The sequence below is a fragment of the Gymnodraco acuticeps genome, unplaced genomic scaffold, assembly GCF_902827175.1.
Source record: "Gymnodraco acuticeps unplaced genomic scaffold, fGymAcu1.1, whole genome shotgun sequence".
Taxonomy (NCBI): Eukaryota; Metazoa; Chordata; class Actinopteri; order Perciformes; family Bathydraconidae; genus Gymnodraco; species Gymnodraco acuticeps.
Window position 1 is genome coordinate 2,418,345 of NW_022991435.1, and position 206,738 is coordinate 2,625,082.

The following is a 206,738-nucleotide window of genomic DNA, read 5'->3' on the forward strand; positions in this document are numbered from 1 at the left end:
GATTTGTTTGCATTTCCATATGTCACTTAAAACAGATATACTGTTATAGCTCTGTCAATAGAAGAAAACGGTATTTAGATCAAACTACTACCACATATCTGAAACACTAACACGCTCTCTTACTCTTCTACTTCTCAACTCATTGACACTGATAACAATTCTTTATTTTTACAGTATGGTGCACTCCCTTTTGACTATGTAATGAAACGATACAGCAGCCTCACACACCTACAGAGAAGTAGGACAATACTCCCATTCTGTGTCTTTTTCATCCAGAGAAATGTCTTCACGTTTATTTATTTCTTCCTTTACATCCAGACATGATGTGTGACAGAGAACATTGTAAAGCTGTGTGCATGAATGAGCTTAACACACTTTTTAGCTGGAGTGTTATTCTTCTCATTAACGACACAATGACGTGTCGATTGTGTTTATGTGTCTCGGTGGCATTCGTTAAACTCGCTCACACTTCAAACTCAACTATTATTACAATGATAAAAGGGCTTGGTTTGAAATTGGGCTTCTTTCTGCCTCAGCTGTTTCTCCTCCGCTCTTTGTAGTGCTCAGTACCATGACCATCATTTATCCTGTCAAATAAAGTGTCACGGGAAGAAAGGGAAGAATACAACATTTTTAACTCCTTCCAAAACCAAGATATGTCTATTTTGTTAATAAAGCCAAATATTATACGTTTGCTTCAAGGGAGTTTACAATGTACACTGCTGCATGCTACCCTCTGTCCATGGCCCTTGACTCAGATAAGGAAACATTTCCATGAAAAAGAAAAAAATCCAAGATACTCAGCGAACAGAAAAAAATTGCAAAGATGCCACAGCTTTACAGAAGGGCCTAAAAACCTTTCTTTTTTAAAAAGCCTTTTATTAAACTGGTGTTTTTAAGTATGTATGTTATGCCACTTGTAGCACTTTGGGATTGCTTTTAGTAATGAAAGGTGCTTTACCAATCAAATGTATTATTATTATTTACAAGGCTGTACTTAAACAGGTCTTAAAAGCAAACATCAGCCTGTGATTAAATAAAAAAACAAAACTCTATGATAATTTCAACCTGCATTATGTTCATCGTGTCATCTTAGCGTGATACCATGCTAACAATTGCTATTTAGCACCGACACAAAGTAAATCTGAGGCCGATGTAAAAAGGGTTGTAGCTATTTAGTTTTGGATCAATTTAACTTTGACACCAAATGTTTTACAATTCATCAAAGGTTTTAAATTAATGTTTTTACAAAAATATCAGTCCACAAAAAGTGGTGGAACAACTGACAGAAGCTTCACCTTGCCCCAGAGCCATGATGCTAGTTTTGCTTTAAACGTTATGAAATGTGAAAGAAAGAAAATAAATAATCCAATAGTGTGCATACCTTTACAAACGATGTGACCTCAACACTTGAGCTGTGTAGAAAACGCTTTTAGATAAATATTACAAGCTACACTAGGCACACTGTCACAGAAAAATGACTCGAGGTCGTTTTGAAACTTGACACCATTAAACTGACAGAGCATTTAGGAATTACATACAGTGGAATAGGCTTAAAATAGAGAGACAGACACAGTGTGAATCAGAGAGGGGGGGGGGGGTCGAAGAGAGCAAGAGAGAGGGAGAGAGAGGGAGCACCGTGCTCCTACTGTAAATCAGGTCTGACGGAGTGACCTTTGATAGCCCCAGACAGAAAAGGTTACATGAACGATGGAGAAAATGGGTCCATCTGTCACTTACCAGCAAGCTATAAAAGATGGTGTGTGTGTGTGTGTGTGTGTGTGTGTGTGGTGTGTGTGTGTGTGTGTGTGTGTGTGTGTGTGTGTGTGTGTGTGTGTGTGTGTGTGTGTGTGTGTGTGTGTGTGTGTGTGTGTGTGTGTGTGTGTGTTTGAGGTCAAATGAACAAAGAAAACTAGGTGCATTATTCTTTCATCCAGAGTAAATAGTTCTGTGAAAAAAATAAATCCCTCTTTATACTTTATCCTTGACGCTTAGGATATTTAGCAGCTGTCTCACATAAAAAAAGCTAATGTGAAAAAAACTACAAAGTACATAAGAAGGTTCGATGCTAGTTGAAATGGAAAGGTATCAGTTTTAAACCTGTGTTTTATCCAAACATGACACAAGACGTAGCAAACCTTTACCCGATTCATCAAAGCCAGGGTTCCCACAATTTATTAAATATCCCATTTCAGGTCCAATTCCCTTAAACTCAAATGACCCGACAGAGATCCAGATCCAGATCAAGGTTAATGACAGTTCTTACATTCTTGCAGCAGATGGAGCCATATTGATGCATCTGCTAGAGAAACACATGCAAACATCAGTATGCATTTACTAAGTCAAGATAGAAAATATAAAAATGCACTTAAATGTCCATTATTGCACGAAATATATGCAAAGTTAAATCACTTTCAATGAGCACTCAATGTCTCATTAGTTTATCTTCAGAAAACTTAAAAGGCCTTAATTTCTTAGCCTCGAATTCACAACATTTTAAGGATCTCAAGGACTAGTGGAGACCATGCAAATTCTTTGTTGTTTTTCCCGTCAAGACGGTCTGAAGAAGGTTTTAAGTGAAGCACATTGGCAACAGCAGCACCAATATATTGTTTAGGATCAAAAAAAGTGTGCCACATGCAAAAAGTCTGCTCAATAAATAGAATACGCAATAATTAAAATGGATGACAATATTGGTAACGCTGTTGGATGCGCAGAATCCCCGCAATGAGCATATAAAGCAAATTCTTAAAAAAATAAAGTTCATTAACAGCAATAAAACAGCATCATTCAATTAAGGTGGTTCAATTCCTGGCTACCCCTAATAATATTCAGTCATCAGCACCTCAGTTTAATAAGTAACTGTTTGGTAACTGTTTGGTTTGAGCGAACACTGGCTCTGCTGAACAGCTCACCGATTATTGCTGGCAACTCATTTACGTCCCAAGCTACACAAGATGTCCGTGCCCTGGATACTCCCTAAAGTCCCCTATGCCCTCGCTCTGCCAAATGTGCTAAATTAAGCTTACTGTATTTTACAAACCTCAGCGACCCATGCTATCTAATAAACTCCTAATGGAGGGAAGCAAAGGCATCTCATTAGGAGGTTGCCAAAAGACACACACACACAAACACACAAAACTTGAAGCAACTTTCTGCTGGCTCATTGCCGGACATTAATGATGTTCCAGCTGGTTTTAACAACTATTTATTTATTGAAGAAGTCATTTTGCAGGGAAGGGAACCTGATGAAGGTGTTTGGGGAATTCTTATGTATTAATCAACCTGCGGTGTTTGTCTTTTTCTGGAGAGTACAGGAGCAAGGGCAGGGCTTTTATATTATTCACTCATGTACACACACACATGCACGCAGCACACACACATTTTCCTTGAGTAAAGAGAGGAAAGAGGGTTATTTAAATGGCGACTTGGTGACAATGTGCTGTGATTGACAGCAGGAGGAGGGGGCTGATGGGAGGATTCTGTCAGCGACTGATAACAGCTGTCTGCTTCACTCACAGGAGAGACAGACGGCAAGAGAGACAGAGAGGGACGCACACCCACACACACACAAACAGATGCACAGTAACGCACCCTTGCATATATTTCCAAACAAAGTTGTTGCCTGCGTCATTCATAGGTTACGTAATGCATATGGAAAAAGGTAGATTACAGAGTCCATCATGTAAATCAGCACCAACCATCCATCGTAGCCTGACACTGCTCTGTGCCCCAGATGATAAACAGAGATGCAAAGACACACACACACACACACACACACACACACACACACACACACACACACACACACACACACACACACACACACACACACACACACACACAGTCTGATTAAACATTCAACGGAGTGAGTTTGGGGTAATGAACGGGAGTCAACAATGAATTATGGATCATATTCTAATGGTTGACTTACCCCTCTCATTACTGGCATGCTAATGTGATTGGGAAACAAATGATTATCAGCTTTATTAGAAAGGGGAAAAGAAGAGGAGAGAGCAGGGGCTCATGATCCCCCAAGACACCCCCTGATGCTTTCACCTGGTGAACAAGGTGGTGGAAAATTGAGATATTCGTAGGGAAATATGTAGGGAGAGAGAGAGAGACATCATTTGTATACTTTGGACACAAGTAAGGTCTTAAAGCATTATCTATTATGTGTATGACTAACAGCATTCTAACACATAGATCAACACAACATCTCGTCAATTACGGTTCCCAGTTTATTACTAATTGACAAGTTTAACCGTTTTGTATTCAGTTCGGGTTCCTTCTAAAGATATTTCTTCTCGCAAATGTGTTGAAAATGGCGAGAATCACATAATGAAATTCTCCCTGCAACACAAAATACATTTAATAACAGCTATTCTGCACCAATCTGCACCGGCCTACAGCTCCCAACTGATGTAATACATTGGAGTGCATGCATACACAGCCTCGGGCATTTATCACAGCACTGGTCAAGGTGGAGACATCTCTAGCAATCCATCTCTCAGCTTATTGGCACCAAAAGACTTGCTTTTATGTTTTGCCCGGAGATTTACGAGCGACCGAAGACGCGCGTAAGTGCGCGTGCATGGATGAATACATTAGTAGCATATGCACGCCTCACAGTCTGAAAGGGATCAGGTTGATGTGCTTATTGACACCTCACCTCCCTCTCACTTCTTCCCCTCACCATGTCCCTTCTCCCCTCCTAACATCCATCTATCCCTCAATCCATCACCTTCCGTTAAAAGCCTGTTAGGAAACCCAATACCTTTCATTAGCACAAAAAGATTAGCTTTTTAGCAGGAGGGGTGTGCGTTTGTGTGCGAGCGGAGCAACGGTGGGCGAGAGGGATAAATAAAGATAATCAAAGATGCCGGTGCTAGACAGCCACTTAGCTTAACCTACAGCGAGCGGAGCACAGTCAAACACGACGCATAGTTACACACATGGCTGCAAGACATCACACACCTCACCACTCACACATCGGAGGGGTTTGGAAGAGTTTGAAGAGTTGTTTTTTTCTCCAAAATAAGATATCCACCAGAGAATTGACTCTTAAAAAACCCTTCCTGGCATGAAAGGAAAGCTGGTTATGGATTATAATTAAAGCTATGAATCATCTTAATCCCTTTTGCTTGAAACATACTCACAGTTTTGATGATACAATCATTTGAGTGGTTGAAATGTTAACTGATGAATTTTAGATCCAAATTGGGATGAAATAGCATGAAAAGCATCATAAAATCATTGAGTGAGAAGGAAATCATATTGCATTTGACAAGCTCACAGCTAAATGTTGTTGTGAATAACATGTGTACATATGGGAAAAGACAGCTGATATCCAGTATTCGTTCATAAACATAAGTTCCTATGTCTGAAAGTCAGTTAACTATGAAGGAAGAGCTAATACAGATTAGTGCAGCTTTCACTTTTCATAATTTGTTGACAGCCTGCCTCTAATTTTTGGAGTTTACACAGAAGTAAGGTAGTTATCTACCATAAATCCAATTTCTATTGAATACCAGCCTGATCACTTTATTTAGCATCAGCTTAGGTATTTCTCTGTATGTTTGGAATCGAAACTGACTTTTAATAAAAGTTATATATATTTGTTGTGAAAGTTATAAATGTATGTCACTTTACAATATGAGTTAGCAACGTTTTTTTTAAGGGTTTCTATAGCCCCTATGTGCAAATTAAATTCTCCTTGGAGCAATAATGGTTTTCATTCAGTCACCCAGACACACTCTCATTACACACATTTTGAGTAATCTTGAGTACCAATGCATTTCCCCTGGGATGGGACAACAGTCCTATTAATCTATCAGACAAAAACAGCCTACACACACACACACACAAAGTTATTTAACCTACTATTTCCCTGGAGAGAGGGTCTTTACCAGTAACAAAGAAGCATCCAGTCACTTACATTCCTGTCCCCTGGTACCTCCTCTTTCCAAAAAAAACTATCTGGAGAACAAGATTACACACACACACACACACACATACATACAAACATACATAGCCACACACACTTACATACTGTAGACACACATGCCTCCACCTAATACCCATCAGCTTTTGGGACAGAGAAAAATCTATATTTCATCTGAGAAGCTGAGGTGTTTGTGCACACGCTGAGTTTGTTTGTCATTAGGCCTAACCCCTGTGGCTCACCTAATCAGGTTGCTGTGTAGGTGTGTTTAATTTGGTATGTGAGGGTTTGGAAAATGGAGCCAATGACTGTGTGTGTGTGTGTGTGTGTGTGTGTGTGTGTGTGTGTGTGTGTGTGTGTGTGTGTGTGTGTGTGTGTGTGTGTGTGTGTGTGTGTGTGTGTGTGTGTGTGTGTGTGTGTGTGTGTGTGTGTGTGTGTGTGTGTGTGTGTGTGTGTGCGTGCGTGTGTGTGTGTGGTTGACAAGTGCAGAGGAGCGAGAGGTGAGGGAGACTGAATCGTGCAAGCACACTCTTGAGGCCGAATTAAAGTTATTGATCGTCCATGGCATGCTCTCACACTGAGATCAAAGCTTAACCCTGATCAATGTCTAATCTATTTGTTTGTTTGTGTGTTTTTATACTCAATATCTTAATTTCCATCTTTCTGCAGCTGCAATAATATTCTTAGACTTCACACATTTTATAAGCAGGCTCGATCTTAACCGCTCAGCTTTGATGTAAGAACACTACAGCTATGCTAGGGGCTCTATGAGGCTGCGTACGCACAATCCTGCTTTAGGCTACATGCTAACATCAGCTAATATGCTCATAATTACAATGTTAACAGGCTGACGTTTAGTAGCTTTAATGTTTATCATGTTCACCATCTAAATGTGGTGTATCTCCATGTTACCATTTGTGAAGTGGTATTAAACACAAAGTAAAGCTGGGGTTCCGTGGGAATTTTGTCATAACCCAGTATTTTGTCAACCTGCTTTCCCCCGGGGGCCACTTTTGCAAAATGACAAGAGGCCAGGGCCCAGTTAATAAGCAAACACTAATAACATTTAACCCAGACCTCTCTCTGGGGTTTCCAGGGATCATCCCCCGAGCTTAATAAGTATTTTTTGATGCTGTTTATGCACCTTATTTACAAAAACACTACAACAAAATCTAATTGTGAATACATGTTTTTCATTGAGAATAAGACTAAAATGGTTGAGCGGAACACCCATTAACCTTAAGGAGCGGAACACATTTGGCCCAAGGCTCATTAGTTGAGTACCACTTTCATCTACCAAAATCATCATTAAAAAATCTAATTTTGACCAGATGGTAGATCATTATGTAGGACCATTCCCCATTAATGCCTATACTAAATGACTTGACAATGGTCAGAGCACCACCAACGTAATCAGTATTCTTCCCTGGGGAACCTTTGATATCTGGACCAATCATGATGTCTGTACAAAATCTAATGGCAATCGATCCCACATGGCAAACACGATTGCGTGACTAACAGGTTGGTGCAGCAAGAAGCCTGAAGAGCATCCTTCACCCACTAAATCCTTATCAAACATGTGATGAATATTCCAATTGGCATCACGAAAATCTAAAAACTTCCAAAAGGAACTTCTAGAAGCGGACTACAGCCGGACACGATAACTATGTTGAGGGCAGCTTGCAGCTTGTTTCTCCTGACCAGCAAACCTGCGTCTGGCCTCAACTCACAATTACTCAAAGTTTCCAAAAAGAAGTTCAGTGATTAGCTGTCCACTTCCCAAATGATAACAATGGAAGAGCAATTGTAATTTGCTAGTAAGGGCACCGGACAGTACCGCAGTTAACCTATATGCAACATTACACTAATTGCTGACCACTGAAATGATTGGATTTAAATAGCAGCAAAAAGACACACATTCAGACCCTGTGCCCTACGATTGTATTCATCAGAGTGAAATCTCAGTCTATCATTTCCCCTCTGTCTACCTTCATTAGCACATCTTCACATGTAATGGCCGAGCACGGTGGCAGCCAATCAGACACAGTAATGTAGTCGTTTGAAAGAAGGGTGGTGGTACAGTTAGTGAGTCAGTGTGTAATTCCCTGCTTTGTTCTCACACATATTTTAATGGGACCATAGAATTGAACGGCTCCTTTCACCCCATTTGGCAAAATCCCTGAGCATGACAAATATATAGGGTACAGTATAGTATTACTCTTTATCTAATCACATCATGGGGAAGGTAAATGGCCGCGAGGTGAGACAGCTTATGAGCTTCACTTATCTCTCTTTGCATAAAAGTTAAAGAAACAAAGTGAAATATGGAGATTTGTATTCTCTTTTCCCCCTTCACCTCTCCAGCTCTCCAGCTCTTGTAAAGCTACGAACCACTGCAGTGACCAGATATGTGTAATTTGTATTTGTTGAGAGGTTACCCAGGTGTATTTCACTCCTTTTTTATTGTTTTATGGTCTTAATATCTCTGAGGTGAGGAGTTGATGATAAATCAATAGAAACAATACTTTCTCTCTATGTCAAAGACCAAGGGAACACTTTGAATTTGTCCAAACACACTTCGCCTGGTTTGTGTGTTCTGGTATCTGTGTGAATGCATAGCATTGTAACATGCTTACTATATGCCCTCAGTGGAGATACGCCAAATCCAATTCAGCTATTGACAAGGAGCACACATAATGCATGTCTCCCCAGAGCTTATGGGTATTCATAAGCAACGAATGGATGAGGCATGGGAGACATTTTTTATTCAATATGGAGGGGACATTCTCTGGAGCCTGACAGAGAAACAGCCCCATCTACAGGATTCAACTGGACTGAAATCCAATGGATAAACTCATACAGGGCAGGTTCTGTAACTTACTTTAAAATCCAGTGCATCTCATTGTCTCAGCAAAGTGTAATGAGCCCCCTGGGAGCATGTTCAGGTGAACTTCCTGTAAGAGGAAAGTACCTGTGTCTAGCAGAACAATGCTGTCCTTTTTTCTTTCTTTTTTTAAACAGAAAATACTGTATCTGCAGAATTTGGAGAGGATGCTGCAGCACTCTGCTAGAGAAATCAGGGTGTTCGCTTACACAGAGTGTTGACTGCGTGAACAGTTTCCTGGAAGTGGTCAGCATGTACTCAGCGCTTCTGAACACAAGGTGCTGGGGTCCCCGCAACTAGAAAGCACAAATGCACTCACTTGATATTCTCAGAGGAGAGCAAGCTCAGGATTGAAAATCACAAACACACACTTCCTGGGAGATTGGCCATGCTCTCTAACCCCTTCTCAAATATCACTGAGTCCAGATAGAGGGGAAAGACCTTTGCCGAACAAAGGGAAAGGTTTGATAAGGAAGAGCTCGCTGGTGACACTCTGCCTTTTCTCCTAACTTCAAAGAGAACGCCTGCCCCCGGTGGCCCGTCCGAATTGTCCCCCTCTCTTGACTTTTTGTCTTGTGCGAGAAAAAAACACAAAAAAATGGATGAACAGAGAAAGGGTAAATTTTGAAGTGGGTCGGTTTGGAGTGATGAAAGGGAGGAGAGTTGCAGAGCGGCGTGGGGGTGAAGAGGCAGGAAGAGGAATAGTAAGAGGGATGTACGAGGAAGAAACCGAGAGGGATTAAAGCAGAGTCACCTTGACAAGAGGGGCCACATTCCATATATGTGTAAGGTGCCTGAGGTGTCAACTAGCTGCATAAATGCTCACATTGTTACTCCCAACTATACAAAAAGCAGCAAAATACATAATAAAATGCACATTATATCTGGGTTTGTTTGCTCTAGCAGACTCCACGAGTGTCCGCCAACAGTGCTTGTGTGTGTGCATGTGTTTTCAAAAGAGCTGGCAGCCATGCAGAGGTATGAGACAGATGTGTGTGTCAGTCATTACTGTAATCGCTCCATTTACTCCATCTACCCTGGGAGGGACGGCTGGTCAGCACCATCTGGACACACATGCACATACAGTACGTGGCAATCGCCAGCCATCGTCGCCTTTCATGGGAGGGGAGCCAGCAACAGGAGGCAGGCTCCCAAATGATCATTACATTTTGTGTGTGCATGCATTTGCTGTCTTTGTCACTGTCTCCATTCCTCTCATTCCCTAGTGATATTTTTTCTGAATTTTTCCTTCCTGTCCCCCTCCTCCCCCCCGTCTCCATTCTCCTTTTTCAATCCATTTCTCTGCCTCCCTTGAGTCCAACTGCTTCAGTAAAACATGAATCTGTCTGGTTCCCCGGAGACTACAAGACAAAATGAAAAAAAGGCTGTGGTGAGTTGTAAAGTGCAGACTTGTTCGAGACTCCCTGTGCCTGAGGATGGTCGTCATGGTGTGTGTGTGTGTGTGCGTGTGCGTGTGTCTGTGTGTGTGTGTGGTTGAAAGATACAGAGACCTCAAGCTCATCTACATGTAATTTCCGTCCCCTGACTGAGGACAGGCAAAGCGTGATGAGGAGAGGAGGAGAAGAGAAGAGGAGGAGAGGAGGAGAGGAGAAGAGGAGGAGAGGAGGTGGTCAAGGGGAGAGAGAGAGTGAGCCAGGCTGAAGCTCCGGACTCAAGAGCGGCGGTCTGATCGTCAAGCAACATGTAGTCATGGCAACTGCAAATGGAGAGAGCGAGGAGGAGAGGTGAAGGAACAAGAGGAGGAGAGAAGAAACGAGGGAGATGCTTCAGGTTAAAACTACGTTGCTGGGAGAGTTTGGTGTTTGGCTTTCCTACATTGGAGCAGAATATTACATCCACTTACAGGTGATATTTCAGTTACAGTCAAGAGCCGGGAGTTTGAATATTGCCTGAGGATACATTTTACCTTCTGCCCTTTTACTCCTCCTGTTTACATTACTCAGCAATGACAGTGTTCAGAACTTCTCTTGAATATTTATCACCAATAGCCGGCCAAGTACATATCACTATTCTGTGGGTGCTCTTCTGCTCCTTCATCACTCTATTCTCCGTCTCATTTGTATTCTGTTAGCTTGCTGCCCCTACTTATTCTACAATACACTCTCTCTTTTCCCCCCATTGTCTCTCCATTGGCTCATCTCCTGCTCCCCTGTCCCCCCCCGTTGTCCTAAGATCTCTTTTTCTGGCCTCCATCCTCCCCTCCCTACAGAGCGCCGCTGACATTGGGCATGAGGTCAGAGAGATGGGCAGTCATGCTCCTGCTGACAGCAGGCTCAAATGGGCTTAGATACAGTGTGAGCGGAGACACCCAAGGGACGCCCTCACTAGCTTTAGGCTCTGGACAGGCGTGCATACACACACGCACACACACACACGCACACACACACACAAGCCCCATACGTTCAAACACAAACTTTTGTGGGCATACTATAGGCAGAAACACACATGCATACATTATGCTATACAAACATTACAGCCTTACATACCATAGAGGACATTAACTCAAGCTGCAGGACACACAAACACAATGATGTGTGTTAGGAGCATACACACACACACATGTGTTCACTTATACAAACAGAATGAGGCATGGAATTACAGATTTCAGAAAGGACAAATTCCCTTGGAGGACTGCCATGGATTATTGGCTAGTATACAGCCAGTGTTGTGAACAATGGAATTACTCACTGCTGATGAATGCTGAACACTTGTGTTGAAAATAAAGACCTAAACCTCCAAAGGTCATGCATATCGATTAAGCATTCGTCATATGAAGTGAAAAATCTTTCCATGAGTTGTATCTAATGTTTAAAGCAGATATTAAGCCAAAAGGGAGTGATTACAGGAAATTAGGTGAATGTATGAATAAGGAAATGAAATATTATCAAATGGGAAAATGGTTCAACTTCAATTAGAAACTGTAGAAATGATATAGAGGAGGGAAATGTACAGCTGTTCAATCATTACATTTACAAAGCCTTTTATTGAGGGGATGCACAATCCCTATGCATTGCTTAATCCCATGTAATAATAAAATATTATGTTACCATAAGGTTAGTAATACAAATGAAATGTCAGACATGTATTCTGCAGTTGGCTCATTTCAAATTCGGATTTGATTGCATTCATGTATTAAGGTTAAATTCAAGGGTTTGAAAGGGTAACCATTGCTGTGGTATTTTAAATAACACAGTTAGAGAAATGTCCCATTTTTCCATGTTTTATATAAATGGCATAACATGTGTAATAGGATGTCATGGCAAGGGTCACTTTGGATTATAGTATAAAGATGCCATAAGAAACATTGAACCACACTGCCCCCATGTGGCGATGATACACATTGCATATGCAAGTAGGATGGAGTTCACTGTTCACTAAATACCTCCTCTACCGTATTTGGATCAAATAACATATTTTTCAATTTTCAGGACCAGTTACCAGAAATCCAAATAAAAAAACTCCTACAATGTAAAAAATATGAATCAAACTGTTAAACACACCTTTTCACAAAGACTTGACCTTTATGCCAAATGTCAGGTGAAGTCCCGCCCATCTACTTCCGACCCATGGGACCTGATTGATTGATTGATTGATTGATTGAAAAGTTTATTAACAGCTTGTATATTGGGTACAGTACAGTACAGCTCAGAACATACAATTGTTAAGGGGATGCAGACCAGAGAAAGACTTTCGTCTTGTTTACATCAGGGTCCCCCATTTCCAATTCATCATGTCATTTAAGACATATAAGACATACAGGTGGCTTATTTACAATTTACATACAGGTGGTTTTTTACATACATACCTTATTTCTGAAAAATGATGTATTGAAGTCAATGGGGAGAGAAAGATTATCTTTCGATCCCGTTTGAGTTGTGCAACGAATTACACATATGATGTTTGTCAATCTTAAAAAATAATTTCCATGTAAAAAAAGTCACAGTTTGTCGTAAAACTGTTGAAATATAAGACTATGAAAAATGCGCAACTAGAAAGACTACAAATCCCAGAATCCCGGTCCTGCATGCTGGCTCTTACGGAACCGACTAACTCCCCTTGTGTGTATGTAGTAGGCTATGTACAGCTCTCAACATGCCCAGACTTGTAGTGATTTTCACCTCTTTAAATACTTTTCGCCTCATTCTGAAAGAAATAATTGAAATGTGCCAACGTGACGGCCATCTTGGTGTGTGGTGCGAGACGGGAGATGAAGGTCATTGAGCGGTTTCACACAAAAAAAGTGTTACTTCACAGTTTTACGACACCTTTTTATTTGTTTGACTTGCAAAATTATCTTTTAAATTGACAAACATCATATGTGTAATTCGTGGCACAATTCAAACGGGATCGAAAGATAATCTTTCTCTCTCCATTGACTTCAATACATAATTTTTCCGAAATAAGGTCCCATGGAGGTCCCCCGAAAAGGGAGGGACTTTGCCTCTCTATTACAAAAAATATGGCTGCCAAAGTGTGTTGGAATTTTACTGGACTGACAGACCCTATGAATGCTGCTAAGAATGTATAATATGACTTATAAGTGTATCATAAATGTAATGTCCTTACCTGTCCTGGAGGTGTCCCTGTAGTAAGGTCTCCTCTGAAGGCTCAGGTTACAGGATAGGGTTGCAGGCCTTACAGGCTTCACAATGAAGCCAGCCCCTACTGCGTTGTCACAGTGACCAGTGAACCTATCCATCAAGGTGTGTATCAATTTTCCAGCTGCTCTGGAGAAGAGACAAGAAGCATATAGTTGGGACAGCAGAAGAAAAGGGTGCATCACTGTTATGACTGGAGAAACATCCATTTATAGCGTCTGATCTTAACAAGAATTGAGGTGAGTTAGCACCTTTCATCGCACTTTATATGATTCTTACAAGTGCAGTGTCAGTCCTCTACACTCCAAATCAAGTAGTAGTATCTTTGGACTTACTGTATTTCTAATTCCGACCAGGTGAGTCTTCATGGCGGAGGCAGCAGGCCCCAGAAGTAGCAGTAGAGGTGTGGGCAGTGGAGGGACTGAAGGAGTACGTGTCCCCCAGGATCCCTCTCTCAAAGCTGGGGTGGTGTTATCAGACGAGAGGGTGGACTTCGTACGGGAGCAGGCCTTCTGTGTGCTGCGAGTGAAGATCGATAAGTGGAACCGCTTCATCGGAGCAGAGGAAAACCAGAAGGTGATACTGGATTACCTGGACCACATCTGGACCAACAGACTGCTGCTGTACACCGGACCTGGAGGGACATTGCATGCAGGGGACGCACAGGTAAGAAAACACACATAAAATCAGTTTATGAGAAGATCAGGCACCTTTTTTTCAGTTCCCTATTCAGAAAGTTAATTTTGCACCTTGAGTAAATACTTATTGGTTTAGTTCATATATTGTTTTCTGTATGCACTGTAGGGGTATACTAGACATTCTGTATACAAATATCCCTGAGGTAAAGGTACTGTGCGTACATACAGGCTGATGATGGCACATTTCACTTGTATCTGTTGCATGGCAGGCACACAATTCAGTAAAATTAGATGAAACCTAAAATTCCTAATACCCTGAGAATTTTCATAAACACAGTCACGCACACACAACTGTATACAACTTTGACAAAACAATGAGCAGTCATGCAGTGATATACAGTAAATCATAACAACATGTGTAGTAGGGCTGCTCAATTAATCGTATTTTAATCGCAATTACGATTATGGCTTGCAACGATTACGAAAACAACGTAATCGAAATATAACGATTATTTTTTTATTATTATTATTAATTTTTCTTTTTTATAAATTTTTTGTATTGGTTTTTTAGTTGAGTTATACTTACAGTTCAAGGTAATCAACTGTTAAAAACATACTGTTCAAAAAAAATTCTCCAATAAATTGATGTTTTCAAAGTAAATGGATAATCATTTTTAATAATCGTGATAATTATTGACCCAAATAATCGAGATTATGATTTTGCCATAATCGAGCAGCCCTAATGTGTAGTGTTTTGGATTTAACCTCCATCTAAAATTCAAATGTTCTGAAATAAGTCACTACTTATTTCTAGTGCTTTCAATGCTGTTGAAAGCATTCCTACTGTTTTTGAATCTGTGAAGACATCTCCACCATGGAAGACCAAGCTACTGTGTGTGCTGAAGAAAGGCGTGAAGAGAATCTCACGCCAGCGATTCAGACATGAACTCCGGCTGGGGGAAGTGGCTGGATACCCCATGGAGCACCTTCCTGTTGTCATCTCTGAGGTGGGCTAGTGTGTGTCTGTGAGTGTCAAAGTGATATACTAATTCAGGTTGATGGGAGCAAAGATACTAAGAATACTTGAGGAATAGGACGAATGCTTGGTTGGTTTGCAAAGCTGTAAACAGTTTGTGTCCTCTTTAAAAAGCTTGTGTGCAGTGGTGTCAAGTCACTAAGTATATTTACTCCGTACTTAAGTACCATTTTGAGAGACTTGTACAAAAAAAAGTATTTCATTGAATATTTCAATTAATTGCTACTGTGTACTTCTACTCCACTAGAATTCAGAGGTAAATCATGTACTTTTACTCTACTATGCATATTTAATAGCTTTACTTACTTTTCAGATTTTGACTAATGATGTGAAATATAATCAATGCTTGATTAAGACTTTTAATTACACCTCGAGTCATATTCACTAGCTAATCTGCAGCATACAATGCAATTAAAACGAGCTGCACCTTTAACAGCTTTAATAACAAATGCATCAACCATTCCCAACCAAATCAAAACAAATCATATAAATATTCTGAAATGGACCACTATGCAATAAAGATTTATTTTCTTTTTGGTACTTTAGGTATATTTTGATGCTAATACTTTTGTACTTGTACTTGAGTAATATTTGAATGAAGGACTTTTACTTGTAACAGAGTATCCCTACACTCTGGTACTTCTAATTACTTCCTGTAAGGGAAACTTCTGCAGCAATGGAGAGTCAGGACTCAGAGACACGAGGAGAGTTGGAGCTTTGATGTCAAACAATGATATTTATTAATTATTACAAGGATACGGCCGGAGAATTCATATCACAAGTCACAGCAGCAAAAGGTTCTGACTGCACGGGTGGGTTGTCATGTCAATTCTGATCAGCCTATCTCTCGATAAACCTTTTAACTAGTTTACAGAGAGTTAATGAGCATATTGGGGGAGGCGTAAACATCTGTGGAGCTACAGGAGATGTCTCTCACATCTGTGGAGCTTAGAAAGCCAGTGTTCCCACAGTCGTAAACTTCCCTATCAGGCCATAACACTTGACACTAAGTGCTGGAGCACATTCCTTAAAGCTGGCGTCACGAACAGGATTTGTTATTAACGTCAACAGGCAATAAGGTTAAATATCTTAGGAGTAAGGAAGAAATATTCTCTAACAGGTACAATATCTGAGTCTTCCACCTCTGCTTGTGTGTACTGAATAGGTGCTGGTGTGTGTGCTGTCCAACGGTCTGAACCATGAGGACTGGCCGCGGGTGGTGTCCGATGACATCCACAGGCACCTGGAGAAGCTGAGGAACAGGGTGGTGACGCTGAGAGGGCGCGCGGAGGGGCGGACCCTGCTGCCCCTGCCGCTGAGCGTGGAGAGGGCCCGGCACGAGGACATGGAGCTCAGGTCGGTGTGTGCGGGCCAGGCTAATAGATTAGCTAAGTGTGTATATGTTACTGCATAATCTATGACGCTGTTTCGTTTTGTCAATGAGAGTGTATTATGTTCGTTAAGTTAAATTGTTTTGCGTAACACAGGCCATTTGACAACACTCACCGCGTTTCCAAGATTAGTTAAATGCTCCTTTTGCATCTCAACCACATCCATGCGTTCAACTCTGTTCAACAAGCACCCGGATGTGACACACTTCCTGCTTGTCTTGCATGCCAGTAACACAATACAATTATTATTTTTTAAACGTACATAGAGCTTATTGTTTTTTTATATTTATAAGTTTCAAGACATTTTTACAACAAGAAAAACTGTCATGATAAGCAAAAAGAAAACTGAGAACTGTTTCCAGGTGGGTTCCCAGTTAACTCACTTACTGGGCGTCAACCTCTCGCTCCCCGCTGTCTTTTTCCGGTTGTACAAAAAAAATCTGTAATTTCCAGGTGCCATCTTTGTTTACTTTTGATAGTTACCAATATACACGTATGGAGTCCATTGAGAGTACTATCCAATGGAACAGAGAGATGTAATTGAATAAGGATTATCTTCAAAACACTGTAAGTGTTGGATTGTGGACCTGGTTTGAAAACTGAAACTGCTCTACACAGACGGTGATGTCAAAGATGAGAGCAGAATTAGGCAAACTACGAGAGGAGGGTAAATGAGTAATGTCAAAATTGTGTTGCATGTTAAGAGATGAGACAATGTGAGAGCATTGATATGACAGATCTCAATTGTTGAACTTAAATAGTTTTTGTTTTAAATCTGTTTGTTTTGTCCTTTATAACTGTTTTTGATTTGCATATAAACTGGCTATTGTACTTAATTTGTACTAGTGTGTGGCAGTTGTCCTTCTCTGCCTGTATGGTTTCTGTTTATTCTTGTAACCATCATACAACAATGAGACTATCATCTGGTTGAATAAAGGATTTGTATCCTAGCATTAGCTCGCATAATGTCATCAGGGTGAGAACAATTTTAAAATTCACACATTTCTCATGTAGCTTTTTTGGAAGTAACATATAAACTTGTGAAGAGGCACTCATTAGGCTATTTCTACTGGTTTTTGCATTACATAAACCCCCTCAGTCCCCTCATTACATGCAGAGAGAGAATGCAGAGAGAATGGCAAAGGGGGTGTTTGGCTGAATATGTTTGGTCTGTATAAATCATTGATGCTTTATCTGACTGAGGTTTGTGCAAGTTCGAATCTAGAGCCCTGCAAATTGATAAATCCATGGCGCTGTCCGTGGTGCTGAATTAGCACTCTTTCAACTGGACTTGCGACCTTCTGTGAGTTTTGTGTACTGCTACTATTTGTAGGTCATAAATGAGTAAGTTGCTGATTCACAAACAAGTAGTTCCAGTAAACCCTGTTTGTGTCAAAATTACAAAAAAACACCTAAAAAGACTATGATTCCATTTACATGTTACTGGAACTATATGTTAGTCCCATTTGTAGTTTACTTTCTTTACTTTTTCTTATCTGGAGCCCATATTGCCATATTTACCCACACCCCTCTCTGTCTCCCTCAGCCCCACTGGTTGGCCATTGGACCGTGGCTTGTTATACTCCATAGAAACTCTGATAGTTCAGTGGTCTGGACAGATATGGACCGTCCTGAAGAAAGACTCTGGTATGCTGCTGCTCCGAGGAGACCACCCAGGCCCCAACGTGGAGCTCCAGTTTTGGACCACTCAAAGGGAAAACCTGCTGGGCATCCAGTCACAAGTATGACACTGTTTCTGTGGAAGTGGGTGGGGGGGCAGTCAGTTCAACTTGTTATCTGTAGCTACTGTACGGTCCTTAGGGCACCAGTAGATTTGTGTTTAATTCATAGACTGAGATATTAGATTCCTAAATACCAGATGTTCCACAGTTTGAAATGCCAGATCTATTAAATGTCAGCAGGGTTGAATTGATTTGCGTGACATAGCAATAACTCCACTAATGATTCCAGTTAAAAATTAATACGTTATTTACAAAGTCCCAGTATGTCACAGTTTGAACTCTATAGAAGTAGCATTTATGGAAGAGGTGTTGTATTGAAATTAAATACATTGTACAGGTGTATCAAATAAAGTTGCCACTGAGTGAACACCCTGCTACCATTTCCCCATGTTCAGATCCAGAGTCCTAAAACAGAGCACATCATGGAGATCCTTAGAAGAGTCAATAGCAGTTACTACTCCTCCTTCAACGAGATCTGCATTAAAGTCGATGAGGGTAAATCAGCAATACTCATCCTTTATCAGTGCTAAATAATTTACTCACATCCCAACCTCTCCTTACGTTTTGATGTAAGAAACAAATTAGAAGAAATATTTTTAACTTGCCTTCTTCTAGGTTGAAGTTATCAATCACTATTTCTGTGTGTGATTTTCCTAGCGGTGCTGGAGGCAGAGGACATAGATCTGTATCTGCGTCCTCTGAGGAGACTGATCGGCAGCTTGGAGGAGAGGAGTATCCCACAGGTAGACGCTCTACTGCCTCCTCTTTTCCACACACTCTGTCTCATCTGGAGCCATTCTCAATTCTACTGCACTCCACAACGAATGGTGGTCCTCCTGCAGGAGTTCTGCAACCTGATCATCGAAAAGGTACAATGATGCATCTCTATGTGTATGTGTGGGAGAGAGGGGGACATGATATCAATGAGATTCTTAATATGGTTGTGTGTCTGAATCCAGGCCATTGCCTACCTTATCCCTGAAGAGCTGTTTAAGATGGAGTTGGAGGAAGGGGTGGAGAGAGTCCAGATAACCATCTTAGTTCTGCGCACCTTCAAGAAGTTGTTTCACACTCACCGCCAGCGCATCCCCCAGTACTACAGACACAGCCAGTTCGTCAAGCTGTGGGTCTTTCCGGCTGCGCTTGTGTTTCAGCGGTCGGACCGCATCATGGAGAGGCTGCTTATGATCGAGGTGCACGTCTTAGTTTGTGTTGGTTTCATTGGAACAGTTAAACATGTGCACATCAGGCTATTATTTCTAATAATATGACCATGACCTCTAGAGCAGTGGTTCCCAACCTGGGGGGCGAGCCCCCCTTGGGGGTGCGCCAAAGATCACAGGGGGTGCGCCAGGCCTCAGATGATTTGAGGCCAAATATCATATTTAGACTTTTTTTAGTTAAAAAAAAAAATGGTTTACATATAATTGTAACGCAATACACGATTGTCGCTAAAAGCCTTGTCTCTACATTACAATAACATAATTGATTATTTAATTTTAATAAAAAATCAAGTTAGTAGCTAATAAAGGCATAAAAAGACAGACATGTATAATTCTTTCTATAGAAATGTTTCTTCTGCCCGTAAAGTGTCCAAACCAGGATTTTCTGGATAAGCGCATTTTTAAAACATAGTCATTGTCCATGCCGGTTTCAGTTGGATTATTTGTCACAGTTGCTCCGATCAGATCTGTCTCCTCCATTTTGTAGATTATTTATGACTTTTGAATCCACATAAACACATCGGCAAAATCCGGCTTACTTTGAGCATGTGTTTTAAACAGTTTAATCCCTTTGTGAATTGTTTCCACTTGCGCCGTCCTTTCATTTCTTCATACAGCGGGAATCCAAATGAATTAATCCTGAGTCCAATAACCATCAAAGTCACTCCAATAGTGCTCCTTAATTACGCTTTCATCCTCCTTTAACAAAATACTTCACATTCATCCAGTTTGTGACAGTAGTTGTAGCATTTTTGAGACTTTGAAACTTTAATTACCCAACTTCCAACAGGAGCCCCCCCGGCTCTTGGGAAAAAAGGTTGGGAACCCCTGCTCTAGAAGACACCACTCTGCTTAACTGCTATAGATAATATTTCGATGTATTTGTGTACCCTACAGAGAGTTTTTTTCTAATCATGATATATATTTTCTTTGTAGGAACTTTTTGCAACAGCGCTGGACTTTCTGAAACTGGAGAAGGTTGAACTGGGTGGATCCAGAGGGAAAGTCCTGAGCGAGATGGTCTTCAGCATGAGCGAGGAGTTTCATGACCGCTGGAGGGCCCTCAGAGAGAGCAAATACGACCCCCTGGACTATAGTAATGATGTGAGGCTCAGTGAAATTGTTTGTTAGACTTGTCTTTGATATCACACTGCTATGTAAATCAATAAGCCCCAAAGGCCTGTGAATCACAGCAATTTATAAGTGGCACTGACAGGCACAGCCGAATAATGAAAAATAAAAATTAGATGTTATTTTTCAGCCCAGCAGTACACTAATTGAAAAATAACAAAGCAAAGTGGTTGCCAAGCAACACGCCGAAAATCTGTGACAGCCGTCATTATTAGTCAGTGAATTATTTTATTTAATCTACTGGATATTTGACAGCTATTGTATACAAGCTTCCAATATAACTGAGCCAATTAAATGTGGAACTGAATCAGAAATTGATCTCTGTTCTGAAATATGTTTTAATGCACTGAAGATAAAGTTCAATAGGTGGACTCAAAGCTGTTAAATGAGGAATAGGTTTGAACATATCCAGTGTTTCCTGTCTAATGCCATCTTGTGTCCAGGACTTTGTGCATCACTACAGACGCTTCATGGAGCAGAACAGGGACTTTGACCAGAGGCTTGGAACTGTCCTTAAGCTGGCCTTCCAGCACTCCAAAAACCTGACGTCAATCTTTAAGGTAATGTGTCTGTGAAATCTCACTCATCAAAAAAGCCCATTACTGTATTTATATATCTCTAAGTCATTTGTCGACAAGGTGTTGATATGTTGCATCTTTTTAGGATCTGTGTTGTTAGATGTTAGAAAACTGTTGTCCTTTTAATCAGCTGAAAAGCGTATATTTATACATTGGAATTTAAACTTGATTGTGGCTTAGACTAACAGCCAGGCATGGTCCAATGGTCATTCTACCTAAAGTTTTCTAAAAATGTCTTGTTGTTTTTGTTGTGTGCAATCTAGTTGTTGAAGATTTTCAGCACCCTGCTTGAGAGGCCCATGATCCACCAGCTGTTCTCTCCCAACTACAATGTGTTGTTGGATATGTTTCACCAGGAAGTAGACTACTGCCAGTGTATACTGGATAAACACAGAGATGGGGTAAGAGAGATTAAAAGGAAATAAATATTCTCAAAGATTTAGAAATTCGAAGAATGGCACACCTACTTTTGAATATACAAAAATACAGCCATAGGATCTGATTACAGCATCACTAAACTATACCGTACACTAAACTATGCCGTAATAGTCTGTCTCAATCGTAGATGTCTCAATTTGGTAAGAAACCTATTGTATTGTGATTCAGAATTGAAATGTGTGCCACAAACTCATTTGAATTTTTTTTTTATTTAAAGTAATGAATGACTCCATTATCAGCCAAGTTAATTCAGCCTTTGTGTTTTTAGCTGCGGTCAGGCTGTATTGTCTTGGGGAAGAATATGCCGTATGTGGCCGGGAACCTCAAATGGTCCCAGGAGCTTCGGATTCGCATCCTCACCAACAGGAGCAACCTCAGCGAGCTGGCCAATATGTACGGATAGACACCATTATATTATGTTACTACGTTCACAGCAGATCTGTTGTTGAGTTTACTATATACTGTATATCTTCCAGGCCTCTGCGGTCAGCTGAAGCAGACGACATCCTCCAAAAGTGTCAGCATGTTCTGGAGGTTTTGGACCAGCATGATAAGGAGCTGTTCTCAGAGTGGACTGAGGGCCTCCAGGAAATCTGTGAAACCCACCTGAAGGACCCCCTGCTCACACTGGACGCTGACACAGGCCTGTTTCAGGTCAACTTCAGTACTGCAGTAAGCACAACGTTTTAGAAGTGGCAATCACCAAATATGAATACAATTTAATTGTATAACTAAGTATAAAGGTAGAATTGGTGCAGCAGTGTGCCTCAAGTCGTCCCTGCTAACTCCTAGTATGGATGTTACATACAGGAATGTATAATGGAAAATGCATATTAATCATTAGACTATGCAAGTCATTCCATGATTAACATGTTAAGTTAAGCCACGAATAAGAGGTTTGATTATTTTAGATATACAGTTTATACTATTTTCTGCTTCAACATGTCACTGATTTCCGCAATATGATATTGATTTAGCCTGTCCTCAAATTATAAAATACTTTATATTTGCCACAGTTTCATTTCTCAGCATTAAATACCTGGTGTGTCTGTTTTTGTCTACAAAAAAGCAGAATTTTTCACAGCACCTGATCAGATAAAAACAAATCCCAAACCCACTCAACATCAAATAATGAAACAAGGCAAAGCAGAAAGAGCAGCAGCAATCATTTATTTTACCAGCGTTGTCAGAAGTAGGCACTTTAATTCAGGGATAAACAACGAATCAGATGTACTGTGAGCATTTATCTCATTTAAAACATTTGTGCGCTTTGTTCCAATGTTAATGAGATTTCCACTCTAAGATGTTTATCCTATTTGATGTTTTGCTTTCACAGTTAAAGTAAACAATACAAGTAATTGCTACATGGATTAATCAATTTGATTGTTACATTTCTCACCCTCTCTCTGCGCCTGTCCCCAGTTGACATCAGTGTTAAGGGAGGTGAAGTATCTGGGTATGCTGAAGAACGAAAACATTCCCAAAGCAGCTCTCCATCTCTACTCCAAACGGGAGAGACTCTACATGGTGGGAATAAATTGCTAGTGTCGCATTGTATAAGTATCAAACCGCTATATTTGTCAGCTATGTGGCCGGTGAAACGGGGTGTAAATAAGTTTAAGGCTTAACGCCACATTGTATCCTGTAGTACACACAGACACTGACTTTGGTGACCCAGTGGTACAACAAGCTGCACAGCACCATCCTGGCGGTGGAACTGGGGTTAGTGAAAGATGAGATGGATGGGACAAGACGTCAGCTGGAGCCGGCCCTCCAGGAGCTGAGCTGGGCTCGAGACGACCTGTGGGACTACATCCAAATCACACGAGACCTGGTCAAGGTACTGAACGTTTATTTTGTATGGTAGGGAAGTATTTTGACTATGTTAACTAGAAGGGCCCTTTTTATATCTCTTTCAAATGTTGTTTACATCAATGAAAAATAATTCGTTGGTACATCTCACATTTGGAATACAATTAAATGGGTTCTTCCCTGGCCCAGTATTTGTATCTGTAGTCAAACAGACAAACAAACCGACAAATAAAAACAAAGCGCATAACACTGGTGAGTTTTTGTATTCTTTATTTGGGGTCACATTATATTAAAAGTACAGTTTTGCAAATCATATCTCTTTAGTGACCCGAAAATGGCAAATTAAATACAGAACAACATTTGTAGTACATAGGGGTTGTTTGAAATGACAAATATCTTCACATACTTCTCCACATGATTCTGCTGACATATATAAAGTAGTGGTTTAATTTAGATCGTGTTTTTCAATAAAAATATGAAAAGCTGCTGTATAAATGTTGCCTGCCAACGTAGCACGAATCCAGGCATTCAAGCCAGCTTTCCTCTTTATGGCGAACACTCCTAAAAGAGAAAAGAAACATGCAGCTGTCATCCAAAGGGAATTTAATTACCGGTTGTAATAGTTTCTCTATTTGCTGTTGCCAGAGCATTTCTAGTCGTGTCCAGACGAGTAAAGCTAATGTGGAGGCCATCCAGGCCCTCATGGGGAAATTCAGCCACCGTGCCTTCATCACCAGAAAGAGCCGTGGATCCACTCTCCTCCTCTTCTCTGACATTGAAGAGAGTGTTTCCAAACAGCACACTCTCATCACCAGTACAGGGGAGGAAATACACACTCTGCTGCAGGTATATTCTCTCACCTTACTGTGATGCTTTAGAGAACGGCTTTTACTTTGTATATGTCTCTCATATTCTTACTGTACATTATCAGATCAACCTCGTTTCCTTCTTAAAGGAATACAAGAAATATAAGAAAAGGTTTCTGGCATGCCTCCACAGATCCAAAATGGAGAAAGTAAATGCGGCTAATTTCACAAGAGCAATATTCAAGTAACATTTGAAACAAATTTGTACTTGAATATTTTGAGTTGTTAAATGCAGCCCCTTTTTACATTATTAATGAAATGTCACCTATTATGCAAAATAATTTTTTTCATGTCTTTTATCCATCAACATGTGTCCCCTCTGTGTAAAGAGATTCTGAGAGTTTCAGGAAAAAAGATTCGGTCTCTTTTTGTCCTGATCCATTTATATGAAAACCTGTCTGAAAATGAGCTGATCAGATTTTGGCCACTTTATGATGTCATAACGATTTTTTTTGGCTTGTTTAACTATTAGCCAATCACCAACCAAGGTAACACCCGCCCACCTTATCACCTGAATCTCCTCCTAGAGCACCTTTGTGTTCTTTTTAACCAAATATTTCTCAGAGGGGCGTGGGGACTTCAAAGACATGTTTTGTATATAACTGAGAACTATAATCTAGTGATGAAAAAGAGTATAATAGGGGCCCTTTAAGACTCTTCTTATTTTTGTATTCTTTGTTCAACATGGAACATGCAAGAAACATTTCTATCACAAATGTAATGTAAGACAGGATGAGGAATGTAATAACAAAAGATCATTTTGAGGGTAAAGTATTATTTTAGCCCCACTTTTCCCCTCCCCTCCAGGAGAGCGAGTCTCTGCTGGGTGTGGCAGACCTGAGCAGCAGTGAGTGGCAGGGCTACACAGACTATGTGGACCGGATGATCCTGACAGGCTTCTCCAGTGCCGTGTGCTGCTCCCTGCAGTACCTCATGGACAACACAGACGCATCCCAGCGTATCACACCGCTGTTCGAGGTCCAGCTGGTACTCAACAGCAACGAGATGACCTTCGACCCCTCGCTGGACTCCAGCCAAAGCGGTAACTTCTATGATATTGTGGATAAGATGGTGGCCAACATCACCAACATGGCATCCTTCATTCCCAGAGTGGCCACGCATAAACAGCTGGATAACTATCAGGTGCTGTACAGATTGGATTATAGGGAAGATAACATATATCCACACACCCTGTACTATCCTAAACTGCTTCCTCATCTTGTAGTGCGATATAAATGAAATGGAGGATTTGTCAGAGATGTGCCATGTTATCCGCTCACGGGCACGCATAGCTATTGCTAAGGTAAGATTACCTGTCAACATATGGAGACATATATGATGCTTTCAGGCTCACCGTTTTAAAGATTGTGTTGCCTTTCAGGTCAGAGAATATCAGGGATCCTTTGCCAGCTACCGCTACCTCTGGACAGATGACAGGTCAGATGTTTTTTAATCTTTATCACATTTGATATACAGGTTGGTATATCAGGTTGGTATATCTAAACAAATATTCTAAAGGAATCCTTTCTTTGCCTTTATCACAGGTCTGAATTCATGAGGCAGTTCCTACTTTATGGCCATGTGTTAAGTACAGAGGAAGCGGAGCTGTATGCTGACTACGAGCTGAAAAAGAATCCACCCACCCTCGACAACTTCAAAGAACAGGTGTGCCTCATATTTTTCACTTCCAAAAGCCTTTATTCAGAATTGACTTTAGTCTTTTTTTTCTTTGATCAATGTGTCTGAGTCGCCGCATCATTCTTCATTGCAGATCAACCTGTTTGAGTCTCTGTATGTACGAGTGAGCAAGATGGAGGACAGGAGGGTGTTTTGTGGCTGGCTACAGCTAGATATCAGACCCTTCAAGCACACACTGATGAATGTCATCAAGAGATGGAGCTGGATGTTCAAGGAGCACCTGCTGAACCACGTGAACCAGAGGTTAGCATGCACAAGCACACACACATACTGTATGTATTCTAAATAGACAAAAAATACACAAAGAGTTAAGAACTGCTTCAAAATGTAGAAAAGAGATGGTGAGTTTTTAAAGAAATTGTAAATGTGCAACACCATATTTGAGGTTAAAAATTGTAGGTTTTGTTATACATTTCCAACTTGGATATAAAACATTATCTGAATATAACCTTCCTTGGCACTGTAGTTTAATTGTTTGTTACCTACAATTGCCCTAATATGCAAATGTCCACTGTCTGGTTGTGGTTATAGCCCCACAATATCAAAACCCTTACTAAAAGCAATCTGTTTTAACTCTTAAACTAAGGATATGTACCCTAACATTATCCTCCTTTCTCTCTTTCCCACAGCGTGAGAGAATTATCCTCCTTTGTCCAGGACACGGCCAGTGGTCTTTCTGAAAAGGTGTCAGATGGCGACTATGCAGGCCTGGTGGACATCATGGGACACCTCATGGCCATCCGAGACAGGCAGATCAGCAACAATCAGCACTTCAAACCTCTCAAATCCACTGCGGAGCTCCTCAAGACCTACGGACAGCAGCTGCCAGAGAGCGTCTACACGCAGCTAGAAGTGTGTACCGATGCACAAAATACACACTTTTCCATGAGTGCTGGCAGATATGCTACTTACAGTATATCATTACTTTACATTCTTCCTTTTATTACCGTAAAACACAGGAGCTGCCCGAGAAGTGGAATAGTCTGAAGAAAATTGCATCCACGGTTAAACATGAAGTGGCGCCACTACAATCCAATGAAGTTTCAGTTATTCGCAGGAAGTGTGTCCGGTTTGAGGTGAGGCTGTGTGTGTGTATGTGGGGTAGGATGTCAGTGTTGTATGCACCCTACAAAGAGCTCAATATCTGACATATAAACCTTTCTTTCCTGCATTATATATGACTGACTCCACCCCACCCCCCAGTTTGCACCTTTATAGATGGTGAGATGGAGACAGATATGCAATGAATCCTTAATGGACAGGCTTTTTCTTTTTAATTCAGGTGAAGCAGCATGATTTCAGAGAACAGTTTCGTACCGAGTCCATCTTTAGGATCGATGTGGAGGAGCAATATAAACTAATTGATAAGGTGAGCCCTTATCCTTTGAATGTATAATTAAATCAAATCTAACAAACAACACAATTTCAAGCCACAAAACACCTCTGTCTCCAGTCTAATCGAGGAGTAGCAGTGATGGAGGCAGAAATGAAGAAGCTGCAGGACACAGCTGATCTGTTTGAGGTCAGCTTCCCAGACTACAAGCAACTGCGCCAGTGTCGCTCTGACATCATACTGGTCAAAGCCGTTTGGGACATGGTCATCTTTGTGAAGGTAAATGTTTATAAGCTCAAAACAAATACCGTATGTTGGTATTTTCACGAGATGGAAAGGCCTGCGCAGTGAGGCTCAGCCTTTCACTGCACTTACCCACCTGCTGAGTATTCCTTATCTATAGCTGACCTTTAAGTCTGTAGAGGTGTCGGGTAGGGATGGGTATCGTTTGAAATTTATCGATTCCGATTTCGATTCCGGTTCTGCTTATCGATTCCGGTTCTTATCGATTCCCCGTTTCGATTCCAAAATTGTAAAATAAAGAGGTCAAACGTTTAGATAACAAAAATATATTTATTCTTAAAAGCTTTAACTGAAATTGTTACTAAAAAATATACATGCAATACAAATGTATTGCACAATAGCTGTGCTTTATTTTAACTGAGCTATGCCTGTGGCAAGCTATTAACAGGCATTACACTTTGCCTTTTCTTTTTCTTTTTTAGTGTAGTGGAGCCTCACTTCAGAGTGTTTACCGCGACCTATCTTTGGTGTTATGAAGTGACTGAGCTCGTGAAATGTCTACGGGAGGGCGGGGGAGCATCGCTGCGGGGCAACTGTGGACCTCTGTCGCCTGTCAGCGCAATTTATATGATGCCGTTTAAAAAAATGAAGGGCGGTGCCGGCCGTCAACGGCCCGCTGACGACCGGCCGTTCTGTGATTCTCCAGGTCCGCCCTGTATTCCACCGGGTCACCGCAGCACCGCGGTGCAGGCGGACCCGCTGGAATACAGGGTCTACCGCGTTTAGGAACCGTTAAGCAGAACCGAAATTGTGTATTTTGTATGGGTACCCGGTACCCGGCATTTTCTTATCGGTTCTCATCTGGAACCGAATTTCGGTTCCCAACCCTAGTGTCGGGCGATATGTATTTTCTCAGATCAAATATTTCCATTATCCTCTCTGTGCCAGACCAGTATAGAAGATTGGACCAAGACGCCATGGAAGGAGATCAACGTCGAGCAGATGGACATGGAGCTCAGGCGATTTGCCAAAGTATAACATGCTTTCATGGCCAAACATTTTTTACCCAGTAAAGCAAAATAGTATATCACTCTCACACGTATTGACTGTTTCTGTATATATAAGGAGATGAAGATGCTGGATAAGGAGGTGAGGGCATGGGACGTCTACATAGGTCTGGAGTCGACTGTAAAGAACCTGTTGACCTCTCTGAGAGCCGTCAACGAGCTGCAAAACTCCGCTGTCAGAGAGAGACACTGGCAACAGCTTATGAACACCACAGGGGTATGACACTATCCACTAAGTCTCAAACAATCCTATTCTATAATATTTGATCATTAATCAAGTTCTTCACTTTGATAATTACCATGCTATTGAGTTCAGTTATGTTCTCTGAAAATCTACTCTTTACATGCTCAACATTCATTCAATGTCTAGGCCTGTAATGACCTGCACAGTTCAGTGAGCCCAATTATCCGTGTCTGAAATCTGATCGCTCTCATGGCTGCTGTGCATCCCTTTTCATTCTCAGGTCAGGTTTGTGATGGGGGAAGGCACCACCCTGGGGGACCTTTTGGAATTACAACTTCACCGTGTGGAGGACGAGGTCAAAAACATAGTGGACAAGGCTGTGAAGGAAATGGCTATTGAGAAAGTGAGTATCAAAGATAGCATTCAGTTGTATAATAGTGTCCTGTATGTCAATGTACTGTAGTAGCTGCAATGGTTATTCAAATCAGATCACTTGGCAAAGAAGTATATACAAAAAAAAAGGAATTTCCCCTGAAAAAAAAAAAAAACCTGAATTTAGAGAGAAATGATGTCCAAAATCCCTTTATCATAAATCATCACTTCTACCATATTCTTAAAAAAAGAAATACTGTAAAATAATTATAGCTCACAATGGACAAATACGCTCAAATGACACGTTCTTATTCAGAAATAAGATGCATAGCATATTTAGTAACATCATTAAATGTTTAATGTTGGTCTTACTGCACCACTCTAAAGCTACATTTACTCAGGTTTTGGCCGAGATAACCCAGACGTGGAGTGTCATGTCGTTGTCTTATGAGACTCACAGCAGCACAGGAACCCCTCTGCTCAAGGCCGATGAGAATCTGATAGAAACACTGGAGGACAACCAGGTGAGCGTGATAACTGCGCTGATTCTCACAAGTATGTGATATCTACTTTATTTCAGTGGTTTAATGCTGAACCTTGCTACATATAAGATTATCATGCTTTGGCTTCTGTAGTGCTTTCTGTCATTGTAGAAGATTCTTACAGATCATGATGTAAAGCCACTCCTTTTCTTTCTCTTCAGGTGCAGCTGCAGAACATCCTGATGAGTAAGTACGTGGAGTATTTCCAGGCGGAGGTGAGTGGATGGCAGAAGAAGCTGATGGTGGCCGACCTCGTCATCTCTGCCTGGATGTCCGTCCAACGCACATGGGCCCACCTCAACAGCATCTTCACCAACAGCCACGACATCCGCTGCCAGCTGGCCAACGATGCTGAGCGCTTCCAGGGAATTCACTCTGACTTCCAGGTAACCAGAGGGGGGAAGTACATCTACTCAAGTACTGCACTTAAGTACAATTTGGAGATACTTTTATGCAACTATATACAGTGCTTGAACTCCACTACATGTCAGAGGCAAATATTGTATACATTTGTACTGCCTTTCCTGTGAAAAAGCTTATTTGTTTCCAGATTTACTCAGAGATGTAGAAATAATTAATGTTTCCTAATAGGATGAGGAATTGTATCCTACCTAGCTAAACAAACTTTTAGACCTTTTTTTAGCTCAGGAAAAGTTGACTTTTTAGAGATGGGTGTTTCTCAAACGACTGCCACGCTATAAACACATGTCTTACATTATGTAGATTAACTTGCGTAAGGTTTAGAATGCAAGACTTTTACTTGTAGTGGAGTTTTCTCACAGACTGTTATTGCTGCTGTTACTTGAGTAAAGCATCTGCATACTTCTTCTACCACTTGAGCTAACACATAACACATAAGACATGCATCCACCTCACCACATCCTAATGGTGTGTGAAATGTTCTTTTTCTCTGACTTGGCTTCTTTCCCTCCCCAGACCTTGATGACTGAGGTGGTGCAGAACAGTAATATGGTAGAGGTGACTAACCAGCCTGGCTTCCTGGAGAACTTGGAGATGTTGCAGCAGAGGCTGTCTGTGTGTGAGAAGGCCCTGGCCGAGTACCTGGAGACAAAGAGACTCACTTTCCCCAGGTTTTACTTTGTCTCTGCCTCAGACCTGCTGGAGATTGTCTCCAAGGGGACACAGCCCAAACAGGTGACTGATCACAATCTGATCATGTTTTCCAAATACTTAAAGGTTCAGCTAACTCCATCCAGTTATTTGATTTGTGGAGAATGATAATAGATATAAGGTTGAATGGCTTAAATCCAGTCAAGAGATAACGACTTGTTAACAACATAACCTTGAAAATAATGAATGAACTTTATTATATTTGTGTGTTTTATTCCTCAGGTCACTAGACACTTGCTGAAGCTGTTTGACAACATAGCAGATCTTCGCTTTAAGGACTCAGACGGAGGTGGAGGAGGAGAGGAAGACGGGGAGGCAGTTGCTATAGGGATGTTCAGCCGAGAGGGAGAATATGTTCCATTCTTTGAGCCATGTGTCTGCGAAGGACAGGTATTGAAAAACAGAATTAGATGTATGTGTGTGCAAAGTAGATGTACACTCCCTCACTGCTATATTAACATGTCTCTTTTGTTTATAATATGCACAGTATGTACTTTATCGTGTGTGCAAACATTTGCTATGTGTAATCATGTTGTGTCTTTTCCAATCATTATATAGTATTGAATTCTATTTGTATTTCAATGTATGTAACATTTTGTCTCCTTCTTCAGGCAGAGTGTTGGCTGAGTGCCTTGGAGAGCACCATGCGCTGCACGGTCAGAAAGGAGATCCAGGAGGCTGTAGCCGCGTATGAGGACAAACCCAGAGACCAGTGGATGTTCGACTACCCTGCACAGGTCTGGTAATGCACTGTCTGTAGAAATACAACTTTAACTTTATGAACACCAAAATCATCTGTTGTCTGTCTCTGATTTTCTCTCCATTCACAGGTAGGGTTGACTGGTAGTCAGGTGTGGTGGGCCACAGACGTGGGCATTGCCTTTGAGAGAGTGGAGGAGGGATTTGAGACAGCTCTCAAAGACTACAACAGGAAACAGGTAGTGCTATACATTCAACATATTGTTAGGTAGAGCTGAAACTAACTAATCTTTTGATAATTGATTAATCTGCCGATCTTTTTCTAGATACACATTTAAATTGTTTGTTTATCACATTTCATTCCAAATGTGTTGTGTTCAGTGATCATTTTTTGTTTTTAGATCACACAGTTGAACTCACTGATCCACATGCTGCTTGGAGATTTAGCTCCTGGGGACAGACAGAAAATTATGACCGTCTGCACTATTGATGTCCATGCTCGAGACGTGGTGGCTAATCTCATAACTCAGAAGGTAAGGCTGAAGAGAAACACTTATCTGCTGAATAAAAGCACAACAAAATGATGTTGGTTTAACTCTATGTGTCTTGTAGGTGACAACCGGCCAGGCCTTTGCTTGGTTGTCCCAGTTACGCCACCGTTGGGATGACGAAACCAGACACTGTTACATCAACATCTGTGACGCCCAGTTCCAGTTCAGCTATGAATACCTGGGGAACACTAACAGACTGGTCATCACTCCTCTAACGGACAGGTACACCTGTAGTACTATATGTCACACTGATGCACAAGCACACAGATTTTACACATCATTAAAGAAAGTGCAAAGTGTATTGGAAAGAGAAAGGTGCCGTGGGACCTCAGTTAAATAGGCAGTGAAGACAGACATTAGTAGAGGAAGTGAATTAGTTATTTACATTGCCCAATATCATTCAGACTCATAGAGAGAGGGGGGTCCCACAAAGGATAATGATCCAGGAAGTTTCCCTAACAACTTAAAGACTGTACAAACGTTGAAAGAAGTTAACTCATATTAGAAAAAAGGTGTTAATCTGGGTCTAAAGATGAAAACAATAGTGTTTTTTCGATGTCCTATAATCAAAAAAGGGCAAAATAAAGTAGCTTTGAAGTGTTATATCTGACCATATTGTATATCATACCATATTTTTAACATATACTTCAGTCCACTTTGGAAAAGTGTGGATCAGAGTAACTAACCGTGTCAATATTGTTATAATTTCAAATATCTACCCTGCCTCTGTTAGGTGTTACATAACACTGACCCAGTCCCTCCATCTGACTATGAGCGGTGCCCCCTCAGGCCCGGCAGGCACCGGTAAGACGGAGACCACTAAAGATCTGGGACGTTCCCTGGGCATCATGGTCTATGTGTTCAACTGCTCAGAACAGATGGATTACAAGGTAGCATCGACTGCGCAGATGCTATCCGTAGTGTCTATTTATGTCTTATTTACTCTATTCATTATGCCAATTATAATAAATCCACCCCTGAACTAACTCACTTTGTCTCCGCCACATGTCTTCAGTCCATAGGAAACATTTACAAAGGTCTGGCTCAGACCGGGGTGTGGGGGTGCTTTGATGAGTTCAACAGGATCTCAGTGGAGGTGCTGTCTGTGGTAGCTGTGCAGGTCAAGACTATACAGGATGCTGTACGCAACAAGAAGCAAAGGTAGATACGAAAACTGTACTTGTACAAATGAATTTGTCTTTTGATCCAGGCTGACATTCCTCTGCAGACTCATCTCTAATTGTTTCTGTGTGCATTTAGGTTCCATTTCCTGGGAGAAGAGATTGAACTGAAGTCAACAGTGGGGATCTTCATCACTCTGAACCCTGGTTATGCTGGCAGGGCCGAGCTCCCAGAGAATCTCAAAGCTCTATTCAGGTCTGATATTTAAACTGAGGAGAGAGTATTGCAAGATATTACAAATGTCAAAGATTACTCAAATGAGTTCCGTTCACTGTTCAGGCCCTGTGCCATGGTGATCCCAGACTTTGAGCTGATCTGTGAGATCATGTTGGTTGCTGAAGGCTTCATAGACGCTCGTCTGCTGGCAAGAAAGTTCATCAGCCTCTACACTCTTTGTAAGGAGTTGCTGTCCAAACAGGTACATTAAACCACTGTAATCTAAAAGCAGAACTAGAAAGCATCTTAACAAATCATAAAGGTCATTTCTCATGAGTAGCTCATTCTCGATATTTTTGATTGAACTTTCCTAGGCTATGGAAATAACATTGTAATTTTAATTTAGGAGGTGTTCCCCTTAGATATAGTGAACTGAGTATTGTAACTCTTATTCAAATAGTTTTCCACTCTGCTGCACATGGTTAACATATTGGAAAACAAATAACAGAGCTTCTGAATGCACTCTGACCATTCTTGCGTTGAACATGTTTTGTCTTTGCACTGATCATTACGACTGATAAAGTTGATGACTTTGGTCTGCTTTGAAAATCATTTACTGTACCGGAAGATAAAAGATACTTGACACAGTATAGTACTTGCTTTCACTGCTTGATCAGTTATGTTTTTCCTTTTTCTGTTAGGATCATTATGATTGGGGTTTGAGAGCTATCAAATCAGTCCTGGTTGTGGCTGGGTCTCTGAAGAGAGAGGAACGCAGCAGACCTGAGGAACAGGTACGCATCAATCTGATGTCAATGATTAATGCTAATTTCCACACTGATCTCACAGGTAGTTGAAATGGGGACAATTTGTGCATTCATGTGGCTTGTGGTTTTGGCAAATCTTGAGTTCATAATTGCATTTACATTACTTCATCCACGCTGTCATTTCCTGCCCAGGTGCTGATGCGGGCGCTGAGGGACTTCAACCTGCCTAAGATAGTGACCAGTGACGTGCCGATATTCCTCGGGCTCATCAGTGACCTGTTCCCTCAGCTGGACGTGCCCAGGAAGAGAGACCCCGAGCTGGAGAACGCTGTGCGCCAGTCAGTCAGTGAACTGCGCCTGCAGCCGGAGGAGAACTTCATACTTAAGGTGCTCCATAACTATGCCATGCTCTGGGGAAGAAATGCCTCTGTTTCAGTATTGCCTGCAATGTGAATAAACATATATGTTACTTTGGTAAATAAAACTCAGTTCATCACTACAGTATGTTTACAGTTATTTGTTAATAGTTCTAAATTGCAAGTTTTTACTTTCTTTTGAAGATGCACAGTACTTTGTTTCATTGGGAACACAAATATACAAATTAATTCATATACAGTACATAGGTCTGTCATTCTTTAAAATAGTGTTTATATCATAATCCATTATGATTCACTGTTTGTGTCTACAGGTGACCCAGCTGGAGGAGCTGCTGGCGGTCAGACACTCTGTGTTTGTAGTAGGTGGACCAGGAACCGGAAAGAGCCAGGTTAACTTTTCGATATACGCTGTATCCATTATTACATACAAAATAGGATTTGCACATTTATTTTAGAAGCCGATTTTGTAAATGATGGCTTTTAAGCTTGTACCAGAACACATATTTCACAGATCTCCCCAAGTTTAAGTCAAGGAAGAGTTGAATTTCCCTGTTTTCATACATATGGACCATCTAGTAAACAATAAGGGATTTGATTTTGTGAAATACACAGATCTTGAAGACTCTCCATCGAACGTATGCAAACATGAAGATGAAGACGGTTTGGAATGATATCAACCCGAAAGCTGTGACCACAGACGAGTTGTTTGGATACCTGCACCCTGCGACCAGAGAGTGGAAAGACGGTGAGGGGCTTGAGAATTGTACACGGAATTTAACACACTGTTCAAGGGAGCCAGTGTTTTTCTGCAGCTTGTGGGTCACTGTCAAGAATTAGTTATTTTCGGTGTCAAAACCATAATTTATTCAAAAGCCTACTCACAGAATTAATTAGAATTTGTCAAAGTACATTTTCTGGTTCAGAGTTAGCTCTGGTTTAAATCATTTTGATGTGGAATAAATTACTATGATTGCATTACATGAGTCTGCTTTTGTACAACTTTGATACTTGTATAGGACCATGTAATAGTGTTGGTATTGATATGCCACTGTTTATTTAGGTCTGTTCTCCTTTACCATGAGAGAGCTCACCTCAGTGGGCCATGATGGACCCAAATGGATTGTTCTGGATGGGGATATTGACCCTATGTGGATTGAGTCACTCAACACAGTCATGGATGACAATAAGGTCAGAGTGCACCTTTTGCTCTATTTTTTTAATTCTTATAATGCAGAATATTGTCCTTCATGCAAAGATTTAATAGGCTTTCATCCTCATCCAGAAAGCCCTGGATTAACAATTATAACATTATTTGTTGTCAGTGCTGTTCACTTCGCATATTTCGGCTGCTTTATATGTTTGACCTAATGCTTAAGCTGGACACAACCTCATGTTCCTCTACTTTTTCCAGGTTCTGACTCTTGCCAGTAATGAGAGGATCAGTTTATCTTCCTCGATGCGTCTACTGTTTGAGATTTCTCATCTGAAGGCAGCAACTCCAGCTACTGTCTCCAGGGCAGGAATACTCTTTGTCAACCCTCAAGATCTTGGCTGGAGCTCGTAAGCCACGCAAAAGCACACTTATGAAACATGGGCTTCTTATTCCCTTGCTTTTCTGAAATTGTACACCTGATGTCTTTGCTGTATATCCAGGTATGTGACAAGCTGGATAGACACCAGACAGGCCCAATCAGAGCGAGCCAATTTAACCATTCTGTTCGATAAGTACGTGCCGTACTGCCTGGAACAAGTGCGCTGCAACCTGAAAACCATCACTCCCATACCAGAGAGCAGCATGGTGCAGGTGAGAACACACCATGCTCATTGTGCATCTCACCTATACTGTCACACAAACATTTACATCCTGTCTTTTTAGCCAGAAGTTGTGTTTTTGCATATTGTCAAAAAGGGCAATGTGTTACGATGTATTGACCAATCGGATGTATGTGTGTTGGCGAATCAGACACTGTGTTCCTTGTTGGACTGCCTGCTGACAGAAGACAACACTCCTCCTGACTCACCGCGAGAACTTTATGAGATCTACTTTGTCTTCGCTTGTGTCTGGGCCTTTGGAGGGGCCCTCTTCCAGGACCATGTGTGTGGTGACTAAATGCTCTCTTGAAAAGCTTACTCCTTTTTATTGCACTATTTAAAATCTGATTAATATGTCACATTATGATATTTTCCCAACAACCAGCTGAATGACTACCGTGCAGAATTCAGCCGCTGGTGGTCTAAAGAGATGAGGGCAGTGAAGTTTCCTTCCCAGGGCACTGTCTTCGACTATTTCATTGACTCTGAGACAAAAAAGTTTACCCCTTGGAGCGAGAAGATGTTGCCCTTTGAGCTAGAGCCTGAGGTACCATTACAGGTAATGATTTGTGTACAAAGAACAGAATTACTTTACACTATGCTCATACTTAATTGAACAGTTCTTTCATTAAGTTCCTGCTTCGTATGTGTGTTTCAGACTGTGTTGGTCCACACTCCAGAAACCCTTTGTCTGACCTACTTCATGGACCTGCTGCTCCACAGAGGAAAACCTATCATGTTAGTGGGCAACGCAGGAGTGGGTAAAACCATCCTGGTGTCAGACAAAGTGGCCAAGCTGAAGGAGGACTTCATAGTGGCTAAAGTCCCCTTCAACTACTACACCACATCGGCCATGCTGCAGCGTAAGGATCACAGAAGGAAACTGGAGTTTTGTGCTTACTAAGAATAATTAACTTTACACACTTTCATGGCACAGTGGGGGTTTCGAAAAGTACAGTGATGTATCTAAATTATTCCTGTAAAAGGAAATTGTTTTTTCAAGTAGAATATATTTTTTAAATGCCCTTGCTCTGTTTCAAATCTCTTTTATATGTGTACTTTACTTTACTTAGGTAAGATGTATTATATATGGGGTTGTGCGTTGGATCAGGGGGTCACAGGTTCAAACCCCACTGCAGTCACCCCAAATTGCTCCTGTGGGGATTGCCCACAGTATTGAGCATGTAAGTCGCTTTGGATAAAAGCGTCTAACAAGTGACATGTAATGTAATATAAGTGAAAAGTAAGTAAGTTAATATAAGTCTTGGCTACAAATAAGCTTGCCGAATATACTGTAACAGCATTTTGAAATCTCATTGTAATACCATACTGCATTTGCCCTTTAATATTCCTTGAATTACATTGCATTCATTAGAATATAAGCTTTACTCTGACTCATTACACTTGATTTATTAAACATGATTTATTCTTGCTTTTTTAATGATCTATTTCTGATGCAGACTGCATTTTGCAATACATTACTCATGAGTCAGTTGCTGCGAGCACAGCCCACAGGTTTTTTCATCAACTGTCTTCTGCATTATATGGACCTCAGGTGTCCTGGAGAAACCCCTGGAGAAGAAAGCTGGTCGTAAATTTGCTCCCCCCACCGCTAAGAGACTCATCTACTTCATAGACGACCTCAACATGCCAGAGGTGGATGTTTATGGGACCGTCCAGCCGCACACACTCATACGACAGCACCTCGACTACAACCACTGGTAAGACAGACAGGAAACACACCGTTTTACATGAATGTATAGTAAAGATACACATTCACATCTGTATGTAAGAGCATACTGTGCAGTAAAGAGTTGTACTACACCTTTTGTAGGTATGACAGACAACGCCTGGTCCTAAAGGAAATACATAACTGCCAGTACATCACCTGTATGAACCCAACATCAGGGAGTTTCTCTATCAACCCCCGACTACAGGCATGTCACACACACACACACACACACACACACACACACACACACACACACATGCGTGCATACTGTATGAACAAAAAACTATTATCACCATTGCTCTTTCTACTGCAATTACTGTACTTAATTAGATTTGTAAGCATTTTTACAAAGTAATTTATCACGTGCAAATGAACACATAATGGGTTTAATCAGCCGTGAAAGGAAGACGCAATTAAGTTAAAAAGAAAAGATAAACAATCTATAAAAAATGAGGGTGATGTAAGCATGTTCTAAAAAACTAATAACTGATGATAAAATTATCTAACTAATATACATTTAAAAAGTAGTTAGAGGAATTTTTTTTTTTTTAAATGTTGAATTCATGCCAGTCATACTACCGAGTGGTGGCAAGTCATTTTCAAATCTCTCTTTACACCTTTCAGAGGCATTTCTCAGTGTTTGCAGTACATTTTCCCAGTGCTGATGGATTAGCCACCATCTTCTCCAGCATCCTGTCAGCTCATTTCCTGCAGGGAGGATTCAGCTACGGGGTCTCTCGCTCAGTGGGGACCCTCATGCAGGTACACCTATAGTATGCTGCATTTATCTACATTAAAACCATTATTGGTCTATCAGTGTACCACTCTATCCATAGTAATGACCATCTGTTTTTCTGCTCCAATATCTATCCAACCACTTATACAACCATCCATCTTTTGGATCTGCTCATCCAGGCAGCTATCTGTCTGCACCAAAAAATCAGCCAGAACTTCCTCCCCACAGCGATACGCTTCCACTACATCTTCAACCTGCGAGACCTGTCTAACATTTTCCAGGTATGCAGTTATTTAGATGAAGAGAAGGAAATGTGTGTTTCTGAATCATGTGATTATTGATTCCATGTATGTTGTTCTGTAGGGTATCCTGTTTGCCCTGCCGGAGAGTATCCGTTACCCCACAGACCTGGTGAACCTGTGGCTGCATGAGAGCTCCAGGGTCTACTCCGACAAACTGATGGAAGAGAAAGATGTGGAACTCTTCACCAAAATCCTGCTGGACACTGGCAAGAGATATTTCGAGGTAAGAAAGAGGGAACATACAGCAACGCCTTTATCTTTAAAGACATTGAGAAATTAACAATATGACCCTACTTTTGGTAAACGTAAAATGACACTCCATTACCAGTCAGAAAATCAGAAACCCTTTATTGTTTAATAAAGCAATATCCTATGAATCTCTGATTTCTATAATTACTAAAAAGGATAAAGACCCCACTGAACCAGGAAGCTATAGGCCTATTAGTTTGATTCATGTGGATTGCAAAATTCTGACGAAGGTTTGTCAGGACCTCGACACAAACTGATGAACCCAAATGCACGACCCAGAGACAAGTCTTGAATATAAAAAAATGTATATTTATTTATACAGTTCAGGTAATCCCTCTTAACAGAGTAGGTGGTGGAAATAACAAAAGGCGCTCGCAAGGAGGAAAAAACTAGCGTAACAAAAAGAGGACTTAATAAAAACTTAAGCCTAACAAAAGAAACAAAACCAGACATGAGAGAAAGCGATTCTGAGTTGAGGCTTTGTACTTCCATTCGAGGAAACAAACAAGACGAACTGACACAGGACAGGGGAGAGACAGGACTATTTAAACATGAGGTGAGTGGGAACAGGTGGAAACAATCAGGGGTGGGGCAGACACTGATGATGGCGGGAAAAACACACAAGGGGAGGAAGAAAACAGGGCCTGAAATGAAAGACAAGAGGTAAGTACACAATAAAACAGAAAATGACAGACAAAATACATAAACATAACTAACACATTTGACGAGACACAACAAGGTTCTTGCTAAGAGTCTGGAAAGCATTCTGCCAAACTTAATACACTCAGACCAGGTAGGATTCATTAAGGGAAGATCATCCACAGACAACATCAGACGATTGTTACACCTTATGCAGCGTAATCGGGATGAAAGCACGCCAATAGCTGCCTTCTCCTTGGATGCCCAAAAGGCATTCGATAGGGTCGAGTGGGGCTTTTTGCGGTATGCTCTTAAAATATTTGGATTTGGAGAAGGTTTTATCAAATGAATAAATGTAATTTATTCAGACCCAAGGGCAGCAGTAACAACTAATGGGGTGATATCAAAATTCTTTAAACTAACATGTGGGACCAAACAAGGAGATCCTCTCAGTCCTCTGTGGTTTACTTTATTTCTGGAACCCCTGGCCGCCGCAATCAGGGAAGAAATTGGTATAAGAGGAGTTTTACAGGGGGAAAGGGAACACAACATTTGTATTACTTATCAAGGATCCTATTTCGTCAATCCCTAATGTTCTATCTACAATTGAATCCTTTTCGAAAATATCAGGCTTTAAGATAAATTGGCAGAAATCTGAATGTATGCCCATATCGACTGGATGCAACCAATCAGCGGTGTCAACATTCAATTTTAAGTGGATCCCAGTTGGAATGAAATATCTTGGCATCAGGTTGTGTTCAGGACTAGAAGATATAATCTCTATTAATATGACTCTTCTAATTAAAATAAATTAAGGCAAATTTGGAAAAATGGAAATTGATAATTCTCACTTTATTGGGGAAAATTAATATTATTAAGATGGTGGTTGCCCCACAATTTAATTATATGTATATGATGATACCGGTAACCATCTCTGACGGAATCTTCAAACAATATAATCAGCTGATTAGGGAATGTTTATGGAATGGAAAAAAGCCCAGAATTGCTCTGAAAAAACTCTTTGCCACAAGAGATAGTGGTGGACTAGATAGAATAGAATTGGGAGGGATGAAACCCTCTGTAATGGTCACACATGCAGAGCACACAGCACACACAGTGACATTTGTTCTCTGCATTTAACCCATCCTAGTTCCAGGAGTCTAGTACTAGGAGCAGTGGGCAGCTATTGTACAGCGCCCGGGGAGAAATGGGAGTGAGAGGGGAAGGGGGGGTGTCCGGTGCCTTGCTCAAGGGCACCACGGCAGGGCAGGAGGTGAACTGGGACCTCTCCAAGTAGCAGTCCACACTCCATATTTTAGGTCTGGTCGGGGACTTGAACCGGCGACTCTACAACTCCCAGTCCAAGCCCCTACTGACTGAGCGCCTGCTTAATATGGAATTATACAACATAGCATTTGAAATGAATAAAATAGCAAGACACTGGACCAATTATAGGTTTAACCCTGGGTGGGTGATGATGGAGGGGGCACTTGCAGCACCGGCTAAGGTCGTTGAACTGTTATCCCAGAAAAACGCAGCAAAACAGGGAGGAAATCTGATTTTACAACATTCCCATTGGGCATGGGCAAGGGCACACAAGATTTTGGGCATCTCACAATACAAACAAATGTAATCCTCCATATGGAACAACCCCTCAATCTGTATAGGGAAAAAGGTATTTCTATGGCATACATGGTTGGCGAAAGGGATACATGTTTTCAATGATCTTTACAGAGACCGCTTGTTCATGTCATTTGAGGACCTTAAGAAACTATTTAACTTGACTGATAAAGGGGATTTCTGGAAATATCTACAGCAGCGTTGGTTCGGTATTTGGACTGACAAGGGATGAGGAAGAAGAGAATAAGATTCAAGAGTGTCTAAATTCTCCCCATACTCTACACTCTGCCTCACTATTCTATAGAAAAATGTCACATATTCAAATTAGACTATGTGAAGCCCTGAGAAAGATATGGCAAAAAGATCTTGGTAGTGAGATTAGGGAGGATCTATGGCAGGATATAGTCTTGAATGTAAGTTGGGCTACAAGGGATACGTGAAGCAAGTTTATCCATTATAAAATTGTGCATACAGTAGATATTATTTTACACCCCTGACATTTTTTTAAATGGCTCAGGACAATAAATGTTGGAAATGTAATAGAGAAATGGACACATTTCTTCATGCTCTATGCGGGATTGCCCAAGGGTACTGCCTTTTTGGAAGGTGGTATTAAAAAAACTGTGAAGGGTGGCTCAGAAAACCTCTACCAGAATCGCCACAGTTCTGTTTGCTGGGAGACTAATCTCTTGTGCCACCAGGCCTTACTAAAGCAGAACTTAGACTGACTTTAACAGGTTTTATTGTAGCTGCCAGGCTTATCCTGCAGAGAGCCCACATAAGCCAGAGTTTACAGAATGGCTCAAACTCATGACAGAGACTGCGGCCTTTGAAATGATGATCGCCAGGGTAAATAATGTCCCAAGCCAATCTAATGGAGTGTGGCACATCTTCTTGGCCTATATCAAAGGTGCACTGTCCTAGGGAGGGACAGGAAGTATATTTGTATATGTGTACATGTGCGTGTATATGATGTATTTGTTGTAAATGTGTATCTCCATGCTTTGCGTTGATGTATATATGAATGTGTGCGCAGGTGTATGTAGGCATGTGTGTGTGAGTCTGCTGCTGCCTGTATATGTTTGTTCTGCATTTATGTATAACATGTGAAAAATGTAATACAAATCTTAATAACAAAAAATAAAGCAATATGCTTTGCTTGACATTTTTGAGTACATTTAAGTGTGGCTTCCTTGAATTACTCTTCCAGTAACCCTTGTTTAGAGTAATCTCTGAATAGCATTTGTATTTATTTATTTTGCTATTCTTTTTCTTGGTTTTCTATTATTTCTCAACACATTTTTCTATATTTTATGTTTCTTTTATTGTTGTCAATAATTGTACATTTACATCTTCTGTGGTCAAATGTGTGTGTTTGGGAAGATGGATTTTCTGTGACATGGGTGAATAATGTTTAGAAAAACAAGAAAATCCTGTAACTGTAATATGTTGTATTCACCACCGACCATCAATTCAAATACATTTACTCAAAGAAACACAGCAACACCCCCAGATCCAAAAATATGAAAAACACAGATTCTGTTTCTAGGCAATCTTTAGTATGTCATATCATACTGTATAGTTACAAATACTTTTTTATTTTATAGCCATGTGGGCAGTTTAACTGTGGCCTGTTCGGTATTGCCTTGCCTTTTTCATATATCTGTGTCTGCCCGTTTCCTCCAGGGATTAGACGAGTCCATCTTCATCCACCAGCCTTTGGTGTACTGTCACTTTGCTCTGGGAGTGGGAGAGCCGCGCTACCATCAGGTTCGACACGTTCACACACACAAGCTAGTTCCGATTTATACACAATGTTGCTCCCATTAAGCATCCATTTATTCTTTATTAACCATGGTAATAAAATATGTAAGTTTAATTGTTTTTGACTTTGATCAATTTAGTATGCAGACTATAGTCGCTCACATATTGAAAAACCTTATGGCACATATTCTCCTGTCATGTCTAATCTGTCAGAAGATAAATGAGAATTAATGCACTGTCATTAGCTAAACTAATTACCTTTCTTTTCTTGGTGGGGTTGGAATTGGAAGTTAATCAACTCAAGTCTTGATAGGAACTTCATTTAATTACGTATCTGGAAGTTCCCACATAGTCACTTCGACACTGCTGCCCTCACTCGAGAGTTACTTTGGTTTATTTGCCCGTCTTGTCAGGCTTCAGACTGGGAGAAACTCCAGAAGACGCTGGCTGATGCTTTGGAGCATTATAATGAGCTGAATGCCGTTATGGACCTGGTACTGTTTGAAGAAGCCATCCAGCATGTGTAAGTCACACACACAGAGACATTCGCATGAATAATTGGTATAACACAAGAACATGCACCAGGGAGGATTTACACAGATTAGCACATATGTAAACCACAGAGCATAGACACACAATTAATTCTGTTGTTTGTGCTCAGGTGTCGCATCAGTCGTATCCTGGAGGCCCCTTATGGTAACGCCCTGCTGGTGGGGGTCGGGGGCAGCGGGAAGCAGAGTCTTTGTCGGCTGGCTGCTTTCCTCAGCTCACTGGAAGTTTTCCAAATCACTCTTCGTAAAGGTTATGGAATCAATGACCTCAAGGTAAAAATATGCACAAAAGATACACAATGTCACTCCACTGTTTGATATGACTTCATGTAAGTAAACCTGTAGCATGACATATTTACATGTTCTTTGTCCCGGATCTCCAGAGTGATATAGCAGCATTGTATATAAAGGTGGGGGTGAAGAACATTGGGACAGTGTTCCTGCATACAGACGCCCAGATTCCAGACGAACGCTTCCTGGTGCTCATCAACGATATGCTGGCCTCAGGTTCGGTTACACGGACTGTGCTAAACTCCTTTTATGTTGATGAGCAAAGAAGTCTTGCTTCAGTGTGTTAAAAGCTAAAGTGAGCATACTTTCCTTTAGGGAATACCATCAATATCATCGGCATACATGTTAAAAATTGCTCCAGCCGCATTTCCTTTTTTTTTTAGCAGTGTACGAAAACAAGTGATACACAGGTTGGATATATGTAAGGGAAAGGGGATGGAACCAGAAACCTTGTCAAAATGTGTAATTGAATTGTATGTGTCCTTAATAGAGTGGTGCAGGGATAATGATGATTCATTCCCCACGTTAAACCGACTGATTCTAATTCACTTTTTTATTTTATTACACATATTGTCCAAATAAACACAAGTGTATTTTGTATGACCTTTTGAGCTTTAGCCGCTAGCATACAGTACCTTTACAGTCAGTGGACAATACAAGTGAACACAAGTTGAATCCATAAACTGTAATCTGTAACTTTGGCCAGGATGGTCATAATCTCACCAGAATCACACTGGTGTTAGTTATTCCCCTCTAGTTTAAGCACATAAAAGCAATTTACTCTATCAGGTGAAATATTAAAGGGAGAAACTGTTGCAACCAGCTGAAAGCAACTCCACTGAACACTGCTGAGTTCTGTATTAACCTTTTTTACTGTAAATAGGAACAAATTCTAATGTTGAGCTTGCATTGTCTGTGTAGGGGATATTCCAGACCTGTTCAGTGATGAAGAGGTGGATATGATTGTGACCTCCATCCGGATGGAGCTGAGAGGATTAGGACTCATAGATAGCAGAGACAACTGCTGGAGCTTCTTTATTGAGAGGATCCGAAGACAGCTCAAGGTCTGAAACAGTATACTATTATGTGTAATATGTAATCCATGTAGTAGTATACATGCTTGCTCCCATATCATTGATTATTAAATATGACTTCCACCACCCTCTTCCAGGTTGTCTTGTGTTTCTCCCCAGTCGGGTTCACATTGAGGACGCGTGCAAGGAAGTTTCCGGCTCTGGTTAATTGTACAGCCATAGACTGGTTTCACTCCTGGCCTCAGCACGCCCTGCAGTCTGTCAGCACTACTTTCATCGAGAAGATACCTGGACTGGAGGTGCACATTCATATAGCATTCATACACATTTTCTTTAAATATTAAATACTTCCTCTGGGAGTTCAAGAATAGAAACATGCATTTTTTATAGATTTGTTGTCATTAAGATTTGTATTACATTGTTCACATTATATACATAAATGCAGACCAAACATAAACAAAACCAAAGGCATCCAACTTAAAGGCAGCAAAAAAACAACGGCCCCGGCAACCCAATACTTCTTACACATACACACACTTATACAGCAACGCAAAGCAAAATCATGCATTTTTTAATAGTGGAAATTTTATTTGGAAATGTAAGGGTAGTAGGCCTATACCCGTTGTATCTATAAACGTGAATATGTGTGTTAATGAAGTCTATTAAGAAAAATGCGGTCACTCTAAAACTATGTGGGTCAATTTAATAATTCCCTAAATCTCTGTGCGTGTTTATCCTGTGCAGCCAAATGTGCGGGCGTCTATCAGTGAGTTCATCTCCTACGCCCACACCAGTGTCAATGAGGTGAGTTGTTGCAAAGCACCATGGGTGATAACCGCTCTTTCTTTTACCTTCTCTGACATAATCTCTCGGCTTCTTGTTTAACCACACGCTACAGGTGAGTGTAAAGTACCAGCAAAATGAGAAACACTTTAACTACACCACCCCGAAGAGTTTCCTTGAGTTCATGAAACTGTACGGCAACCTGCTGGGGAAAAAACGCACAGAGCTGACCCAGAAGATGGAGCGGTTAGAAAACGGCCTGCAGAAACTTCAGACGACTGCCTCACAGGTCAGACAATGTATTTAGTTTGTTTATGTCCTTTATTCCCTTAGTCCGTGTACCATTTTCATGTTTTTTCATATCCTTCCTTTCCGTTGTTCAGGTAGAAGATCTGAAAGCCAAGCTAGCAGTGCAGGAGGTGGAGCTGTGGCAGAGGAACTCAGACATAGAGGCTCTCTTGGATCAAATAGGACAACAGACAGACAGGCTCAACCAAGAGAGAGCTGTGGCAGATGCAGAGGAGCAAAGGGTAACACTGAGTGTGTGTGTACTGGTACATACATGTAGATGTAAAGTCGTGGATTGAATGCCACTTCTTCAGTGTTACAGTATATATATAGTCAAACGTGCAACAATTAATTAAAGGTAGAAAGTAGAGTTCAAATGATTTTTATGTCTTTGTTTTCGTTTTCTTCAGGTGGCAGCAATCCAAGCTAAAGTGACCAAACAGCAACAGGAGACTGAGGACGACCTGGCAAAGGCTGAACCAGCCCTACAGGCAGCCAATACAGCCCTCAATACATTAAACAGGGTAACTCAATACACATCAATATAGAGACTGAAATCCTGTTACCACAATTGATTTATTTTAATTGTTTTGTGTGTGTGTGCTTATTCAGTTGAACCTGACGGAGCTGAGGACGTTCCCCAACCCTCCAGCTATTGTCACTAACGTCTCGGCAGCTGTTTTGGTGCTACTGTCTCCCCAAGGCCGAATCCCCAAAGATCGCAGCTGGAAGGCTTCCAAGATGGTCATGAGCAAGGTGATATTTCACAGCGACGCCTCGTAGTGTTTCTTGGATTAATGGCTAGCTAACGCGAAGCCAAAGAGCCCACATATATATTTCATTTACTGCAGAAAAAACATTGCAAAACACATTTTAAATGATTTACTGTTTTTTTTATACTCATCGCTCGTCTGAGATGCCAATACAACTAAGAATTCAATATTTATAGTTATTGTGAATGTGTATTCATATTTTTTGCAATGGTGAATTGATTGCTTTGTTATTCCTTAATTTATCCATTTACATATTTTCTCAATTTTACTAATAGCCTTTTATACTGGTGGATTTGTAGCCTCTTTAATTTATGCAGCTGCTTAATTTGCCTCTTATAAAATAGTTTTTCAACCAAAAAACAAGCACTCTACTGTATATAAACGGATTTCAGCAAACACTGTTACATTAGAAGCTTGCCAATGCTTTTTTCTTATCAATTTCCACAACACACACCTCTGCTTGTGCAGGTGGATGACTTCCTGCAGGCTCTGGTGAACTTTGACAAAGAGCACATCCCCGAGGCCACGGTGAGGTGCGTGAGAGACGAGCACCTCAGTGACCCCGAGTTCAACCCCGAGTTTGTACGACAGAAATCCTCTGCTGCTGCAGGGCTCTGTGCCTGGGTGATCAACATCACTCGCTTCCACGAGGTGCACATAGAAACCGGCTGTCATCCATATTTACTGTCATCCACGCTAGGCCAGTGTGTGATGATTTCCAGGATACAGTAATGTGTTCTTGTGGTTGATTTGTTTTTTTCTGTTTCCCCAAATATTTCTGCTTCGGGTAGATCTTCGTAAGTACAAGCTTTTTTACGTCAGATATACACTGTGTGCATGATATTTGTTGCGATCAAAGTTTTGTTTTTAATGTCACATACGTTTTTCACTGATGTTACAGGTTATGGTTTAGTCTGAAATAATGACCTGGTGATTTTCTACATACACTTATTTTTACATATTTTTTTTTAGGGATTCCATCAAAATAATTGCTGTCTTTGGGTCAAACTGCTCTGTGTTTGCGTGTATGTGCATTTTGTTTTGTCTGCAGGTGTCTTGTGAGGTAGAGATGAAGAGAATGTGTCTGTCTCAGGCCAACGCTGATCTGACTGAAGCTGCTGAGAAACTAGAGGCTATCAGGAAAAAGCTTGCTGTATGTCTGTTTAGATCATGTTTCCTTTCTTAGTTTTCTCTATCTACATTTGCAATAAACTCAAATTACAGATTGCCATATAAACTGCTGAACAAGAGAAAACGTTGTTCGCTTCTGGTGTAAATGGCCCCACATTTTATTGATGTGACTTAGGGGCTGTAGTCTTTTGTAAATGTCCTATTGGTTCCTACTTGAGGCAGTGACTTTTATAGGCAATCTTATAATCCACTTTTCCTCGAGCAATTTCTATTTCATTCTTTGACGTGTTTTATTAGCTTGTTGACCTACCCGTAACTGTAGATCTTACTGAGTGCCTTCTAGACAGAGGTTAATGTGGTTTCACGCTGTTATTTTTGTTTTATTACATTTATTTGCAGGTTATTTAAATGTTGCGCATAATTTCACATCCCCCTCAGGAGCTGGACAGCAGCCTGGAAACTCTGACAACAGCATTTGAGAAAGCCACTTCAGAGAAATTGCGCTTCCAGGAAGAGGTCAATCGCACCAACAAGACAATAGAACTAGCCAATCGGCTTGTCAAAGGACTGGAGGTGGGCACAGCAGCAACCAATGAGAGATCAGCTTTAGTTAAGAATGAAATATTTCAGGGTTAAGAGGTGCTTATTGAAATATACCCACGTGTCCCATTGTATTTATGTTATCTGTGCATGTTTCAGAGTGAGAATGTGCGCTGGGCCCACTCAGTGGCTCAGTACCACGAGCAGGAGGAAACACTAAGCGGCGACCTCCTCCTCACCGCGGCCTTCATCTCCTACGCCGGATCCTTCTCCAAGAAGTACAGGAGAGAGCTGCTGGACAACCTCTGGATGCCCTTCCTGCGCAGCCAGAAGGTCACAATCTTACAATGAGGAATATTGTCTTAATTATAAGGTTATCTTTACAATCAGAGGGGAAAGAAATATTCAGATATTTTCCGAAAGTAAAAGTACTAAAACCACACTGTTTGAAAAATCAACTTCAAGTAAAAGTCCTGCATTCAAAACCTAACGTAAGTAAAATGTGTATCAGTTAAATACCTAAATTAAAGGTATTTATTGTGCAGTAAAATATTTGACTATCACTTTTTATGAGCTCGGAAAAAACTGCCCTTTTTTCAGCTGTGTGATCAGCTAAACCAAGGACCTTTTTATATAGTTAATTTAGCTTAAAAGATAGGAGAAGTTTCTCAAGACATACTGCAGGAGCACTTCATTCAACTCTCCTTTCCCACTGCATAGATCTACGGCCTTGGGTATTGCTGCTATCTCTCCTAAGGAGGGGCAGCTTGGGCGCATTGTTGTTGCCAGCTTATGACCGAGCACAAGCTGACATGAGATAGTTTATTCTATCTGGAACGTAGGTTCCCTGGCGCACATTATTTTCTATGGACGAGAGCTCTAGTTAGATTCAGGGTCCATATTTGTTTAGTCTCGCTGATAAAGAATGTTGATTATTACACTCTGAACTAGTTAAAACCTGGAGCTACAGAAGAGTTCTTCATAATTGATTGTGGCATCTCAACCGTGTGGTCAGATCGTGGCCCGTGACATGTCTTGTGAATTCTCCGGCCAAAGCTCCAAATAAACCGTCAGTGTTTGCCGTCAAAGCTCCAGCTCTCCTCGTGTCTCTCTGAGTCCTGTCTCCAATTGCTTCAGAAGTTTCCCCCACAATTATAACATACGTCTCTTCCCTCACCAGATGCCCATCCCCATGACAGAGGGCCTGGATCCAGTGTTGATGCTGACTGACGGGGCGATGGTGGCCCAGTGGAACAATGAAGGCTTACCAGGAGACAAAATGTCAACTCAGAATGCAACCATCCTCACAAACTGTGAGTAGTGGCAGCAAGTGATACTGCAGTCTCTTTCTTTGCAACAAAACGTGCTAGGTTTACTAAATGTCAATGTGTGAATACCTCTTCAGGTGAGCGCTGGCCTCTCCTCATTGACCCTCAGCTGCAAGGCATCAAGTGGATCAAGAGCCGCTACGGCAGCAGCCTGAAAGTCGTCAGTCTGGGGCAGACAGGGTGAGTGTTTAATAAATCCTCTTTTATCGTCCTCGGGTAGAGATAAAGTATTTTAATATAAACCTGCTCTGGCCCCGACTCAGAGTTATATATCTGATGCTCGCTCTCAGCAGCACTTTTATTTCCTTTATCTGGGAGAGCTTTTAATGTTGTTCCAGGTATGTAGATGTGATAGAGCAGGCTGTGGTGGCAGGACATACTGTCCTCATAGAGAACCTGGAGGAGACCATCGACCCTGTTATTGACCCCCTGCTGGGACGACACACCATCAAGAAGGGAAGGTGGGACACACGTGAAAGAGTGTACTGTACACAAAAATGTATTATTTGTTGCTCCTCTTATAGTTGAAACTTCCCTGCTCTGTAACGCTCCATCACAGCTGTATAAAGGTTGGGGACAAGGAGTGTTTCTTCAACCCAGGCTTTAGACTGATCCTCCACACCAAGCTGGCCAACCCTCACTACAAACCAGAGATTCAAGCGCAGACCACCCTCATCAATTTCACTGTGACCAGAGACGGACTAGAAGACCAGCTCCTGGCCCAGGTGGTGAACCAGGAGAGACCTGACCTCGAGCACCTGAAGGTGGGGACAATTATTTATGAGAATCCTCCAGTTGGATAACTGAATTTCCCCTAGGAGATCAATAAAGGTTCATTTTAATCTTATCCAGTTATTTATTATAATATTAATAAATGTCCAACAGTGCTTTTAATGTTTTAACCATTATACCTCACGACCAAAAGTTGCTTTGATGTCCAAACAGGATGAAGATTTCTCAATATCAAAAACAGCCATAGAATGTTATATTAATATTATTTCCACTTAAATAAGTACATTCTTTAACCGACATCAGTCCTAATAATATCTTATAAATATTCATTAATTTTCAGAATTATAACCCTTTAAATGAAAATGTATTGTTTTCCGTAAACTTAATTCTGAGTGTGTATTCAAGCAACCCAGTTAATTACAGACTTACAATAGGGACAAATAAAAAACTCTAAACCTTGCCAAACATATCGCTACTAAGGGTTTAATGCTGTGCACTCCAAGAATCATCAGTGCTGTGTGTGTGTGAACTCCCGCAGAGCGACCTGACCAAACAGCAGAACATGTTCAAGATTGAGCTGAAGCTCCTGGAGGACGAGCTGCTGACCCGGCTGTCCGCTGCAGAGAGTAACTTCCTGGGGGACAACGTGCTGGTGGAGAAGCTCGAGACCACCAAGCACACCGCTGCTGAGATTGAGATGAAGGTAGCAGCATGAATGTGTGTTCTTAGTTGTTATAGTATAGTATATAAGTTGACTTGTTATCATTACATCTCTTCTTCTTCTGTCTTCTCCCTCCATCACTTATTGTCAGGTCCTGGAAGCTAAAGTCAACGAGGTGAAGATAAACGAAGCCAGAGAACTCTATCGGCTCGTTGCTGTCCGAGCTTCTCTGCTCTACTTCATCATGAATGACCTTAACAAGATCAACCCCATATACCAGTTCAGCCTCAAGGTAACCAGAAGGGAAAGTTAAAGGGATAGTTCACGCAAAAAAATGAATACATATTTCTGCTACCTGTGCTGCAATCTGTAGTGTCGATAGCAACTATTTTAATGTTACAACTACACCTGCGAAAAAGGGTTGTGACATTATATAAGGATAATTATTCCTACATGAAACTGCTCACAACGAGGCCTGTGAATTTTCTTAATATACCGGGCCATGATTCCTGAAAGCTCAATTAAATTTGAGAGAAATCTGACTTTTCTAAAGCCGTTATCTCCAGCACTCAGTAACTCACACCAGAACTATCTCTAGATAAATAGCAAGTCACTTTAATAGCTGACTGACAGCCTAGGAATTGACTAATTGAGTACAAAGAAAACAGTAATTTTCCTAAAGCTGTGATGCATTAATGCCATGATTAAGACCACGTGAATAATAAACTTTCTTTCTCTTATTTTCATTCAGGCCTTTAACGTGGTTTTCCACAAAGCGGTGGCGATGGCAGAGGCCTGTGAGGATGTGAAGAGCAGAGTAAACATACTCATAGACCTTGTTACCTACTCCACCTTCAACTACATCAGCAGGGGACTATTTGAGAGAGACAAGCTCACCTTTACTGCACAGCTGGCCTTCCAGGTGTGTATGTGTCAGCGTTAAAGAGAGAGAGTGTGTGTGTTGTGTTCCTGACTGTGTCCTTTCTCTGTAGTTGCTGCTGATGAGCAAGGAGATAGATGTGCGAGAGCTAGACTTCCTGCTACGTTTTAACATCGACCACCACTACATCAGCCCCCTGGACTTCCTCTCCAACTCAGCGTGGAGTGCTATCAAAGTGCATGCAGACACACATCCACACACAGGACTTTTTTTGCTGACTCACATCCTTAGATGATATTGTCAAACATAACCTGCTGCTCTCCTGTGTGTTTGCAAAGGTGATGAGTTTCACAGATGAGTTTCGCGGTCTGGATCGGGACATTGAGGGCTCTCCTAAACGCTGGAAGAAGATGGTGGAGTCTGAGTGTCCCGAGAAAGAGAAGTTTCCTCAGGAGTGGAAAGGGAAAAGCTCCCTGCAGAAACTCATCATGATGAGAGCCCTGAGACCTGATCGCATGACCTATGCTCTGAAGTAAGGAGGGTTTTTCTCGCCTTGTGTCACTTGTGTTTCTTCCTTTTAGATTATCCACTTGTAAATCACTTTATCCTAAACCCTGACTATGTCTGCTGTTCCTATTGGCGTACTGAAGGAACTTTGTGGAGGAGAAGCTCGGGGTGAAGTACACAGAGGGCCGGAAGACTGAATTTGCAAAGTCCTTCAGAGAAAGTGGACCAGCCTCACCTGTGTTCTTCATCCTCTCCCCCGGAGTGGACCCTCTTAAAGATGTGGAATCACTGGGTACTGAAAAACAGAGTGACACACATTGCATGCACTCATACACAAATAAATACTCATACACTGTTTTTACATTGACATCTCGTTTTTTGTACTTGTGCAAAGTGATATTTCTTCAAGTGGTGTCCTTAAGCTTAGTTGGCTTTTAGAAAATATGTTCCTTTACAATATACTGCAAAAGCATTGTGGGAATAGATCAATCATTTTGCAGAAGAATGCAGAGAAATATATGAAAGGAGTAAAAGCAGAAGGAAAAAGATAAGTAGAGATCAAATATGTATTTCAGATGAAGGATTTTTCTAAAGGTTAGATTTGGATTTTACTTCAAAACTGAGAAAGACTTTGAATTCAATCTTGTGTTCCCAGGAAGGAAGCTGGGTTTCACCATCGACCTTGGGAAACTTCATAACGTGTCCTTGGGTCAGGGCCAGGAAGCTGTGGCTGAGGTTGCCATGGAGAAGGCTGCCAAGGAGGGTCACTGGGTTATATTGCAGGTCGGACTGGAAAAGATGAGTTTATTCTGAAAGTTTTGAACTGTTAACCCACTACTAGATTTTTAAGGTGTGTTTTCTCCACCTCCCTGTAGAACATCCACCTGGTTGCCCGCTGGCTGGGCTCCCTGGAGAAGCTGCTGGAGCGCTGCTGTGAAGGCAGCCACCCGGACTACAGGGTGTTTATGAGCGCTGAGCCGGCCCCCACCCCCCAGGAACACATTATCCCACAGGTAGAGGCGCACTGTGCAGAAGGGTCGTGTCAATGCAGCACATGGAATGAATGTAGGCTCCCAGGTATATCAGATGTACGCTTGATTCCTCCCAGATGTGAATCTTATCTGATGTGTTTTCCTCAGGGAATCCTGGAAAACGCTATCAAGATCACCAATGAACCGCCTACAGGCATGCATGCTAATTTGCATGCTGCTCTGGATAATTTTGACCAGGTAAGTGTCTCATAGAATCAGAAACAGGCTTATTACCAGGTAGGTTGACACATACGAGGAATTTGACTTGGTGTTGTGGTGCATACATAAAAGTAACACAACATTAATTACAGATTAAAAGCAATTCTGAAGAGGTGAGATAGGATTTGCGATTCAAACATGCTGAGACCGGGGCAGTCACGGATGTGTTTGGGGAGTGAGTTCCAGGGGGGGGGGGGGGTGCTTTGTCCTATGAGGCAACGTAGTAAACAAATTGTTTATTTATCAATTAAAGGTCACCTATTATGCAAAATCCACTTGTTCATGTCTGTTATACATAAACATGTGTCCCTTCTGTGGAAAGAGATTCTGAGAGTTTCAGGAAAAAAGATTCGCTCACTTTTTGTCCTGATCCATTTATCACCTGAATCTCTTCCTAGAGCACCATTGTGTTCTTTTTAACCAAATATCTCTCAGAGGGGCGTGGGGAGGGGCTCCTTATTTTCATCTAAAGCAACAGACAGAGAATCAGCACTTCTGAAACAGAGGGGATTATGGGATGCTACAATGGGTGATCTGTTTGGTATTTCGAGCCAAACACTTTAGAGACATGTTTTGTATATCTGAGACCTAAAATATATTGATGAAAAACAGTATAATAGGGACCTTTAAATCATGGGTCTCTTTATAGGACATCCTGGACCAGTGCAGCCGTGAGCAGGAGTTTAAGACCATCCTCTTCTCTCTGTGTTACTTCCACGCCTGTGTGGCTGAGAGGAGGAAGTTTGGTCCTCAGGGCTGGAACAGGAAGTATCCCTTCAACACTGGAGACCTGACGATATCAGTTAACGTCCTCTACAACTACCTGGAGGCCAATGCACAGGTGGAGTGTTGGTGCATGGGTCTTATTAGCAGCTAAATCATAATGGTGATCATATTTGAACGGATTTTCAAAATAATTGTGATGATTTAGGTGCCATGGGAGGACCTGAGGTACCTGTTTGGGGAGATCATGTATGGTGGACACATCACTGATGACTGGGACAGACGGCTCTGCAGGACATACCTGGAGGAATACATGCAGCCCAACCAGGTTTCTTGTTTTGTTCATGACAGAGAAAGTGAATGTCTGGCTGATTGTTGGCACACTCAGCTTTATTCTAGCACAAACTGGCTTTGGTTTTAGACGATACATATCTGCCAGATTTCACTGTGTTGTTGGATTGCAAACTTGGATTACATTTTGGCTGAGATCATCTCCAGTTAGCAGTAATTTGGCTGGTTATTGGCAAGTTAGCTAAAGAGTTTCTGGCAAGCTAATGTGGCAGATTGAATGTACTGTTGGACCAAGACATTTTGGCTACCTGGTCTGGGACAATTTCATCTTTCTTTTTTAATGATCTGAAGCTTAAAACTTTTCTTTCTGCCGTTTTATTTTCCAGTTTGACCGGAAGCTTTCTTTGGCTCCTGGGTTTGTCGTCCCCTCCAACCTGGATTACCAGGTAACTACAGGGGGAGACTTTTGATGAAACGTGTTTTAAAATCCAAAACTGTTTTTGCTCTCCTTCATTTCTAATTTAACTGGTCTGAAAGTACAAACATTTCAAGTGCAGTCAGGGCTTGGATAAATTAAAATTAAAAGTGAAATTACTACTAGTGAAGTCAATACACTAAATATGTCAGGCTGTAACACACTTTAAATACAATAAACAAATGACTTACAGTGTAGTTTGTTAGGAAAAATGAAAATAAACGAAGATATTCACCATTTCTCCCTCTACATCTCCAGGGCTACCATGATTTTATAGATGAGATGCTGCCACATGAAAGCCCGGTGCATTATGGGTTGCACCCCAATGCAGAGATTGAGTTCCTGACAGTGACGTCCGATAACCTTTTCCACACTCTGCTGGAGCTGCAGTCTCCTGACGCTGTGATGGGGGAGGGGGTCTCGCAGACCCTGGAGGAGAAGGTACAGTAGCTAGCTACACCTGCAGGGACAATTGTTTATTTTGGGAGTAGATGTTGGTTATTTGAGAATTATATTTTCATAAAAAAGATATTGATTCTCAAATTAAGTAATGCAAGTTCTTTATTTACTATCCAGATTTTTTTATTTACCTGAATAGCAGCATGACTCTAATTGTCTAATTCTTAGAGAAACAAGGTGGAGAGTGATGCATCATTTAATCTTGTACCCACCCTCCCTCAGGTGAAAACCATTTTAGATGAGGTGCTGGAGAAACTTCCAGAGGAGTACAACATGTCGGACATCACCTCTAAAACAGCTGAACGCTCCCCGTACATCCTGGTCTGCTTCCAGGAGTGTGAGCGCATGAACACACTCATCTCTGAGATACGCCGCTCTCTCAAGGAGCTCGACCTGGGACTCAAGGTACGCTCCACACCTCTGTGTTTGTGTTTTTGCATAATCCAATTGGCTGACTTATTCTTCTGTTCTGCAAATGTATAACAATTGGCACACATAAGATGATGACTAATTTGCATACTTAAACATAACATTTAAAGATACTTGTTATACTGAAAATGATTTCCTTAATGTTATTTCAACGTGTGTATTAACGTGTTGTGTCTTCACCTTACATTGCTTCAAGTAGCACCTTCAATTTACTGTATGTGATAGTGATAGTGATGTAACAGTTTAATTTATCTGTCAAAGGGTGAACTGGCCATTTCCTCTGAGATGGAGAAGCTGCAAACAGCCTTGTTCTTTGACAACGTCCCCAATACCTGGACCAAGCTGGCCTACCCCTCCACCTACAGCCTGGCTATATGGTGTGTGTGTGTAAATGTTGTGCTTTTACAAAAATGTTGGGAATTGGCTGTTTGCTATACTGTACGCTACATTACATATAGATGAATCCATCTAAATTAGCTGTTAGATAGTTACTGTATGGGCTATTTTGACTTTGACTAGAAGATTGACATTTTCCTAAGTGTTTGTGTGTGTCAGGTACAATGATGTGTTGCAACGCTGTAAGGAGCTGGACAGTTGGACTCAGGATTTGTCTCTGCCGAGTGTTGTCTGGCTGTCTGGACTTTTCAACCCACAATCCTTCCTCACTGGTAACACACATTGTGCACACAGATAAGAGTTTTCACCTAAGCTTCAATGCTTTTAAGAAAATGTATCTCCCTTTATCTTTTTACTCTGCACTAATCCTTTGGGTGATTTAAAATCTTGTTTTGGCTTTGTAGCGGTGATGCAGACTCTGGCACGTAAGAACGAGTGGCCCCTGGATAAAGTGAACCTGACAGTGGATGTGACAAAGAAATTTAAGGAAGAGTTTAACCAACCTGCCAGGGAGGGTGCATACATATATGGACTTTACATGGAAGGTAGACCAACACTGTCTTTATTTACTCTCTAATGTCAGGGAACATGGAGGGTCCTTACTGCTATCATTGATCAAGACTATTACACTACTATATTATCTTAGGACATTTTGATTAAACGCTCAATTTTCTCCCTCTGTGAATAAAATCATGTCATTCACGCTAAAGCTTCGTAACGTTTTGATACCATTTTTTCTCTTCTCCTCACTTCGTCTGACAGGTGCGAGGTGGGACACCCAGGCGGGGGTGATCACTGAGGCCCGTCTAAAGGAACTGACGCCAGGCATGCCCGTCATCTCGGTCCGAGCGGTGCCCAACGACCGCCAGGAGACCAGGAACATCTACGAGTGCCCGGTCTACAAAACCAAGATCAGAGGACCCACATATGTTTGGACCTTCAGCCTCAAGACCAGGGAGAGGCCCGCCAAGTGGGTGCTGGCAGGAGTGGCTCTGCTGCTCAGTGTGTGAGGAGGGGTCAGGGGTCCATTCAGAAGTTGAAAGGGATTTTAGATTATTGGGAAAGGTATCCATGTGAGATCCTCTGCTTGCTACTGACTATTGATCAATAGTGAAAGCAATTGTAGTCAAGTACTTCGAGTAGAATTTTCAGTTACTTGATCAAATCCCTTCTATGTTACTTTATACTTTTAGTATGTGTATTTGATTTAGTTACTTTACGGAGTTACTTACAGATTGAGATCATACATATTATAATCAACACAATATGAACAATTATTTTTAAATAGAGCTACATACAGTAGCATATTTTATGAAGTTAAACTTTGGTACTTTAAGTGTATTTTATTGTTGCTGTAATATTTCCTTTGTAAAATCTTGAATACAGGACCTGTAGAAAAGCAATTCTACACTGTGATACGACAGCTTTGCCTGATGATCCGTTACATTTTTCTACTGCTGTTGTTCAATTTATTAAACTTCAATATGACAAGAATGGAATCAGAGCTTATTTTCTTTTTATTGAAAAAGGATAAAATATACAGAAAGAAATGCCAAAAATGCACACACTAAATCACAGTTAGAACTGAGAACGTCAAAGCTTGTTTTGAACAAATCACATCTATAAACTAGAAGATACTCTAAAAGCAGGGGAGAGAAAAACCAGACTCTGCTGCCTCATTAGAGCGCTATTCAAGTGTGTTATTTTGTAACACTTGTACCTCTTACAGTATGTTATACGGCTGTTTTAATAGCACATTACAGTAAAATACACAGGTGAAGTCATTCTGACAATATGACAAGACAACCTCTGATTGTCCTGTTGCTCGTTCCCACTTCACAGTACACATGGGTGTAGTTTCCATCATTCAATAAAAAAAAGATAAAATAACAAAACAAATATGTGTAAACCAGCTGTTTTTCAACTGGAGATTCTAATGCACATACTGTAGCTCAGACACTGTATGTGCTAACAAGTCAATATCTTTCTAGTTTGGCCTCTGTGTGTATTTCTGTGTGTTTGCGCTCCTTTTCTAGTCGCTATCGGACCAATCGAGCTCCATCATGTCCATGGCCGCACTCGCCATATTGATCTTGGTTCCGTGTCGCACGCTGCAGCTCTTCACAGAGTTCTGATTGGACGAAGCCTGCATGCTCACCTGCACCCCCGAGTGACCTATGAGCCCCATTTCCCCTCTAATCTTTTGGCTGATGGCCTCGCTGCGGTCACCTCTCACTCCCTGGACCACCACTCCCATGTCACTCCTGCGACCCCTGACCCCCAGCTCGCTCCTCACCTTCCTCACTCCCAGGTCCCCCATGTTCATGTCCATGTCCCCTAGTCTGTCCATGTCCCCCATGTCATCCATGTCTAAGGACAGCATGTCCCCCAAGCCCCCTAAACTCCCCTGGAGACCCTTGAACATAGTTGGGAGCATCCCTCCTTCCATACCTCCCTCCAACCCTCTCTCATCTAGCCTGTCCCCTAATTTGTCTATCTCCCACCCTCCCTCCTTCTCCCGTTCCCTCTCCCCTTCTGCCTCTCCAAACCCGCCTGAGTACCCTCGGACTATGGTGGTCACCCTGCTCCTCTGCATGCCTCCTCTGTCCCGGTCCCCCTCCTCCCACGTCCTCTCCTCCCTCTCCACTACACCTCCCGGGAAGCTCCTGAGTGTCACCTGCACCCTTCCTCCCTCCCCACTTCCACCCTCGTCCCTCTCCCTCTGCCCCCAGCCTTTCTCCTCCAGGGTCCCTTCCTCTTCCACGTCTTCCTCTCCGAATCTCCCCTGCAACCCTCGGAACACGGCATGCAGCCTCCCGCTGTCGAGCGAGCCCACCCCCCTGTCCAGCACCGCACTGCTCCCCCTCTCCGTGTCTCCGTTGCTGAGGGTCCGGAGGAGGCTGCTGACCCCCGCGCTGCTCACCCCGGCACTGTTGCATTCCTGAGAGTGCGAGCGGAAAAAGGAGCCCGAGGAGCCGATGGACAGCGGTGTGAAGAACTGGTAGGAGAGGTGATTATAACAAGGTATTATTCAATGTTCTTTTCGACGGTCTGAACAGATCTGTATTTCCTCGACTTACTGGTGAGATGTTTGAGCGCTCCATGAGGAGGGAGGTGGGACTGGGGGTCATGTTGGACCTCTCCATCAGCCTCTCCTCCCACAGTTTGAGCCTCCTCTCCCTCTCCTCCAGCTCCTTCTCTTTGGAGTACAGCTCTCTCTCCAGCTTCCGAAGGCGCTCCAGGGTCGCCTCAATTTCACACCTGTAGAACGGGAACACGCAGACAAATTAGAAGTCATGTATTGTGGACTAGTTCAGGCACATGTGGCCTACTTATAAAAGCACCTTCACTGCAGCGACAAAGAAGCATTTGCTGTAACAAAATTGGGCTGTAACAATATACTAGTATAACTGAAACTTTAAGTATGAGATTTTTTTATTTTCTCAGAATAAACACACTCAGGCTCAAGTATATGATGTACTATGAAACAGGTTCAATGTTACCATGTATAACTTCAAATATTTTTGAAATGTGTATTTTCTAGTTGCCCATAGAAGTCCACAAGACTTAACATAGGAAGTAGTGACCTCATTACATTGCTACTTAAAACCCATTTTTATAGACGTACTTTTATATGTTGTCCATTATCTTTATGTTTTTTATCAACCTTTGTCTTATCCCTTATTGGTTTCTGTGTCTTTCTCTTTAGTTGTATCATTTGTTGGTTCTGTTTGGCTTGTTACATTACCTTATGCTTATCCTGCTTTTACATGTCCGTCAATTTAGTTTATAAAGTCTTTTTTTTAAAGGTGCTGTTTAAATAAAGTTGGTTTTATTGCCAATATATTTATTATCAATATGTTATATTATCATAAAGGAATTGAGATCTCTGCAGACAGAGATGTCAAAAGTACACACATCCTTTACTCAAGTAGTACAGATACTCGTGTTTAGAAATACTCTGGTAAAAGTAGAAGTACTGACTAAACTTCTTACTCAAGTCAAAGTAAAAAAGTATGGGCTTCAAAATGTACTTAAGTAAAAAAGAAGCCATAACTACCAGCTGTTAAATAGAGTAACTGGTAACTGGACCTCACTTTATACTAATAGAACAATAAAGATCTTCTATTTAAAATTGTAATTATGTCATTGTTAATGAATGTTTCAATACTGAACAACAACCATTCAGAACACAAGCAAAGAAAAACTAAGTGGGGAAATAAACGCCTACATTGTAGATTCTAGGGTGACTACCTCTTCCTTGGAAACAACACAACAATTATTATGGTAATGCTTTAAAAAAACTGGATTGAAGTGAGTTATATGGTGCACTTTATAAATGTAAGAAGTAAAAGTAAAAAGTTGTCAGAAAAGTAAGTAGTGGAGTAAAGTACTGATACCTGAAAAACAAAGTATTTGTACTCCACTACTTCCCACCTCTGGCTGCAGAACACAATAATGCTGGAGTGAAATGACTGAACTGTGTCCCTGCAGTACTGCCTGTCACCACAAGAGGCCACTGTTAGAGCTTCTCAGTGACTGTGCATGAACCTGCATTCACAAACACAATCAACTCTCACAGCAGCACCTAAATATAGACAGATCTGACGCACAGCCATTCCTCTTCCTGTGTTCCCTATGTTCCTCCCTTTTCATTCATCCCACCCCTTAACCCCCCTGACTCTTCCTCCCCCCTCCTCCTCCTTTTCTTGTCCAACTTTTTCCACCCGTACCCAAAACTTCACTCAGAATTGATTGCCTCGCTGTACTCATGTTAAATATGCTCAGAATCTCTCACCTCTCTCCCCTACCTCTCTTTTTCTCCCCCGTCCCACCCCTTTAGCCTGTCCTCTCAGTTCCCACTAACCTCTCTGTTCCTGCCTTGTACTGTATTTTACATTTCACATTCACCCAATACATTTCTGTTTCAAACCTCTCCTCTTCTGTAGCCCATTCTTGATTTCTCCTCTACCTCCCTCCCCCCCTCTCCCCTGTTCTTCCCCCCGTGGTGCAGCGAGGGCAGAGTGGAGGAGAGGAGGAATCTCTACCATGGACACTTTCCAAAGAGCTTATTATAGACTGAAGTAGAGCACAGGGTCACACATTCAACTTCTCTCCTGAGCTTTAGAGTCCCACAGAGCTGAGCTACACACATGTGTGACTATGTTGAATTTGTGTGCATGCATCTTGACTTTTATTTGGAGTACGGTTAATCACAGACTGCATTTGTCATTCTGGCCCAGACTTAACTGTATACACTGCCTCATTCTCAGACGCAGTGCAGATACACTCAGTGTTTTCTTTTAAATGTCTATTCAAGACTGAGTGAGTTTGTGTGAGTGTGTGTACCTCCACTGGTCCTTGTTGTGTAAGAAGGAATTACACTGTTCCGGTAGCCTGCTGTCGTTGGCCATGGTCTCCAGGGTTACCATCACCTGTTTGAACTGCGGACGCTCCTGTAGGTACAGATACAATAACCAGCTGACACACTCTTTGATGTCAGTGAGGTATAAAAGCCATTTATTGGGGATTAAGGACTGCATCTTTTGTGCATTTAGCTTACCTTTGGGTCTGCTTGCCAACATTTCCTCATCAGCTCTGCAAAACTAGCTGGACAGCTGGTGGGGATAGTCAGCCTCTAAACACATTCAAATACAAGAAGCAGAAGCGTATGACTTTTAACAGAAAATATTTATCGAACAAAAATAATTAAACAGACTAACCGTTTGAATCCCCTGCGAACTCTAAACTATTTTGCCAAAATATTCATGACTAAATCAGCAATAATCAAATTAGGAGTTCTGTGAGGCTTTGGTGAAACAAAGTGGAGCTTTGGGCTCAATGCTAATGTAGGCATGCTAACTTGCTTATAATGAGAACGTTAGAATGTGTTTTAATGTATAATGTTTACCATGTTCACCTGAAATTGCATCATTATGAGTGAACAAAAAGTACTGTTAAGGCTAATGGGGCTGTAATCAGTCAAATGTAAAATGTATCCTTCTTGTTTGATTTCCAGTATTACAGTTTGTACTTGGATGCTTCGGTAAAATAGTTTTTGAACATTCATGATAATAAAGGCTCTGAGGGTCGGAAGGGATCAGGGAAAGATGATAGTCAGTGATATTCAGCCTCTGAGAACCATGAGTTTGTACAAGATGTCATTGCAAATAATATTAGTAAAGCCATTTTACTATTAGCTAAATATATGACTAAACTTATATCAAACTTATGTTGGTTGATAGTGTGGCTGAAGACATTATGTTTCATTTCAGAGTCGTCAGCACGAAAACATTAACACACATTTTGATTCAAACATTTCTCAATCCTGATTGGTTCTCAGCAGTACAGAGTGTTTGATGTCACATTTTTCCATTCCCACCCAGCTGGAATCAGTAAAAAGAGCTCAGAGAAAAATGTGTACACAAAACTCAAATGTTTTTGTATATCTGTTTAAAATACACTCAACCTCTTTATGAGATAAAATGGGAACATTTAAACAGTCTGGCTCCATGTTGATCTTTCTGTAAACCACACAATGCCATTAAGATAATGTCCCTAGAAGATCCCTGGCATCGCCAAAGGTCTGCATGAGCACAGACATCTCCATAGTACGGTTCAGTAAATGGAAACAGCTTTCTCTGGGGATTAATCCTAAAATATCACCGACTCTGAGTGGAGAGAGGGCAAGTACAAGGGTCAGGAAGAGAGGTACAGCAGTGGAGGGGGAAATCAGAGGGAGACTGGGAAAGGGAAATAGAAAGAGAGAGTTATTTAGGGAGAGTATTTGGAGATTAGCCAACAGCTACGCAGGAATCATGTTCTCCGAGTTGTTTGTAAGCTGTGTGTGTGTGTGTGTGTGTGTGTGTGTGTGTGTGTGTGTGTGTGTGTGTGTGTGTGTGTGTGTGTCTGTCTGTGTGTGTGTGTGTGTGTGTGTGTGTGTGTGTGTGTGTGTGTGTGTGTGTGTGTGTGTGTGTGTGTGTGTGTGTGTGTGTGTGTGTGTGTGTGTGTGTGTGTGTGTGTGTGTGTGTGTGTGTGTGTGTGTGTGTGGCAATAACTGAAACACATACACCGTATAACCAGCATCCCCCACCTCTCATAAACCTCTTGAATCAACCCTCCTCTCCCTGCAATCGCTCCTCTGTAAACCCCTTTTCTCTCACTCTCCCTGGCTTTCTCTGTCTCTCTTCCTCTCGTAAAGGCTTTTGCCGGGGGGGGAGCAGTGGAGTCTGGCCCAGCTCCACTGCTGTGTATCCAGGCCTTACAAGAGCAGAGAACTGACATCAGGGCCTAAAAATACCCAGCCGCAGCCTCACCAGCTCACAGTGGAAACCATGAGAGCATCGCATTGTTCCTGCAGCCTTCGCAAACTCTGGTGGGTCTGCACGCTTACAGACTGTTCAGAAAAGTTTGTGTGTGTGTTGGGAGGAGAGGGGGTTACCTCTTGTTTTTCCACCACCAGCCATGCAACCTGCAGCCCTTCAAAACCTTTGAAAGGAACCTCCCGAGTCAGCATCTCCCACAGCACCTGGAAACAGATCAGACAGCGTTAGTTCATTCAGACAGATGAGATTTCTCCAATGTGTTGGTAGTAGCTCAGTCTTATCAGGCCCCACAAAAACAAACCAAAATACCCCCTACAATAGAGTTGGTAATACTTTCATCACTCTCAGCACTAGTATGAATTGATTTCAAACAATACGTTACAATACCTTACATTGAGGAATATTACAAAAAATCTAAATACTTTCCTCATTTAACACAAACTGGGAAATTACATTTTCTCCATGTTTTTCTTACCCTAAATGTCTAAAAAAGGGATAGGCTTTTGTTAAATCAGCAAAGGATTACATAAAATCTGACAAAAATAAATATTAGAGCAAGCATTTAATTCCAGCTGTCAGTACTTGACATGTTTCAACAATCTGTACCATATTGGTTGGTACCTTGAACCTTGAACCAAAATAAGTTTTGCGGTTTGATTCCCAGGCTTACTATAAAGTGCTGGGGTTGACGCAGCCTTATTCAGCCACTTGTTAGCAACTGCCTTTTCAAGACACGTCAAAGCTTAAAAATTACCGGGTGAGGTATTTACTGATGTCTCTTAAGTCGTCAAACAAGACAAATCAAGAGTGTATAATTGTAGAGAACCATAGAATGTTTCAGGAGTAGTTCCTACAACAGTCTATACTGATATTTATACAGGGCTACCAACTCACCACGCCATAGGAGTAAGTGTCACAGGTCTCGGAGACAGGCAGGCTCTGAATGACTTCAGGAGCCATCCAAGGAAAAGTGCCCACCACCGTCATGTGGGTGGTATGGGACAGGAACTTAGACGCCCCAAAGTCACAGATCTGAGATCCAGAGAGCAGTGAAGAAAACACAATATTACATGAGGCCCTGAACTGGAATATAAATACTAATATGCAGCTAACTGAGCAGCACAAGGATACACACCTTCAGGGTCCTGTCTGCTGTCATCACCACTGAAACAAAGAGAACAGAGAAACCGGTCAAAGCTGTGCAACATGAAATAGTATTATACTTCAGCAGACAGACAGTTGACAAAGCAAATGAGAAAAGGAGGAACAATCTCTAAATATGGTTAGGGATAATGTGTTACCGTTCCGTGACTTGAGGTCTCTGTGAATGACTTTGACTGGAGCTTCAGCGTGGAGGTAATGGATCCCTGTGAGGATATCAAGCATTAATAAATGGCAAAAACCGTTGTTTTGGTGTAGTTTCATTCTAACATGGTTTGAGCATCAGGTTGACCCAGAAATCCACCAGATTAATTGAGTTGAACAAGTGTTTGTTTGTCTGTTTACATCAATGGAACAATTGTGCATTTTCTAGTCTATGCATTGTTTTGCTTTTTTAGAAAATAATCCTACTCATTTCGCCTTTAAAATAATATCACTGATAACATTTAGAAATCTAAATATTATTATTTTTAAATTTGACATATTTCACTTCCCCATTAATCAGCAAGGTATATTTTGCTGTTCACAAGCATTTAAAAATGATATTTCTCACACATAATGTGAATACACTGTATTGTGTCCAAAGTAATATATTTCACTAGCCTGCATATTTACAATTGTATTGGATTATTTTATTTTGCCTTTTTGCACTTCGTAGCATTTGCAAAGCTTGGATAGAGACAGGGATTAAGAAGCAAATAAAAAGTTGTGTAAACTATTATTAACTCTGGTGCATGATGACCAGAGTATCACAGTTTCAGGACACTTGTCATCATACCAAGGCTCTGACCTCTGCTTAATATAAGAAGCACGGTGATTCAGTTTTCAGATATCATTACAGTACAATCATTGCTTCTTGGCGTACCTTTGGCTATCTGTATGGCCCATGTCATGATTTGCTCCATGTCCATCTCCTCGCTCTGCTCACTGGAGAGGTACTCATACAGAGACCCTCCACTGGCAAACTCTATGAGAACACACACATTGTCATTATAGGATAACAGTTCAAATATATAGAGCATACAGAGCTACTGTACGCATTAACAAAACCTGGTATTGTAGAATAAATAACCACTTATATACAACTGTTACAGCAGATAACAAACTATGTAGTTGACATAGACAGCCTTTTAAATAGAAGTTACACAAATTCTAAACTAGTGACAGAAACTGCCCTGTAAAACATGTCGAAAAAAGCTCTTGCCTGGACATTTTTGCAGTGCAGTAATAGTTTACAAATGAATGTATTTAAATGTTTGAGAAACATCACACAGCTGAACACAGTACGCCACACAGACCATCAAACAGAGACTCAAACCAGTGGAAAAGCTCAAAACCTTTAAACCCTGACGGTCTAATCCAGATTATCTCTGCACTTTTAACCTTCAATTTCCTGTTAAATCCGGCAATTAAAAGAGACAAGTAGAAGACAGAGGATAGCTTCAAACAGGTATAATCTGTCCTTTCCTTATGGATTTGTACTACTTGCAGAATGCATTTTACTGGCACCAAACTCCAGTTCTTATTTTTGCCTACTATACTCTTTTATTTTTAGTAAACATTGGACTATATTGACTCAGCTGCAGCTAGAATTGTTGCCCGGCAAGTCTGTAGTAGTGTGTTGGTGCTATATCTTAACCATATGAAGCCATCGAGGATTACAAACACATCCAAACATGCCGGTCTCAGTTACAAATGTCCTGCCAGGAAACCCAACAAGAACCTGCTCTTAGAGTAAACATCAATATTTCAAAACACACACATAAACATCAGTCGGAGCATGTGCTAACGGGTTCGTAAGCACCACATTGAGGATCAAATACACAGTAATAAAGATAACGTGCAGATTTACTAGTGTAGTTTTATATTAGTGGACACTTTGCCCTGTCCCTAACCCTTGATGTCATACGTTAAACCTTGACATGACCTCCAACCTTATGTTCCTTATATCTATAAGGCCCTAACCCCAAAGATAACAATACTCATCTACATTTATAGTGAACTCTTATCTGAATGAAGCACATGTTTAGGTTTTATGTTCTGAGTCCCATACAAATAGACAAGCATTCGCACACACATGTGGGGTCTGACCTGTGATAATGCCATAGTTGGGAGATTCCAGCACGGCTCCATAAAACTGAATGATGTTTTTATGACTCAGGACACTGAGAATCTCAGCCTGGATGAGGAGACAAGACAAAGAGAGAAACAGAGATATATTCATTTCATTAGCATCCTCCTTTAGTTTTACAATAACTGACATTGGCAAAGAAACATGATCTTTAAGAAAATAAAGTGTAAATCATTCCGGATGGTTAGTAGGAGTGTGCAGGATGCCTGGACTGAGGTCTGAACCTCCTTCATACCACCAGGTTGAGTCTCTAAACAAAGACCTTCCACACAGCAGTGACAAACATGCCAATTCATCTGAACTGACATATAAGTCATACCCTCTGAATCGGTGGAATATATGACCGTTGCCAAGCAACATAACAACTAACCAGCAATAATATGAGGTTACACTAAAGACTGAACCAAAGTATTTTCATGTTAAATAATAAGCCTGTGGTTTTTAATCCATGTGTGAAGATATAAGTGTGTAAAACTGTCATAAAACATAAACAGAGGCCATTCTGCATGATTACCTTTGTTTTGTAAACTTTAAAAACATTACTGGGCTAATTTGTCTTACATAAACATTCAAAAGCACTTAACAGACAGTAGTATCACAGTGTGATGCTATATAGTTGATGTCAGTCTTTTTTCCACTACTATGTTAATGTATTGTTTGTAAAAAGATGACTTAAAATATATTCTAAATGCGAGATCTCTTTTTAAAGTATCCACTAAACTGGATTTATAACATGATTCATCGATTTGTATTGCCATATTCATTGTACAAACACTTTAAGCAAGTGTGTGAGAGAGAAAAAAAGTCAGACAACAAATCAAAGTCTCTCCTTCAGCCCATGCATGTTGTGTCCATAACCTCTGTACTTATCTTTTAAATGTGTTTTACATTTATAATATTTAAATCTGCGACCACAACAGCAAAACTGGCTGATTTTTGTTTTTATTCCAATTCTATTTCAATGTAAATACTGCTATACAGTGGGGCAAAAAAGTATTTAGTCAGCCACTAATTGTGCAAGTTCTCCCACTTACAAAGATGAGAGGCCTGTAATTTTCATCCTAGATATACCTCAACTATGAGAGACAAAATGAGAAAGAAAAAAAAAAATCCAGAAAATCACATTGTCTGATTTTTAAAGAATTTATTTGCAAATTATGGTGGAAAATAAGTATTTGGTCAATAACAAAAGTTCATCTCAATACTTTGTTATATACCATTTGTTGGCAATGACAGAGGTCAAACGTTTTCTGTAAGTCTTCACAAGGTTTTCACACACTGCTGCTGGTATTTCGGCCCATTCCTCCATGCAGATCTCCTCTAGAGCAGTGATGTTTTGGGGCTGTCGCTGGGCAACACGGACTTTCAACTCCCTCCAAAGATTTTCTATGTGGTTGAGATCTGGAGACTGGCTAGGCCACTCCAGGACCTTGAAATGCTTCTTACGAAGCCACTCCTTCGTTGCCCGGGCGGTGTGTTTGGGATCATTGTCATGCTGAAAGACCCAGCCACGTTTCATCTTCAATGCCCTGGCTGATGGAAGGAGGTTGTCACTCAAAATCTCACGATACATGGCCCCATTCATTCTTTCCTTTACATGGATCAGTCGTCCTGGTCCCTTTGCAGAAAAACAGCCCCAAAGCATGATGTTTCCACCCCCATGTTTCACAGTAGGTATGGTGTTCTTTGGATGCAACGCAGCATTCTTTCTCCTCCAAACACGTCTAGTTGAGTTTTTACCAAAAAGTTCTATTTTGGTTTCATCTGACCATATGACATTCTCCCAATCCTCTTCTGGATCATCTAAATGCTCTCTAGCAAACTTCAGACGGGCCTGGACATGTACTGGCTTAAGCAGGGGGACACGTCTGGCACTGCAGGATTTGAGTCTCTGGCGGCGTAGTGTGTTACTGATGGTAGCCTTTGTTACTTTGGTCCCAGCTCTCTGCAGGTCATTGACTAGGTCCCCCCGTGTGGTTCTGGGATTATTGCTCACCGTTCTTGTGATCATTTTGACCCCACGGGGTGAGATCTTGCGTGGAGCCCCAGATCGAGGGAGATTATCAGTGGTCTTGTATGTCTTCCATTTTCTAATAATTGCTCCCACAGTTGATTTCTTCACACCAAGCTGCTTACCTATTGCAGATTCAGTCTTCCCAGCCTGGTGCAGGTCTACAATTTTGTTTCTGGTGTCCTTTGACAGCTCTTTGGTCTTGGCCATAGTGGAGTTTGGAGTGTGACTGTTTGAGGTTGTGGACAGGTGTCTTTTATACTGATAACGAGTTCAAATAGGTGCCATTAATACAGTTAACGAGTGGAGGACAGAGGAGGCTCTTAAAGAAGAAGTTACAGGTCTGTGAGAGCCAGAAATCTTGTTTGTTTGTACGTAGGTGACCAAATACTTATTTTACCGAGGAATTTACCAATGAATTCATTAAAAATCCTACAATGTAATTTCCTGGATTCTTTCCCCCCATTCTGTCTCTTGTAGTTGAAGTGTACCTAGGATGAAAATTACAGGCCTCTCATTTTTTTAAGTGGGACAATTTGCACAATTGGTGGCTGACTAAATACCTTTTTGCCCCACTGTATATAATGTTTTCTGTCTGTGTTTTTAATTGTTTTGTTTTATTAATTTATATGCACCACAACACCACATAAAATTCCTCGTATGTGTTAACCTACCTGGCAATAACCCTGTTTCTGATTCACCCACAGGTCACCCTAACTTCAAACTGTTTCCTGACACTGGGTCATGAGCCTACCAGCCGAGTATTAATAACATGGAAGGACATTTTGTTTGGATTAGTATCGGGGTCATACTCATGGAGAGCCGCCTGATCTGCAGTGCATGAAGCTGCAAACGACCACACACTTAACACACAATGGGAGGAACAGGGGACTACTGGCATAAATACAAAAAACTAACCATCTACATGGAGTGGCTGAAGTAGGGGAAAAAAGAGAGGTATGTTTAAGATAAACATGTTCAACGGCAGACAACAGGGGGGGGAAGGAGGGGGTTGGGAAAGAGGGGGCTATGGGTGTCCAAAGATAATCTAGGAAATTACAAGAAACTAGAGCAGTAACATGCCTCAGAGGTGTCAATAACTTCCAGGAAATTATGTTTGTGTGCATCTATGCTGCAGAAGTTCGTGATTTGTTTATGTGTGTGTATGTGTATGTGTATGTGTGTGTGTGTGTGTGTGTGTGTGTGTGTGTGTGTGTGTGTGGTGTGTGTGTGTGTGTGTGTGTGTGTGTGTGTGTGTGTGTGTGTGTGTGTGTGTGTGTGTGTGTGTGTGTGTGTGTGTGTGTGTGTGTGTGTGTGTGTGTGTGTGTGTGTCGGTGCATCCCTTACCTCTTTGTCAATCTTTAGAAGTTTCTTTACAGCCACTTCCTTGTCCTGGGATATCCAGAGGGCTCGGTAGACGCTCCCAAAGCTGCCTCCTCCACAGTTCTCATAGAAAAGCAGATCCTCATGCTTTATCTGCACAAACGACGAGCCAGGGGACGACATGGCATACTGACTCACTAGCATACAAACACACACATACACACACTAACACACACACACACAGACTAAAGTGAGTGCAAGCTCAACTACCAAAAAGTGTACAAGTCCCAGATCAGATCGTAGAGAGCGAAGGATAAGAAATAAGGAGAGGTGGGATAGTTTCCTCCACAGGTTCAGAGTAGATGTTGTCAGTCAGCGGAACAGACTGTCAGAGAAGAAGCCAGAAAGTGCTGGAAAGAGAGAGAGAGATAAGTTTGCTCCCTGTGAGTCAGGAAAAGTCCAAGCTCCCCTGTTCCTACTAGACCAGAGAAGGTATTACATTGCCTGATAGTGGTGATCCAGTGGAACTACAGTACAAATCATACACACAAAAAGAGTGGGGATTAATGGGAGGTGAGTGTGTAAATTTGCAGTCAGTCAGTATGTGCCGTCAGGCTGCAGCAGACACACCGTTCAAATATGGTCACTGGCATCCAGGGCATTCCTTCTTCCTGGATAACTGTGGCTATATAAAGCCAACAAATGTGATGCAAATTCGCTGTGTCGCTATGCCCCCTCCAAGAAGAAGAAGCCAGGGAGGGACTTATTGTTACTCAGACTGACAGGAATGACCCAGTGACGACATCAAGCAAGATAGCCGTGCTGACATCACTGTGTAGGGACAGGTGAGATCAGCTCGAGGAAGTTAGGACGCTTCTCAGTCGGTCATGAAGTGCAAGAGGAGACATGAGAGTGATTCATTGCATAAATAAAACATGACTCCTAGAAGCTGTGATGAATCATTACACACCATAGTACAAACGTGTCCAAGAACTATATGTGTGTCTCACAGTTAGCACTACAGAACAGAGACTGTAAGAGGATAAGGGTTCTTCCTCTGAGGAGCAGGCATAAGCCAAGCATTCAGGTACAAAATGAAATATCTTGTCTGCAAGTGGAAAGTTTGGAATCATACGGATAGTAGAGGAATGCTCAGGGAGAATAATGTCTAACAATCAAATTCAAAGGGTTCCTCCTGTGGGAAGCATGCATCAAAGTGTATACAAATCTGTGAACTGGGTTTTGACCTCTTTAAGAAAGAGGTCATCAGGGCGGCATGGAAGTCAGTTTTACAGCTTGACTCACTCGTAGTAGTAGACCATTTCTCCCAATACTTGTGCACAATATGTTCTATTTCTAATCCTCATATTGCAAGCAAAGCTCTACCTTTCATTGACAAGAAAATGTCTCGCGTATTTATATGCATAATGATGAATAGATTGGAACACGGTTAATGCCAACAAAACTACACAAGACTCTAAAGAGAGCAGGCTTTCTGTAAAAAACTAAATACGTCTTATTTCCTCAGATCTGCTACAGCTACCTCCTTTTGCAGCAGGATACATCTGGTATCTCTCACGTATTAGAGCTGGCAAAATTACTTTGAAATGTGTGAAACGTCCTTTTAAGTTGAATCCAATCCGAGTATGTACATGTTGATATGCTTCACCCTCCTTAGTCAACACATTTTTAAGAAGGTCATCAAAGCATAAGCACTGTTAAATTAGCTATTTTTTATTTACAAGGCACACCACACATACAAGCACAGTTACAGGCTGCTCTAAGGAAAGCCAGCCTCTCAACACACACCATCACATCAGAAGCTCCTGAGATCAAAGGAAAATTAATGACACTTGTCAAGAACACACTCACAATCTACACACACATATATAAAAATAAAATTACACGGACTGAGATGACAAGATTCCCCCTCAAAGTACAAGACGCCTTTAAGACCCAGCATCGAGGATCAGTGCTTCCAAATCAAAGAAGTACAATTTGGAAAAGCAAGTGATCTCAGAACACACATTCATGTCCTACAGGAGATTCAGCCCGATGCAATAACAAAACGCAATACTGCAGTGACAAATTTGAACACTGCTTGCAATACAATTAGGGCTTTAATCCAGCTAATACTCTGTTTAGTAGTTTTGAACATCTGACTAATAAAGGGACATCGAATCCTAAAGATCCTCAAAGACTTGGATATAATCATGTAGATTATGAAGTATATAAGTATTTAACTTGTATCTGTATAGTCAACAGGGGAAATGAAGAGTCTAGGTTTCTAGAGTTTATGGTGCTTTCTGTCTATGAGTAGGACAATCAGGAGAGTAAGGTTTGCTTTACAGGCAGGTACAGTAATATATTGTAAACTAGATCTCATCTGGGGTAGCACAATATTACAGGACACTCCGATAGAAATCCACTGTATAGAACACAAAGCCTATGAAGTTCAGTCATGCAGGGAATCGATTCAAGTTCTATACATTACAGTTCTATCTAACAGGTCCCAAACAATAACAACTAGTACGGTTAAGACCCTCAATCCGGGGGCAGAGACACGGCGACGAGAGAGCAGCTGAACAGTTTCTGTCTGTCCAGGAAGAAGAGGCTTTTAATGGCACAGTAATAAGTCCGTCATCCATCATAGTTCTAAAGTCATTGTGATTTGCTACTGAACTGCCAGTCGTGTTGAGTTACTTTATCCAGGTAATGCGTGTGTGTTTTTTTGAAATGCTAACGTCACAGAGAAGGCGATGGCGGTGGAAGTTCTGGAGCTCATGTCCGCCGAGGCTCCAGCCTATAGGAGAGCTGCGTCAGCGCCCTCTGGTTGTCGATAACGCAGAGTTTCCTCACGTAACCCCGCACTTCCGCTTGATTTTTGTTGGGTTGGCATATGTCGGGATCTAATGCAGTAAAAGAGGAAACAGGGAAAAAGGGGATTTCATTGGTAAGACACGTTTACAGCATGGAAATGTAATTCAATAAAGCAATAAACAGACTTACTGAATGGTTGGCTTCTACAGTGCCTCACTTGCCGAATTGCGTTTGCTATAATACGCTGAAAATATAAGAGGGATAAGAGGCTCTTTAGATATTACAACAACTTGAGAGACGAGAGAATAAAACATGCCCTTAAAATAAGTCATTTGCCCTTTAAAATGGGCACACAAACTCACCATTTTCTCAAAATTGACCATGTTGTCAATGAAGGTCTTGTTGCCCTCGTGTGTAAATGTCATATCTGTTAAAGAAAATAATGAAAGTTAATGAGAGCCATGTTCCTCTGAAGGTTTATTCCGTGACTGGAGTACTAATGTGCTCTGCCGTACCTTTGAGGAGGAGCGGCATGAAGGGGATGATTGGTGGTTCCAATTTGGTGACAGTGAGGCGGTAGGATCGGTGGTTTCTTGATGGGTCCTGTAAAAGAAAAAAACATTTTCATCTCTAGTGATACAGCTAGTTGTGTTTAAGGATATGTATCTACTGTACATACATCTATAGGTTTCTGTTGCCACCCCAATACAATTGAAGTGAATTATATTTCATATAACTCACCATCATACTCTCAAACTCAGCATAGAACTTCTTGAACTTGGTGGGTAGTTTCTGCCAGGAAACACAAAAGACCTCAGTGACATGAATGTAGCAATTTAGTGAAAGTGTAATACATCCAAAGGTACTTTAGATCGAGGCAGATTAGATTAAGTTTACCTCCCACGTCTGGCTCAATCTGCTGACAGCGGGGTTGCTCATGCCCATAATGATGGCAAAGAATGAATTCAGGTTCTTAAACTCCCGACAGCTGTCGACAAAACACACAAAAGCAAGATATGAAGTGTATGTGTGCAAAGCGGCCTGCGTCTGAAGTGTGACAGTCGCAGCAGGTCCCACTCACTGTGCTGCTATCTTGATGAACTTCTTGAGGAGTTGGACTCTCTTGCTGAGCTGTGAGCAGAGGCAAACCTCAGTGACCACCCACAGCTGGACCTGATTGAACCTCCGCAGAAACAGGTCCAGGTTAGCCGTGGTTCTTCTGAAGCTCTGCCGGCCGAACGTGTGGTAGAGCAGCTCATGCTGGGGAGAGGAGGGGGGAAGGGACATTAAAGGGGAGCAGGGTTGGAGCTAAGCCAGTCAGCAGGAAATGCCACATTGTATCTATCAAGCATTTCTCCTGCAGGGCTTTTATCATGAACAATGATACATCACCAGAGCTGTAAATACCCCAATTGCTATTAAAGGTTACACTTTATATACTTCAAAGTGTAAATGGCAACACACTACATGCTTGTGTTCTTCAACTGGCCTTGGATTGTTTTTAGGTGTGTGTATGTGCATACAGTTTGTGATACCTCATGCACACAGCTGAAGAGCTCCCAGTCAAACATGGTCATTTGGTAAGCCAGGTCCTTAGAGCTCATCAACTCAAAGGTTGACATGGAGCCTGCAGTGGGACCCTCCTGGTCTGGAAGAGGAGTCTGAGGCACACAGACAAAAATACACACATTCATAAACACGTTTTTTTTGTTTGCTTGTGTTCTTTTCCCAGTTCAAGTGTGGTCTGTGTTGTATTTAGTTGTTTTATGACATTTTTGTATTAATAAATGGTTGTATGCAAGGTCTTTGGATGTGTACATTTATATAGACAAATGTATATTTTTATGAAATACAATAATTGATACATATATTTATTTGTCTTATTAATGTAAATACTGCTTCTATTCAGTTGTTTACTGTGAGCATGAACTCTATTAAACTGAAGAACAAAAAAGACACAGAGTACAGATTCAAACATATTAAACACCTAATGTATAACATTTAAGACATTTTTACACATGTGGGTTATTTCAAACAATGTCATTTGAACAAAATCAATGTTTAACATTTAATATTTAGCCTAACATTAGCTCAAAGCCTAGCTATCTCTGCTTTGATGATCCTTTCCGTTTCGTCACAATCACATGAAACCACAACAAAGACTGCACGAATGTTATATTTTGAATACATTTTTTAAAGAAAGTTTACACATTTTAAGTAAACAGGGACAATATGAATCTCTTACCAAACTGTTGAGCTGGTCTCGGGTGCAAGCAAATAATCTGCCGTTGATGCTCAGAGTAGAAAACACTGAAACGTCATTTGGCTTCACCATTTGTTTTTCTGTAACAAAGACAGGGATAGTAAAACAGTGAAACCGTTTTCATCCTGCTCGAGGAAATATTCATTAGCAATCAGTGCCTGAACTGATTTATAATCTGTCTTTAGGTAACGCTGCAGTGAAGTGCTCCCTCATATCCAGATGTGTCTGTATTCTCCTCACCTGCAGAGCCCAGGTGGAGCAGCACCAGCTCATCGGTGGTGCCCAGCTTGTCAGCCACAGCGCTGACCACCTCTCTTCCAGTCGCTGTCACGGCAACCCGGATAGTGGTGTATGTGTGATCACTGCAGTACACCTTCAATAGGACTACACACGCACACACAAAAATAACATTAGAAATACAATACTATGGTTTGTGAGCGATACCGATTTGTTACAATAAAGTTTACAAGATAGAGATGCAAACAAAAGGACACTGAAAGTCCTACGAGTAAACACTATTATCAAAATATTAAATTTGCCTGGTTTGGAGATGGATATCCACACTAAAATACAGACACGGTAGACCAGCAAACCGTTGTCAAATGATCTTTCAGAGTAAAATATTATTATATATATGTTCACACACACAGACACACACACCAACTTACTGTCATCGTGATTCCTAATAGGCTGTTTCTTCTGCAGCCTTTCCTCTCCGTTGCTGAACTGTCGTATTAAGGTTTTCTGTTGAAATATACCAGACAGTGTGCAGTCAGCCTCCACATTGCTATAACAAGTACAATGGAAATGTTGATAAAACAAATGTAGTCTGGTATACCTTCTTTAGGGATTTTGCTTCTTCCGAACTACAATAAGAAACACACATAAGATACAATAATATAGCTTATACACACAACGTAACAGTGACAGTTTAAAGTGGGAAACGTACTGTAATTTGACGATTTTCTCCAGGTCAGGAATGAAGTCTTTCAAACCTCTCAATATCCGAGAATCGTTTGAAACACTCCCATACAACTCCTACAGGGACAGAGAAGAAGAACGGTATTGAGAACATGCGTGTGATACAATAAGGTATGTTGTTTCCTGCATTTAAAAGCTTGCTTTTGGTCACCTCAAGAAAAGTGATTGCCGCAGGCTCCTCCTGTAGCAGGTAAGTGTGCGAGTTAGCCCAGCGCAAGGCCAGAATGAGGGCCTTCCTCTTACTGTTGAGGGCATACTCCAACCTCTCCTGCTCAGAGCCGGGGGGGGACGCCGCATGGTAGGTGCACACAGGGTTAAAGATAAATACAAAGACGTAGCAAAAAGAGAGACAGGGATATCCACTTTCTGTCAAATCCTGTACAACCACGGTATTAGATGTCTTTATTGAAAGTTAGAGTCTCGGAGATCTCCGTTTCGTTGACTCTGGAAGTCATCTGTAGTCCTCCCACTTTTCTTTTGTCCTCCATATTAACTATTCACATGCAATGCTAGCAGAAACCAGAAATAAAACACATGCAGGTCAAGATTGTACCCAGAATTGTTTGCAACAGACACCCGGTTTGTAAAACTGCGAATGCAAGGTGTTTTTTTTGAGTGGGTTCAAGGCTCAATCACCATTGTGTTACCTCATTTGGCGATTGATAGGTACTTAACAGACATGGTGTGAAAAGAGGTGCTCTCTCTCTGTGAACAGTTCATTATTGTATGGTCAACTGCTGCTGCAGCGCTTCTATAAAAAGAACTGTTAAATTACACAATCCAAGAAGCTGTGAGTAACCCTATTATAGTATGCAGTAAACAATAAAAATGTCCTTCCATTTCTGAGAGGAGTTGTCAACAGTTCTAAATGTGTGAGCGAACCTACAGGGTATCACAATCAGTATGAGTAAAAGCGGAAAGGATATTGTGCCATGAGTAGAGGGCACAGCTGGCTGTTGGGCATGAAGACACTGTGCATCAGGACAAAATCATCCACCGCCGGGTCTAACAGATGAAAATAAAAACAGATGGCAAATGGGAAGAGAGTCAGACAGAAAAGGAAGGAAATAATCAAAAGGAATTGAACATGACATTTATAATGTATCCATTTAGCTTGCTTTTCCCTCTTTCAATCCTTAACTCTTTCATTGCGATGCATTTGATAGAATGTCTAGACAATCTCTGTAAAGATTGACTTATCAAAGTCACTTTTATAAAGCATATTCATTCGTTTTGCATTGGCTACCTGGTTCACTTTGATGTACGTCCATCCTCATGGACTCCAGGAAGTGCTCCAAAATCTTCTCAGGTGTCCCCGATATCACAGTGTACCTGCAAAAAGTGAGTTAAGGGAGATGTCAGAAGGGATTCCTTCTACTGTACACTTTTAAGCAAGCATGCAACACTCCTTGCACATACTTGATGCTTCCCAGGGTGGAGGTGCGAGGACTCTTTTCTAACACCAGCACAGCTTGTTCATGCTCTTTCAAACGCACCGTGTTGGCTTCCACATCCTGAAAACACAATAAGATGCATGGATAAAAGCAGTAATATTTCTCCACAAAGACAAATGTGTTTATTGTAAATGTACTGCAGCTCCTCTACCAGAAGAGGGTGACAGACATCACAGTCAGGAAGCATCAACCATTAGTGAAGGTTGAGGCCCAAAGTCATGCATTCAGATAGTGTTTCATTTAATGAATCTTACTTAATTTTGTTGAATATAGGTTGAGGAGGAACGTCGGCAGTGACTTTTTATTGTACCAAATTTAGTAGTTTGTTGCATGTGTACTACATTTGTATCCCATCAGGATAAATGTCCATCTCTTCTGCCTACCCTGAGTATCCTGTTGAAGTCTTCCTTGTCGACACGAAGGAAGTGACAGTTGTCTTCTCTCAGGACGATGGAGGCGGCACGAGGTGAATCCGTAACCAGGGCCAACTTCCCAAAGTCATCACCCTCGTGAAGCGTACACACCACACCCTGAGAAACACATACGCATGAATGCACAGGTAAATAAACACAAACAAGTTCAGACACATTGCAGTTTGCCTGTCATCTAATACCCTGAAGATAAATAAGGAAGCAGCAGGAGCACTCAGGACTGAGATGATTCATTTGCACTTGTCTGTGCATGTGTGATCAATGTGTATGCACGGACATGAGCATGTGCAGCACATCTCTGCCTGTGCAGTGGTTGTACATCAGTGTGTGGTGTGAAATAGTGTATGCGTACAATCCCTTAAGCCATTTAACCCTACTGATGAGTCATGGTTAGCTGTGCTGAGTTTGCCAAACTCCTCTGTTGGTGTTCCCCAGCCCCGCAGGGCACACACTGCTGGTCTGCTCCACACAGACATGTTTTCAATCCATAACAAGCTGTTAAAATATTATCAAATGAAGCACACAACTCTAACATGTAAGTGGATGCATTCAAGGACACACCTTGCCGTAGATTACCACGTTGACAGAGCCCTTCTGAATGATGTACCATGAGGTGCCCTCCTCTCCTTGGTTGAATACTGTAAGATAAAGATGACAAACATATATCAACCCCACTAACATGACTAAAGGATATATCCTGTACATCAAAGGTCTTCAAAGTGTGAATCGAAGGAGAGACGTGAGCTGCAATTTGTGTAAAATTCATACTCCGTCTACAAGTAAAAAAGGTCCAAACTGAACAAAGACATAATACACACATGCATAGATTCAGTGTGATTGTCCTGGCTGTTCATCAAAAATACATCTGCTGAGAAATCATTAAATAAAGAAATTCCTTCTCTCAATCTTTCTTCAGAATCATCACATCTTTAATATTTCAGGATAAAAGTAATCCAGTAATTGTTTGTGCATGAATAAGTACATTTCAAACAAAAATAGTTAACTGATAACTTGGTAGCTTTAAATGGGGCCAAGTTAACACAATGTAAACAAATAAAGGTTAAAAATCACAGTAACTGACTTAGGTGTCTCAGTTTTGTCTGAGATGGCTGCCATGGTGCCAGACTTTCAAAAAACCCTGCTTTACGATCATTTATATTAGCAAACAAAAATGCAATTCGAGACAAAATGAAAAACTCACACACGGTTCCAGCTTTTGCATGTGACTCGAAGATCACAACGCTCGCCAGTTCCCTCTTTACCTACAAACAAGAAGTCATAAGGGATTTAGCTGTACTGCAAACATATGTGAGACAACAGTAATACGCACAGATCAGGGTTTTTAAGGATTATTTTTAGCAATCTTCCATCATGTGCATGGAGAGTTTCGCTTTAGGACACTTTGAGTCATCTGAAATTCATATTCATAACCACCATGTTCAAAAGATAAGGAATAAAAACGTAATAAACACATTTTTTGTGAATCACTTGAATCTCCTGAATGAAACTGCATTTAATGGGATTTCACATAATAAACATAATACTGATTATAGGATCATGAAAACAGCAGCTAAACAAAGACTCCTCCACATGATGGAAGCCTGCCAACACACTGCAGATTGTTGTTCAAATTTACCAGTCCCATTACACTGGTGAGATAAACGCTAATGCTAGTGACTACAATGTCTCCCTCTGGTCTTAAATACAAAAGACTGTAGCAGGTGGTTCTGATAAATGAACAGCCTTCCTGCAAACCGTTACTGTCCCTTTAAGAAAATGCAGCGTGTGACTCACAGTGTTGGAGAGGTGAGCTAAGGCCTTGATGTGGAGCAGCTCATCGTAGATGATCTCAAGGTCGTCCCCTGTCCTCTGACCGGGCCTGTGGACACACGCAGGGGTTTGTCATCATCAACTCACCATGGACATTTCATGCATGCTTCACCTTCTATTAAACTGCATACAAAAATGTATAATGACATCCTAATGCTAAAATCCCCACAGATGATTTGTTCATAATTGTCGTGGCTTCCTTCCTTCTATCAAGCCACTAGACGCCTTAAACAGACATTTTTTAACTCGTTTTCTTTCCTTTATATTACTTACAGTTGAAGAGTTGCTTGGCCTCCGATGGTTTGGATGATATTATGAGTTTGCTCAAAATAAAATAACAAACTTTTACACATGCAACAAAGAAAAGAGACCTTTACAATATTCAAAACAAATAGGCAAAACTCAAATAAAATAACAAACAACTAACAGTAGGTATTCTTTCTTTCTTGATAAGGCTTATATACTTGATAACTTAAAGGATAATTGGACGGTTAAAAAGTGTGCCTCGACCGCGTCTTTCTAGCAGGTTGCCCATCACTGTCACTTTAGAGGAGGCGCCGTGGGAGTTGTAGTCTTTTATGTTCTAGTTGACTACAGACGTCACGATTAGGTGGCCTTTCTTATACAAACAAAATACTGGCTCTAACAATAATACATAATACATTATAGTATTATTATACAGGTTTGTTCAGGATTATATTTGGTTTAACATGTTTTGTTTTTACTGAATGTAATACCCAGGAAATTGTGATTTTCAGTGTAATGTAAGTTCATGCACTACAATGAACTGTTACTGACGATTTCCGGAGGATCATGCGCAGCAGTGCGTCAGGGCCAATCTGAGCGAGGAAGAGGATGGTTTCCGGCAGCTCCTCTTCACTCTCCCTCTTCTCCTCCTCGCTGGGCAATGGAGTGTCCTCCTCCTCATCGTCAAGAAATCGGTAAAACAGGTATTTGTCCTGGAAACCCAGCTCCTGGTCCACTGAAGAGCAGACAGACAACACATTGTACACGTATGAACAAACAGTCGGTGCATGCAAAGTGATTTTAGTAACCTCAGATATAGAAGTAAGTAAAACAAATTGTGATGGATTTGAAACAGGTAGGGGAAAAAAACCGCTTAATTCTTGTTGGGGAAATATTTTCCAAGGCCCATAACTTTGACCCAGTTTATCAGTACATACTGTCCTGACTGAGCTCAGTGTTTTGTCTCCCTGTTCCTGCCTGTTGGCGTCAGCTGATAGAGGTGTTATGATGCTATCTTGTTATGCACAATGTTGATTATTCTCTCTGAACTAGCTAAATACATGGGTCTGTGGTAGAGTTCTTCAGAATTGATTGTGGCATCTCAAACATGTGGTCAAACCGTGGCCCGTCTCATGTCTTGTGAATTCTCCGGCCGTAACTCCAAATAAACCGTCAGTGTTTGCCATCAAAGCTCCAGCTCTCCTCGTGTCTCTCTGAGTCCTGACTCCAATTGCTTCAGAAGTTTCACAATTCTCATTTCAACCACAAGAGGCAGAATTGAGCCACAGGACCATGTTCTTAATAGGATGTTTTTATATGTGTTCCCACAGGTGAAATTGTATTTTTCCATGCACTCAAACAGAAGATGTATTGTGTGTCAGCAAGCTATGTAACAATACTGTCACAGTAACATCTGGGACAATACTCTCACAGTAATGTCACATTATAGGATATTGAAATATTGAAACTGGATCACAATTTTCTTCCTTTCAGTGATTTAATATTTTTCTTTCATCAGGACATCATTTCAGGCATCTTCTTTGAAGTGTATGAATCTTAGATTGACTATATTTTATGTTCCTGCTTCAAAACGTCTAATTAATTACTAGACTGGTTTTCATGTTGATACTTTCACTGTGATAGATGTTCATTTTTAGTATTACCACTGCTCCAATTCAGAGTAAAAGAGAGACACATTATTGGCTGCTTTGAAATAGAGGATTGGGAACTGACTATTGGACGTTATGACAGCTATGCAGTGTAGTGAAACTAAACAGCACTATGAGGAGATAGTGTTAGTTACCGTGGTTGAGCACTCCTTCTTCCAGTAGCGCCTGCCACATCCCAACAGCATGGGAGCGGGTGAGAACACAGGCGCTCTGCAGCACCAACCAGTCCACCAGCTCTGTGCCCACGCAGCACTGTCTGCAACACACACAAACCACAACATCTCCTAAAGCTGCTGCATGCATAATTTAGTGTAAACACACATTTGGCATTCAAATAAATTCAAGTTTAATTACATTTAAAACTCTTTAGTTTTCCTCTGGGGTCAATTTGCAGAAGCATATAGAGTGTTTTAATGACACACTATGGGAAAACATTTAAAATATGTAAAAATCTAAGGGTAATCTGTACACATTATGCTACTAGCGTAAGACTTAAATGCAAAGAAAAGCAGCATAAGCTGTACAAATTAAGATAGTAATTAGAACGATAACATGAATATAAGAGCAACTGACACACTGTGTTATTAATGATATGAAAATGAGAAATTGTGTAAGTACAAGGCCCTATACGCGGTTTACGTATTTATTTACTTAAATGTTATATTTCACACAGGCTCCGCCCTCTACTGGACTCTATGGGTACTACTCTCTATCATGCTGTGCGTGCTTTCACCTACTGAGTTACGTAAACGTAGCCGGCCAATCGGGGCGAGCCTACCTGAAGCGGGGGGGGCCGCATGGTACTTTTCTGCAGTGTGGCCGCCGCCGCTGCTTGCCGTGTGATGTCCCGGGGGGGGGGGGGGGGGGGGGGTCACGCCGCATGGTACTTTCCAAAAGGACCGTGTTGATCTCCTGGGAGCCCCCGTGTTTACGGAAGGGCTCTTTGGATCGATCTCCTTGGTCACGTGGGTGAGGAGTAGTCGCAGCGTGGCTGCTTCTTGCTCATCCCCAGAGGAAAGAACACTGTCCCACACTCCCCGCCCCATCTGTAAACTCCAGTATAGGAGCCAGGAGGTGGGCGCGCGCACGTGAGTGGAATAAACCGTAGTGTTGTCAAAGCACTGTGCGGGTTCAAGAGAGAGTGATGTGTGTGTGAGAAATGCATTCAGTGAAAACAATTGCATTTATCCCAGAGTAAGGGTCATCTCTCCACATTTCCACTTTTCACCGTTTCAAAGAGACGGCATTAGGACAGAGCCGCGGCCCCACGGGAGCGTGCCGCGGTGCGCTCAAGGACCTCAGTAGAGACTTCGGCCAAAAGAGTGTCCGAGCTGACCGCTCTGTCGGTGCACCCAAGCTGTATTTTGATCCGGGGTGACCGTAGCGGGGCGACACTCAAACCCCTCCTTAGCTCCTAAGAGCCTAAGGAGTTTGTTCAGGTCAAGGGCTATTCAGTTAGGTGGCTTTAATCTTCCACCCCATATTGGAGCCAGGAAGGCTACATTGCACCTCCTCTGCCCGGTGCGTACGCTAGCATGTTATGTAGAGCGCACGGCTGCCATTAGACGCACTGAACAGCTGTTTGTGTGCTTTGGGGATGGTGTGGCTAGAAAAGCTCTCTCCAAGAAGCGCCTAACAGGATGGCTATGCGAGTGCATTATACATGCCTATGGACGGGCAGGGAGAGCCCTCCCCACTGGGGTCCGTGCACATTCTACACGGGCTGTGGCTGTGTCAACAGCCTTATTCAGCCATGTGAGTGTAGAAGATATATGCACGGCGGCGTGCCTATGGGCAGGCTGGGAGAGCCTTCCTCACTATTGTCCATGCCCACTCTACACGGACCGTGAGTGAGTGTGGGGGACGTGGTGCACTTATGTTTTTCCCATGCTCCTGAGGGATCTGAGGAACATGGTGCGCGGTAGGCTCCAGACGGAGTCTCCGCACAATTTTTTCCATGCACACTCTACACGAGGTAAGCGTGTGTGAGTGTGCCTTATCCAAGCTGCGGCCCCGACTTCTCCACGGTTACAACCGGATGGGAGGAAGTGGGGATGCAGTGGATGTTAGCCAAAAGCCGGTCAGGGGCGGTGTGGTGGGTCGATGTTGTTGGACGACAGGGCGTTTAAACATCGGGAGCCTGTGTAAGATATAACGGGGGGGTTACATATTGTAACCCTAGTTATATTAGCACAGGCGGAGCCCTCTACCTGGGGGCCCTGTCTTTCCTAGGCCGCTCGCTGAAGAGGGTGGAGGATGGCGGGCAGAGGGCGTAGCCACCTTATATACTGTGGGCCTGCGCGTGCATTCAGGTAGGCTCGCCCCGATTGTCCGGCTACGTTTACGTAACTCAGTAGGTGAAAGCATGCACAGCATGATAGAGAGTAGTACCCATAGAGTCCAGTAGAGGGCTCCGCCTGTTCTTATATAACTAGGGTTACAATACGTAACCCCTCGTTTTATTTTTACTGTGAAAAAACATTACATCATAGTACAAAGTTTAAATTGTAAAAAAGACCCCCTGATCCGAACACCAACGCACATCCCACTGCACCACACGCCTCCCAGGCGGAATTGTAAACAAATGTCCTCTCACCTGTATGTCTTGAGGTGATACTTCCTGTCTCGAATCATGTGTGGGGCTCTGGACAGAATGGCGTTGCGGAGAACTTTCCCCGCTCTCTGCAGCTTCTCTGAAGGGATCTACAACACACACACACACACACACACACACACACACACACACACACACACACACACACACACACACACACACACACACACACACACACACACACACACACAGTTTGTTAACTTTAATCCAAGAGTCAATACTTGCAATGCTTGTGCTTGTGATAGCAATAAACCGCCAAATAAAAATAAAATTGTACCAAAAAACCCATATCATCCTCTACAGATCACACCTGCACCTTAGAAAGAGAGCGTTAAAGCAGATGTGGACACACACACAGCTGCTGTTGAAAACAACAAATGAAAGGCTTGCTAATTGGGCAGATGGGATCTTTCTTCTACGTGCATGCATTACCTTGCATTAGCATAACTACAGAGGAACACAGCTGTGATTCATCATCCTCCCTTATCCGAACGCATACACCTCCAAAATTCATTCTGATTCTTTCACGAACATGAAAGTATGCAGCAGTGAACAATTTGATGACACTGTGGTTGATTTTATTTAATTCTCGCTGCATAATACACAGCATAAATCTTTGCCTCCACCACCTAAAATCCAGCAAAACATCCTGGATCGTGTTTTTAAAACCTTATTCAGATTTAGCATTTTGGCAAACATCACAATATTACTCATCTTCCACCAGCTCTATCAAACACACAAGACTAAAATGTAAATGTTCCGCAAACCTCAATGCCCTGTCTCTATAGATATTCTGACACAAGCAGTGAGGCGCAGAGGAACTCAGGACACAGTGAGGCGGCCTGGCCCACAGTATATTGGTTGTTGTGACTTTGGTTCATTCATGCTTTGTGTGCCGGGAGGAAGGGCATAGCTCTCCAAAACATGCTGGCAGAGTTTATTAAAAGGATCAAGTTGCCATGCAGAACTTTTTTTTACTTCCTAGACAAAGCGCGGACAGACCTTCAGGTTAGGGGCAGTGAGCTGTGGAGAGTGATTACCTTGTTGTGGGTTTTGTTTGCAGAGTCTGAGTTCATGTTGTCTCTTTCTGTGAGTCCTGAGGAGGAAACAAATGTTGTAAAAAGTAAAATTGAAGATTTCTTACAAATACTTTTCCCTCCAAAAACTATGACTATAAACTATTCCTTATGTACTGTAGCTGAGATAGAAAGTGCTGAACTAGAATACAACTTCCAAAGGGCTGCTTGCGTCTTCCAACCTATCAAGTTGCAGCTCACATTCATGTCTCATCTCATCGCCTCATAATTTTACTTAATAGATATTTGTATTAAATAGTCCTAATTAGTTTATTAATCATGGCAAACAATGTGTTTTGTGACCTTTGATCCCCAATATCTAATCAGTTAATCCTCCGGTCAAATTAATGTTTGTTCTACATTTTAGGGAAATCCCTCAAGGCCTTCTTAGGATTTTGGATTCATGAAAATTGGACAAAAGTGAGTTCACAATGACGTTAACCTTTAAAGCCCAAATCCAATCCAGGCATAGAACCCGAAATCACAACAAAAATGCTGGGATTCATTTAATACTGTAGATCAGGGGTGTCAAACTCAATTTGGCCCCCGGGCCTTGAGTTTGAGACTCCTGCTGTAGATCCTGACTAACACTATGTGTGTACTACTCACTGTCATTGTTGGATCCACTCTCCATAGCTCCATAGGGAGGGGCCAACAGTCCTGCTAGGCTCTGACGATACTTCTACAAAACAAAAGGTACACTTGCATCAGTGTGTCTATCTTATCAATGTACCTCCTATTATTACTTCATTTCATTTGTAAGAAATCATCCGTTATTCAACATCAAAACCCATTACCTTTCTTTCTGTCTTTCTCCAACACACACAAAGCATTTGTTTCAAACACACGCTGCAAGTGCCCTCAAAACAAAGCCCTTTGTACAATCAAGATCATTTACATGCAGAACAACTAACATTATATAACACACACACACACATCACAGCAGCATTGAAAAACAGGGTTAATGAGAGCATCGGGTGCTTCTAAATGTGTGTACAGATGCTGCTCCTACAGCATTTGAAACAATAAACTGTATTTGCATTTGTAAAGCCGTGACTCTCCAAGAAATAAACACAGCAGGTTACTTTAAGTGTGCCATAGCTCTACTTCTGCAAGGTCATTGATAAATAATTCCTCTGAAAACACACACACAAACTCATACACTTACAGAGAGAGAGAAAGAAAAAGGATCTGTTTGACCTAAAGACACAAGGACTTCCAAGATAATGTTTTTCTTGCACACACACTTAACCAGGATCAACATGGCTAAACAACTTAATGAGGTAAAAGACAACACAAATAAAGAACGAAAACATTACGGTAATCTAATTTTCCCACATGGAGGAGTACGACTCACCTGAAGGAACACACTTCAGCCTAATGCCGAGGGAATTAAAACCCCAGAGAGCTGCCCTCTGCTCCTTTACAACTCACACACAAGCCACCGGATAGTATCCTGCACAAAACAAGCTGCTCCCTCTCCCTCTCTCTCGCCCTCGCACACAGTCGCCCCAGTGTATCTCTCTGTCTCTCACTTTCCCTCTCTCGCCGCAATCCGGCCAAAAACCAAACCACTTTCCTCTCACAGGTTACCACGGTGATCTGAATCCTTGTATGATCGAGCTATGATCGAGGAGAAAGAGGGAGGGGGGAGACAGAGAAAAGGAGACAGAAAAGAGAAAGAGGGTGAGGAGAGGAAGGAGACTGGCAAAAGACAGAACATGGCCAATAGAGAGGAAGTGGGCAGGAGAAAAGTAGAGCAGGTGAAAGGGAAATAAAGTGAGAAAGACTTACAATACAAGCCTGCCACAGTACAGGCCAACCAATCAGCTGTCTGATATATTGTGTGTTTACAGGTTTACATATCAGTCAGAAACGCTGTTTAACATTTATACCTTGTTGTTAATTCACCCTTTTATTCTCCACTTGGTGTTTGAATTATGGAGCAGCGCTTTTTTTTACTTTTATCCTTTCATCAAACACATGACCGAATTTATCCTTTGGCTCTATAGTCCTCGTCACACACAAGCATACAAATTAACACACACACACACACTATGAGCTGAATGAGATTTAAAACCTCAGGCTATGTTTTATGTTTTACAATCCAAGAATAGACAGCAGAGTGCTGAGGGCTGAGTGCACTTAGCTGACAAACAAACTCACTCCGAGCCCAATAATAACAGGGCACACACGCTTTAATAACCAATGATTGTCTAATCTCGCTTTTGTATCTTCCTGTGTCCTAAAGTTCAGATATCACGTTCCACTAAACCCAATTTATATTCATCTAGTTTATATTCATCTAGACCTCCTCTCCAAACTGGAGAGGAGGTCATTATTTATTTTTAATTGCAACAATGAATAATTTAGTCTGTTTTGTACTGAAACCAAAAAAGCAGCATATCTTTTTTAGAGAAATATTTTACAAAGAGGCTGGTCAAAAGCAAAAACAAACCACACGTCAAGTTCATTTTTTTATTCATATCTAATATAACTGCTGTTTCTTCTCAAGGAAAACTGGATGTTTTGGACTTGACAGCATGATCAAACCATATAGCAGACACATACAAAACATAGAAACAACAATAAACAAATCCACTGAATGGAGGGGCTGACCTCCACCAGGAGGCCCACTGAGAGACATCCACTTCAATACCAACGCTCAATAAAAGATTCCAGCGTCAAGTCCAAAGCTGATCGTTCCAATATGATACAGTCTCCGCTATATTATATCCGATATATTTGCAGAGTATTTATATTCAGGAGTGATCTAAATCATTCATGCTATAGTTTAACTGGCTTCTTCCCCCTTCTTTAGGTGTTGTTGGGGATATATTTTCCTGGGCCCATAACTTTGACCCAGTTTATCAGTTTGTACTACCCTCATTGAGAACAGGCACCTGCAACCTTGGGCTGCAGTGCTCTCAGTGTTTTGTCTCCCTGTTCCTGCCTCTTGGCGTCAGCTGATAGAGGTGTTTTAGTGCTTTATCTTGTTATGCACAATGTTGATTATTCTCTCAGAACTAGCTAAATACATGGGTCTGGGGTAGAGATCTTCAGAATTGGTTTGGCAACCGCTGTGTCAACTCGTGGCACAGCACATGTCTTGTGAATTCTCCGGCCGAAGCTCCAAATAAACCGTCAGTGTTTGCCATCAAAGTTCCTGCTCTCCCCGTGTCTCTCTGAGTCCTGTCTCCATTGCTTCCGTCACAGGTGTGATGTGTTTTATCTCATTAGGTCACTTTAACTTGGCAAAGCAGGAAAAAGCCCAGGTGTAAGTAATATAATGTTAATCAAAGGACAGCAGTCATTAGTGTTACCTGTGCTGTTCCTGCACAAAAAGGTGTACAAAAGGCTCACCTAATGGGACTATGCATGAGCAGAGACAATGAAATCCGTAGCTAGGCCACAACGCCCTCAAGTTTGCTGGCTCAAAAAAGCAGCTGGCTGTTCAGATTCACAGTGAAGTCTCAGTTCGTTTGTGTGCCTCCTTGACCAACAGTAAGTGTTTTTGTTATTTCAATAGTAGTTTTCTATTCGTCATTTGTACAGTTAAGTTATACTGTAGGTCTACCATCTGTTTATGTATTTGTTTGTTAGTTAGTTTATACACCCTTTACGTGTGTATAAGTAACTGAACTTTTGATTGTAGAGAATTGTACATTTAATGTTAGTTAATGCTGAGGTTTCTTTCTTTCTTTTAGAACCACACATACACATTTCAGTATTACTGTATTACCTGAGTGCCTGTGCATCTACTGTATCCATATCTATATCCAGTTAATTAACAAACCTGCCTTCCATGTCCTGAATAGACATCCCATATTGTTGTCTACGTTCCCTAATCAGCAAGAGCTTCATTACAACCAGTCTACATGATGTGACAATAAAATCCTCTCTATGTAACGGTTGTAACACAATCAAAATGTGTTAAAAACACCTGCACTTGAGCCCAGGAGGAAACTCTAGCACACACTGGTAATATTTTCAGAGTCAGACAATAGTAGCCAAGGGATCCCTACATATATCACTTTTAGATTCCCCCTACACTGCCTGCAATAAAGATACTGTATAACACATTCTGTATATGGATCATCATGCTTTATACTTTAAATACTATAAACATCCGGCTCCTGAGGTGTGTGTCTGATAGGCGCAGCAGAATGGAGGACAGCCCTCTTGTGGTTAAAGGCACAATTACATTAGGAGGTTGTCTGGAAATTGTCTTCTCATTAGAGAAACGTATTCTGAGATGGAAAGCTTTAGGTACCAAGAAGACCGAGGTCATGTTGAATCATTAAGTTCCTGCTCACACTCACAGCTACACACAGATTGTCTCTCACCTCCCAGAGGCTCTTGAATTCCCTCTGTTCGATACGGAGCAGCTCGCTGGTCTCCCTGCTGACGATGGTAGCGTGGCGTGGTGTGTTGTCCAGGATGGACTCCCCGAACGCCGTCCCGATCCCCAGAGTACAGATAGCGACTGCATCCTGTGCACCAATACAAAAGATTTGCTTAGAGAGTAAATGTGGGAAACAATACTCTGCTCACATTTAAGGCTTAAAAGTTCACACGAGTCCTTCCACACAGGTGTAATGGTCATTTACTGGTTCTAATTGTGGCTTAAAAGTGAATTTGACAAGTGTGACACTCAGAATGCAACTTTTATGAATATTTTCATAATCGATTAAACTGCATTCCATTTTCAGTTAATCACATTTTCTAAGGTCCAAGGTGTTGCGTTGAAATGTCTTGTTTTGTCTGACCAACAATCAAAAACCAACAATAATTTCATTTACTTGTTAGGACAAAGTAAAGGGGGTGAGTAGTAACATATTTCATAAATCAGGATTAGGTATTCAGGTTACAAATCATAAGCAAAATAAGCCCCAATTTCATATGAAACATGTGCAATTTGATTATAGTGACATTAGAGAGATTACATGCTTACATTTTTGATCAAATCTTTACAGTATGGTCATTTTTTAAATTGAGGAAGCATTATTTCTCTTAGTATAAAAAGGTGCATTATTTATTTTCAATGTTTGCTTTAAGGTTTAAAACAAGTATTTATTGTTATCCAATGGTTAACATTACTAATTAAAAAAAATACCATTTGTATTCAGTAACTGACTACATTTCAAAGTAATCTCAGCCATTCAGACTTATCGTTGCAGGCCTAATAAACACGACACAGCCGTAGCTAAAAGATATATCAAAAGGTTTGCTTTATAAAAATGGACAGATATGAAGAGCAGACAGATTAATATATGGTAAATAATGCAAATAGATTCAAATATGAAGGACGGGTAAACAGGGTCTTCTGTAAGAAAAACATCTCTTGGCGCTGTATATAATTGGACAGGCTAGAGGCAAGCGAGCACAGATAAATGTGAAAACCCACATACCGACACTCCATTGATTTAGACAATATTCTGCATGCTATTAAAACCCTTACAGCTGTCCAAACTGACATTTCAAATATAGCCACAGAAACTAGGCCACCAGTGGCTCTTTAGGGCTACACACATGAAAAGGACACACAATGGAGGAGCTTCTTATCAACATCTTTAACAGGGAACAAATCCTGTCTCTCTCTCTCCTTCTGTCTCCCCCCACCGTCACTCTTTGTCTCTTCGTGCTATGTATAGTATAACCCTATTTTCCACACTCTGCCATAAAGGTTATGAAGCAGCGGAAGCCACAACTCTGTGGACTTGTTTTGTGTGCTGTGGCAGCTTTGCTCTGGCATATTTAAGCAGGGAGACATGAGCTAATGTACTGAAACAATGTCCGCATTGAGGGGAGTCGTACAGGATCATCAGCTGTCTAAACGACGAGCACTTGTAGAGCAGTCTGCATCTTCACAGAGATGTTATGACAAAAATAATACAAATAGGTAAATGGCAGCCATGAAAATAAGGAATCTTCATAAAAATAGAAAGGAAATTACCAAATGTATCCCCTAGTGCCCATTATTCAACATTCAACTCATCATCATTCTTCATACTTTAGTGATTCAAATGATATACAGGAAACAGAATAAACACACAGCAGCACAAATTCAAATAAGCAAATAATTATGAGTATTATTTACTGTAAAACGTCAATATATATTTACATCAACTTCTATAATGCTGTTTATTAATGTTTATACCTTCTCATAATGTTCATAGTGTAAATACATTCAGTTTGTTTAGATCCGTCACATGTATATATACAGTTGCAAGAAAACCCTTTGGATTCTCCACACATAGCATTGTGTGTTCCTTCCAAACAACTCAACTTTGGTTTCATCTGTCCACAGAATATTGGAACATCCAGGTGCTCTTTTGCAAACTTCAAACGTGCAGCAATGTTTTTTCTGGACAGCAGTGGCTTCCTCCGTGGTGTCCTCCCATGAACTCCATTCTTGTTCAGTGTTTTACGTATCGTAGATTCGTCAACAGAGATGTTGGCATGTGCCAGAGATTTCTTTAAGTCTCTAGCTGACACTCTAGGATTCTTCTTCACCTCATTGAGCATTCTGCGCTGTGCTCTTGCAGTCATCTTTACAGGACGGCCACTCCTAGGGAGAGTAGCAACAGTGCTAAACTTTCTCCATTTATAGACAATTTGTCTTACCGTGGACTGATGAACATCAAGGCTTTTAGAGATACTTTTGTAACCCTTTCCAGCTTTATGCAAGTCAACAATTCTTAATCGTAGGTCTTCTGAGAGCTCTTTTGTGCGAGGCATGGTTCACATCTGGCAATGCTTCTTAAGAATAGCACATTCAAAACTGGTGTGTATTTTTTATAGGGCAGGGCAGCTTTAACCAACACCTCCAATCTCGTCTCTTTGATTGACTCCAGGTTGGCTGACTCCTGACTCCAATTAGCTCTTGAAGAAGTCTTTAGCCTAGGGGTTCACATACTTTTTCCACCCTGCACTGTGAATGTTTACATGGTGTGTTCAATAAAAACATGAAAACATATAATTGTTTGTGTGGTATTAGTTTAAGCAGACTGTGTTTGTCTATTGTTGTGACTTAGATGAAGATCAGAACACATTTTATGACCAACTTATGCAGAAATCCAGGTAATTCCAAAGGGTTCACATGCTTTTTCTTGCAACTGTATATGTATATATATATACACACACATATATATTTATATTATACTTGAACAACTCTGCACTTTCTGCTGTTTTACACTTCTCGTTAGAGGATAACAGTATCTTGTTTTCTTAAGTATTTGTACTCTGTGCAATGACAATACAGTTGAATTGAATCTAATCTAATGAAGCTACAATCCAACTTAATCTCTCTTGAATCTCTTTTTACCTGGTGGTTTGCCGTTTCGGACACTTTGACATCCAGAGAGCCAGACAGGACAGCATACCAGCTGGTGCCTATGTCCCCCTGTCGAAACACTGTGGACAGTAGAATACGTTTAATACCATACACTGCTGATTAATAAAATTATTTTATTTCCTAACACACAAAGTTTCTAGTGCAAAATGTAGAATATATTTTCTAATCACCCTGCTTAATCAAAAGCAAGTAGGTGCCCACAGTAATTTTTCATTAAAACTAGTTGCAAAGATGTAATGGTGGGTGAATAACTGGTTTATTATTTGTTAGGTTGATCAAAAAAACTTCTGTAAGTAAAAAGAGTTAAATTATCTATTGAATATCGAAATAAAACAGTTTAAAGACCTTATCTTAGGCATTGGGAAATGAACATTTTATAGACAGAACAATTATTGGAAACATTGACAGATTAATCAATGGAGCAATAAAACCAGCTGGAGAGGTGTGTGTGCCCTTAAATCAAATGTTAAGAATAAGTCTTGTAAAACATCACAAATGTCACATACCAACTTTAACTATACATGTTGTACAATGGTGCTTTACTATGCTTTTTACTGAGGATATTCTGAGCCTGACAGCCTCAGAGGCATGTATTGTCATACTAAAAACCCCATGTGCTCTATTACATTCCATAATCCAAACATTAGTGCATTGTCAGTGGTTACGTACACGTGATGCCTTTCTCCAGGCATTCATAGAAGGCCGAGGCACAGATCTGCAGTAAGAGGGGAGCTGGGAACCTATGGAAAGCTTTGACCTCCCTCAGTCTGGTCAGAATGATGTCAACATCCTCTCCCGAGCGCTCCGAAGGCCTGTGTGGAAGAATAAACACCATTAGATCTAACCTAGATTTCAAAGAACCAAAGAACCATTTTTGTGATTTGGCCTATTAACTGTAAAACTATTTAGAATAAAACGATTAACTGCATGACGTCACTTGTTAACTGTGATGGATTATCCTTCTCCCCATAGCTGCATGTGGAGAGTAAGAAATCAATCAAAAGCCTACAGTATAATGCTTTAGAAAAGCAGTTAACAGTAATGTTGAAAAATTGAAATCAGCAGTTAATGGACTGAAACATAAACAATTGGTTTGTATTGTCCTTTAAAATAAAAGGCAGCTCTATTGTTTTAGTGCTATCTCCTTATTTGTGTGTATGTATGTATGTATGTATGTATGTATGTATGTATGTATGTATGTATGTATGTGTGTGTGTGTGTGTGTGTGTGTGTGTGTGTGTGTGTGTGTGTGTGTGTGTGTGTGTGTGTGTGTTTGGCCTGGTGTCTTAGCGATAAGAGTAGAGAGCTGCAGGCGTTACTTCTCCGGGCTTGGACCCCCCACAGGGTGTTGATGTAAGATCTCATTTGTACTGCTGCTATTTCTAATACGCTTAAATCTGAACACACACACACACACACACACACACGGTTGATCTGAGAGCTTAAACATTCTGCTCTGTGATGTGGTGGAAAGAAAACACAGCGCCCAAAACGGTTCATAGTGACACACTCTGCAGTCAGCCCCATTCATTCACATGTTTTTATTTTACTAGCAACTCATCCGTGTGCGTGTGTGTATGTGTGTGTGTGTGTGTGTGTGTGTGTGTGTGTGTGTGTGTGTGTGTGTGTGTGTGTGTGTGTGTGTGTGTGTGTGTGTGTGTGTTGTGTTCATACAGAATAGCTAATGCTTGTAGGCTTATTCGTTCACAGTCAAGAGGCTGTCTATCCCCTCTCTTACTTCAGCTGCTTCCTCTTTTATTGCTCCCAGCTTTCTCTTCTTTGTCTGCCGCCACTAAACATAATACTAATCTCTAATTTGTCTCTTCTCCTCTCTCAAGACATGCCAGTTTTTCTCAGGAACATAGTAGGCAAGACGGAAAAGAACAAATGAGCCTCTTTCATCTTAAAGCAACCCATTTTCTCCTCTCCATTACTGGCACATCCTGGTTTCCCTCTATCCATTAAGCCACACCACTAACACACCGGCACTCACCATCCTCCCATTATTACCCCCTTATTTCTGCTTTAAAAGCTCACAGTCAGCTCCTCTCACCCACATGCACATACACAGATAAACACATATATTTGTGTTCCTGAGCAGTAGCCTGGCCGGTGCTCCCAGATAAACACAGACTGAGCCTGAAGGGCTTCACTGCACAACACAACATCTGCCAGGAGCTCAAAGCCATTACAGACAGGGCCTATTCTTTCTATCCTTTTTTTGTCTGACTCATCCTCCTACTGCATGCGTCCTCTGTATTGCGATAGAGCATCATATCGCAGTGTAGGCTGGGGGTTAATGGCTTAGACAGGTGGACTCCCACACAGTCCGATAGGGAGAGACAGGGAGGTTAACTCGGTGGGGGTGAAGGGTGATACCAGCATCCCCCTTCACCTATCCGTCTGCAGTAAACTGTTAAGCTACGTCAGTTTTAATCCCCAGGTTGAATCCTGGTCTTTTTCTCTTTGTCGTTGTCCTGTTTGCTCGCTCCCTGCCTGTCCAGAGGAATCTTCCCCCCTCGTGGGTGTGAGCTGGATGTGACCTGAGAGCTTTTCACCTTCTCTCACTCTCCCCCAGCCCTCTTGTCTCTTTTTCTTGACTTCTCCCTTCCTCAGCCTCAGTTCATGTCAGCAGGGATCTCAGCTTTCGACCACAACTAATGGTTGCACGCACATACAGTATGCACACGTAGGTTTTACAAATCGACTGGCACACTGAATAGGAAACAGAGAGGGACCAGAAGGTTCTGCAGAATGTTTTAGAAAACATCATTCTGTTTCCAGACAAATAAATCATAGGATGATTTGTGGCAGCCAACCAAAATGTCAGACCGCCAACACATTTCCAGAGTTAGCAGATTAACACGTTACTGTATCAGAGATACCCTTGAATTGTATGTAAGCACGCAGGCCCCCTCGACACCCATTCTATCACAAACTGAGATTCTGTTAAAAACACTGAATATTAAGCAGCATAAGCACAGTTCCATTAACAATTTATTATCTAAAGATTACTCATCATATTAATCCTCCAGCCTTGTCATCTTTTCAAATCAACCTCAATAATTTAGGTATGAGACAAGAGGTTTAACTTAGAAGACTTCTATTCACTTGGAAATTGCTTTTGTCTTGGACTTTTAGTTTTTCATGTCATCTAAATGTGTGCATACTGGACAATGCTCCCATTTTTCTTTCAGCAGAGGGACATTAAACTCCAGCTGGCATCTGTGTGTTGACTGGACCATGCTTGAGGCAAAACAAATCTAATGTCATATAATTCACACTCACTGCAATAAATGTCTGTGGACATATATATAAAGACACTCGGATCTTAACCTCTGTCTTCCTTTTGGCTTCTCCCTCTCCTCGCCTCTTAGTCTTCACATCAACAGTTACTGTAGATGACACATGCACACTAATACACACTCAAGGATGGATATTGATTGAATGAGGGGGTGCATAGCTGAGGAGCACTGAGTGCTCTTCAATGAGATCTTGTCCTGTTTAATCTTACGACCCTGACTGCCCCTCACTCACACCCACCTACTGCATTTAGCTGAAGATATAGAGTACTGTAGTGTGATTGGTGGATTTTTATGTTTCACTTAAAAAAATGGACAAAATGATGTACATTGCACATACAGGTGAGGATGAGAAGACAAGATGGTAGCTTCAGGTTGCCTATAGTAACGTGGGGATGTGTCATAGTGAAGTGTGTACAGTATGTGTGGGTGTGAGCTGTAGGGTGCATGTTTTATTTATCAATGTTTGTTTAAGATGTGGGGTGCATCATCTCCAGTAATTATTGTATAGCTGCCCTTTCTTTGTCTTTATTTATTCAAGCCCTCTCCCTTGGATATTATGATGTTGGCACAGCATGGTACCTTTAATGTTAAGTGGGCATATAGAATGGACTCAGATTTTCTACAGCGTCTACATTGAGAAGAACACATTATTTTTGTAAATTGGCTGTTCAGTTATTCTAACCTGTCCATTCAGATCAGAGAAAATAGTGGTTGGCATGCAGCATTGTAGCAAAATCTGAGAAAAATAATACATAGACCTGCCTCTTAACCGTCCTTTAATACAATCACCACCGGTAGTATTTTTAAAATGCATGGCTATATGATTGAAGCAAACAGACATAAACCATGTGCGTCTAATCTTCCATAGTGCAGAGACATCCCAGTGTACCTCGAAGCCACCAACGCCTTTTTGACCGTGCAGATACAAGAAGAGGGAGTATATTGTTATGCACTGCAGCACTGAAAGAGGGGTATATTCACTGAAAATGATAGTAACCTATTGTGGGCTAAAAACAAGGCGTATCATACCATTAATGCACACTCACACACTGCACACGCAGCGATCACCGGTTGCCATTGATCACGTTGACGCGGATGAATGAATTAAAAACACAACCATCGCTGTGTGGGGATGCACGCCGTGGAAGTGTCTCGTGGATGCGTGTCCACTAACCTTTTATCCAGACAGCCGATCCACTCCGCCGTCGGAGACGAGTTGGGGGACGTGTGCACCGCGACCATCTTCCCCGGTCGTGTGTCGGTGAGCGCTGTGATGCTACCGGAGGATGTTTCCCGGTTGTCGGTGGTCGTTGGCTGCGCCCCCTCCCCGCCCCTCTGCCTCGAGCTACCTCACACAACTACTGGCTGCCGCTGCTGCCTTCATCATGGCAGTCTGCCCTTATAGGCGTTTTAAAGGGTCATCTGCAGGCAACTTAAAAAATAAAGATAGAATATATGTCAGTTGGAATAGTAGGCTACAACTGTGCAAGGATTATAATAAGCTTACTATAGGACATGTAATGCTTAGAAGTTAATTGTAGGCCTACTATTGGATACAGTCAGTAATCACAGTTGAGGTAGACAAACTACAATATTTCATCAAATTAAGGGATTTACCAGTGGTGCACACTAGGGTGGGGAGTGCAGGGCAAGGCATCACAAGTACCCCCTGTCATTTACTGTGGGTCGGCTCACTCATCACCTCTCTGGTCAGTTTGTGCTGTGAATTCAGCTTAAACATCCAACAGATCAGCAAACTACAAAGTGAGACAGAACATTGGAATGCAATTATAACAGATATATTTTCTGACAGAAAGTGATATTTCAACAGCGATTTTTTAAAGCAACTTGTTTGACAAATGTTCTGTTTGGTGCAAATTGCAGATAAATCGGCAGTCCCATAGATCTCCTGTATGCTCATGCCATTTGTATGGCTTTTGAATCGACAGGTAAAACATGTAATAATCAACAGACATCGAAATTATCTCATCTTGCAAATCACTCTTCCTCACTCCACAGGATAAAATGATCGATTGTGAAGTCCAACTCCCAGTGTTGTAGCCGATATAAAACTAAAGCCTGCCAGGTCTGGCTATAAACCGGGCTAATATTGTGTAGTGTGAAAACAGCATTAAACAACTCTTGGGATTCTTGAAAATGCTGTGTATTGTAAACAATGTTGCATAAAAAATATTCCCCACAGTAAAAACCCAAGCAATAGTTTCAATAGGATGAGTCACCTTCAGAGGAATTGTGAGATAGCAGGGAGCACAGATGTGGATGCAACAAGAGGGACAGGAAGAGGTATAATAAATATAGAAATGTGTACTTTATGCAAATAAGGGAGAAATGGGTCAGGAAATATCAAAGTGATCTACCAAAAGCTGACAGAAGGATAAGTGGCAGACTGTGGTTACAAAATGTTGACTACTGAAGAATGACTCATCAAATTGGCTTTCAACAAGCTCCTTATGAATAAAAAAACACTATTTACAGATTGTTATGGGCCTAAATTAAGATCAGTGCAAGATACAGCTGCTGTGTCCTTGAAGGATGCCTCATGTGAAATGGTGTACGAACAATAACAAAGCAGTGTTAGTTTCACTTGTTTTGATTCAACCCAAGTGATACGAAAGAGAGATGCAGCCTGTCACCAGGATGAGTGCAACCACCGCAGTAAAGGGAGAGAGAGAGGGAGCGGGGGATGAGGATGAGCAGGGAGGTTTTAAGCATCCAGCGTTACCTAAAACCATTACTTATGTTCCATGCATTCTCTAGCTGAAAATAAGGGGTTACAGAGAGGCGGGAGAAAAGAAGATTCAAAAATAAATTCAGGGATCTGCATTTAGTGGCTGCTCTGAAAGGAATGGGAGGTCAGATACAATGAGGAGGACAAGGACTGTTTTTAACGTAATAAAAGAGTAAAGTAAGGAAGGAGAAGAGTTACTGATGCGTCTCAAACTCCTCCGCTAACATTAAGACATGTGTTGTGCTGCATCAGGTGAATTCAGTGTGCAAATGTGTGCACCTGTTGCAACTGTGTGTATGTGTTTGTGTGTATGTGTTTGTGTGCGTGTGTGCATGTGTTTACGGTTGCCTTACTGCATCTGTTTGAAATGGCACTTTAGCATGCATGACTGTAATACTGGAGGGTGATTGAGCAAGTTTTTACCATGATGTTGAAATGCAGTGTGCATGCATTAGTGTGTTTCCGAGCCAGCTGTCTAAGAATTCTATTTTTAAAATATGCTTTGTCAAAGATTTTGAGAAAAGTAAAGCTTAATTACTATAGCATGACAACAATTGAAGTGTATCTATTGATATTCAAAATGTGTCTTGCAGAATCCATCCACTGATCCAATCCATTTAAATGTTTTTCATCAGGGGTTTGACTGGGTTCCAAAATCACAGCACATTTTCTACCCAAGCTGTTATCTAATGCAGTAAATGCAAAATAAATGTGCATCTGACGATTCTTCAGGATGTAAATATAAATCCTGAAGCCCTTCACAGTTTGACAAAGATCAGTTATAATGCGTTTGACCATGGAGAGAATTTAATCAATAACTCGGTCATTGTTAGTGCAAAGCGCAACATATTAATCCACGAAGAATCGCATCATTAATGATGTTGTTTATAAATGTGCAGTTCTCTCATTTAGACACAAAGTGGCAGTATTATTGTTTATGGGTTCATAAATGCACCACCACAATGCAACACTTGAGCTATAAAAGGCTATGCCACACTGATAAACAGCACCGTACAAAAGGGTGCAGAGCTGCAGAACTGCAACATAGTGCTTTGCCCATTTAAAATGCTGACTTGTGTGTTCATCCCAGAGCAGAAAGTGTGTGTGTGTGTGTGGTGTGTGTGTGTGTGTGTGTGTGTGTGTGGTGTGTGTGTGTGTGTGTGTGTGTGTGTGTGTGTGGTGTGTGTGGTGTGTGTGTGTGTGTGGTGTGTGTGTGTGTGTGTGTGTGTGTGTGTGTGTGTGTGTGTGTGTGTGTGTGTGTGTGTGTGTGTGTGTGTACACATGTCTGCATTTAAATCCTCAGAGAATGGAGTGAAATTCCCCTATGAAGCTGGGAAACTCTAAATATGGTTGACTGAACAGATAACCATATGGGGCATGACTGTCTGCCAAATCCAGGCTACATGACACACACGCACACATACAAACGTGCACACACACAGTTAATATCATCAGCTGTCAGACAGTATAAAGTCTAAAGAATGCAACTGTCCTCTCCACTTAATTTGACTCTTTAAATGAACAGTGTTGACGTAGGAGCAGTTCATTAAAGCAGGACTGAAATTACAATTTGTATTACAGCCACACAGATGATGGATTTTTGATACAGATGTTAACATTTGTATGTACATAAATAGGGGTCATAAACATTTTACAAGGGTCACTTGAATGAAAAAAATCGTATGAAAAAGTTGTTAAATGTACCCAGTTTGAAATATAAGTGTAAAATAAATGTATTTATTTCAGGCAACATGTAAAAAAATTAATTAAAAACATTTGTTTCTTGTTATCTATTATCAAACACCTGATACCAATGTGTCTGTGAGGTTCTAATAGAATTTAGATTGACAGCAAAACGTGCTTGTGTGTAATTAATTTGCATTTGCTGTAATTGAAAGGTAAAAGGAAGTTATCTCTTGCACACCCTAGTCATTCCTTTACCTGCACAATCATCATCACCATCCAGCTCAACAATATACGACTCTCCACAAACCGAAACAGAAGGGCAGTCGTGGCATTCCTGCCATGCTCACTTTTGAAAAGAAACCCTATGTGAGCCATAGGAGGAAAGAACACCAACTTGTGAAAAAGTCAAGGTGACCTGCTGCTGGTGAGGGAAATGGGATTTGAGGATTATGTCAGCACACACAGATCCCTGTATTTCTCATTTTACCCGCCATTGATTATAAATACCACTGCTGAGTTAAAAAGAGGGCATTTTCTATTATTCCTCAGCAGCTTGCAAACACCATAATTTACTCACGAATACCACTCAATTCATATGATTGCCTCCCTCTTTCACATTTCCACTGCTGCTACCAATCCAGGTTACATTTCTGCCTCCAGTCTTTGTCTCTGCCTCACTCACTTTCTTGCAGCCTATAACTCTGTAAATGTACTCTGCCACCCACCCTGACATCACTCCCTCATTTTCAATCTACTTCATTTCACTCCCCTCCCTTCCCCTCCCTCCTTTGGTTAGCCTCATTTAGAAGAAGGCTTTTGTGATTGGCCAGTATTTATATCAACTAGGTCCCAGTGCCACCTGGGAAAAATGGTCTCCAGTCAGATCCAGGTCACACTGAGCAGAACCACTCTTTTGGGTCTGCACGGTTCAGTCCAGTCCAGTCCATCTGCCACACAAGCCAGATTCACAGCCAGACATAGGTACTGCACCGACTCTCCCACTGGCATCATCACACACACAGGTAGGAAGTCACACATACACACACACGCACACACACACATATCAGCAGGTGCTGCATCACTGCTCTCGTTTGACTCACAGACAATCACACACAGGTAGACAGTGTGAGATCTGGCTGACTTCGCATCATGCACACAGGTGAATTTTCACACACAGCTTACCTCTGAGCCAAGGAGAACCTCTGTCAGTGTGGTAACGGTTGACACAGCAGATGGCAACGCTTGCAGGGATGCTGAAAGACAGGTAGAGGTAGGTGCATGTATCAGCAACCTGCATGTTTGATAGAAGTGTGGTATACAACTACAGTAGATCATATGCAAAGTTTATGATGCAAAATGATATTGGATATAATGGAGACACACAGTAAAATGGCAATAACAGCAGTATTTGTTATGATAGAAAGCATCACAGACATCATATTATCTTTCATTCTTAAACTTCTAAAAATAGTCATTTAACATAATGTAACAATAATTGGAGTTGCCTAAACTGTGACTAAAATGTGCAGACTTCCTGCTGTAGTTAAATGAATGTCAGGGCACAAATATATTTGAACCCTCCTACATGTAGGCTAAATTGCCCTTATGCTGGTACACCGTCAGTGTTGCACAGTTACTGGAGTAGTTTACACAGGATTACCGGAGGATAATCCATGTACAGTATTTAGAGACATGAGTCGCCATCTGTCTGTATTTATCACAGCGAGGGAGCCGCCAGCACCGGCTGTCTGCAAACAAACATTGGTAGGCTACGATAAGGAGGATAGTATAAGAAAACGCTTCGCAGCTACCTTAAATGCTAATTAGTCAGGTTATTTTTGTCCGGTTGTTGTCATTCTGGGCGACCCAGCGTCTGTCACGACCTTTAAACTGCGCGCGCACTACAGCCAGGTGCGTAAAATGTGATGCCTTTAAAAGCTGTCGTAAACTTCTGCTTCTCTCATAGCGTGTGGCCGATTTATACACATGTAGCATCGATGTAAATCGAACAAAAACATTGTGGCTTTGTATCATCGTGTACTGAGGGATTACAGTGAAGAGAAAGGTAAAACCCACCAGTCTTCAAATTGAGGTTAAGTAACGCTAATTAACTTAACTAAAATTCAGTAAACAAAACTGAAAGGGACAAATACCAGTCTCTGTTCCTTATGTGACGCATAATGGCAAGATATTAAGAAAGCAAATTCAAAACGACTGATGTAAAATGTGGCTTTCTTCCCAGAGATGTTTACAACATACCTGTGTAGCCTTCTGTTACCCTTAATGTTCCGACCGCACGCGAAAGCAGCGGATTCTAATTTCTGCTACAAACTATTTAATGCGTGTTCTGCTGGGAACGTGTTTTTTACTTTGATCAGAATCGTTAAACTTCCCGTTTCGCAGTGAGTACAAGTAGCCTACTGAGCCTGGACATTGGTCATTTTAGCATTATCAATGATAACTGCAAATCATCACCAGTAACCGAAGCCACTTCATAGTTTGTCTTGGCAGTATTTGTTTGGTTGTGCCAATTAAACCCGGATTAGTGTGTTAATGTGTGTTTTATTTTTTTTTGTTTCATTATCTTAATTGAATTGTCAGCCTTTGCACCATGAGGTCATTCTTACAATGTCTTCCCAACAAACAAATATATAAATACTTTCTCATTCCATTCTTCCAGGACACTCTTGCTGAGTGGTGGTGAATTTATATGGGAAGGACTACCTGATCACAATGACGTTTCAAGACACTGCCTTCGTCACCTGCTGTTATCAAACAAATGCAGTTTAACCTCTTAAAACTCAATGTCCCTGCATTTCCTGCTTAATTGCTAGAATTCCCAGCAATTACATAATCTGACTGCTCAACACATCATCAGGTGCTCTCATTAGTTTTGAGAAGCCCCTCCACCTTCCCTGATGATGCGGACAGACAGCAAAGGCCGAAGCGCCTCCCCGCACCGGATAACCTATAAGTCTGACTTCCACGCCATCAAATGTTCATTCGACTCTGCGACCAGTCTACGACCTGGGCCCAAAGCTACCGCTGCCCAGCTCTCTGCTGTGCACCCAGCCAGGCTTCCTTCCAGCCTGTCAGATCACATAATGTCCAGCAGCACAGGCAGCAGAGGGCGAGTCCACAGCACCAGGGGGACAAAGATCAGAGACAACATCTTCCTGCAAATGGACAACCAGCAGCTGAATCAAGAGGTTCCTGTGCAGAGTTCTGGCTCAACACCCCTTCTTCCTCCCAATAACTCCACCCCACTGCTTCAAACTTCACCTTTCTCTACATCCAGACTTTCTATTATCAGTTCCTCGTCTGCTTTGAACTACACGGCAAACCTTTCTATTCCAGAATCTTCTCTGCAGGATAAATCACCCAGATCAGAGGAGATTGCTAATATTGACAGAGCTGCTCTGGCCCAGAAATTTTCTGTAACCCGGAGGTTGTTTGAGACCAAGAGGATGGAGGATGGATGTGACGGAGGGCTGGCTTCAAAATGTGTTGCTGGCAGAGGAAGCAAGGGAATGGCAGATGAAGAAGGGATCGGAAAAGTTAACCAAGAGGAAAGAGAGGAAGACAAAAATGGGAAAAGGAGTCAGGCAGAGGAGGATAGCTTTGATAAAGACAAATCAATAAACCTACCCATCATAAATAATTTCCTGGAGAACCCTCCTGCACAGGCCTCGCTGACAGAGCACCCTAAATCTCCTGCATCGTTCGGCCCTAGTGAATCATCCAACACATCTCCCTCCTGTCTTCACAAACATGGTCAAACCACAGGATCACAAACGGAGGAAGAAAGAACAGCAAGCACAACCCTTGACCCCTGCTTGACCCCTGAGGATTCAGTGAGAGCAGAACTAGTGGACGTAAAGAACGGGTCATCTGAAAGTGATGACAATGACGAAGAGAAGGAGGGGGGAAATGTCAAAGACAGGCTTATGGAGGAGTCGGGAAAGGACATGTACAAAGTTGCAGGGGAACGTGTTCAGGAGCTGGTTGATGATGTTTTTGAAGAGCCCAGCATGTCATGTAAAATAGAGACAAAGCATGACAGGAAAGGTGGCAGAGACAAGTATGAGCAGGTGAATGAAGAAGGGGAGGGGCAGAACGGAGAGTTTATTCCACTGACTGAGAAGTCAACAGAAACAAGGGACAACGTGGAGAAAAAGACTGTTGCCGGAGTGGAAGAAAATGCTGGAATGACAGAAAGAGACATGATGCAAGAGGAGGGTAATGACAAAGAAGCTGAGAGATGCAGTGTGGCGAACAAGAAGGGTGGAGAAGAGGAATATAAACCAAGCCATGGAGAGGTCAAATCTGAAGAAGTAGAAGAGGGAACAACTTCCGAGCTGCAAGAGGAGGTCAAGCATGTGGAGGAGAGAGAGCGTACTGATGGAAAAGAGGATATAGGAGGAGGAAAAGAGGACCAGACAGGATCTGAAGTTACTTCTTGGATTGAAAACGAGGCTTTCGTTCATGAGCAGCAATCTCCGTCTAATCCAGAGACCTCTATCCATGGACATTTGCATTTATTGCAATATGAGGAAATTCCTGGTTTGCCTGAACTGGACAATCGGGAGGAAGACGAGGAGGAAGGGAAAGCAGAAGTGGCAAAGAGAAAGGTCAGGTTCACCTCCGCACCAATCAAGGTAAAATAAATCTTTAAACTAAAATCACACGTGTTGGCCTTTGTTATGTATTTAGTTGACAGCTGCAGGGTCCCTTGTCTCTTATGTCATGCTTTTACTGAAGCCTTTTATAGTAGATTTGTGTGACTGTCAGTTCCAGCTGGGTTTTGAATCCACATAAGAGAAGTGTTAGCCCAAAGCCATGTTTCTAATCCATTAGAGGCGGAGGAAAGGCAAGATCCCACATGCTTCCCCTCACTCTGTCAGCACGCAGCTCAGAGTAGCCTCAATATGTAAAAGCACAGAAAACATTCCTGTGTGTGGCTTGGCTCATTACACGATATTGCAGTTTTATCTATTGGTGACGTATACAAGTTGAGTGTGTACATTTTTATTTTGTTGTGCAATTTTCTAATTACGCTTGCATAGTTTCATTTTTTTCTGCACTTCCTGGTTCTCACCCTCACACTCTTGACAGATTGGCCAACATAAACAGCTTCTTGTTGTGTCGATAGCTGCAGATGGTTCTCCTCTGTGGTGAACACATTAATAAGCGACCAATGCATACAGGAGTATTCTCAGCAAGCATACGTTTGACATCAGTGTTAACATAAACCAAGGCTGTCACAGTCAACTAATATTTATTTTGTATTTAACCAGATAAAAGCATTGAGATTAAATCTAATTTTCAATGCTGACCTGACCAAGAAGGCAGCAACGTTACACATAACACAAACATATAAAATACAGAGAACATAACTAAGAAAACAAAAGACGAAAAAGCGGTCACTACATTGTGCACATTAGGACAGTAAGAAAGGTACACTACTTATTTCTGCAAGAGCAGCTGGTGGTAAGGACTTCAGACAACTTCAATTTAAAACATGCTATTGAGACAAGTACCCTCAGTTTTAGGCAGGTACCTCGAACCGTATCCAGGCACTGGATCTGAGGTTGTGAGAGTCACAAACTGGAGCAAATCTGGCACATATGTACAGTGGAAGCTTACCTAAAATGGCTTTATACATTAATAAAAAACAATTTCTGAAATGTTATGCTTAGATTTGCAGATTTGGCATAACCTTATTTGAAAAATCTTCTTAATTTAGTCTGAAATGTTACGTTTACACACATTCTAAGGAGGCGTTATCTTTAACTTTTGGTGAATTTTTGCGAATTCTTCAGGCGCCAAAAGTGTATTGAGACATTTTTATTTTCATTTTAAACTAGGCTGAGAGAAGAAAATAGTCCAAAGTGCAAGAACATTTTAGATTTTTCCTGTCGTGTCTCTCCCTAAACAGTATATTTTATGCTGTTTTCCAGGTGTACAACACTTATTCTAACGCGGAGTACGACAGACACAATGAGGACATTGACCCGGTGTCTGCATCGGCTGAGTTTGAGTTGGAGAAGAGAGTGGAGAGAATGGATGTCTTCGCTGTGGAGATAGAGAAGGGTGAGAAGCTGCTCGTTCACGCTGTCCGTCTACTTTTTGCTTACGTTTGCTTTTTGGTGTCCATATGTGTGTTCAAGTCCACATCAGTTATGATATATTATTTCTGGGATTTGGACATCCAGTGGCATATTTCTGAGAGATCTTTTATGCATAGAGAATCAATTGTGTTAGTTAAACAAGGCTGATTGATAATAGGTCAAAACAAGGTCATAACCCTCCACTCTTATTTCAAGTACTATGTTTCTCCTGAGGATGCTTTTATGTTCCCCTGACTAATGTTGTTATTAAAGGTTACATTTCTCAAATATTTTCCCTCTAGAAAACGAGGGTCTGGGCATCAGTATAATAGGAATGGGTGTAGGAGCTGACCAGGGACTGGAAAAACTAGGTATCTTTGTGAAGACCGTCACTGAAGGAGGAGCAACACAGAAGGATGAGAGGTACGTTTCATCAACACCAGACTCTTATTTACTGGGAATGTAGTGTGTTTCTAATGACATATTTTCTTTAACTCTGTGTTAGGATTCAGGTGAATGACCAGATAGTGGAGGTGGATGGGGTGAGTTTGGTTGGAGTCACCCAGCTGTTTGCTGCCACAGTCCTCAAGAATACGTCCGGCGTTGTCAAGTAAGTTTTTATGTACATTTTTAAAAAGGTGTCAGCAAATTGGAATGACGGGCGAATGGTGTGTTGCTTGGGAATGTGGGATGACATTACGTTGGTAAAGGATGGTCCATTGTACCTTATGTTGAATTAGGCAAGAAAGCATTAAAGCTTGTATCTTACAAAAAACCCTCATTTGTTAGTATTGTTCCCAGTATTTGTAAACATGCTGCTGCTAATTTGGGAGTGATGCAGTGTGAGGTCTTTGGAGGCTATTACAATCTGATCAGTGACAGTCAGACTTCTAGATGTTATTTACATAATTGGAGTTATTTAAAGATGAAACGGTAGTTGCAAGATAAAAATATGTTTTTCTCCCCTTAGATGTTGTTTTTTTTTTTTTAAAAGGATGTTTTTGGCCTGACAACAACACATGATATACACTTGGACACCTGACATGAGTCTATCACTGTTTTAAATTGCCTATCAATCTTTAAGATACAAACAAAAAACTCTCCATTGGCACTTTCAAGACTCTTTCTAAACATGAAAGGGATGATTCAAGCAATGCTTTTAATGCCACATGAACATCTCCTTTTTTTGTCCTCTAAAATGGAGGTTACAAAAAAGTGAATGTGAACACCATAACACTTTTGGATATCTTAGTGACTCTCAATGCAAGACATACTGCAACATCATAATGGGTATTTTTTCCAAAGGTCCTGTAGTCATTTCACAGAAGGAAAATGTATGAATTAAATGGTGTTTTGTATACTTTCACACTATCATAACGCTCTGTGCCGTCGTTAGGCAAGGCAAGGCAAGGCAAGGCAAGGCAAGGCAAGGCAAGGCAAGGCAAGGCAAGGCAAGGCAAGGCAAGGCAAGGCAGGCAAGGCAAGGCAAGGCAAGGCAAGGCAAGGCAAGGCAAGGCAAGGCAAGGCAAGGCAAGGCAAGGCAAGGCAAGGCAGGCAAGGCAAGGCAAGGCAAGGCAAGGCAAGGCAAGGCAAGGCAAGGCAAGGCAAGGCAAGGCAAGGCAAGGCAAGGCAAGGCAAGGCAAGGCAAGGCAAGGCAAGGCAAGGCAAGGCAAGGCAAGGCAAGGCAAGGCAAGGCAAGGCAAGGCAAGGCAAGGCAAGGCAAGGCAAGGCAAGGCAAGGCAAGGCAAGGCAAGGCAAGGCAAGGCAAGGCAAGGCAAGGCAAGGCAAGGCAAGGCAAGGCAAGGCAAGGCAAGGCAAGGCAAGGCAAGGCAAGGCAAGGCAAGTTTATTTATATAGCACTTTTCAACACAAGGCAATTCAAAGTGCTTTACAAAAAATGAAAGAGGTCGTTAGAGGTATTGGCAACACCTGTGCTCCTCTGGTTGGGTTGATTGCTCACAGCTTAGACTGATTTTGCTGCTCGGCTCCAGGTTTCTGATTGGCCGAGAGAAGGAGGGTGTGGAGAGCGAGGTGGCACGACTGATCAACGAAAGCCTGGAAATGGATGAAACACCCAGAAAGGTTTGTTTTACTATTAAAAAAAAAAAAAAAAGCGCTGCTGTTTCGATCGTGTTCACAATCCTTTGTGGTGTAATTGTAGTGTTTTTTGTTTGTATGTTTTCATATATGAAGAGTGAAAGATCAAGTGGGGATGAGGAACATGATCGTAGCATGTCAGAGAAGTCAGCGGAAGAGGAAGAGGAAGAGGAATATGAAGAGGTGGACATGTCTGTTCTTTCCAATCTGGACAACGACCAGCTTTGTTTCAAATACCTGCAGGTACTTTACATTCAACATGGATTTATTAATCTGAAACTATGCCTTGTTCTTCTTTTCATCCGTTGAGATGCTCAGTACTTTGAATCAAATGATGTTTTACTTTTTAAAATGTGACAAATTGTTAAACAGACACTGTTTTCCTTTTTAATGTGCCATATTTACGATTACAAATATCATACTAAATAATTGAGAACTTCCATAAACCAGGTATGTTAGGAAAGTGTACACCAAATCCTATTTTGGATGTCAGTCAATGATAAATTAAATAGGATTTCTAAAAGAAGAATCTCTCAAAACAAATACTGACACTTAGGAGTATAAAAAGGTAATTGTTTTTCCTTCTTTTACAAACATTGTAATGTTATGAAATTAATCTTCCCCCTTTTCTTGTCTCTTGCAGCTTCAGTCAAAACTACAAAGCAAAGCGTCCCAACTTCATTGCGCTAGAGAAAAGGTAGGTCAGCTGACATCAACTGAGATCGCTCTCAAACACAATCCAAAAACTGAACTCACTTTACTATGCTACCTTTTGCATCCACTTTTAGAACAGTCTGACCCATTTAAGTGTGAGATGGCTCTGTTGTAGAGTTACTAGGACACGGGCCGCGTTCCAACACTTCGCTATGACGGCCCGCTTTTTCTGCCTTTGCCTTGAAGTAATCACTGCTGTGACATAATTGGGTTGGCGACAGCATTTCAGAAGGAAAATCTGGCTTTGTTCTACCCAACTGTTTTAGAACAGTTGGTACTTCATTTGTTGTGTCAAAACTTGTGAAGTAAGAGGATTTAAGAAGTGTACAATTTCTCCAAATCTAAGAATAGTTTTTGGCATGTGTGACGTTTGAAACAAAAGGGCCTTTTTTTGGAAGCCCTTTCTTTTCCCTTGTGCATAAGAAATGTATTGCAGCCTTCCACAAAAACACACAAATTACTTTTACTTTATTTTTGCCAAGTTAAAGGAATGGGAGGAGCAGCAGGCCCATTGGCAGGACCAGAGAGACGAACTGGAGCAAATAGTGCAGGATGGAGAGGACAAAGCCGACAAACTAGAGAAGTACAATGCTATTTTCTATAGCATATCAAAGAATGTTATTTTGCCACTGTCTATGATAGAGGACTAATACAAAAACAGCTTCAAGTGGGACCCTAATGCCTGCACAAGGATAATGATGTAAAGAATCATTATGAAGACAATGATGCTTAATAAGCCCCCGTACTCTCTTTATCAGGTACTGGCAGGAGGCCCAAACCCTGTGCAGGGTTGTGAGCCAGCGACTGGCTGATGCCCAGAACCAATCAGAAAGCTTGGAGATCAAATACAGCAAGGCCAAGAGACTGGTCCGAGAATACCAGAACAGGTATTCAATTAATCCAGTTTGTCTTTACCAACATTTGAAATAATGTTACCAGGAGTGTATGCTAGTAAAAGTGTGGTTTTCAAATGAGTTTCAGAGAAGAGGAGAGGGAGGGCAGAGAAGCAGATTTAAGAAGAGAAATGGCAGAGAAAGATAAGCTGCACAGAGAGACAGTTGAAAGACTGCAAATCCAGGTGAGAGGAGACTTCTCAGTCCTGTATGGATCTGCTTTAGTGAGCCTGCCATTTCCCTGTAGTCATTGTCGCTCACTGCTTATCTCAGATAGCACAGCTAGAGGGGAAAGAGCCTGGAGAAGAGAGGAAGAACCACTCTCTGGACACTTCAGTCACAGGTAAGCAGCTGAATTACAGTAAGTGTAAAGTGTGCAGGTTAATGGGGCTATATTTCTCTTTGACACTGTGTAGCTGCTGGCAAGTAAAAGTGAAAAACAAGTCTAGTGTTACGGTTTGATGTTTGAAACAATCTAATACTAGTGAGAAAATGAAACCTTATGAATACAAATTAATTGTGTGTGTCTCAGGTCCAGACTGGTGCATTCTGGTTCCTGATACAGGACGTCTAGACTCCAGTGCTCACAAAGCCAGAGCTCAGCTGGCCCAGAAATCCAAGCGGCACCCGCCCTCTCGGGACAAACTCAGAAAGAGCTTTAGGAAGCGGGTAGGAGACAGGGTTGTAAAGTTTTGCTACACTAAATATGCTTCTTTCTGGCTTTGAAACTCAAACATATCGCTTTGTTGCTTTTAGGAAGATGAGATTCAGAAACAACAGGAGAGTCTATCGCTGTCTGCTCCCGCGATGACCCAAAGGAGCAGCAGGAGTGACCTGTCCAGCACTTCGTCTTTCTCAGGCCTCAGCTCTCAACTTCCAAACAACTCTGTCTTCACCCCTCCCATCTACATCAATGACACCGGCAATACTTCACCCTGCAAATCCTCCGCTTCCAGAAAGTCCAAAAAGAAATTTCCTGACTTTAGGTGAAGGGTCTCCGACTGTTTCTTTGGTCTTAGATTTAGTTCATGATGCCATCAAATATTTATTAATATTCTCTGATGAAAAATTCATAATAGTTTAGATACAATACCAGCTCCCATTTAGTGATGACACTGACTCACTGCTTTGCTGTTGCTATACTTGCTCCTGAGACTTTTTTGATAGCTAGAGTCTGTTTCTTTTTCAGTGGTCTTCGCAAGTCTCTTAACAAAAGGAGAAGTGAAAAACACGGCAAAGGGTCCATAACCAACAGGTATGAAATCGCATACACACAAAAAATTGTTTTATTCAATAGTAAGTTAGCTTTATTTGATGTGGTTAACAAAAAAAGCCATTGGAAAAACAGACAATACCAACTAATCACTCTAGACAGTATTTAAGCTACATCCCATTCAACCACCTCTTTTGAATGTCCTCTTTTGGCAGGAAATGGCAGATAATGATTAATAAAGATCTAGCAATAAACTGTTTTAGCTGGACAAGAACCATGTGGTCTTGTCATGTCCCTCTTTAAATCCAATTGCATAAAGGACATTTTTAAAAAAATGGGCGCTGTCACATTTTAACTGAAATGTAACCCTTGTTCCCCACCAGAGGGTCGTATGGTGACTTGGTGGATGAGCCCGATGGCATTTCTCCGTCAGGTTCCGTCACCTCCATGCCATCCTGCTTGCCCTTCCCCTGGTTTGGAGAGCGAGGGAGAGAAAAAGAGGGGGAAGGTGAGAGAGGAAGGGAGAGACTGCGCTCTGTGTCCAGCAGCAGCTTACCCTACCTGACCACCAGGGGCAGGAGAGATCAGGTAAGAAAAGAGAGTTACAAAGTGTGAATTATCTTTCCCTACATGCCTTCCTCCTCCTTTTTTCAGAACTTTTCAATCTAAAAATGGGTGTAGATATCTTTTTAAACAAACATGTGCATGGGTAAGCATGTCACCGATGTAAAACAGTCAGGCAGCCGTGGTGTCTTTCTCTTGTCTCCAGAGTATTGGCTCTCCAGTGGGCAGCTCCAGCATGGTGGGTCATGTCTCTGTTGTCTCCCTCTCTGGACACTCTCAAACTTTCACCTTTTCCTCCACTGAGGTGAGTCTGTCCCTACCTTCCTTTTTTATTTCTGTCTTACTTCTTACCCCTAGAGCACTCTTCGTCCCATCATTTTGTCTGCCCAAGCATACGCTTGTGTTTTTTTATTTCCTTTTCATTTATCATGTATTACAAAAAGTAAATTACGGATTTGGTGTCCTACACCACTCTCGCAATCGTTTTACGCTCAGTGTCTGTAAGAGAGTTGCTTCTAAACGTATTCTTCCGATTATGGACTATTGTGATGTTGTCTACCAAAATGCACATAAATCAGATCTTGCTCCACTTAACACAGCCTATAATAGACTATGCAGATTTGTTCTTGGTTGCCCTTTTCGTACACGTCACTGCACAATGTATAACAGACTTAAATGGCCTTCATTAAATGTAAGATGACTCATGCATTGGCTTCAACTTAAATTTAAATGCATTTACTTTAACTATCCCCCTTATTTAAAGCAATATTTTGTGCCTTACTCGTCAAATTATGAAGTTAGACACTGTCCAGATTTATTTCTCTGTCCCCTCTGCAAAAAAATGTATTGGCAGAAGAGCATTCATGTTTACTTTGCCTACTGTTAGATCCCTTGCATCATTGGGTATGTTTAAGCATGCATTATCATCTCACTTTCAGCTGGTCTGCTCTTGTTATTGATGAAACTGATCTATTTGACACTACTGTCTTATCAAATTGTAATGATTGTATTTATTACTTCATGAATTTTACTTAACAGACTGTACGTGGTTTGTCATGCTTTGCTTTGTTATTTTGTTCACGTATGAATGTAAGACGTTGCTTTTGTCGGGACCCTCTTGAAAACGAGATGGTGCATCTCAAGGGGTTTATCCTAATAAATAAATGTCTATATACTTCTCCCGTTCTCCTCACCCTGTCTGCTTATTGTCCCTGATGTCCTGTCAGACGTTGGACGATGACCCAAATCCAACCAATAACAACAACCAGTGGCAAAATCGGCCCATCTCGGAGTGGGACAGCCAGCAGGTGTGTCTGTGGTTGATCACTATGAACATGGAGGAGTACGTGCCACAGTTTGCTGCCAGAGGAGTAGACGGGACACAGTTGATAAACATGGACACCGACAAACTCAAGGTGAGCAGATGACACTGTGATTGAACATTTTCAATAGTCATGTTTTTAAACTTCAATACAACCTTGTTGAAACAACTACTGCTGCCAATTATGGGAAGACAACATATCCACATGCTGTTATCACTTTTTCTGTCATCTGAGATTACAAACTGGGCCATGTACCTTACTTACCTTACTTATTTGGATGATATCATGGTGTCTTTCATTGTTATTCACACAATTTCACATTTTGTATACATGCATTGAATGTTTGCCATATAAGATGTTTAATTTCTGCTAGGTAACCAAATTCACTTTTCGCATGTGTTGTATTTTTTTTTTTCTCATCTGCCATCCTTCATATTAGTTTAAAATCTGGATCGCGGTCTATTTTCTATTAAACATAATTGTAAAACCTTTATACTTATCAGTCAACATACAGTATATGGTCATACTATTATCTGAGATGTTATACAGTTTGCCATGCTCATGTATCAAGTTTTTATGTATGCTAAGCTCGACTAGTAAGGACTTAAGTCACTTTTGTTGCCAGTTGTTACTATACCTAATATTGTAAAGTTTAATCATTTAAATCTATTTTTTTTTTTAAAAGGGCATTTTACATCAACCTGTCAAAAAATCTATGTATATTCTTTCTAAGTTTCCATGCCCTGGTTTTTTCTTTTCTGTCAGGCTCTTGGGGTGTGCAGTCAAAGTGACCGGTCTGCCCTCAAGAGGAAGCTGAAGGAGATCAAGAAAAGAGGGGAAAAGGAACTGAAGAAAGGCGAGAAGAAGCAGGAAAAGGAGAAGAACATAGTTTTGCATACGGAGGGAGAAGACAAAGAGCAGGTGATGGTGGAGAAGTGTGTGAAAGATGCCAGACTCGGTGTCAGAACTGAGTCACTCTTATAAAAGGAGAGACGGAGGTGATGTCGGAGATACACCACCAGCAGCAGGAGTGTGTGTTTGCAGCCCAGCAAGCACCACAGATGGACTTGAACCAATTTTATATTAAGTCAATAGAAACAGCTAGAACTACTCCGCACATCCTATATTGTTCACATCTTAAAGCTATCATTTAGGATACAGAACACTTCTTGTTTGAATTGATAGACATACTTGTTGGACCAGCACCAAAATTCACACCCACAACAGCAGTTATGTATCTCTTTGTGTGTGTCTTAAGTGTTTCTTTTTTTATCTTGTAAATTATTCTTATCATTTTAATATTTAACAATGTGCTGATTTAAGCACTCAGGTGTTTGCTGTAAATGCTTTTTTATGTATTAATAAATAACATTTTAAATAATCCTTTTGCTTTGAACTCAATGATTTGACACAAACACATTGACATGACAACATTTATTTATTCAAGAAACTATTTTGCTCGTGTTCACACTCTTCCCATTTTACAGCCAGTGAATAGAAAATGAATTCAGCGGGGAAGTAGTACATTCAAAACGAGTCCTGGAAAACTCTTATGTACAACCCAAGGTATTAATTATCAACAGTTTAGGAAGATGCACTGTAGACATTTTTATTTTTAAATGGTGAAAAACACAGATTTGTTGAAATTTGCTGTGTTTGTTCAAATGACTCTTTTGCCTGTAAGGCACGTAACATTAAGTACTCCTCACCAAGAATAAATAGAAAACAATTCTGCAAACCATTAAACATTTTTTTTTAAAAAGCTCCCTCTGTCCAGCCCCCCCAAGTCAACACTGAATGTAGTAAATGTACAAAACAAAGCTCTGACGGACAGCAGTTGTGCAGGAAGATCGCCCACAATGCAACTCTCCTTCCAGTGATGTATACAGACTGCACGAGATCAATTCAACCCCTGAAGCAAAAGTGTGATCAAGAATTTGGTCTTACAAATGTTTTTCTCTTTTAACAAATTATTTACTTTGTTATTTACAATCCACTTTGTACAAAGACAAGGCAGGGGAAATTAGTGAAAATGTGAGTTCATCAGTATAAAAAAAGGAAATCTGTGTGGATCAGATCTCACTGTTAGGAAAAATGTTCTTTGTCGTGCCAGGTTGTCATCCAGGGCTTCTTTTCCACGTTTTCCCAGTTATCAGTCACAGGGTTTGGCGGTCTCTCCTCCCGTCTTATCCGAACAGCGTTGTAACTTGGAACCTTGTCTTCATATTTGGCACGCTTAAAAAATGCACACTGAAGAAAGGGAAAACGGAATCAATATTTTGTTCAGGGAAAATGGCTATTTAAAGGCATTTAGAGGAAGCAAAGAGGGTTGAAGAGACATTTATTGTCATGAGTCCATTTGACGGGCAATAGCCAATATGCAGTGAAACCATTAAGGGTGTAGACAAACCATCAGCACTCCTCTTAAAGAAAGAAACAAGTTTGCCCCGGCTTTTAAATAAAGAGAGAAAGGCACCTTCAGACCAAGTCACTGCAAGTGTGATGGAAACAAAAGAAAGTGGGAAGAGAGAAATCAAAGAGATGCAGATCAGCCCGATGGTGTCAATCCTCAGTCTTTGCTTATCAGCCATCACCTCCCCTGGCCATGCACGTACACTGTAATGACCCACATATGATCATGTGTGAAAATCTTAGCGGCATTAACGCTTTGCAGAAATAATGAGTGAGCTTTAATAACTGCATTCAGGGCACATTTCCTTTTTTCAGAAAGCCGCACTTTGGTAGAAAAATAGGAGCGAGAGAGAAAGTGTCACTCATTCATGGCAGGCCGGGTAATGTTACCCTCTTCTCTTTTTTTATGCATGTGATGTCAGTTTCTCTTTTTCGCCTGGGTCCTCTTTATTCTTTTTGTCAAACACTCCACACTGAAGAAAGGAGAATTGTTATAAAACGTGTGTTATTGCTGTCACGGATACGTATAGATACAGTTGTTATTTAAAAGGTACTTTACAGACTCTGCCAAATGCATGAGGTGTGCGTTATGTGTTTTTATTAGCTGAGTCAGAGTGTGTCCTACCTTCCACAGAAGGAAAGCCAACAGGGCCAGCAGCAGCAGCCCGAACAGGATGGACAGCACGATGATCCACCACGGCACGCCTCCATACTGAGCTTCACGCCTCTCTGGGAACACCGTCAGTTTCAGCTGGGAACAAGGGACAGAGGCACAACATCAGTTTTACAGTTTCGCTCATTTGTTTTGGCTCTATGTTCGAATGACAAAACAATATGTTCAGATCAATGAACAATACCGGAAACTCAGCATTTTTCAGCACTATGTTCTTTGCTCTACTATCGACATTCAGGGAGGCCTTAACGATCACTTCCACGAGATGGAGTTTGGAATATTTCTGTTTGAAGAAAAAGAAAAAGATCATGTTTAAGTGGGAGTAGGGGAAAAAAACATTAAAATACATACACTTTTATTCTGCAATAAGCTTTTAACCTTTAAATGTCATTCCGACAATATGGTATTGATAATGTTAAATTATGGAAATGACGGGCTATATTTTCACAGGGACATCTGTTGAAAACGTAAGACTGTATTGTTATATTATTACATTTGTAACTATTATTACAAGTTATAATATATTACGCTTCTGCCTGTTAGGATAGTGAGGCTGATTTTCAATACTAGGTTTAGTAAAAACAGTAAATGTCTCCTGCAGTGTGTTTAATTACCTCTATGAAGGTGCTGTTCCAGAGGCGAGAGTTTAGAGTGAAGACTGCATTACTGTCCATGCCCCGCAGGGGGCACGTTATCCTTACACATGTTGCCCCTTTGCCACAGGACTGTCAACAAAGAAGGGAACACAGTTACCATGGGGATTCTGAACTACTGTTTGCCAATGTACATAACATCTAGTAATATAACAAAGGGGTAGAACTTGGTTGTGTACCAGAGTTTTAGATTTCTTCCCGTCAAGTAAACGTGAGATAGTGCCCTCCTTAATTCCCAGAGTGTTTTGTGTTTCTCTTCTCTTCCTGGTTTTACTTGGCTCCTTAAAGCAGAAGAAAGAGGTACATTCAAATATCAAATACACTTTTCATATTTTGTTTGTACAAATCTGAAAGCACATATCTCTACTGCTTTAAAAAGAGATGGCATCGGCTGAGGACCACCACGTCTTTTCATGATGTCTTTTTGCTGACCTTGCTAAGAGGGTTGATCTCGTCTTTAGGAGTGCAGTCTATCTGGTCCACTCCGGTGGCGCTGATCTTCATCAGGTACAGCAGCCACTTCCCATCCTCTGTCTCTTTCGGCCAGTCGATGTCAAGGGTGGCAGTGCCAAAGTCTTTCAAGCTCTTCCCCAGATTGATTATCTGTAAACCAAGAAAGGATCAGTGCCTTCCTTCAGATCATATTTTTTACTTGCAGAATACTCGAGTCTTAGACATGTCAGAAGCAGTGTTAACATAAGCATATTTTATTACACATTTAAAACAATTCTCATTAGAAATGTTGAATGGAATCAGAACATTTGGATAACACTTGTTTAATTAGGCAAAAAACCATTTATGCTCACTTAATGTGTTAATGTACTAAATGGAATTTGGAAACACATTTGTTGAACAAGTTTGGACATCAGGCATTTAAGTCCAGCTGTATTATAATCATAACATTAAGAGAGCTTTGTCTCCAGACAGGATGAAACATTGCCAGTACTAGCAGAGTTTATCCGCTCTGAAACATTTGATGGAAATAGGATGAATTTGCATTTCTTATTTTCGACATTTTAAAAGTTTGCTTAAAATGTGCTTTACAGTTTAAAGGAAACAGTGAGATCTGACAAAAACTAAGCCTGATCTATTAGCTGTCCTGTACTCACACTGAACCGATGTGTGATGGCAGTGCCCATTTCACTCTCAGACTTAATGGCCGTCTCACCCTTGGACTTTCCTGAGAAGTACACCTGAGATGGATGGGCAAGTCTGGAAACACACAGCGACGCAGTTAGTAGCATGTAGCTCTACTTCCTAGTGTGTTTTTGGATATGAGCTGTATGTGTGTGTTTCTTACCCCGATATAGACAGCTGCAACATGATAGCCACCTTTGCCTTTGCTTGAACAGAGGCTAATTTATCCTGGTTGCTTGTTCTGTTGGATCAGAGATTACACACAGGCCAAGTCAAGAAATGTAGTACAAATGTTAATGCATAATCCATCTATAGTATTAGTTATTCATATATTGTTAACATTACAAGCCTTTATTTCTTACGTGTTTAGCTGAAGAACAATCTCCAGGTCGGTAGTGTTCGAAGTGATGCCCGATGTACCCAGGAGAATGTAGAAGGTCGTCTAAAAGCATAACCGGAATATTAAAATACTTACAGTGCCACTTATGCAGAGGATTGTCCAAAAACAGATTGTCTCTGACCTGTGCGTCACGTTTGAAGGGGTTTCCAAGCTCACAATTAGCCTCAGAACCGTCTTTATTGGCTACACAGGATACCTGCGTCACCTGAAATCAATCACAAGAACCAATCAGAACATATGATTGTGTGTGTATGTTGAAGACCTATCTTTTTACATTGGCTTTTGTTTATACTCAGAAATCAGAAACAGGTTTATTGCCAGGTAGGTTTACACGTACGAGGAATTTGACTTGGTGTCGTGGTGCATAAAAACAAGAATTAAACCAAATGATACTTGAGATGTGTGTGATGTGTTCTGTTCTTATGCGTGTTCCTTTCGAGACTCTACGTGGTCTGTGTTTTGTTTTTATGATAACCTTACATTTCTGCCTCATGTTGTTATTGTATTCATGTTTCTGTGGTCTTAATTTTTACTTTTGTTCTTTCTTGTGAAGCACTTTGTGAATTGTATTTCTGTGAAAGGTGCTATACTAAATAAACCTATTATTATGTTAAAAAGAGTGAGTGAAAGTTAAAAAGACGCTCACATTTTTTGGAACACGGTAAGCAGAGTAGGTGAGGGAGCGGGGGATGCTGGCGAGCACAGAGGCTTCGTGTGCATCGTCTCCATTGAAATTGGTAACTGTAACCTCCAAAGCGATGTCCTTTTGGTCGCTGAGCGAAAACACCGGCACGTCATCCTCCCTGTAGTCAGATCAAAGCTATGAGACCACGGAAAAAAGGAATATGGTGCTCTTGCGAAACAAAGTATGTGTGTATCCTCTTACAGTTTTAATGGAGTGAACGTGACGTCGTCTGTTGTCCTGTAGCCGTAGCGATATTTCACCCGCAGGTTGCTCTGACAGACATTGTCTGGTCCACAACCTTCCTTCAGGAAACTCACCTACAACACGTACATTAAAGTAAAACCGTTACATAGATACATCAGTAGCATCAAATCTGCTGCGTGGCGATAAAATCTTTAACGCATTCCCACCTCAGATCGCATCTTCGAGGACTCCTTGGCGTCCAGGACAGGCGCCAGCTGACCGGTTGAGCTCTGTCTGCGTTTGCGGTTTCCGTCCTGGATGTCCACGGACACATCGATGGGAATCCCGTGCAGCTTGTCTTTAATATTGTCCTGCAGAATGACACACAATTACTCCCCACCCACAGTGCATTTTGAGAGAGAAAGTGAAAGAAATGTCATGAGAGAGTCCCAACCTGAATCATAAGCTTTCTGGTAATGCACTGTTTCTTTCCTTGGGTGTCCATGGTGATCGTCCCTTTTGACTCGTAGCTATTCCCAGAGCCGTCTTTGAAGACCGCCCTGGGGTTCAAAAGCTTCTTCCTGTGGTCAGCGTCCGCCTCGAGGGAGTACGCCACCGCTAGATTTGACAGAGACAGGGACGTGAGGGAGAGGTGGATAAAGAATGACAAGAAAAATGACAGAGTACTGTTTCTTGCTCTTTCGTCAATGATAATAATAACCAAAAGCACAAGAAAGTTGGACTTGGTGCTTTAATAGGCTCTGCTTACTCAGTCTGGGAGCGTAACTCTTGGGCTCGGCAGTGAAGGTGAAGCATGCCTCGATATTCAAGCTGAAAGCACAGTGGACACAACAATGAGAAAAAGTAATGGCACAGATTTTCCTCAAATTGATGAATGTCCAGAAACACCTGCTGCAGAAAAAGACACACGTACCAGAAGTTTTCGCCACAGTTCTTCTCGGTGAGGTTGATTTTCTTTGGTGTGAAGTTAACTTCCTTTTGGATTTTTATAACTGGACGGGCTCTGGGGAGGACAGCACTCAAGTGAGAAAATCTACAACCGTGATCAAAGATGAACAGTGAGGACATTTTTTCAGGTCACTAACCTATAGACAAAGACAGAGTCAGAGAGGGACCCGACGGCCAGGTCAGGGTAGGCGTTTTTATCCAGGTCCATGTTGCCTGCCAGAGAGTAGCCAAACATCTTCACTCCTAAAGCCTCGCCGGACAGAATCTAAAGGAAGAGAAACAGACACTTACTTTATAGCATGTATTAAAGCCGACCCGAATGCTTCGAATGTTACCATGGTAATAGATGTCCTAGTTAGTATTCAAATGCAGCGTATGTTTGGTGTGTTGCCCCCAATAAATCCAAAATAGCCCATTAAATAAGGAATAGGAATCCCACATTAGATAGATAGATATGCTTTATTGATCCAAATTTGGGAAATTATTTTGTTACAAAAGCATCAATGTGTTCAGACATTAAAATAAAATGTTATTCATTATGCATAACCTGAATATGATTGTTGTAGGTATAGTGTGTGTGTGTGTGTGTGTGTGTGTGTGTGTGTGTGTGTGTGTGTGTGTGTGTGTGTGTGTGTGTGTGTGTGTGTGTGTGTGTGTGTGTGTGTGTGTGTGGTGTGTGTGTGTGTGTGTGTGTGTGTGTGTGTGTGTGTGTGTGTGTGTGTGTGTGTGCGTGCGTGCGTGCGTGCGTGCGTGCGTGCGTGCGTGCGTGCGTGCGTGCGTGCGTGCGTGCGTGCGTGCGTGTGTGTGAGTGTTTGATAAGACATACTGGACAAGCAAGGCATTTTCTTTATATGATTCTGGTTTTTGTGTTTAATGTTTTATTTTGACATTAATTTTCTCTTAGTGTCTTGTCTCGTTTTTCTTCCTGTGTTTTCCCGCCTGTGTCTGATTGTGTTCACATGCTGCCCTTGTGTTTTCAACTTCCCTTCAGCTGTGTGTTGTCTCCCTGATTAATCTTGTGTATATATATGCCTGTCTTCCCCAGTGTTCTTTGTCAGATCGTCGTCGATGTTCAGTTTAATACATACCTGTGAAGCTTCTTTGGAGATGACACCTGAGGCTACTCCATGGTAGATGTACACCTGTCCTGCTCCCTGATTAGGAGCTCCCACTGCAAAATCTGACAGCAATAACGATAACAGTGACTTACAGTGTAGTTATACAGGTACACATATTTAATTCGCCCTAACCCATAACATTACTACCAAAATCATGCACAATATTACTTTTCTGTTTTAGCTTACTTATCTTACATAATGTATCTTGCTCTAATTGTATTTTCTCTGTTCACTAGTGTTCTTTTTATTCTATTGTGCTTCTTGTAATTATTAGGTTGGCCCACAAATTTCAAGTAAAGTAAAAATCTTCTCTCATCTTGTTCAACAAAGCGTGTCAACAATGACGTGCTGACACGCAAACACACATAGCAGCCTCACCATGGTAACCATCCTGATTGATGTCTCCCAGGTTTTCCACAGCCAGGCCGAACATGGAGTCCTTTGGTCCGTCTATTCTGATGGGCTTGACTGTGTTCCACTTTCCCAGTTTGTTGACGTAGACGTAGACGGCTCCTCCGATTTTCCCGTCCTTCTCAAAGTACTGTGGTGCTCCCACCACTATGTCCTGCCAACTAACAAACAACAGAACCACCTGTTTGTGAGTTTACTGGAGCAGCAATAACAGAAGTTACAGGTTGTGCGAATCACCCTGCGTTACTCACCCATCATTATTGAGATCCAGCACGGTCAAATCGTAGCCGAAAGACGAGGCCAGCCCTTGCCCTTCCAGGGTGTACTCTTCTGACATGCTGTTGTATCCGTCTTTCTTCATCAGCACCACCGCTCCACTGTGGTTAGCTCTGGGAGCTCCTGCCACCACCGTCAACTCACCCTTCTCAATCAGACTCTTCCCTGAGTCCAGAGAGAAGCCTGGGAGACGGGGACAAAGAAACGTTTGCTTACTGTGTACTTGACAATGGCGGACAAATTAATGGATGAAGAAAGTGAGGAGTTTTTTACCCAGGTAGCTGTTGGAAGGAGCGGGGACCAAGTCAGCGTTCCTATTCCTCTCATCTCCCGTTTCAAAAGGGCCGTCGTCATAGATTTCCAGCTCCAAAAAGGTTTCGTTCTTTTGTTCCAAGCGCACCACACCTGAGGGGGGGAAGAGGAGTACAGGTTAAGAATATCCAAAACCCAGATAACTATAATGGGAGGAGTCTCTGTCTGCGTTAGAGTTGGGGGGGTGAATATTTCATCATTTGATTTTGCTCGTTTAATGGTCTGCTCGACGAATGAGATTAGTTGTATATAGCAAGTATATTTTAACATTAATCTGAGGGAAATAAGAGTTTGTTTTGACCAATGGAAAGACTACCCAGAACAGTTTTGGTGGGTTTTATTTTGTTTCTGCCAAGTTTGAAATGTTCAGGACAAGTAGTGTGTTATGTGCACACTGTGTAGTGTATTGAAAGGTGACCCTGGTTACAGATCGCACACCGTCAATGTGAGATTTTCCACAAAAATGATGTGCATCCTTTAGCTTTGCTAAAGGATGCATGCAACTTTCATGGTAGGTGTATTGCTCCAGCATCAAGAAAGCCCAGTGACGACAGTGACGTTCTTTGGAGGAGAAGCATAGCACATATTGATGCAAAGATCTCCGCTATTCTGAGACCCTCAAAAAAAACATCTCTTCTCCTCTTGTCTACTCATAGCCCACCCCCCATCAATCCATGCTGGTTGATCAAGTTTGATAGTCCTATACCCCCCACCCTAACCTTCCCTTATATTGTAAAGCAATTTTGAGTCCTTGAAAAGCCCTATAAAAATAGAATGTATTATTATTATTATTATACTGACAGGTATCAGATCTTGCTGTGTAAAATAATCTTCCTGAGAGGTGTCACTTGTGATTTAGTCTGTGTGGTCTACAGTGAATGTATTCCTGACAGCCACAGGTGATAAGAATCAAAGGTTCCCATAGGGTTCCATAGAAAATGCATGCGGGTCAGTTTTGACCCACTTATGGAAGCTAGGGGTAGTAATATAAAAACTACAATTTCTTAAAATGTATACAATTTAAATTTAAAATTTGAATGGCATGATATCCAAAACATGTTTTTTGAGGAATAGCTGGAATATGAAATGATAAAAAAATATAATTACAAAGATACTTCAAGAAAACCACCTCACCGGGTCAAAAAAGACCCACTTATGCATCTAAGGGTTAAGTAACACACACACATACACACACACACACACACACACACACACACACACACACACACACACACACACACACACACACACACACACACACACACACACACACTAGACTACCTTTCCAGCCGTATGCTCCAGGAGCCCCAAAGATGAGGTAGTGGTAGTCCTTGTCGAATGTGGCAGAGAGGCCCTGCTGACAGGAGCCGAACCTCTCGTGGCCTGTGGTTCGGCCTTGACAGAAATGCCATGCATCTCCCTCTTCGTCCGTGTTGGGATTGATTTCCAAGTTCTGCCCCAGCACGTAGCAACGACCGATAATGTCTCGGGACTCCGAGGTCCCCAATGACCGGCGCTGGTAGCGATGGGCACAGGTCTACCAGGAAAACAAAAACACATGGTAGAGCTGAAGTAATGTTGATTATAGAAAAAAAAGGCTAGTGTTGAAATGAGATTGGATGATTCACAAATTCCTGTTCAATTTCACTTTAAGTAGCTACAAAGCTATAAAAGCCAATTACACTTGTATTGGATGTATACATTCTGCCGGGCTGAAACTCAAGTAGATCTGAGAACAGTTTTTTTACTTTTAATTGTAAACAACAATCATCATCATCATCATCATCATCTTTATTTAAAGAGACTCTTGGTCCATTATTACAAAACATACAACACTCAAATATAAATTAAAAAAGGCAGTTATACCAATGTTTCCACAGAGGTGACTGGTATCGTACAGCACTGAAACACGGATTTGACAGCAGCATAATGACAGAGTTATGAGAAACATTCAATCGACAGATGAATTTGTACATTCGATTTCTCAAAAGAGCATGGAACGTGTTGACTCGTGCGTTACAGAACATTTCACTTGCACTGCACCACCTTGGTTTTCTAAGCAGTATACGCAAACAGTCATTATATGCAACCTGGAGCTTCCGGAGGCTCACCTTCTTATACTTGACCCACAAGGGGGCAGTATAGAGAGGAGTGCAATAAGCTCTAAAGAGGTTCACCTTAACCTTATCTGAACACCAAGAGAATTTTCTAGCCAACATGTTGGCTTGTATATATAAGACACGCCGCTGTCTATACATGTCATCATCATCAGCCATTTCATCTGTGATGATGTGTCCCAGATACTTAGTGTTACAGCAAACAGACAGCACCTGTCCTGACAGGTAGAATGTTGGAAAACAAAGGTTCTTATCCCCTTTTGCTCTGCAGATCATTACAGCGCTCTTCTTAGCATTGTATTTAACGTCAAATTTGACTCCGTAATCAGAACAAACATTTAGCAACTGTTGAAAACCAGCACTGCTAGGAGAAACAATAGCCAGATCATCGGCATACATAAGATGGTTTACAATCACATTACCAATCACACACCCTGTTTTACAGACACTTAAATCATCTGATAGATCATTCATATAGATATTAAAAAGGCATGGTGAGAGGAGCCCCCCCTGGCGGACTCCATTACCAACACCAAATGGCGCCGAGACTGCATTCCCCCATTTGATCCGCATGCTCTGGTTGGCATACCAATAAGCCAGGATCCTAATTATACTGTTAGGCACACCGCTTTGTCTCAATTTTAAAAACAGTTTATGATGGTTAACTCGGTCAAAAGACTTAGAGGCATCAATGAAACCAATCAGAACAGTGGAATTCTGTCTTCTATATGTTTCTACCATTTCTTTCAAAGCATAGATGCATAGCTCAGTACCATGCTTAGCCTTGAAGCCAGACTGGTTATCTGAGGTACATAAATAAGAACATAGTCTATCTAACAAAATTCTTTCCAGGACTTTGGATAACACACTGGCTAGAGCAATTGGGCTATAGTTATCCAAGCTCCCTACCTTGCCCGCTTTGTCCTTAATGACAGGGACCAAGGTAACAGTCAACATGGAGTCCGGCAACATACCATGAGTCATGAGGCCGGTAAAACAAATGGCAAGAAGAACTGCAACCTTCGGGCTTGCCAGTTTAAGGTGCTCTGCAGTGATTCGGTCAGAGCCGCATGCTTTGTTATCAGCTAGCTGTGCAATTGCTCGATAAACCTCTTTAGCTGTGATTCCCGCTGTGTCACTTTTCACAACATTACCAACTTTGTAGGGGTCACTTTTAACACAATTAAGTATAGTAGAGTAATGTTGCTTGCCTCCACAACTCAGCTATGTTATCGGCTCCAGATACTCCCTCTATGGTACACGGTAATGACGTACTGGCCCTGTTCAGAGCTCTCACCTCCTTCCAGAAGCCAGTCACACCATTATGAAGGAGCTTTTCAGCCATAGAGTCCGCTCTCAATGTTTCTGTGTGTTTGTTGACATAACGAACTGCATATTTATATCTAGCATTTGTACGCTTTTTGAGATCCAGGACAGGCCCCTCTCTGGGCCTTCCTGCCTGGACCCAGGCCCCAAAAGCATTCTTGGCTTCAGCGTATTGATCAGCCACATGTTTATTCCACCCTGGCTTGACGTTGTGTCTCTTCCTAGAGTAGGTACAGCACGGTCTACTGGCCTCCCATACAGCTCCCACAATACAATCATACATGTTACAGAGGTCTTCACGGTGAGAGCTTTCATTACAACCCACATCAACACACAGAGTTGCCACTTTGGGTAGATATACATCACTCAATAGGACATCAGTTCTCCCATAGTACAATAGCCTATCCTCATTTGTGAGCTTGGACCAATCCACTTTAGTGTTACAGGCATTTTTAACCTCCTGAGACATCTCAGGGAGACTATCATAATCTAGTGACATTATAAAAGGAATGTGATCTGACATTGATGCCTCATACATAATCTCAATTGATCTTACAATGTCATGGGCATTAGCAGTGCTTATGCAATGGTCAAGCCATGAAGTTGTATGCTAGGTAGGGCTGTGCGATTATGGCAAAAATCATAATCACGATTATTTGGGTCAATAATTGATATCACGATTATTTTGACGATTATTCATTGACCATTTATTGAACTTTAAAACAAATAATATTTTACCAATAAACAAGATCAAATATGTTGGAGCGCACTTCCAAAACCATACTAAACATATATTATTAATATGTTAAATACAAATAAATTAGACCACAATAAATGAAATCAAACATGTTGCAGTGCACTGTCACAACCTACTGAAAACTCCTTAACATATAGCCAACATTTTGGTAAAACATATTCAACATATTCCACTCAGTTAAACGTTGAAGGCTGGCCAACCGTCATGGTCCAGAAGTAACAGGAAATAAATGTTGAACTACAATTTAAGACCAAATAAAAATGTCTAGGCCACCATGGCAAATGCTGGTAGGGCTGCTCATGTCATCTCTTAAAGATTGTTCGCAAGAAACACCAGCCTGTTTACATGGTCTGGTTTCAGAGATGAGCGCAGGCAGGTGACGATATTGCCACCTGTACTGAAGACCCTCAGCCACGCCCCGACACATGGGGTGACGCCGGCCAATCACAAAGCTTTGATGCGTTCAAGTGCATTATTCTGGCACAGGAAGATTATGTTACAGGACATTAACGATAAAACAGAATATTGTTGTTCTATTTTTAGACACATCTCGCGATCGACTGGTTGGGCACCCCTGGGCTAGACCATAGGTCTGTTGTGGTAGCAAAGTAGTCAGCTGAAGCCACATCTCTCTCAACTTCCCCACGGCATTTGTCATATAGCGCAGGCAGCGCAGACCTGCTGAAATAATACCGAGACGGCATCGCGTAACGCTTGTCCAGCATGTTGACAAGTTGCTTAAAGCCCTGGTTGCTAACAGTGCTAACTGGGCACATATCTTTAGCGATGTGAAATGTAATGGCACCTGTAATATCTCTGTGTCTCTGCGAGCTCGTCGCGTAGGCCGTTGCTCTGTACAATGCGTCCAGAATCGATGACTGTGATGATGTGGTGGATGAAGTCGAGCGGGCATCTGCTTTTTGTTGTATTACTGCCCGGTCGTATTGCACTTTGTGGTTGTATTTCAGCTGATTAAAGAGATTGGTTGTGTTGGCGTGTGGTGCCAACACAACCTGGTAACAAATCCTGCACTGTACTTTGTTTTGCTCCACGTCGGACTCCTGAAAGCCAAAGTACTTCCAAATAGTGGAAATAGTTTGACCCTTCTTTTTAACGAGTTGCTGCTCTTGATCTGACATCTTCGCTCGCGCTGAACACTCACAACACATGTCATTCCCACGTGGTCGAGTGGGCTTTTAGGGAGGGGCGAAAGCGCACCCAGCAAAAATAATCGTATTTTGTCAATTATGCTGTTTTCATAATCGTCGCAAACCATAATCGTAATCGCGATTAAAATACGATTAATTGCACAGCCCTAATGCTAGGCCTCGCTTATATATGAATAGCTATCTGTAGGCAGAAGTATTTGGCTTGATAATATAAGATTGTTATCATCACAAAACTATAGCATATGCTTAGCAAACAAGGACCTTTTGTCTGATATGTCAGCATTCATATCACCCACTACATAAACACTGGTGGAATGATTATCAACAATAAAAGAATGTATAAAAGCAAGTCTGTTCAGGTATTCATCTTCATTATGCTGTGACTCATATGGTGTATATACATTCAGAATGCTAAACTCCTTGTTATTCATTTAGATCTGTACAGCAATACACCAGTCAACTTCAAGCCTGATGACATTAATGACAGCGTCCAGCTTTTTGTGCCACAGGATAGCCACGCCCCCTGCTATCCTTCCTCTCACTATTCCCAGAGATAGGTCCGTAGTGGACTCACCAGCCCCGTGAAAATTGTCATTAAGAGAGTTCAACTTTCCCAAGTCCTGCTTTGGTAAGAAAGTTTCTTGCAAGCATAAAATGTCACATTTTTGTAGCAAGTAGCAAGTAGCAAGTGTTTTTGTAGCACCACTACACGTCGGATCCTATCAGCAGCGCTGTTGCCCAGGCGCAGCCCGCGACAGTTAAATGATCCAACCTGCATAACGTTTAGCTAAGCAGCTCAGCAATCAATCAATCAATTTGAAGATGTCCCCCTTTGACTCTGATACATTTTAATGGCCTTTTTGACAATGTATAGGCTAAACCAGTGATTCTCAAATGGGGGTACACGGACCCCTAGGGGTACGTTGGGGTACTGTAGGTTGTACGTGAGGTTATAAAATAAATAAAAAGGTTAATTAAAAAAATACCATGCATTATTACAAAAATAATCTTAGTACAATAAGTTAAATAGAAAACACAATTTTATATAAGATATTCCTAGAACCACTAAGGGGGTCCTCATATAAACATGTTACATTTGTGTATTGTATTTATAGTTTTTAATAATATATCATTTTGTTCATTGGTTTGTTAAACATATTGAAAAACTAATTGAAAAAATCTTTTTTTTTCATGCATAAAGATTAAAATATCCTTAGTTTGTTGTAATTCATGCATTAAGGAGTTAATAAATCAAAAAAATATTGTAATTATTTATATAGGCTTTTTCTGTCAAAAATGTCCGGGGTCGGTCAGGGGGTACTTGGCTGAGAAAATGTTTCAAAGGGGGTACATTACTGAAAACAGTTTGAGAAGCACTGGGCTAAACAATATAATTGTAATTGAAACAAATATTTAGATTAATTGACAGTAAATTATCTTAAAGGTGGGGTAGGTAATTTGGAGAAACCAGCTCGCGTGCGCTAGAATTTGAAAATACACAACCGGGAAAAATCTGCCACTTCCTTACAGAACCCCTCTTCCAACACACACGAAAGTGCACATGACCAATGAGGGCACGAGATAAGTTTGTGCACAGATGGAAGGCTGACAGGCAGGTAGGCCATCCAGTTTCTTTAGCCGGGCCGGCTAAAATGATTGGTTGTGCTTTTTACAGTACTACGGCTTCCACAGATGACATTTTTTAATGGATTTTTTGTCAAAGCACTTAAGATATTCATTGCTATCGGGATGTTAAGAGCATTCCATGGAATATAACAAAAAGTGTATCTCGAGCCGGTTTCTGAAACTTACCTACCACACCTTTAATTGTAGCCAAACATTTTCTGTCTGCTTTATTCAGAGTTTCATGGCATACGCCTTATTTTACTGAAAGACTGACACATCAAAGACACAATTTTCATGTCTGTTCTGTTAATGGACAATGTTCAATGTTTTTCCCTGTATTCCCACCCAGCACTGCATGTCTGATACCCTTGAAAGCTGAAAGGTTTTGGTGGGGCTGAAACTGAAGATTATTGTCATTTCCAATTAATCTGACAACTATTTCTTCAATCAACTGACTTAAAGATACTATAAGTTGTCGTACAGTCACAGAGTCTTACCACAACTTTTCCTCCTGGTCCCTGACTGTTGACGGTCACTCCCATCCACTGGTTCTCTTTGCTCTCTTCGTTTATTTTCTCTACACAGAGACAGGAATAGAGACAAAGAGGATAATGTGAATCAAATATTGAGAAGGGGTCTTTAAAATAGCCGTATTGACTAGGTAACTAGCTATCTCACCATTGTTATCAAATTGAACTCTGGAGCAAGACGTTGAGGTGGAGGTCATGTCACAGTTGTACAGTCCTCCTGTCACCTTGGATGTTTGGCCACTCATGGCTTTTGCTCTCGGGGCACCAACCAGCAGCCTGCAACAGAAACACAAAGGAATCCGTTAAACAAGTGATTATTAAAGTGGGGGAACGTGGAAATCTGCAACCTGAAATGTTTTTTCAGTCTCATTCAAATTAATTTTCATGATATCATGTCTATTTTTAAAAGCTTCATGGTTGAGCTTCATGGTTGAACAAATACAACTTTTGATCTACTGTACATAATGGTTAATAAAGTCCGTTCCTATCCAACACATTATTCCGAGGTACCTACACGAGGATATGTAGAAGTGATTATCAGCTGCATTTAAATCAAATGCACGATAAGCAGTGACAATCATTTCCATCTAGGACTCAGAATAAGAAGCATTCTGGCATTTCTTCTTCTTACACATCATACTATCACACATTCCAGTCCACTTTCACACACAGCAGTCGTATTCACACACACAAACACACACATCCGCCACCAAACTGATGTTCCATGTCCTCACGGTCCCACTGAATCAAAGACCGCTTTCAAACGTCTGCTGTGGTTGATTGAGCCAGGCTCTCTATCTCTTTCAACACACACACACACACACACACACACACACACACACACACACACACACACACACACACACAGGCTGCCATTGTGGACCAAGGTCTAGGGCAAATGCCACACCCAAGACTTGATGATTGGCGACCAGTTCTCATGGTTTCTTACAGAGTAAATCAAACTAAGTTGAGGATGTCATCCTTTCAACTGATGCTTTGTGGAGGTTTACACTAGTCTCAATACACACACATCTCTCTCTCTATCCTTGTATGCTCTCTGGCTTGCTCAGTCTATCCGATGACATCCAGAGTTAATGTTAAACAGCACACTGTCTTCACCAGATGACATTAGGAAAGCCATTTTTAACCGTTAGACAAAGCATTCTCACATACGCTCGGCATCTGGGAGGGAATCAACAGAGACATATAGTCAGAGTGAAGAGCTGAGGCATAATGTCATCAGCATGTCTGTAGGGCAGACCCATTCAACACCGCAAATACTGCATGTTGGAGACGTTTCAATATTAAATGTAACAGCATAAATCTTCGTGATTATTGACTTAAGCTGGCGCAATGGGGATTAGTAACGACAATAAATCTATTTATATGTCCACAGACTTATGAGGCTGCCATTAGGAGATGGATTAAGATTTGTTTTAGAGAAAATAAAGTATGATGTAATTTCTCCTAAATAAAATACATCACGACAAGTGAACTCAATGGAAAGAACGTCACACACTGTGTATCCAATCTGAACCGCTGGATTGCTTTGGATTTGTTTCAAAAACCAGAACACTGTAATTTGCGCTTTTAACCAAATGAGTGTGTGGCCAATGCTGCTTTTCTTAAACTACTAAGGGAGGAAATGACACTTGACCCAGAGTTCAACTCTCCACCTTGAGGTGCACTATCATACTAAGCAGGAAAACACATTTTCACACCGCCTGCTTGTCTTTGAAAGATGAGTTTAAAATGTGTTATCGCTTTAAAGATGTGTGACTAACAGTGAATCCCAGGAGGGCACACCTTTACTACAATTTTTCTCGGAGACACAGGAAGCCAGGAGAATAAACAGTGAGATCTCTGCAAAGACACAACTTGGAAATGGGGTTGGATTAACAATTGATTTTAGTGAAGCTAAAAAGTGTAGAGTAATCAGATTGCCAATGAGTGTTGTACAAATAGGTGCTATATTGTCTATCCTTTCAAATGTTCTTAATTTCCCCCATATGAATTTGCTCGGAGAATTTCCCGTCCCACTGTACATTATTCCAGGAAGAAGTGGCAGTGTTTTTACTTACATTTGATCATAAAAGGCCTTGTTCAAGAAACTGAATTGGAGACTAATCTTGAGAGATATACTGTATATAATCTTATTTGCAACAAATTATTATTGTGTATTGCTTTTGAAGAGTGAAGAGCCGACATGACGTATCAGTGATCAGATCAGTCGCTGTCTCACTGACCAAGAACCAGCTGTTCATCTAATCGTTCAGCAACAGCAGAGGAAACCCCGACACACAGGCTAACACTACAGGAAAGACAAACAGAAAAATATAAATAGAGTGTGTGTGGCAGTGGCAAAGACAGAGTGACCATCAGAGAGATATCCCATAGAGCAGTGGTTCTCAAATGGGGGTATGCGGACCCCTAGGGGTACGTTGGAGTACTGCAGGGGGTACGTGAGATTTATTTCATGTTAATGAAAAAAAAACATAAGTAATGCATTTAAACAAACTACTAATAGTAGATTAACTACTTTATTCAAAGGTTTACAGAAACTCTGGATAATAACATGGGAAGAATAAACGGGGTGCTCTCTTTTCCTCTCCCTCTCCTGACAGCCCGTCCCTCTCGTGCAGCTCGCTGAACCTGTAATAAGTGACCCGACAGTAAAGAACACACATATTTCTTATAACTAGTTTAGCTAGTTCCAGAGTAGATAAAATAGCTAAGTGTGTTAGGTCTTACTGTATTTTGCTCCACTCAACGGTCCGTCACAGCGGCGGAGCTTTGATCCGGAAGAGCTGCGTGTTCTCCGTCAGCAGCAGCTGATCTGATCTCTGATCTCTCTCTCGCGTCCGGTTATACTTCACTCCCGTTTATGTCCAAATCTATCAGATCTAGCTAGTTCTAGTTAATTATTTGACTGCCTGCTTATCAAAGGACCTAAACAATAAGCGTTGTTTGGCAACGGCTTGTGGCTGCAAAGTATAGCGCAGCATTATGCATGTTTAATGAGGGGTCAAAATCCCATGCTCATAAAATGCTCATATTTTTTGTTCTCTTCATTCCCCACGCCCCAAAATAAATAAATATACACATTTTAGGAAAAGTAACGACGTTTGAGCAGTGTGGGTTTTATATTGACAGAGTTACACATATTTCAAAATGCTAAGTGTAATAAGTTGCCTCCCTGTCAGAATGACAAAGTTCCTCAGTGAAGCACAAGCCCATGTTTCTCACTACATTGTAAGTACAACTTATTAAAAGATCAGTTCAATGCAACTAATGTCGTCTTAGTGTTATTGCATGATGTTAAAATTGGTTTGCCATGAATTTAGTGATGGATTGTAAACATTTGAAAGCATTTAAGTGTTTCTCAGTTACAAGGTTGTTGTTTTAATAAATCAGACACCGATGGTGCAGCAGCACTGTACCTCTTTATATAGGCATCTTTTCCCTAACAAATAGTTTTTGCGCTGATCAGGGGGTACTTGGCTGAAAAAAAATTCCGAAGGGGGTACATTATTGAAAAAAGTTTGAGAACCACTGCCATAGAGAGAGGTGTGTACTTTTTTCCCACAGCAGCAAACTGGCTGTTGACTAAGCCAGTTGCTTAGTGACAGCAAGCTGCACCCTATCAACTAGACCTCCAAATGGGTTGCAGATCTTGAGGTTCATATTATGTCTGTTTCCCAACTTCTATCTCCATCAATCTGCCAGGATCAAATCCCAGCGAGTCTGAATAGCAGCTGATATTTGGTGCCCAGATGTAAAACTGATTTATGTTCCTCTCAGCATTCTTTCAGTCATCACCTCTTTCTTTCCTCCTTTGATGTTGGATATCCTCAACTAACCTGAGGGGAAGGTGGGAGTGGGGAGGGGCAAATCAGACTTTCATACTTGTACACAGGTCATGTACACTCACAAAAAAGCTGACTTAAACTCTCCCATCTTCTTTTGTCATTTAAAAAAATCTAGACACAGCATGTGACATTACTGTTGAACATGTAACATGTCGGCATGTCTTTGTTTCCTGTTACCGACAGTGTGTCCCTTTATCCTTTACTCTAGTCTAGATACATCTAAATCCTCAGAAACACACACACATTTACTTTCTCCCAGACATTTCTCACATTTGATCCAAGCTCTTAAACTTCCCTAACCCTTCACTTTGTCTCCTTCTCCCTCCTCGCCCCACTCGTGCATTTTGATCTTGATTTTATTATACAGACAGCTCCATCTGGCAATTATGACCAACCATGGAATGCAACACACACACACACACACACACACACACACACACACACACACACACACACACACACAGACACATGCATATACAGGATCCGATTAGCTCCTGCCCTCTCCTGCAGCCAGCTACATGTAAAACTCATCCCTGTGGGGCTAGAAAGACAATGCAATATATTAGACTGAATAAAAGTTGCCATGCATGGCTGGAAAAGGATTGTGACTCACTGTACACACCCAGCAGTGGGAGACACATGGGTGGGGGGCACAAGCCCACACACGCCAACACTTGCGCACGTGTTGATGCAATTCACATTAGAGAACTAAATCACCTTCAGCAAATAAACTCTTTTTTATTCTCTGTATCTCTACTTTTTTTTTCTGCCTCAGGTTAGAAGTGTTTCAAGAAGCACACTGAGCTCTCTGACACTCTTCCAAGTGACTGACAACAGGGCAACGCCTGACAAATACACGGTCCACAGTGAGAGCACATTCCACCTCTACAACAGCAGTTGGAGCACCTTCACTTGCAAAACAAACATGTCTACCTGCTCCAACATGCAGACACAGATATGTTGCTGATGGTTCAAGCTACGGTTTTAAAAATATTTTTTGACAACAGATTAGGGCTAATTGCCTTGTATCATGATAAATAAATATGCCTACATTTAAACCACTTGTAAATGAGGATTGTAGCTGAACATAACATATACTCTTTATTATAAAGCTGCCAATTACTTTCTAAATCAGTAATGATTTAATAGTTAAATCCACAAAATGTCAGACAAGTGTCAAAATGATTATTGCAGGGCCGCCCGATTACTCGGTGATTGGACAGTCAGGCAATGTCATCCCCTCTCTCTCCCCCTTTCAACACTGTATCTCCAATAAAGGCACTGTCTGGCCCCAAACATATCCTACTGTAGTTGCAAGAGTCCCAATTTCTGTATCTAAATAGTTATTTTTGTTTAACTTACTGTCCCAGAACTCAAAGGATTCAGAATTCTACTAGACAAGGAGGCAAGTAAGCATATCAATATACATTATCTACTTATATGTTTGTCTCTGATCACATAATCCAACTGTGTTCTGTTTGTATGTAACGTTACAACCTGGAGCAGGGGGGCTTTGGTCTTGTGCTGATCACCATGTGTCTTTCATTTAGAAACAGCCTTAAACTAGGATACACACTGCCACTGTGTGATTGTGTGTTTTTGTGTTTGTGTGTGTGTGTGTGTGTGCGTGCGTGTGTGTGTGCGCAGTAGTAGAATTCCACTACTGTCCCTTATACAGCACAAGATGCTAATTCATTTCAAATAGGCCACCTCCAAAAGTTTCTCTTGTGATAATCAAAATCTAATCGTGGGCGACTCTTTCTGCTGCTATTGACCAGCTTTTTACTCAGAATGTATTGACATTTCTATCTAGTAATTAGTCAACAGGCAACTCTCGCTGTCCAAATTGCATTTTGTATTTGTATAACTAATTATTTGAGGTCACCACAGTGCGTAGACCTAAACAGCCATAGTTTAGACTTTACTTATTTTAGTTTTGATATAATTAGGGTTTACTTATAAAATATTTACCAACGTTATGGATTAAACTACCCAACCATGTATACAATAAAGCAGGTAAAAAAAAGCTCCACCTCAACCAACTAAAACATTAATACCACTACTTACAAATCCTTGCCTCATAATACAAATCAGATGATGTTATTATTTTTAAGTGCATTTTCTTTTGGTGGTTTTATTACTTTGTTATAGTTACCTTTTTTAACTTATGATACATTTTCAGTGTGGTTTTGCTACTTTTAATCTGAATAATTCCAACACCACTGTTTGTTGCCACCAACACAATTTAAAATATTTTAGTGACAAAAATAGGAAAACATGTTAATTGATTTCTGACTGGTCCTTTATAGTCAAACAGACTCACAGTTTAAAGAATGTGACTGCTCTGATCTCAGGTATGTTGATATTCATGCTATTCAAACCAGTGACCACTTGATGGCTCTTAGCCTTTGTGCAAAATGAGAAATCCCTCTGAATTAATGCCCATAAAAATGCCAACAATGATTCAATGAGATGTTTTGGTCACAAAGCACGAGAGGGAGAGAGGGGGAGAGTTTGTTACGTATATGTTACGTGCAAAAAGCTGTTGTAGAGGTCCAATAAAAACTCACAAATAAGTAACCTGGAAAGAAAAACTCAACAACGATTAACAATGTGTTGGCCATTAATTAAACGTACAGGTGTATACAGTTGTGTTAAGAAGCTGTGGTTTTTCTAAAATGTAGTGAAAAAGCTCAATTCTAAGAGACTACCTGCGACACACCTGAGCTCAACATTCACGCAGAATTGAGCACTTATGACATTTGAAGGGTGACGTGAAAAGTGTGGTTTAGAGGGGGGTTTCCTCTCATGTAGCAGCTATGACACTGTAAAAACTAATTTACAGTCGTCTACATTTAAATGACATTTTTATTACATGGTTACAAAAGTTATTTTAACGACTTGTTTTTTAAGGCTAGGATGTCACAGAAGTAGCTATCTTTACCTGCCACCAAACATGCCACCCCTTCTAAAATGAAAAAGTTGAAATCTTACATTCTCTTATCCTCCGGAGCAAGCTGCCAGTGCATGGCGAGAGAGAAGCCGAAGTAGCTGCCCGGGTCACCGTTCTTCCGCTGGACATTCGTGCTGTCCAGGTTGAACGCCGATAGTCGCCCACATCCCAAAATAAAGGCGAAGAACCACAGTCCACATGTGATCCTGACCTCCATGAGATACAATCTAATTCAAAACTCCACTTGAACTTGTGAAAGGTGAGTCCTCTGTGAAGGAGGTGCAGAGTGCAAATGGCTGCTCGGGGGGGTGAATGTTGTGCACTTTACTCGCAGCAGCCCCTCCTACTCCTGGCACACACCACCCAACTGTAACACACCTCAGATTGTTTTGTAATCTGACTTTTATTGTCAATTATTGAAAAAAGATCAATGCTTTGTTTGCCTTTTGTTAGTTTCCAGTATATCAATACTGTAATCTAAGCAGTTCAAAGATGCCTGAGGCTTTGTCAAAACACATTAGCAGGAAAATTGTGCTTTGGGCTACAGTTTACAATCTTTCAGCACTATTATAGAATAGACTTCAGTTGAACCCTCTTGAAAACAGGCGTAACCAAAACATATGCTAAGTCCCACAAGAGGAAACATATTGGCCAAATACCCAGTGAGTGACATGAGAGTGCAATGACTGCAATGTGTACACTTGCTCCTCGTTCTCACAGTAAATTGTGTTTACTGACATCCTTGCCATTAACAAGTAGAAGGCAATAGGCTGGGAGAGCGGAGAGCGGAGAGGGAGAATCATTCATGCTCAGTAATTTGTCAATATATTCATTTTGACAGAAATGTCAATTCCTTTAACCAGTTAAGCCCCAAGCTTGTTTTTCAGGCCTCAGGCTCGAAAATGACATTCCCAGAACAATTGACTATATCTTCACTTCTAAAAGGGGTAAATTAATCATCTTTTTCCTCAAAGCAATGATAAACCTGTGAATTGGATGTAGAAAAGTCATAATCAATATAGAACTTTGTTATTTTAAAGAAATTCAGATTGAACATAGTAAAAAAAATGTAAATTATAGTGTCCGTCCAAAAATAAAACATTAGGCCTACGTGAAAACCAGTGGTGTAGTGGTCGTTGGACGCGGGGGATCACCGTCCCCCCATTTATTTGGAGCCCCCACTTTTTTTAAGCTTGATTCTTTTTGAATAGTCTAATAAATATAAATCATTGCCAGTGTTATCAGTTGCAAGTGTGTATTGTTGTAATAATGAGTAAAACATAATACATTTCACAGTAATGCAACTTGATTTGAAGCGTGTGTGTGTGTGTGTGTGTGTGTGTGTGTGTGTGTGTGTGTGTGTGTGTGTGTGTGTGTGTGCGCGCGTGTGTGTGTGTGTGTGTGTGTGTGTGTGTGTGTGTGTGTGTGTGTGTGTGTGTGTGTGTGTGTGTGTGTGTGTGTGTGTGTGTGTGTGTGAGGGGCAGCACCGTGTGTGTAGGGTGACCAGGTGTCCCGCTTTGCGCGGGACTGCACACACAGCGTTTTTATCATTTGTCCCGCGTCCCACAAATTGATATGTCAATATGTCATATAATATGTCCTGCATTTGAGTGACAGACGCGCAGAAAGGCCGGCTCGGTTCGCCGACGGCCGGCACCGCCCTTTATAATTATATTTTTCAAACGGCATCATGTAAGTTGCGCTGACAGGCGACAGAGGTCCACAGAGGTCCAAAGTGTACGATAAAAACAGAGATACAAGCACATTATTTTGAGAATAATATATGAGATATCCAGCAGTTTGTTTGCAATACATTAGCTGGATTCTACAAACCACAAACCCAGAAATCCCAAACTAGAAATTAGTCAAATTTAGAGTTTACAATCCTTTCTTCCTCAGATCATGACATGTTATCCCCAAAGGGCCTGTTTCTTTTGTAATGACTTATACGATGAGTCACAGACCAGACTGGGCATACACCAGCACATTAACACACTCCCTCACAAGAGGATTTTCAAGGCATTCGATGAGACGCTGACCCAAAGCCTGTCCCCACAACACAGCATTTCAGCAGACAACGCCAGCTTTGTCTTCACTTTGAGAAAGAGGGCAGACAAAAAGGGAGAGGGGGAAAGAACCTGCCCACATACAGTACAGTATAAAAGGCACGAGTAATGGCGCAAGAGGGGAATGCAGACAGAGAGAAAGGGCAGGGGAATGTGGTTGAAATGCAGGTCTTTTACTCACTGAAGTCTTCATGTTCTCCAGTTAAGATCAGATTTGTGATTCAACATGACAAAAAACAGAAGATTACCCTTGATGTTTCATATTAGATTGTAATAATAGATAAGGTACATTTTATGTTTGAACACAAGAACAGGCTAATTGAATCAGAGTTTCAAAACTGTTTTGGGCCAGTCACATGTTTGATAGATGCCTTAATACTATTCTATCTTATATAAATCTCTCTTTGGAAGGTATTGGAATCTCTAAATCATGTAGTTTGCCTGTTGACTCTTGCATCTTTACTGTGGTTTTTCCTGTCTGGGTTGTCCCAGTTCTAGGTAAGCAGCCAGCGGGACATTTAGTGATTGATGGTTCTGTCTGTAGAAGGTCAGGAACAGGAATTGGCCTTATCACTGATAAGAGCGGCGAGGTGAGGTGTGTTAGCTCACATTTGATTTGTTCTCTCACAATAAACTTCCATACTCAATGTGTGTGAGGAAACATATTGACACAATGACAACAGTAGGACCCCTAATGAATTAACCTTCATATCACACTTCCTTTGTCTGATGTTGGCTTCTACTTGTGGTTTTAACGGCAGCCTAAAATCATTCTTGATTGTGTTACTTTCCTTAACCTCAATGTTCAGCATGTTCAGTGTGCGACAGTAGAGGAGAACAAACCTCGCCTCAGGTGCTAAAGTAGAGGAATGACAGTGAAAGCAATGTTCTCTGACACATACACATATCAAAAACTCAGCGCCTAGACTCGCCCGGGCCACATCCCTGTCTTTGTTCTTAAAGCTGCAGCTCCAGGTAAACTAAGGAGAAACAAACGTACACTCACCTGAGGGTGTGGCGAAATGAGCTGAGTGGTAGGGTGTGTGTGTGTGTGTGTCTTTATGACACAGTAGAAACACATAGCCTGGGGATACTGATAAATACGCACCCACACAGTTTCGCAATCATATTAAACTCCAAACCTGAGATTTGTCACTAAGCAGCACATTAATGGACTTTCCCTGAGCCCTATTGATTATGTAAACCTGTTGTTAACGAAAACATAGAATGACCTGAACAAAAACACATGAAAGACAGAAGATTAATGATTGTCGACAGCAGCTCTCAAGTAACAGCAGGCCAGTTGAGTTTGACTATACATGTTGTGCTATAGCATCATTTAAAGGAATAGGTCGACATTTTGGGAAATACACTTATTTGCATTCTTGCTGAGAGTGAGAGGAAACGATTGATTCCACTCCTATATGGGTGGTATCAATCTGTTCATCTAACTGTTGTTAAGACAAATGTGATTTTGCAAGAATACTATTTGTGTGCCCTGATGAACCTGGGGGCTGTGTTGTCTGGAACCTTGTGTTCCTGGTAGGGTCTCCCATGGCAAATTGGTCTCAGGCAAGGGGCCAGACTAAGATTGGGTCAAAAGACCTCATGAAAGAACAACAAAGAAGTGAGGATACCCGGCCCGGAGGAAGCCCGGGGTCCCCTTCTGGAGCCAGGCCCAGAAGGAGGACTCGTCGGCGAGCGTCTGGTGGCCGGGCTTGCCACGGAGCCCGGCCGGGCCCAGCCCGAAAAGGCAACGTGGGCAACACCTCCGCTTCTCCGTCCCGCGGGCCCACCACCTACGGGAAACATCGATGGGGTCGGGTGCGCTGCCAGAAGGGTGGCAGTGAAAGCGGAGGGTCTCGACGGACCAGACCCGGGCGACAGAAGCTGGCTTTGGGGACGTGGAACGTCACCTCTCTGGGGGGGAAGGAGCCGGAGCTTGTGCGGGAGGTGGAGCGTTACCAGTTGGATCTGGTTGGGCTCACCTCTACGCACAGCGTCGGCTCTGGAACCTTACTTCTGGATAGGGGTTGGACTCTATTCTTCTCCGGAGTTGCTCAAGGTGTGAGGCGCCGGGCGGGTGTGGGGATACTCACAAGTCCCCGGTTAGGTGCTTCGTTGTTGGAGTTTACCCCAGTGGACGAGAGGGTCGCCTCCCTACGCCTGCGGGTTATGGGGGGGAAAACTCTGACTGTTGTGTGTGCTTATGCACCCAACAGCAGTTCAGAGTTTACGGCCTTCTTGGAGACCCTGGAAAGAGTCCTGTATGGGGCTCCTGAAGGGGACTCTTTAATCTTGCTGGGAGACTTCAACGCACATGTGGGCAATGATGGAGACACTTGGAGGGGCGTGATTGGGAGGAACGGCCCCCCTGATCTGAACCGGAGTGGTGGTTTGTTACTGGACTTCTGTGCTAGTCATGGATTGGCCATAACAAACACCATGTTCGAACATAAGGATGCTCATAAGTGTACGTGGTACCAGAGCACCCTAGGCAGAAGGTCCATGATCGATTTCGTTATCGTATCATCGGACCTGAGGCCGTATGTTTTGGACACTCGGGTAAAGAGAGGGGCGGAGTTGTCAACTGATCACCATCTGGTGGTGAGTTGGGTCGAGTGGCGGGGGAAGCCTCTGGATAGACCTGGTAAGCCCAAACGTGTAGTTCGGGTGAACTGGGAACGTCTGGAGGAGGCCCAAGTTCAGGAGGCCTTCAACTCACACCTCCGGCGGAGCTTTTCGGGCATTCCTGTGGAGGTTGGGGACATTGAACCAGAGTGGTCGGTGTTCAAAGCCTCTATTGCCGAAGCCGCGGCGGGGAGCTGTGGTCTCAAGGTCCTAGGTGCCTCAAGGGGCGGTAACCCTCGAACCTCCTGGTGGACACCGGTGGTCAGGGAAGCCGTCCGACTGAAGAAGGAGGCCTTCAGGGATTTGTTATCCCGGGGGACTCCCGAGGCAGTTGCAAGGTACCGACAGGCCCGAAGGGCAGCAGCCTCATCCGTGGCCGAGGCAAAGCAGCGGGTGTGGGAGAAGTTCGGAGAAGACATGGAGAAGGACTTTCGGGCGGCACCAAAGTTGTTCTGGAAAACTGTCCGACACCTCAGGAGGGGGAAGCAGGGAACCATCCAAGCTGTGTACAGTAAGGATGGGACGTTGCTGACCTCAACTGATGGAGTGTTAGGGCGTTGGAAGGAACACTTTGAGGAACTCCTGAACCCGACAACTCCGCCCTCTATGTTAGAGGCAGAGCTGGAGTATGACGGGGGATCAACACCAATCTCCCGGGGGGAGGTCACTGAGGTCGTCAAACAACTCCACAGTGGCAAAGCCCCGGGGGTGGATGAGATCCGCCCGGAAATGCTGAAGGCTCTGGGTGTTGAGGGACTGTCATGGTTGACACGTCTCATCAACGTTGCGTGGAAGTCGGAAACAGTACCGAAGGAGTGGCAGACCGGGGTGGTGGTCCCCCTTTTTAAAAAGGGGGATCAGAGGGTGTGCGCCAATTACAGAGGCATCACACTACTCAGCCTCCCCGGGAAAGTTTACTCTAAGGTACTCGAAAGGAGGGTCAGGCCGATTGTCGAACCTCAGATTGAGGAGGAACAATGCGGATTCCGTCCTGGTCGTGGAACGACGGATCAGCTTTTTACTCTCGCATTTCCGGTGAGGGTTGGCCTCCGCCAGGGCTGCGCTTTGTCACCAATCCTGTTTGTAATATACATGGATCGGATTTCGAGGCGTAGTCATGGGGGAGGGGGTCTGCAGTTCGGTGGACTAAGGATTGCACCACTGCTTTTTGCAGATGATGTGGTTCTAATGGCTTCATCGGTCTGCGACCTTCAGCACTCACTGGATCGGTTCGCAACCGAGTGTGAAGCGGCTGGGATGAGGATCAGCACCTCCAAATCTGAGGCCATGGTTCTCAGCAGGAAACCGATGGACTGTCCACTTCAAGTAGGGAATGAGTCCTTACCCCAAGTGAAGGAGTTCAAGTATCTCGGGGTCTTGTTCTCGAGTGAGGGAACAATGGAGCGTGAGATGGGCCGGAGAATCGGAGCAGCGGGAGCGGTACTGCAGTCGCTTTACCGCACCGTTGTGACGAAAAGGGAGCTGAGCCAGAAGGCAAAGCTCTCTGTCTACCGGGCCATTTTCGTTCCTACCCTCACCTATGGTCATGAAGGATGGGTCATGACCGAAAGAACGAGATCGCGGATACAAGCGGCCGAGATGGGTTTTCTCCGCAGGGTGGCTGGTGTCTCCCTTAGGGATAAGGTGAGAAGTTCGGTCATCAGGGAGGGACTCGGAGTTGAGCCGCTCGGAGTTGAGCCGCTCCTCCTTCGCGTCGAAAGGAGCCAGTTGAGGTGGTTCGGGCACCTAGTTAGGATGCCACCTGGGCGCCTCCCTAGGGAGGTGTTCCAGGCACGTCCAGCTGGGAAGAGACCAAGGGGTAGACCTAGGACCAGGTGGAGGGATTATATCTCTTCGCTGGCCTGGGAGCGCCTTGGGATCCCCCAGTCAGAGCTGGTTGATGTTGCCAGGGAAAATAAAGTTTGGGGCTCTCTGCTGGAACTGCTACCCCCGCGACCCGACCACGGATAAGCGGGAGAAGATGGATGGATGGATGGATGGAAGAATACTATTTCTAGGTAGCTTTATATAATTTGATACCTGAACTGGCAACTGATAGAAATAATGTTAAAACCGTTAAAACCCAATCATGTTTAATAAATACATATCAAACACATATTCCTTGTAAAAAAAAACGTGTTATGCATTCATAACACCAATATAATACCCAAAAAGTTCATTATTTAATGCTTTTATTAAGCATGTTCTGCTTTTATTAAGCATGTTCTGAGCATGTGTGATTAAAGTCCTGCTAATAGAGAGCAAGCAAAGCTATCAGTTAACACGCAAGTGACATTGTGAGGACAAACATCTAATTTACATTATGTGGCATCTCTTATTCACAGTATTGATCTTACCCCTCTGTATATAACTTGTACTCATGATTAAAACATAAAAACACACACACACACAAAGCAGATGCAGTAATAGATCATTTACCCTTCTTGATGAGTGTATTGATTACAGTAAATAAGGAGTAATTGATGTCATCTTGTCTAGCAGTGCTCTAACAATGTGCTGCCCTCCTTCGTACATGTATCTTTGTGTGTGTGTGTGTGTGTGTGTGTGTGTGTGTGTGTGTGTGTGTGTGTGTGTGTGTGTGTGTGTGTGTGTGTGTGTGTGTGTGTGTGTGTGTGTGTGTGTGTGTGTGTGTGTGTGTGTGTGTGTGTGTGTGTGTGTGGGTGTGTGTGTGTGTGGTGGGTGGGTGGGTGGGTGGGTCAGGCCAGAGGATGTAATGTGAGTAGATGACAGCAGTAGATAGAGTGTTGGTGGTCCAAGTGTGCTACATAAGGATTTTAGCTAACTTTAGGGAGGTGCAGAGGGAGAGAATGTGACCTTCATTCTGTTGGGTTTTCCCCTGACAGATTAATGATGAGGCAGATGTTTGTCTTTGCTCATAATCATCAGTCTTTCCCTAATAAGAGTATGTTTTTATTTTCCTTGACGTCAGATTAGCCTAGATTGATCATGTAATTTCCCCTGCACATCAACTCCAAGATATTTTTAAATGTTGTGTCTTTAATCCTTACTTTGACTTCTGGACATAAATATGCCACTTTGAAACCACATTTTAACTCCCACCACACACCACCTTTTGTATCTCTCTCTGACACCAGTAACACTGTGAACTATGATGATAGATATTTCAAAAAATGCCATTTTGACCAGGCAATAATAACACAAGTTCAGACCACAGTCCCTGTGCTGGATGGGAAAATATGGGCAGGGTTGTATATATTGTTCTCCCTACGCTTTTGAGAAAGACAGTAACGTTTTAATTGCTCCAGTAAAGCAGCTCAGAGGCAAACAATAAAACACTGTGACAGTACTGCCCACATGTCAGGGTGAAGCAGCTGGAAAATAAAACAAGGTTGTGCTAAAATAGTCAGCTTTCATTACCTTTCTTCTCACAAACATTTATTGTTGTGCCCACCATTATATTAATAAGGCAACATCTCAACTTTTCAGGAGGTTGCAATTCTTTTTTGTAACATTTATGGTGCCCCGAGGTTGAATCATACTTCCCTGACTTTTCCTCTTCTGCCAGCATGAGGTTGACATTTGTCATTTTGATTGAAATGTCCTAATAACAGTTGGATGGATTGTCATGAAAATTCGTAAAGACATTCATGGTCCCTCAGGGAGATTTATAACAAATGTTGTGACCCCTGAACTTTAGTCTTTACATCAGTTCAAAGTGTTTAAGTTACCAACAAATACCTGCAATACTATGAAAGACGGTGAAAATTATATCTGCAACACATCAGCATTAGGGTGGTCCTTAAAATTGAAAGTCGGAAAGTCTAAGCTCCAACCCCAAGAATTAATTCTATTAGTCAAGAAAACTCTCTTTTTTCCTCAATCTGACAACATTTACCCCTCCCTTATCAACCTTGAAGTTTAGCCTCAGTTGCAGCACCGTGGCTGCTGGTGTGGCAGCCCAGGTCGATGAGGGAGGGATAAATGTTGTTGGAATTTTAATACAATTCACCAGGAGAGTTTTCTTGACTATCATAACGAATTCTGGTGGTTGGAGATTAAAATAAATGAATTAGAAAATGTACATGGCACTAAGGACCACCCTAATCAGCATGTTAGCATTGTTATTGTGAACATGTTAACACCTGACCTAAGCACCCTAGCATGATTAAAACCTCACAGAGCTGCTCGTGTGACAGTAGACACTTGGTCAGTTGATGTAGTTTAATTTAATAACAATACTATTAGAGCGGTTAATGCAAAAATATATCATAATCAAAATCTAGCTTAACAATCAGATTTGATGTAATTGATCCTTAGTGTAATATGGAAAAAGTATCCCTTTTAACACTACAATCATAGCTTTGCTCGAAGGAATGCACACACACACACACACATACATACGTACACACACTCACTGAACACACACCAATGCATTCCCATTGTCCATAACTCAAAGCTGGCAGCACAACAGAACAGTTTCCCTCATAATGGCCTGCTTTTGCAGCCAGATAGAGCTATACATTATAAGGTGGAACCAGTTTCAGTCAGACACACACACACAAATAATCACACACTGCGCTGTTTTCAAACTTGAGAGGATTGTTTTAGAAATTCCTCCACCATTCCTTTCGGCTCCACAGAGATAGCTTCCTTCCCTCTGTTTTTGTCCACGACATGCACTATACTGTACATTAAAAAAAAACACACACACACTCCACACTACAGGAAGGAGTGTCGTCTAAGCAGGAAAGCTAAATGCAATGTTTGTCACTCATCTTGCTGTCTGCTAAGCAGGGCACTCGTATATAACAGATGATAATGTTGTTTAACAATGATAATAATATCGGTATATTTGGCACTGTGTGGTCTTTATCTCAGTATGTACACATTTTTGTTTTTGTAGAACCTTTTTAACAAATCAAAGGAATTTTAGGAAAATAATTTTGTGACGAATAATGAAATAAAATGCTTGTTCTTTTTTCAGGCTTTTCTGATCCTGTCTAATAATTGTCTCCTCACCTTCCAGTGAGGCCTACACACACACACAAACACACACACACACACACACACTGCTCTGAGTCGCATAACCGGTTTCTATCTGGTCCATGCACTGAAGGAGACTGCATTGGGTAGGGCAGAGAGCTCCAGTGTGTGTTTATGTTATGTGTATGTGTGGGAATCTCAGAATTCAACAGAGGCAGACAGTACCATTTATCAGACACCTTTAGAGCTGCCCCAGGCGATGCATATCATCCACACACAGGCAGGAAGGGTGTCAAAGGATCAAAGAGTCACACAAAAGCCAGAGAGATACACTCAGGAGCACCAGATCACTCCTAAAAAAATATTTCCATTGTGTTAAAAAGACAAAAAAGCATTCCTTGCAGTGAAAGTGTCATGAGGTCAAAGAGAAAGTTTTCCGCCTTATAAGTGTCAATCAGAGGGAACCCTCCCTGCGCCATGTCTGGTGACTCCCGTTTACAAGCGTCCTCTTCTGCCACACACACACACACACACAAATGCATTCCTGCACATTAACCGTAACTTGTGACATACATATACTCTGTCACGGAAGCGTAATGCATTCACAAAAAACATTTGCACTGTTTAAATGAATTAACAAGATTATCATCTTAGAACTTTGAGAAGAAAAAAATTGCATGGTTTTTCTGAATATACAAAATACTTCAAAATCCCAATGATAAACTCTTATTTCAATCAATCAATCAATGTTTATTTATAGAGCCCAATATCACAAATGTTACATTTGTCTCAGTGGTCTTCACAGTTTGTACAGAATATCAGTATGACAGTATGACACCCTCTGTCCTTAGACCCTCACATCGTACAAGGAAAAACTTCCGGAGAAAACCCACAGTTTAAAGGGGAAAATGGGAGAAACCTCAGGGAGAGCAACAGAGGAGGGATCCCTCTCCCAGGACGGGCAGACGTGCAATAGATGCCGTGTGTAAATTGAAAAGATAATACATTTGCAACATAGGTAGGCCAAATGTTTGGAAATGCATGTGTGTATAATAGAAAGATGAATCCACGAGAATATCCATCCAGGACCTACGATCCAGGACCACAGCCACGACTCAAGATCCAGGGCTCGCGATCCAGGACACAGGACCGCAGGATCATCCATGTCTCCGGATCTCGGCGTATATAGACACCAAAAAGAAAGACATTTGGGGAAGCTGGGTTAATCGGAACATGAGAGTACACAGGTATAGACAGAGAGAAGGAAGAAGTAAGATGTCCCCCGACAAACTAAGCCTATATCAGCAAAATTAGGGGCTGAATCTAATCAGACCTAACTATAAGCTTTATCAAAAAGGAAGGTCTTAAGCGCACTCTTAAACACGGATAGGGTGTCTGCCGCCCGAACACCAACTGGAAGCAGATTCCACAAATGTGGAGCTTGATAAGAAAATACTCTGGCTCCCATTGTACTTTTAGAGACTCTAGGAACAACCAACAACACTGCATTCTTGGAACGCAATGCCCTAATAGGACAGTAGGGTATAATGAGTTCTTTAAGTTAAGATGGTGCCTGCCCATTAAGGGCTTTGTAGGCGAGAAGAATAATTTTAAATTCTATCCTGTGTTCTATAGGGAGCCAGTGTAAGGCAGCCATAACAGGAGTAATGTGGTCCCTTTTCCTAACTCTGGTTAGTACACGAGCTGCAGCATTTTGAATCAGCTGAAGCGACTTGACTGACTTCTTGGTACACCCTGATAATAAGGAGTTACAATAATCCAGCCTTGAAGTAACAAATGCATGGACTAGTTTCTCTACATCGTTTTGAGGCAAGATATGCCTGATTTTTGCAATGTTACGTAGATGGAAGTAGGCGGTCCTTGAAATTGATTCTATGTGGGCGTTAAAGGATCAATCCTGATCAAATATAACACCAAGATTCCTTACAGTCTCACTGGAGGCCAAATTAATGCCATCCATAGTTAGTATATCTTTAGATAATTTGTTTCGTAGATTCTTCGGGCCAAGTACAATAACTTTTGGTCGTGTTTAACCTCAAAAAATTCAAGGTCATCCACGTTTTTAAGTCCTTAAGGCAGTCTTGAATTTTATTTAGATGATTAATTTCATCAGGCTTGATTGATAAATATAGTTGAGTATCATCCGCATAACAATGGAAATTTACAGAATGATTCCTTATAATATTGCCTAACGGAAGCATATATAATGTGAACAAAATAGGTCCGAGCACTGAACCCTGTGGCACTCCATGGCTAACTTTGGTTTGCGTGGAAGATTCATCGTTGACACGTACAAACTGAGAGCGTTCAGATAGATAGGACCTAAACCAGCCTTAAGCAGTTCCCTGTATGCCAACTAAGTGCTCCAGTCTTTGCAATAAGATATCATGGTCGATAGTATAAAATGCAGCACGGAGATCGAGCAAGACAAGAATAGAGACAAGTCCCTTGTCTGAGGCTATTAGAATGTCATTTGTGACTTTAACCAGAGCTGTCTCTGTGCTATGATGTGTTCTAAAGCCAGACTGAAAATCTTCAAATAAATCATTGTTTTTTAAGTAATCACACAGCTGTTTTGCGACCGCTTTCTCAAGAATTTTTGAGAGGAACGGAAGATTAGAAATAGGTCTATAGTTGGCTAAAACTTCTGGATCGAGGTTGTGCTTTTTAAGAAGCGGTTTTATCACTGCTACTTTGAATGATTGTGGAACATAGCCTGATAATAAAGACATATTCATAATATTGAATAAAGAAGTGCTAATTAATGGAAAAACTTCCTTCAACAGCTTAGTTGGAATTGGGTCTAAGATACACGTTGATGGTTTAGAAGAAAAAATCATTGAATTTAATTGTTCAAGGTTAATGGCTGAAAAGCATTCTAGTTTACTATCTAGTGTAATATTATAACTTACGTTTCCGGGAGCTGTTGATAACACTATACTGGTCAAAGGCAAGAGGTCATTCATTTTGTTTCTAAGAGTAACAATGTTATCGTTAAAAAAGCACATAAAATCATTACTACTGAGTGCTATGGGAATAGAAGGCTCAATCGAGCTGTGGCTCTCTGTCAGCCTGGCTACAGTGCTGAAAAGAAATCTTGCATTATTCTTATTCTCATCTATTAATGAAGAGTAGTAGGCTGCTCTCGCTTTACGCAGTGCTTTCTTATATTCATTGAGAGTAATATGCCAATTATTTATTTTTGAAACCTTCATTTAATGGAAGAAAACAGCAGAATTGTCTTTACATGAAAACTTTTCTTGAAATATTTAATTCAGAAAACGCTTCCATAGCCTATTGTGGGTTAGATTGCCACCAAAACATCCCTCATACAAATATCCTCCACTTTGTTCCAGAACAAAATATGCTAAGATGCTAAACATGGTTAATATTATTCAGCTAAACATCAGTACAGAATGTTAGCATTGTCAAGTCCAGACAGAGGTTGTTGCTCAGTCAAAAACATTACATGCCATTTGTGCATGTGTCAGAGAGATCTGTCTTCACAAGTCTGAAAATGATACCTCACCTTGTTAATGCCACAATTGTACAGGTCACCAAGGTAACCAAGAATTCCTGCAGAGCTCCTCAGTGAAATCTCAGGTAAGTGTGATATATAACAGTCTCAGTCTCATACACTGGGATGTAGGTATGCACACCTGGAATGTGGGAACGTGGGAGAACACATTATTCTACTCATTCAGTAGCTACAGGACAATATAGAGAGTGAATGTGTTAACACACAAACACACACACACACACAGAGATCCTAACACAAAGTGAACAAAATGAGGAATGCAGATGACAGATATGAACATCACATGTGACTGTATCTTTAGCACTAGGGATGCAGAGCATTGTAATTTGTATGTGGTACAATAAAATTCCTTATCATCATATACAGTGTTTTGACGTCTAACAGCATCCTCTCATCTGGGCAGGCTCGTCAGTCCCCTCCTGCTCCCTGGCTAAATGACGCACTGCGTGTTAATAGAACCGTCCTTCGGGCAGCAGAGCGGAAACGGTGGAAATCCAAACACCAAGACGACCTCCTAACCTATCAGGCTCTCCTCTCCTCTTTCTCTGCTTCGATCTCTCAGGCAAAAAGCACTTTCTTTCAAGATAAGATCCAATCTTCCTATTCCAATCCTAAAAAACTATTTTCCATCTTCTCCTCCCTCCTGGACCCCCCCCCCAAAGCCCCTTCCCCCTCCTCCCTTCTGTCAAGCGACTTTGTTAACCACTTTGAAAAAAAGGTTGATGATATTCGCTCTTCTTTTTCTGACTCACCTTCACTCACCACTGGGTCACCAGACCCTCCTTCCACCCACACACTGACCTCCTTTCCCCCTCTCTCTCCAAGTGAGGTTCTTACCCTCATTACCTCTGCCCGCCCTACCACCTGTCCTCTGGACCCTATCCCTTCAAACCTCCTTCAGACTATCGCTCCTGATATTCTACCGTTTCTCTCCCATTTCATCAACACTTCTCTAACTTCTGGTCACTTTCCAAACAGTCTCAAGGAGGCAAGAGTAAACCCTCTCCTAAAGAAACCCACTCTCAACCCGTCTGATGTTATAAACTACAGGCCTGTCTCTCTCCTCCCGTTCCTGTCTAAATCCCTTGAACGCGCTGTCTTTAAACAACTCTCCTGTTATCTCCATCAGAACAACCTTCTGGATCCGCACCAGTCTGGTTTCAAGGCAGGTCACTCCACAGAAACTGCCCTCCTTGCTGTCACTGAGGAACTGCATACTGCTAAAGCAGCCTCCCTCTCCTCTGTCATCATCCTTTTGGACCTGTCTGCTGCATTCGACACGGTGAATCATCAGATCCTCCTTCGCACTCTCCAAGAACTTGGAGTTTCAGGCTCTGCACTTTCCCTCATCACCTCATACCTCAAAGACCGCACCTACAGGGTTACTTGGAGAGGGTCCGAGTCCGACCCTTGTCAATTAACTACAGGGGTCCCTCAGGGCTCTGTTCTTGGTCCCCTCCTCTTCTCCATGTACACAAACTCGCTCGGATCAGTCATTAGCCCGCATTGTTTTTCATACCACTGCTACGCTGACGACACCCAACTAATTCTGTCCTTTCCCCGCTCAGGTCGTCGCACGCATCTCTCATCTCATCTCTGCTTGTCTAGCTGACATCTCTCAGTGGATGTCTGCTCATCACCTCAAGCTCAACCTTGACAAGACTGAACTGCTTTTCCTTCCGGGAAAAGATTGTCCCACTCTTGACCTAACAATCAACATCGGCACCTCAGTTGTTTCCCCGACTCAGACTGCAAGGAATCTGGGTGTGATCCTAGATAACAACCTGTCCTTCACTGCAAACATAGCTGCTACAACCCGCTGCTGCAGATACACGCTTTACAACATCAGGAAGATACGTCCCCAGCTGACCCAGAAAGTGACGCAGGTTCTGGTCCAGGCTCTCGTCATCTCACGCCTAGACTACTGCAACTCCCTCCTGGCTGGTCTACCTGCATGTGCCATCCGACCTCTGCAGCTCATCCAGAATGCAGCGGCTTGTCTGGTCTTCAACCTTCCTAAATTCTCCCACACCACGCCGCTCCTCCGCTCCCTCCACTGGCTTCCGGTAACTGCTAGAATCCACTTCAAGACAATGGTACTTGCGTACCATGCTGCGAATGGATCTGGCCCTTCCTACATCCAGGACATGGTTAAACCGTACACCCCAGCATGTGCACTCCGCTCTGCATCAACCAAACGGCTCGCTGCACCCTCGCTGCGAAGGGGACCCAAGTTCCCATCAGCAAAAACACGTGGGTTTGCTATCCTGGCTCCAAAATGGTGGAATGAGCTCCCCATTGAAATCAGGACAGCAGAAAGCTTACACACCTTCCGGCGCAGACTGAAAACTCATCTCTTTCGACTCCACTTCGAGCAATAGAACTATTAACAAAGCACTTATATACTAATAAAGGACTGGCTTACCTAAAGCCAGTTGAGTAGCACTTGAAATGTTTTTGCTCTATGAAACCTGATGTTGTAGTGCCGTGAAAAGAGAGTCGGAGGCGGTGTATTAAGAATGGAGTTCCAATCTTTATTATCCATTACTTTCAGAGAGGTTAACACATGCACTGCTCTGCCTGATGAGCTAGCAGAAATGGCAGCTAAAGCTACAGGTGTTCCCCACTAAAGGGTCCGTGTGGCAACACAATAAGCAAGGTGAATTATGTCCAATAACGTGTCACCACACAAGCCCCCCCAGAATTCACACATAAACAAAATCAGCATGGCGGGGAGGAACGACACGCCGACCCCCACGACTCCTGAGCACGGGAGTCGGAAAAGTGACTCCCGCCTGTGCGGAAGGGGAGGGACCGGAACAACAGGTCTTAAATCCGTGATAGGGGACGAGGCCGGGGGGCGGCCCCGTCGCGGAGGTCGAGCCAGCACCACAGGCTGGTCCAAGTCCAGGTGAGCAGCCTTCACCCGGTCCACCGAGACGTGCTCGGCCTTGCCACCCAGGTCGACCACCAGGTGCTTGTCCCCGTGCTCCAAGACCCGGAAAGGCCCATCATAAGGGGGCTGCAGGGGGCCTCTGTGCGCATCGTGCCGGATGAACACGTGCTCCGCCGAGCGGAGCTCTGCGGGAACCTGGGACACCTGAGTACCGTGCTGAGTAGTAGGGATCGGAACAAAGGCCTCAGCGGCGTCACGCAGGAAAGCCCGCTGGGCCGACGCCGACCAGGGAGCCGATGCATTTGGGAGGAAATCCCCCGGAACTCTCAGCGGCTGACCGTAGACCATCTCCGCTGTAGAACACTGCAGATCTTCCTTAGGTGCGGTCCTCAGGCCCAGCATCACCCAGGGCAGCTTGTCGACCCAGTTACCGTCCGTAAGGCCGGCCTTGAGGGCCGCCTTCATGGAGCGATGAAAGCGCTCGCAGAGACCGTTAGCCTGAGGGTGGTAAGCGGTAGTCCTGTGCAGCTTAACCCCCAAACCGCCTGCCACAGCGTTCCAGAGCTCGGACGTGAACTGAGAGCCCGTGTCTGAGGAAATGTCTGACGGGGTGCCAAAACGACACACCCACGTTGCAATGAAGGCCCGGGCAACGTCTGCGGCTGATGTCGAAACGAGCGGAACCGCCTCCGGCCAACAGGTCGTCCTGTCCACCATGGTGAGGAGGTAGGAAAACCCCTGAGAGGAAGGCAACGGACCAACCAGGTCAATGTTGACGTGATCAAACCTCCTCTCAGGCACCAGGAAACGCTCCAACGGGGCCTTCGTGTGGCGGTGCACCTTAGCGCGTTGACAAGCCACGCACTCCCTGGCCCAAGTCCTCACGTCCCTTTTCAGTCCTTGCCAAACGAACTTCGCCGCTACCAAACGGACCGAAGGTTTAACGCCGGGGTGTGACAGGCCGTGCACAGCCTCGAACACAGGACGCCTCCAGCTGGCAGGGACGACAGGCCGCGCCAGGCCCGTAGAGACGTCACACAGGAGAGTAATGCCCGCGTCGCCGAACACCACGTCCTCCAAGCGCAGCCCCGCGCTCTCCACCTTCAGGGCCTGGACGCCGGGATCTGTGACCTGGTCTGCCGCCATGCGAGTATAGTCCAGGCCCAACTGGACGGCACCGATGACGACCCTGGAGAGGCAATCAGCAACCAGGTTCGACTTGCCAGCCACGTGCTTAATGTCCGTAGTGAACTCCGATATGTAGGACAGCTGCCGCTGCTGACGTGCCGACCAAGGCTCCGCCACTTTTGACATGGCAAAGGTGAGCGGCTTGTGGTCGACAAACGCCGTAAATTCACGGCCTTCCAGCATGAAACGGAAGTGCCGCACGGCCAAATAAAGTCCGAGGAGCTCCCGGTCAAAGGCGCTGTATTTGCGTTCTCTAGGCGTCAGCTGGCGGCTGAAAAAGGCGAGCGGCTGCCAAGCGCCCTCCACCCACTGCTCGTGCACTGCGCCGACCGCGTAGTCTGACGCGTCCGTGGTGATGGAGATGGGAGCCGTAGATGATGGGTGTGCCAGCAAAGCCGCCTGAGCCAACGCGGTCTTGACCTCAGCAAAAGCGCCGTCCGCCTCTGCTGTCCAGTCGATCTCCTGGACGGGGGTCTTGCCTTTCAACGCTTCATACAGCGGCCGCATGATGTGTGCGGCCCGGGCGATGAAACGGTGGTAGAAAGTCACCATCCCCAGAAACTCACGGAGCGACCGGGCTGTGAGCGGGCGAGGTAACGCCGCAACAGCCTCCACCTTCGCTGGCAGAGGTGTCGCACCGCCCTTGGTGACGCGGTGCCCCAGGAAATCGATGTCCGACACCCCGAACTGGCACTTTGCAGGATTGATGATTAATCCGTGTTCGTTGAGCCGTGTGAAAAGGGCTCGGAGGTGGGACAGGTGCTCCTGCACTGAAGCGCTGGCGACGAGTATGTCGTCGAGGTAAACAAACACAAACGGCAGGTCCCGCAGCACCGAATCCATCAGGCGCTGGAACGTCTGAGCGGCATTCTTGAGTCCAAAAGGCATCCGCAGGAACTCAAAAAGTCCAAAAGGCGTTATCACTGCTGTCTTGGGAATGTCCAGGGGGTGCATGGGCACCTGGTGGTATCCACGCACCAGGTCCACCTTGGAAAACATCCCCGTACCGGCCAGATGCGCCGAAAAGTCCTGAATGTGCGGCACCGGATAGCGGTCAGGCGTAGTGGCGTCGTTGAGTCGGCGGTAATCCCCGCACGGGCGGAACCCGCCGTTCGATTTGGGAACGACGTGCAGGGGGGAAGCCCAAGGACTGTCGGAGCGGCGGACAATGCCCAGGCGCTCCATGGTTGCGAACTCCGCCCTCGCTACAGCCAGCTTAGAAGGGTTCAACCGCCGGGCCCTGGCGTAGACAGGAGGCCCTCCGGTAGTGACGTGGTGTTCCACGCCATGCTTAGTGGTAAGCGCAGAGAAGGTGGGTAGCGACAGGTCTGGAAACTCGGCCAACAGTCTGAGAAACGTGTCTGCACCTGACAGCGAGCCTGACAGCCCGTCGTACGCTGCGCTGCCAAGTGTGCACACGAGGGAAGAAAACGTTAAGGCATCAACCAAACGCCTATTCTTAACGTCCACTAAGAGTCCATGAGCACACAAAAAATCCGCTCCGAGGAGGGGAAAAGAAATGTCCGCTGTCACAAAATCCCAGCTGAAACGCTGTCCTCCGATGCACAAACACATAGGCCTCACGCCGTACGTGCGAATGGGACTGCCGTTAGCCGTCGTCAATCGCGGTCCGTGCCCCCCACGGGCGACGTCTTCACTCGACGCTGGAACTACGCTCCGTTGAGCGCCCGTGTCACAGAGAAACAGGCTCCCCGAAACGCTGTTGCTGACGAAGAGGAGCCTGCACGTGCCGCCGACGCTCAGAGCCACTACTGAGCGCCGGCCCCTCCGTTTCCCGGGGGTTTGTAGCTGCACGGAGCGATGCATCTCTTCGCCCTTGTCCCGAAACGTGCGTGGTAAACGCACTCTCCGGCGTCTCCACGCCGGCTAGCCACAGCCGTGTCCGGCCTCCGCCACGCTTTCTTGACTGCCGGTGGGCCGCTGAGCGTCCGGGCTGTTGCGGAGCAAGGAAAAAACGATCCGCTTCCTCAGCCAAAGCACGGGGCTCCGTGACAGGCGTGTTGGCCAGCGCCGTCTGTACCCGGGGAGGCAAGTGACGCAGGAAAATCTCCGTGAATAAAATACGGGGATCTTCCCCCCCTAGCAGATTTAGCATTTTCTCCATTAGCTGGGATGGCTTGCTGTCTCCTAGGCCTTGAATGTCAAGTATCTGGCGGGCCCTCTCCTTAGCAGATAAGCTAAATGTCTTAAGGAGAAGGGCCTTAATCGCCTCATATTTGCCATGATGTGGGGGGGCTGCGATGAATCCCACCAACCTGGACGACGTGGAGCTCCCCAGCGCTGCTACCACATGGTAGTATTTTAGGTCCCCGTCACGGACCTGTCGGCAGGCGAAATGTGCCTCCACGTGTGCGAACCATGCCTCCGCGGTGTGCTCCCAGAATTCCGGCAGCTTTATGAAAACATCGCGCTCAGCCATGTTCGTTAATTTTCCGGAAACTTTCTCGGAAAAGTCAGGGTCACCAGTGTAGTGCCGTGAAAAGAGAGTCGGAGGCGGTGTATTAAGAATGGAGTTCCAATCTTTATTATCCATTACTTTCAGAGAGGTTAACACATGCACTGCTCTGCCTGATGAGCTAGCAGGAATGGCAGCTAAAGCTACAGGTGTTCCCCACTAAAGGGTCCGTGTGGCAACACAATAAGCAAGGTGAATTATGTCCAATAACGTGTCACCACAATGTACTTATATGATTCTGTTTTCTTCAAGTTTGTATTTTGTTGGTCGAACGCACTTATTGTAAGTCGCTTTGGATAAAAGCGTCAGCTAAATGCAATGTAATGTAATGTAATGTAATCCACCATGAATGAACAAAGAACACTGAATATTTTTTTAGATAAATCAGTAATGTCTCTAATGTCAAATATATTCTGAAGATTTATCTTGTGTCAGACGTGTGACTGAATGTTCTTTCACAGACTTTAGACAAAGCATTCATTATAGCAATTTATGTCAAATGTCACACATAAATGGATTTGGCAACCAACCATAGGAACACAGTTAACTTTCATTAAAAATAAACTTTTTCAGGCTCATGCTCCAAATCTATGTCTGTTTTTTTTCACAAAACTGTATCTCAGGGCTTCTTAACATTTAACAAACTATGAATGTGTGTCATACCCACCTAACGGGAAGAAACTCAGCTAACTAACGATACAAACAATTGTTACTGAAACAAAACACAAGTCTCACAAGAAGCGTCTAAATGAGCCCTGAAAATGCTAGCGCACTTAGCACAGAACTCACGGTATAAATAATTTATTATTTATTATATTGGATCTACACAAACAATATATTAGCTAGCAAACTGAGATTCCACAGATTCTAGAAATATAAGTATCACCACACACTGTGCGATCAAAACTCGCGACAGGGGGAGCTAACCCAGATAACACACGACGTAGCTTTACGGAGGAAACGCGGAAAAAAGTCTTACCTTGCTGTTTCTGATCAAAAGTTGTGTTCAATGGCATTAAAACGAGAAAAATGCTGCAGATGGTTAATCCATAAATTAATCCAATGTGTCTGTGTCACTTTGAAATTACTGATAATCCATCAACGACCAGCGACCCTCCCGACAGGCGCAAAAACGCGAGGGCCCGCTCACAACTGCGCACGACTGTGACCACAGTTTTCATTTACATTTTTTTCAATCTGAATTTACTTTAAAATAAACAAAATCTATATTGATTCTGACTTTTCTACATCCCACTCACAGGTTTATCATTGCTTTGAGAAAAAAGATTATTAATTTATCCCTTTTAGAAGTGAAGTTATAGTCATTTGTTCTGGGAATGTCATTTTCGAGCCTGAGACCTGGAAAACAGGCTCAGGGTTTATCAGATTAAATGACATGTGTAGGAATTAATATAAATGTGTAGTTTTGTAGCAAAGTCAATATGTCATAAACATCCGTGCCAGTAGAGGAAACCATAAGGGCACCTTGATGGAACCATTCGTACCAAACAACTGATATGCTTTGCTTTGGCTCATGTCCTAACTTTCCACCATATTTCCCTGGAATAATCAAGCAGGTACAAACTCCTGTTTTTTTAGAGGAATTAATAATCCAAAAGGTTTCACCCAGAAGCAATAAAAGCATCACATTTAAAAAGAAAAATGTTTTTTTAAGATTGAATGCCAAAGACCAGGCGAGAGAGCAGGAATGAGTCCCGACATGCATGACAGGAATGAGAGAGGATTCATGACCACAATCCAGCACCTCGCCCTGCCACTCCCTGCTCCTTAGTCTTTCCCACCTCTACTCCCTTTAATATCCAACCTCTGCTCTCTGCCTTCACTTTCTCTCCTTCCAGCTGACATACATCTTTTCACATTATTATGTGTCAAAATAAATGAATTATATAAGGGTGGGAGAACATTCAAAACTGCTTACAAGACTCCTGTACTGATTCACAGGAAGCTTGCACACCTTCATCCACACACACACACACACACACACACACACACACACACACACACACACACACACACACACACACACACACACACCCTGAACTTCAAATCGGGAGTACTGTATTGCTTCAACAATAAAGATTCAGTCCAATGTTTTAGAAAGTCTTTCCTTACAGTTTAAAAATCCCTCAAGTTTATTTATGTGAAAAAATAAGCAATCCTTATTGGTATCATCATATGTCTTCCGTCAAATAAAATGATAATTTATGAATCATTTCCTGGCTGGACATTGCCAGACTCTTGATTAGCTGATCCACCTTTATTTGCCTAATCCTTTCCTGCCCCACTTACAAACTGGCACATAAACACACACACACACACACACACACACACACACACACACACACACACACACACACACACACGCACACGCACACACACTGGCAGGAAGTGAAAACACACCCAGTCGGCTGGAATCCAATTTTTTCTTATATGATTTGTTTCCTCTGTACCATCTCTACTTCACCACCAATACATTCATATATAATAGAACGCTTTTAATCCCTAAAAAATAATCCCTTAATCACTGCGATTTTACTTGTGACAATTAACAAAACTGTAATTTAAGCTCTTATTCAACTAAGACCTGTCAGATAATATACAAGCACGCATGGTGAGGTAAAGAGAAAGACCCTGAGATATTTCATCGCATGTTCGTTCCTTTATTAAATCCACCTTTGGATAAAATATATAGTTGAGAGGAACTGGAGAACTAGAAAAAAGGATAATGCTTTGGATTGGATTAACAACCCTCAAGCATTATGTTTGTCTTCTTGTTATTGCACATTTTATTATTCAGCACGTTCTGTCATGCTTGGCATAGCCGCGGGAAGTAGGGGTGCTGGGGGTGCTGCAGCACCCCCTGTTGGCGAGTGGTATACATTTGAAAAACTGAGTGACCACCTAAATAAAAATGATTAAACTACATAAAATAGTTATGATTTTACTTAAAATAAAATTAGCTGTATACAGTAGCATATAATAGTCATAGTATATATTTGTATATATCAGGTGGCTTGAATTTATTTTCCAAATAAATAAAATCTAGGTCAGTGTTTCCCAACCGGGGGTACGCGTACCCCTATTGGTACGTGGGTGGTCCCCAGGGGGTACGTGAAAAACAAAAAACAAGACAAAAATTAGATTTTAGATTTTTTTTATTACATTTTTTACAGGTAAACTGTACCCAAATAATGAATAATGCATAATCTGTAATAATGTAACCAACATTGGGGGCATTCAAATTAAGTAATAATTTGCTGGCTATATATTATTATTGGCGCGGCGTTCAGCTTCCCGCCGGACTGTCAGGTTACATCATCATCATCATTGTAGTGGCGCGCTGGTTTTCTTGCTAGCTAGCAAAATATCAACATCCTATCAAGTGAATGCGCTGGTGTTTATTGAGATCAACATTTCTGTTAACATAATCATTATGGATCAATGGCTGAGTCGAGCTGGTTCATCCAGAAACAACAGCACAGGTGATACTGCTGAATCAGGAGAACCCGTTCTCAAGAAAATGAAAACAGAGAAGGTGAAGAATCGTCAGTTTGGTGAACATTATGTGCTCTCCGGGTTTACGGTCACAACTACAGAGCCACCGCAGCCATTGTGTTTAATCTGTGGCGACGTGCTTTCTAATAATAGCATGAAACCATCCCATTTACATCGGCACCTTAGTACTAGACATTCCGCCTGTGTGGGTAAGCCTGCAGAGTTTTTCCACCAAAAGCTGGCTGAATTTAAGGGAAGCCAAGAAAAACTAAAGAAAGCGACATCGGTCTCAACCAAGGCCTTGGAGGCATCTTATGCCGTGTCGCTACTCGTTGCTAAATCGAAAAAGCCATTTACCATAGCCGAAGAGCTAATCTTGCCTGCTGCTATAATTCTCGCAGAAACTATGCTCGATAAGAAAGCAGCTGATGTCCTGAAGAAAATGCCGTTGTCAAATAATACTGTGTGCCATCGGATCGACGACATGGGAATTGACATTATTGACCAAGTGGTGGAAAAATGTAAAGCGTCTGGTACGTTTGCTTTGCAGTTGGACGAATCAACGGATGTCAGTGGGGAAGCACAACTGATTGCGTTTCTGCGTTACAAAGACACTTTGGAGATGAACGAGCACATTCTGTTTTGCAAGAAACTCACGGGGAGAACTACCGGACAGGACATTTATTTCTGTCGGAGCACACACACCCACTTGTGGCTATGTTCGACGACGCTGACTGGGTAGCTCGGCTGGGATACCTCTCTGATATTTTCAGCAAACTCAACCAGCTGAATCTCTCTCTTCAAGGTAAAGACACAAATGTTCTTAGCTTGTATGACAAAGTGTGTGGATTCATGGAGAAGATCAAGCTCTGGCAGAGCAAATGTGAAAAAGGGGATACAAGTTGTTTCCTGCAGCTGAATGCATACATTGCTACTGGTGAATGTGACAGAGCTCCAATTGTGAAAATAGTACACACACATTTGTCCAAGCTCAAGAATGAGTTCAACTCCTACTTCCCTGATATTGACAACGAGTCATCCACACTGGACTGGGTGCGTAATCCATTTGTGACGTGCATTAACAGCAGCATTCCCGCCAGACTGCAAGAAGACCTCATAGATGTGTCCTCAGATAGGAGCCTGAAGATGAGGTACTCAAGCACACCACTGACACAGTTCTGGTGTGGTGTGGAGAAGGAGTATCCTGAATTGGGGAAACATGCCCTGAATGAACTGTTGCCTTTTGGGTCCACATACCTGTGTGAGATGACATTCTCTGCCATGACCCACATCAAGACTAAACACAGGAACAGACTCAACTTGGAGAATAACCTGGTCACAGCTGTTGCAACAATCTCCCCCAGACTCACAAAACTGATGAGGGAGAAACAGGCTCAAGTGTCACATTAATTGGTGAGTTACCTTACTATTATAATGTATATGATTAGTTATGATTGAATATGATTTAAGTGTCACATTAATTGTCGCATTGGGTCACACAGACAAAAATATCCTCCTCTTCTCTATCTCTCCTCGTCACTTCTCTCCTTCTTCCACTCCCAGGTTTCACCTTAGCTACACACATGGCCGTATCTCCACACACACACACACACACACACACACACACACACACACACACACACACACACACACACACACACACACACACACGCACACACACACACACACACACACACACACACAATATATAGACTATTAATATATCCTGGGAACCACCACGATTGATTGCGTAGTAGGGGGTACTTTACGTTGGCTTGAAATGCTTTGGGGGTACAGTACTCAAAAATGGTTGGGAACCACTGATCTAGGTCGTAGGTCCTGGGAGAGTGACGTAATTGACGCGACACACACACTGCAGAGTGAAAACTTTATAGAATGGCGCAAAAAAGGATTTTGGATTTTTTTTTCTCCAACAAACAACCCAATAAAAATAGTGGACCACCAGCTACTCCTCAGCCCACCACCTCTACAACTAGAGTAATATGACACAGAAGAGACTGACACATCTGACTTTAATGCATGTCCATAGTAACATTTTGGACAATGTGGATGTATCTGCTCTAATGAGGGTCTTCATTAGTGCCACCCCAGGCTACATTTGGAGTTTTGTGAAGCCCCAACACAAGGTAAGACGATATTTTTCCTTTAATGCTGCTGCCGCTGTGCAGTGTTTTGCCTTGTCAATCAGTTAAAATTGAATTCATAGTTTTATTAATATTGTAAATAATATTTTCTGACTATTTGTAATGTTATGTAGGTTTGTAAGACCCATAGTTAGCATGTGGGCATGTGCAGCTGTTGCTAAGTGATGTAGGTCTATAATGGTTTATTAAGCCTAGTTAAAGGAATGGTATGCTCATGACACTCATTTTTAAATAATTATCATCCGATAAAACAGACCAGTCTCTGCCAGTCTTTCTTTTTTTTTTTTTAATCCGATGACATTATCAGTGATTTTAAACTGATTAATTACCGAAATAACATCAACACTGCGGGCGGCGCCATTTTACCGGACGTGACGTAAACCATGCGTTTGGTTTCGAGGACACGTTGATGTTCATGTTATTTACTGTAGTTACTCTCTTCAAATATGCCTCATTGTATCGCGAAACATTGCCACAATTCTGATAGGAACAATCCACGGAATGCTCGGTTCCATCTGTTGCCAAAAGGTAAGCGTAGGAAGTACGTTCGGAGGCAGTGGCTAGCGAAATGTGGCCGGTGTTGCAGTATAACGTGAGTCATGACAACTGGCGACATTCTATTATTTTCGTCATAGGAATCCGGGGCGTGTACATTGAGGACCCATTGTTGATTCACCATGTCGATCGCCTCGTTTGTCCTTTACGTTCATCTTTTGCTATTTCTGCCTTCCTAAGATCACTTTGATGCACATTCAGTACTCGTATGTGAGGTTGTGGGTGAGAGGTGGATATCGTGACGCTTACAGGGAGGTATCGAACATTACAAAGTAGGTGACTGTGTGGATGCCTGTTCAAAATATTGCAAATTTGAATAAATCATTTAAATTATATATTTGTGTCCGACTTTCATTTGTACATTGTTCTTAATGTGATGTATAGTAGCTCTGATAGCTGTCCATACCGTCAGACAGCCTAAAAGTAAAACACAAGTTGTTTATTCACAGCCCGAACGCTCATCAACATGACTGGATCACTCATGACAAGTTGTGATCAGCTCCGATTAAATTGTGATATCAATGCTGTAGCTATTCTCCAGGGAGCACGTTTTTTTTATGAAATACCTGTATCCCTCTCATCACAACAAGACTCTACACTGTGCAGGAAAAACAATTACATACATGAAAATAACCTTGATGCATGGGAATGAATCACACAAACTATCTTCCGTGGCTATACTGATATGTCACAGTAACGGTCAACCACAGAAAAGTAAGTCCAGCGGGGCACAAGTTGAATACATATAATACAGTAGTTCTATTATGCCTTAAGCCAGTGCTTCTCAAAGTGTGGTCCGCGGACCACTGGTGGTCCGTGAGCGCCCCCTAGTGGTCCGTGAGTATATTGGTAACATTTCACATTTGAAATAAATACATTTAAGTTTTCCGCACTCTCGCGGGAATATCTCCCCAATGGAACGAGCTTAAGTTTCACTTTATATTGCATAATAAAGCCCAGGGCAACACCATCGTCACACATGTTGCCACTTGTTTGTACCATTTTCAGGCGATTTATAATCTGTTCTAGAAAAACGATGTGTTTTGGGATATTTGTGGAGTTAGGTGGTCCGCGAGTGTTTTTTTATTGGTTAAGTGGTCCTTGGTATGAAAAAGTTTGAGAAACACTGCCTTAAGCCTATACGTTTAACCCATAAGAACCCGGACCCATTTATACTTTTGGGGAAATTAAGGGGAACGTCATTTAGACTAAATAGACCACCGAGAACACATTTCTGACAAGTAACCCCCCCTAGTGTCAAATATCTGAAATGTGACATATGTGTCACATTGGGCTTTAATGGTAAAGTAACTCTTATTTATAACTTCATTAATGAGGATGATTTTTTGGTTTACATTTGTTTGAACATACTTGAATTGAATAATAAAGAATATGTTAACTAAATATAATTGAATCAGCTAAATTAACTGAGCAGATCATAATCATATTTGTAATTGTGCATATATGTCACTCCGGGTTTACTGTGAATGTTTAGGGTTAATGTCCCGATGTGACATAAGTGTCACATCAATATTTATGGCATTTGTTTCATATCAATTTCATCAATAAATGTTTCTACAACAGGTTATATGTAATCAGAATCAGAAAAGAGCTGAAGACAGCTTAATGTTTAACAAATGACATGTCATGTAAGCATTTGTATTCTTAAATGGCTTGAATGTTAACTTTAGCAACAAAAAACCTTTCCAAATGTAGATAGTTCTGTCACATATGTTAGCCTGGCACATGGACATCTTGGACATGTTGTTATGGGAACACAAAAGCAAATGACAAGGACCATAACCCACCAGACTGTTCAGTGTGTGTCACTTAGGGACTTAAAAAAGGCTAAAGCTGTATAAGGAACTTTCCAGAACATTTAAAGTTCATGTGACACCTGTGTCTAAGCAATTCTGTCTGCACCATGAGGACCCACTGATATAAAATGCTTAACTGTCTAAGTTGCAACCATGCACTTTTTGGAGGGCTAAGCGCCAGCTTGACATATTTTTGGCTTCATTTATATGGAAAGACAACAGTGATAGTTATGTTTCAGAATAACATTTATTGGAAATTGTTAGAACAATCTCACTGGTCACCGGCTTGAGCTTCAATCTCAGGATCCATGTATTTGTGATTAAAAGTAGGTTAATATAAAAGTAGTGTAAGTCATTAAATTTCAGAGACAGTAATATTGTAATGTAACGTAGCCTATTACTTAAAAAAGACAGTAATAAGTAATGTACTGTATTACATTTTGGAAGTAACTTGCCCAACACTGCAGATGATCCAGTTATCTCGATGCTGCTTTCGGGCTGTGAATAAACAACTTGTGTTTTACTTTTAGGCTGTCTGAAGGTATGGACAGCTATCAAAGCTACTATACATCACATTAAGAACGATGTACAAATGTTTTATATGTATTCAACTTGTGCCCCGCAGGACTTACGTTTCTGTGGTTGACCGTTACTGTGACATCAGTATAGCCACGGAAGATAGTTTGTGTGATTCATTCCCATGCATCAAGGTTATTTTCATGTATGTAATTGTTTTTCCTGCACAGTGTAGAGTCTTGTTGTGATGAGAGGGATACAGGTATTTCATTAAAAAAACGTGCTCCCTGGAGAATAGCTACAGCATTGATATCACAATTTAATCGGAGCTGATCACAACTTGTCATGAGTGATCCAGTCATGTTGATGAGCGTTCGGGCTGTGAATAAACAACTTGTGTTTTACTTTTAGGCTGTCTGACGGTATGGACAGCTATCAGAGCTACTATACACCACATTAAGAACAATGTACAAATGAAAGTCGGACACATTTATATAATTTAAATGATTTATTCAAGTTTGCAATATTTTGAACAGGCATCCACACAGTCACCTACTTTGTAATGTTCGATACCTCCCTGTAAGCGTCACGATATCCACCTCTCACCCACAACCTCACATACGAGTACTGAATGTGCATCAAAGTGATCTTAGGAAGGCAGAAATAGCAAAAGATGAACGTAAAGGACAAACGAGGCGATCGACATGGTGAATCAACAATGGGTCCTCAATGTACACGCCCCGGATTCCTATGACGAAAATAATAGAATGTCGCCAGTTGTCATGACTCACGTTATACTGCAACACCGGCCCGAACCGAAAGATCCACAGGCGCATGTATGCAGCGAACATTTCAAGTTTCCGGACGACTACTCTGAGAGTATGATGAAACATAACATGGGATTTATTGAACAACCATTACTTAATGGAGATGCAGTACCATCGGTCTTTCTGGTGTCATCACCGACCAGGACACCAGTTCGGCCAGTTGAGAAATCGCCCTCTGCAAGTGTGAAGCGAGGAGGACCAGAAGTAGTGCTCGGAGTAAGAATAAGGTATGTTATAGCGCATTTCCATTGCAGCGGGTAGCCCCGTTTAAACGTCCTTTATCGTCCAGGCCAGGCCAGTTTTTGGTGGCCTTTCCATATAGCGTAGTACCGGCTAGTGGGTATTTTCCCCCAGTTTTTCCGGCCCCATAAAATCGTGGTTCTAGGGCCAGGGACAACGAGGCTGAGTATGCTAAACTAGAGAGGGAATCGCTAGCAAGGGTGGTACTACATGCATACATATCTAGTAATCAAAATCATTGTATCTACTAAGTAGTACTAAGTAGGCTCGAACCTGTATGGCTGAATTCCCCCATCCAATCTCTTCATATTGCTCAAAACTTCTTCCTCGGCTGACGAGTCCGAACTCAAATACTCCATGTTTTCGTGTGTTTACAAAGTGAACGCATGGATGACGTCACGACCATCACGTGACTACTGAAAATGGGCAAAATGGCAGCGGCCTGACGGAATATACAGGTTTTGGTTAAAAAAGAGCTATAAAATCATTATTTACCGGGGAATATCGCTGATTTCTTCAGGGTATGGTTTAAACATAATGTTTCACTAAATACTGAAGTTTTGATTAATTATCTAATGAGTGGAGCATTCCTTTAAGGCGAGACACCCCCGGTGAATAGGGTAATTTATCCAGTTAATTACCTACAATAAGGCAATTGTTTCTTATATTACAAGTTTTCTGAATATGCAAATGACCATTATCTCGTTAAATTTGCGCATATTTTAACACATTTCAGGAACCGAAATCTGAACTTTGGATAAAGCCAGGTTCAAAATTCTCGTTTCATTTTGTAGTCATATTAGCATCTAAGGCTTTTACAGAAGGGATTTTGGATATCTGTTTTTATCACTCCATAAATCAGAAAATACTGTCAACAGCCCTAAAATATCAATTTTCGCCATGTTTCTAGGTATAAAATCGTATATAATTCAGGCTATGAATGATATATGAACAAACCCTTCTGTAAAAGCCTTCATAATATTGATAGGAATATAACTGGAAGGTTTGGTGTATGTAAGTGCAACTGAAGTGGACATTTCTGACTCAGAGTAGGAGAAAAAACTCATTTTGAGAAAATGACCTTTAAAGATTGCAGTGAGGCGCTAGCTAAACCCTCCTGTTCTTTGGATGACAGCTTGCGCCTCGACGCACTCCGTGAAGGTATTTCATGTTCGGCGTAATTTGGTTTTTGTATAATCTTGCTTCGTGCAAGTGACAATTGTTGTTGTCTTCTCTGTGAACGTTTTTTCGCCGTTCTTTTGGCATTTTGAGATTTAAATTTCTAGCGGAAAGCTAACCAGGAAGTGTTTTAGCACATCACGTGACGCATCTGAACGAATCACGTTGTCAGAAGTTGACACCAGCCAATGAGATTTCGTTTCTTGGTTTAAGACCCTTTTGTACTTTCACGATTGGTTGCTGATACAAAGGAAATGACCATATTTGGATCCGATGAGATTGTGCAGGAGAGACGGAGCTTTTCCAACTATGACATTGTGCAAACAGCGGTCGCGGTACTTTGTTACGTTAGAATGCTAACTTTTGGTGAATTTAGGAGAAATATACAGATGTAAATAGACAAACTATAGTAAAATGAACACTTAAATGTGTATTGTGTACGTTTTACTTCCAAAAGCCTGAAAGAAAACATGTTATGGAATCAAAATAGCACAACATCTCAAAATTGACCAGTGCATGAAAAACGATGTTTTTGCCTGCCGTGTCTCGCCTTTAACAAACCATTTATGCGGCTTGTATCGCTTAAGCGGCTCCCTCCCCACTTTTGGCAGCACCCCCTGAGCAAAATGACTTCCCGCGGCTATGATGCTTGGGAATCTACGTCTGGTAATACTGAGAAAAACCCTTGTCATTGGACGACCATGGACGGTTAATCATCAAGTTTGCCTCAGGCCCTGCAATCCAATGTCGTTAATAGTTGGTTTACATTAATCTAACAGTGCTTTCTCTGTATGGTTATGGACCACAAACACATTTTATGATGGTGAGATGTGGTCAAAAATCATTTTATTCATTTATTGGAAACATTTTCATGATCGCTTTTTTCGTTTTACATTTTCATTTATTGTCATTTCCATTCAGTCAGTCATTAAGTGCTATTAAAATGTTAATGTGCTACATATCCACACAAAGAGTGCAATCCAATGAATGTTAATCTAACTGGGTTTTGATAGATAATATATCTCTTTTTCTTCTCTCAATTATTTTATTTCTATTGTGCACTCTAATCAATATTTATCCAACTAATGTTCGTTTATACATTTTAAGAATGGCGTTTATCTTTTTAGAATTAGTTCTTATTTTATTTAATGTATTTGGGTCTACAACAGATGATACAAATGTTTGTGTCAGTAAATAGGCTTGTTTGAGACGCGTTGCGGCTCGCCTCGAAAGTAGACGAGAATAGCCGATCGCAGCCGGGGAAGGTCTCAAAAAGCTCGCCTGAAGTCGGACAGCTCGGAGTCGGCTTCGTCTTCTTCTTCTCTCGGTTTTTTGGCGGATTGCAAACAACTTTAAGGTGCATACCGCCACCTCCGGAGTCGGCTTGACTCGGTTTGCATTTATAAAGAATGCACACATGTGTTTAATCGTTAATGTCAGATATGTACTAAGTAAATACATTTGTTCCTGCTCAAGATTAGATTCAACTTTATTGTTATTGCACATATTACAGGTACTGAGACAACGAAATGCAGTTTAGCTTCTAATCAGGTGCAACAAGCAGTGAAGTGAAAAGTAATGTACACAATAGACAAAATACAATATAGAATGATGAATAAACAGTGAGGGGTATGAATACACTAGATATCAGCCTGTGAGCAGTATGAACAGTGTGTATGAATATGCTAAGATATATAAAGTATGAAAACGGTAAGCAGTGCAAGTATAGTATTATATATAGCCTAGATATTAATTTCATGATGATAAACATTGTGGAACAATGATGAAAAATGGGAATGGATGTGGCGACGTAAAACTGACACAAAACAACAACAAACTTTTGCCGAGCCAATTGGAGAGTTTCAGCAGCAGCACGGGGTAAAAACCACCAATGAGCGCTCAGCTCGAGATACCAGCGAGTCGTTTCCCATCAAGCATTTCGCTTCCGCAGCCCGTGGAGAGGAACTGCGCCGCCTCGCCGCGCCTCGCTCTCAAAGCTGCGGGCGTCTTTGTCCCGCGAAATGTCAACGTCTCATGTAGGCGAGCCTCCAGAGCAAGTCGGACAAAATGACTAACCATCATGCAACGCACTAGCAAGACGTTGATCGCAACTGCGCAGGTCTCGCTTGTCTCAAACAAGCCTAATGTGTGGCGGGGATGTTTGTGAAAACAACGGGGACAGAGCTGCTGTCAGACGACCAGCTGTGCGGCGTCATCACAAACGGACGTCGCTTCACGTGACGCTCCGGAGGAAAGGACGTCCCATTGCTCTTAAAACTCATTTCCCTGCTTCTCGTGGTTTCCTTCAAACCCCCAGGAAGTGCGCCGGAGTCTGATGAGAATATTCGTAGTGGCCAAACGGCGGTACTACACTTCCGTTTGGTTGCTGGGCCCGGAAACACTTTTTCCCATTGACTTACATGGGGAAAGAGTGGTCTGTAACTCGTTGGATAATTTTTTTAAAACTAAATAAACAACCCAGTATGAACACTTGTATAGCCCTTAATAAAAACATTCGTTCCTCAAGTTGTAAACATGTGCTAATAACGTTATTCTGAGAGTTATTTCCCTCGGCATTATGAACGCGCATCTAACCCACGGGACCGCGCTGCCCGGCACGTTCATGTGATGTGACGTGTTCAGCACTACATGCGTTTGTCTTTACCCAAGCCCCCAGGAAGTGCGCCGGAGTCTGATGAGAATATTCGTGCTGGTCAAACGGCGATACTACACTTCCTTTAGGTTGCTGGGCCCGGAAACACTTTTTCCCATTGACTTACATGGGGAAAGAGTGGTCTGTAACTCGTTGGATACATTTTTTTTAAACTAAATAAACTACCCAGTATGAACGTTTGTATAGCCCTTATTAAAAACATTCGTTCCTCAAGTTGTAAAAATGTGCTAATAACGTTATTCTGAGAGTTATTTCCCTCGGCATTATGAACGCGCATCTAACCCACGGGACCGCGCCGCCCGGCACGTTCATGTTAGGTGTTCAGTACTACATGAGTTTCTCTTTACCCATGAATGCACAATAACAACGGACCATATCGCCCTACTGCCACCCCACGGAGCTGTAATAATGGATATATTGCACATGTTTGCTGTAATTAATCATTTGTAAAATATTATACTACATGGGCTGTATGATGTAAATCTTGTACCGTAAATGTTGTATTAAATAAAGTTAATATTACCGACGTAGATTAACGTTCCTGTAGCTTCTTATTGCACTTGCAATTGTTTTAGTTACTTGTGGGCTACTTAACATGAATAATCAGTTACTATCCTTTTACTCCATCACATTTAAAAAAGAAATAGGCTATTGTTATTTTAACTCCACCACAGTAATCCATCACCAGCTTTACTTTTTAGATAAAGTTTTAACTCACAATTGATCATAACAGGCTTCAACATATACATTTTTATATATTACCAAGTGGTTTCATGTACAACCCACACAAGTATCATGCTAAATGAAGCTCTGTTGCTTGGATATCACTAGATCCTGATCTCAGCGTAATATAAAAGTACATAACGATTGATGTGTAACTTAGCATAATTTACTAGCTAGCTGCTAACTGCTGCCTCGTTAATATAAATCCAGTACCATGCTGTCATGAACGCGCGGTGCTGTTACGTGTACGCAAATTCACGTGCTTAATGTGAACGAGCCTTTTGGGCGGCGTGGTTAAAGTTGCGCATGCTCGATGAGTGCACATACGGGTACTTCTCAAGCATGCCGGGTAATCTGTGACGTTTCGCTCTCTCAAAAGTTGGGCCATTTTGTCATCATGCGCCATTGAGCAACTCTCATAGGAATTAATGAGGCCCCGCCTCCCACGCTGTTTCCAGGTTTGCATTCCAATAGTCCATTTAGCTTAGGAACCTTCCTAACCGAGTGAAATGACCCGGAAGTACGTCACTGGCAGCCATGATAAGTGCCGTTCCAATTCTCCAAATGAAAGGAAAGGAGGTTTCAAACTTCCTTTATAACCTCCTTTAGCTTAGGAACCACTGGACCTCCCTTACCGAAAGGAGAGGAGAAAATGCTGCCCCACAATGCCTTGCAGCCGCAGCATTTGCGGTCACACAACAGTCGGCCGTTCACGGAAACAACCGATTATGACCGAGAAATTATATCATGAAAGTTACGGTGCTTATTAAGCATTTTAAAACGTATGTGGTAAGTTGCCAAAGTGCTTTTTTCTGAACGTTCATCAGTATTATAATCAAAAAGAGAAATATGAACGTTAGTTTTTACTGAAATGATCAAATAAAGTCAACATCTCAGTCTTTTACTGAGCTGTGTGGGGTTTGTTCAACTTTTAAAAGATGTTTGAATGGTGATATACACAGTGATAGATGTTAAGGACTAACGTTTATAATAAATACATCTGTATTGATTATAAGATCTTTTCATCAATCATACGTATTGGGATCATTTGTATTAATGTGGACCGGAGGGAGAGGGTGACGAGCAGAAGTTTCACTTTCCTTTTTTATTTCAATTCCAACTTTGCTCATGAAGAATATGTTTCTCTGTTGTCCACATTCATAAAGCATAAAGCAACAGCATCAGAGCACGGTGCAGAGTATCTAGATGAGTTTAAAGTAGTCCCTCGTTCTTATTGAACATCCATGTTGTAGTCCGCTGTATAGAAAACTAGTTTCCATAGTTTCCCCACAGCAGCAGACGCACATTCAGGACGTCCGCTGGCGCATCATAAACACGTCGATAGTAGGCTTGTTTGAGACAAGCGAGACCTGCGCAGTTGCGATCAACGTCTTGCTAGTGCGTTGCATGATGGTTAGTCATTTTGTCCGACTTGCTCTGGAGGCTCGCCTACATGAGACGTTGAAATCTCGCGGGACAAAGACGCCCGCAGCCTTGAGAGCGAGGCGTGGCGAGGCGGCGCAGTTCCTCTCCACGGGCTGCGGAAGCGAAATGCTTGATGGGAAACGACTCGCTGGTATCTCGAGCTGAGCGCTCATTGGTGGTTTTTACCCCGTGCTGCTGATGAAGCTCTTCAATTGGCTGGCAAAAGTTTGTTGTTGTTTTGTGTCAGTTTTACGTCGCCACATCCATTCACATTTTTCATCATTGTTCCACAATGTTTATCATCATGAAATTAATATCTATATATTTTATACTATACCTGCACTGCTTACCGTTTTCATACTTTATATATCTTAGCATATTCATAGACACTGTTCATACTCACAGGCTGCTGTGTATACAGACCCGGCGCCAGAACAAATCTAAAGGGAGGGCATATGATTTTCATGGGAGGGCACACAAAACCGTCACGTGCTGCGGGCCTGCGGCACAATATATATCAAACAGCAAGGCCAACAGCATTGCGTAAAGACGCACACTTATCGCAAACATACACAAATAAAGGGCAACATATAAACCACTTTGAAACATTGTGTGCGTGGCAGCAGCACAGACACTGGTAAATCACGAGCAAGGCACACTGGTTACGGATGGCAGCTTCCTCATCGCTGCACTCGGAGAGAAATAGTAGAGACGGAGACGATGAACTGTTTAGCCCGCCTTGGGCATGGTTTATGTTCCTATGCACTGCACTCGGACATGCTGTGGAGTGAATCGTGGTCACCTCTGAGAGGGAGTTGGTTGACAGCTAAAAAAGCTATAATATCAACGACAGCTGACACGTAATAACGGCACGGTGCCAGCTGATCTGCACCAAAGTTCTAATTTATTTATTTGTTTCCTCTCGTATCTCTCTCTCTCTCCACAAACTCTCACATGAAATGTGTTCTTTTGATGCAGCATGCCTTAGCAGTCCTTTATCAGTCTGTAATGCGTGTTTCCAGTCGCAAAAACCTTTGACAGTAAAAGCCACATCAGATGAAGACGTATTTACTTTAAACTGTCTAAGGGGAAACAAAAGGCTGCGTCTGCTTTTAACGAATATTCAAGCCGGTCTGTTGTTGTACCATGCAGCGGCAAAAGTGCGCTTCTTTCCTGAAAACAATCTCCCTGGATAACGATCCAGTTTCACCTGCTTGGGTTTATTAACCCCAAGATCATCGCTAACTCAGTCCCGGGGTTTGCCGAGGTCAAGCTTGTGACATTAAGGCGTGCTGCTGCAACGGCAGCAGTTCTTTCATCGCTATTTCGTTTTAATAAATCCTTAGACCTTTTAAGCCAATTTTGTATGTCCATTTTGTAATTCAAACAGAAATGGGAGTCTACAGAATGCACAATAAACAAATCCAGAATAGGCGGCAGAGTGTGACGCTGTGATTGGTCTAAATGGGACGAATCACAAATCACAACAGTTCTGACATCACATACATTGTAGCATAAAAGTTCACAGTTTATTTATAATTTAAAAAATAAAAAATAAATATTTTTTAATTTTTAGAAATAATAAAAAACGTGTTTATTGGGGGAGGGCAGGAATGTCAAATGGGAGGGCCTGGCCCTCCCACGGCGCCGGGCATGTGTGTATATCTAGTGTATTCATACCCTGTTTATTCATCATTCAATTCATTCTGTAGATTGTGTACATTACTTTTCACTTTACTGCTTGTTGCACCTGGTTAGAAGATAAACTGCATTTCGTTGTCTCAGTACCTGTAATATCTGCAATAACAATAAAGTAGAATCTAATCTTGAGCAGGAACAAATGTATTTACTTAGTACATATCTGACATTAACGATTAAACACATGACGTGTGCATTCTTTATAAATGCAAACCGAGTCAAGCCGACTCCGGAGGTGGCGGTATGCACCTTAAAGTTGTTTGCAATCCGCCAAAAAACAGAGAGAAGAAGAAGAAGACGAAGCCGACTCTGAGCTGTCCGACTTCAGGAGAGCTTTCTGAGACCTCCCCCGGCTGCGATCGGCTATTCTCGTCTACTTTCGAGGCGAACCGCAACGCGTCTCAAACAAGCCTAGTGAAAGTGCAGTCGATTCTCTAAAGTACCGCAGTCTCTTCTCCTAAGTCCTTTTGAATTATCCTATCCACTATCCCTTAACCCCGTGACGTTTCACTCAGAGGTCAAGGAATAGGAGATAGGGTTAGAATTTAGGAGCTGATTTTTGGATTATCGGAACGCAACCCAGTTCTTATTATACATCCATGGTTTCCTTGCGTCCCTCCATACTTCCCTGGTGGGAGGGACTAGACGCAGGGAAACGACGCAAGTGAGGGAAGCAAGGATTTCATTTAATCGACCTGAGACGGGCCCCGGTGTCTGTACCATATCTGCTCGAGGTTCTAGGACTGGTACCAATAAATGGAGCAAGTGTCATGAATGTCACACTTTTATTTTGTAAGATAGCAAGGGGGGGGCATATTGTGATGGACAGGCCTGTCATAAAATGCCCCCCCCCCCCCCCCAAAAAAAGAGGTTTCTATGAATCCCACCCTCAAGCATTTTTCAGGGTATGGTTCTAGGACTGGTACCAATAAATGGAGCAAGTTTCATGAATGTCACACTTTTATTTTGTACGCATAGCGTATATAATAATATGCTGACAAAGACTATGTAACATTTGTAAACATATATTTTGATTATTAGATGACAACTATGTAAAATTAAACAATACATTTTAAAGCACGTTTATACAGACAGGACGTAACAATAATGATAAAAAAGATTAAAAAAAACAAAAACTGAAAAGGAAGTGACGAATGAATTTCGACACCTCAGATACGGAGCGAAAGTTAAACCAGAAGAATCAAGACTATGAGCTACCACTAAACAACTCAGTCTGAAAATTACCATTAATAAAAACCCTGAACGTTTACTTTTTGTTTTAAACATCGTTTTATGGTGTAAAAGTGTAATTTAGAGGTGTAAACGTGTCATTTAGAAATGCGCGTTCCCGTGACAAGGGGGGCATTTCATGACGGGGAGGCATAATGTGACACAACACCGGCACTAAGTACTGCAAAGTACGCGGTGTGAACGCAGCTATAGACAAAACACCTCTGAAGCTTGTCTTATAAGCCTACAACTGAGTTAATTCCCACTGTTATTGCTGATGTCATTTGTGTGGGGATTTGTATTTTTATGAAATAGAGAATATTGTATTCTAAAATTACATAAATATTGGTTGTCAGATGTTTGAAACATAATTTTGATATTAGACACAAAAAAAAGATTTGGTTTTCTATAACTGGATTAAATGCATTGCAGTGTAGAGAAGACTATGAAACATTTAGACCATAATTATGAGAGACAGTTACAGATAATATAATGAAACAGCTAAGTTAATGCTTAAAAGGTAAAACAGAGAGAACATAATACAGTGTTTGGTTGATGGCAAGTCTTTTATTTCTTAAGTGGATGGGAGAATTTGGATTAAGGACCTTGATACTCTAAAATACCAAGGCATTACTCGGGTTGTTTCCATTTAAAAGTCTCTCCAAATTGTCACAAATCATTATCAACTTCCAATTGTCCAATGTATCAGCTGGTCAGCTGCTGATGGGTTAGCAAAAGAACAGACTGACATTGGGGTTTCTTAAAGTGACAGCACTAACACTCAGGACATGCATAGATCTCTACTACAGTTACACGATACACCAGCAACTGCTTTTTCTCTGTATACGCTACAATTTATGGGGGAAAAACAACTCAGTATAACTGAAAATACAGATACTGTATGTGTTGCCCCTAGTTAATAAATATAAGCAAAATAATACAAAATATATTTTTTATACATTTTACAGGTAGAGACGGTAACTGTCTCGCTTTTTTCGAGGTAAATAGATTTCTAACTTGTTGGCGTGAGCAGTCTCATTTATTCAATTCTAGATTCCTCTCTTCTGGCAGTTTGGTGAGAATATCCACCCCGTCAGATGTGATGACCACCGTGTGCTCAAACTGAGCCGACCTGCATGAATGTCAGTTAAGAAAACACAACATGTGTTAGCTTTAAGAAGAACACTTTGATCTGTGTAAGAGTATGAAACTTGAGATAAGTTGGTTAATTTGGTCAAATACAGAAAAAAACTGTAATGTCAAAAATATTTGTCTTTGTTTTATGTATGTCTGCATCACATAAGAAAAAACGAAATACCTTGAATGTCATGATAACAATAATACTTGTGTAATGTAATAATGATAAGAGTGTGTTCAGATCTTCCTTTCTGCTGCATTGAGTTTACTGGTAAAATACAACATATTGCTTGTTGAGTTCTTAACAATGAAAACACAATTATTTATTTTATTGAATAAATTAAACATTAATCCAATGTACTAATAAATAAGAATAAGAGTTACATGAAAACAATTACCAAGGTGGAATATCCCAGTCTTTCTCCATAAGTTGAAGTTGTGATAGATTGTGCATTGTCTTAAGCAGTTCTAGTTTTAAGACTTATATGTGCTATAATGATGCTAGCTTGGAAACATTTTGGTCAGGAAACTTTTTTTTGCTAAAACACAGAGCCAAAATATAACTAGTTGTGACCATGTACCTTTTATTGTCTGTAGACACTGCGGTCCACTTGTCCCTCAGGATCCTGAACTCTGAAGAGCCCTCCATCAGTATGGGCTCTAAAAAGAAACAGAGGTGTTAATACCACGTTTATACACAGTGGTATCTTAATGTTGAAACAAAAATAAAATAAATAAAGTAACTTGCCTATTGTGAAAGACATCCCTTCATCCATGACCATATCATTGTCGTTTGCTGAAAATAAACAAAAAGATGATTCTCTTAAATGATTAAGAATTACTTTTGGCAATATTGGTATGGTTTCCAGATTAATTTCTATTGTTCCCATTTCAGCTTTTTAATATCCTAGAGTACAAACTAGACAAGTTGTATGAGATGTACAGACGTTTACAGTATTCCATATACATTTTCTCCAGACAGTACATACAACATTTAAAGGAAACCAAAGCCTATTGACTAAGTCAGAGTCTGCATGCACACATGTGATAACATCTCAAGGCTTATTCAAACTCACCATGGTGCCAAATCTCAGGATGGCAATGAAAGTAAGAACCTATTCCATGACCAATGAAATAAGGGCACACACGGAAGCCACTGGCCAGCGCAATTTCACTGCAACAAGAACAAAAAATATCAGCTGGCATATTAAAAACAATGAATGTCATTCATTTTAGTCTGGATTTCTTTGTTTTTAGAGCTCATTTCAGTTTAGTTTCAGCTTTTCAGAAAGGTTTAGTTTAGTCATAGTTGTTTTTTCGAAGGGCCAGGTATAATGTTTAAGAAGTATGTAGCTACAGAATACATGGTTAGAGAACTGTGTAGGAATGGCTTTCATTTCCAAATCTTTTAATTTGGTAATCAACAACCCTTTCACATTAAATCATGATCTTGATAGTTATTCTACAAGAAAAAACAAGGATTCATACATTTTTAAATATTGCGGCATAGCGCCCTCTCCTGGAATGTTAAAACCTAAATGAATTTATTTCAATTTGTATTGATTTGAATCACCTAATATAGTTTCAGTTTAGTTTATCTTTCTTAAAGGATATGATTTGATTTAGTTGTTGTTACCTGATAGTGTTTCCTATAACACAGAGCTGTGCACCGGGCATGCAGGCAGCGATGGCTTCGTCTCGGCAGCGCCTGGCAGTTTCCACCAATCGCTGCCCGACCTCGTCCACCTGGCCAATCAAGAAGGTCTCTGAGGTGTCACCATGGTAACCATCTAGATACACCTGTAAGAAGCAGGCAGAAGTCAGTGATGTTCTGGTAACGTTTGCAGTAATGTCTTTGAGTTTGATTGTGTGTCTGTTAAGGCATCAACTCACAGTGACATCAACGTTGATGATATCTCCGTCCTCAAGTTGCCGACTGCAGGACACAAGCATATAAAAAATGAACGGTGCAAACACAGAAAATCTCTCACATTCTTAATTTTGTACCACATTTGCGTTATAATAATTGATATTGGCCGTCACAATAGTACCTCAGCTTATAATATAACATAATAGGGGTGTAAAGGTTCACAGAAGTCACGGTTCGGTTCATACCTCGGTTTGGGGGTCACGGTTCGGTACGGGTTCGGTACAACAAGGAAAAGCAAAAAAAAGTCCCAAATGCATAATTTTTTTTGCTGTTATTTCTTTGTAACAGTAGTGCAAGTTTTGGTATGAAAATAAGTAACTCTAACATTTGGAATCATTAACTGTATTACACACTTAAAAACAAACCACAAACAGTAACACACACACTCAGATGGCCATATTATTTATAATGGCTAATGTCAAACTAAAAGGTTAAATAAGCTGTACAACTAAAAAGAATGTCTTGAAAATATTAAAATAAATAATAAGAAAGTGTTTCAATCACAATCAATAAAAGGCAATACAGAACTGTATAACATCTCCTGATGTCAAAATATAAAATAAATACAATGATAAATATAAAACAAAATAAAATCTGTACCTTTAGGAGCAATGTCTAACATGTGTAATTAACTTGTGAGTGTGTGAGGCCATTATGCCTAAATAAAGGTACTCGAGCTTTACTCTATTTTCAAGTTTTTCTTCAAAAAGATGAGTTTGTCTACGTTGTCAGTAGTGAGGGCAGATCTGTTGGCGGTAACTATGTCACCTGCCGTCGAGAAAACCCTCTCGCTGGGGACTGAGACTGACTCGGATGTGATTGAGCATGTTTGACGTGTTACCACTAGCATACCGCACCGCTGTCGAACAACGCCGACACACCGTCCTCGTCCGATCCACAACTCGCACCCCATCATTGTTGTAGTCCACAGGGAACCCGAAATGTTCCCACACAGCTGATTTAAAAGAAGCAGGTGGGTCTTCTAGCTCCTGTGTGTTGTGTGAACTCGCTGTAGCTACTAACTTTTCTTCTTAATGTATTGTGTTCATTTTGTTGTGTTTTGTTCTTGTTCTTCATTTGTTATTTACGGGCGGCTGGCTTTTAGGCGCAATACCGCCCCCTGGATTATATATAGTGTAATACTGCCCTGAGTGACAGACTTTTTTCCCACTCGTAAAAAAAGGCGTATTCGCCGTGTGACTGCATGTGCCGAACCGTGACGTCCGAACCGTGACGGTACGGGACGAATACGGATACCGTTACACCCCTATAACATAAATCTTTTTTTTATTAGTTGCCAAAATTAATTTGAATGTGTTCTACTCTTGAGATGAAAAATCATTTTCAAATTCACATAACATTAAACATTTTAGAATCTTTAATACAAATATTGTTCTGTTTATTTAAATAATGTGTGTCATTAATACCTTAATGTATGTGATAATTTACAATATATTCAGCTTGCTGAATGTATCAAAATGAAGTATAAATCCCTACTCACTTATTATGATAGTCTCTTAAATAAAAAGGCTCATGGCAAAGGACAAACATTTTTCCTTCATGATGCCCTTAGCATGAAAAGGTTTAGACACCCCTCATCTGAAGGTTGTGATTCACTGTGCTGTTACCTGTCAGGTATCCCGTGGCAGATCACGTTGTTCACAGACGTACAGACTGACTTGGGAAAACCCCCGTATCTCAGAGGGGATGGGTAGGCGTTGTGCTTGATAGTCTCTTGGTGCACAATGAAGTCTATATCATCTGTTGTCATACCTACCTGGAAGTCACAGATCAAAATTGGAACATTGTTTTTGATGTTATAGAGTCATAAATGCCCCCTGTAGTTATAAGGTGCTTACCCTCAAGCTGCAACCAGCTAGTAGCAGTACGTGTCTGGCTAACTGACACGCTCTGACGAGGCCGTCGATCTGCTCTTGGTCTTTGATTTCTAGGTAGTCTGGCCATTCTGGGACAATCCCACTGGTTACATAGCCAGGCTGCACAATGTGCTACAGTCAGGGAGGGAAAACAGAGTACAAAGGGTGGGGAAATTAAAGGAGTCATTATTTAGAAATACACAACAAATTACAATATGAAATTTGAGCTGACTTAGAAAATCACGAGGTGCCGTACCTTAGGTACTGCATAGGCAGGCCGAACAGTAGCTGGCCGAACTACATTTTGAGAACTTTTCCACTTCCTCCAGAAGAGGTGCCGATGTTGCTGACACAGTAGGGCTGTGGGGGGGCCAGAGCTTCTTAAACGGCAAGCTCTCTGCAGAAAACCACCCAAGCCTGGAAAAAAGGAAAGCAACACAATGAAGATATACGGGTTCTCTTTCACAAAGCTTTTCTGCAAAAATAAATGGTAGAAGTAGAAATGGTATGATGGGGCTGGGAACCACCTTCACAAATGTTTTTTAATCAATTAAACAACAGTGACAATGTGTGGTCAACCATATCTGATGAGAACATCCTCAAATATGTAAGTACATGGGATGTCCTGGACATTGACCTCTAATTGACCGACAAGGTAAACTCAGTTTGAGTGCAGCAGAAGAAACTTTGTTATATGTTATCCTCCTCATAGAATAAAATAAAAGAAGTGATCACAAGTCAGGGCTACTGGCATTACATGAAGACCACACGCTGCGTGGTTGTATTGTACATGTTTGCATACGTTTCACTGTAAGTGATAGATAATATTGAGTAGATAATGACAATCTTGCAAAGGTAATTGTTTGATATGTTTTGCTGTGCACATTATATGCTTTAACAAGTAAGACCTTGTTCACCCTAATATATTTTATTAGTACCTTTCTTTGTGTAAAAGAAACTTGGGCCAGTGGTTATTATTCCAGCAAATTAGTGATGGTTGTTATTGGGACTAATAATAAAGCTATAGTTTACACTTTGCTCAGTGCAATGGAAACTTGGAGGTAAAAGGGTAAATATCATGGTAAACATCCAGTTCACTTGTGCGGGTAAAATAATATGCAACATACACTTTGTGGCCAATGTATAAGGTACTCCTGTACACTGTAATGCAGTCAAAACAACTATTTAACTAAGAAGTGTAATATATTTTAACACAGAGGTCTTACTTTGTGTGTGTGTGTGTGTGTGTGTGTGTGTGTGTGTGTGTGTGTGTGTGTGTGTGTGTGTGTGTGTGTGTGTTGCATGATAATAAGGGGTGTTTCTAATATTCTGACCCCTTACTGCCCAGTCGGGATACACGGGTTCTTGACGTAACGATAAGTTAGCTAGCAAGCTAACAGTAGTTAAAACACCGCCCCTCTTTGACACAATATTAGAGCTGCTGTCATGTTCTAATGGGTTTGTTAAAGAAGTACTTTATCTATGACTAACGCGAGGACACATGTGGTCCAAGCAGCCGCTGATGTTAGCTGTCTGTCTATAGAGTATGGACAGTGATTATTTAGCTCAGTACCTGCCGCTCTTGTTGCTAATCGTGCAGAACAGTGCGCCGCCATGGATTTTTATTGATGGTCACGTGATGCGGAAGTCATGTGACGCACACCGGATACTACGGATCTGTCTCTCTTGCACCATCCATGTCATGCATTATTAATTTTCCACAGACTTGTTTTCTTTCTTGTGATTTTTAACATATATATATATATATATATATATATATTATATATATATATATATATATATATAAAAAAACTTGTAGCTATATCATTTCAATTCTAACCTGTGTTGTTTAGTGTATGGCTTTTTTCCTCCTTTTTTGTTCTATTTTAAATGTATGTGATGATTTCCCTACGTGTGTTTAACACATCATTATTTTTACCAATACAGTTTAGAAAACCACTCCCAATCTAAAAATGATGTGCAATGTTTTTTTATGTTTTTTCTCTGCTTGTTTTTCTTTTATTGCCTTGTTTTCATCATGTTTGTTGCTGATGGTTGTTGAAAATCACCAAACGTAATTTGGTTGTATGTGTTAAGTGACAATAAAGTGTCCAATGCAAAGACTGACATCTGCTGCCCCTCATTACTCTTTTATATCCTGTTGAGTATTACTTTTTTACAACATGGTCGGTTGTAACACCTTCAATATCTCCAATCACAAACAAGCTAGAGTGATGACACTCACTCGGCACATGCGCAGTTAGATGGTAAGAGCGCTGAGAAAAAAAGGAGCCATGTTTGAATATATCAGATATCAGCGAAAGTGTGTTTCTGAGGTAAAATATTAACTAAAATTATATGATGTATTTTTTGGATACTGTATTGAGTTCAAATGTTGTGGTTGTGTGTGTGTGTGTGTGTGTGTGTGTGTGTGTGTGTGTGTGTGTGTGTGTGTGTGTGTGTGTGTGTGTGTGTGTGTGTGTGTGTGTGTGTGTGTGTGTGTGTGTGTGTGTGTGTGTGTGTGTGTGTGTGTGTGTGTGTGTGTGTGTGTGTGTGTGTGTGTACCTGCGTGTGTACCTGCACCACTCTGCAGATCAAGGCCTTTCCAAAGTTTTAATTTTCTCATTTCATGGGCACATGCCATCAACACACTCTCACTCCATAATCGTCCAGGAGCGACGTTTGGTCAGTGTCTGTGGTGTGCAGTTGTGATGCTCCTAGGCTCCTTCAGCATCATAAAGGGACGCAAATCTGCCTTGGAGATTTCAGGAGGATATTAGCACAACAGACTTCCAGCTATGAGGTAGAAAGAGTTGAGGGAAGATCAGGTACAGGAAGAATGAGCGATGACAAGCCTATCTCTTCCAAAGACATACACAGCTTGCTTAGCAAGGCAATGAGAGAACATTTCCCACAGACAGGAGGAGGTTACGGTTCACTGTCTTTCACATTCATACCTGGAGAGGCCGCAGCAACCATGTTGCTCAGGTCACGCCAACAATACACAGTAGCTACTGACTATAGTCCAGAAAATAATGACCAACATGTGCAGATGTTCCGTAAAGCGATACTGGCAGCTGTACCTGCCGAGATTAAAGCTCTCATGGAGGACAACCCGGAAGCAGATCACCTAAACACGCAGACATGGGAGCGCCATTTGGCCCATCATTTAGGTAAATTTAACAAACAACTCACTAAAAATAAAACCGAGGAGGAAGAGTTGAGAGTGCAACTATTCCGTACTCAGCTGGAAATAGCCCGTAAAACAGTTCAAAATGAGAAAAAGAGTGCCAAACAGTTGATTGTTCATCCCGTGGCGCCAGCAGAGCAGGCACCGGGGCCGCAAAACCCACAAGGGGGTTTTCCCAACCAAGGTCCGTCCTATAACCAGCCCCAATATGGCTATAATAATGGTTTTCAGCAACAGAGGGGTGGGTTCAGAGGCAAAGCTAGAGGTAGAGGAGGGTTTGGAACAGCTCCAGGAGGGAACCAATATCAGCAGAAGGTGTGCTTCACCTGTGGACAGGCCGACCACTGGTATAAACAATGCCCACAGGGAGGGCGGGGACAAGGGGGACAGAGAGGGCATGGACAAGGGTACACAACAGACATGCAGCATTTCCAGAAACCCCATGAGGCAGCCCCACAGGCCCAACAACAAGACCAGGGTCATGTTGCACCCAATGCAATGGCTGCCCCCTATGGCCAGTTTGTGCTGTATGAACAAGACTATTACCCACCACAATGAGGTCGCCCAGGGAACCCAGAATGTAGGGGCCTGGCGGATCCTTACATGGACATGACTGTAAAAAACTCGAAGCTATCATTCCTTGTTGATTCAGGAGCTAGATATTCAACTATCAACTCCCCCGTGTTCAACATGTCCATTTCAAGTAATAAAGTCTCAGTCATAGGGTTTTCGGGAGGAATAGAGCAAGTACCGCTCTCTACGCCATTAACCACCAAAATAGCAGGCCAGATATTTTTCCATCAGTATATTCTGGCACCTCAAAGTCCGGCTAACCTCATGGGAAGGGATGTTCTTATCAAAGCTAATGCCTCCATCCTCTGTTCCCCCGATGGACTGATAATATCGTTTCCAGACGGCACTCGCCTCAATTGTTCAATATCCACCATAAAGTCAGGTTCTCAGATGTTGTTGGGCCAATCCACTGAAGCAGATGCAACTCAGTATGCCCCTATATACTGGGGGTTGCTCGACCGGCCCCAAGACAACACACCAGGACTATTTTCCATTTTTCAACAATGGAAGCCGTGGATTAACCTCCTCAGGCCTTATGGTTCCCCTCCAGACCCTCCCCATCTGACGCTAAATTATGATAGAAAAGACGACCAAAGTTATGCATATGGATATGACAAAGAGGTGGCTCTGTCCATTTGGGACGTAACCACAACCAATTTATTTGTGGGACAAGCGGGGGTGGCTGCATCTGTTGAACTCACTGATTAACAACTCTATTGGTACCGTATGTCAGCTGAAGCTACACCACACATTTCATTAGCTATCAGAAAGGGCTATGAAGCTAAATAACTTGGTCCTATGGTCAAAACACTGCTAGAAGTCGAGGATTGGGAACCAACACAAATAGCAGCACTCACATACTCTCCTTCACACAAAGCTTATGCTCTAAAAATCTGCACTCAAGAATGCATCTTCATGGAGAGACATGAAGTGGATAGACATCATGGTAGAGAGAGGACTGACCTTTTTTTTTTTTTTTTTTCATTTCAAACCTTTATTTATACAGATAAATTCCATTGAGATCATTGATCTCTTTTTCAAGGGAGACCTGCTCAAGTAGTTCCACATGAAACATAAAAACATAAATAGAACAACAAAAGGACATCATACAACATAATTTACACAATTATCCACATAAACAGGTACCAATAGCTTCCGATTGAGTAGCATCCAACCGAGCTTTAAAAACATTTAGTGGCACCAGATTGTTCAGTTTCCATTTAATTTGCAGACTATTCCAAGACAGAGGAGCTGCGCATCTAAAAGCTGTCTTCCCTAAAACAGTCCTAGCAGTTGGCACATTTAATAAAACCACAGCATTCGAACTCAGGCAGTAGCCACTTACAATTTTCCGTGAGATCAGGGAGCAGATATAAGATGGAAGTTTCCCTAACATGGCTTTGTATATAAAAATGTACCAAAGACTGAGCCTCCGTACAGTTAGTGAAAGTAAACCAGCCCTTGCATACAGGGTACAGTGATGGGTTAATGCTTTACAGTTTGTCACAAATCTCAGTGCACTGTGATACGCAGTATCTAACTTGATCAGGCAATTGGCAGGTGCATTCATATACATCAGATCACCATAGTCCAGCACAGGTAAAAAGGTCACAGTGACTAGCCTTTACCTGGCCTCAAGCGAGAAACAGGACTTGTTCCTGTAGAAGAAACCTAGCCTAACCCTCAGCTTTTTAAGCAGGTTATTGACATGAAGTTTAAAAGTGAGACAATCATCAAGCCAGATACCAAGGTATTTGTAACAGGTAACCACTTCAAGTTTTATTCCTTGCGTAGTTACAATATCTAAAACAGGCTCTGGTGTCTTTTTAGCTTTAGAAAAGAGCATTACCTTGGTTTTCTCAACATTTAAAAGAAGCTTTAGTTCAGAGAGCTGAGTCTGAATAATGTTAAAAACAGCCTGTAATTTAACACCAGCCTCCTTAATGGAGGGACCTGCACAGTACATCACGGTATCATCCGCATAAAAATGTAAAGTAGCTTCATCCACATTTTCACCTAAACTGTTGATGTAGATGGAGAATACAAGTGGACCTAAAACAGAACCTTGGGGAACACCATTTGCAATGTTCAACCACTCAGAAGACAGCCCATCAAAATGAACACATTGGGACCTTTCAGAGAGGTAGTTTACAAACCACCCCATGGCTGGACATGCCTATACTGGCTAGCCTCTGCTTTAAAATGTGATGATCGACGGTGTCAAACGCTTTGGAAAGGTCAATAAATAGAGCTGCACAACTCTGCTTATTATCTAAAATACTCGCCACATCATTCACCACTTTCATTGTGGCAGTGATGGTGCTATGTTGCTTTCTGAAGCCTGACTGATGTTTAGACAGGATGTCATTTGTACATAAAAACACCTTTACCTGTTCACTCACTAAACGTTCAAGAACCTTAGCCAGAACTGACAACTTAGAGATTGGCCTATAGTTATTTAATAAAGTGGCCTCCCCTCCTTTTAGCAAAGGCAGGACATACGCTGACTTCCACAATTTTGGAATTGTGTTAGTGCTGAGGGAGAGGTTAAAAGAGTAGTGAGAGGTGGAGCAATAAAATCTGCAGCTATCTTTAAAAAGAAAGGTTCTACGTTGTCCGGGCCGGCCGGTTTCTTAGGATCTAACTTGGTTAAAGCTTCACGAACAACATCAACAGTAAAAGGGGTAAAACTAAAAGGGTTTTCCAACACACGTTTTTCAGAGTCACATACTGTAGTGTTCACAGAAGCAGAGTTAGTGACAGAATCAAATAGAGAACCACAGGACACAAAATGCTCATGAAAGCAATTTAGCATAGTAGCCCTGTCCGATATAGTGCCAGATGCTGTGGTAATGCACGGAGGTAGCTCATTACGGATATCGCCGGTGGATAACGATTGAATGGCTTTCCAAAATTTTCCAGGATTATTCAGATTCTTTGTGGTTACTGACAGATAGTACTTTGATCTAGCACTTTTGATTTGCGATGTGAAGCTATTTCTTAGCTGCCTAAAACGCAGCCATTCTACCTCTAAGCCTGATTTCCTAGCCTTTGCCCAGGCCTTGTTTCTCTCATGAAGGAGACTGGACAGATTAGCAGAAAACCAAGGATTGTCTCGTCCCTTTACTCTAAATTTACGCAGGGGTGCATGTCTATCAATGATCTCCATAAAACCAAGATAAAAATAAGACCATGCGGTTTCCACATCAGCACACAGATCGATTTTACCCCAATCAAAATCAAACAGATCATGCACAAAACCCTGCTCCACAAAATGTTTTTTGTCTCTCTTAATGATAATGCGAGGTTTAACCTTTTGGACCTTAGTGTCCCAATTGTGGCTACAACACAGTGATCACTCAGATCATTTGCAAATACACTGATGACATGTTGCGTGACCTCCCACCTGACCTGTGGTCATCTGACTCTCATGACGTAGGTTTCTGCTCAAAGGCTGCACCGATAACATTTGAGGTGAGCTGCTCTATGCCTATAAATCTATCACAGTACCCTGTTAAACCACAGGCCAAAGGGGGTATCAGCAAGGTAGTTAATTAATTAATTCTGTCCTTTCCCCGCTCAGAGACCCAGGTCGTTGCACGCATCTCTGCTTGTCTAGCTGACATCTCTCAGTGGATGTCTGCTCACCACCTCAAGCTCAACCTTGACAAGACTGAGCTGCTCTTCCTCCCGGGAAAAGATTGTCCCACTCTTGACCTAACAATCAACATCGGCACCTCAGTTGTTTCCCCGACTCAGACTGCAAGGAATCTGGGTGTGACCCTAGATAACAACCTGTCCTTCACTGCAAACATCGCTGCTACAACCCGCTGCTGCAGATACACGCTTTACAACATCAGGAAGATACGTCCCCAGCTGACTCAGAAAGCGACTCAGGTTCTGGTCCAGGCTCTCGTCATCTCACGCCTAGACTACTGCAACTCCCTCCTGGCTGGTCTACCTGCATGTGCCATCCGACCTCTGCAGCTCATCCAGAATGCAGCGGCTCGTCTGGTCTTCAACCTTCCTAAATTCTCCCACACCACTCCGCTCCTCCGCTCCCTTCACTGGCTTCCGGTAACTGCTAGAATCCACTTCAAGACACTGGTACTTGCTTACCATGCTGCGAATGGATCTGGCCCTTCCTACATCCAGGACATGGTTAAACCGTACACCCCAGCACGTGCACTACGCTCTGCATCAGCCAAACGACTCGCTGCGCCCTCGCTGCGAGGAGGACCCAAATTCCCATCGGCGAAAACACGTGGGTTTGCTGTCCTGGCTCCAAGATGGTGGAATGAGCTCCCCATTGACATCAGGACAGCAGATAGCTTGCACATCTTCCGGCGCAAACTGAAAACTCATCTCTTTCGACTCCACTTCGAGCGTTAGAACTATTAACGAAGCACTTTTATACTAATAAAGGACTGGCTTACCTAAAGCCAGTTGAGTAGCACTTGAAATGTTTGGCTCTATGAAACCTGATGTACTTATATGATTCTGTTTTCTTCAAGGTTGTGTCTTCCTGGTCGAATGTACTTATTGTAAGTCGCTTTGGATAAAAGCGTCAGCTAAATGCAATGTAATATAATGTAATGTAGTTGAGGGACTAAAGAGAGCGGGGGTGTTGGAACCCTCAAAAAGTGAGTGGAATACTCCAATACTCCCGGTATCAAAACCTAGCGGGGAGTATAGGATGGCTCATGATTTGAGGACCATTAATGCTATCACCACTACAGCTCTGGTACCAGTGCTTAACCCATACACGGCTATCTGTAATATCTCACCTGAACATACATGGTTCACCTGTATTGACCTGGCCAACGCTTTCTTCTGCATCTCTCCAGCAGGTACAGGCATGTCAGCAGCACATCAAGAAAGCATATTACATCACCCCAAACCCAAGACAGTCAAGAACATGCTATCTTTTCTGGGGCTCACAGGCTACAGCAGACATTACATCCCAGAGTATAACCTAAGGACAGCTGGACTAAGAACACTGATAAATGAGAAGGGCATGCGCAATCTCACTGTCACCCTGGACTGGACACAAGCTGCAGAAGCTGCGTTCATTTCTCTCAAACAATCCATGTCCCAGGTCACCTCTCTCGCCTCTGCATCCTATGCATTACCATTTTTCCTTGATGTTTCTGAAAGTGAAAACACAGTAAATGGTATTCTATTTCAGAAAAAGGGGGGATGTAGGTCAATACTGATGTACATTAGTATCACCCTGTGTAAGGGAAACTTCTGTGTAGCAATGCAGTGGGAGTCACCGACTCAGGAAGGAGACACGGTAGAGCAGGAGCTTTGATGTCAAACACTGGAGGTTTATTTGGAGTTACGGCCGGAGGATTCACATCACAAGTTGCCACGTCAGTTCTGGAGCGCCTCTCTCTCGTTAGCCCATTTAACTGGTTTCACAGAGAATAATCAACATATTTTGATAAGATAGTTTAAACAGTTGGGCACACTGAGTCACTTGCGTCCGTCACTTATGGCCTCGAAGATGTCATACCTTGGAGTCCACAAACAACATAGAAGGAAGTGTCCCAGTGCACCCACAACAACAGACCATCTGTGACCTAGTGTTGACCGGTCACAGAATGGGAACAATAACATTATGGCTGAAGCAGCCTATGTCCTTAAAGGAGATAAACAGACGTCAGGGTTGGTCCTGTACGTCATATCTAGGAGTCTAGGTCAATCATTTCCCTAACACCCTGGACAGAGTGGAGAACAGAGAACCTCCATGCACAAGACATGCAGCAGGTACAGCACGTATCTTAAACAAGATTTCACACATTGTGATGAGACACCCTTTGACAGTACTGACAACACATAGCATTGTCTCTTTTGTGAACTCAAGTGCATTCACAATGACTTCCACAAGACAGACCAGGTTAGAGAAAACTCTGACACAAGCACACATCACCTACACACATGAAGGAGTTAACAGTGCAGACACCATTGCCAGCGGAGAACCCCATAGGTGTGAGGAAAGAATCATCCAGGATGTGAAGCTAAGAATAGATCTCAGAGACGAGCCTATGCCACATGCAGAAAACCTGTTCACAGACGGCTGTTGTTTCAGACACCCCACCAACGGGCTCCAAGCGGCCTACGCAGTGGTGGGTCAAACAGCTGAGGGACAGTTTGAGGAAAGAGCAGCAGGAAAAGTGACAGGGAAAGTTTCAGCACAGTTGGCAGAAGTAATGGGAGTCATTGCAGCATTAGAGCTATCAAAAGAGAAAGATGTAAACATCTATACTGACTCAGCATATGTCCATGGTGTCATACATGTGGAAATGCGCCAGTGGATGAGAGCAGGGTTTGTAACATCCACCAATACCCCCATCAAACACGAGAAAGAGATCAAAAGGCTTGCAGAAGCAGTAATGTTGCCAAACAAGCTAGCTGTACTTAAGTGTAAAGGTCACAGCATGGCAGACAACTATTTGTCTTGGGGTAACAATGCAGCAGACAAAGCAGCTAAAGCCAAAGCAGGGTATATACCCCAGTTTAAAATGCTGGTCTCAAAATCTGCTGACTTACTGCCTGCAGTAACAGATGATACTCTTAAAGAAGCTCAAGCAGCAGTGTCTCCTCAGGATAAAACAGTATGGTTAGACAGAGGAGCTACCAACAAAGACGGAATATGGTACTCCCCAGATGGGAGACCAGTGATACCCCCAGGATGGATAAGATCAATGCTTAAAGAAGCACACGTCCCAACATATTGTGGTAAAACTCAGATGAACAGACACCTCACTCATTGGTGGAACCCTTACCTACCTGACATGATAGCTAATTACCTGGAAGAATGTGTAATTTGCCTAACCCATAACATCAGAGCCACAGTAAAACCACACCAGGGAAAGTTCCCTTTACCTAAGATGGCAGGAGAAGAAATCATCATTGACTACACTGACATGATTGACAAAGTAAAAGGGTTCAGGTACTTACTAGTGGTGGTAGATGCATACGCAGGTTGGCCAGAAGCTATACCATGTAGGAGAGAAGATGCAGACTCAGTGATCAAGTTTTTAGTCACGCATTACATTCCACTACATGGGTTTCCTAGGAAAGTGAGGTCAGACAATGGCAGCCATTTTAAGAAACATGACCTACGCACAGTAGAACAGTCATTAGGACTAAGACACAGTTTCGGAGCTGTCTATCACCCCCAATCTCAGGGAAAGGTAGAAAGGATGAACCAGAACATCAAACAGAAACTCAGCAAAGCATGTGAGGAGACAGGCATGAAATGGTTAGACGCTTTGCCTCTGGCCCTTATGTCAATCAGGAGTTCTATTAACCGAGGGACAGGTTTCTCCCCATTTGAGCTGACCCATGGCCATCAGTTTCCGGGCCCAGGAGCCCTGAGCGTAGGAAAGGAAGTAGAGTTCATGAGTTCGAAACCCTATTTCCAGCAACTTAAGGGGCTGGTATCAGGCTTTTCCACACAGGTCGCTGACACCAAAGGGGGACCCGAGAGACACGAGGCCAACACAGCGGAGTTCGTCTGGCTGAAGGTCATCAGGCCCAAGTGGCTCAACCCCAGGTTCTCCGGCCCCCACAGAGTGACTCAGAGGACATCTCATGCCGTCCGCCTAGAAGGAAAGGGAGACAACTGGTATCACTGGAGCCAGTGTGCGGCGGGGAAACCACCTGGAAGGACCCTAGACGACATCAGGACGGAACTGGCTCTCGTCAAGGAGGTCGACTCGGAAGCTGTCATCAGCGGACTGGAGGAGAAGGACCTCGAGGACATCCATGCAGCAGACGACTTGGAAGCTGCAATCAGCGGGCTGGAGGACAAAGACACCGGACTTCACGGGGAAACAAAGGAACCTACTTCCCTCTGATCAGGTTGCTATAAGCTACACATAGCACCTCATTTATTAACCCATGTTTTGAGGGACTTTTTATTAACCCATTTTTTGAGGGACTCTTATTAACCATTAGCACTTACCTGTTAGCATCTGGCATCTGTTAGCATCTAGCAGCATCTAGCTCTCCTGCTTACAAACTTTTAGCCATCCCTGCTTATACAAGTAGTAGTTTTAGTTGTCTGCGAACTGTGGAGGCCTACCCCCACCTGTCGAGTGCGGCTGTACTGAGGTGTTTTTCCTCCGGAGATGTCGCAAAGAGATGGAGCGGCTCCACCTGTTGCTGTATGCGATCTGCGATTTACGGAGGCCTGCTCGTCGCGAAGAGACGGAGCGGCTCCACCTGTTTGCTGCCTGCGATCTGCGATCTACGGAGGCCTGCTCCCACCTGTAGAATACGGCTGTACTGGAGAGGTTTTTACCCCGGAGTCGTCGCGGAGAGACGGAGTGGATCCACGCTTCGGGCTTGGCCTGCTTCCACCGGGCGTGTGCTGCTGTGCGGAGGAGGATTTCACCACCGCTGGGGCCTGCTTTCCACCTGTCCTGGTTCTGCTGTTGCAGAGGCCTGCTTTCACCCCGGGCAGGGTCGGCTCTAGAACAACTTGAATGGGGGGGCAATCATTTACCAAGGGGGGGCACACACTGCCGTCAACAACCAACACACAAACACCAACGCAACTTTAATTTAAAAAAACATGCTGTAAAGTCTATTGTCTTTCACACACATTGCAGGGGTGTAGTGCTATTGTACAGCGCACCTATGACTTGTGCATACATGCACGGTTGTGGCACGACCACCAAAACAGAGACATATAAGGACAGAGGGTGTCGTTTTCTCATACTGATATTCTGCACAAACTGTGCTGTTGTATTTGCTGTAAAGTGTCTTTACTGTAGGTTATTTTTGTATTATACTGTATATACAGCACTTTGTCTCGACCAAAAATCGTTGAAAAATGTGCTATATAAATAAAACTTGATTTGATTTGATATGGACATAGGCCATCATATAAAAAGTGTGCAAATGTATTTAGTATCCTATCCATGTGAACATGTTTTAGGTGGGGGTGGACCTAACCTCCTCTAGGAGGGTCTGGGGGCATGCTCCCCCGGGAAGATTATTTTTAAAATATTGAAGTTAAATGCATCAATCTGGTGCACTTTGAGAGCAAAGTGAAGAGATCTATGGATAGCCTACATCTCTCAGCATCCATATGAAACAGAACTGTACACAGATTTACTTTTTCTTTATGGATATTTCACTAATCATTCCCCTTTTAAACTGTATTCTTGTGTTACTGTCCTATAGTATTTCATACCCGTTTTTCATTTATTCTCTCTTTAATAACTATAATGATCATATAAAGGTATTCCTCGAAAATACTTACATAAATGGTGACCAAACCGTTTGAGACCCACTGAGATAACTTACACTAAAGTGAACTATCTAAACACTGAGAGAGTCCTTACCTCACTGAGCTGACGTTATAAGATCCTCTCAGTCTGACAGGAGAGGACTCTCCTCCACCTTGGTGTAGAAACAGCCCTTTATATCCGTTAGCATAGCTAGCTAACCAGATGCTAACCACAACATTCCACGTTACCGCTCGCGCACTCACAAAATGCGCTCGTGCCACACACACACAGAGCTTGAATGAAACACAGAGACCCATGTACTTGTACTGTACTGTATATCATATTATTTTTGATGGCTTTACTGTATAATCAGTTTAACAGATGAACAGATCGCCACTGGGCTTTCATTTAAACACTCAGCCACGTAATGATAACAAAAAAAAGGTCGGGGGGTCATTGGTCAAGCAACACACCAATCAGAGAGCAGCAGTGAGCACACCTCAGGCTGTGTTTTATATTTGTATTATTTATTTCTGATGTATTTCACACAAAAAACCTTTAGTGGAAACGTTTTCACTTAGCCTATATGATAAAAAAAAGAAAAAATCGGCAAAGTGACAAGGCTTGCCCACCCTGCGTTGGGGGGGCACAGTGACTCATTTGGGGGGGCATGGCCCGCGAATGACCCCCCATGACGCCGACCCTGACCCCGGGGATACCACTGAGGGACCGGAGCTCTTCCACGCTGCTGTTTTCGCCTGTCCTTTGCTGCTGTGCTGATTTTGCTCCAGGAACATCGCGGATACTGTGTGCTGGTCTGGGAAAATGGCCCATATCGGGATTCTGCTGTGCCTGTTAACTGTTTTGGACTATGAGAAGATCTCTAGTCATTCTGAGAAGACTACTGGATTCAGGTCTGTTCTGCCACCCGCAGTGGGCATCGGCATCCCCTGCAAAGGTTCGGATGTGTTGCTCAAACAATTACCGGTTGCCTTGTCACAGTCAATCTGCTCGACAAAATATGTTTGTCTTTTTTATTTTCCTGCGATGATGGTTCTTCAGGACTGCTGCTTAAGCTCTAATCACACTCTCGCAGACTTTTCCGGTGTTTCTAAATTAGATGACAATGTATTTGTGTCGTTTAAGAGGAAAAGATGCCTGGTTTTGTTGTTGTTATTACTGTCAGGAAATGTACAACCTAACCCTGGTCCGCCCAGTAGTAGTAGTCAGATCGCTACTCCTGCTGATTTTAAAGCTAGGTCTGGGTTGGGTTTCATCCACTTGAATGTGCGCAGTCTGTTAGGTAAACTAGATTTTGTCCGTATCTGGGCAAAATCGACTGACACTGACGTCATTGTCTTATCAGAAACATGGCTAAACAAATCTATTTTGGCCTCTGACATTGCCTTAAATGGTTTTAATGTGTATCGTACCGACCGGCCTAATAAAGGTGGTGGCGTTGCCATTTATGTTAAGAATAAGTTCAGTGTAACCACATTAGTTTCCAAATCGATCAGTAAGCAATTTGAATTTTTAGCCATAAATATAGAAGTGGCAAAGGGTCAACAGGTCATGGTAGTGAGTTGTTACAGACCCCCCTCAGCTGTCAAAGACTCCTTGTCTTCACTAGCAAATATTTTATCACAACTAGACTACAAGGAAATAGTGCTACTTGGAGATTTGAACTGGGACTGGTTAACTGCAGTGTCAGAGGATTTTAAAAACCTTTGTATTTCTTTGAATGTTACTCAGATTGTTGACAGTCCTACTCGCCCAAATATTAAGTCCCCTAATAAATCCTCCCTAATTGATCTCATTTTAACTAATGTTCCCCATAAATATTCATCTGTGGGAGTATTTGTAAATGATCTGAGCGATCACTGTGTTGTAGCCACAATTAGGGACACTAAGGTCCAAAAGGTTAAACCTCGCCTTATCATTAAGAGAGACAAAAAACATTTTGTTGAGCAGGGTTTTGTGCATGATCTGTTTGATTTTGATTGGGGTAAAATCGATCTGTGTGCTGATGTGGAAACCGCATGGTCTTATTTTTATCTTGGTTTTATGGAGATCATTGATAGACATGCACCCCTGCGTACATTTAGAGTAAAGGGACGAGACAATCCTTGGTTTTCTGCTGAGCTGTCTAGTCTCCTTCATGAGAGAAACAAGGCCTGGGCAAAGGCTAGGCAATCAGGCTCAGAGGTAGAGTGGCTGCGTTTTAGGCAGCTAAGGAATAGCTTCACTTCAAATGTCAAAAGTGCAAAGTCGAAGTACTATTTGTCAGTTACCACAGAAAACCTAAATAATCCTAGGAAATTTTGGAAAGCAATCAAATCGATATCCACCGGTGAGATCCGTAATGAGCTACCTCCGTGCCTTACCACAGCATCTGGCACTATATCGGACAGGGCCACTATGTTAAATTGCTTTAATGAGCATTTTGTGTCCTGCGGTTCTATGTTTGATTCTGTGAACACCCCAATCCGTGACTCTGAACAATGTGGTCTGGAAAACCCTTTCAGTTTTACTCCTTTTACTGTCAATGTTGTTCATGAAGCCTTATCTAAGCTAGATCCTAAGAAACCGGCTGGCCCGGACAACGTAGAACCTTTCTTTTTAAAGATAGCTGCAGATTTTATTGCTCTTCCTCTTACTACTCTTTTTAACCTCTCCCTCAGCACAAATGCAATTCCAAAAGTATGGAAGTCAGCTTATGTCTTGCCTTTACTAAAAGGAGGGGAGGCAACTATTTTAAATAACTATAGGCCAATCTCTAAATTGTCAGTTCTGGCGAAGGTGCTCGAACGCCTAGTGAGTGAACAGGTAAAGGAGTTTTTATGTAAAAATGATATCCTGTCTAAACATCAGTCAGGCTTCAGAAAACAACATAGCACCATCACTGCCACAATGAAAGTGGTGAATGACATTACGAGTATTTTAGACAATAAGCAGAGTTGTGCAGCTCTATTTATTGACCTTTCCAAAGCGTTTGATACCGTCGATCATCGCATCTTAAAGCAGAGGCTACTCGGTATCGGCATATCCAGCCATGCAGTGGGTTGGTTTGTAAACTACCTCTCTGAAAGGTCCCAATGTGTTCACTTTGATGGGCTGTCTTCTGAGTGGTTAAACATTGCTAATGGTGTTCCTCAAGGTTCTGTTTTAGGTCCACTTTTATTCTCCATATATATCAACAGTTTAGGTGAAAATGTGGATGAAGCTACTTTACATTTTTATGCTGATGATACCGTGATGTATTGTGCAGGTCCCTCCATTAAGGAGGCTGGTGTTAAATTACAGGCTGTTTTTAACATTATTCAGACTCAGCTTGCTGAACTTAAGCTTATTTTAAATGTTGATAAAACCAAGGAAAACTATTTTCAAAAGCTAAAAAGACACCAGAGCCTGTTTTGGATATTGTTACTATGCAAGGACAAGTACTTGAAGTGGTTACCAGTTATAAATACCTAGGTATCTGGCTTGATGATTGTCTTACTTTTAAACTTCATGTCAATAACCTGCTTAAAAAGCTGAGGGTTAGACTAGGTTTCTTTTTCAGAAACAAGTCCTGTTTCTCATTTGAAGCCAGGAAAAGGCTAGTCACTGTGACCTTTATACCTGTGCTGGACTATGGTGATCTGATCTATATCAATGCACCTGCCCATTGCCTGGAAAAGTTAGATGCCGCCTATCACAGTGCCCTGAGATTTGTTACTAACTGTAAAGCACTTACTCATCACTGTACCCTGTATGCCAAGGCAGGTCTGCCTTCACTAACTGTACGGAGGCTCAGTCATTGGTACATGTTCATTTACAAAGCCATGTTGGGTGTTACGTCCCCACTAAGGTCTAGGGGACCTGGAGACAATAACATACAACCAATAATTAATGAGGGAGTCAGCGTAACAGTTTACAAAAGGTTTATTTTCTTAACCCAGAACCGAACAGACATGTAACTGAAACCTTAGTTGGTGAGGAGGAGGAGTCAAAGGATTGCGCCAAACAAAAGAAACAAGCATAACAAAACCAGGCCTATCTCTACATCTATCCTTTGAAACCTAAACTACCTTTTTATATCTGCTCTCTGATCTCTCGACGAATTGAAAGTACATATTGCCTGAGATCTCATGATGTTGTTTTATTAAATGTGCCAAGTGCTAGGACTGTCTTAGGGAAGAAAGCTTTTAGTTGTGCAGCTCCACTAAATTGGAACAGTCTGCAAACATGTTTAAAACTGAGCACTTTGGTTCCCATTACATTACATTACATTACATTGCATTTAGCTGACGCTTTTGTCCAAAGCGACTTACAATAAGTACATTCGACCAGGAAGACACAACCTTGAAGAAAACAGAATCATATAAGTATATCAGGTTTCATAGAGCCAAACATTTCAAGTGCTACTCAACTGGCTTTAGGTAATCCAGTCCTTTATTAGTATAAAAGTGCTTCGTTAATCGTTCTAACGCTCGAAGTGGAGTCGAAAGAGATGAGTTTTCAGTTCCCCTGCATCATTTTAAAACTCAGCTGGGTGACATGCTGTTTGATACTCATGGTACCTGTCTCTGTAAATAGAGTTTGTAAACTGTACCCTGTACATTATGTTGTTTGTCATCCTTATTGTTGTTCTGTTGTTTTTATGTTACATGTGTAACTAATGTCCTGCAAAAAGAGATCTTTTGATCTCAAGGGGCTTCACCTGGTTAAATAAAGACTACAAACAATTAACCCATTTTTTGAGAGACTTTTTATTAACCCATATTTAAGGGATTTTTTTACGTTTTAATGACCTCGTGTAATGCTGACACAGAGACCAAAACATTTCAGAGAAGAATAGGAAATGTCTGAAGGAGCCCTGAATTTCCTGATAACCTGTTGGTCGCTACTACTATTAGGAATAATAGTGTATTTGTTCGCCCTACTGTATGTACATTGTAACGCTTAAAGAGTCAAGGTTGAATGACCCATTGGTCCACAGCACTCTTAATAACTTGGGTTCTTATTCATAACACTCCGTTCGATGTCTCACTATGGGATGCGCCTCATCGCGGAGCAAACAGAAGCATCAATCTCATTACGCCAATCCTGATTGGCTGGTGATCTTGACGTCAGCGTCAGGGAATTCACCCCCTATAAGTAGCTTGCGCCACGACGCATGCGTCATTCAAACACCTCTTCTCGCTTCAGAGCACATCTCTATAGTAGCCGGACAAGCTTAACGGTCCACAGACTGAACCCAAATAACCATTTCGGTCGACGGGCGCTCGCCGGCTACTCCTTCTGCTTCGCAGGAAGACGGTAATACTAACGCCAGTTAGTATTGAAATTGACCTCGCCGTTCTCTTTCCCCGGAAAGTAAGGTAGGTCTAATTTTTTCAAGCTAGCGTTAGCTCGCTCCCTCACTATCGACACCACGGTAGCGAGGAAGCTCTTTCTTTTCTCTTCCCCACGGAGGAGGAAAGGATTAAAGGAGCATACTGTCACACCAGTCAGTATTCTCCGGGAATAAAAGACCCACACCGTCCTTTTCTCCGGATTAAGGACAGGGTGGTAACACCTTTTTTTCCCCCAACCTACCTGTTGAGAGCGGGTCCTCTCCACGCCACGAGGCGAACAAGATGGACGCCTCTCTCCCTCACACCAGAGGAGTCAGGGACTCGGTGGCTCGACTCTGTGGCTGCGGGTTGAAGATCTCGGGCACAGACACACACCAGGTCTGCTCGTCCTGCCTCGGGCTGGAACACGCCCGAGGCGCTATCGACAACCCCGGCTCGTGCGGACATTGTGTCCGCTTCACCGTGAAGAGCCTCCGCCGACGGCTAGCACGCCAAGCTAGCCTGTCGGAGCAGGACCCCCCCATGTCCACTGACCTGCCGGCCGGGCAGTCAAGACGCGGGGGCGTCCGCCGCAGAGAGTGAACCCCTCTCCGTGTCGGTCTGGGGCTCATTATCTGCGATGGCTGCAGAACCGGAATCCCGCGCCCTGGCAGGCCGGGACCCGGTGACGGCAAGACACGCGGGAACGGGACCCCACGCTTTACCGAGCTGGGGCTCCCGGTTAGACCTCACCATGGTCTCAACCGCGGAGGATGTCCTCGAGCTGGACTACGATGAGGACGAAGAGGACGCCTCGGTGTTCCTCCTGTCCGAGTCGGATGAACATGAAGAGGACATCTTCATGTCATCGGCTCAGGCTGCAAAGCCTGGAGCGAGGGCTGCTCTCCCGGGCGATAGCACACCAGCTTTGCCCTGTCTGAGCATGGACCTGCAGGCCGTGTGTAAACGCGCCGCGGCCAGACTCGACATCCCGTGGCCTGAAATGGCCAAGGAGACCTCCGGGTCCCGCTACGAAGGGAAACATTTGCCCCAAGCAGCGCGGACAAAGAGGCAACTCCTTCCGGTCTTCCCGGAGATGTTGGATGAGGTGTCGGTCTCGTGGAGAGACCGGCCCTTCAGCAACAAGGTCCCAATCCAGGGTGCCTCCTCCCTAGACTGTGACGGAATGGAGAAGCTCGGCCTGCTCCGCATACCGCCCATGGAACCGCTGGTAGCAGCCCACCTCCTACCGAGGATGGGCCCGTCACCAAGCAGGAACCCCACGCTGCCGGCAAAGTCGGACCGATTTCAGTCGACAATGACTGAACGGTCCTACAAAGCCGCAACGTTGTCCGCCAGGGCCCTGAATGTGTCCTCGCTGCTAACCGCTTACCAAGCGGAGCTCTGTGAGGACCTGTCGGGTAACCCGGGGGCAGCCACTCTGGACGAGATGGCAGCAGTCACGGACATTTGTCTTCGTGTCCAACGCTGCGCCGTCCAGGCCACGGGCAAGGCAATGGGGATCATGGTGGTGCAGGAAAGAGCGAGATGGCTCAACCTCACCAACCTCCCAGACCGGGAAAAGGAGGATGTGCTGGATATGCCCATCGTTCCCGAGGGAATTTTCGGCTCCGCTCTTGCTTCCATGCAAAGGAGGTGTGAGTCGAAAAAGAAGGAGGACGAGGCACTCCACCTCTGCCTCCCTCGAAGGGTCCAGCCGCTGCCTTCGCAGCAGCAGTCCTTCGCCCAAGCTGCCTCGAACCCTGCTCGGTTTAAAACACCGAAAACGCAGAGGTCCCAGCCCGCCCCGAGTCCCCAGCCCAGGCTGGAGACGAGGGCGAGCTGGCCTAGAAAATCTCCGGTTCCGGCTGCAGCTCAGGCGCAGCCAACCCAGAATTTCGGCCAGCAGTCGAGGAAGAAGAAGCGAGCGGCGTGACAGCCCCTCCTTCTCCCCTCTGTGACAGAGCTGGAAGTCCACGGTTCCCCAGCTCTAAATGTGTTCCCGCCGCCTCGAGAGATGCCTCAACACCATCCTCAAGTCCGCACAAACACATGTCACACATTTGTTGATTTTTCTGTCATAAAACATTTGCCGCTAACGCATCCAGGCTTCAGGCCGAGGGCGCAGCTCAAAAAAATGATAAGAAAAACAATAAAACCAATAAACAGCCCGTCAACTGTTCCCCTTCTGAGAGCAGCTACGGCATCTCTCAAAAGGCGGATTACAGGCGGGTCTGTGAAGGCACCACCGTCACGCGCATGCGCAGTGCCGGCTGGGGCTTTAAAGGCACTACCGCCACGCGCATGCGCAGTGCCGGCTGAGGTTGTGAAGGCACCACCGTCATGTGCATGCGCAGTGTCGGTGGGGATTGTCGAAAAGGGGCACCACTGTGTTCAGACACTAGAGGGCCCCATAACACAACAAATAGAGACTCAGAGGGGAAGAGACGTGACATCTCCACTGGCTCTAAGGAGCATGCAGTGGAAGATGCTCACATCATCTGCTTGGGTTTTCAAGACAGTAACACGGGGCTACAGACTCCAATTCGCTGTCACCCCCCCCTCGCTTCTCGGGCATTCTGCATTCGCAGGCCCGAGGAGAGTCAGCCCATATTCTGGAGAGAGAGATTCTCTCTCAACCTGGGTTTCATAATAAACACAGAGAAGAGCATGTTGTGCCCCGCGCAGACTATACTCTTCCTGGGTTTACACCTGAACTCGGTGCCCTTTTCAGCTCGCTTGTCAGCGGATAGAGTGAAAGCTTTCAGAGCTTGTCTCGCTCTTTTCAAGCTGCGCAAACATGTTCTCTTCAGATCATGCCTGCGATTGCTGGGGCTCATGGCGTCAGCCATCCTGGTCGTACGACTGGGACGCTTACACATGAGGGAGTTTCAGCGCTGGGTGGCCGCCCTAAAACTAAACCCCGCGCGCCAGAGTGATGGTTACTGTGAAATGCGTAATGGCACTGCGCCACTGGCTGCACCCGACTTTTCTAGTACGAGGTGTGCCTATGGGTGCTGTCCTTTCACGGAAAGTGGTCACCACGGACGCATGTCTGACAGGTTGGGGAGGTATTTATGAAGGTCGCCCGGTGAGGGGTCTCTGGAGCAGAGACCTCCAGCGGGCGCACATAAATTACCTGGAGCTTTTAGCGGTGTTTCTCACCCTAAAACGCTTTCTGCCTTTCCTCAGGGGACATCACGTCCTTGGGAGGACAGACAATACGACCACAATATCGTATATTAACCGCCAAGGGGGTTTGCGTTCTCTCCAGTTACACACACTGGCGCGCAAACTGATCCTATGGAGCGGTAGACGTCTCCTCTCTCTGAGAGTGACGCACGTACCGGGAGTGATGAACCTCGGGGCAGATCTACTGTCCAGAGGTATACCACTTTATGCAGACTGGACTCTACATCCAAGGATTGTGAGCCAGCTGTGGGTGCGTTACGGCAGAGCCGCGGTGGATCTGTTCACATCGAAAGACAACGCTCAGTGTCAGCTGTTATTTTTGATGCGCGATCTAAATGCACCGTTAGGCGTGGATGTACTCGCGCACAATTGGCCCCCGGGCCTTCTGTACGCGTTTCCACCCCTGGCTCTGATACCCCCAACTCTGGCCAGAGTGAGAGAGCAACGCCACACACTTATCCTGATAGCTCCGCACTGGCCAGCGATGTACTGGCTAGCGGAGATATATCAGCTGCTGTGCGGGCAGCCATGGCAGCTCCCACTACGCAGGGACATACTGTCCCAAGCGCGGGGGGGGGGGCGATCTTTCACCCACACCCAGAGAGCTTGGCTCTATGGGCCTGGCCCGTGAGTGGTACAATCTGAATACAGTGTGACATGAAGCTGACCCTGGCAGCTGCCAAGCGAGCCAGTGGCACTCATGCACTATCTGTACAGTCTTCATGCACTCAGTTCGCCCCAGGGCAAACAGAGTGTGGTGTTGAAGCCTGACCCTGCCTTTATCTTAAGGCGGTTGGTTCAGGTACCACATTTGACATTGAGGCATCCTCCCCGCCACTGTATTCCTCCGGGGAACAGCGGCCGGATTTGCCGTGTCCAGCCCGTGCTCTACGCACGTACAGGGACAGATCAAGGGTGCTTCGTCATAATGACCAACCCCTTGTGTCCTGGGCTAACCCTTATAAGGGCAAGCCTGTTACTAAGCAACGGCTCTCCCACTGGTTTGTGGAAGCAATTGCTTTGGGGCTCATACGAGTCAGAGTTCGCAGGCACCCTCGGGTCCGTGAGCTCTTTCGACTCAGGGTCTGGCTGCATCCTGGACTCCGTCCAGGATGTCTCCCATCCAAGACATTGGTGCAGCGGCGAGCTGGTCCTCGCCGCTCACTTTTGTCCGCCTCTTAACAGGCTGGACGTTCTGCTCCCAGTGTGACTCAAGCAGTGCTGGGCACCTGGTTGAGTCAGAGCTCTACCTGTTAAGTTCTGGTTGGTTTGGTGATTTTCGAGATAAGCTCGTCTGACAATACGGGAGCTACAATTTCCCATAGTGAGACATCGAACGGAGTGTTATGAATGAGAACTATAGGTTACTTACGTAACCCCAGTTCTCAGAGTAACATGAAGTGAGATGTCTCACCAGACGGCCCTCCTTGCTATGGTGAAGCGAGAAGAGGTGCTTATTTTGAATGACGCATGCGTCGTGGCGCAAGCTACATATAGGGGGTGAATTCCCTGACGCTGACGTCAAGATCACCAGCCAATCAGGATTAGCGTAATGAGATTGATGCTTCTGTTTGCTCCGCGATGAGGCGCATCCCATAGTGCAGGGGTGGCCAACCCGCGGCTCTCGAGCCGCATGCGGCTCTTTGCCTAGTTTCATGCGGCTCTTCAGTTCATATCGAATTTTATATGTGTGAGTTTGGGGGAGAGACACTGACTCCTGACTAGTGTTGCACGGTGTACCAATACTTGAAAGGTACCGCAATACCCTGCCGTTAAAAACGGTACGATTCCTCCGTTTCATTAGTAACGGTACTTTAAGAATGACGGAGAAAAGTACTCCGGTGAGAAAGCGCTGTTTAATAAGAGCCGTGTGGGTTCAGCGCTCTGCTTCCACTCCCTGCACTGCAGCCGTGCCTGCAGCCCCTCCCTTCTCAAGCACGTTCTAAGTCCCTCCCCTCTCTCGTGCATGTGCTAGCTGCCAGAGCATGTGAGAAAACGAGAAGCATGGCTGCAAGTGGGAGTGCAACTGCCGCTGCGCCTCGGCCTGTCTGTAAGACATGTATTAATTTTATTTAATACGAATTCTTGTCATTTATTTTATTTATTGTTCTCATTGTTTAAAAGTTTGTGTTATGGTTCTGGTGTGAAATAAAGCACAATAATTACATTTAAGACTGTTTCCCTTTTTTTAAGAAAAGTATCGAAAAAGAATCGGAATCGCAATTCTTGACTTGGTATCGAAACCAAAATGTTGGTATCGTGACAACACTACTCCTCAGAGTTAAACCTGATATTTAGTAGGTCTGTTAAGTATCGAATGCTGATAATTCTGACGTAATTTGGCCGGTCAAAGTTGTTTGGGCTCGGATAAAATCGCTCCGTTACTTTCGTCCCGTGTTACTTTCGTCCCGTGTTACTTTCGTCCCGGCTCTCCCTACGTGTGTATGTGTGGTGTCAGGTGTCAGTATGAGAGGATGCCAGCGCGTCTAATTTGGATGTGGCCCAAGAGCCAATCACAATAATACCTGCGATGCAGTGAACCAATCACCTTTGAGGGGGGGGAAACCTATCGTTGATTAAACATTATCCAGTGTTTCCCCTACCATTGTCTTGGAGGGGCGCTGCACCCCGCCAACGGAGCCCCGCGCCCCCCCTGAAATTCAAGGTGTTTAAAAAATATATATAATTTTTTTTTTTTAAATATATTATATAGCACCAAATAGCAAATAATCTATAACTACTGTCACTTTTCACATTGAACATGAGCTCTTTTATTAAATAAACTAAACGCTTTCATTTCAAGTTGTGAGTTTAGTGTTTTTGACCCTAAGAAACACTGATGCATTAATCAATAACAATAATCCACAGCTCCTCTCTCTGCTCCAGAGGATTTAAAAAATATATATCCCAATGCCCAAGCCCGCCTTAACCTGCCATCAGGCCCTGGGGCTTTTTTTTTTTTTTTGGTTTTGTAGGTCCCCTATTTAAACAACAAATCAAAGTCCTTTATAGCCTCGGCAGGCTCTGTGATCGCACTTCTCCACTCTGCCACGCGCGCCTGGTCCTCTCCTCCAGATGAGTGACGTATCGGGCCTCCCACATGTATCTGTCCGGTTGCCGTTGGCTCCCCTCCACGTAGCAAGTCCTCGTCGTCCTCTCCATCTCCTCCATCATCCCTCCTGTCTGTTTTTCCTCTCCCGCTACTCCATCGCTATCAGAAGCAGACGGCCTACTTGGCTCCGAGGCCCCGCGGCCGGCACCGCTGCCGCTCGGTACAGAACTCATCTGTCCTTCCTCCTCATCCTGGCCTACAGGTTTAAAACAACCTGTAAGTTTCGGCATTTTTTGTAATAGCTGCTTGTCTCAAAACTACTTTTCCCTCAACAATTTCCTTTTCCGAGTGCCACTCTCAAACTTTTTCTTCTCAAACTTTTTCTCCTAAACAACCTTCATCTGTCACTCAATCACTCGCAATTTCAATAAATCACATGTGAAACATATTCTCATTCTGATTGGCTGTTAGGTGGTGCCCACTGACTGTTTCGGAGTCATCATTTTTGAGAAAAATCTCTGGAATCCATCGATCTGATTGATTAGCGGAGCAAATTATCAAAATACTACGGAGGGAAGATATTTTTGTTTGGATTACTGGTCTGGGGGAAGCTCACAAGTGTGTGTGTGTGTGTGTGTTTGTGTATTTTTGCGTTTGTGTGTATTGTGTTTGTTTCCCGGGGAAAACACTCACGAGAAACACCGGCTGTTGTCATGCCTGCTGTTAGTATTATGCCGAAGCTTCAAAGTTGTATTTATCATCTGAATTTGCCGAAACAAGTTTAATATTCTGAAAGCCAAGACTTTGTTTATTTGAAACCAGATGAAAACAAACTGTCACGGACCCTGCCGTGTTATCTAAGATTACTATACGCCTTACATTCATAATTTCAGCGGAGGGAGGGGAACAGCAGAACAGCAGAGTGTCTTCTTCCCTTTACAAGCTTCAAAAATGTATTTATCGTGTGATTTTG

At 42.4% G+C, this 206,738-nt stretch overlaps 6 protein-coding genes and 1 long non-coding RNA gene across 26 annotated transcripts; 2 read left to right on the forward strand and 5 right to left on the reverse strand.

Annotated features, from left to right (window-relative positions):
- Window positions 1-13,429: 13,429 nt before the first annotated feature.
- Window positions 13,430-16,712, reverse strand: LOC117532602. 2 transcript variants are annotated; one of them, XR_004566895.1, is made up of 3 exons: window positions 16,628-16,712; window positions 13,783-14,081; window positions 13,430-13,571 (listed from the first exon to the last, which is right to left on the reverse strand). It is a non-coding gene; the product is annotated as an uncharacterized LOC117532602 (long non-coding RNA). The 2 variants fall into 2 exon arrangements; XR_004566894.1 differs by having other exon boundaries at window positions 13,437-13,576.
- Window positions 16,371-58,474, forward strand: dnah9l (dynein, axonemal, heavy polypeptide 9 like). Of its 11 annotated transcripts, none has more exons than XR_004566891.1 (90): window positions 16,371-16,477; window positions 18,059-18,254; window positions 18,650-18,749; window positions 18,912-19,123; window positions 19,214-19,447; window positions 20,414-20,581; window positions 21,052-21,168; window positions 21,450-21,587; window positions 21,893-22,017; window positions 22,101-22,296; window positions 23,047-23,151; window positions 23,273-23,464; window positions 24,082-24,282; window positions 25,110-25,445; window positions 25,528-25,605; window positions 25,684-25,739; window positions 25,847-25,967; window positions 26,074-26,243; window positions 26,630-26,852; window positions 26,960-27,076; window positions 27,283-27,369; window positions 27,454-27,612; window positions 28,525-28,608; window positions 28,702-28,860; window positions 29,108-29,230; window positions 29,601-29,723; window positions 29,903-30,127; window positions 30,678-30,896; window positions 31,095-31,262; window positions 31,484-31,609; window positions 31,703-31,810; window positions 31,973-32,104; window positions 32,184-32,344; window positions 32,856-33,012; window positions 33,138-33,283; window positions 33,383-33,499; window positions 33,584-33,722; window positions 34,162-34,254; window positions 34,420-34,614; window positions 34,916-34,993; window positions 35,217-35,349; window positions 35,665-35,792; window positions 36,016-36,164; window positions 36,258-36,408; window positions 36,568-36,699; window positions 36,802-36,975; window positions 37,075-37,279; window positions 37,972-38,137; window positions 38,251-38,353; window positions 38,773-38,910; window positions 39,064-39,165; window positions 39,248-39,409; window positions 43,381-43,464; window positions 43,872-43,981; window positions 44,120-44,282; window positions 44,393-44,516; window positions 45,222-45,364; window positions 45,472-45,633; window positions 46,079-46,138; window positions 46,233-46,406; window positions 46,501-46,647; window positions 46,816-46,929; window positions 47,018-47,161; window positions 47,647-47,829; window positions 47,970-47,975; window positions 48,230-48,331; window positions 48,748-48,882; window positions 49,009-49,182; window positions 50,030-50,162; window positions 50,255-50,357; window positions 50,516-50,638; window positions 50,737-50,941; window positions 51,448-51,612; window positions 51,722-51,862; window positions 52,322-52,492; window positions 52,563-52,685; window positions 52,789-52,982; window positions 53,101-53,249; window positions 53,613-53,740; window positions 53,833-53,970; window positions 54,097-54,186; window positions 54,857-55,048; window positions 55,139-55,258; window positions 55,608-55,667; window positions 55,955-56,137; window positions 56,378-56,560; window positions 56,846-56,961; window positions 57,124-57,252; window positions 57,385-57,525; window positions 57,743-57,784. XR_004566891.1 is itself a non-coding variant. In XM_034195951.1 (90 exons), exons 1-90 carry the CDS (start codon window positions 16,467-16,469, stop codon window positions 57,988-57,990), a joined length of 12,882 nt encoding a protein of 4,293 aa, XP_034051842.1. In that variant the 5' UTR covers window positions 16,371-16,466; the 3' UTR covers window positions 57,991-58,474. The 11 variants fall into 11 exon arrangements, 8 of the variants coding, with proteins under 8 accessions (XP_034051842.1, XP_034051843.1, XP_034051844.1 ...); XM_034195951.1 differs by having other exon boundaries at window positions 57,140-57,252; window positions 57,743-58,474; XM_034195955.1 differs by lacking the exon at window positions 16,371-16,477 and adding an exon at window positions 16,815-16,874 and having other exon boundaries at window positions 57,140-57,252; window positions 57,743-58,474.
- Window positions 58,475-58,476: 2 nt separating this feature from the next.
- On the reverse strand, window positions 58,477-71,501 carry LOC117532730 (mitogen-activated protein kinase kinase kinase 7-like). The gene is made up of 11 exons (XM_034196184.1): window positions 70,956-71,501; window positions 67,558-67,645; window positions 66,332-66,433; window positions 65,607-65,672; window positions 65,441-65,469; window positions 65,200-65,337; window positions 64,422-64,508; window positions 62,544-62,618; window positions 62,330-62,436; window positions 60,061-60,241; window positions 58,477-59,978 (listed from the first exon to the last, which is right to left on the reverse strand). Exons 1-11 carry the CDS (start codon window positions 71,133-71,135, stop codon window positions 59,013-59,015), a joined length of 2,019 nt encoding a protein of 672 aa, XP_034052075.1. The 5' UTR covers window positions 71,136-71,501; the 3' UTR covers window positions 58,477-59,012.
- A 1,143-nt stretch (window positions 71,502-72,644) lies between these two features.
- On the reverse strand, window positions 72,645-102,621 carry LOC117532676 (rap guanine nucleotide exchange factor 4-like). Of its 2 annotated transcripts, XM_034196087.1 has the most exons (32): window positions 102,596-102,621; window positions 98,596-98,735; window positions 98,153-98,410; window positions 94,343-94,485; window positions 93,644-93,732; window positions 90,663-90,809; window positions 86,926-86,998; window positions 86,281-86,336; window positions 85,223-85,329; window positions 82,761-82,882; window positions 81,509-81,692; window positions 80,675-80,759; window positions 80,082-80,142; window positions 79,442-79,518; window positions 78,833-78,979; window positions 78,415-78,509; window positions 78,242-78,327; window positions 77,922-78,000; window positions 77,147-77,297; window positions 76,964-77,052; window positions 76,853-76,880; window positions 76,683-76,758; window positions 76,255-76,398; window positions 75,997-76,094; window positions 75,287-75,412; window positions 74,833-75,011; window positions 74,649-74,739; window positions 74,493-74,543; window positions 74,267-74,354; window positions 74,114-74,178; window positions 73,941-73,995; window positions 72,645-73,840 (listed from the first exon to the last, which is right to left on the reverse strand). In XM_034196087.1, exons 3-32 carry the CDS (start codon window positions 98,218-98,220, stop codon window positions 73,713-73,715), a joined length of 2,988 nt encoding a protein of 995 aa, XP_034051978.1. In that variant the 5' UTR covers window positions 98,221-98,410; window positions 98,596-98,735; window positions 102,596-102,621; the 3' UTR covers window positions 72,645-73,712. The 2 variants fall into 2 exon arrangements, with proteins under 2 accessions (XP_034051978.1, XP_034051979.1); XM_034196088.1 differs by lacking the exons at window positions 90,663-90,809; window positions 93,644-93,732; window positions 94,343-94,485; ... (1 more) ...; window positions 98,596-98,735; window positions 102,596-102,621 and adding an exon at window positions 87,674-87,801.
- On the forward strand, window positions 102,581-115,595 carry LOC117532675 (neurabin-1-like). 7 transcript variants are annotated; one of them, XM_034196082.1, is made up of 19 exons: window positions 102,581-102,683; window positions 104,094-106,071; window positions 107,374-107,506; window positions 107,826-107,946; window positions 108,029-108,133; window positions 109,515-109,605; window positions 109,717-109,863; window positions 110,264-110,317; window positions 110,817-110,917; window positions 111,093-111,221; window positions 111,310-111,412; window positions 111,501-111,570; window positions 111,760-111,896; window positions 111,984-112,213; window positions 112,417-112,482; window positions 112,824-113,028; window positions 113,210-113,308; window positions 114,231-114,419; window positions 115,092-115,595. In XM_034196082.1, the coding sequence occupies exons 2-19, from the start codon at window positions 104,332-104,334 to the stop codon at window positions 115,308-115,310; spliced, it is 3,939 nt and encodes a 1,312-aa protein (XP_034051973.1). In that variant the 5' UTR covers window positions 102,581-102,683; window positions 104,094-104,331; the 3' UTR covers window positions 115,311-115,595. The 7 variants fall into 7 exon arrangements, with proteins under 7 accessions (XP_034051973.1, XP_034051974.1, XP_034051977.1 ...); XM_034196083.1 differs by having other exon boundaries at window positions 111,316-111,412; window positions 115,092-115,355; XM_034196080.1 differs by lacking the exon at window positions 102,581-102,683 and adding an exon at window positions 103,045-103,177 and having other exon boundaries at window positions 115,092-115,355.
- A 150-nt stretch (window positions 115,596-115,745) lies between these two features.
- On the reverse strand, window positions 115,746-138,175 carry LOC117532743 (integrin alpha-6-like). 2 transcript variants are annotated; one of them, XM_034196212.1, is made up of 26 exons: window positions 137,944-138,175; window positions 131,229-131,356; window positions 131,048-131,127; window positions 124,837-125,092; window positions 123,517-123,648; window positions 123,219-123,426; window positions 122,935-123,128; window positions 122,527-122,618; window positions 121,576-121,703; window positions 121,404-121,493; window positions 121,239-121,300; window positions 120,924-121,087; window positions 120,697-120,840; window positions 120,488-120,603; window positions 120,248-120,404; window positions 119,723-119,806; window positions 119,564-119,643; window positions 119,365-119,442; window positions 119,174-119,276; window positions 118,497-118,667; window positions 118,244-118,345; window positions 118,026-118,136; window positions 117,596-117,694; window positions 117,364-117,489; window positions 117,129-117,211; window positions 115,746-116,576 (listed from the first exon to the last, which is right to left on the reverse strand). In XM_034196212.1, the coding sequence occupies exons 1-25, from the start codon at window positions 138,117-138,119 to the stop codon at window positions 117,143-117,145; spliced, it is 3,150 nt and encodes a 1,049-aa protein (XP_034052103.1). In that variant the 5' UTR covers window positions 138,120-138,175; the 3' UTR covers window positions 115,746-116,576; window positions 117,129-117,142. The 2 variants fall into 2 exon arrangements, with proteins under 2 accessions (XP_034052103.1, XP_034052104.1); XM_034196213.1 differs by lacking the exon at window positions 117,129-117,211.
- A 38,620-nt stretch (window positions 138,176-176,795) lies between these two features.
- metap1d (methionyl aminopeptidase type 1D (mitochondrial)) lies at window positions 176,796-182,845 on the reverse strand. Its single transcript, XM_034195937.1, has 10 exons — window positions 182,766-182,845; window positions 181,449-181,609; window positions 181,175-181,324; window positions 180,944-181,092; window positions 179,279-179,321; window positions 179,022-179,185; window positions 178,462-178,559; window positions 178,134-178,181; window positions 177,967-178,045; window positions 176,796-177,380 (listed from the first exon to the last, which is right to left on the reverse strand). The coding sequence occupies exons 1-10, from the start codon at window positions 182,806-182,808 to the stop codon at window positions 177,284-177,286; spliced, it is 1,032 nt and encodes a 343-aa protein (XP_034051828.1). The 5' UTR covers window positions 182,809-182,845; the 3' UTR covers window positions 176,796-177,283.
- Window positions 182,846-206,738: the final 23,893 nt, after the last annotated feature.

Bases quoted from the DNA above. Each gene is read 5' to 3' on its own strand.
- LOC117532743 (XM_034196213.1), bottom strand. From the start codon at position 138,119: ATGGAGGTCAGGATCACATGTGGACTGTGGTTCTTCGCCTTTATTTTG. The intron at 131,357-137,943 runs GTAAGATTTCAA...TTTCTGTTGCAG, and splicing joins GCTCCGGAGGATAAGAGAAT to GCTGCTGGTTGGTGCCCCGA. The intron at 118,346-118,496 runs GTCAGCAAAAAG...TTCTGCTTTAAG, and splicing joins AGATCAACCCTCTTAGCAAG to GAGCCAAGTAAAACCAGGAA.
- LOC117532676 (XM_034196087.1), bottom strand. From the start codon at position 98,220: ATGGTCGCGGTGCACACGTCCCCCAACTCGTCTCCGACGGCGGAGTGG. The intron at 82,883-85,222 runs GTGAGAGGACAT...TGTGTGTTGCAG, and splicing joins TATCACCTCAAGACATACAG to ACAGTGCTGCGTGGGCACAG. The intron at 77,298-77,921 runs ATATCCTTTCCG...CCCTGTGTGCAC, and splicing joins TGCCCTCTACTCATGGCACA to CTACCATGCGGCGTCCCCCC.
- LOC117532730 (XM_034196184.1), bottom strand. From the start codon at position 71,135: ATGCTAGTGAGTCAGTATGCCATGTCGTCCCCTGGCTCGTCGTTTGTG. The intron at 67,646-70,955 runs GTAAGGGATGCA...CTCCTCATCCAG, and splicing joins TTCTAAAGATTGACAAAGAG to GCTGAGATTCTCAGTGTCCT. The intron at 66,434-67,557 runs GTCAGACCCCAC...GTGTTCTCATAG, and splicing joins CAACTATGGCATTATCACAG to AGTTTGCCAGTGGAGGGTCT.
- dnah9l (XM_034195951.1), top strand. The intron at 31,263-31,483 runs GTATTGAAAAAC...CTCCTTCTTCAG, and splicing joins CATGTGTCTGCGAAGGACAG to GCAGAGTGTTGGCTGAGTGC. The intron at 37,280-37,971 runs GTAAGGATCACA...TATGGACCTCAG, and splicing joins CACATCGGCCATGCTGCAGC to GTGTCCTGGAGAAACCCCTG.
- LOC117532675 (XM_034196082.1), top strand. From the start codon at position 104,332: ATGATGCGGACAGACAGCAAAGGCCGAAGCGCCTCCCCGCACCGGATA. The intron at 106,072-107,373 runs GTAAAATAAATC...GCTGTTTTCCAG, and splicing joins TCACCTCCGCACCAATCAAG to GTGTACAACACTTATTCTAA. The intron at 111,571-111,759 runs GTAAGCAGCTGA...TGTGTGTCTCAG, and splicing joins TCTGGACACTTCAGTCACAG to GTCCAGACTGGTGCATTCTG.
- metap1d (XM_034195937.1), bottom strand. From the start codon at position 182,808: ATGGCGGCGCACTGTTCTGCACGATTAGCAACAAGAGCGGCAG. The intron at 181,610-182,765 runs GTACTGAGCTAA...CCTTTTTTCCAG, and splicing joins ATTAGCAACAAGAGCGGCAG to GCTTGGGTGGTTTTCTGCAG. The intron at 177,381-177,966 runs GTACATGGTCAC...ACATTCATGCAG, and splicing joins GTGTCTACAGACAATAAAAG to GTCGGCTCAGTTTGAGCACA.